Here is a 206577-nt window from a genome sequence, read left to right as displayed (position 1 = left end):
CCCATAGTCCCCGGGGAAAGGGCGACAAAGGAGACGCAGCCCCCTCCCTGGCCCTGGGGACTCACAAGGGCCAAGCATGCCCAGGGACACGCTCCCATGTCCCTGACCGCGAGGGCCTGCCTGGGCTCGCCGGCCTGAGTCTGCGGTCCTGGCCTGGGCCTGTCTCCAGCATCACCCTCCCTGGGTCCTCTCCTGGAGGGACAGGGTGTGAGGCCAGAGGGCCCCAGCCCGGAGTGTGCTCACCCAGCCAGGCGCCTTCCCTCCCGGGCCCAACGCAGGCCAGAGGAGGAAAAGGCCACCAGGGGGGGTCCCCCACGAGGGACCAGCCTACCGGAGTCCTAATGGGGAAACTGAGGCACGGGAAATGTGTGTTTGGGTGACGCACCTTTCAGTCCCCCCCCCCAGCTTTGTCTGCAGCCCACCTCTCCACCCAGCCCCCTCCCACACCCGGGGCACAAACGAGCACTGTCTCGCACAACCCCGCCCAGCCTCCACAGACCCCTTTCTCCCGAAGCCCCTTTCTTTCCCTTCTCTCCAGTCAGGCTCTAGGCCAACCTGGCATTCCCTGTGCTAACTTGCGGCTTTCACTTGCTAATTATTCCAAATATTTCGGGAGGGCGCACACACTGTTGGGCCAGGGGGTTGGGGCCTTCCTGAGCCCAGAAGCCAGCCCACCCCGGCCCCACGGCCCCACAGCAGGCTGAGGCGGCTGCCTCCACTGAGACTCCCTTCACCCCTCCCTCTCTCTCCCCACCACCCCCACCAGCCTTCCTAGCCACGGTCGGTCCCCAGTAGAGGGGAACAAGGGGGCCCCAGCCTTCTCATTGACCCCCAGGATCAGCCTCCAGTCCTGGCCAAAAGGGAGTACACTGGATTGACAGGTGGGGTCGGACCAAGGCATCAGCGATTTTAAGGGTCTCCAGATGTTTCCAATAGAGGGGCTGGGCCGCTGAGCTTCACAAACTCTCCCCCGGGGCAGCAGGCTGTGGGGAGAGCCCGATCCATTCCTGCTCTGGCCCTTGGCTGGGTGGGTTTTTAACCCTGTTCATCTACTTCCTATTTATATATAAATTCAATGCAATCCCAATCTAAATAGATTTCGTGCCATGTGCCAGTAAGTTGCAGACATGATGCCCTGTCAGCACTGAATACTTTAGCGTGTATTTCCTTAGAACAAGGACGCTCCCATGAAAGCCTAGCGCCGCGCCCACGGCCAGGAAACCAGCGCTCACGGGCGATCCCTCGAACCACAGACTCTATTCAGAGTTGCAGATTGCCCCCCTGCCAGGCTCACGTTGCCCTGCGTGGTTCTCTCTCTTTCGGGCTGTGTGGCTTGGCGCCCTTGACTCAAGCTCTCCCAGCAGGCTCCTTATCTCCTCTGATCCCCACCTTTGAGGTGAGAAGCCCCTGAACCCCTTCGTGCCCGACTGTGGGGACAGCGCCTTCCCGAAGCAGGGAGCCAGCGTTCGGTCTCCAGAGGCACCACCTTTCCCCCTGCCCTCCTTCCCCCATGGGTCCCCCAGCCAGGAATGTGATGGGGAGGGGGCAGGCAGGAGCTCAGACCTTGGGGGCCCTCCCGTCCCGGCTCCCGCACATCCTGTTCCACAGGACAGCCCCCACCCCCGCCCCCTCCAGTGACTCTCTAGTGTCTGGAAGGTCCCGGGGATTCCGGAGCACCTTGCAGTCCTGGAGCAAATGGGCCAGGCCCCCTGCAGAGCTGAGGGCAGGACTGTCTACGCCACCCCCATCCGCGCTCCGGGGACCCACACCTGCGGAAGGAAGACAGCCGGAGGGCTGGAAGGTAGGGAGGGGAGAGAGGGCTGGGGGAGAGGCGGTCATGAGTCAGGCGCACTTCCATCCCGGGCTGAGGCCCAAAGGTAAACAGGTGTATTTGGACTCCTGGCAGGGGGCAGTGGGCTGGCCCGCGGGGCAGGCCCGGGCCTGTCGGGGGCGGGGATGTGGCGGGGAGGCCTGCATTAACAATGGGGTGGCAGAGTGGCCCCAGGTCCTGCTGACACGGTCTTGTGTGATGAGGAGGAAAATACAGGTGACAAGGAAGGGGAGGACCCTGGGGAAGGGCCCGGGGCTGTGTGAGGCCACCCATGCTGGGGGTGCCCTGAACAGTGCGAGCCAGAGACATGCGAGGAGCCCCTGGGGGTGAGGGGGTCACCTTCCTCTGGAGGCGCACGTGTCTGTCCCCGTCTGTGGCTCCCAGGTGGGACAGGTCAGAGCCGCTCCGATGGGAGTGCTGGGGCCTGGACTTTCCCTGAGTGTCCAGAGCAGGCAGGGCCCAGCTGGAGGGCACTGTCCCCCAGAAGCCAACCAGCCTGAGTGGCAGGGCAGGGAGAGGAAGGTGCACAGTAACCGGGGGGAGTGACGGGGCCCAAGGTCTCACTGCTGCCCCCACCCCCAGCCCAGCCCCGTCACCCTAAGGCTGTTGTGAAGCCAGGGCAGCAGCTTGGGGCTGAGCCCCAGACCCTCTTTCCCTTCGAAGGAAGGAGGCGGAGCTCTGGGGAAAGTCAGAGCTCCAGGAAGTGGGGAGGGCAGGCAGTGTGCCTACCCACCCGCCCAGCCTCCCCCCCATAAGCTCCCCCAGGTATGGGGGGGGAGGGGCAGAGGGAGGGGAGCTCCCACCTACTGTTTGCGCAGGGAGCGGAGCTGAGGCCCAGAGGCTGCCCAGTCTCCTTTGCCCGCTCTGTCCGTGGGCCTATTCCCACCCCCAGTCCCCCTGCCCCCCTTCATGCCTCACTGGGGCACTAAGCCCCTCCTCACCCCACAAGGCATCCCTCGCCCCTCTAACTTGCTTACCGTGAACCGTGGCCCTGTGTTGGCAGGGCAGGCAAGCGGGGGGCGGAGTGGGACCCAGGCCCTGCCTCCGCTTCCAGCCTCAGAACCCACACGTCTGGACCCCTCTGGGCAGATAACCTGTCTTGCTCATTCCTACATTTGCAGGATCAAGGACAGTGCCCAACTTCTCAAGTACTGAGCGAATGTACTGGCAAGGCAGATGGATAAAAGGTAGAAAAACACGCCAGGAGCCTGGGCGAAAATATTCACTGCAGACAACGCACACCTAGGGGTTCTCCGGTGGCTGGGGGTGAAGAGGCTCCTGAGGCCCCCAGGGTACAGAGATAGCAGGGGGAGAGCCCTCAGGCCAGGGGGATCTTTGAGAAAAGCCCCATGCCGCCCTCTTCTGGACACAGGGAAGAGGCTCCTTTGTTGAGCCTGTGGGTAGGGGTGGGGTAGTAAAAGAGGGGGGCCCTGAAGGCCGGCTGAAGCGGAGTGGGGTGTGTGGCAGCTGTGAGCCAGGTGAGGGAGAGGGGACCCTGGTAGGAGGAAGGAGCAGGAGGCAGAAGGGGCCTTGGCTTCCTCCTTCTCTTCCGCTCAGCCCCTCCCCCCACCCCCCCCACCCCCCACCCCCCGGGGGGCCCAGGTCCCGGGAATGAGAATCACAGGAAGCCCAGAGACGGGGCTGGTGTGGACATCCTGGCATTCAGGGCTCCCCCACACCTGTTTTTACCCCATCTAAACCCGCGTGGCGGGCAAACGGGCCTCTTGCCTGATCGCGCCCCAGCTGCAAGGTCACCAGGACAGAGCAGTGCCCAGCTCAGCTGTCCCAGCTGTCCCGGTGCACCAGGACGGGGTCCTGGGGCCGCTGAGCCCGACACCGCTGGAGCCCAGGAGCCCCCAGAGCCTGGTGTTTGGTTAAAGATTAACCTTGGCCTGGCGGGAACTGCCTGGGCAGCTGGGCAGGGGCAGGCACTGTCCCACAAGGCCAGGCAAAGTCAGGACCACCAGTTCAAGGTCAGTTTTGGAGAGAAGGGGTGGGGTGTCGGGGGTGTGAGAGGGTGGACCTCACAGAGGGCCAGGACTCAACCCCCATCCACGTTCCCTGGGTCTCTCTAGGCTCCCTACTTCCCGCGTGGGTTTTGTTGAGAGCGAGGGACCTTGAGGGTCTCCCAGCCCAGGAAGGAATCCGAATCAACTAGGTCTGACCCCCTCCACACAGAAAGAAGTGGGTCATTAAGGGAGGTCAGTCCCCACCCCTCAAAGGCTCCTCAAAGACTCCGCCCCTCTGGCCCAGGGAGCTCTTGTCTGAAGGAAGAGTTCGGGAGAAAATCAGATGGGGGAGGAGAGGGAAGGGAGGGGGAAAATGTTCCATGTGGCACGGACATTGAGCGGGCTCAGGGCCCTCTTTTTGCAGAGGAGAAAACTGACTTCTGCGTTCTCATCCCTGACTCTGGAGTTGACTGGCCCTGTGACCTTGGGGGGCCAAGTGGGGGGAGGGGGGGTAGGGGGATGTTTAGAACCAGGCTGATACTGCAGGTGTCAGTGGCCATTGTGCCCCTTCCCCCGCGCTTCCTCCCCAACCTGATTGTCTCCCAAACTCTTTCTGACCCACTGATTTGGGGAGCAGGGTGGCCTTGTTGCCGTGACCTCTGATTTCACTCCGAGAGGCAGGCAGAGTCGTTTTCTCAGGACCCCAGTCATTTGGTTCAGGATGGGAATTTTATTCTCAGAGCTTTGCTCACAGGGTATGGTTCCTTTTCTGAGAGGGCGCTCCTGAAACCCTCCTTCCTTACCCAGAAGCCTCTCAAGCACCCCTCACCTGTGCCATGGGCATCTCAAAGTCTCCATACCCCCCGCCTGAGTCCCCACCTGGCTTCCTTCCTGCCACATTCCCCACTCTGGGAACGATGGCACCAAGCCCACCTCCCCTCTCACTGGAACTCCTGGTGTGGCCATTTCATTCCAGCATGTTCTCCAACTAATAGCCAGTGGATCTTTCTTTTTTTTTCTTTTTATATAAGTTTTAATTTTTTACCATAACGATACATGTGCTTCTATTAAAAAATCAGTTTTATACATTTTTTTAAAGATTTTATTTTTAAGTCATTTCCACACCCAACACAGAGCTTGAACTCACACCCCCAAGATCAAAAGCCACATGCTCTATGGACTGAGCCAGTCAGGCACCCCTTAAAAAAATCAGTGTTAAAAAGAGTTATTTACAGAGTGGGGCCGCTGGGTGGCTCAGTCGGTCGGGCATCTGACTTCGGCAGGTCGTGATCTCACAGCTCATGAGTTCAAGCCCTGCACTGGGCTCTGAGGTGACAGCGTGGAACCTGCTTGGGATTCTCTCTCTAACCCTCTCTCTGTCCCTCCCCGTTTGCACTCTGTCTCGCTCTCTCTCAAAAATAAACATTAAAAAATATTTTTAAAAAGAGAAGAGTTATAGAGCATGCAACTCCTGATCTCAGGGTCCTGAGTTCAAGCTTCACATTGGGCATGGAGCCAATACTTAAAAAAAAATTTTTTTTTAATTAAAAAAAAGATTTGGGGGGCACTTGGGTGGCCCAGTCGGTTAGTATCTAACTCTTGATTTCGACTCAGGTTAAGAACGCAGGGTTGTAGGATCAAGCCCCGTGTCAGGCTCTGCACTGAGTGTGGAGTCTGCTTAAGATTCTCTGTCTTGGGGTGCCTGGGTGGCTCAGCCGGTTAAGCGTCTGACATCAGCTCAGGTCATGATCTCACAGTTCATGAGTTCAAGCCCCACACGGGGCCGGAGCTGGTTTCAGATCTTCTGTCTCCCTCTCTCTCTGCCCCTCCCTACACTCTCTCTCTCTTTCTTTCTCTCTCTCACACACACACAAATACATTTAAAAAATAAAATAAGATAATTTTAAAAAAGGATTCTCTCTTTGTTAAAAAAAGATTTGGATATGTCAATTATATCACAATAAAATTGAAAAAAAAAAAACAACCGACTTATTATGTAAAAACAACAGGGGCTCCCGGGTGGCTCAGTCCGTGAAGCATCTGACTCTTGATCTCAGCTCAGGTCTTGATCTCAGGGTGGTGAGTTCAAGCCCCACGCAGGGCTCCGCACAGAGCATTGAAGCCTATAGACATACATACATACATACGTACAAAGAAATCTCCTGCCCTTCAAGCAAATCCCCAGAAGTAACCGTGACTGCTTTTAATCCTTCCAGTTGTTCAGAATACGCCTTGCCATCTTTCTAATTAATACTTCCAGCACTGGATTTTCAGCTTATCTAGACATTATGTACTGGCTTCTTATGTAGCTCATCTCCATTCGCCCACGTGGTCAGGTGTGGGGTTAAGCAGCCAGAGATCACGTGATGTTACGAGGTCTCTCACCCTGCTCCCTGCTGAGCCAAGAGTGTGCTCTAAGTCCTTTTCATGTAGGATGTAGGTGGTCCTAAGTGCCTCATTTCTCGTCAGTTACTTAGTTTTCTGTTCCCTTATGGCTAAATCTTCAACAAACGTCCCAGAAGGTCTTACAAATCCTTATCAATACTATTCTCTTCTCTGTTAACACCTTTTTAAAAATGGATTCATTTACTTTAAGTACACTCCACAGCCAGTGGGGGGGGGGGGGGGCTTGAACTCACGACCCTGAGATTAGGAGTCGGATGGCCAACCAAATGAGCCAGTCAAGTGCCCTTTTGTTCCATTTTTTAAAAAGATTTTATCTTTAAGTAATCTCCACACCCAACATGAGGCTCAAACTCACAACCCCAAGATCAAGAGTCACACACTCTTTCGACTGAGCCTCTTTCAACTGAGCCTGTCAGGCGCTCCTGTGAAGATTTTATTTATTTATTTATTTATTTATTTATTTATTTATTTATTTATTATTTAAATCTAAGTTAACATCTAGTGTAATAATGGTTCTGTGCATTCCTTTTTTAAATTTTTATACTTATTTATTTTACATTTTATTTATTTTTGATAGAAACAGAGCACAAGTGGGGGAGGGGCAGAGAGAGATGGAGACACAGAACCCGAAGCAGGCTCCAGGCTCCAAGTTGTCAGGACAGAGCCTGACGCAGGGCTCAAACTCACAAACTTCGAGATCATGACCTGAGCCAAAGTCGGATGCTTAACCAACTAAGCCACCCAGGTACCCCTAATTTTTATTTTTATTATTTTTTCTAATGTTTATTTATTTTTGAGGTGGGGGAGAGAGAGTGTGAGTGGGGGAAAGGCAGAGAGAGACGGGGACAGAGGATCCGAAGCAGGTTCTGTGCTGACAGCCAGGAGCCTGAGGCAGGGCTTGAACTCACAAACAATGATATCATGACCTGAACTGAAGTCAGATGCTTAACCAACTGACTGAGCCATCCAGGCACCTCCTGTGAATACCTTTTCAAATAATCTGTAAATACCCATGCTATAAAATTGTAGAAAGATACAAAAAGGAGCTTCAGTGACAAGTGAAAAGCAAATGTCCCTTCTGTCCTAACCCCAAGCCACCCAGCTCTCCTCTGAGGCAATCACAGTTACTAGTTTCTCCTGCAGACTTCCAGGCATATTTTACACCTATACAAGCATGTAAGTATCAATATGAAATTTTAGCTGCAACAGAGAATCTCAGTTTTACTTTTCTTTCTTTTTTGCAGGCATCCCTCCCAGACACCGTCTTCCCACTCAGCTGCAATCAAACTTATCGTATGGCTTCTCTTTGCTTCTCTCCTGTACTGGATTCCCTGTTTCTACTTCTACCCTTTGATTTATTTCCAGAAACTTCTGGAAAGGGTGCACAGGAGGTGCAAGATCTCAAAAAGAGATCTTGAATATGTATGCATATCTTTAGCCAATTCTCATATCTGATTGCCTGTTGGGCTGGGTATAAAATCGCTCTCAGAAACTTGAAGCCATGGTCATGGCTGTGGCTATGAAATCTGCTACCCCTTGAATCTTAAACCTTGGCATTTGATTTGTTTCTCTCTCTTAGAAAGTGCTTAGGGTCTGTGCTTTATACCTGGTGTGCTGAAAGTCCATGATGGTGGCCCTCATTGTGGGCCTTTTCTTCATTCACCTGCAATGCACCATTGAAGCCTTTTAATCTGCGACAATGTCTCAAAGTCTTTCTGTGATCATTTCTTTCCCTTTGATTTCTTTTTCTTTTTTAAGTTTTTATATATTTATTTTGAAAGAGAGAGAGTACAAGCAGGGGAGAGGCAGAGAGAAAGGGAGAGAGAGAGAATCCCAGGCAGGCTCCCCACTGACAGCATGAAGCCGGATGTGAGGCTTGAACTCATGAACCATGAGATCACCACCTGAGCGAAACCAAGAGTCGAACACTTGACTGAGCCACTCAGGTGCCCCGATTTCTTTTTCTGAGACAACTATTTTCAGACATTAAACATTAAATTGTACCGTCCTTTTTCTCTTACCTTCTATCGCTTTATCTTTTTGCCTCGTGCCCTTTTTTTAGTCAACCCTTACTGGCCCCTCCACTCCTCCCCTCCCAAACAATAATCACTAATTTTCATCCTTCCTTCTTTCGTTTCTTTTTCTTTCTTTCTTTCTTTCTCTCTCTCTTTCTTTTCTTTCTCTCTTTCTTTCTTTCTTTTCTTTCTCTCTTTCTTTCTCTCTTTCTTTCTCCTCCCTCCCTCCCTTCCTTCCTTCCTTCCATTTATTAAGTAGGCTTCACACCCAGTACAAAGCCCAATGCAGAGCTTGAACTCATGACCCTGAGATCAAGACCTGAGTTGAGATCAAGGGGCACCTGGGTGGCTCAGTCACTTAAGTGTCCAACTCTTGCTTTTAGCTCAGGTCATGATCTTATGGTTTGTGAGACTGAGCCCGATGTCGGGCTGACAGTGAGGAACCTGTTTGGGATTCTCTCTCTCTGTCCCTCCTCCACTCATGTAAGTGTGTACGTGCCCTCTCTCTCTGAAAATAAATAAGTAAACATTAAAAAAAAAAAAAAAAAGAAGAAGACCTGACCTGAGATCAAGAATAGGATGCTTAACCAACTGAGCCACCCAGGCGCCCAACCACTAATTTGATCTCTGTCACCTTAGGTAAGTTTTGCCTCTTCTAGAATTTCATATAAATGACCTCAAACAGTTTGTACTTTGTGTTTGGCTTCTTTGACTCAGCGTGTAATTTTTGAAATTTATATTGTTGCAGGCGTCAACAGTTTGTTCCTTTTTACAGGGGAGTAGTATTCCATTGGATGCCCCTAGCAGCTTTTTTTATCCAGTCTCCTCCTGATGACTGTCTGGGCTGTTTCCAGGGCTGGGCTATTGTGATTACAGCTGCTATGAACGTTCTTGGACAGGGCTTTTGTAGTATACATTTTTTTTTTTTTAATCTCCTTTATTTGGATAGGGCTCAGGAAGAAAGAGAAACATGCGGTCCACTTGTCATGCTCGACTGGTCTGTCCTGAGTTAATTCTTTTTTTTTTTTTTAAGAGAGAGAGAGAGAGAGCAAGCGGAGGATGGACAGAAGGAGAGAGAAGGAGAGGAACCCAAGCAGGTTCCATGCTCAGCCCAGAGCCTGACAGGGGGCTCGCTATCACGACGGTGAGATCATGGCCTGAGCCGAAATCAAGACTTGACGCTTAACTGCCTGAGCCACCGAGGCGCGCCTTAAGGGTAGTCCTGGGGATTCTGCAGGAATCAGAGAGGAAAGGAGTTACATGCAGAATGGGAGGAGGACAGAACCAGCCTGGCTTGCTCAGTACAGGGGAGGGTGAGCGGCCAGTGTTCTTCTGCTCTTCTCAGGAGCACTTCTGGCCATGTCACTTCTTGAGGACACTGCAGTGACTCCCCTCACCTGCAGGCCCTCTAAGTATGACCAAGATTGGCCCCTCCTCCCACTCATCTTCCCATCTGTCCCTCCTTCTGGGACCAGTCACACTGTTACTCACAGTCACTATCCCCACCCTACCTCCTACCCCCGCCCTGAATGAACCCCTTCCCTCTCTCCCCCTTCACCTGGGTAACTCCCTACATGACTTAGTTTCAGGCTCCCATGGTCTGAGTCCCCAACGGTGCCGCCCCCCGCCCCAGCTGGTAGAACAACTCCCTGGGAGAACTCACACCAATCCTTTCCGCACCTCTGCTTGAAAAGGCAGTTGGTTGCACATGTCAGGGTCCCCAGGCTGGTACCCAAACCAATGACAGCACCAGCACTGCCACATCCTTAAGGGAGGGGCGGCCGGAACAGCATCAGGACCGAGCGTCCCTGGAACTTACTGTGACTCCAGCTGGCCAGCGTTCTGGAGGCCACCCTTGACCTGGAGCCCTTTTAACTGGTGGGTCTAGAACTCTGTTTGGGGGATGGCCTCCAACACGATCCCTTTCTCTGCTTCACTTCTGCAGGTTGTCGCGTGACTCAAAGTCAGGACAAGTATCAGGGGATCTGTCCACTTCCTGCCTCATACTCCCACCTTTTCCCCGCTCTCAGCATAGACTGCCCACCTCGGTGCTCCTGGCTGCCGTCCGGAGTTCAGATTTGTTGGGGAAGGTCTTGGGCTGAAGGCTGGGGAAGGTGGCCCGCATCAGCTGGCTGGGCCTCTGGCAGACTCAAGGTTCTGAGTCTGGTCTGAGGGACCTGCAGGCCCCGACTCTTGGGCGAGTCTGGTCTGTTTGCCCTCTCTGTGGAGGCTGGGGGGCAGCTGGAATGGTCCTCAGTCATAGACGCACATACCTTTAGTCCCTGGGAGACCTTAGGAGCCTTCTAGTGCCACCTACAGGTAAGGAAACTGAGGCACAGAGAGAGGAGCAGTTCTGAGGATGTCTGCACAGCTAAGGCTGGCTTCTCTCTTGGGCTCTGTTAGCTAGGGGACATTTGCCACCTCTCCATTCGCGGCGGCGCTGGAGTGCCCCCTTTATTTCACCATGTTGACAGCATGTGTGCCACTCCTGCTGCAAGGGGCGGGGGGGAGGGGGGCTCCAGGGAGTGCAGGGGCAGTGCCCGGTTCTCCATGGCACCCGCAAGAGTCAGGAGTGGCACATGGCGTGTGCTCAGCAGAGTGTAGCGGCATGGATGGAGGGGGCGGACGGGCGGTGCCCCAGTTCTCCAATTCTGCCAGATCCAGCAGTCAGAGCGCTGAGCTGCGGAGACAGTGGGGAGCCAGGGGACAGACAGCTCGGGTCTGTCCTGCCTGCCCTCGGGAACCCCGGGCCTGGTCTCCCACCCTAGCCCCCCTCCTTGACCTTGTTAAAAAGCCCCCGCTGAGGACCGTGCTTGTGTGTGGTGTCTGGCAGGTAATGCGCACCGAGAAACACGTGCATCTGTCACTGGCTTCTGTCTGCTCATTCATTCATTCACGCATGCATTCATTCATTCATTCATTCAGTGGATCTCAGACAGGTGGGAAGACCCTTCCCTGGGTGTGAAGGACACGTACAAACAGAAGACCAAATGCTCAGAGCAAGTGGGTCCCAAGAGTGCACTGGGGACCCCCAAGGCAGGGTCACCTCATTCAATCCCCTGCCTCAAGGCAGCATAGGGTTAGGGAGGAAGACCTCCTGGTTTCCCGCCACAGAGGCAGGATCCATCAGTCAGCCCTCAGCCTCAGGGAAAGATCTGGCCCTTAGCCAGCTCCAGGCAGGCATCCTCTGGGTCCCCTGTGCCCTGGCTAACAGCTGTAGAGTCCCCTCTGTGTTCCGCCGCCCGAACCAGGCCACTTTCTCTCATTGCCTTCTCCCGCGTGCACTCTAGTTATCCCCCAGATGGGTCCGGTGGCCTGCTCCCTCGTGTCCCTGCCTCAGGCCACCCCGCAGAAGCTTCTCACCGAATCCAGTCCACCCTTAGCTGATTGATGGTCCCCAAGGCCACTCCCCGCCAAACTCAAACTCAACTGTCCTCTCTGGACACCCCTTCCCTACTTCCCAGCTTCTATAAGGCTAGTTAGACCCTCTTTCTGGGGTCCTTCTCAACTTCAAATTCCAGGCCATACACCTGTGCCTCCCAAGGCCTCCCTGATCTACCCAGGTGGCTGTGATGCTGCTTCCCCTGCCGGGACAGCCCAGGCCCAGAGCCCTTGGTCCTTCCTGTGGCCTGTTTCCCACAGGCTTGCCCTGTACCCTAAGTACCCATAGGCGTCCAAGAGGACTATCTTTTTATCTACAGATTTAGCCAGCAAGAGGGACTGGATGCACCCTGGGCAGGCTGTCCTTTCCGGTCTGCTGCCTCCGGTAGGTTCTCGGTCAGCGCCCTTGAGTTAACGCACAAATGATTGAAGCTGTCCTCCAACCGGAATGACCCACCCTGCCTGCAGGGAGGGCTCGGCTGGGGGCGCTTCCGGGGGCCCTCGCCCCAGACGGCAAGAGGCCGGGTCCCACCACTCGACTGGGGTCTCTGCTCCGCCCAGCTCGCGGGCGGGCGGCCGGGGAGGCGCCGGAAAGCGCTGAGTCACGTTCAGGGCACGTGGCCCCGGGGGAGCCCGGCCTTCCGGGCGCGTGGCTGCGGGAGCGCGCGGGCCGCCCGGGGATTGGGGCTGCGGGGGCGCGCCTGAGGGGGCGGGGGATCACGGGCGGTCGGGGAGGGGCCGCCCGGCGCCCCCGCCCAGAGCAGCCCCGCCACCGGCGTCCTCGGTTGCCAGGAGCCGCGGGACAGAAATGCGGCGGGTGCCGGTGGCTGACGTTACCGTGCCCGCTGGCCCCGACCCCGCTCCGCGGACCGGTCTGGGGGATAGGGGGTGGGGAGGCCCCGAACCCCTGCCCAGGCCGCCCCGTTTCTGCCCCTACCGCCCCCCCACCCGTGCCTTCCCGAGCCTTCCTCATTTGTTGGCGTTCTCCCGGTCTCCACGTTGCTGTCCTCAGTGGCCCTTCTCGCCGCCTCTTCTCCATTTCCACCCATCCACTTGCCCTTGGCCTCTCTCCTCCCTTTCTGTGCCTTCCCTGGACATTCTCGCAGGTTCCAGGCACCCCCCCCCTCCCCCCCCCCGGAGCCGCGGAGATGTCCATGGGTGTCGGGCGCCCCCTGGCGACCCCCTGCGCCCGGCCTCGGGGGTGGGAGGAGACCTGGCACTCGCCCCCCAGGTCCCCTCTCGGCGGGAGGCGGAGGTGCAACTCCTGGGTTGGCGGGGGTCGCGCGCCCCCCAGCGGCCCCCGCGCACAGGGTTCCGGAAAGCTGAAGGCGGCGTCCCCAGAAAGGGACCTTGAGACAGAAGATGCCCCAGGGAGAACAGGCTGGGGAAGGGGCAGGTGTTGCTACAAGCAGAGAGAGAGGGAAGGAATGCCTCTTGAATTTCCTCACGCGTTTCTCCGTAGAGCCTGCGCGGGGACGTGATGGGAAGTCTGGTCTGAAATGAAGCGGAGGGTAAAGGGGTGAGAGTTGTGCCAGGGGCAGGAATGGGGAATTGAATCAGGAGTAAAGGGATGCGGAGTGGCCCCCTGACCTTGGAGGCCCTGGAGCCATGAAGAATCATCTGGCCTTTAGGGACTGGCCTCCTCAGCTGGCTCCCTGCTAGGCCTTGACCCTGGGATCAGAAGCAAATCCCTGCCGGTCCTCTAAGCCGAGCTGACCCGGAGCTTGAGTTTGAAAAGCGAACAGGTGAATTTCCCTCAAGGGCTGGTCATCCACCAGATCCACACAGTGGAGAGCCTCTTGTCTGGTGGCCAGTGTCATGCCGGTGGCCAGGACTCTCCCGTGTCCGGGAGGCAAAAGTTCTCCAGGCCCGGGAACAGCACAGGGGCTGTGGCATGGGCGGCCGGCAGCAGAGTGATAGCCGGGTGCCTCTTTGACTCACTATCCCACTTTGGGACCTGAAAGGCTCCTGGCCAAGCTGACTTCCGGATCTCCCCAGTAACCCTGACTTATCACCTCCAGGTTCACTATCTTGCCGGGATGTGGGACTCCGCTCGTGGCCCCGGAGCCTCCGGCTAGTCCCAGGAAGGTCATTCACGTGTCTGTGTGTGAGCCAGCCCGCAAAATCTTGAGCGGAAAATGCAGCATCTGCTTTCCGGGTCTGGGTCTGTCACCTTCTAGAAGCTTGGTTTCCTCTTCTGCAGGGGCACTAATTACCACCCCTTCTCCCCCCCACAGTTTGTTGTGAGGACTCCAGGCGTAGCCATTACAAAGGCTCAGCATGGTGCTAGACACATGGTGGTCCTCTCATATCACAGGCCTCCTCCCTGGCCTGGAAATGTGGGAAATGTCACTCCCATGTCCCCTTAGCCAGCACCTGGTGGCTTCTGCTCTTTAAACAACCCGTCCAATGTTTGGCACTCACGGCCTGGTTGATTTCGTCTCCTTGATCTTCAAGAATGACCTCACCGGATGGCACCAGCCAGACTGTTCCGGGTGCTGGCAGCGATTCAGGACAGGTTTGGGGCAGACAGAAGGAGGTAGGGCGTTCTAAAGGTTCTGGATAAGCCAACAATTTGGAACTCAGAACGTATTCCTGCCCCCCCCCCCACCCCAGCTGTATGGAGATTTAGAACACATGTCTAAGCAGTGGTAGCTGTAGAAACCTATTTAATTCCTAATATGCTCCATTTATAGCCAGAAAGGCCAGCGAAGAGCCGGGTGGACACCGCCGAACGTTTCTTGAGCACCTGTTGTATGCCAGGCCCTTTATACATGCCGTGTCACTTAATTCGAGCAGCGTGTTATTCAGAGGGGACTTTAGCTGTAAGCAACACAGCTAGTGGCTGGCGGGGCCGGGAGCAGGCTAGGCCTGTCTGCCCCCAATGCAGGGCTCTCACTTCCCACTCTGCGGCATCGTAGGTCCGGCGGTGATGTCAACAGGAGTCAACCACCGCATGGAACATACTCCTTTGATGCGTCCAAAGCCAGACTCCCACCTTCTGCACGGACCTCTCCCAAGACCTGCTCTGGGTAAGGTGACAAGGGGGAGTGGGAAGGCAGTGTGGGTCCAGAAAAGGGCAGGAGGGGGTAGGGATTCGTCTCAGCCACGTCTCTGCCAGTGTTTCTGCTCCTCGTAGGTGGCTGTGATTCCCAGGGCACAGAGGTTCACTGTTGCCTCACCAGGCACACCTGACTCCCCCCCCCCCCCCGCCCCCGCCGACTCCACTCCCAGACACTCACCCACGAGCTTATCTCCCCACTTTGTTGCTCCCTCCATGCCCTGCTCCGCCCTTGTCCTCCTGGATTTAGCCATGGTCCACTTGTTTATTTGTTTAGCATAGATATGTCCCCGTGTCTGACCAAGGCTGGGTGCTGGGTCCATTAGAAGACCAGCCCAGGCCTTCCTGTCACATGCCTGACACCAGCCCCGGAGGGCGAGCTTCCCTCTGGCTTTTGTCACTCAACTGTGAGGACCAGTTGATTCTTTTTTTTTTTTTTTAATTTTTTTTTTCAACGTTTATTTTTATTTTTGGGACAGAGAGAGACAGAGCATGAACGGGGGAGGGCAGAGAGAGAGGGAGACACAGAATCAGAAACAGGCTCCAGCCTCTGAGCCATCAGCCCAGAGGCTGATGCGGGGCTCGAACTCACGGACCGCGAGATCATGACCTGAGCTGAAGTCAGACGCTTAACCGACTGCGCCACCCAGGCGCCCCAAGGACCAGTTGATTCTTGCCTGCCTTTGAGCTGCCCTCCACGGGACTCCCTGGGGCCTGGCCACTCCTCAGCCCTCGCTCTTGCCTGTGGGGCTCTTCCTGGTGGTGGGTCTCGCTCTCTGCCGGCCGCTTCCTTCGCGGGCTCCACCAGGAAGACTCTGGTCCAGCTTTCCAGACCCCCTTTCCAAGGTCACACTTTGCCTGCAGCCCTCAAGTGGGCATAGGTCCCCTTGTGACCTCCCAGCCTCTTTGAAGACCTCCATTCAACCAGTTTACTCAGGGGACATTCGGTGGGCAATTGTGAAAATGATTTTAAAGTTCATTTTAAAATAAATGAACTAAAAATAAAATGGAGACTACCTAGGAAGTTTTTCTGAGAAGACCAAAAAAGACCCAAAGGAAATATGAAACATTACATGTATTGAATGTATTGAACAATAGAGTTGTGTTGCTTTAAAAAAATTTTTTTTAATGTTTGTTTATTTTTGAGAGAGAGAGACAGGCTCAGAGTATGAGCAGGGGAGGAGCAGAGAGAGAGGGAGACACAGAATCGGAAGCAGGCTCCAGGCTCCAAGCTGTCAGCACAGAGCCTGCCTGACACAGGACTCGAACTCATGAACTGCGAGATCATGACCTGAGCTGAAGTCGGTGGATTAACTGACTGAGCCCTGGTTTTGTTTTATTTTTTTAAAATGCTTATTTATTTTTGAGGGGGGAGGGGCAGAGAGAAAGGGGGACAGAGGATCAGAAGTGGGATCCTCGCTCACAGCAGAAAGCCCAGTGTGGGGCTTGAAATCACAAACCGAACCTTGAGATCATGACCTGAGCTGAAGTCGGATGCTTAACCGACTGAGCCACCCAAGCGCCTTCATTCCTAGGTTTTTGATGAAAAATTTTTTATCACAAATGGATGTTAGATTTTGTCAAATGCTTTTTTTGTATCTTTTGATATGTTTAATATCATGAATTACTTCAATTGACTTTCAAATGTTGAACCAGCCTTTCATACCTGGAATAAATCCCACCTAGTCGTGGTGTTATAATTCTTTTTATACATTGTTGGATTTGATTTGCTAATATTTTGAGTATTGTTGCATCTGTGTTCATGAGAGATATTGTTCTGCAGGTTTTTTTTTTAATGTTTATTTATTTTTGAGAGAAAAATAGCAGGCAAGCGAGCAAGGGGCAGAGAGAGAGGGAGACAGTGTCCCAAGGCAGGCCCCGTGCTGTCAGCGTGGAGCCCCAAATGGGGCTCGAACCCACGAACCGCGAGATCATGACATTACCAAAATCAAGAGCTGGACACTTAACCAACTGAGCCGCCCAGATGCCCCTGCAATTTTTCTTTCTTGTAATGCCTTTAGCTGGTTTTAGTTTTAGGGTAATGCTGACCTCCCAGAATGGGTTTGGAAGTATTTCTTCTGCTTCCATTTTCTGAAAGAGAGTGTAGAGAATTGGTATCATTTCTTCCTTAAATCTTTGGTAGACTTCATCAGTGAACCCATCTGGCCTTGGTGCTTTCTGTTTTGGAAGTTTCTTAATTATTCATTAAGCATCTTTAACAGATATAGCCCTATTCAGATTATTTCTTTCTCTTTGCATCAGTTTTGGTAGACTGTGTCTTTCGGTAAATTGGTCTGTTTCCACTAAGTTAAATTTCAGAGCATAGAGTTTTCATCATATTCCTTATTATCCTCTTAATGTCCATGGGCTCAGTAATGATGACCCCTGTTTCATTTCTGATGTTAGTAATTTGTGTCCTCCCTTTTTTTTCCTTGATTAATCTGGGTAGAAGTTATCAATTTTATTGATTTTCTTTTGAAAGAACCAACTTTTGACTTCTGAAGTACAGAGTAGTTCAGCCATTTGGGATGGTAATTTGTACACATCTATACAGATTTTTAAAAGTATATGGTTTGGGGCTATTTTTGATCATTACTGAAAAAAGGAAAATTTGTTTTCTTAGAAGTGTTTTAATAGAAAAGTAATTTAAACTCATTGTGTTTCGAAACTAGAGAAACGGAATCACCCATCTACTCTGCTTACCATTTTAGTACTTTGTGTTTTCCTGAAGTCTTTCTTGCAGCTCATCAACCATATTTTCAATGTCTGTAAGGCCAGCCATGTATTTCCTGGCACACACAAGTTCAGTATCACTACAGGGCCAGGAAACATTGGTTTGGAGGAATTCTACACCTGGTTCCTCAGGGAGAGCACAAAGTCTGGAATTAGGAAGCTACCAAACTAAAGAACACACTGTTGGGGGAGAGAGGGCTCTTCCACCCTCCTTCCTTCTGGAAAGAGAGTCTCTGAGTGGACGGGGGCGGGGGGGGGGCTTGGCTGTGATTGCCCCCTTTGTGTTCCACACAAATTTCCGAATGAAAAGCAAGGCTTCTGAGTCTGTAACCAAACAAAACACCACTTGCTACTTTTGCCAAAGCAGCTCATGCCGACTATAGCTGGTGAATTACAGCTTTCACTGAATCACTGTTTGCTTGTCAACACACGCCTGACATCGGGCTGAGAATGATTTAAACTCGTCTTTCATTCTGGCTACTTTTACTAGATATGGTTGTCATAAACATAACCTCCTTTTTACAATGGATTTTCTCGAAAATCAGATTGGCGGTTTTGCATGGCAACAAACAACACTCCTGAGCCACCCAGCGGTGCAGAGGCAGGGAGCCGCCTCAGCTGCCCCCGCGCCCAGCCAGCTGTGTTGACTTAGTGCACCTGACCTCTCTCATCCGCAGAAGGGAGACAACAGCTGTGCCTGACTTGTAAGTTTATTGTGAGGATTAGATGAGATAAGGAGTCAGGATGGTATTTGTCACAGAGATGGGCAAACAGAGGGCTCTCAGTACAGGATAGCTGGCTACCAAAGTACACTTAGGGAGATTTGAGAAAATACAAAAAAGCATATACACCTGTAACTTATTTGCAAAAATGCAACGGTACTGTACAAAGTTCAAGGTATTTGTTCACAACCACAGGGATCTTAAGACTTACAGAGCATGAGGTTATCAATACTTTTCTGGAGCATCTCCTGTGGGCTAGGAACTGTTCAGAGAAGTAGGTGCTGAAGGAGCCCCTCTGGGCTGCTCCGCTGAGCTCAAAGCTTTTTCCACGGTAGCCCTCCTGGCCTTCATTCTGTACTGTGGCACCTCACTGTTTAAACTTTCCCCGTTACTTAGTTCTTAGGATCGCATGACGACTACCTCAGTGAAATCATCCCAGGTGCCCTTCCACAATGAATCTGTTTTCTTATCTGCCCCATCTGCAAGGGCGCTGTGCTTCATGGAGATTTCCTTCAATGCCACTTTTGTAAGTGTCCTCCTGCCCCAGTGGAAGTGCTGCCCAATCCCTCTCTGGGCTCTTGGTCCCATCTTGTCCTCCTCCCTCCTCTTTGATGTGGTGGGTCCTGGGGTGACCTTGGGGATGCTATGGCTTGGTATCCTGAAATATTCTCACCCACCAGCACATGCCTTGTTGTCTGTCCCCTTCCGCCTGGATGCTGAGTCCGTAGAGGAACGCAGGAAAACCACACAGCCATTTACCTCCCCAAGGATTAGGGGAGGGTGGGCAGGGAAGGGATGGAGGAAGGAGTGACATTAGGTTTTGCAGGAGCTGAGTCTTGTGAATACAGAACATCCAGCGCTCTGCAGGGACCTTGAACGCAGGGCCCCTGCAGCTGTGGTTAGTGGGAAGTTCTGGGCAGAGGAGTTAGGTTGTTTTGGAACTCTGGAGAAGGGGCCCTGCCAGCCTTCCAAGCCTTATCTCATTGCCCCAAAGCCTCTGTGAAAAATGCTCCCTGTGGGTCTGAATCCCTGCAGACAGGCGCCCATCTTTCTCTAACTGATAATAGTTAAGATGCTGGGCCTCAATCCCTCAGGCAGGTTTCGGATCTTTCAGCCTTCCCCCTTGTACCTTTTCCGGATCTAGGTAAGCTCCCAGCAGAAGACCCTTCTCTACCCGCAGCTTGGTTCCTCCCTAACCCCCTCCCCCCGCCCCCAACAAATAAAACCAGAGCTCTCTCCAAAACTGCTGCTGTAGGGTGCGGCTTGGACCGCAAGCTCCAAGCCCCCGGATGGATGCTCCGAGGACTCCGCCAGCCCCGGGAATTTGGCCGGTCCCACACAAGCCAGGATTATGGTTATGGCTGACACCCGGGTCATGAGCGATCACTCTGTCCCCAGCTCCCAGTCCGGGGCTTGCACACACGGCCCGCTCCATAAAGTTTTGCGTACTGTAGGAACGAAGGAAGAAGCCACTACGCAAGCCCCTAGTTCATTAAATGGCCACACATTCGGGGCCTACGGTGTGACACGCTTCGTGCTGCGGTCTGCGGGGAACGCGATATCGGTGCCTGGACACAAAATGCGATCTAGGGAAACAAATTTGTGGTCTTCCCCAGCGGCCTTTGTCCAAAGGGTCAGCATGCATACGAAGACGGCAAACGAGCTGTCACCGTCCTGCGGGCGCGCAATACAACGCCACTTGTGAACCTTTTCGGACAAGGCAGGCAACCCTCCTTGCCACACCCAAGATGGCCACCTGCACCCGCCCGTTACTTAGTTCCGCGCAAGCTCAGTTCCGACTGCCACTCCCAACATGGCACCACCAGCGCGCCCCGGGGAGGGACCAAAGGCGGAAGTGGGTGTGGCACAGACGGGAGCCGAGAAGGCTCGCAGAGGCCAGGCACAAGGGAGTGGGAGCTGCTGGGCCGAGGCGATGATCCCCCCGCAGGAGGCGTCCGCCCGGCGGCGGGAGATCGAGGACAAGCTGAAGCAGGTGAGGCTGGGGCTGGGAAGCAGGTGAGGGAAGGGGCCGAGATCCGGGTCAGAGCTTCTACTCAGGGAGGAGACAGGGCTAGGAGGGAGCACACCCTGCGAGGAGAAGGGGTTGGGGGCGAGGCCGTGAGGTGGGACGCGATGGTCTGCTTTAGCCTCCGGCTTCTTGAGATGTCCTCCCCCCGCTTCCCCCAGGAGGAAGAGACGCTGTCCTTCATCAGAGACAGCCTGGAGAAGAGCGACCAGCTCACCAAGAACATGGTGAGTAACCCCTCGGGTGGGAGAGCCAGACAGGTCTCCAGACCCTGGGGGAGAGCCCTTTTCCTGGCGGAAACGGTACAGAAGGCCAAGGGTTGGAGCCTGGGCGGTGATGGTGGTAATGTGAGGGTTTCTCTAGCAACAGTGTGGGTGTCTTATCTAGCTCTCTTCCCCTTTTCCGCCCCTTCACTGGGGATGCCGTAGCCCCTGCTGGTGCAGACTTTTCGGCTTTCTGTCCAAGCTCTCCATTCTTCCTTCCCCCCTTCCTTGGTCATTTAGCGAGACTGATTTACGTGGGCTAGGTAGTACTGGTCCTGTGTCATCCTCAATTCAAGTGATGATCAGAGGACCAGGTTAGCCTGAGATTCGGAGGCAGAGTAAACTCAGCCTTCACCTCAGAGGGCTTTAGGGGTAGATGGAGCTTTGAAATCAGACAGATCGTCTTATGTGTGTGTGGCTCCTGACAGGTAATTCTGACCTTTAGTTAACTCGTCTACTAAGAGATGATGCCAGCCTCCCAAAGTGGCTGTGAAGGTCATAGGAGCCAATGGGAATGCATCTCGCATAGTACCTGGTCTACAATAGGTGTTCAACAAATACGAGTTTCCTTCCTTATTTCTAGAAGAGACTGGGAAAGCTCAAATTGAGTAGATACAAACTTGGGTATGTGTTAAGTAACACAATCATAAAGTTCTAGTCCTTATTTAATGAGATTCGCCCTTAGAGAGAGAGGGTTTTGAAGGTACGAGCAATGCATTGGAGGCTACTCTGTATGAAACCACTTCCCGTTCGATCTAGGAAAGCTTCAGAGAGAAGGTGAAATTGAGATTTGGCTTCAGAGGGTGGAAGGGAAGCCATCCTGGGGTGATTACCTTAGAAGGAGTTCATTTGATGCTTGGCCTGCCCTCAAATCAAACTTCATCCAGTTTATCTGGACCGCCTCCTCTGTGCTCTGCACATGGGGGGTGCTGGGGGTACAGTGGTGAACAGGTACGCCCTCTCCCTTCCCTCATGGACTTTATTATCTAGAAAGCCAGAGAAAAGGCAGCAAATGCCAAAGACCCCGTGGGTGGGTAGAAGCAGTCCGGGGACAACCCTGAGTCCTGAGACTGGGCTGCCCTCCGCAGGTATCTATCCTGTCCTCCTTTGAGAGCCGCCTTATGAAGCTGGAGAATTCCATCATCCCTGTGCACAAGCAGACCGAGAACCTGCAGCGGCTGCAGGAGAATGTTGAGAAGACTCTATCCTGCCTGGACCATGTCATCAGCTACTACCATGTGGCCAGTGACACTGAGAAAATCATCAGGGAGGGGTGAGCTAGGGCCAGAGGGTCACATGGCTAACACCTCTTGGGCCAGTGACCCTAGGCTTTAGAAAGGAGGGCTTGAATATTTGAGCCTGGAATTCTCTGTGCTAATTCTCTTCTCTTCCAAATACCATTCACGTGGTCGTTCCTTTTCATCTTCCACTGCCCAAGCTAATGCACCTCTTCTCCTTCACAGCCCCACAGGCAGGCTGGAAGAGTATCTGGGGAGCATGGCCAAGATTCAGAAGGCGGTGGAATATTTCCAGGACAATAGCCCAGACAGCCCAGAGCTCAACAAAGTGGTGAGGGGCCCGCGGGCTGATGTGGGAGGTTTGGGGACACCAGCCCCTGTCCTGGTCTCACGAGGGACACTGGACCAGCTTAAAAGAGAACATATGGAAGAAAGAGTAGCGGGTAATACAATATGTATACTGTAGGCATTAAGATTTCTGCCTCAGGGGCGCCTGGGTGGCGCAGTCGGTTAAGCGTCCGACTTCAGCCAGGTCACGATCTCGCAGTCCGTGAGTTCGAGCCCCGCGTCGGGCTCTGGGCTGATGGCTCAGAGCCTGGAGCCTGTTTCCGATTCTGTGTCTCCCTCTCTCTCTGCCCCTCCCCCGTTCATGCTCTGTCTCTCTCTGTCCCAAAAATAAATAAAAGTTGAAAAAAAAAAAAAAATTAAAAAAAAAAAAAAAAGATTTCTGCCTCAGGAATTATAGATAACACATTTTTAGTACGTTTTTATAATTTGACTGAACTATAAATTACATATCAAATATAAATATGTTTTATTCTTATACTTATTTTTTTATTAGAGAGAGAGAGTGCGCAAACGCAAGTTGGGGAGAGGGGGAGAAGGAGAGGGGGAGAGACAATATTAAGCAGGCTCCTTGCTCAGCAAGGAGCCCAATGCAGGCCTCGATGCCACGACCTTGGGATCATGACCTGAGCCAAAATCAAGAGTCGGGGGTTCAACCAACGGAGCCACCCAGGCGCCCCATAAATTTAACATTTGATCTTTATACATGCATTTGTGTTTTTTCTGCTATGGCAAAAAAAAAAAAAAAACATAATATAAAATTTGCCTTTAAATTTTTTTTTAATGTTTCTTATTTTTGAGAGAGAGACAGAGCATGAGCAGGGGAAGGGCAGAGAGAGAGGGAGACACAGAATCCGAAGCAGGCTCCAGGCGCTGAGCTGTCAGTACAGAGCCCAGTGCAGGGCTCGAACCCACAAACCGCGAAATTATGACCTGAGCCAAAGTCGGATGCCCACCCGACTGAGCCACCCAGGTGCCCCTCCTCTCTCGTTTTTGAAACATCTTTATTGAGATACAGTTCACATACCATAACGTTTGCTCACTTAAAGTATGCAGTTCACTGGTTCTGGTATAATCACAGAGTTGCACGACGTCCCTGGGACCGATTTGAGAACACTTTGATCACCCGAACAGGAACCCCGAACCCACTGGCGGCCATGCCCCTCCACCCCTCTTCCCATTCACCCAGCTTCTGCGAGTCACTGGTCTGTGCTCTCTTTCTCCAGATTTGTCTCTTCCAGGCTTCTGATGTGCATAGGGTCGTATAATATGTGACCTTTTGTGTCTGCCTTTCACTTAGCATAATGTTTTCAAGGTTCATGCACATAGTGTTGCATGTCAGTGTTCAGTCCTGGGTCTGGCTGAATAATACCGAATTGTGTGGATGGCCCACATTCTTCTGGTTCTCCGTTCTCCACTTGATGGACTCTCCGTTTTTTGGCTACTATGAGTAGCATTGCTGTGAACCCTCATGTACACTCTTTGCGTGGACACATGTTTTCTCTTCTCTTGGATGTTCTGGGTATCTGTTCCTTATCAGATATATAATTTGCAGATGTTTTCTCTCATCCTGTGGGTTGTTTTTCCACTCTTTTTTTTTTTAATTTTTTTTAACATTTATTTATTTTTGAGACAGAGAGAGACAGACCATGAGCAGGGGAGGGTCAGAGAGAGAGGGAGACACAGAATCCGAAACAGGCTCCAGGCTCTGAGCTGTCAGCTCAGAGCCCGATGCGGGGCTCGAACTCACAGACCGCAAGATCGTGACCTGAGCCGAAGTCGGACGCCCAACTGACTGAGCCACCCAGGCACCCCTGTTTTTCCACTTTTTTGATGGTGTCCTTTGCAGCCCAGAAGTTTTTCGTTTGACATTGTTCAATTGATCTATTTTTTTCTTTTGCAAACCATTTTCTTCTTCTTCTTTTTTTTTCTTTTTAAATTTACTTATTCTGAGAGAACGCAAGCGGGGGAGGGCCAAAGAGAGAGGGAGGAGAGAGAGTCCCAAACAGGCTCTGCACTGACAGTGCGTAGCCCGATGCAGGGCTCGAACTCATGAACCCGTGAGATCATGACCTGAGCCGAAGTCGGACGCTTAACCGGCTGAGCCACCCAGGCGCCCCTGCAAACCATTTTCTGACAAGAGGACACATTAATGGCTCAGTGAGAAAACAGTCAGCCAATATTTGTGAAGCACCGGCATCTTATAAAACTTTGAGTTTCACCCGTGAAATTACACTTTGAGAGAACACGAGGCAAAGACATAAGCAAGGGGGGGCTTCATGGTCTTTCTTCTCGGGGTTAAGGGAAGTGAAGGCAGAGGAGGGGCCAGCTGAATGCCGAAGCCGCCTCAAACCCTCTCCCTTCCTTCCTTCCCTTGTCCCCCTAGAAACTGCTGTTTGAGCGGGGGAAGGAGTCTCTGGAGTCCGAGTTCCGCAGCCTGATGACCAGGCACAGTAAGGTTGTCTCCCCTGTGCTCATCCTGGATCTGATCAGCGGTGAGGACGAGCTGGAGGTCCAGGAGGAGGTGCCCCTGGAGCACCTGCCCGAGGGAGTGCTCCAGGATGTGATCCGCATCTCCCGCTGGCTGGTGGAATACGGCCGCAACCAAGGTGAGAGGGCCCCGGTGACAAGGCCAGACGGAGTGGGATTTTTTTTCCCCGTTTATTTCTTTAATCCATCTGGATTTTGTTTTTTTTAATAAAAAGGAGGTTAGTAGGAAATCACACATGAGCAATGATCTACAGTTTACGTGTCAAATTGTGAATGTAGCCAAATTCAGGCTTTTCTTTATATACCTTAATCTCCTATTTCTTTACTTTTTTGATTAGTTATGAAGATTCCGATGTTTATTTTTTTAAAGTTTACTTATTTATTCAAAGAGAGAGAGAGCGAGCAAGTGGTGTAGGGGCAGAGAGAGAGGGAGAGAATCCCAAGCAGGGTCTGCCCTGTCAGCGCACGGGACTTGAGCTCATGAACTGCGAGATCATGACCTGAGCCGAAACCAAGGGTCGGACACTCAACCGATTGCGCCACCCAGGCGCCCCGATGTTTATTTATTTTTGAGAGAGAGGGAGACAGGAGCTGAGGCAGGCTCTACCGCGCGGTCAGTGCAGGGCCCAGTGCGAGGCTCGAACCCGTGAACTGCAAGATCACGACCTGAGCCGAAGTCGGACGTTTAACTGATTAAGCCACCCAGGCGCCCCCCAGTCACAAAGACTTCAAGTAGTGCGGAAAGCCTTTGTCCTTTTTAACAGTTGCATATGTTCTGCGGTATGGTGGTAACATCGTTTCTTTAGCCGGTACTAGAATTTAAAAAAAAAAAAAAAAAAAAATCTTGAGTCAAGCAGAAATTTTAGAAAAGAAAAACTCCAACGAATATTCAATTTTAAGGTTTTTTAGCCCCCCCAAGCCCTCCTTCTATTTGTTAGCATATACACACACGCTGTCAGTGTGCATTACTGTTACCCTCTCCTTCCTTCACGGACTGCGTGGTGACAGGTCTCAGGGCTACAGGTGGTTACCTTGTGAACCCATCATGGCTCATAAGCTGCACTTTGGGGGGCCTCGGGGTCGGCGGGGCATTTTTAGGGGCTCTCCGGGGAGAAGAGGGAGGCCAGTGCATAGCCTCCAGACCCCTCAGCACCCTTCAGCCAGAGCCTCTGTGCTTTGGCCCACTTTTTACATCGGGGCTCCTCGTGACCCATTTGTTGGGGCCTGCTGAAATGTACCATGGCGTGTTTCCTTGCTCACTCGAGTTTTTGGATGTTCCCGTTTTCTGGTATTGATAAATAGTGCTGCAGTAAGCATACTTGTGTGGATTGCTTTTCTTTTTTTTTTTCTTTTTTTTTTTTAACATTTATTTATTTTTGAGACAGAGAGACAGAGCATGAACGGGGGAGGGGCAGAGAGAGAGGGAGACACAGAATCGGAAGCAGGCTCCAGGCTCTGAGCCGTCAGCACAGAGCCCGATGCGGGGCTCGAACTCACGGACCGCGAGATCGTGACCTGAGCCGAAGTCGGACGCTTAACCGACTGAGCCACCCAGGCGCCCCTGGATTGCTTTTCTCACGTAGGGAGTTGTTGGGCGTTTTCTCAAAAACGCAATTATTGGATAGAAGTGCCCAAACAGATCTGTAACCTTCTGCCATTGTGAGCTCCTCTCCAGGTCAGTGGGGCCAGTTGACAGTCCCACGACGGTCTTCATTAACTTCATTTATCTCATCTAGGGCTGTCACAGTCCTTTTTTTTTTTTTTTTTTTTTTTAATTTGCACCTCATTAACAGCTAAAGATAGAGCGTGTTTTTCGTTCACCAAGACATTCCGTTGTCTCTTTGCCTCCTGTCAATTGCTCACGTCCTTTGTCCCCTTACCAAGGTGAATCTGGATGTTAGTTTTCTATTTTTTATCTAAAAAAAAACGTAGCTTTGAAACGTAATCATCGGTTTTTCTGGGGGATATTTTCCTTTTCTAAAGACAGCCTGATGGGGTGCCTGGGTGGCTCAGTCGGCTCAGCGTCCGACTTCGGCTCAGGTCACGATCTCGCGGTTCGTGAGTTCGAGCCCCGCGTCGGGCTCTGGGCTGACGGCTCGGAGCCTGGAGCCCGCTTCGGATTCTGTGTCTCCCTCTCTCTCTGCCCCTCCCCCACTCGCGCTCTGTCTCTGTCTCCTTCAAAAATAAATAAACGTTAAAAAAAAAAAAATTAAAGACAGGCTGATTTGGGATCAGGCTATGTGGGTGGCTGGGAGCCACAGCAGGTGCTACAAACGGGTTAGCGGGCAGAAACAGTGAGCTCTGTTGCTGCCCTGCACGCTGCATGGAGTGGGGAGAGAGGGTCCCATGGCAGGGCAGAGGCAGGGACCTGCCACAGCGCTGTCGCCCCGTCTCTCCCCAGATTTCATGAATGTCTACTACCAGATTCGCTCCAGCCAGCTGGACCGCTCCCTCAAGGGCCTGAAGGAACACTTCCGGAAGAGCAGTTGTTCCTCCGGGGTGCCCTACTCCCCTGCTATCCCCAACAAGAGGAAAGACACGCCCACCAAGAAGCCCACCAAGAGGCCAGGTGAGCCCCTGCCCCAGCCAGAAGGCCGCGTGGGACCTGCCTTGCTTTCGGCCGCCCTGGAGTTAGCAGTGTTGGTCCTCCAGGGCCTGTCTTCACGGTGACCCCTGACCGTAGGTACCCAGGGCAGAGAGCAGGTGTCTACCCACCTAGCAAGCCCCGTCCACCGAGGCTCCGTGCTCCAGGTGAAACGTCCCCACGTGCCAGCCGCAGCTTGGCAAGCCTGGCTGTGTCAGGCTGCCGAGAGCTGCAGCCCTCGGCTGAAAGAGAGGCTAGGATGTCGCAGGGCGAGGGGCTGCCGTGACCGGCACCAGGGAGAGAAAGCTTGTGAAACCAGGGGCCTCTTCCACCTTAGCCCACACTGCCGAGCTGCGGCGGCAGGCACGTGCCCTGTGTGGCCTGGGGGACCTGGGGGACCCCCCCGTCTCGTGACAGCAGGCTGTGTGTAGGGCGTTCCTTCCCGACCTGCCCATGCCCCTCAGGGCCCAAGTGAGCAGAGGGCTGGGGAAGCTGGGCCTGGTGGCCCCGGCAGGAAATGCGCCGCCTTCTCCCCGCCAGGGTGACTGTCCCGGCGGTCACCTAGAAAACCGGCTCCAAACAGTGACTGTGCTAAGCCAGCCCGCTGGGCTGCAGCTGCCTGCACACATTCAATCTATCCCCGTGCCTTTGTGGGCACGAGGCTCTGAGGCTGCCTGCCTCGGCCAGTCTGTGCTCTCTTCCCCTGTCTCTTCTCTGACAGGCCCACGTCGGGGGGGCCCCGGGACCCGGTCTGCAGTGGCCCAAGAGTGCTGGCTGGCCATGCCGGGGCTCACAGTGGGCCTAATCTGTCCTTGGCTTATGGGCCCCAGAAGCAAACTCTGGCTGTGAGGATCCCTGCAGTTGCTGTGGGGTTTCCAGACTTGTCAGCCGCCAGTAGGTTAGGACCCATGTTGGAAACTAGGGAATCGGGCCTCTGGGACGTCAATTCCTGGCTCAGAGGAGAGGAGCAGGGAGGCCTCAGTTGGTCGGTAATTTAATACCAGCCTCAGCGTCTCTGTGGTAATTGGGTGCCTGATGGGTTTGGCGGCTGCCCGATCAGCGTCCCCCGTCCACACCCGTGGCAGCGTGCTATCTAGGCTCCTCGAGGCCTGTCTGCAAGCCCATCTGTTCCTGGTCTGTTGTGGGGCAGGAATCTGATTCGCTCATTAGCAGGACCGCTTGCCGAATGGGGAGAGCACAGGGAGACAGATGCTGAGCTGAGGCCCTGAACCTGGTCATTAGTAGCTAATTGTGATGTGGTACAAACAGAAAGAAATGAGCCACTCCAGACCTGGCTCCTTTTCCTCCAGCTTTTTTGGGGAGGGGGCTGCCAGGACCCAAGCCGCCTCACTCTGTTCAGAGACATGGGAGGGGGTGGGGGGACACAGGAGTCTCCAGGGAAGATGGACCAGAGTTAGCTACGAGGACCTCGTCCCCCCTCCCAGTGCATTTCATTATCGAGGGAGCTGTCCTCGTCCATTTTAAAAGCTATTTCATTTGCCCGCATTTTCTGCCCTGAGATGTCTCATTCCCGCAGAGGTGGCCGACCCTGGAGGCTGTAGGCACTGCAGTTTTGTTTTCGTTGTTGTTTTCACTTGTGATACTAACTGTTGTTTTTTCCCCCCATGCCAAGAGCACACACCCTTTCTACTGCCCTCCCTCTGGCTCTGTGCCATGGCTTCTGTTAACCGCCCCCCCCCCCCCAATCCTAGCTTCTGAGTTTTTTTCCCATTGCTTTGGGGGTTCAGGTGGCTTTGGTGCACGGGGCCAGGCTGCCTCAGGGTCTCCAAGCCTTGCGTCTTGGGCATTGCTGTCCCAGGAAGCTCAGTGCTGTCTCACCAACTCCCGGGTTCTGTTTTCTGTTGACCTCTGTTTAGCCACATCCCAACACTGAGCATGCCTGGGGCTGGGGACTCTGCCTGGGGTTTCAGGCCGGGCCTTGGGCCTGCTGGCCTCCAGGGGTCCCCAGGCTTTGCCAACCTGGCTGTGCCCTCTGGGTGTGAGAGCCTTGTCACCAAGTCCTCCGTCCTGAGCCCTGGTTTATTCTGACTTAAATGCCACTCAGTAGTATTTTTTATTTTTGGCTTCCCCTGATGGATCTTTGCCCATCTCCTCTCCTTCACCCGCTGCACTTTCTAAAAAGCACTCGATCCAGAACGATGAGGGTCAGTAGCAGAATCAGGAGCCCCGTGTGGAGAGCGACCCGTGTCTGTTCCTTCCTGCCCATCTGCAGCGTCTCCGGTGGTCCTGGGAAGGGGCCTGCTGGAGAGATGGCGTGTGGGCATGCTCACTGTCGGGGGGTCCGGGTGTGGGGCTCAGGGCGGGGGGCAGGTGGAGGGCCGCTGCTGTTTTCTCTCACTCATTTCCTAGGTCCTCTTATCTCCTCTCTGTGTGGCTCTGGTGACAGGGACGATCCGTAAGGCTCAGAACCTTCTGAAACAGTATTCCCAGCATGGTCTAGATGGGAAAAAGGGGGGCTCTAACCTCATTCCTCTGGAAGGTAATCACTCTGTGTTCCTCTCCTGTTCCCTCCTCCTCCACCATGTGTCCACTCTCGTGGCAGGGCAGAGCCTCCAAGCCCCCAGGAGGGCCGCGGGAGAGTCCTGGAGAGGGAAGCAGGGGGCGGGAACAGCAAGTCCCTGGCGCCACTCGTCCCAGCTGGCACAGGGGCAGCTTTCACGGCCTCGGCCTGGTCCTGTCTGGCTGCCGGCAGCTCTGCCCTCCCTGAGGCTTCCTACTCCCTCCCCTCCCTGTCTCTGTCCTTGTCTCCTATTTGAACTCAGAGCAAGTTCTTTGTCGTGGGCAGCCCTTTCACGCTCAGACCAGCAGTGGCAGGACCAAGCTGGCCTCGGCCTCCGGGCCACCCCCTCCTTCCCCAGCTTTAGAAAGTGGAGTGAGAGCCACAAGGGGGATGGGCAGCCTGTAGGTCATGTCCCTCCTTGTCTCCTGTCAGAGGAAGGACAGCCCTGCCCTGGTGGACCTGACCCTCCTTTGAAAGAATAACCCTGGGAAACAGAAGAAGGCTGTCCCATTCACACCGCAGTGACATTTCTCTAGCTGAGTCTCTCTCCCCGATAGGGTGAGGTCGATAAACCCCCTGGGGCCAAGCATCAGACCCTCTGCAGCTGTCAGAAGCTCTTCAGAGCTTGGTGGTCCCGTAGGCTTTCTCTGGCCTCAGGGCTTGGAGAAGCAGCTCTCAAGGACTGTCTGGGCCACTGCAAGTCAGGCTTGAAACGGCTGTTCCCAACGTGGTCCCAGGCAGAGGAGGGGCTCAGAGCCCACTCCGGCACCCCTTCCCCTGCACCCCATCTCACACCCCACCCGGGAGATGGAGGGCTTCTTCCCTGGCCCCGAGGGGCAGCCCACCCGGCCCCCGGATAAACGCTGCTCGCGTCTGTGCGGCCGACATCTCGCTAGGTCACGAGCATGATTTCCGAGTTAAGCACCTGTCGGAGGCCCTGAACGACAAGCACGGGCCGCTGGCTGGTGAGTACTGCAGCCCAGCCCGAGGGCAGCCGAGGAGGGCTCTGCTCTGAGGATGAGCCAGGCCTATCTGCCTCTCTGTCTCTCTCTCTCAAGTCTGTCTTTTGGGCACTAGGTCTCCTTGCCTCTCTCCAGATGGGAGTGCATGCCTGGCTCTCAGGGCCTGGGCCAAGGGGAGAAGCTGCTGCTACTTGGAAGGTGGCTCCCCGCAGGGCAGGGAGCCCTGACATCTGACTCCAACAACAGCTCCACAGCTCTGACTCGGAGCCCGTTCGTTTGCTGATAGGACCAGGTTGCCTGCAGGTGCCCCTGTCCCAGCCTCCAGTAGCGGGGCCGGGTCTCCTCCTGGGGCAGCTGACCGGCAGGGAGCCCTCCCTTTCTGGGACTCACATCACCTTTTCTCAGAGGTTGATCCCATGCCAGCTAGTCTCATAGCCCATGGCCCACCGCTGCCTGAGACATTCCAGAAGGTCTGGCTGGGCTGATAACTGCCTTCAGTGGCCCAGCATTTTCTCAGACGGGTGGGCACTGCTGCTCACCCACCCCATCCTCAGTCCTGGGGTCAGGTGTACCTTAGCCAGGAAGCTGATTTAGGGCTCTTGCCTCTGCATCCGTTTATCCGTCTCCCCACCACCTCGAGGACCTGATGCTCTGGGACATAAATACTGTCCGGCAGAGCTGAAAGTGAAGCCAGGACAAAGGCTGGATTCAGCCCTGTTTTTCCCCTTGAACCGGTCAGGCCTGCTAGAGCCCTCTCAGCTTTCTGCCAGAACGGTCTACCTCTTTCCCATGTGCTGCTGGCCTGGGCTACAGGCCAGGAGCTGGGGAGACCCATTCCCACACACCCCCCCCCCCCACGCCCTGCAGGGAGAATGGCTGCCTCCAGACCAGCCGCTCAGGGGCACTGCTGTCCCCCCAGGGAGAGACGACACGCTGGACGTGGAGACCGACGCCTACATTCACTGCGTCAGCGCCTTCGTCAAGCTGGCCCAGAGCGAGTACCAGCTGCTGATGGACATCATCCCCGAGCACCATCAGAAAAAGACCTTTGACTCCCTGATCCAGGTCCTGCCCCGCCCCACCCTGCTCCCGGGGCCTGACCAGATGCCCCAGCAAAAGCTGTCACTGCAGAAGCTTGAGTCTGGGCCAGATCTGTCGTCCTTAGCCTTCATCATAGCCACCACCGCGTCTGGGGCGCCTCCCCATTGCCGGCTGCCTCTGCGGGGCATGCCGTCTTCCCCCACCCCTCTCCGGGAGCCCTTACCACCCCGGGGAGCCAGCTCTCACCTCCCTGCGCCTCTGTGAGCTGTGCCCTCGCCCCACTCTCTCAGGATGCGCTGGATGGGCTGATGCTGGAAGGAGAGAACATCGTGTCTGCTGCCCGGAAAGCCATCATCCGACACGACTTCTCTGCCGTGCTCACCGTCTTCCCCATCCTGCGGCACCTCAAGCAGACCAAGCCAGAGTTTGACCAAGTGCTCCAGGTATGCGGGTAGGAAACCCCCTGGGGACATGGGGAGGAGGGATCCTGCCGCCTGGTGCAGTCTCCCGAGGGAGTCGCCTTCTCCGCCCTAACACCTCTGCTCGCAGGGTGAGTGGAAGCAGCTTCAGAGGGGCCCTGGGCACGTGGAGACACTCACGGGGTGACCGGACAAGAGGGGAGGCGCTGGGGTGAGGGGCAGGGAAACAGCTGGCAAGGAGCTGGGTTCCACTGCTCCGTGTTTGCGTCCTTAGGGAACGGCCGCCAGCACCAAGAATAAGCTGGCCGGCCTCATCACCTCCATGGAGACCGTCGGAGCCAAGGCACTGGAAGACTTTGCTGACAACATCAAGGTGCTGTCTGCTCTCCGCTGCTGCCACCGCTGCCCTAGGGGCTGTGGGCAGGACCACCAGGGGCCTGCTTCCTGTCAGCACCCACTGGCCTCCCTTTCTCTCCCAGGGGGCTCCTGAGCCCCCAAGGGGTGAAGCTCCTGCCCCACTTGTCTTGCTCGCCTTTGTGTCTGATGGGTGTCCTGACACCTGTCTGCCAGGAGGTGGCACCAAGAGCGGGCCGCCTGGGGCTTGGGGGCGGGGGGGGGGGGGGGGGTGGGAGGCGAGGCCTTGGGAGCAGGTTCTGGAAGTTGGGCTATTTTTTCCACAGAATGACCCGGACAAGGAATACAACATGCCCAAGGATGGCACCGTGCATGAGCTCACGAGCAACGTAGGTGCTGCCCCAGGTCGCCTGGAGAGGGAAGGGGGCCTAGGGTGGCCCAGAGCTGCATGCTGGTGGCAGGATGCATGGCAAAGTACTTGGCGTCTCCAGTAGACTAGTTCATTCAGGGCAGGAGGCTTGCGACCACCCTACTCCCTGGGCAGACCCCTGGCCCGGCATTTGCCCTGGAATGGTCCGAGGGGATGCGTTTGGGAGGTAATCTGACCTTTAGGTCCTGCCCTTGACCCTCTTTCTTCCCCAAACAGGCCATCCTCTTCCTACAGCAGCTCCTGGACTTCCAGGAGACGGCTGGTGCCATGCTGGCCTCCCAAGGTACTCGGTACCTCCCAGTGGGGCCCCCTACCCCATACCCCACTCCTCCCTCTGTCTGGAAACACAGGGGTTACCGGCCACCTCCGAAAGAGATTTCCTCCAGCCCTGTGGAGTGGGGTTTGACTGTGCCTTTCCTGTCCCAGCCTCCCCCCCTTCTTGCTCCTTCTGCCCTCCTGGCTCTGGAGAGTGGCACTCCCTGGGTCGGAGATGCCCTGCCTGGCTCGCCCCTCCTTCCGCATTTCTCCACCTGCTTTTGTGTTCGCCTGTCCTCCCAGTTAGTCCCACACAGCTGACCGTTCTGTGGGCTGGCGTCTCAGGGCCGGCCTGGTGTCTACCCGCTGATCACTGCCCTGGCACTGGAGCTGGGGAGGTTGGCATTTCTGAGCACCAAGAACCAACCCGATGTGTTGGGGCCCCCGGGCCCTCCCCCTCTGTCCGTTTTCGGGGCGAGGAGCCAGGAGCGGCCTCTGGCCTGCGGTTCTGCGTACCCCCACTTCGCTGCATGCTCCCTTGCCTTCAGGGGTCCAGTGTCTGTGTTCTGGCTGTCACAGGGAGGGGTCTGCTTGACTTGGGGACACGGTTTCTAACCTGTGTTTGCACTTTGCGTCTTTCTTCCTTCTTTGTCTCTCCCCCTCCCCCTCTGAGTGCACTGCCTTTCACTCCGTAGTTCTCGGGGACACATACAATATTCCTTTAGACCCCCGAGGTAAGCAGCACCATCCTGCCCCTGTGTAGCCCCATGGGGGACAGAGGCCCCTGGACAGACTCAGGACCTACTGGGGAGTGGGGGTCGGAGGGGACATGGGTGTCTTCGGGGCACTCCTAATGGTCTCAGCTCCCCACAGGGCCACTTTCTGTCCCTTAGCTTATTCAAGCGACACCCTGAGTGCCCCCTCCAGGCTAGTCCAGCACCTGTGCGCCCCCTCCCTCCCTGTCCACCCCCTCCCCGCTGGCCTTCTGCTTGTTCAGAGGGGCTGTGTAGAGGGGGTTGTGGGAAGTGGGGGAGAAGGGGCAGAGGCCGTGGGGAGCCCACAAATGGGATAGGTGGGCTTTGTAGACAGCACCCAGCACGTGTCGGGGCTGGGGGGGCACGGGGTGTCCCACTTCTGTCCTGCCAGCCTTCCTGCTGATCACAGTCCAGCTCGTTCACCATGCCACCCTGTCACCGCAGAGGGGCTGGCCCTGGGCTCCAGGAAGAGTCTGAGGGAGGGCTCCCTGCAGCAGGCGGGAGCCCAGCGGCTGCGCAGACACCCAGCTCTGCCCCGAGCGCCTCCACGCCCAGTCTACCCAAGGAAGGCTCAGGGCCCCTCCCAGGGTTTCCACAGTGGCTCCTGGGGCCGAGGGAAGGCCGGAGAGGGTCCTGGCTGCTGCCACCAGTGCAGTAACTGCCCTTCTCCTCTCCCAGAGACCAGTTCCTCAGCCACCAGCTACAGCTCTGAGTTCAGCAAGCGCCTGCTGAGCACGTATATCTGTGAGTGCGGTCTGGCCGGCCAGGAGCCCCCCGCCCCCATATCCGCCGCCTCTTCCTTCTTTCGTGCTCTCCTGCTACTGGCGGTCCACTCCTGGGCACCCTTGGCCTTTGGGATCGTAACCCAACCTCCGATTTAGGGGCAGAGGGGCCGGGCGGGCAGGGGGCCCCCGACGCTTGTGGAGTCTGGAGTTGGGAGGGACAAGGACGAGGGGTAGGAGCCGGTTCGTGGCCCAGGGGTTGGGTCGTTTTGGTCAGACTGCCATGGTGGATGTAGCCACGTCCTTCCCTGTGCAGGTAAAGTCCTGGGCAACCTGCAGTTGAACTTGCTGAGCAAGTCCAAGGTGTATGAGGACCCGGCTCTGAGTGCCATCTTCCTGCACAACAACTACAACTACATCCTCAAGGCCCTGGAGAAGTGAGTGGCGGCAGGTGCCGGTGTATATCTCTCCCCGGTCCCCTGCCCACCCTCGCGGGGCAGCCTGTGCCCTCTGCCTGGACAGGCGGGGAGGCAGGGCCTTGCCCCTTGTGGCCCCAGGACCTGGAGCGGTGTGAGACACGCCCCACCAGTGCTGCCGCGGAGGCCGGCCACCTTTGGGCCCTGAGAGCCGATCCCGTCCCCTCTGCTCTCTCCCTGCTCCTGCCCCAGATCCGAGCTGATCCAGCTGGTGGCCGTGACCCAGAAGACTGCCGAGCGCTCCTACCGGGAGCACATCGAGCAGCAGATCCAGACCTACCAGCGCAGGTGGGCCCCCCCCCCGCCCCACGCCCTCCCCTTACCCCCTCTTCCTATCCGAGCTTCAGGCAGAGTGGGGTCAGTCACGGGGACACGCTCCCCTGTGGACCCAGTCCCAGTCCGCCACTTGCTATTTAACCACGCTGGCAGGGTGGAGAGGGAAGCCGCCTCCCCTACCGCAGCCCTTGTCCTCAGGGCTGCTGTGGCCAACCTTCCCGGAGGGTGGGCTGCCAGGGCTGCAGGCTGAGAAGGATCGAAAGGGGATGTGAGGCCAGGCAAAGAGCGAGTTTGCGAGAGCTCTTGAACTGGCAGAGCCTTGCTCTGAGGCACCCCTTCTGCTCCTCCTCCCTGCTCCTCTTGGGTTTGCGGGTCTCCTTTTGCGTGTTTCTTTCCGTGAGTGGTCTCCCTCCTTCCTTTGTCCTCTGCTTCCTCCTTTCTTTCTCATCTGCTTCTCCACCCTTATGCTCCGTGAAATCGACGTGAGCGTAGCTGGTTGTATCTGTTCAACGTATTGAATTCCGTTTCTTGTTCTTAAAAGCAAGCAGCTTGAACGTTTTCTTTTTCCCAGGAAAAATCTCAGTTGTGTTCTGCTTAGTTGTGACCCCAATTGATTGCTGACCTCCCCCTCACTCAGTAGATCAAGAGATTTAGGGGCGCCTGGGTAGCGCAGTCGGTTAAGCGTCCGACTTCAGCCAGGTCACGATCTCGCGGTCCGTGAGTTCGAGCCCCGCGTCGGGCTCTGGGCTGATGGCTCAGAGCCTGGAGCCTGTTTCCGATTCTGTGTCTCCCTCTCTCTCTGCCCCTCCCCCGTTCATGCTCTGTCTCTCTCTGTCCCAAAAATAAATAAACGTTGAAAAAAAAAAAATTTTAAAAAGCAAAACAAACCAGGGGCGCCTGGGTGGCTCAATCAGTTAAGCATCCGACTTCGGCTCAGGTCATGATTTTACAGCTCGTGGGTTCAAGCCTTGCCTCGGACTCTGTGCTGACAGCTTACACTCTGTCTCTCTCTCAAATATGAATGAACATTAAACACACACACACACACACACACACACACCCCAAACCAGCCCCTGGGAAGCAGCAGCAGCCTGAAGCTGTCCCTTCTCTGCCTTCTGCTTCTCTCCCCTCCTGGCAGCTGGTTAAAGGTGACTGACTACATCGCTGAGAAGAATCTACCTGTATTCCAACCAGGAGTCAAGGTGGGTGGAAGGCCCGGGCTGGGAAGGGCTGTCCAGCAGATGTGATACTTGTTGTCACGTCTCTGGGTGAAAAATGGACAAGCATCCCGCCGGGACGAGCAAAGGGCAGCGGGAGAAAAGGCCAGGCTCAGGTGTCTGGGGAAGGAGCCAGTGGCAGGGCGGCTCTGCTCTAAGGGACGCTTTCTCTGCCCTCTCTCACCACCCCCAGCTGAGGGACAAGGAGCGGCAGATGATCAAGGAGCGGTTCAAGGTGAGCTGGGGTCCTCCCCCCTCCACTGCTTCCCGCTGCTGTGGCAGGGACACAGACCCAGAGTCTTTGTGTCTCGGTCGCTTCTATCTCCACCTTTTTGCTGGCCAGGGCTTCAACGATGGCCTTGAAGAATTGTGCAAAATCCAGAAGGCCTGGGCTATTCCTGACACGGAGCAGAGAGACAAGATTCGCCAAGCTCAGAAAAACATCGTCAGGGAGACCTATGGGGCCTTTCTGCACAGGTGAGCCCTCCGGTCCCCACCTTCCCAGCCCTACGCCCCTCGCTTCCCCTCGCTGGGTCTCTGCTCTCCTTCCAAAAAACCACGGAGGGGCTGGGGGGTGTGGGTGGCAGAGCCGGCGCCCTGGGCTTTGCTGGGGGGCAGACGGGGACGTCACTCAGGGGCGCCCTGTCAGGAGTGCCTTAGGTTGAGACCGACCTGGGGGGTTGCTAGCCTGCCTCCTGACCTCAGTGCCTGGTCAGGTATGGCAGCGTGCCCTTCACCAAGAACCCTGAGAAGTACATCAAGTACCGCGTGGAACAGGTGGGCGACATGATCGAGCGCCTCTTTGACACCTCTGCCTGAGCCTGCTACTGCTCCTGCCTGGCTCTGCCAGGTCAGCCATGTTATTGGACAGATAAACCAGTGTTAACTTGCCTCTGGGCCTGGTGAGTTTGACATCCTTGGGGGCCAGGGGCCTTTTTCCACCCCTTCCCCAGCCCGGCGCCCTGTCCCCGAGCCCTGGGGTCCTGGTTTGCATTTCTTCCTGGAGCCCCCTGGGGTTCCCTCACACCTTAGGTTTCGTGACCCTGAGCCTCCCTGGGCCACATGCTAGCTTCCAGACAGGAAAGGACAAGAAGAAAGACCAAGGCCTATAGCCACAGCTGCCTCATGTGTACGAGAGCAGGAGAGTGAATAGCCCACCTCTGGCCCAGTTCAGAGCTGGGGGTGGAGAAACGCCCCCTTGAGCCCAGAAATGTCGGTAGGGCCCAGTGAGGGGCAGGCCACAGCGCAGCCAGAGGGCGTGGCGAAAAAACCAGCAGGACCGACCCACTCGTGGATTCGGTGCAGAAAACGTATTCCCCCTCACCCACAGCCCGGAAGTCGGGGTGTTCTGCCTCCTAGGCATCCCCCAGGTGACTGGAGTGGGAGTGCCCTCTCTCCGTGGTCTCTAGGGTCCAGCACCCTGCAGAAGGAGTTCTGAGAAGCCTGGCTACCCTATGTGGCCTGACTCAGGCCCCTGTCTCCTGGTGCCCAGGGCCTCCTGGCCCAAGGCCCAACAGCAGTAGTCGCAGAAATGGGGGCCAGATGCCTGGTGCACAGTGGTGAGAAGTTCAGGAGCATGGTAGGGGTTGTGTGCAGGTGTCGGCCCCACCCGCACAGCGCAGGAATGAGTAGCCAGTTCAGGGAAGACAGATGCTTGAGGTGCACGTGCACACATCACTTGGGTGATGACGGGTTTATTTCACGCTCTGCTTTCACGGCTATCAGAAGGGAGAACTCAGGGTGGCCTGGGATCCTCCGGGCTTCGGAGAAGAGTCGACCTCCTCCTTTCTCCAGAGACGCTGTCATGGCCCTTCCCCTGGGTGCGCAGCCCCGGGCCCTGAGCTGTCACAGCCTGGGCTGCCCGCCATGGGGCACGGCCTTGCCGGGAGCTGGGTCAGACTTGCACGTCGCCCACATCCAGAGCCCGATGAAGAAAAACTGGCTGCACACTACACCCACCACATACACCAGGAAGAAGACGTGGTCGGCAGCCTCGGCCCGGCTCCTTCTCGACCCCTTCACTCTGGGGGCTCCTGGTGGGGGGAGATGCAGGAAAAGGCGGTGTTTTTCGGGGCTCGCCCAACATGCCGGCTCGGAGCAGAAGAGTGAACCCTGCGGGCCGTCCGCCTGTATCTGTGCCTTCCTTAGATTTACAGCTAATGAATATTGGGGTCTGGCCCATTCCAGGCCATCTTGAGCTGCAGAAACAGGCTCCTAGAGGCATAGGGCTATCTCCGGGAGTTTGAAGTCACCTGGGCCCTTACGGAAGCTAACCTGGCTCCCTGCTCCAGACCCGCGTCTTCCAAGGACGGACACGGTGGAGCCCAGGGACCGTGGAGCTAGCAGAGTAAATGCGCGGAGCCGCCAGCCTAGTGACCCCCGCCTCAGCCCTGGGTGTGGGGCCTCCCGGCCCTGCCCTGTCACACCCACTCCTACCCTTATTCCTCCCTCTACCCCGTTCCAGGAAGGGGCTCCTGCCCACCTTCAGGATTTGGCTCTGAGTCCCCGTGACCGTGCTGCTCCACTCTAGGGGTTGGGCTGGGGCCGCTCTTGGCCCTGAGGTCGCCCCGGGCCAGCAGCGCGGCCAGCAGCACGGTCTCCATGGTGCTGGCAAAGAGCAGCAGCAGCAGCACAGTGAAGTAGTAAACTGGGGGCAGGAGGGCGGGGTGGGCAGGTCAAGGCCAGGCCTGCACCTCTGCGCCCAGGAAGCTGAGCAGAGGCCCACCGCAGCCCAGGGCCGGGGGAGGGGCGCGGGACTTACTGAGCAGTGGGTTGCAGGAGGAGGAGCTGGGCAGGGCCTGCACCAGGGAGGAGTGGAAGACCAGGTAGCCCAGCAGCAGGGTCACCTTGTAGGCAATGCGCTCGGTGGCCTGGAGGGGCAGTAGCCCCCCGCACATGTCAGCCAACAGCAGGGCCTCCCCGGGTACCAGCAGAGCTATGATGGCCTTCAGCGCTGTGTTCTGCAGGCGCAGCTGGTAGGAAGGAAGTTGGGGCTTTGGGGGGGAGGAGGGGGTGTACAGGGGGGCTTGGGCACTTGCACGGTGACACCATGGCCTCCGACTGCACGCGTGACGCCCCCATCAGCCCTCTGTCAGCCGCGCCGCGACTCACCGTCACCTGGAAGCAGGGCACCAGCTGCTGGGGTGGGACTTGGGTTTTCAGATCCCGAACTACGTATTCCCTCTTGACGCTCACAATCTCGTTCACCGCGTGTGCCCGGAACTCCAGCTCCAGGGCTGGAAGGGGTGAGGGTGAGAGTGGCCAAGTAGGAAGGAGGTACCCCTGTCCCCGAATCTCTCTCGGGAGCAAAGGTGCAGGGACTAGCTGGAGTCGGGGGGGGGGGGGTGGTGAGGCAAGGGGTGGGGTTTCTGGGCCAAGCTGGATGTCACCCTTGGGTCCGTGGGATATTTTACTGGGTGACTACGCCTTCGGAATGCTTCCAGGAATAAGGCTGCAGCAACCTAGGTCTCTGGGCTCCATCAGAGTGGCCCGGACACTGCGGTTTGGCCCTGGCCGTTGAGGGCAGCTGCGCTGGGGTAGCTGAGGGGAGACTAAAGGGGGCTGCAGCCAGAGCAGGGGAGAGCTGGGAGGTGGGCTGCCGTTTGGGAGGTACAGGTGAGAAGCATGCTCTGTTCTAGGATCTCTTCAGCTCCCCTAGACTGGTGTGAGCACAGGCCGGCTGCCCCCCGTGTCTGTGTCGGGTGGATGTCGGCAGAAGGCCAGAGGCTCCCCCCTCCCCCCAGCTCCTGTCCCATCAGCACCAGTGTTTCCGAGAGCGTAGAAGCTGAGGTTGCAGTCGCTCTGGTCCCTGGGGAAGTGGAGGAGCTCAAAATCACAGTTGGTCTCGGTGGTGAGGGTCAAGTACAGGTCAACGTGGCCGTCGGGGTCCACTCGGGCCCTCGGGCTCTGACCCTGCCAGTCCACCCAGAGCCTGTTGGGCACGGGGAAGACACACAGCCAGAGGCTCAGCCCCTTCTCAGAAGGGGGACGTGGGGGAGACCCCAGCGTAGCCCAGCTGCCCTCTGCTGCCATCTGGGTTCCAGAAGGGTGAGGGGGACATGGGGCAGTGAGGTGCACCTGTGGCCCGGCAGAGCCACCAGGAGGGGGATAGTCCCTAAGGAGGGCTTCCTGGCACAAGAACTCCCACCTCACTTACGCCTCCTGGATGGTGAGTCCTGGAGTCCAGAGTGAGTCCCAGGGCAGTGTGACTGCACGCCGTGGGCGCACACTCGCATTCCAGGCCAGGCGAGTGTCCAGCCAGGACTGGGGACACAAAGAAGCCACTAAGGCTCCCGCTCCCATAGACACACAGGCCCCCGGGCAGTTTGATGAAGGCTGGTACTCCTGAGCTGGACGAAGAGACGGTCCTCCCATCCCACCTTCCCAGCCCCTGGGCGCTCACCAGCCGAAGCAGCAGCATGGAGGACAGTGTGTACCGCAGGATGTCCTGAGGAAGTGGCAGGGCAGTGTGTCACCTGGGGCTGGGTGCTATGGGACAAAAGAAGGCAAGAGACCCCACCCATCGCCCCACTGGGCACCCAGCACCTGCTCCCTCCGTGGCCTGAGGACACTTACCACGTTAAACACGTTGGACACAAACACCCGCACGTCCACGAGCAGGGGCGCGCTCCCATTGTTCGGAATCTGGATGGTTTCCTGAACCTCCTGGGGCCAGTTGAGGTCGAAGTAGGATGGCCAGGCTGAAGAACGGAGGTGGAGGTCATTTGGGTGGGTGCCCTGGGGTCGAAATCCCAAAGCTTAAACGACTTTGCTCTCTCCACCTACCAACTGCCGGTGTTCTAAAGTCCCGCCCCTGGACCGAGGGCCCGGCGGTGGCGCTGAGCCTGAGGAAGGCCACGTGGAGCAGGAGCTGCAGGGCCATCTTCAGTGGCTGCGTGGAAGGCTGGATGGAGCCACGGGATCTAAACTGCTGCCTCTATTTCAGTTGTTTTGCTGGGGGACTGGGCAGTCAGGCAGGCAGCTGCTCTGTGCAAGGGCTCTGGGGCCTTGGAGTCAGCACCCTCCCACCCCCAACCCGGGTTCCGCAAACACCTGAAGACAAAGCACAGGATCCAGCCCCACCCATCCTGCACCTGCCTCGGCTTCCCTGCCCCACTCCATTTCCATCACCTAGAATCAGCTGTCCCCTTCAGAGATAGCCAAGGGGAGTGGGTAAGCACAGATTCCCCCTCCCGCCTTCCCCCTTGACCTAGTCCTTCCAATCCGGGCAGACGCCACGGGTCTTCCCTGCCTTTTTGCAAGCGGGTGCCTGGCTGGTTAAGTATTCGAGCCTTTGCCAAAGTGCCCTGCAATTAACACCATGAGATACGTACATCCTTGGGAGTTTTCTTGCCTCTCCTCAAACACTGAACCGGTTCCGTGTAAAAAGCCTCGAAAGGCTCAAGAACTCCAAGAGAGGGGCAAACCCTGGGCAGGTAGAGGTTAGATCCCCAGCAAAGCCCTGTGGCATTCCATGCAATTCTCAGCCTGCCCCCAGCAGTGCCTTAGAACTGCTCCTGGGTACCCTAGAGCACGGCGGGTGAGGGGCGCCTTCCCTGGCCCAGAAGAAATACCTAGCTGCCGGAGACTTGACCCCAGACAGAACGAAACCCCAAGGCTGAAAGTAGGCACTGATCAGTCTGCGGACACTGGGAAGGAGCCCCAGAAGGCTGGGAGCAGGGAGGGACCTCCCCCGCCCCCGCCACACACACACACACACACACACACACACACACTTGCTGGCTTAGGAGCGTTACTAGGAACACACTGTCTGCACTCGCTCATCGACCAACTTATCTCGCCAGCTTAAACGCTCTGCCTGCCTTTGTCGCACGCATAGGTGGCTGCTGGTTGGTGGATCTATATATACTTGGCGCCTCAGGTTGGCCGTGTGCAGAGAGCCTTGGTCCTCCTGTGCTTCCCGGCTTCAGTTAGGGATTTCCATGCTGACTTTTAACTCGGCTGCCTCTGGTGCCTTTGCCACTCTCTTTCCCTGTGGTTCATTAAAGCACGTTGCACCCATCCATCCACAGCTCCCCTGTCAAGTCCCAGAGGCTTCCAACCCGGAGCCTCGTAACCATGAGATGTGTGGAGACACGGCGCAACACCGCATGTAAAAAGGCTTGCGTATTTTATTAACAGATTTAATTCCCTCCCCTAACCACCGCTCCCTCCCCCTCTCCCCCCGCCAACCTCTGACTCCAATCCTTTAACACCAAAGCATACTCAATAAGTGCCCTCAGGTCGCATTCACTGCCGGGATGCCGTTGGGGGCATTTTGGTCCCGCCAGGATGGCCCGGGTACCAGGTTCAAGGCCGGGGGACTGCTGAGAGGTGCCAGCACAGGGGCGGAGGGCCCGGCAGCCTCGCTCACGTGCGTCCCGTCGGTGGACTCACGCTCTAGGACGCTGCTGCGGTGGGTCCCCTGTGCGGCGATGCACACGCGGCCTGAGGCTCTACGTGGGGCACGGCGCAGCAGACCTGCGCAGATCTTGCGGAAGCCCTTGCGGAAGTGCTTGGAGACGAGCGCGTAGACGATGGGGTTGACACAGGAGTTGGCATAGGAGACCAGGTGCGAGAGGATGCGCAGCGCGTACGTGGCAGGTGTAAGCGGGAAGCGGCCGAACCACACGCAGAGGATGAGCGCGTGGTGAGGCATCCAACAGAGGCAGAAGAGCACAGCCACGATGATGATCATGCGCGTCACCTTGCGCTTGGCGCGCCGGGCGCTCGAACCGGCGGCCACCGGGTCGACCGTTCGCCACAGGTAGCGCAGGGTGCGCGCGTAGGTCAGGCCGAGCACCAGCACGGGAAGCAGGTAGCTGAAGACAAAGGTGCAGAGGTCCATGGCGCGGCGACGAGGCGCGCTCCACGCCGGGTGGCACACAGTCAGGTTGGCCAACCTCGACTGGCGGTAGTAACTCAGGTAGGGCCCGGAGAAGAGCAGCGACAGCCCCCAGATGAGCCCGATGGCAGCCAGCGCGTTGCGAGGCGTGCGCAGCTCTCGGGAGTGCAGCGGGTAGCGGATGGCCAGATACCTGTGCGTCAGGCCCGGAAGAGAGACGGGTGAACAGGTGAATTCGAGGGGGTGGGGGTGGGGGGGTGGGGAAGGGGGCAGGGTCAGACCTTTAAACCTTGACCTCACCTTCTCTCAAAGAAGGTCCCTAGCGCACGGTCGCACCGCACCGGCCAGAGCATCCCAGACACTCTCAGGTGCCTCGAGATGCAGGGCGGGACCGGCAGCAGGAAAGTGCGTGTAGGTCACTCATCTGGTCTTCCCGGGACTATAACCACCGTCAGAGTCCACCAGGGAGGGCACCCCAAGGTTTAACCGGCTTTGGGGTTCCGGGAGGCTGTCATTACCCAAGAGTGCCTGTGCCCAGAGAGGTAGGAGCGGACAGCCTGGAGGCACCGCGAGGTACCTGGAGGGAATTCCTTAGAGAAGCCGACGCTCTATGGGTCCCACCAGAGCTCTCAGAACCGGAACCGACACACTCCGCGCTCAGTGGAAGTGGGAGCTATATGGGGGAGGTGGCCTCACCTCCCTGCCTGTCCAGGGGAGGTCGGGAGGACGTGAGGGTAGAGGGACCTGGAGAAATCATGGAGTCAGACCCAGATTTCCTCCCCAGGAACCATCCAGGTGGCCAGTGGAGAGGAGGGAGACCCTCCAGCACCCTCTTCTCTCTGCCTTTGACCCTGGGCCTGGAGGGGTGTGTGTGTGTGTGGTGGGAGGGTGTCTAGGGACCCTCCGATGTGCCAGCTTCAACTTTGGCCTGGGCCCTTTAGAAGGACTCAAATTCCTCAGTCTGGACTAGAGTCAACTGCGCCCAGCAAACCGTGGATTCGAGGCTAGCGAGGTGGAGGTGCCTGAGTTTGACGCCAGGAAACAGACCATTGGTTCCACGCACACGATTACTGGATGGGCCACTCTGAACAAGTCACTTCTGAACTCGATCTCATCTGTAGATTGGGCATGGTAATCCTTCCCATCCCAACTTCACAGGGGCACTGAGCTCAAAAGAGACACGGGAAAACGCTCTGTGTCAGAAAACGCTGCGCTCTCAGGCGCCGGTGGCGCTGGAGAGCTGAGGTCTCCAGCGTGGAGCGGTGAGGACGCACCTAAGGGGACACCGCGGTCCCCCATTCTTATTCCCCCTTTTCCTTCTCCACGTCAGTTTGTCTTTCACTCTCTTCCGGTCCCTTTGCCTTCTTAGTGTCCTTGTCTACTCTCCATGTGTCCCTCCTAGAGTCCCGCTCCCTTCTGTGGCCCCCATCTGGGTGTCTGACCACCCCCCCCCGGGGGGGGGCCGCCAGGGCGCTCGCTCACCTGTCCAGGGAGACAGCGGCCAGCGTGAAGCTGCTGGCGTACATGGTGAGGAAGATGAGGAAATGCACGGCCTTGCAGAGCAGCGAGCCGAACACCCAGCCGTCCAGGGTGTAGATGGTGGCCTGGAAAGGCACGCAGCACACGATGAAGCACAGGTCGGCCACGCCCAGGTTGAGGATGAACAGGTTGGTGGTGCTGACCGCCTGGCCGCCGCGCAGCAGCACGGCCAGCACCAGCGCGTTGCCCACGGTGCCCACCAAGAAGATGAGCACGAACAACATGGGCACGATAACCGCCTCGGGCTGCCAGCTGTCCCTGCCATTCGCCTCACTGGCGTCCTCGGCCCGCGGGCCACCAGAGCCATTCATGGCGTCCCCGACCCCGAGGCTGCCAGGGCTCCTGCCGCCGTCTGAGTTCCGGCGAGCGCGCAGCTCCCGCGGCTCCAGCCGCTGCAGGCGAGTCGCCGGAGCTGCGGGCGGAGTGAGCCTCGCCTGGCTGGGGCGGGGAGGTGGGGGTGCGCTGGGGTCAGGGGGAGGAGCGAGCAGCCCGAGGGGTGGGTTGAGCCCCGCGCTGGGGGGGAAGGGCTCTCGGGTGGCCCACCCCGGGGACAGGGGCCGCTGGTGCCTGCTCTCCCGTCGGCGCGCTCCAGCACCCAGCCGGCCGGTGTCGCGCCGAGAGAGGAACTGACCTCCCGGCCGTGCGCGGGAGTGGTGGGGGGACCGGCCCCTGGGGCCTGCGGGCGCGCCGTGGGGCCGGGAGCGCGCGCCTGGGACCACGCATACCTCGCCCTGCAGTCTGGCCGGCGCTCCAGGCCTCCCGGGGCTGGCTGGGGGCGTCCCCGGGGGGCCCCTAAGGGGTGGGGAGGAGGTGACAAGAGGCGGAGGTGGGCGGAGGGGACTCGGCTTTCCCCATCCGGTTAGGGGGACGGCACTGCCGCCCCCCTTCTGTGTATCAGTTTCTGCCCTTGGCGCTGTGCCTCAGTTTCTTCAGCTGTAACATGGGATCATAGTCCCTTCCGGGAGGGCTCTGGTGAGCATGGGATGAGATGTGTGAACTGAAGCCCGTTCGTTGAATCTCAGTGAATCAAATTCCTGTCTCCTTGCCCCAGTCAGATATCCAAAAAGGGAAAACATGAAGGAAATACTAAACAGCAGAGTCCCATGCACCAGGAGCATTTTCCTACAAGGCCAGGAGGGTGTTTAGGTTGCAATAAAACTTAATATTTGTTTCTAATTTTGACACATTAGGCATCAAGCGCTGGTGATGTAGAATCATTACTGTTTCTACAGAATTACCCACCTCCCCTCTCCTGGTTCACTGGGTCTGAAATTCACCACCCTCTGCCACTGTCGCTTGGTTTCTGCTTCATCTTTCCCTGCCCTGTTCATGGGGTCCCAATCTGGAACATTCTTTTTCCTCTCCACTCCCCACCCCCCCTCCCCCCAGGATCTCAGCCCCCAAAGCCCTACTCCTACACTTTTGGGCAGGGAAACGTTATCCAGACCCTTGCCCTGCCTGCCTACTCATGGAATAGGAAGATACTAACAGTTCATGTTTATGAGATGCTTGCCATTCGGTTTTTCAGTATGAATTTTTTTTAAGTCTATTTATTTATTTTGAGAGAATGTGCGCCCACAGGTGCACACACCCTTGAGCCGGGGGTGGTCAGAGAGAGAGGGAGAGAAAGAGAATCCCAAGCAGGCTCTGCACTGTCAGCACAGAGCCTGATGCGGGGCTCGAACTCATGAATCATGATATCGTGACCTGAGCCAAAGTCAGATGCTTAACCAACTGAATCACCCAGGTGCCCCTTCAGTAACAGGTCATTTTTTCCTGCAGGAAAAGTAGATCAGGGTAAGGGAATTGGGAGTACCATAGTGGTAGAAGTGGTGCTCTTTGAAATAGGGGGGCCAGGCAGACCTCATTAGGAAGGTGACATTTAGACAAACACTTGAAGGAGGTGAGGGAGCTAGAGTAGCAGATATCTGGGGGAAGAGCATTCCAGAGGCAGCAGTCAGTGCAAAGGTCCCAAAGCAGGAGTGTGCCTGTATCCCTAAATAAGGAGGCTGCTATGGCTTGAGTTGATAAACGAGGAGATTGACAGGGGAGGAGGTGACAGGTAGGGCTTTTTTGGTTGCAAGGAACGTGCCTTCCAGTCTGAGCAGAACGAGGGGCCACTGCAGACTTCCGGCTAGCTAGAGGATTAATACCATCCGACTTACTTTTTAAAAAGATCTTTATTGAAATATAATCCTCATGTCATGCCATTTGCCCACTTAAAGTTTGCATTTGGTTTTTAATATATTCACAGTTTTGCAGCCATCACCACAATCAATTTTAGAACGTTCTCCAAAGAAATCCCTGCTCTTTAGCCATCAACCTCCAATCTCCACCCCCACCTCAGCCCTAGGCAGCCAGTTACAGATTTGTCTCTATAGATTTGCCTTTTCTGAACATTAATGTGTCTGTATATATATATATATATATATATATATATATATATATATATATACACACACACATACATACATATATATACATGTATATACATTATATATAGTTTTACTTTTATTTATTTATTTTTTATTTTTTTTATTAAAAAAATTTTTTTTAACGTTTATTTATTTTTGAGACAGAGAGAGAGCATGAACAGGGGAGGGTCAGAGAGAGGGAGACACAGAATCTGAAACAGGCTCCAGGTTCTGAGCTGTCAGCACAGAGTCCGACGTGGGGCTCGAACTCACGGACTGCGAGATCATGACCTGAGCTGAAGTCGGCCGCTTAACCGACTGAGCCACCCAGGCGCCCCATAGTTTTACTTTTAAATGTAACTTATTTTTATTTATTTTATTTTTTAAGGTTTATTTATTTGTTTAATCTCTAACCCTAACCCTAAATTTAATCTCTACATCCAATGTGGGGCTCAAACCCATGACCCCAAGATCAAGAATCACATGCTCTGCTGACTGAGCATGTCACAGTTTTGCAGCCATCACCACAATCAGTTTTAGAATGTTCTCCAAAGAAATTCCTGCTCCTTAGCCATCAACCTCCAATCTCCACTCCCACCTCAGCTGTAGGCAGCCAGTTACAACTCCTGACTAAGCCAGGCACCCCTGGACATTTCATATAAATGGAATCACACAGTATGTGGTCCTTTGTGTGACTTTATTCACTTAGCATAATAGTTTAAAGATGCATCTGCATTGTAGCATGTATCAGTGCTTCATTGCTTTTTTAGGGCCAAATAATATTCCATTGTATGGTCATATCAATTCTCTCTACCCATTCATTTGTTGATGGACATTTAGGAGACATATTTTTAAATTTTTTAAATTTTTTCATATTTTTTAAAGTTTATTTACTTATCTTGCGGGGGAGGGGCAGAGATGGAGAGAGAGAAAATCCCAAGCAGGCTCTGAGCTGCCAGCGTGGAGCCTGACTTGGGGCCTGATCCCACAAACCATGAGACCTCGAACTGAGCCAAAATCAAGCGTTGGACGCTTAACGTAGTGAGTCACCCAGGCACCCCAGGAGACTTTCTTAAAAGATTTTATTTCATTTTCTAGTATTCTCTACATCTAATGCGGGGTTTGTACCCACAACTTGATATCAAGAGTCACATGCTCCACTGACTGAGCCAGCCAGATGCCCTGAGACTTATTTTTTTTAAGATTTATTTTTAATTGTGGTAAAATGCACAAAACATACAATTTGCCTTCTTAGACACTTTAAAGTATACGATTCAGTAGTATTAAGTAAATTCACAAGCAAATTGTTGTGCAACCAATCTCCAGGACTTTTTAATCCTGCAGAATCAAACCTCTGTATCTATTAAACAATAATCCCCCATTTTTCCTTCCCCTCCCCCCCTCCCCTCCCCCAGCAACCACCAGTGTACTTTCTATGAATTTGACTACACTAAATACTCCATATAAGTGGAATCACATAATACTAGTTTTTTTTTTGACTGGCTTACTTAGCACAATTATTTTCAAGCTTCATCCATGTTGTAGCATGTGGCTTAATACTATTCCATTGTATGGGTGTACCATTTTTAGTTTATTCCTGAGGGCCACTGGGTTCCTTCTCCCTGTTGCGTTTTTGTGAATAATGCCGCTATGAACATGAATGTACAAATATCTCTTGGAGACCTTGCTTTTAATTCTTTTGAATATATACCCAGAAGTGGGGTTGCCAGATCATATGGTAATTCTTTAATGTTTCAAAAAACAGTCATACTGTTTTACAGCACTTTACGTTGGCACCAAAAGGGCACCAGGGTCCTGATTTCTCCATATCTTTGCTAATACATGTTATTTTCTGTTATTTGTTTTACAAAATAGTAACCATCCAAAATAAATAAATAAAAATAGTAATCATCCTAATGGGTGTGAGGTGATAGTTCATTGTGGCTTTGATTTGCATTTCCCTAATGATTAGTGACACTGAGTAGAGACTTACTTTAAATTGCTTCATTTTATCTTCATAAAAACCGTCCTAATTGGTTATCTCCATTTCACAGGGGAGGGAAAAGATTTAGAGGGAGACTAAGTTATTTGCCCAACATCTTCCGACCAGTAATGGGGGAGACAGGGTCTGAGACGTAGGACTCAGACCCCAAAGCCCACAGTGCCATACTGCAGAGCAAAGATTCAGTGTCCCTCGCCCCAACACTTCTTCCTCCTGAACTGCTTGAATTGCTCGCTCCAAAGACCAGAGACACAGGTCCCCTGCAGTCTAAGTTCCTACACCTGGTGGCCGCTTGATGACCCCCTGACCCCACCAGAGCCATGGCATTCTCAGGGTCGGCCCCAGAGGAAAGCTTAGAGGCGGTTCCCTCACAGGGAGAGTGCTTCATTCGGGTAGGATGGGAACCCCATCTCTCGAGTATCCAGGGAGGTAGACACCCCGAAATCCAGTCCTTAGCTAACCGCTCCCTCCCTCTGTGCTTGAGACGTGAGCCCGATGCCCCGTGCAGGGAGGCAGGAGCGGGGAGTTGGGGGCGGGGGTCCATCTCCCGATCCTCAGCCTTAGGTGGAGGAGGAGAGGATGATTGGCTCCGAAAAGATCTCAAAACCTCTAGTCTCCCCAGCCTCCCGGCAAGGACGAGCCCCAAACCCGCTCACCATCACGGCAGGCCGCCCCAACCCCAGCCGACGCGCAGGCGCACTCCAACAAGTGCGTCTCGCCTGCGGCCCGGGACGTCGGCGGCGGAGTCCGCCACTATCCCGTCAGGCCGTCTGGGCAGGCCTCGCTCTTTTCCTCCTCCGTCGTCCCGCCTCCTCTATCCCGTCTGGCTCTGCGGCGCAGGGGCAAGATGGCTGCTGAGAAACAGGTTCCCGGTGGCGGCAGCGGCGGCGGCGGTAGTGGTGGTAGCGGCGGTGGACGCGGTGCCGGAGGAGACGAAAATAAGGAAAACGAACGGCCTTCAGCCGGATCGAAGGCAAACAAAGAATTCGGGGATAGCCTGAGTTTGGAGAGTATCCTAGAGTAATCGGGCCTAACTCGCAATGACTACGTGTCGATATGCATGGCCGGGGGCGGGAGACGCGGCGGGTCCCGGCACGTCCCAGACAGGAGCGGCCGAGGGTTGCAGTTTCTCTCGCCGTTACTTTCTGGCGCTCAGAGTTCCAGGGTCTGTATTTCGATCGGTCTTTTCTCGCATCTCATTCGCCTTCCAGGCTGGGGAAACGTCCGGTTCTTTCTCGTGGCCCCAGGAGGTTGGGCAGATTTCTGCAGTGTCCCCCCTCAGTTGCCTGCTTGGAGGGCTGGTGACAGGGATGACACTCTGGCCACCCCAGTGAGCTCCTGTCTTGGCACCTTGAGTCACTGAACTGAGGAGGGAAAATTACAGCGTTGACATTTTTGGCTTAAAACTTCTGTCCCACAGTCGTGGGGACCCGTGCCCTGATTATGGAGGCAAAGATTGATTGCTCTGTGGAAAAACTTGTTGAATATAAACGTAGATTAACATCGCTTGTATAGCTTTCTTAATAGGCTTGTAGGCATTTTATCTGGTTGACAGTCGTTCAGTTGAGCTGGAGGAATCTGTATTTTCCATCAGAATATCACAATTGAGTGCCTGAGACACTAGTTTGTGGCTTTGTGTAATGAATAAGAAATGGAGAAAATGTAGGTGAGTTTCTGAAATAACACATTTAGCTTGACATCCTAATGAAGTTTTCAAGGGTTTGGGTTTTTACTTTTTGAACTGGTGTAGTTCCAAATGAATGTTAAAATACCTTGATTTTTTTTAAAGAGCCTTATGGCTTCTCCCTTTTTAGTTGTTGAGATAGTCTCAGTGGTCAGTATTTTAATGTATGTGTATAGAGAAGCACTGAGGACTAAAAGAATTGAAACTGTAGATAAAGGTCACTAGACTTGCTAAAGTTTGGTACATAATCTTAAAATATTTTAAGATTCTTAAAAAGGAAAACAAAAATAAAAAGAGTATGGTCAGGGCTTTTTTCTTTTAAAAGAAAAACTGATGACTTTATATAAGCTGTCGTCTGGGTTGGTTAGTATGTGCTAACCACGGGCTCGTGTAGCATTACAGCTGTTCAGGAAAGGTAGGTTTGGTAGATGTAGGAAGTTATGCAAATAGAGGAGTAGTACACGTCATTTATAACCTGAGTCTGCTTGAATGAGTAAAATACTGGGTCCAGGAGTAAATCAGTGGGAACCACTCCAGTTAAAATCAGCAGTTAGAATCCAGCAACTTTATTTAAGCTGTTGGGTTTCAGTGATCCTCAGTGGCCAATGATACTCTTCTTTTTTAGTTTGAAAGTTGGTAACAGTTCAGGCAGTTTTTTTTTTACATGCTTAGCCCTGTGCTATGACAAGATAGCTCTTGAAAATGATTATAAGAGGTTTCAGTAGCTAATGTACTAAGGATTTCAGAAATGTTTGATGGTTTGGTACAAGTATGAACTGACAGGACCTGGTTTTGATTTATTTGGATTCTTACTCTTGGAAGTTTTTCCTTAATCTTGGCTCTAGTTCTTCAGATTATCAAGGAATCCCAGCAGCAGCATGGTTTACGGCATGGAGATTTTCAGAGGTATAGGTAAATATCATGGGCAAGATGTATGGAAATTATTGTGGAATTTTCAGATTTGGTTTGCTTTTGTTAATATCCTACCTATTTTGTTGTATCAGAAAGTATCCTTAGAAAGTCTCACTTTGAACTTAGTATATTGAGTGCTCAGAATATACTTGTAAAATTCAAAATTTCATAATGAATAAAAGGAGCCAATCTTTTTATCCATTGCGCCTCACAATATTGTAGATGCATTGGAGGCTTCTGCTGAAAATGGCAAGCAGTTATGGTAATCATTTTTTTTTTTTAACTTAACCATGTTGGTAGAGTCTTGGTTAAATACAAAGCTTTTCAGTTTTTTAAACATTATATATGGAAATTTTCTTTCTTTTTTTTTTTTTAATGTTTATTTATTAAAAAAAATTTTTTTTTGACGTTTATTTATTTTTTGAGAGAGCATGAGCTGGGGAGGGGACAGAAGAGAGGGGGGAAGTCACAGATTCCGAAGCAGGCTCCAGGCTCCAAACTGTCAGCACAGAACCTGATGCGGGGCTTGAACCTATGAACCATGAGATCATGACCTGAGCCGAAGTTGGCCGCCTAACCAACTGAGCCACCCAGGTGCCCCTAATGTTTATTTATTTTTGAGAGATAGACCGAGCATGTGAGTGGGGGAAGGTCAGAGAGAAAGGGAGACACAATCTGAAACAGGCTCCAGGCTCTGAGCTGTCAGCACAGAGTCTGTTGCAGGGCTCAAACTCATAGAATGCAAGATCATGACCTGAGCCGAAGTTGGACGCTTAACCGACTGAGCCACTCAGGCGCCCCTACTTTTTCTTTTTAAGTTCTGTGCCCAGTATGGGGCTTGAACTCAAAATCCTGAGATAAGAGCCACATGCTCCACTGACTGAGTCAGCCAGGCACTCCTATATAAGGAGTATTCGGTGATGTCATTACAACTTACTGGTAAACTTTGTAACAGTCTTCAAGTTAGAAGACAAATTTAATATGACTCTTAAAAAAGTAGAATAGATGTCTAATGTACAGTACAGTTCAGAACTTTGGAAGCAGAAGTATCTAACTATTTTATATTATAGATATAGGCTTTGACTACCAGACTTTTAAAGTTACTGCTAAACAAAACACTCTGCAGATTCTAAGGAGTTGGCCATGCTGTAAAGGGTCAACAGCGCTGGGGCAGCTTGAGCAAGGTGGGGAGAGGTAGGAGATAAAGGGGGAGAACTAAGCAGGGCCAGAATGGGTAGGGTCCTGTAAGCCAGGGTAACTCGGTCAGGTGTTAATCTAGCTATGGTGGGAAGCCACGAAAAAGTTTTAAACTAGACTATTATGACTTGAGTTTTTGTTTTTATTTTATTTATTTTTTTTTTTCAACGTTTATTTATTTTTGGGACAGAGAGAGACAGAGCATGAATGGGGGAGGGGCAGAGAGAGAGGGAGACACAGAATCGGAAACAGGCTCCAGGCTCTGAGCCATCAGCCCAGAGCCCGACGCGGGGCTCGAACTCACGGACCGCGAGATCGTGACCTGGCTGAAGTCGGACGCTTAACCGACTGCGCCACCCAGGCGCCCCTTATTTTTGTTTTTTAATTACTAAGGAAATCAGTTATTATAGTGATCAGCGTTTTGCCCTTTTGTTTTCATCTGTTCCTTCCCCTTTTAAGAAAATATTTTATTGAAGGATTTTCAAATCATTTTATTGAAGTATAATTTATATACAGAAAAGTATACAGAAAGTGATGAGTTTTTCACAACCTGTAACCAGTACCCAGATTAAGACACAACATTAACAGCATCCCTAAAGTTCCCCTTTGCTCCTTCTAGTCACAAGCCATTCCTCCCCAAAGGTCACCACAATTGTGACTTTTGCCACCTTAGATTAGCTTTGAAATGTGTTTTCTGTGACACCAGTCCTACCGCTCTGCAGGTTTTAGTTAACTAAATGTTTATAAGATGAAGTGTGGTATCAGTGGTAACCATAAGTAGAACACCTCAAACTTCTGACTTGACTTTATTATAGAATTTGCTATTGAGTATCCTACCAGCTTGTCTGAATTACTTTTGTTTTTTTCTTTCAGGGGCTACTGTTCCCGTAGACAAAGACGCCTTCGGAAAACTCTCAACTTCAAGATGGGGAACAGACACAAATTCACAGGGAAAAAAGTAACTGAAGATCTTCTGACTGATAACAGGTATTGACTCCTCAGTGGTAGTTGTTAAATACTTCTGGCTAACACGTTTATTGAACAGTTATATGTTAGTGTGCCAAAACTCTTTAATTACCTGATGTGATTTATTTTAGCAGCTCTGTGGGGGTGCGCATTTTTACTTTTCTTGTGCCATAAAATGAGGATACTGAGGCTCAAAGAGGTTCAGTAACTTTCAAGAACTAGGGCGAAATGCTGAATGTTAAAGTCAGTGATTAGAATCTAAGTGGTTATTAGGTGGGGTTTCTAGAATGCAAATTTCAATGTGTACGGGCTAACTTAAACCAGTATATCTTAAAGTTGTGTGTGAGTTATTCCAGAAAAGTTTTATATTTGAGTGCTGAATGTAGCCATGCTTAATATTTGCTGAAGGATCAATCTGTCAAGCAGTATGTATTAGAGGTCTCTAGGCCAGTTTCTCAAATTTTAACCTGTGGGCCAAATAGATCCCTTTTGCCACCTGTTTTTACAAAGTTTGGTTGGAACACAGCCACACCGTTTATTCAGGTGTTGTTTACCGCTGCTTTTGTGCTACAGTAGCACAATAACAAAGTAGTTGTGACAGAGACCATATGGCCTACAAAACCTAAAATACTCACTATTGGGCCCTTTACAAAAAAATGTTTGTTGTGCCCTAGTCTAATATATGGCCAAGACAGAGTGAGGCACCATCTTAGATGTAGAAGAGTTGGGGAGGCATAGTTCTTGAACCTTGTTGCCTGTGATATCAGTCAGGTACAAAACAGAGCACTGCGAGATAGGGAAACTACCATATTGTGTGTCATTTACTCTTTTTTTTTTTTTTTCAACGTTTATTTTATTTTTGGGACAGAGAGAGACAGAGCATGAACGGGGGAGGGGCAGAGAGAGAGGGAGACACAGAATCGGAAACAGGCTCCAGGCTCTGAGCCATCAGCCCAGAGCCCGACGCGGGGCTCGAACTCTCGGACCGCGAGATCGTGACCTGGCTGAAGTCGGACGCTTAACCGACTGCGCCACCCAGGCGCCCCATAGTTGGGAGTTTTTGATGGAGAAGCCAGGAAGCATGCATGGAGGAGGCTGGACCTTGAGGGATTTGTGAGAGGAAAGAACATTGTGTGAGGGGAAATGGCAGGCCATGGTATCTGAATGCACTATAGGAATTATAATGCTCTGGACAGTTGAAAGGCTGGGAGCTTGGTGTATGGAGACACAGAAAACTAGAGCGTCGAGACCATGGTGAGATTCAGCAGGATGTATTGGTTAAATCCGTTGAGAACAAGTTAGGAAGGGTCTCTTATGATGGTGAGATTCTTTATTTTGAAGAGACAAGATTAAGCTGATGTTTAAGGATATTTAATCAAGGCAGTAGTTTAACAAAGATTCATCATCATCATAATAAATCAGCTAACTTGCCGAGTCCTTAGGAAGTGCCAGACTCTGGTTTAAATGTGTTACCTGTATTACTGCATGGGAGACGGAGGCACAGAAAGATTAGTACTTTGCTCAAAGTCACATAGCTAGTGGGGGTGGCACTGAGATGCCAACACCTACTCTAGAGCCTTTAAGTTTATTTATTTTGGGAGAGAGAGAGAGAGATGCGTGCACGTGCGTGTGCACGAGCTGGGGAGTGACAGAGAGAGGGGGAGAGAGAATCCCAAGCAGGCTCTGAGCTGTCAGTGCAGAGCCTGATGCGGGATTTGATCTCCTGTTTGGTAGGAGGTTAGAAAGTGGAGGCAGATCCTGGTCAGATACTGATTGAGTGCCATAGTTGATACCAGGAGAAGAGTAGTTCTGAGGAGGAAGGCCAGGGGGACGTGGAGAAAAGATGAGAGGCTGAAGATTGTGTCTTGAAGAGTATCTGAGTCTCACGCTCCTGGCCTTCATTCTTCAGTTTGCCTGTTCTCTCTCTGGTTTAGGTATTTGCTTCTGGTTCTGATGGACGCTGAGCGAGCCTGGAGCTATGCCATGCAGCTTAAACAGGAAGCCAATACTGAACCCCGAAAACGGTTCCATTTGCTCTCTCGCCTGCGCAAAGCCGTGAAGCACGCAGAGGAATTGGAACGCTTGTGTGAGAGCAATCGCGTGGATGCCAAGACCAAGTTAGAGGCTCAGGTTAGTGTCTTTACATCAGCCTTCTTCATTGTGGAGGTTAGAGACGTGACCTTATGGCTAAACAGAACAGCTTCCCGATGTTATAAATTGATAGGAGAGGCAAAAACATGGTCTTGCTTTTTTAAGGGGAAGTTGGCATCTCTTATTTTTGTTTTTGAACTCTTGGTTTTTAATAATTAGCTTTAACTTTTTTTAAAAAAAGCTCATATTTCTCTTGAAATGGATATGGAAAGCTGGAATCTTAGATCTGGGAAGTTCGCAAAATAAGAATCTTTTGAAATGAATTTTTAAAGAGTGATAGACACTGAACATTTACATTCAGCTTCTGGTACTGAAGGTCATAGCCTGGAAGCTGGTTGTTAAATGAAGGAAACAGATTTTCTTTATTTTGAAATTCTCTCCTGGGAAGTAAATGAATCATAATGAATTTTCTGTTTGTTACATCTTATTAAATAAGTTTTCTCTCTCTCTTTTTTTTAAATGTTTATTTGTTTATTTTGAGGGGGAGAGGAGAGACGGAGAGAGAGGGAGACAGAGAATCCCAACCAGGCTCTAGGCTGTCAGTGCAGAGCCCAGTGTGGGACTTGATCTCACGAACCGTGAGATCATGACCTCAGCTGGAATCAAGAGTCGGATGTTTGACTGAATCACGCAGGCACCCATAAGTTTCCTGTTTTAAAATTACCCCGAATATGTCTATATTCCTGATGTCAAAGCTGAAAGCAGATGGAGGAGGCTGAGCTGTGGCATCGACTCATGGGTGTTGAAGCCTTTCCCTTTTCCCATCCTCCCAGGCTTACACGGCTTACCTCTCAGGAATGCTGCGTTTTGAACATCAGGAATGGAAAGCTGCCATTGAGGCTTTTAACAAATGCAAGTAAGTCCTCCGGTCCAGAAGCCATGGCCAGTTTTGATTGTACATAGTCCCATTCAAGCAGCAGATAACTTAATGATTGTTTCTACGAAAGTACAGTTTCTTTGATTTTTATTTCTTTTGTTTTATTTATTTATTTAATTTTTTCCCTTCCCTTTAGAAACATTGATTATTCTCATTCATCTTTAGAATACGCCAGTTCTCATAGTTGGTAGAAGGACCTCAAGGTGCCGTGTTTTGTTTTCAGCCACTGTTCCTTTTTATTTTCTTAAATAAGGCTGCTGTGAAACCAGATGTTTCTTTCCTCGCAGAACTATCTATGAGAAGCTAGCCAGTGCTTTCACAGAAGAGCAGGCCGTGCTGTACAACCAACGTGTGGAGGAGATCTCGCCTAACATCCGCTACTGTGCATATAATATTGGTGAGCAAGGGCTGAGCTGTCTTGACGGGTGGGTTGTTGGTGGTTCATCCGGGAGAGCCTAGAGGATTTACTGAACTTCCGTTCTTCCCTTGTCCTTGCGTCCATCTGTGGCATGGGTTTTGGCTAATGAGAAAAGTAGAGCTGTTGAAATCAGCTCGGCTTAGAATTGCAGAAGGCAATTCCTGTGCTTTGTTTCCACCCTGCCAACGTGTGTGCTCCTCCAGAGCTTTGTCAAAGGACTTGGGATTCATTGAAATGTGCTCACGCAATGGGAAGACCATGGAGTGGAATCTAGTGGTTCTCAAGAGAAGAGACCCTTCAGGATTTTCGACTCAACACCTCTCTCTCTTTTCAGGGGACCAGTCAGCTATCAATGAACTCATGCAGATGAGATTGAGGTCTGGGGGCACTGAGGGTCTCCTGGCTGAAAAATTGGAGGTAATCTGGCCCGTACATTTTTGTGAAGCCTTTGGTTTGAGAAAGTCCAGAAGAAAGAAATAAGCTATACTCTTATCATCTAGTGTAATTGCTATTAATATATGTAGATTTGTGTTTGTGTATTTAAAAATATATATATATATATTTAACATTTTATGTTTATTTTAGAGAGAGAGAGAGAGGGAGGCAGTGACAGTGTGAGCGGGGGAGGGGCAGAGAGAGAGGGAGAGAATCTGAAGCAGGCTCCAGGCTCTGAGCTCAGCACAGAGCCCGATGTGGGGCTTAAACCTGTGAACCGTGAGATCATGACCTGAACTGAAGTTGGATGCTTAAGAATATATATGTTTTTAAGTTTATTTGTTTTATTTTGAGAAAGAGACCATGGATGTGGGGGGAGGAGCAGAGAAAGAAGAGAGAATGCAGCGTGGAGCCTGATGTGGGGCTTGAACCCACGAAACTAAGATCATGACCTGAGCTGAAACCAAGAGTCGCATGCTTAAGCCACCTAGGCGCCCCTATTTTATTTTATTTTATTTTATTTTATTTTATTTATTTAAAAAAAAAATTTTTTTTTTTCAACTTTTATTTATTTTTTTGGGACAGAGAGAGACAGAGCATGAACGGGGGGAGGGGCAGAGAGAGAGGGAGACACAGAATCAGAAACAGGCTCCAGGCTCTGAGCCATTAGCCCAGAGCCTGACGCGGGGCTCGAACTCACGGACCGCAAGATCGTGACCTGGCTGAAGTCGGACGCTTAACCGACTGCGCCACCCAGGCGCCCCTATTTTATTTTATTTATTTTTAAACATTTATTTTAGAGAGAGAGTGCGAGTGGAGAAGGGGCAAAGAGAGAGGGAAACAGAGGATCTGAAACAGGCTCCGCACTGACAGCAGAGAGCCATATGTGAGGCTCAAACTCATGAAATACGAGATTGTGATCTGAGCCGAAGTCAGACACTTAACCAACTGAGCCACCCAGGCGACCCTCTTTTTTTTAGATAGAGTGGGGGAGGGGGGGAGGGGGGACAGAGGGAGAGAGAGAATCCTAAACGGGCTCCATGCTTAGCTCAGAGCCCAATGTCGGGCTCTATCCCGTGATCCTGAGATCATGACCTGAGCCGAAATCAAAAGTTGGATGCTTAGCCAACTGAGCCATCCAGGCTCCCCCACCCCCCACCACTGCTGTGTATTTTTAACAAAAATTTTTTCGTTGAATATTTAAAAGTGTTCAGTTTTTTTTTATCTCATATTTATTTTCTAAGCAAGTAACGTAGGCGAATAGAAAAGTAGGAAATACCAAAGATGGGGGAAGACTAAAAATCACATGGTAAAATCAGAGGTAATCACTACAAATAACGTGAAGAGTTTGTTTTTTTTTTTTTTTTTTTTTTTTTTTTTAGCGTTTATTTATTTTTGAGACAGAGAGAGACACAGCATGAACGGGGGAGGGGCAGAGAGAGAGGGAGACACAGAATCAGAAACAGGCTCCAGGCTCTGAGCCATCAGCCCAGAGCCCGACGCGGGGCTCGAACCCACGGACCGTGAGATCGTGACCTGAGCTGAAGTCGGACGCTTAACCAACTGCGCCACCCAGGCGCCCCAAGAGTTTTATATACATAGGAAAAACAGGCACATATATATTTTTTTAATTTATTTCTTTTTTACGCTTATTTATTTTTTGAGACAGAGAGAGACAGAGCATAAACGGGGGAGGGTCACAGAGAGGGAGACACAGAATCTGAAACAGGCTCCAGGCTCCGAGCTGTCAGCACAGAGCCCGACGCGGGGCTCAAACTCACGGACCGCAAGATCATGACCTGAGCTGAAGTCGGCCATCCAACCGACTGAGCCACCCAGGCGCCCCAGGCACATATTTTTTAAATGGGATCTCAGTATAGTGTTTAGTAACATGCTTTTTATTTATTTATTTTTTAACGTTTATTTATTTTTGAGACAGAGACAGAGCATGAACAGGGGAGGGGCAGAGAGAGATGGAGACACAATCTGAAATAGGCTCCAGGCTCTGAGCTGTCAGCACAGAGCCTGACGTGGGGCTCGAACTCACGGATCATGAGATCATGACCTGAGCCGAAGTCGGACACTCAACCGACTGAGCCACCCAGGCGCCCCAGTAACATGCTTTTTAAATAAAATGTCTCAAGCATTTTTTCCCCACTTTAGTAAACATCTTTGTTTTGACACATTTTTAGTAAATAAAAGTGTCATCTTTTGAAAACCACGTGGTGCTGTGCTCCATTGTGAAGTCTGCTTCACTGAGCACTTATTTCCTTAGGATACATTCCTAAAAACGGAATTGAATACAAGTTTTTGATTCATTTTGACAAATATCTTTAAGTTTCTACTAATTTACATTTTTGCTTGCAGTATATATGGATATGCTTTTCTCCTTACACCCTTAGTATCACTGTTTTTATTTTTTAAGTTTTTAAAGTTTTTTTATTATGATTTTTTTAAGTAGGCTCCATACCCAACATGGGGCTTCAACTCAAAACCCTGAGGTCGAAAGTTGCAGACTCTACCAAATGAGCCAGCCAGGCGCCCCAGTATTGCTCTTTTTAACCTTCTGTTCTGTTCTGTTCTGTTTTTTTTTTTTTTTTCACACGTTTATTTATTATTGAGAGACAGAGACACAGAGTGTGAGCAGGGAGGGGTAGAGACAGGGGGAGACATAGAATCCGAAGTAGGCTCCAGGCTCTGAGCTGTCAGCACAGAGCCCGACACGGGGCTTGAACTCACAAACCGTGACATCATGACCTGAGCCGAAGTCGGTCGCCTAACCAACTGAGCCCCTCAGGCGCCCCTTCAGTTATGTTCTTTTAATGTTTGAGTTTCTGTAAGCTAAGATAGATGATAACCAAGGAGGAATTATTTAAGTACAATTTATATTCTGCTTTAGAAAGTGAACAGTGTTGATTATAGAAACAGACAGCTAGTAGTTTCTACTTACTTTAACCATCACCAGTTAAAACTGTAATTTTTTAAAACTACTTTCCAGGCGTTGATCACTCAGACTCGAGCCAAACAGGCAGCCACCATGAGTGAAGTGGAGTGGAGAGGGAGGACGGTTCCGGTGAAGATCGACAAAGTGAGGATCTTTTTATTGGGACTGGCTGATAACGAAGCAGCCATTGCTCAGGTGAGGAGGAAGTGCCTGTTCTCTCTTCTGTATGTGTCTGAGGTTGCCCTTGTGTGCTTAAGGTGTAGTGGTTGGTTTTGTTTTGTTTTGTTTTAAATTTGTTTATTTATTTTGAGAGAGACAGAGCGTGAGCAGGGGAGGGGCAGAGTGCGAGGGAGAATCCCAGGCAGGCTCTGTGCTGTCAGCACAGAGCCCAACAAGGAGCTCCAACTCATGAAACCGTGAGATCATGACCTGAGCTGAAATCAAGAGTCGGATACAGTCTACTTAGCCACCCAGACGCCCCCAGGTGTAGTGTTTTCTTGGTGTTCATTTCTCACAAAACAAAAAATTCGCCTTGATGCTATTTGGGATTTGGTCACCAAATTTTTGTAAAGGCTGGGCTTGGAGAAGAGTTCTTAGGTAGAGAGGGCACAGAAATTGGCAGTAGCTGCTATCGACGTGGAAATGGGAGCAGTAAGAGGCTGGCTTAATGCAAGGAGTCCTGTCCAGCCCAGTAGGTGGTGCAGCAGCTTAGCCGTTGTGACCTCTTGTCCTAGCCTTCTGTCCCTAAAGGGGCCACCTCTTGTTCCTGAGCCTTTTCAGGAGCACCTAGCTAAGCCAGAATATCTTGTTGTACATGTGGCGTTTACGTAATGTTCATGTAAAGCGGTATACTTGATGTGCTTACTGACATGATTGTCACCTGTTTATGGGTGTGAACAACCAAATAAGTTCCAAAAGATGAGAGATCCTGGCGATCTGGGTTTTTACAAAGTAGACAGTTACGAGGAAGGCCCTTTTTGGAGCTCTTCCTCTGTGTGAGGTGAAGAACATTTAAAAAAAAAAAAAAACAGGCTGCTGAATGTGTCTCCAGCCTCCCCAGGAACAGGGGCGTTTCCTGCCACGTGGCAGAAAACTGTTGCACCCTGAATGATTCGTACGTAGGAGTGCTTTGCTCATTGTGCTCGTGAGTTGTTTTAAGCATCCAGACTTTTAGGTGACTTGTTCCAAAACAGCTACTTTGGGCTGGGGGCAGCCTTCAACAGTGGAAGAATTTCTTTGTGTCTCTATGTCGTATATTGCCCGTCTTGTTTCCCTTCCATTTGCTGGAAGAGCAGGAGACTAAAACGATAGCAGTAAGTTGATTTGTTTTTTTTAAAAGATCGAGAAATTTTTTTGGAGAGCATTTCATCGGCACTGCTGTGTGGTAGTATCTCTTCTGGACTAGGATTCTGGTAGCAATCCTGTAGATTATGTAGTTGGGTTCATTCTTTTGTTTCAAGGCGGTATGTGCCGGAAGAGGTGAGCTGCGTCATTGGTAATGGGGCGGGGGTTCAGGCTGCAGTCTGGGTGGGGAGTGGCCCAGGAGCGAGTTAAGTGGGGGGCTCCTTGGGAATAGGGCCACAGACGTATATTAGGCAAATGAGAAGAAAAGCTAACATTTGTTAATTTAAAAAAGTTATTTAGTTTAATGTTTAGAAAAGAGAAATGTTTTTTTTAGAGATCAACCTTTAGTCCCACTTCCCATATACCTTCATTGATGTTGCATTATATTGATAAAAAGGACAATGTACTTCCTTTTAGTCTTTTTTACATTTATAAAAGATGTCAAGTATTATTTTTACTTGTTGAAATCATACTGAGATCCAGTTTTATATCCTGTTTTTCTTAGCGTGTTGTAAGGATTTTCCATGGTCTTACACATCAGTCCACAACATGTAAAAATACACAGTGGTCACCTGGACAGACACACCACAGAGATGACCAAAGGAGGGGAACGGTCCTCCTTAATGTCCCAGATACACTGTCTAAAGCTTTCGTGTTTTTACCTTTTTAAGTCTATGGAGTGGGTAATACTCTCATTTTACAGATGGGAAAACAGTGCTTGCCTTTAAAACCATGCCATTTTTTCTCTCCCTCTCTCTCCCTCTCTGCCCCTCCTCTGTTCTCTTGGTCTCTCAAAATAAACAAACTTAAAAAAAAATTTTTTTTTAAAGGTGGGGGGTACCTGGGTGGCTCAGTAGGTTAAACATCTGACTCTTGGTTTCAGCTCAGTCATGATCTCAGAGTTTGTGAGTTCAAGTCCCATGTTGGGCTCCATGCTGACAGCATGGATCCTGCCTGGGATTCTCTCTCTCCTTCTCTCTCTGCCCTTCCTCTGCTGTCTGTGTCTCTCAAAATAATAAACTTAAAAAAGAAAATAAAAAATCTTGCCCTTTTGCCTCCAAAGCTCATGTTCCTTGAACTTTCCTGTGTACCAGGAAGGCTAGTAGCAGGATCATTTAACTTGGCTTTGGTGAACAGCTAATGTAATCTTACTTAATGCAGTATACAAGCAGAGTCCTGGTTCCCTGGGAAAGACTGAATGAGCAGAACCTTCACTGAAACAAATAGTCCTTGGGGTGCTTGGGTGGCTCAGTCGTTTAAACATCTGACTCTTGATCTTAGCTCAGTTCTTGATCTCAGGGTCACAAGTTCAAACCCCACGTTGGACTCCATGCTGGATATGGAGACTACTTAAAAAAGAAAAAGAGAGGGAGAGCGGGAGAAAAAAAAAGAAAAAGTCCTTGGCAGGGGAATCGTCTCCAGTTCAGTAGTTAGTGGGAGAAGGAATAGTGGTGTTTTATCTGAATTTATCTTTTCTCCTGCTTTGTACACATAATTAGAAAATAAAAATTCATCTGGGGGAAGATCTTTTTGCCTTATTTGTGAAATTAACTTGAATTAAATTAGATGAAGTGGGGCGCCTGGGTGGCGCAGTCGGTTAAGCGTCCGACTTCAGCCAGGTCACGATCTCGCGGTCCGTGAGTTCGAGCCCCGCGTCGGGCTCTGGGCTGATGGCTCAGAGCCTGGAGCCTGTTTCCGATTCTGTGTCTCCCTCTGTCTCTGCCCCTCCCCCGTTCATGCTCTGTCTCTCTCTGTCCCAAAAATAAATAAATGTTGAAAAAAAAAAGTTAAAAAAAAAAAATTAGATGAAGTAAAAGCATTTTATGACTGCATGTGAAGCCATTGCTTTTGAAATTGAAGATCATTTCAGTCATGTGATGACTAGTTGAGCTTTGAGTATGTGTTTAAAAGGACCACTCTTAAACTCAGGTGTTAGTATACGTGAAGGGTGGACTTCTGGATCTTTAGATCGTAGCTGCTCCTTTTTTTTTTTTAAGTTTATTTATTTATTTTGAGAGTGAGTGAGTAAGCAGGGTCGGGGCAGAGAGAGAGGAAGACAGAGAATCCCAAGCAGGCTCGGCGCTGACCATGTGGAGCCAGACATAGGGCTTGAACTCAGGAACTGTGAGATCATGACCTGAGCTGAAATCAAGACTCGGATGGTTAACCACTCAGGTGCCCAGTAGCCACTCCTTTTAAAGCAGTTCAAGATTGGCCAAAAGTTTGATAGTATTGACAAGAAAATAACAACGTTATTCCAGCCTCGAATAGGTTAAAAAAAAGATACAGGTGATCTTGAACTGTATAGGTTTGACCAGGCAGGTCCAGCTATATGTGGATTTAAAAAAAAAAAATTTTTTTTTAACGTTTATTTATTATTGAGAGAGAGCGTGAGCAGGGGAGGGGCAGAGAGAGGGAGACACAGAATCTGAAGTAGGCTCCAGGCTGAGCTGTCAGCACAGAGCCTGACACGGGGCTCGAGCTCACAAACCGCAAGATCATGACCTGAGCCGAAGTTGGACGCCCAACTGACTGAGCCACTCAGGCGCCCCAATGTGGATTTTTTTTTTTTATAAATCTAATGCTTTGAACATATTTTCTGTACGAATTTCTTAATGTTTTCTCTCCCCTGACTTATTTTATTATAAGAATATAGGATGTAACAGAGACTGTACTATGTAGAATGCGGTATATACCAGAGGGGAGGTGGTGGGGGGTGGGATGGGTGAAAAGGAGGACAGGGATCAACGAGTACACTTACCTGGGCGCCTGGCTGACTCAGGCAGAGGAGCCAGTGACTCTTGACCTCAGGGTTGTGAGTTCACGTGCCATGTTGGGTGTAGAGATTAAGTAAATAAATATTAAAAAGTACGCTTACCATGATGAAAAAAATAATACAGTGATTAAAAAACAAAACAAAACATACTCAAGGCCCCACCCCTCAGAGATTTTGATTTAGTGAGTCTGAGTTGGGGCCCAAGAATTTGTTTTTCTAATAAGCTCCCAAGTGGTGCTAATTCTGCTGGTCCAGGGACCATGCTTTCAATAGCTCTACAAATTATAATTGTTTGTTAGATATTTGTGAAAAGACAAAGGAAAATTAAAAGGCTTTGTTTTGGCAAGCACAAAGGGGGAAAATGTAGTATTAATACATCTGACACAGAAAATAGGTGTTCATAGACTGATTATGTTATTGGTGAGGCTCCTATCAACAGGAGACTCTTAGTAGTTAGGTTTTTGTGTAGTCAGAAGTTCTACTGGGATTTTTGACTTCATGGGCCTGCGCCCTTGACTGACACATTGTTCAAGGGTCAGCTGTATTCAGAGTCCGTCATCTCAGTACATCTGCTAGTCCTGTGTTCTCACCTCATTGCCAGTGTTTGCGTTTGTGTAGTTAAGTGTATTCTACTTAATATCCGTTTTAATATACACAGATAATGGCAAGTGCGCTTTTTAAAATGCTGTTTAATCAAAGCACATCTACTGGGCATTCGCATTCTGTACAGTTTTTAAGCACTGTAAACGATGGTGCAGTGGAAACTAGATGGACTTTTCTGTATTTTGGATTACTGTTGTAGGATAAATTGTGTAAAGTGAAAAATACCATGTAGACTTAAAAATAGGTATGTTTGATCTATTTTTTTGATTGAATAAAGTTATCTAAGTTAAGAATTCTCAATCTTGGGGCATCTGGGTGGCAACTTTGCCTCAGGTCATGATCTCGCAGTTCCTGAGTTTGAGCCCTGCATCGAACTCACTCTGTGCTGATGGCTCAGAGCCTGGAGCCTGCTTCAGGTTCTGTGTCTCCCTCTCTCTCTTCCCCTCCCCCACTTGCACTCTGTCTGTCTCTCTCTCAAAAATAAATAAACATTAAAAAATTTTTTTAAAACAACAACAAAGAATTGCGGCACCTGGGTGGCTCAGTCGGTTAAGCATCTGTCTTTGGCTCAGGTCATATTTCACAGTTCGTGAATTCGAGCCCTGCATCGGGCCCTCTGCTGTCAGCGCAGAGCCTGCTTTGGATCCTCTGTCCCCTTGTATCTCTCCCCATCCCCTGTTCTCTCTCTTAAAAAATAAATAAACATTAAAAAACAGCAAAGAATTTTCAATCTTGATGTACTGGAGGTGATGTTTGTTTTAAAATTCTGTTATTAAGTGCGTGCCCAAAAAAGTGAAGTGGAAGGATAGCAAAAGGTCAGTGTATTTGATAGTTTGGGTTTTTTCTTCATAAGCTATGTTTTGTTAACTGGTATTTGAAGTCCTTAAGAAGAAGACCATCCTTGGGGCACCTGGGTGGCGCAGTCGGTTAAGCGTCCGACTTCAGCCAGGTCACGATCTCGCGGTCTGTGAGTTCGAGCCCCGCGTCAAGCTCTGGGCCGATGGCTCAGAGCCTGGAGCCTGTTTCCGATTCTGTGTTTCCCTCTCTCTCTGCCCCTCCCCCGTTCATGCTCTGTCTCTCTCTCTGTCCCGAAAATAAATAAACGTTGAAAAAAAAAAAAAAAAAAAAAGAAGAAGACCATCCTTCAGTAAGTAGCTCTTTGCGATAATATAAAGGCTCAATAGTGAAGGTGGTGCATTGTTGTGTTTTATCATTTTCTAAAGATCTCCAGCGTTCATTTATCCATTATCCTTTGTGTCTTACTTTACATTGCTGAAGTTACTCAATTTATTTATGTATTTATTTGTTTGTTTATTTATTTTTAAACGTTTATTTTTGAGAGCGAGAACAGGCAAGGGGCAGAGAGAGATGGAGACAGAGGATCTGAAGCAGCCTCTGTGCTGACAACAGACAGCCCTATGTGAGGCTCAAACCCACAAACCACGAGATCATGACATGAGCCAAAGTCGGACGCTTAACTGACTGAGCCACCCGGGTGCCCCTAAAGTTACTCAGTTTAAGAACATGCAGGTGCTTCTTAACACAAGGGAAAGAGCCCTTCCCACTGGACACGTTTTATGCAGTTCCACAGAGAGCTGGTCTAGGATTTTATTTTGAGAGTAAGTCAGGATAAGTAGCCAAGGTTTCTTGCCCCAGCTCCTGCAAGCTTTCACTGCTAAATGTAGCTGCACCTCAGTCAGGTTGGGTCATTAGAAAACCTAACATAAGGCTTGACCCACTGCCAGTGAAAATTGTAATGTGCAGGTACGCCAGGAAGATCGTATGGGTTTTTAACTGCTATTCCATGGAATATGGTGGAGTGTTGGAGGGTGTAAGAAATCAAAGGGAGAGAAGGAGCCATATGAGGATGTTTTTTTTTAAACATCAAAAAAAAAAACAAAACAACAAAAAAAAAAACACCAAAATTTCAATTTGGGAGAGTAAAGGCTGAAGATAAGATTGTTAAGATAGTAGGGGTTGTGGGAGGGGGCATGGGCTAAATGGGTAAGGGGCATTAAGGAATCTACTCCTGAAATCATTGCTTCACTATATACTAACTAATTTGGATGTAAATTTTAAAAAATAAAAAATAGAGTTAAATTATCATTAAAAAAAAGTTAATGGGTAAACTGTACAAAAAAAGAATGTTAAGATAGTGAATTTCATTGGTTAATTTTCAGTGTTAAACCAATCTTGTATATCTGAGGTAACCCCACTTGGCTGTGATACATTACTGTACTTTTTACATACTGCTGGATTTCAGTTGGTAGTATTTAAGAATTTTGCATCTATTTTAATGAGGAATAGTGGCTTATAATGTCTTTTTTCAGAATTTGGTATCAGGGTTACACACAACTTCATAAAACAAGTTTGGAGATTTTCCTTCCTTGTTTCTGAAAGAGTTTATGTAATATCAGTATTTTCCTTTCTCAAATACTTGTAATATCAGTATTTTCCTTTCTCAAATACTTGTTATAATTCACTAGTGAAAATATTGGGCCTGGAGTTTTCTTCGTAGGAAGTTTTTGTTTTTTGTTTTCTTTTTTGGGATGGGATGTAATTGACATAAAACATATACTTTCAGGTGTACAACATAATGAGTTGATACTTGTGGGAAGGTTTTTAAAATTTGTTTTTGCTTGTTTAAAAAAATTTTTTTTTCTGTAATTTGTTTTTTTGTAACATACATCCAAGTTAGCACATGGTGCAACAATGATTTCAGGGATAAATTCCTTAATGCCCCATTTAGCCCATCGTCCCCCTACAACCCCTCCAGCAACCCTCTGTTTGTTCTCTATGTTTAAGAGTCTCTTATGTTTTGCCCCCCTCCCTGTTTTTTGTTTTTTTTTTTTTTATTTTTTTTTTTCAACGTTTATTTTTGGGACAGAGAGAGACAGAGCATGAACGGGGGAGGGGCAGAGAGAGAGGGAGACACAGAATCGGAAACAGGCTCCAGGCTCTGAGCCATCAGCCCAGAGCCCGACACGGGGCTCGAACTCACAGACTGCGAGATCGTGACCTGGCTGAAGTCGGACGCTTAACCGACTGCGCCACCCAGGCGCCCCTCCTCCCTGTTTTTATATTATTTTGTTTCCCTTCCCTTATGTTCATCTGTTTTGTATCTTAAAGTCCTCATATGGGTGAAGTCGTATGTTTGTCTTTCTCTAATTTCGCTTAGCATAATATCCTCTAGTTTCATCCACGTAGTTGCAAATGGCAAGATTTCATTCTTTTTGTTTGCCAAGTAATATTCCATTGTGTGTGTGTCTGTGTCTGTGTACACACCACGTCTTTTTTTTTTTTTTTTTTTTTAATGTTTGTTTATTTTTGAGAGAGACAGAGACAGAATGCGAGTGGGTTGGGGCAGAGAGAGAGGGAGGTACAGAATCTGAAGCAGGCTCCAGGCTCTGAGCTGTTAGCCCAGAGCCCGACGCGGGGCTCGAACTGACGAGCTGTGAGATCATGACCTGAGCCGAAGTCGGACACTCAACCGACTGAGCCACCCAGGCGCCCCGACACCATATCTTCTTTATCCATTCATCCATCGATGGACATTTGGGCTCTTTCCATACTTTGGCTATTGTTGATAGTGCTGCTATAAACACTGGGGTGCGTGTGTCCCTTCAAAACAGCATACCTGTATTCTTTGGATAGATACCCAGTAGTGCAGTTGCTGGGTCGTAAGGTAGTTCTATTTTTAGTTTTTTGAGGAACCCTCCATTTCAGAATGGCCGCACCAGCTTGCATTCCCACCAGCAGTACAAGAAATCCTCTTTCTCCGCATCCTCTGTTGTTGGCCTGAGTTGTTGATATTAGCCATTCTGACAGGTGAGGTGGTATCTCATTGTGGTTTTGATTTGCGTTTCCTGGATGATGAGTGATGTTGAGCATTTTTTCATGTATTGGTTGGCCATATAGATGTCTTCTTTGGAGAAGTGTCTATTTATGTCTTCTTCCCATTTCTTCACTGGATTATTTGGTTTTTGGGTGTTGAGTTTGATAAGTTCTTTATAAATCTTAAAATACTAACTCTTTATCTGATAGGTCGTTTGCAAATGTCTTCTCCCATTCTGTCAGTTGCCTTTTAGTTTTGCTGATTGTTTCCTTCGCTCTGCAGAAGCTTTTTATTTTGATGAGGTCCCAGTAGTTCATTTTTGCTTTGGTTTCCCTGGCCTCCAGAGACATATTGAATAAGAAGTTGCTGTGGCTGAGGTCAAAGAGGCTTTTGCCTGCTTTCTCCTCTAGGATTTTGATGATTTTCTGTCTTAACGTTTAGGTCTTTCATCCACTTTGAGTTTATTTTTGTGTATTGTGTAAGAAAGTGGTCCAGGTTCATTTTTCTGCATGTTGTTGTTCAGTTTTCCCAGCACCACTTGCTGAAGAGACTGTCTTTATTCCATTGGATATTCTTTCCTGCTTTGTCAAAGATCAGTTGGCCATACGTTTGTGAGTCCATTTCTGGGTTCTCTATATTGTTCCATTGATCTGAGTGTTTTTGTGCCATAAAAATAATTTTTTTTAGTGTTTGTTTTTGAGAGAAAGAGCACAAGCAGGGGAGGGGCAGAGAGAGAGAGAGGGAGACACAGAATCCAAAGCAGGCTCCAGGCTGTCACCACAGAGCCGGATACGGGGCTCGAATTCACAAACCATGAGATCATGACCTGAGCCGAAGTCAGACACTTAACCAACTGAGCTACCCAGGCACCCCGTTTTTGCTTGTTTTAAACAAATACAATTCTTTTTTTTTTTTTTTTAATGTTAATTTATTTCTGAGGTAGAGACAGAGCATGAGTGGGAGAGGGGCAGAGAAGAGAGGGAGACCCAGAATCTGAAGCAGGCTCCAGGGTCTGAGCTGTCAGCACAGAGCCCGACGCGGGGCTCAAACTCACGACCCGTGAGATCATGACCTGAGCCAAAGTCGGTCACTCAACCGACTGAGCCACCCAGGCGCCCCAACAAATATAATTCTTTTATTAGATAAAGCACTCAGATTTTGTTTCATCTTGTGTCCTTTGGATGAATCTTATTTTTAAAAAGGATATATTAATTTCATGTACGGTGTTGAATTTATTGACATTAAGTTTATAATATTCCCTTATCATTTTAGTGTTTGTAGGATGTGTAGTGTTTGTTAGCCCCTGTCAAGTGCCTAGTTGATGTTCTGATTGCAGTGAATACAGCGATCTCTGGGTATTAAGGACCTTACAGTAGTGCATTAGGGTCACTTCTGAATGTCAGAGATCTTCAAATAATGTGGTAGATGTAAAAGATCTTGATCGAACAAAAGTGTGTCAATCCCAGAGAATCCTGGTAAGGTTTTAACATTAGAAACAGTTCAGTGCCTAATGTATGTCACACATAGACCAAATCTAGCGGGTAAATAAAATAATTCAAGTACAGTATGAAATAAAGTTTAGTTAAATCCTTAGATGTCAGGTCGTGCACTGTAGCTGATTACATGGCTATTGAATTGAATCACACATGGGTTATTAACTATGGAAAATACCCTTTGGCCATTTGAGGTTGATCCCAAGAAGAACCACTTCCCCCTTTGTGCCCCTGCCAGATTATTTGGCTGGATATCACACAGGCCCTGTCCGCCTTGCCCATTCTCATTATGTGGAGCTGTTCTTTGCCCTGGGAACCAAGAGCTGTGCCTTGGAGATGCGGACTCCTGGTTTCAGTGCTTCAGTGCTTCTTTTCTTTTGTTTTTTCCCTTGAAGATTTTAAGTAATCTCCACACCCATCGTGGGGCTTGAACCCACAACCCTGAGATCAAGAGTTGTGTGCTCCACCCACTGAGCTGGCCAGGCACGTCTTGAGCATTTCTTAACTAGTACTGCTGTTGCCCCTCTCTAGGAACTGGAATGCAAGAATTGGGTAGGCCCAGTGATGTTTGCTTGTAGAGCTTTTATGCCATTTAAATATTAGAACAGCGGTTTACTGAAAAGCCTGAAAGGAAGAAATAATTCAGGGAGATAGAGTGTTAGACCAAAAAGACTAGAGCAGAGAATAAATCCACTGCCAAAATCCAGTTGCAACATTCTTGGTCTCCTGAGCCAGACTTTACGTCTTCGTGTGCTAAATAATTGTCTTACTTTATAATTTGTTTCTGTTTTGTTTTGTTAATACTTAATCATACCTGAATTGTCACTGGCGGTTGCATTGTGAAAATGTTGTCAGGCAGCTCTTTTGGGGAGGATGGCAGGTTTGATGAGTCTTATCCTCGGGTCATGGTTAATATTTTAAAGTATGAGTGGAAGGGAGACCATTTGTCCCCTTCTCTTTTTTTTTTTTTTTTTTTTTTAAATCTGTCCCTTAAGGGAGATTTGTGTTCTCCTCCTTTAGCAGATTTCCATGTGTTGTTTCCTGGCCCCTAGTGGCCTGGGGAAGGCTTGGTCCCATCCCCTTGGTTCTCCTGCAGGTGCAGTGCAGAATGTGGTCAGACTCGTCTTGTCAGTCTCTTAGTCACACCGCCACCTTCCAGCAGTCTTTGTAGACCAGTGAAAACAGTCTGGAAGCCCTTTTGAATAGCAGGGGGTCTGGTCTCTACCCCAGGATACACAGCAGCTGCTTTTCCTCTGCACGTGTACATGGCCCTGAGACATGTCTTGAGGCTGTCGAAAAGCACATCCTGGGGTGTCCCAAGTTCTATAAAAACTGATTAGAATTTTTTTAGTTTATTAGGTCCGAGTAACACATTACTTCTGGGCTTAAGGTTTCTCTGTCTCATAGGCACACCTGGAAAAGGTGCAGGCCTACACAGATTCTTAGGCAGGGAGGTTGCCACTTGAGTACAGGAGCACGTTCTTGTTGGTTCCATGGCAGACGTGAGGGGATCCTCACCCTGAGGAATCCTGCCTCTCCACGGAGGGTGGATCTTGTCCCATTGTCTTTTCAGGGCTGTTAGCCTCCCAGATAGGCTTATAAATGCGGGTGAAAGTAGCAAAGTACGTTTCAGCCTTTCTGTTTGGAGACCTCTTGCCCAGTCCCGGGCGAACCCTGAGAAGCTCTGCTGCAGAGATTAGCGATCTCTGAGTCACTGTGCTGTGTGACCGCGGGCCCTCCCTTGCCGTGGGCTTTTTCCTGCAATGTGGTTTAAGGCTTCTGTAAAACTCCTGCTGGAACGGAGGCTTTCGTGGGAGCAGTGGGAAAGTTTGCTTGTGTTCAGCACCTTGGTGCCGAGGTGTCCTTACTCAGAGGGAACGGGGTGACCCACGGCAGTAAAGAGGCCGAGCATTTTGCATCGTTTTAGTTACTTGTGCCACGCTCTCTCTACAGGAAGGCAGACCGCTCCTAGGTAGCTGGCGAAACAAGGCTTGCTCTTCTCTTAACTTCATATACCTTTTGCCCGAAAAGGCGAAACCCTCCCCCGACACGGTGCTGGACGCACAGGCTCACCCTGCCTGCTAACAGTGTGGCTGGGGGTTCGTGCATGGTCGTGGTCGGTGGCAAGTGTGTCTACAGGACTTACTCCGGTTGTTAACTGTTATGTGGCCGCCCCAGCCCACAGGGTTCACACTTCAAAACCTTTGGCCAGCAGGTTTGATTCAGTTATTGCAGAGGATCTTGCTAACTTGAGGTGCTGCTTAAGAGTGTTTTATTGGGGCGCCTGGGTGGCTCAGTCGGTTAAGTGTCCGACTTCGGCTCAGGTCACGATCTCACAGTTTGCGGTTCAAGCCCCGCGTCGGGCTCTGTGCTGACAGTTCAGAGCCTGGAGCCTACTTTGGATTCTGTGTGTGTCTCTCTCTCAAAAATAAAGATGAAAACAAATAATAAATAAAAACTTAAAAATAAATAAATAATCTCTACACCCAACATGGGGCTCGAACTCACAGCCCCGAGATTGAGAGTTATGTGCTCTACTGACTGAGCCAGCCAGGTGCCCCCTCACAGAATGTGCCCTTGATTCTTTCCTAAGTTAGTGATCAACAGGAAAGTCAATATAAGTAGAAAAGTATGTTTGATTTATATTGGGTAATTCATAAGGACGTTTTTTGTTGTTTTTTTTTTTTTTTTTCCCACGGGAAACCAGGAAAAACATAAGAGTTCTCAAGAGAAGAAAAGGTTTTTCTATAAGCCCCTTCCAGCCTCTTCAAGGAGTGGGTAGTACTGGGTTTTTTCTTTTGGGCTTAAAGGTCAGTTGAATGTCAAGAGATTAGATTGGATGTATCTGTGGAAAGTCAAATATAATAATGGAGTGTTGATGTTTTAAAGTCACAGTGGGTCTGCCTGTAACACCAGTCCATCTCCTTTCTGCCTGTCATCCATTCCTACCTGCTCAATCAGATTCTTTACAATGGTAATGTGGTTTGGCAGGTACTCAGTTCATGAATCACTTTTCCCTTATCCCTGCTGGCTGGCAGAGGGGTAACCACACCCTTGAACTGGTACAGAGACTGTCGTGGAGTGCTTGTCAGCCTCAGCATAGCCACAGGGAATATCAGGGTGCAAGATTTCTGTGGTGAAGGGAGCTTCGTATGATACTCAAGAGAAATATATTTTTAATTGGGTATTGGTTGGCACTGTTACTCACTTGCTTGGACCTAATAGAAATCCAGAATCAGCGAGTCTTGGGGTTACATTTGTAAGGGCAATTCTGCTGGCGCACAGTAGAGTTTCAGACCATTTGTCCTGGCGTGCTGTGTTTCAGTGTGGGGTGTGCTGTGCTTCAAGGATGTCAGACGCAGGTCCTGAGCAGAGGTAGGAGTGTGGGAAGAAAGTGGTAGAAAGTTTTGTGATAGGAAAAAATTTAAAGCATCTATCGTTTGACAGTTTCAGATCAGTTATGCAGATTCTTTCTCAGTATGTTCGCGTTATGTTTATATGTGAATATATATAAAATTCCATTTCCATACGAATAATGAGAAAGACTGTAAGAAAAATCTTATATGGTGGAGAAGAGTGACAATTGAAATGGTCTGTGATTTAGGGTGTTTCGGATGTGTGTGTTCAATGTGTAATGGGAATCAAGGCACTGTTATGCCCTCCTCCCATTAGAGTACTGTGGCTTACTCAGAAGAAAATCTTTTACTTCATTCCGTCTTCGTGTAGGCTGAAAGCGAAGAAACCAAGGAGCGTCTGTTTGAATCCATGCTCAGTGAGTGTCGGGACGCTATCCAGGCCGTTCGAGAAGAGCTCAAGCCAGATCAGGTAGGACTCTCATCTGGGCCCCAGGCTCTTGCTCGGGGCTGAGGTCCTTCTCAGTCTGTGTGTCTCATTCTCAGTGTGGGAGTGGGGCAGGGGGTCCAGTGGTCTGAGTGCAGGGACTCTTAGCCATGGTATTTTTAGCTGTGGTGGTCTGCTGACAAACAGATGCCTGTGAACTCCCATCAGGTTGAGAGATTTTTCTCTCCATCCTCTTCCTCTTAATGGGTTCATATTAAGCCTTTGGTCTCAAGTTCATAGCTCCAGGTAATTAATTCTCCAGTGCTCCCTTTTTTAATATCACTGTGATTCTTTCGGGCATCTGGGCTGAAAACCTTGGAACCATTTTTATCTCTTCATATCACCAGCAACCCTGCTAACTCTCTTTGTGACTTCTGTCTCCACTTGTCCACCCCCCCACCCCCACCCCGACCCCGTTTCTGATTAGCCTTACGTCTTAGACTGCCACAGAGGTCTGACTGTTCTTTACCATCTTGGTCTGGGTTCAGTTCTCCAAGGTCTTTCCTGCTGGTAGCAAAAAGTGGGATCTTTCTTGATCCCATGTCACTGTCTCACTGAAAAACCCAATGATACTCCCAGTTCTAGAGCAGTGGTCTCCAAACTTTTGTACTAGTGCACCCAGTAAGTAAAATTGAGCATGTACCTCTGATAGGCTTATTTGTAAATATATAATTTATTATTTAATAGGAATGAGGTAAACATAAGTAGAAGTTCTCATTTTCTTCTTATACCACATTCGTTGGGTTGTGTGCACCCTGCTTGAGAGCTCACTGGTCTAGCAAGTGCAGTTCCAACTCCGTGAGCTGGATTCTGGGCCTTTCCATTTCCAGATTGTACTTTGCTGCTCCCCTCTGGGTCCTGTGCCTCAAGCTGCTGTATTCACCATCTTGTTAGTAGGCCTTTCCCGCCTCCGTGCATTCCTACCCTTTTCTCCTTTCCCTGCTCACACCTGGCTTGTCCCTCCTCTTCCTCTTCACCTGTCCAAACCCCGCCCTGGTGTTCAGTGTCCGGCTCAGAGCTCACCATTTCTGGGAAGCCTGCCTGCACCGTCCTGGCCCATAAAGGTCTCCCCGTGTTCTAAACATCTAGCACTTGTGGCTGTAATTTTTGTTTGGTACTTTGCCAAGAATTACCTTTTAACATCTTATGTATTGTTTTATATTTACTTTGTTAAATACGTTTTTTCAAGATTATAAGCATATTAAAAGCAAGTTTATATTTTAGCGTCTGCCGTGGTGCTTTGAGTAAAAAACATTAATAAATATCTGTTAGGCTGTGGACCTGTTTCCTTTATCATTAAGCCACCTTTGTATTTTATACTTCTCTTCATCCACTTAATAGGTATATACAGAGCCCCGCCCTCCATCATTCACCTTGAACCCACAGCAGTTGCAGGGACCCCTCACAGCGTGTGGTGAATATGGTGATACCAAGGTGTCTTAGTTTCCTGTGGCTGCTGTAACATTACCACAAGCTTAGTGGTTTTGAAAAACACACATCTAATTCTCTCCCACCTTCAGATGGCCTTTAGTGTAAGACTGGTTCGTAGGCTGCATCCCTTTGGAAGTTCTAGGGGAGGAATCCATTCTCAGCATTCCAGAGAAGGCGTTTTTCAACTTCTAGAGACCACCTACATTTCTTGCATTGTGGCCCCTTCCTCCATGCTCAAAGCCAGCAGCTTGGCCCCTTCACTCCTCTCTGACCTCTGCTTCAGTCCCAATACCTTGTCTCTGTCACCGGCCCTCCTGGCTCCCTCTTAGAAGGAGCCTGTAATTACACTGGGCCCACCTGGATAATCCAGGCTGATTAAGACATCCTTAACTTCTTCACATCTCTTACCATGTGAGGTAACACCTTCACAAGTCCTGGGGTTAGGATGTTCACGTCTGTAGGAGCCATTGTTCAGCCAACCACGAAAGGCTGAGCTGATAGCCCAGAGTTTGGATCTCAGAACGCGCATCCGAGGTGCAGACCCTAAAATGGAGCCATGGGCTGTGGACTGTCTGTTGTTCATGCTTTGGGTCTGGACACTGGGAGCGGTGGACAGGAAGCCTGACTGGCCATAACTCTGAATTCTTTTACTTAAGTCCAGTTTTCAGGTGCTGGTGACAACCGAGTGGCCCTGCTGTTCTAGAATATGCCCAGGAGATCTTTGATATTTAAAGATCCCTAATTTACTAGAGCTTGTGCCTGTGCTCCACGGCACTTTGGGGACCACACCATGGAATGAGGGGCCAGAGCCAAGGACAGGGTCGGCTGTTTTACCTTTACCTTTATTGCTTTCCGCAGAAACAGAGAGATTACACCCTTGAGGGGGAGTCGGGGAAGGTATCTAATCTTCAGTACCTGCACAGGTAAGGGCTGTCATTTTTTTACTTTTTCACAATGTAGTAAAATATATCATTGGAATGAAAGAGTATATGTAACATTTATGTGTATTTTACTATTATATAGTAAATAACACTAACAAACGTATGCACGTTTTATCATAAGAGTATATATACCGGACGCCTGGGTGGTTCAGTTGATTAAGTGTCCAACCCTTGATCTCAGCTCAGGTCTTGATCTCAGGATTGTGAGTTCAAGCCTCGCATTGGGCTCTGCGCTGAGTGTGAAGCCTACTTAGGAAAAAAAGAAAAAGGAAAAGAGTATATATACTGCATTTGTATGTTATTCTGTGACCCGTATAATTTTAAGTGTCGTATGTTAAGAACGAGAATACACTGGGGCGCCTGGGTGGCGCAGTCGGTTAAGCGTCCGACTTCAGCCAGGTCACGATCTCGTGGTCCGTGAGTTCGAGCCCCGCGTCAGGCTCTGGGCTGATGGCTCAGAGCCTGGAGCCTGTTTCCGATTCTGTGTCTCCCTCTCTCTCTGCCCCTCCCCCATTCATGCTGTGTCTCTCTCTGTCCCAAAAATAAAAAAAAAAAAGAACGAGAATACAGCTAGTAACTCCAAAGCTCCCTGTGGCCCCAGCCTGGTTATTCCTCCCTCTCTTCTACAGGTAACCACTCTCCTCCTCGTGCCAGACTCCTAAAGTTACTCTCCGTGTTCTGAATGTTTTCCATCATCCCTTTTACATTTAAGTTCAATTTCAACTTAAGTTGAATTCTATATTGAGTTTATTTTGAGTGCAGCATAAGGATCTGCTTCACCTTTTTTCCGTTAGGATGATAGATTGTTCCATTACAATTAATTGACTATGCCATCCTTCCCCCACTAACCTACAGTGCCAGCTCGGTCAGGCATGCATCCCGTTTTCTCCTCACGTGCTCTTTTTTGGACCCTCTTCTGCTCTGCTGATTTATTTTCTGTACTCACACCAGTACTATGATTTCCTGTGACTTTGTAGTAAGCCTTGGTGTCTGGTGGAGCAGGTCCCCCGCCGGGTTTTTCCTCAGACGTAGCTGGACTCTTTCTGTCCCTTTGCTCTTTCATAATACGTTTTTAAATCACTTTGTCGGGTTAACTTTTTTTTAAGGTATGGCTCATTTTCTTTCACAGAAGAAGTATGGAAGGAAGAGTGACCTTTTTGGAACTTCATGGGGAGAAGTGAAGTGACCTGGGAACACTGCGCTTCTCAGATTCTCTACCCCATGTGACCTTGAAATCTTAATTACTTAGTTGTTGCTCGTAACTTTTTTAGTGAACTTGGCTCTATTTTCAGCCATTCCCCTAACCCCTCCCTTTTTTTTTTTTTTTGAAAACAAAACTGTGCAAACACCCTCTGTCTACATTAGAGAATTCAATATTACGTGAATGTCAAATTGAGTGCCAGATGACTCGGAGGGGTATCGAACAAGAACGTCTCTTTGATGTCCTGTATCGCAGCAGTTCTGTGAGAAAGCCAAGGCCCAGGAGGTTAGGGAGCGTGTTTGTAGTTAACAGCCACAGAGAGTCAGGAGTCAGGAGTTGATCCAACTTCCTATCCTTGAAAAGACCCTGAGCTTCAACAGGACTCAGAAAACCTTCCAATTGTGATGCCTCCGTGCCTTTGAATCCATTCTCCCACTTGCACATCTAGCTGGTACCATGACCGTGGATGGGGTGCCTGTGTGACTAAGTCAGTTAAGTGTCCAGCTTCGGCTCAGGTCATGATCTTGCGGATCGTGGGTTTGAGCCCATGTCAGGCTCTGTGCTCACAGTTCAAAACCTGGAGCCTGCTTCAGATTCTGTCTGTCTGTCTGTCTCTCTCTCTCTCTCTCTCTCTCTCTCTCTCTCTCTCTCTCTCTCTGCCCTTCCCCACTCGCACTCTGTCTCTCTCTCTCAAAAATAAACAAACATTTAAAAAAAAAATTTTTTTTTTTTTAACTAGCTGGTACCAGGACTCTGGATTTAAATTAGCCAGCTTTGGGGTAAATTGACAGCAGGAATCAATTAGCTGTTGTATTTTCATAAAACTTTGTAAAGATGTATCTAAATTCCTTTACCACTCTCAATAATACTTTGTTTTGAGAATCTCATTTTTCTGAAAAGCTTTAGGAAAATCCATCTCATGATCTTTCCCATTTCTCAGAAGCAGCCACTTGTCCTTTTTTTTTTTTTTTTAATTTACATCCAAGTTAGTTAGCATATAGTGCAACAGTGATTCCGGGAATGAATTCCTTAATGCCCCATTTAGCCCATCCCCCCTCCCACAACCCCTCCAGCAGCCCTGTTCTCTATATTTAAGAGTCTTTTATGTTTTGCCCCCCTCCTTGTTTTTATATTATTTTTGCTTCCCTTCCCTTATGTTCATCTGTTTTGTATCTTAAAGTCCTCATATGAGTGAAGTCGTATGATATTTCTCTTTTTCCAATTTCATTTAACATAATACCCTCAAGTTCCATCCACGTAGTTCCAAATGGCAAGATTTCATTCTTTTTGATTGCCGAGTAATACTCCATTGTGCATGTATGCCCTGTCTTCTTTATCCGGTCATCCATCGTTGGACATTTGAGCTCTTTCCATACTTTGGCTATTGTCAGTAGCACTGCTAGAAACATTGGGGTGCATGTGCCCTTTCGAAACATCATCACACCTGTATCCCGTGGATAAATACATAGTACAGCAATTGCTGGGTCATGGGGTAGTTCTATTTTTAATTTTTTGGAGAACCTTCATTTTGTTTTCCAGAGTGGCTGCCCCAGTTTGCATTCCCGCCAGTAGTGCAAGAGAGATCCTCCTTCTTCACATCCTCGCCAACATCTGTTGTTGCCTGAGTTGTTAATGCTAGCCATTCTGACAGGTGTGAGTGAGGTGGTATCCATTGTGGGTTTTTTTTTTGTTTTTGTTTTTGTTTTAATTTTTTTTTTTTTTCAACGTTTTTTTATTTTTGGGACAGAGAGAGACAGAGCATGAACGGGGGAGGGGCAGAGAGAGAGGGAGACACAGAATCGGAAACAGGCTCCAGGCTCTGAGCCATCAGCCCAGAGCCCGACGCGGGGCTCGAACTCACGGACCGCGAGATCGTGACCTGGCTGAAGTCGGACGCTTAACCGACTGCGCCACCCAGGCGCCCCTTTTTTGTTTTTTTTTTTTAACGTTTATTTATTTTTGAGACAGAGACAGAGCATGAATGGGGGAGGGTCAGAGAGAGAGGGAGACACAGAATCCGAAACAGGGTCCAGGCTCTGAGCAGTCAGCACAGAGCCCAATGTGGGGCTCAAACTCATGGACCGCGAGATCATGACCTGAGCTGGAGTCGGACGCTTAACCGACTGAGCCACCCAGGCGCCCTTCCATTGTGGTTTTGATTTGTATTTCCCAGATGATGTGTGATGTGGAGCATTTTTTCATGTGTCGGCCATCTGGATGTCTTCTTTGGAGAAGTGTCTATTCATGTCTTTTGCCCATTTCTTCACTGGATTATTTGGTTTTTGGGTGTTAAGTTTGATAAGTTTTTTATAGATCTCGGATACTAACCCTTTATCTGATATGTCGTTTGCAGATATCTTCTCCCATTCCTCTGCTTGCCTTTTAGTTTTGCTGATTGTTTCCTTCGCTGTGCAGAAGCTTTTTATTTTGATGGAGAACTCAGTAGTTCATTTTTGCTTTTGTTTCCCTTGCCTCTGGAGCATGTTGAGTAAGAAGTTGCTGCCGCTGAGGTCAAAGAGGCTTTTGCCTGCTTTCTCCTCTAGGATTTTGATGGCTTCCTGTCTTGGTTTAGGTCTTTTATCCATTTTGAATTTATTTTTGTGTGTGGTGTAAGAAAGTGGTCCAGGTTCATTCTTCTGCATGTCGCTGTCCAGTTTTCCCAGCACCATTTGCTGAAGAGACTGTCTTTATTCCATTGGATATTCTTTCCTGCTTTTTCATAGATTTCTTGGCCATATGTTTGCAGGTCCGTTTCTGAGTTTTCTGTTCTGTTCCATTGTTCTGAGTGTCTGTTTTTGTGCCAGTACCATACTGTCTTGATTACCGCTTTGTAATATGTCTTAAAGTCCAAGATTGTGATGCCTCCAGCTTTGGTTTTCTTTTTCAAGATTGCTTTGGCTGTTCAGGGTCTTTTTTGGTTCCATTAGAATTTTAGGATTGATTGTTCTAGCTCTGTGAAGAATGCTCGTGTTGTTTTGATAGGGATTGTCCCTTATCATTCTTTAAACAAAGTCTCTTGGTATTTACCTCTGCGTCTCTAAATGACATGAGTGTGTTGGATTTAGGTATTTCCTACCCCTTCCCACGATGGCCCGCGCTCTTCCTTTGGTCCCTCCCAGCTGGCTTCCTTACAAGCTTCCTCATTTCTCATACCATTTTAATTTCTAAGAGCTTATGTGTATTGTTTGAATATTGATTTTTTTAAATAGTGTCTCTTTCTCTTTTTTTAATGTTTATTTATTTATTTATTTAGAGAGAGAGAGTACGAGTGGGAGAGGGGCAGAGAGAGAGAGAATCCCAAGCAGCCTCTGTGCTGTCAGCACAGAGCCCAATGGGGGCTTGATCCCACAAACCATGAGATCATGACCTGAGCCGAAATCAAGTTGGATGCTTAACCAACTGAGCCACCCAGGTGTCCCATAAGCTTAGTGTCTCTTTCTAAGCTTATGACCAGAAAGTTTTCCCTCCCTCTTCTTCCTGCCAAGTCTGATTCTTCCAAGTTGCTGTTTGTCCCCCTTGGTTTTGGCCTCTTCTGCCTTATTAGATGTTTTCTTTATGTGGTGTTCGACATCTGTTAAAAAATGTACCTTGTCTGGTGGGAACTCCACTTGTGGGTGGGGCTCATCAGCTTGGGCTTCGCTACAGACGTTCTGGTTCTGCCTTTTCATCCGGGACCCTGACTCCAAAATCTCGGAGGGTGTTTTCTTGGGTGGGTCAGATCCCCAGAATGTACCAGCAGCTCTTATCCTACAAGCCGAGTAGGGGAAGGCTAGGGGGCAGCACCTAGGACTTGACAGTCTCGTAATCCCCAGCGTTCTTTGTGGAATCCTGACCTCAGCTATGCCTGTGTGCCTGTCCCCAGGCTGTGTCCTCTCCCAGGGATGCCTCCAGTCTTCTGCCAGAGTAAGACAGAGATCTAGAGGCCCAAATACTTTCCCCCTCTAAATACATTTTAAACAGTCTTCGATTGTTACCACATTTATATCCCCAAGTATTAAAAGAGATTTTCCAGGCGGTCCAGTTACAATAAGCAGGCATAGTCTCCGGTGTGTACGTGTGTTCAGTACACATAACCATCCAGAGAAGTTGTCCCTTAGTATTTTCTGAGAAGAGAAGGTCATCGGATGAGTAGGAGCAGCTGTCGTACAAGCTCAGTGTCCTCGTAGTGTGGGCCAGCACGTCATTAATCCTTGCTCCGGGGACGAGCTTGCCGTCCATGGATCATCTCAAGGACTAACAGTGACTCCTGAAGTTAGTAGCTTTGTGGCTCTTTAAGAAAGAAACAGGGGATATAATTCAAGCTAAAATCAGATTTCATCGTAAGGTCTCATACTGGCTCGCCGCAGATTTGCCACTGAACAGCAGCCAGAATCGTGGGCCCCTTGAGCTTGAGGCCCAGGCCAAATGGCCCTACTGTGTGACACGCCCTCGCCCCACGCCCTTCCCCTAGGTCAGTCCCAACTTGTGGTCCAGTGCTCTTCTCAGAACGCCAGCTTCTCTGAGCATAACCTGAGCTGACGTGTGGTACATTCCAGCTACCTGACTTACATCAAGCTGTCAACGGCCATCAAGCGGAACGAGAACATGGCTAAAGGTCTTCAGAAGGCACTGCTGCAGCAGCAGCCGGAAGACGACAGCAAGCGCTCCCCGCGGCCCCAGGATCTGATCCGCCTCTATGACATCATCCTGCAGGTGACCCACGAGCACTAGGGAAGCCAGGGCCCGTCCTTTGCATGTTGGACACAGAACGACTCGGCTTTGCACAGTGAAGGGGGTGTGACAGGCAGCAGCTGTTAGTGTCTCGGGAAAAAGGGTCTCGTTCTACCAGCTCAGCAGTCTGGGCCTCGACAGGCCATGTGCTGATGTGTGGAGGCCAGTGACCTCTTAGGTGTTATCTGTGCGAGATCCTCCCCCACAGGCCGTGGGACCCCCTGAGGCCACGCCGGCTTAGCCCCCTGGGAGTTGGCCGGTGAGTAAGATCAAGAGACACGTGCACACAAACCAGGCCTCTGTGGGAGATGCCAAACGGAGAGCTGCTCTGAAATGAAGGAGGCAAGAGACCTCCTCTAGCTGACTTGGTCCGGGAGGGGAGATGTGAGCAGGGGCGTAAAGGACAAGCGGGCTTTCAGTAGCAGAGAGGGGGCGGCGGTGACACCAGGCGTGGCTGCTGCCAAGCTTCCCTTCGCAGACCTTCCCGTCATTCCTGGCCCGGGCTCTCCTTGCCCACGTGTGTTTTTTACAGGGTTTCCTGTCAAAAACCCAGTCAGAGGCCTGCTCTTCATGAGTTCTCTTGTTGCCTCTCTTGTACAGAATCTGGTGGAATTGCTCCAGCTTCCTGGCTTAGAGGAGGACAGAGCCTTCCAGAAGGAGATAGGCCTGAGGACGCTGGTGTTCAAGGCTTACAGGTAAGGTCCCATGAGGTGGATGGGGCTCCCCTGTGCCACGTGCTGTTTCTGGAAGCCTTGGGAGCGTGGACCAGACTCGAGAAGATTGGGTTGTTGGCTGTATGCCTACCTGGCCCGCGGTCAGAACAGTTAGCCCAGCGTGCTCAGGGGACGTCTTTGCTGAAGGTGCTGGCTGGGAGTTTCCAGTGTACCTTGTTTGCTCTTTGGATGGGGTGAGGGGGATGGGGGAGCCCCTGCTAAAGGTCTTCTCCCTCCTCTCCCCTCCTTCCTCCCAGTGGAAAAGGGACAGATGTAGGAAGGGTTTAGTTAACAGAACCAGAGCAGAACCTGAATTGGATTGGGAGAAAGCTAAAGCCTCTGTTTTGTTTTGTTTTGTTTTTTAAGTGAATCGTGTTATTTATAACTTGGAGGTGGGCAGTGTGGAGCAAGATGGGCATGGACAGGATGGCAGAATAGCGTCGGTTGTGAAATTGTGCCCCGCCTTCTGGCTCTCATGCCCTAGCGCTAACTCTCTAGCGTGCCTCATCGTCGCACTTGTCACCCCTCCTCCTGGTCCACGTGGACCCTTCTGTTAGGGACCAGCAGCCCCAGGCCCTGTTGACCCCAGTGGAGTAGTTTCCATTCGGAAAAGGATTCTCGGGTTTGGTTTTTGAAAAAAATGAGCAGGGATGAACGAGTTGGCCCGGACGTGTGCATGGTGGGTGGATTTCATATTTGAGCCAGGCAGCGTTCCTCCTTCGTGCCTGTCCCCGCTTCTGCCACATGCCTTTGGGAGCGGCAGAGTCAGACAGTAGATGAAAGACAGTGGGTCTTTCACAGAGTAGGACCTGCACTGTCACCGGCGGTGGCAGGGAAGAGTCTAGGTTAGCCCGGCAAGCCCGGGTGGAGGATGTCAGGGTCACTATGCAGTGATGAGGAGTCGGGATCTTGTGTGCAGTGACCCTGAGGTTAAGAAACCTGTTTGCAGGGGTGCCTGGGTGGCTTAGTCGGTTACGCAACCGACTTCAGTTCAAGTCATGATCTCAAGGTTTGTGAGTCGAGCCCCACGTCGGGCTCTGTGCTCACAGCTCGGAGCCTGGAGCTGCTTCAGATTCTGTGTCTCCCTCTCTCTCTGTTTCTCCCCCACTCGTTCTCTCTCTCTCTCTCTCTCTCTCTCTCTCTCTGTCTCTCTCTCTCTGTCTCAAAAATAAATAAAGATTTAAAAAATTTAAAAAACAAACCTGTTTCCAAATGTAAAACTTAGCCTTAACTTGAAGGAAAGCCTTCATCTCAGGTAACTGTTGCTCTAGAATACTCTGGCTCTTTCCCGTTCCCCTCAGGTGTTTTTTCATCGCTCAGTCCTATGTGTTGGTGAAGAAGTGGAGCGAAGCCCTTGTCCTGTATGACAGAGTCCTGAAATATGCAAGTGAAGTAAATTCTGACGCCGGAGCCTTCAAGAACAGCCTAAAGGTGAGTCGTTGGTCCTTGTTTCCGGGCCCAGAGAAGTTGTGCTGTGAGGCTCCGTGGGGGCCGAGGCCCCTCCTCGGGTTGGTCCTGCCTGGTCCGCCGTGGGACGTAGTGTGCCCCCGAGGGCCCGGGAGCCGCAGGCTGTAACTCCTGGCAGCGTTCCAGGCCTCACGTGGACTCACGTGCTAACAAGGAATGCCATTCCCTGGTTCAAATAAAGCTGAAGTACACTTCTCAGACTCAGCTACGTGTTACAGTCACCTGGGAAGATTATTAAAAGGTGGCTGAGTCCCACCCCAAGAGATGCTGGTTCTAATCAGTGTGGTGTTTAGGGTGGGCACCGGGATTTTTTAAAGCCCCTCGGTGATCGTGATACACAGCCAAGTTGAGAACCACCGACGAAACCTTTCCACACACAGTGTGCCTGTGCCAGCAGCAGCATTTGGGAACTTACTAGAAATGCAGACTCTCAGGCCCCACTCCAAGCCTGCTTGGTTTAAATCTGCATTTTAGCGAGTCCCCCAGGCAATCTGGGTGTACCTCCTCGAAGCTGGCCTGCCTGTGGAAAGTACCTGGTGGTTTGGTTCGTATTACTGCTTGTTGAATGACAGCTAGCTTCTTAAGCTGTGGACTGCTGGGATGAAGTGGAGATCACAGCATTGGCCGGGCCAAGGAATCCAGGCACATTTTACTGGTGGAGCCTACTTGGAAAGGCAAGCCGGGACTACCCATGGCGGGACCCACTGCTCCCCAAGCACCCGCCCCTTCCCTCAGAACAGTGCTGGGTTCCAGGGTAACGTGCACACCTGGCTTCTGCCTTCAGAGAGCTTGTGGTTTTGTCGCAGTCACAGGCTGGCGAGCAGGAAGGAGCAGGTCCTCCGGTGAAGGTGGAGAGAGAGGAAGGAGTGGGGGGGGTGGGGGAGGGGCGCGTGTGACCAGCACGGTGGCAGTGTAACCATGGGATGTCCTTGGGATGTGGAAGCAGACTCTGTGGACAGTTATCCCAGGAGGAAGAGGCATTTACAAATGCCCGTCTGACCGAAGTCTGGGAATGGAGGCGGGAGGATTCAGATCATTCCGAATTTTGCCGGGCGTGAGACTGCAGCCTGCTCTGTGGCCCCCCTATGCTTCAGTCTCCTCCTCCGTAAAGGGGAGTGCAGGTTATGTCAGGATTATTGCAAAGATGGAATTAGCAGTTATGTGAACTGCTCAGCACAGCCTGGCCCATCGTGCATTTAGCGTCTGATCTGCTTATTTATTGTTATTATCACAACTCTCTCCGGGCAATGTTACTTAAGCCACGGCATAGCGTTTCCTGTTTGAAACAAGCTAGTTTTTGTTTCGTTTTTTAAGTGGGGCTTGAACTCATGACCCTGAGACTGAGTTGCTCGTTCCACAGACTGAGCCAGCCATGCACCCCAAGCTAGTGTTTTGTTTTCTAATAGGGCAAACCATTTATAAAGTCTCAAGCCTACGAAAATACCAGTGGGATCACTTAGCGCAGTCAGGTTAGTTTGGTGCCCGTCTCTGAGCTGGCCCTGGCTCGTGAGAACCTGTTTTGTGATTCGTTAACAGGACCTGCCTGACGTTCAAGAGCTCATCACACAAGTGAGGTCAGAGAAGTGTTCTCTGCAGGCGGCAGCGATCCTGGGTGAGCCACTTGCCTGTGCTTTGCTGACTGTGTTCCCGAATTTCCTTCGCTGCCATCCCTCCTCTCTGCCACCCCGTACACTACTGTTTTGGTTAATCTGTAAGATTTTTCTTTTTCTCTGCTGTTACATCTGCCACATGAAGGCATCAAACTGTGTAGAAGAATTTAGAGAAACTGTTAGGCCGTCTCTTCTCCCTAGTAATTTTCGTACGGCCGTGGGAGCTCCACCGGGCTGACGTTACTTCTGGGTTTATCATGTGCTTGTCTGCAGTGCTTAGCAGAGTTTGGCCCAGGAAGGAGAGGGCTAACTTCCCCACATGTTGGCTCTTGGGATTTAGAACCCATACGTGTGACAGGTGTCATTTGTGACTGTGGTGTGTTAAGTGTCTCTTCTTACGGAGTCCCTATGCAACTTTCAGATGCAAGTGACTCCCACCAAACGGAGACTGCCTCCCAAGTAAAGGATAACAAGGTACGTCTGGGGCTTTTGAGGAATGAAGAGTAGGATTCATAACTCACTAGGAATGTGTGCTCGGTCACAGAGCAGAGGACCCTTAACTTCTAAGTAAACACCAAACTTGTCTCCCTTCTTTTACTCAGAGACCTCAGAGCTGCTTGGGTAAGGTTAGCGCCAGCTAGGTGGGCCCAGATAAGGAGCGTGTGGTGTGGTGTAGGAACGTGTACTGTGCAGAGCAGCTCCACTGGCTGGGAGCTCTGCCTGGGACGTCCGGTAGGCCTGTGCCCCGGTCCTGGCCCACCCCTCGCTCACCCTCGGTAGGCTTCAGTGACTCTCCGCTATGAAATGGGAACATGATGGCACCCTCATAGGAGATTTGTGGGGATCAAGTGAGGGAGCCCCTGTAGGCTCTGAACTGGATGCTCAGCACGTAGTGAATGACGCTCCCCTGGTGGCCTGTGGTTAACGCCTGGGTTCCTCCCTCTGATTTGCCTTCCAGCCTCTGGTCGAACGGTTTGAGACTTTCTGCTTGGACCCTTCCCTTGTGACCAAGCAAGCCAACCTCGTGCACTTCCCGCCAGGATTCCAACCCATCCCTTGCAAGCCTTTGTTCTTTGACCTGGCCCTCAACCATGTGGCTTTCCCACCCCTCGAGGACAAGTTGGAGCAGAAGACCAAGAGTGGCCTCACTGGATACATCAAGGGCATCTTTGGATTCAGGAGCTAACTAGGCTCTTCTTGGGGGCAGGGGGAGAATCTCACTCTTCATCTGTATTGTGAGAAAACCCCAGCGAGTTCCATGATATTAAATCCAGGTCTGCATCGGCCCAGGGCCGGAGTGTAACATCCTCAGCGCTGCGTCCCTATGTCTCATGTGTTTGTGCACTTACATTCTTAACCGGTGTGCTAGAAGGGGACCCTGCTGTCTTCCGGTGGACGTGTGCGGGATCCCTGTGTCCGCACCTCCTGGAGGAAGGGCCGTTGCCATCTGGCCACGTGTCAGCCGCGTTCGGGTGGGTCCACGCCAGGCATGGATGGGAGCTCGGAACTTTCTGTCATGTTTCTTCAGTACCATGGATTTGAAATGGACTCCTCCTCGCTGTGAGCATCCAGAGTCCGTGAGGGGTCTGTGACCAGGAAACACTGGCAGCGTCACCCCAAAATTACGGTCAGCCTTATTCCCTGTCACCTCCTAGTGGAAGTTAAGTTTCAGAACAAGCAAAGAGCTCTATTTTTAGAAGAAATGTGTTACACTCAGAAATGATGAAAACAAATCTTATATTAAAAGGCAAAGATGCTGGAGACTGTGCCCATTTTTTACGTGTCCTCACCCATCCCGTCCTGTCAAGTGTACCCCGACTTGTGGCAACTCGGCCATGTCCGAGGCCAGATAGGGCAGTGTTCGAGAAGGTGCCCCCCATCAAGATTTTTAGATGCCATAAATGATATTTGAATCAATTTCCATGCTGCTTAAACTTTTTCCCTTAGTGACCCTTTTATGTTTCTTTCGTAGCATCAATAGCAGAAGTCCCAAAAGCAGTGTAAGAAAGCTAGGAATAAAAATGATTTAGACATGAGCTGTAACTGAAACCACTGAATCCCTTTTGGGGACGCACACTCACCCCTTAGGAAAGCAGAGCCACTGCGGGCAGTGTCGGCTTCCCTGCGGCACAGACCTGGAGCCTGCTAGGGCGGCTTGAAGGGAAGGTTGGGCAGTTAATGAAGGCCTGAGACTGTTCTTTCAAGATGGAACCCACGGTGCCTTGTGTTTTCCCGGGGAAGCTGCAGAGGGTGGGTATTGCCAGAAGTGAGGAGACTGGGAGACACATCAGCCGCCTGTGTTAGAGTTGAATGTTGTGTAGGACCCCAGGTGCTCAGATTGTGAGCTCTCCTCCCCTCAGGATCTGCTCTGGGTCAGAGAGCCTTAGGAGGCGGATTTTGTTTCTAAATGGAAAGTTTTCCCATCTGTGCCACGCAGTCGAGGGGTGTCCTCCCCCCCTCTGACGATACGGCGCGGATGACCTGAGCCTGACGTCTTGGGTTTTGGTCCCAGAGGCTTGGAGCAGAGTCTCTAATGGTCTGAGGGAGCCCTGGGGGCCTTTATCCTTTTCCTCACCCTCTTCTCCCTCTTCTTGGCTCCCCGGCTTAGCAGCACCAGGCTGTGGTCTAGGTTCTGTACTCCCCTCACCACATTCTCTGCTGACCCTCCAGCCACAGCTGGGCCGGGCACCCACCTGCAGGCAGCCCTCCAGCCTGCATCTCCTGCCCCCATCTGGGAAGGTGTCCCTTTGCATTGCAGATGGCCCTTCCTGCCCCTCCCACTCTCTTTAGAGTGCTGGCGTCAGTAGGGGATCAGAGTCTGGAGTCAGTCATTCTGATTGACCTTTTCTAAGCTTTTCCTTTCTTGTGGCGACACCAGAAATTCCCTTCGTCCCAGTGTCCCTGGCAGCTGCTCTGTAGTGGTGGCTGTGGTCGGCCGGTGAGGCCGTAACAAGATATGTTTAGTATTAAGAGCACATGTTTACACAAGAAGACAGACCTGGCAGGGCCGAGGTCTCCGGTTAGTTTGTACATCCCTTCACACAGGATCCCTTGACATTAAACAGCCTGTCGCGGGAGACAGAGGGCCAAAAGCAGGACCCCATTCTGTCCTCGGGCCAGGAAGCAGCTCTCCCTTCTTCATGGGAATGGGTTCAGACTTGAGCCCTGGGCTGCTCCTTGGGCCGGCGCAACTTGCTGGGTAGAGTCACAGAATGAAACGCCAGCGGCCACTCAGTCCTTCCTGCACAGGTAATGAGAGATGCAGTGAGGTCTCGGGGTATAAGGTTTGGGTGCGGGCACCCGCTTTGCTTCCTGTGCTCGTTCCTGCAGTTGTGGCTCCCTTCCCTCCACCCAGATGAGCTACGCTTGGTCAGCAGGTTTGGACCCTGCCAGAACTTCAGTCTCCCAAGTTGCAGAGAGTAGGGGAAGCTTAATTTGGTCTCTGCACTGTAATTTTTTTTTTAATGTTTATTTTTTGAGAGAGAGAGACAGTGCAAGTCGGGGGGGGGGGGGCGGGCAGAGAGAGAGGGAGACAACAGAATCCAAAGCAGCTCCAGGCTCTGAGCTGTCAGCACAGAGCCCGACACGGGGCTGGAACTCGAACCTTGAGCTGAAGTCAGACGCTTAACCGACCGAGCCGCCCAGGGCGCCCATGGTCTCTGCACTTTTAGAACATGCCCTACAGCTGCTGTGCTCATGGTTTCTATTTGCTTGTCTGTTGAGTGGTGGCGGTCTTGATTTGCAGAAGCGGTAGTAGTGAAAAGCTAACTTCAGTTCCCAGGGGATAATGCTGAACATCAGATTCAAAGACATAATTTGACCAAGTTTGTTGCCCGTGAATCTGTTGGTCCTGTTTGGAAAAAAGGAGCGTTGAGACACCTGGGGTCAGACAAGCCCTGCCTTACCAGTTTCCTACGTTTTTTCCTCCTTTCTTGTGATTGTTCTGGGGTACTGGGCCTCTCTGGTTTTACATTAAGCTGAGAATTCTTGGATTCCCCATTGGAAATGAAACACTGCCAGGCTGGGTCCCATCTCCTGGTGGCATCCTGAGCCTTTGACCATGGCCCTGAGGTGACAGCCTGTGGCGGCAGTGCACCCCTCCCCCCACGGTGGCCTCACCCCCTCTAGGAGAGGACGATGGACTCGGGGGACTTCCCGGGAGGGGCTGTGCTCCGCCTGGCCACTGTGATGCTGTGATGCCGATTTGGCTCATCTGGCATCATTCGTACCAAAAGCTAGGTGATGGCAGAATTCTAAACAGCACATGGCCATCCACAGCCTTCACAAGCTTGGAACCTTCAGAGGCCTAGGAAAATGTCCAAAGATAGGAAAAACATGTGTTGGTTTTAGTTTTATTTTTAAGACACCTGTTGCTACAGAAGAGACGGAAACCAGGTTTAGCTGTAAAGTTTATCGATGTTCCAAAGCCGAGAGATAAATTGGAAGCTGCCTGCATCCTGACAGCCCCAGCTGGAAGAATCTAGCCCGTGGGTCTACCAGGTGTTAGGGAGCCCGCACGGGGCACGGGCAGGACGGGCCCGGCGGCAAGCACCACCCAGCACGGTGAGCGCTCTGCAATGTTAGTGGTGTTACCAGTTGGTAGGAGTTCGAGGAAATAGGATGTCGGATGATGAATACCGACGGAATGTTCCCGAGAACCTTTTGTCTGACCTTTTCGATTTCGAACTGTTAAGGGACTGATCTCAGGATCTAAGGTTTGATTTTTAGTTTTGCTTTAAGGCGGGACTGTGACAGCCTCCACGGCCCTATCAGAGCCCGTCCGTCCGTCTGGCGAGCTGCTCTGGGCAGGTGCCAGGACCTGCAGAAAACCCCAAGCAGGCGGGGCTCCGCTTTCCTCCCGGCCGCACCCTCTGCGTTGTGTTGGAGGGGGAGCCCGGCTTCTGTGGTCCCCTTTCTTTCCACCTCCATTAACTGTCACTGTGTGTCCTCATGCTCAGTCTGTGGTTGAAGGACTCCTCACACGTGGAAAAGAGCCACATCCCTTCTATTAGGCTGAACTTCTCCCAGGGATCTTCTGGCAGGAGGCAGACAGGTAACCGGTCCCCGAAAGCTGGTAGCTCGCTCTGGCTCGTGTGTGGAGTGGAGAGGGTGTGGAGGTCCTCACCTGTAAAAGAGGGGCGTCTGTCTCTAACGGAGAAGGACAGCAGGCACAGGGCTTAGTACCCAACAGCCACTTGACAAAGAGGAATTTCCTTCCCTTCGCTCCTCTGTGGACGCAGCTGGCATTAGAACACGTGCTTCTCCCTCCAGTGCTGCCTGTAGCCCGTTGGCACCTGCGCCCCTTCGGGGCTCTGACCTGGGGCCCGGCGGGAGGAGCTCCTGCCCAGCTAGGACCCGTTCATAGAAGTCTCTTCTCACTGTAGCCCAACAGCGAGCGGCTCTCTGCTGGGACAATGTGAACCCTGGGTCCAGGAAGCGGGGCTGCCGTGCAGGGAGTTGGCTGGGGTGGGCTTCCCTCAGCGCACCCCACAGCCTTTCTCTGCCGCCCTCCCTCCAGAGCCGGGCCCTGCTGGGTCTAAACAGTGTCACCAGGACAACCAGCCGAGTCCACAGAGCTGCCTGTCCTGTGTGCTTCCAATTTCCTGGCAGGGAAGACTAATTAGGAAGGGCTGCTCCTCAGCTGTGAAGACTGTTGCTAGCTCTTTCGGTTTTGTTCTGTAAACCTTGTCCTTCCTCAGGCCAGTGCCCGGGGCTCCGTGCAGGTTCGCCGCCTCCACCAGACCTGAACTTCACAGGTGGGCCGCAGGTCTTCAAGGTGGCAGCCTGGAGCCCTTGGGCACCCTGAGAGACCTGGAGGCCCAGCAGTTCCTGGGTGACAGTGGGCAGCTGCAGACTTCTGGAACTTTCTGGAACATAGGGGTTGCTTGTGCAATAGCAGGCTTCACTGCGGCCCAGGGGCGGGGCCGTCCCAGCACTGGTCCAGCACCTGGACTGGGCCGGCCTCTGTGGCCCAAGGCTAGGGAAGGGAAGTCACTCCTAGAGGGGAACAGACACCAGAAGGCCGCCTTGACCTTGTCCTCTCAGGCCAACTTGGGACTTGAGGACTCCTGAGGTCACCCTGTATTCTCTGTCTCGCCATCCACTATGGGGGGCCCTAATCTCGTGATAGGTGGGGTTCGTTTGTTGGTTGGTTTGAATTGCTAGACTCTTCCTGTAAAAGGCCCAAAAGGAAGAGCTCCTTTTCCTTCTGTTCTGCTCTTAGGCAGCCATGGTCACCTTCTGCTTGTCTCCAGGCTGACCTCCAGGCTTGTTGGGTTCCGGGGCCCACAGCTCTGCCTCCCCTGGCGTCTGCAGGCAGAGGGAGGCTAGCCCTCACCTCTCCAGGCCCAGCTGGTGGAGGCACCTTCGCTCCTCAGCGGGCCAAGGAAGCGTGAGGCGGGAGAGCTTATCAGTCAGCTCGGCTCCACGGGCCTGGTGGCAGAGCTTCTGTTCAAACAGGGCAATTTGCAGAGATGCAAGTCTGGCCTGATCGAGGGCCACACGGGAGCTTGGCAGGTGATGGCTCCCAGGGCAAAGTCGGCAATTGCCACCATCTGCTTCAGCGGGCAGAAGAATGCCCCTCTCTGCAGGAGCCCAGGGAGTGGGGGGGGGGGGGGGGGGAGGCGGCGCATAAGCCCTGGCACGTGGTCCCAGCTGCCACCCTGTTGCCCAGCTGCGTGCGTGCATGGCGGCCTTGGAACTGGGACCTGGGCGGCTTTCAGTTCTGATCAGCCCTGCTCTGGGCTCCGGCCCCACGAGCTGCGAGTGGCCCACGTCACTCGGCCTGCGTGCTCCAGGCTGGGGGATGCAAGCAGCTACCGCTTGAAGTCGTAGCTGGCACAGTGCTGGGGGGAGACCTTGGACTAGTCCACCTCAGCTGCTCACGCCACAGAGGAGGACGCAAGCTCCAGGCGAGGGGAGGCCCTGGGGGCAGGACAAGGAGCCAGGTGGAGCTCGGCCTGCCTGCTTCAGAAGGAGATGTGGCAGGGGCGAGGCCTGGGAAGCCTGAAAGTTGGGACACCCTGTCCAGCTTCCAGGTCAGAGCTGTTTGCTAGAATTGTACAGTTGGCCCCTGAAAAAGATGGGTGTGTACTGTGCAGGCCAACTTATTTGGGGCTTTTTTTTTTTTTATAATAAATGCAGTCCAGGGGCGCCTGGGTGGCTCAGTCGGTTGAGCCTCCGACTTCAGCTCAGGTCACGATCTCACGGTCCGTGAGTTCGAGCCCCGCATCGGGCTCTGGGCTGATGGCTCAGAGCCTGGAGCCTGCTTCCGATTCTGTGTCTCCCTCTCTCTCTGCCCCTCCCCCATTCATGCTCTGTCTCTCTCTGTCTCAAAAATAAATAAACGTTAAAACAAATTTTTTTTTTTTTTTTTTTAATTTTTTTTTTTTCAACGTTTATTTATTTTTGGGACAGAGAGAGACAGAGCATGAACGGGGGAGGGGCAGAGAAAGAGGGAGACACAGAATCGGAAACAGGCTCCAGGCTCTGAGCCATCAGCCCAGAGCCCGACGCGGGGCTCGAACTCACGGACCGCGAGATCGTGACCTGGCTGAAGTCGGACGCTTAACCGACTGCGCCACCCAGGCGCCCCGAAACAAATTTTTTTTAAAAGAAAATAAATGCAGTTCAGTACTATAAACAGATTTTCTCTTCCTAAAGACTTTCTTAATATTTCTTCTCCAGCTTTCTTCATTGTGAGACTATATAATACACATCACATATAAAATCTGGGCTAATCGACCATTTGTTACCAGTAAGACTTCCAGTCAACAGTAGGTTGTTAGTAGTTAAGTTTGGGGGGGGGTCAAAAGTCATGCAGAGATTTTCAACTTAACAGGGGGCTGGCACCCTGCACCCCCCACATTGTTCAAGGGTCAACTTACTGTGAGCCACAAATGCAAGCCACATCTGTAATTTTAAGTTTTCTGGAAACACACATTAAAAGTGAAGTGAAAAGCAACCCATAAAACTATTTTTTAAAATGCATTTCATTTAACACAGTGTATCCAAAATATTTTGACTTTAATCAATATAAAAAAAATGAGATATTTTACATCTTTTCATACTGAGTCTTTGAAATCAAGTGGCTGCCGTGTGGGACGGTACAGGTCTCCATGGAGGCTCTGTCCCATCCCGGCCTTCTCAGTGACACTTGGCTTGCTCACATATTTAAAGCCCTACATCTTTTCTTTCTTTGTCCCTTCCCTTTCTCCTGTGCTTTTAGTCTTGGGGGTCAGGATCACTGCCATCTGACTAGGAACATCTCCGAGATCAGGCTGTTCCTGCCTGCGTGTCAGCCCCTGTCTGGGGAGCTGGGTGCTGATTTGACTCGGCATTAGACAGTCACGCCAGGAATTCACCTCTTGGTTTTCTTGCAGTGAATCAGTTAGCCTTAATCGCTGGGGCGTGTGCAGGCCTCCTGTGGCGCTCGTTTATTTCCAGGAGAGCTTCTGCAGACAGGAGACAAAGCTCAAATGTTCCAAATCTCCACCTCCTGCCTTCTCCAGCCGGGGTCTGCTTCCCTCTCCCCTGTCCACGGTTAAGGGGCCCTCCCCTGGCCCCAGCTGTTCCCAGGGCTGGAGTCTAGACCTCTTTTCTCCCTGCCCCCTCCCTCCATTGACCACCACCTCCCAGGAAGAGACTTGGAGCTCTCGGGAAGGCAGCCTTCCTGTCTCGGCTCTCCCAGGGGCTGCCGCCACTTGTCCAATCTCGAAGATAAGGAAGTGAGCTCTCTGGTTGGATATGCCAAGTTGGCATTCAGGGCTGGCTGCTGGACCTTGCAGTCATTTAAACAATGGCCCTTTTCTGAGAACGGTTGATTGCTAGTTGTGGTTAGAAGAAAATTGTCACCCTGCAATAACAGGGAGGGAGGGCTGGGGCGGCAGGGGCCGTGTGCCCTCTGGGCCTGGCCTTCCATCCTTGGCTCCCACTCACCATCACGTTCAACTGGGAACAGGACTTTGGAGACCACTCTGCTCCCCTAATGCTACTTGCTCTGTCAAGGCTCCTTGGTGCCCTCCCCACCCCTGCTGCCCCCCTCAGCCCCTGCCCCTCCAGGATGGGTGACTGCTGTGTCCCCTCTCCAGGACCAAGTTCAGTGGCTTGTCCATGAGATGCTGCCCAAAGGGACTCAAACCTTTTCTGTCCTCCCGGCGCACACGGCCGGTCTCAGCTCTGTCCCTGCCATCTCCAGTCGGAGGGATCCTTCTTTCTTCTCTGGGTGTTTTCTGCTCTCAGCTGGGCCTGCCGGGAGGTCCCAGGCCTCCAAACCCAGCACGACTGCCTCCCTCCCTTTTGCTACTGCCCCAGCCCTTCCTCCACCGAAACTGTAATGGTTCCAGGGAGTGGCTCTAGAGCCGCGGAAGGGTTCTTCTCGGCGGGCCAGTGAAACGAGTGGCTGGCAATAGAGGGGGCACCGTGGGAGAAGGCAGCCACCGAGATGGCCTCCCTGGCACTCAGTGTGAGGAAGAGGCCACGAAACTGGTACGGCTGTCCGCCACTCCACCTGTCTTGAGAAAAAGCCACCAGGGACCACTTCTGGGGGACCAGGTGAGGAAAGGTAGTCAGGAAAACCCAGGTCTAGTAGCTTCCTAAGGGGCTCAGCCGGACCCTAGGCTCAACAGCACCTGAAGGCTAATGCTGGGGGTTCTTGGGGGAGGGGCGCCCCAGCCCCTCTGGAGCTGGTCTCGGACTCTTTGGAGGATCCCAGCGATGTTATGTCCCTACTGCATCTGGCCCCAGGGCCACGGACAGACAGGATGACACTGAGCCAGCCAGGAAGACCGGGCAGCGGGACTGTGGGGTGTCCTCTGGGGAGCCAACTGGGTGGTGCCCGCTTTTAAAAATGTACCTTGCGCCAGTTGTCTGGGGTGAATGCCCCCTGGCTGCCGCATCATGGTGGTGGAGAGCACAGAGCAGAGGCCCGCCGCCCCCGGCCGGTGGGGTAAGAGCTGTGGCGGTGGGGTAAGAGCTGTGGGTGGGGGCGTGCCCGGTAGCCCGATAGCCAGGTGCCCTGTATTGCCTGGAGGTGTTTATCAACCCCCAGCCCGAGCTGCGAGGCCGGGCCCCTGTCTTTGAGCATGCGCGAGCCTCTGTCTGTCCGCAACCCTGTCCCTCCTGGGCCCGGCTATTTCCCCGCCTGCCTGGATGCGATCTCGGCCGCTTCCCTCTGGGCGTGTGGGTGTAACAAGTCCAAACCTTCTCTGGAAGTCAGGCAGGCTCGGGCGCCCCGCCCTCTGGGCTGTGCCTCTTCCTCCCAAACTGGTTGTGCAGGAGCAGCTGAGTGTGGGCAGTGTGGGTGCATGCGTGGCAGCCCCGGCCGGCGCCCGCTCGCCGCCTCACCTGCGGGGAGGGGCCTCCCAGAAACTGCCTTCTCGGTGCCTGGCCACCCCACCTCGCCAGAGCCCAGCTGAGCAGCCAGCGAGGACACACGCCCGCTGCCTGCCGCCCGCCTGCACCGGCCGAGCCCAGCCTGAGCGGCACCTGCCTTTACAACCATGTTCAAGGGTCTGAACAAAGGCTCCCAGGGAAAGGGGTCCCCTAAGGGCTCCCCGGCCAAGGGCTCTCCCAAGGGCTCCCCTAGCAAGCACAGCCGGTAAGTGGGGCCCGGGGCAGCGGGCTGGAGCCGGGTGGTGCCCGGCCCAGGTGCTCCCATTTCCACCTGCAAATGGCAGCCCGCCCGGAGCTCAGGACCAGCCCAGTGCTGGCATTTAGTGTCCCGAGGCCAAAGGGCCCCGGGGGTGGACTCTCTCCCTTGCCCAGACAGCTCCAGTCCTAGCAGGAGGCCAGGGACGGCCTGGGGCTCCCACATTCTCCAAGGGGCCTGAGGGCCACGGCTGGGGTGCTCTGCAGGAGACACGATGGATGAGAAGGGCCCCCGGGGGTGCTGGGAGACGGGAGTGCCTGGCTCCCTGTCCGTGGCTCTGCCCTCACGGCTCTGCTTGGGCTGGGCTGACCCTTGGAACCTGGGTACAGGGTGGGCAGAGGGACGGAGGCGGAGAAGGGAGGCTGGGTGCCTGGCGCAGGGAGGCGGGGCTGTTTTGCTGCTGGGTCCAAGCTGTAGCTTTCCTCTCCAGGCTCTCACCTGGGGCCTTGAGTTTTGTTACAGTGTTGAGGTGTGAGGAGAGGGTGCCGCAGGGAAAGGGGAGGGCCAGAAGGCCCGGGACATCCTCAGAGCCTCCCTCTGCTGCCCCAGCTCCCTGCCCGGCCCGGCCTGCCTCTCGACAGCCCCGTGGTCCCCAGACAGACTTGGCTGCTCCCTTCTCGTTCTTCCCTCTCACTGGCCGTCAGCCCCCTCTGCAGGGTGGAGGTGGCAGATGGGAGCGGAGATGAAAGGCTCATTACCCTGATAGGGATCAGGGTGATGACACTGAGGCTGGGCTTCTGGGCAGACAGGAAAGACGGCAGTTAGGACTCTCACTGCAGTGACCTGTCCTTTGGGGCTCCTGGGCCCTGCCCAGGGTGGAGTGTGCTCCTCCCGATGGGAGCAGCCCTCCCAGGAGGCCAGGCCTGAAGACAGGTGACCCGGGGCTCAGGCAGGACCCACAGCCCCCTGTCCCCAGCCAGGCTCCCGGGCAGCGCTTTCCTAGCCTGGGGCAGCTGGCGGCTCTGTCTACACAGCTCAGTTGGCTCTGGCTGCAGTCGCCCCACACAGGGCTCATTGTTCCCCTCATGTGCAGTCTATTCCTTTGACACGTTTATTGAGCACCTACTGTGTGCCAGGACTGGTCTAGGCACTGAGGATGCCACCTTACACAGAACCAATAGGTCCTTAACTTTGTGGTGCCTATATTCTAGTGGAATAAGACCTAGCTGGATGCCGACTACACAGGCTGAGCACTGGCTGCTTCAGATGGATTCATCCTCCTAACACAGAAACGCTGTGATGTAGATAGTATTGAAGCCCCACTTTACAAACGAGGCACTTCGGGCACAGAGAGTTTAAGCAACTTGCCCAAAGCCACACAGCAGTATAGCTCTGGAAAGTGATCATACCCAGGCTGTTTGGTCCACAGTTCTTTCATTTTTTAAAAATGTTTGTTTGTTTTGAGAGAGAGCACTCGTGAGCAGGGGAGAGGCAGAGAGAGAGAATCCCAAGCAGGCTCTTTGAGATCAGTGCAGAGCCCAACTCGGGGCTCATTCTCAGGAACTGAACCGTGAGATCATGACCTGAGCCAAAATCAAGACTTGGATGCTAGGGGTGCCTGGGTGGCCCAGTCGGTTAAGCGTCCGACTTTGGCTCGGGTCATGATCTCACGGTTCGTGGGTTCGAGCCCCGCATCGGGCTCTGTGCTGACAGCTCGGAGCCTGGAGCCTGCTCTGGATTCTGTGTCTCCCTCTTTCTCTGCCCCTACCCCACTCACTCTCTCTCTCCCAAAAATAAACATTAACGTTTTTTTTTTTGAAAGAGTTGGATGCTTAGCCAAATGAGCCACCCAGCTGCCCCTGCCCAGAGTTCTTTCTGGCACCATCCCTCTGTTGGGGCAGCCAGGGGTGGGGGTTCATCCTTTGATCCCTAATTCAAGGCCCAGCTCCCTGAAGCCTTCCCCTTCCCCAGGGCCGTGACCTCACAGGGTGCTGTGCTTATGAGGCTTGGACGACTCTACCTTTTACTAGGTTTGCTTGACCCTCTAGGCTGCAGAGCGTGAGCTCAGGCACACAGCAAGTGCCCCGTGCAAAGGACTCTGGGGAGCCAGATCAGGCTTATACTCTGCTCCTTGCTGTGAGACCTAGAGCAAGTCAGGTCCTAATCTAGGCTTAAATCCCCTTAACCTGGGGATGTTGAAGTGTCCGCACAATCTCTATGCCTCCCCCTGCCCCAGTGCTGTGTGGCTCCTCCAGATGGTTATTAGCCTGGGCATAGGCAAAGCCCAGGGTGTGAGGGGGAGACAGGGCTGGGGTGGGAGGAGGTTGGGGTGGGGGACATGCCGCCGCTCCCCTACCCCCAGCCAGCTCACTGCCCCTCCCAAAGCCCAGCCATGTTGTCTCGGGCCTTAGCGGCTGAGGCATGATTCACTCCCATGTGAGAGGCAGGGAGCTGGGTGGGGTTAGGAACTCACTGCCAGGACGGTGATGTTGGCCTGCTCCCTTGTGCCAGACACACTGGAGACCCCCATTCTCTGAACCCTCATGTGGGGGCAGTGCTCTCCGACCTTCAGGACTGGGAATCTCCCAGAACCTCCTGCAGAGAGAAACCAGAGACCCCACATCTTGGAAGCTGCCCTTCTGGGCAGGGAGCCTGGCTGCAGAGAAGAACAGGGCCGAGGGACACAGGGGACCCCACACAGGTGGACCCCATGCAGGTGGCTCTTTTCCAACCAGGCTGCTCTCTGTCCCCACCCCCACCCCAGGGCTGCCACCCAGGAGCTGGCCCTGCTCATCTCCCGCATGCAGGCCAATGCCGACCAGGTGGAGAGGGACATCCTGGAGACCCAGAAGAAACTGCAGCAGGTAAGGCCGCAGGGGTGAGGGCGCAAGGGAGGCTCCCTGGAGCATCTGGAGTGCAGGCAGTGAAGGTGGGACAGACCACCCTTGGCCTTCTCTGGTCGTTCCCCAAACACAGTGGGAGAGAGGGCTCCGCTCTGCTTCTCTGTTGGACTTCCAACTTGGGAGGGTCAAAGGGGCTCCCCCAAGTCTGTGCACCTGCCCCACAGATGCCCTGGGCCTGGCCCTCCGCTGGTGTGGGCACTGAGGTCGGCAGATGGGAAGGCGAGAATGGGGCTCGGGGCAGGGGTGATGATGGGCAGCGAGGATGTGGTCCCATGCCCGCAGGACCGAGTGCACGGCGAGCAGGACCAGGCCCTGAAGCACCGGCAGGAGGTGGGCCGCAGCCTGAAGGAGGCCGAGGTGCTGCTGAAGGACCTCTTCCTGGACGTGGACAAGGCCCGGCGGCTCAAGCACCCGCAGGCCGAGGAGATCGAGAAGGAGTGAGTGGGGTGGCAGCCGGGGCCGGGGCTGGAGAACGGAAGCGTCGGGGCTCCAGGGGAGCCCCGGGCCCAGCCCTGACCTGCCGGCCCCCCTCCTTCGTAGCATCAAGCAGCTGCACGAGCGGGTGACCCAGGCGTGTGCCGAGTACCGCGCCCTGTACGAGAAGATGGTGCTGCCCCCCGCCGTGGGGCCCAGAGTCGACTGGGCACGGGTGCTGGAGCAGAAACAGGTCAGGGTCATCCCCAAAGTCGGAGACACCTCAGGGAGCTCAAAATCACAGCTGACCCAACCGGAAATCACAGAGCTCTGTGTCATGGGCGGGGGGGGGGGGGGGGGGGGGGGGGGGGCCTGCTGAGTGCTTGCACCTGGGAGGGTCTGGGAAGGGAGAGCTCGCAGGGGACCGTGCGCAGCCAGGGAAGGCTTCCTGCAGGAAGGGGTGTGTGAAGAGGTGGGAGGGTTCAGTTAGGTTGGGGTGAAATGGTGAGAGGACATTCCAGAAAGAAGAAAGGGAGGCTCCAGCCTGGGGTGGGGTGGGAAGCGGGGTTTTCTGGGGAGGCAGGCAGAGCCAGGTCATGGGCGTGTCACCCTGAGCATTGGGTGGGGAACCGTGCCTTGATATCACAACAGAACAGTGCCTGATGACAATGAAGGGACAGTGGGGAGGGCACGGGTGTCGCAGGTGTCGGAGGGTCCCAGAGCCTAGCGACAGGTGTGTAGGCGGGAGGTACCGAGGCCAGGGCAGGTAAGGAGGCAGGGAGGGGCAGGAAGACATTTTAGCGGCCGAGCTCTGCATTCTGGGGACCAGTAGGCATCGGCGACTGCAGTCGTGATGACGCTCAGCCAGGGCCACCAGAGGGCAGCATGTCCCCCGGGGTGAGCTGCCTGCCGTTCACCTGGGCTGCTCTGCGGGCCTGTCCACCCTCTGCCCAAACGACCGACTCCGCTCCTCCGCACGGGGACGAGGGGAGGGCGTGGGAGGGCTGGCGCCCTGCGGCTGAGCTGAACCCCCAGCTCCTTCTGCAGAAGCAGGTGCGCGAGGGCCGGTACGGGCCCGGCATGGCCCAGCTGGAAGAGCAGATTGCCGAGCACAACATCCTGCAGAAGGAGATCGAGGCCTACGGGCAGCAGCTGCGGAACCTCATCGGGCAGGTGGGGGATGTACATCCCTGCCTGACCCCACCCCTCCCCTCCCCTCCCCTCCCCTCCCCTTTCTCCCATCGGAGCCTAAGTGGCCTGGCGGGCCCTCTGGGGCAAGGGATGGAGGTGGGGGGCCCAGTGGGCCCAGAACAAGGGGTACAATCTCCCCTCCATGCCGCCTCCTGCTGAGCCTGCTCTGTCTCCCCCCTTGGTGAAGCAGGACGCAGCTACCATCCGGAGCCAATACCGGGACCTCCTGGTGAGCGGAAGGGCTGGGTGGACAGGGAGAGGGCTGGGCCTGGCCCCCTGCACCCTTCCCGGGGCCAGCGTTTCCAGGCACAGCCTGACGGCGCCCCTTGCTACCCCCCTTCCCCCGCCACGTCCCGCGGAGCACAGAAGGCGGCCTCGTGGCGCGGGCAGAGCCTGGGCAGCCTGTACACGCACCTGCAGGGCTGCACGCGCCAGCTGAACGCCCTGGCCCAGCAGCAGCAGGGCATCCTGCAGCAGGACTGGAGCGACCTCATGGCGGACCCCGAGGGCGTGCGGCGGGAGTACGAGGTCGGCGGCCGAGTGGGGGGCTGGGGGAGGGGGGCACGCGGACATCCCGTCCCGTCCTCCCCCGTCACTGATGCTCCGGACTCTTCCCCCAGCACTTCAAGCAGCACGAGCTGCTGAGCCAGGAGCAGAGCGTGAACCAGCTAGAGGACGACGGGGAGCGCATGGTGGAACTGGGGCACCCGGCTGTGGGGCCCATCCAGGTGCGAGGGACAGAGGCTGCCGTGGTCTCAGGGCCGCCCGCTCCCTCAATCCGGGGGCTCCCCAGGGAGGCTGGGGAGAGGGAGACACGGCCCAGGGTGGGGCCGGCCGAGCGGGCAGTGGATGGGGGCACAGGGCGGGGCGGGCGTGGTCCGAGGGCTGGGTGTTGCTGTCCCCAGACCCACCAGGAGGCCCTGAAGACGGCGTGGCAGAACTTTCTGAACCTGTGCATCTGCCAGGAGAGCCAGCTGCAGCATGTGGAGACGTATCGCCAGGTGAGCCGGTGCGCGGGGCTGGGTGGGGGCCCGAGGAGACAGGGGCGGGTGGCCACCGGGGCCCTGGGCGCAGAGGTGCCTGGAGAACACCACAGGACACGCTCACACGGAGGGAGCCAAGGCACCTCATAAAAACGGCAGAGCCGTGTCATCGTGACTGGGTCCCAGAGGGAAAACGAGGTCACGCAAACATTCACAACAGGGCGAGGTGGCTCCTGGGGGCCGGGGGGTGGGGAAGGGGTTGGTTCTCAAAGGCAAACTAAATAAATTAGTTAAAATCTTACTCTTCTGCATAAATCACAAGTGATGTTTCATATACTTTGAGAGGGACATAAGCCAAAGGGGTTTTCCTTCCTTTTTAAAAATGTTTTCCTACATGACTGCCATACCATTATCACACGGACAAGAATTCCACAACATCACCCAACTGCAGGATGTTTCTTTTTTTTTTTTTTTTTTTTTTTAAGTTTACTTATTTTGAGAGAGAGAGCAAGCATGCATGAGTGGGAGGGGGCAGAGAGAGAGAGAGAGAGAAAGAGAGAATCCCAAGCAGGCTCCGCGATGTGAGTACAGAGCCCGAAGCGGGGCTCGATCCCACGAACCGTGAGATCATGACCGGAGCCGAAGTCAAGAGTTGGATGCTTAATCGACAGAGGCACCCAGGTGCCCCCAGGTGCCCCCGGGAGTTTCTTCGTAAAGCACACTCCTGGCTTCCACTTGGGGGCCCCCACCCCAGGTTCCAGCCAGGACGACAGCAGGTACTGGAGTAAGCAGGAGAGCCCCACTCCATCTGGCCAGGGTGCTTCCTAACCCTGAAACAAGCCCAGTGAGCCAGAAACGCCCATTTGCAGAACACTCCGGTTAAAAAAAGCCGCACGGCTTGGGTAGAAAGGCCGACGGTGCAGGGGCCAGTGCAGGGTTGGTGGGCAGAGCTCTCCCGCTGACTACCCACGACCTCAGTTCCAGGAAGAGGCCGACTCCGTCAGCCAAACCCTGGCAAAGCTGAACTCCAGCCTGGACACCCAGTACAGCCCTGCCCCTGGGGGGCCCCCTGGCGCCCCCACAGAGCTGCTACAACAGCTGGAGGTGAGCGAGCCCCACCAGACCACCTGCACCCCGCTCCAGGGGATGGGGCTGGCCCTTGCGTCTAGGTCTCACCCCTTCTCCGGGGACTTATTCCCATCCTGAGCCCACCCTGGGTGGGGAGGAGAAGGGGGTCTGCTCTAGTAGGAAGGGGCTGTTCTGTTACCAGCAAGCCCTTTCCACCCCTGGGCCTCAGTTTCCTCACCTGCAATGCGACAGAGACCGCCTGGGAGAGATCTGTGCGCCGCCCCCCCCCCCCCCGCCCACCCCAGCCCCTACTCTAGAGGCCTGGGTGATGCTGAGCAGCCCCCCACCCCGCCCCACCCCACCCCACCCCAACCAGCAGACCCCAGGATCCTGGGCCCCTTGGAGGGCCTTCTTTTACTTTCCTGACTTAGAGACCCTGTCTTCACAAAGGCCCCTTGGCTCTCATGGTGGGGGTGGGCAGTACGGGGCAGGCCTCAAGTGCAGCCTGGGACCCCACAGGCAGAGAAGAAGCAGCTGGCTGTCGCTGAGAAGACCGTTGGGGACCTGCAGCGGCGGAGCCATCAGGTGGCCCCTCTGCAGCAGCGCAGGAACCCCCCCCAGCAGCCTCTGCCCGTGGACAGCATCTGCGACTGGGACTCAGAAGAAGTACAGGCTCTGCCCGCCCAGCCGCAGCCCTGCCTCCTCCAGTCCCACCATTGCCTCCGCTCCCACCCATCCCCACCCATCCCCACCCATCCCCACCCTGCCTCAGCCCTCTGTCCTCCAAGCCCTGCTCTGCCTCTGGCCTGTCCCTGCCCCTACCCCAGCTCGTGTACCCAGCCCCGACTCCATCTTGGCCTCAGTTCCCCCTGCCCCTGAGCCAACACGAGCCCCACCTGCCCTGTCCCCCAGGTGCAGCTGCTGCGGGGTGAGCGGTACGTGTTGATGGACAACACCGACCAGCACACCTGGGTCGTGCAAGGCCCGGGTGGGGAGACCAAACGTGCCCCAGCCGCCTGCTTCTGCATCCCGGCTCCGGACCCTGAAGCCGTGGCCAGGGCCTCCAAGTGGGTCCGCCTGGGGATACTCGGGGGCAGGAGGCAGGCTGTGGGCCCAGACCAGGTCCTGTGGTGTTTGCCCTTCACCTGGAGCAGTGACTCCTGGGGCGGAGTTGGGGGGGGGGGTGCGTTCAGAGAGAGAGGAGAGACGTCCCTCTCTGATCTCCGCCTTGTTCTAGGCTGGCCTCGGAGCTGCAGGCCCTGAAGCAGAAATTGGCCACAGTCCAGAGCCACCTGACGGCCAGCACTACACAGCCCTTACAGACTGGCCAGCAGGGTACTGAGGGCTGGCCAGAGACTTGGGGATTGTTGGGAGAGAAGGAGTAGACTCCTACTTTGGTCGCTGTCGGGGGGGTTGTGATGGGAAGGGGGGGACCCTGGATTACGGAGTTCTGCTGGGGGGTTCCATCTCTTGGGTTGGCAAGCCCCGAGGGAGCATGATCCTTCCCCCAGTTAGGCCCTACCCACCTGCCTCCCTCCCTTCCCCACACAGGATGCTATGGGGGCACCAGGGAAGAGCTCCTCAGGCAGATGGGCAGAGGGCAGGTAGGCCCTGGACCCTTACAGGAACTCTATGCCCCCAGCTCCCGCTGGCTCAGCCCCAGAAGACCCACAGGCCCAGAAGCTCCTGACACAGATGACCCGACTGGATGGAGACCTAGGGCAAATAGAGAGGCAGGTGCTGGCCTGGGCCCGGGCCCCACTGAGCCGCACGGAACCACTGGAGGACCTGGAGGGCCGCATCCAAAGCCACAAGGTGGGTGGATGAGCGAGGACAACAGGGATAAGAACAACCCCTCCCCTGGGGGCTCACGAACTAAAGGTGAGGCGAGTGTGCGCGCAGCCGCAGGGACCCAAGGCAGAGGCAGGGAGCGGACAGTCCAGGGTTCAAGACAAGCTGACTCCCACTGTGGCTCCTCCGCTGACCAGCTTTGTGATCTTGGCAAATCACTTAACCTCTCTGGGCTCTGATTTCCTCGCCACTGAAAACAGACACAGCGATACCCACGGATCTGGTTGTCCCAGGGATGACGTCAGGCCCAAGGAAGGTTCTAGAAGGGCAGGGCCCAGGGTAAAGGCCCTGGACCCTGCACCTGGGAGGTGTTCCAGCAAGGGTCCCAAGAGCAGCAAGGAAGCCTGGGTTTCCTCCTGGAGGCAGGTGGGGGAGCCTCCCCAGGAGAGGTTGCAGTATGTAAACTCCATCACAAAAGGACAGTCCTCTGAGCGCTAACAGTGAAAGCAGCCCCTCCCCACGGGGCAGGGAGGAAGGGGGTGGCGGTTTGAGTTATGTCCTTGCCGACCAGTTTCTGTTCAATACAGTGCTGGGGTTTGGTTTCTAAATTTTTGAATCTCGTTGGCCCATGTCCCCATGCAAACAGCTGGTCTCCACTCCACCTTGTACCGGAGGTGTGAGATGCTCAGAGGGCCGGTGGGGACAGGAGGGCTCCAGGGCTGGGACAGGATGCGCAGGAGGTGTTGAAGACTGGGTCTTGACTCTGAGGGGACGTCATGGGGGGATGGCGGAGCGGGCAGGGGGCAGAATGCAGCCTCACCACAGATCCCCCCCGCCGCCTGAGGCTCTGGGGCTGACAGGGGGCTGGGCCTTTTCACCTGAGTCACCAGTTATGACCGCATGGGGACATGGCAGCCCCCAACTGGGTCCTTAAGTCCTGAAGCCACCACGTCTCCCACGTTAGGGGTGCTGGGGGCCCTAGGAAGCGCACTTAGGCCTGAAGGTAGACAGTGAGTGGCTGAGGAGGAACAGAATAACCCATGTGGACAGAGCTAGGGCTTTGCCGCCTGACCTGGGCGACCGGGCAGGGAACCGTTTTGTGAATGGCGCAGTGACACCCACAGGGTCGTGCTGCCTCCTCCCATCAGTCTTTCTGCAGATGAAGACACTGAGGCTCAGGGAGGTTGACAGGCCCAAGGTCATCCACAGGGGGATTCTGGGGGCCAGGACTGATCCCTGATCTCTGGCCTCAGCCCAGGCTCATACCCACCATGCTCTGAGGCCTTGTGGGCAGGGTTGGGTGGGCCCTTCTGGAAGGAGACCTCTGACCCTGTCCCGCCCCGCCCCAGGGCACAGCCCAGCGGCTGCAGAGCCTGGGAGCAGAGAAGGAGGCAGCCCAGCAGGAGTGTGAAGCATTTCTGTCTGGCCAGCCCGTGGGCCCCGTGGCCCTGCACCTGCCTGTGGTCCTCAACAGCGTCAAGAACAAGTACAGTGATGTTCAGGTTCTCTGCAACCTCTACGGGGAGAAGTGAGTGCCCCGGGGACTGGGAAGGGGGACCGCTGGGTGGTGCCATTGGGGTGCGTGTGGCCCTGGGAGCTCCTGACACGGGGCCCCCTTGACACAGAGCCAGAGCTGCCCTGGGTCTGGAGCGGCAGATCCAGGACACGGAGAGGGTCATCCGAGACTTGGAATCTTCTGTGGCACAGGAGGCCCCTCTCCCTGCCAGCCCAGGCGCGCTGCAGGAGAGGGTCAGCGAGCTGCAGGTGAGGGGCCGGGTGGCCTTGCCGAGCATTTGCAGGCGGTGGGGGGGTGGGCGTGGTGACTCATGGAGCCACGAGGGTGCATGGCGCCATGTCCCCTCCTCCCCAGCGCCTGCGGAGGGAGCTGCTGGAACAGCAGGCCTGCGTGCTGGGGCTGCACCGCGAGCTGAAGGCCACCGAGCATGCGTGCAGCACCCTGCAGAACAGCTTCCGCGAATTCTGCCAAGATCTGCCTCACCAGCAGCGCCAGGCGAGGGCCCTCACTGACCGCTACCATGCTGTGGGGGACCAGCTGGACCTGCGGTGAGTGGCTGGGCTGTTAGGGCTCGAGGCACCTCCCCCCCCCCCCCCCCCCCCGCCTCCAGTGCACCGCAGTGGCTGCTGCCACCGAGCTGTGTAACCTTGGACTGGTGACTTCACCTCTTGAGGCTGGGTTTCCTCAACTCTAAAACGGGATAATAACCAGCTTTGTGCAGTGGCAGTATCGTAGCCAATGAGGTTTATCCGAGGCGCGATTATTGCTAATTAAAATGGGACAATAACAGCACCCGTCTCCCAGGGCGAGCCCGCCTACCTCCCTGGCAGAGACCGTCTGGGCCTTCCCTGAATGCCCAGCTCCAGCATAGGCCCAGAATAGGGCCTTCTGACCTGTCCCAGGGAGAAAGGCACCCACCAGTCTCCTCTGTGCACCCCTCACCTGTCCCCAGAGGGTAGCTGTCACCTCTGCTCTGGGTCTCCTCCTCCTCCTGCAGGGAGAAGATGTTGCAGGACGCCAGCCTCACCTACCAGCAGTTCAAGAACTGCAGGGACAACCTGAGCTTCTGGCTGGAGCACCTGCCCCACAACCAGGTGCGGCCCAGCGATGGGCCCAGCCAGGTGGCCTACAAGCTGCAGGCGCAGAAGGTGAGGAGCTGGGACCGCAGGCCACCTCCAGCCTCTCTGGGGGCCCTCCCCACAGGGAGAGCCGCCCGTGTGCATGTGGCCCCCTAGTGGCCAGCATTCTAAGAGACCTCAGAGCTCAGGCCCCTGCTGGGGTCACCCCCACCCTAAACACTCGCTCCGCCTGGCCCACAGAAACGGCAAGCCCAGCGCCATCTGGTATGAGGTGGGCAGCGAGCTTTACGCTCCTGGGGGTTCCAGCTCGTCCCTCATCCTCTTCCTCCTACTTGCCAGTCCCCTGCTACGCACTGGCAATGAACCAGAGGCGACGGGCACAGCCAGCCTGGTGGGGGAGGCCAGTGCCTTTGCAGACCACCTTGCTGGCGAGTGCTCTGGTGGAGAGCCAGAGCCCCGTGGGAGCCCCTGGCAGGACACAGGGGGGTCAGGGCAAGTGGTCTGGAAGACAAGGGCCTGGGGCTGCAGGAGGAATGACAGTGTCTAGGGAGAAAGCAAAGGGGTATAAGGTCAGGCAGGTGGCTTGGGACAGAGATTCTTAGACCTGGCTGGAGATTAGAATCACCCAGGGGGCTTTAAAACATCCCTGTCCCAGAACCCCACTCCAGACTGATTAAATTGGAATCGCTGGGACCAGAACATTGGTACTTTTTTTTTTTTGTTTTGTTTTAAGTTTATTTATTTATTCTGAGGGAGAGAGAGAGCCTGCGCGTGTGTGCATGGAAGTAAGAACAGAGAGAGTGAATCTCAAGGAGACAGCACGTGAGCCAGACTCGGGGCTCGATCTCACGAACCGTGAGATCATGCATGACCTGAGCCGACATCAAGAGTCAGACAATTAACTGGCCGAGCCACCCGGGTGACCCACATCAGCACTTTTTAAAAAGTTCCCCAAGTGAAGAAAAGGGGCAGCCAAGGTTAGGAACGATTCAGATGGAGCAGTGGTCCTCAGGTCGCTGGACCTGGAGCACCAGCATCATGGAGACAGTTAGGCGTGCAAATTCTCAGGCCCCAACCCAGCTCTGCTCAGTCATGACCTCTGGAGGGGGGCCTTCAATCTCTGTTTCAACAAGCTCTAGGTGGGTCACAGGGTGAAGGCCCCTGGGCTAGAACGTGACTCTGAGGGGCACTGGGCAGAAGGAAGGGATTCTCCCAAAAAGAGGAAGGAAGAATTCCCGGAAAGGGCAGTTTCCCAGGTGAACTCCTGCCTCTGCGGCCCCTGGAGCGTGCTGGCTGCCTGAGGCCCCCAGAGGAGGGCCTGGCTGAATGGTGTTTGCCGACCCCCCTCGACTCCCGCTTTCTCCCTGGCAGAGGCTACAGCAGGAGATCCAGGGCCGAGAGCAGGACAGGGCCATGGCGTCCCGCCTCTCCCAGGACCTGCAGGCAGCCCTCCAGGTAAGCACTTCACTTATCTCCCCTCCCTCTGCCAGTCCTCTGCTCTCCCATCCCCTGTCTCCCCCACTGACCAGCGGCCTATTGTCCTTCCCTCCCTGTTCAGGACTACGCGTTGCAGGCAGATACCTACCGCTGCTCCCTGGAGACCACTCAGGCAGGGTCAGCCCCCAAGAGACCCCGAGTAGCTCCCCTGCAGGAGAGCATCCAGGCCCAGGTGCGATGGGACCCGGCGAGGCTCACTGTCCCTCGACGCCAGCCCTGCCAGCTCTACAGCTGAAGCTGACCCTGTCCTCCCTCTCCCTCCCTGCTCCCCGTCTCTAGGAGAAGAACTTGACAAAGGCCTACACGGAGGTGGCAGCTGCATGCCAGCAGCAGCTGAACCAGCTGGAGTTTGCCAGAAGGATGCTCGAGAAGGTACGGGGACAGCGCCCACTCCGTCCCTGTGCGAGGCAGCCTGGGCTGGTCACGGACACGGCAGGCTCGGCGGTCTGAGGGGTACAGCTCTCTACCTTCCCGGCTTCTCTCCCCAGCGGCTCTTCCAGGCTGGTAAACGTCTCAGAGTCAGGCCCTGGAGATGTCATTCAGTGCAGTCACAGCTTAGAGCCACTGGGCAGTCCGCCAGTGGGGACAGGAGAAAATCCCCACGAAGTCTTTAGCTCAGGACCAGCCGCAAGGGGCAAGAGGCCACCTAAGTCTCCATCCCTGGGAGACAGAAGCCTTCCATGGCTCTTGGTGTCTGGCTGAGGAACTTGCCATCTTTCTCCTACACCAACACTCCCAGAGGAGCGTGGGCCCATACCCGGGAGCCTGGCTGGAAGGGGAGGGGCAGAGGTTTGGAAAGGAGACCCTGTCCTGTTTGCACATTCTGGTGCAAATTCCTCCCGAACACTGCCTTGCATCGTGGGGCTGAGGGGTCCTCTCAAAATCCTGCATCCAACGTCTGCGACTCCTGCTCCCGGAACCTACCAGAAGCCTCAGGAAGCAGGGAGGGGTCTCTGATCTCAGGGTGCAGTGGGGGTGATAGAAATGGGGCTCATCCCTCCCCCCCCCCCGCCCCAGCCCACCTCCCCTCCAGGACTCTTTCCCTCCTCCTCTCCCTCTGCAGAAGGAGCTCAGTGAGGACATCCAGGTGACCCATGATGCACGGCAGGGGTCTGAGGGCCCAGCCCGAGCAGGGAAGGATTCCGAGGCCCTGAAGTCCCAGCTGGAGGAGGAGAGGAAGCGGGTAGCTCAGGTGCAGCACGAGCTGGAGGAACAGAGGAACCGGCTGCTGCAGCTGAGGACCCAGCGGCCCTCGGAGAGGCTGGAAGAGAAGGAAGTGGTGGAGTTCTACCGGGACCCCCAGCTGGAGAGCGACCTGTCCAGGGTGAAGTCCCAGGTGGACGATGAGGGCAAGAAGCGGGCCAGCCTGCAGGCGGACCTGGAGGCAGTGGCCCAGCAGGTGGTCCAGCTGGAGAGCCAGAGGAGGGCCATGCAGCCCCACCTGCTGACCAAGGAGGTCACCCAGATCGAGAGGGACCCTGACCTGGACGGCCAGGCGGCCCAGCTCGGCCGCGAGATCCAGCACCTGCGGGGACAGAACGCCACTGTCTCGGTCCGGCTGGAGGAGCTCAAGAAGGAGCTGCTGGCCCTGGAGAAGAAGGAGCCGAACGTGAAGGAGAAGGTTGTGGTGAAAGAGGTGGTCAAGGTGGAGAAGGACCTGGAGATGCTCAAGGCGGCCCAGGCCCTGAGGCTGCAGCTGGAAGAGGACACCGTGCGGAGGAAGGGCGCCGAGGAGGCCGTGGCCAAGCTGCGGGCTCGGCTCGGAGAGCTGGAGCGGGCCATCGGCGCCGTGGAGCCCAAGGTGATCGTGAAGGAGGTGAAGAAGGTGGAGCGGGACCCGGGCCTTCTCGAAGAGGCGGCGAGGCTGAGGAGCCTCCTCGAGGAGACCCGGAGCGAGAACGCGACCCTGGCGCGGGAGCTGGAGGAGCTGCGGGGAAGGCACGGCGCGGCGGAGAAGCAGAGGCCCAAAGTGGAGCTCCAGGAGCGCGTCCACGAGACCTTCCAGGTGGCTCCGGAGACGCAGCAGGAGATGGCGAGGCTCAGGGCCCAGCTGCAGGAGACCGCTGGCAAGAGGAGCCGCGCGGAGCAGGAGGTGGCGGCGCTGCTGCCCGACCTGGCGGCCCTGCGCGCCCAGAAGCCGGCGGTGGAGTACAAGGAGGTGACGCAGGAGGTGGTGAAACACGAGAGGAGCCCCGAGGTGCTGCGGGAAATCGACCACCTGAAGGCGCAGCTCAACGAGCTGGTCAACGGCGGCGGGCGGGCCCAGGAGCAGCTCATCCGCCTGCGGGGGGAGCGCGACGAGTGGAAGCGGGAGCGCTCCAAGGTGGAGACCAAGACGGTGAACAAGGAGGTGGTGCGCCACGAGAAGGACCCCGTCCTGGAGAAGGAGGCCGCGCGGCTGCGCCAGGAGGTGCGAGAAGCCGCGCAGAAGAGGCGGGCGGCCGAGGATGCGGTCTCCGAGCTGCAGAGTAAGTACCTGCTGCTGGAGAGGAGGCGGCCCGAGGAGAAGGTGGTGGTGCAGGAGGTGGTGGTCACCCGGAAGGACCCGAAGCTCCGCGAGGACCACGGCCGGCTGAGCCGGAGCCTGGACGAGGAGGCGGGCCGGCGGCGGCAGCTGGAGCGGGAAGTCCAGCAGCTGCAGGCTGGCGTGCAGGAGAAGGAGGGCCTGCTCGGCTTCCAGGAGGACCGGGGCAAGAAGCTGGCCGCGGAGAGGGAGCTGCGGCGGCTGAGCCTGAAGATCCGGGAGCTCGAGGAGCGGCCTCCTGTGCCGCAAGAGAAGATCATCATGGAGGAGGTGGTCAAGCTGGAGAAGGACCCGGACCTGGAGAAGTCCACGGAAGCCCTGCGGCAGGACCTGGACCAGGAGAAAGCCCGGGTGACGGGGCTGCATCGGGAGTGCAAGAACCTGAGGGTCCAGATCGACGTCCTCCAGACAACCAAAGCGCAAGAGAAGACCATCTACAAGGAGGTAATCCGGGTGGAGAAGGACCGGGTGCTGGAGGGTGAGCGGTCCCGGGCGTGGGAGGCGCTCAACAGGGAGCGTGCGGCCCGGCAGAGCCGGGAGGAGGAGGCGCGGCACCTGCGGGAGCGCATCGACAAGGCCGAGGCGCTGAGGAAGACGCGGGCCCGGGAGGAGGCCGAGCTGCAGAAGGGCCGGGACCAGGCGGCCCAGGAGCGAAGGCAGCTGCAGCAGGAGCTGCGGGAGCTGGAGAAGCAGAAGCAGCAGACGGTGCTGCATCTGCAGGAGGAGGCGCAGCTGCTCAGCCGGAGGACGGAGAGCGAGCGGCAGAAGGCCGCCCAGCGGGGCCAGGAGCTCTCGCAGCTCGAGGCGGCCATCCTCCGCGAGAAGGACCAGATCCACGAGAAGGAGAGGACCCTCCGGGACCTCCACGCCAAGGTGAGCAGGGAGGAGCTCAACCAGGAGACCCAGACGCGAGAGACCAACCTTTCCACCAAGATCTCCATCTTGGAACCGGAGACGGGGAAGGACATGTCCCCATACGAGGCCTACAAGAAGGGCATCATCGATCGAGGCCAGTACCTTCAGCTACAGGAGCTCGAGTGTGACTGGGAGGAGGTCACCACCTCGGGCCCCTGTGGGGAGGAGTCCGTGCTCCTGGACCGCAAGAGCGGGAAGCAGTACTCCATCGAGGCCGCCCTGCGCTGTCGGCGCATCTCCAAGGAAGAGTACCATCTCTACAGGGACGGCCGCCTCCCCATCTCCGAGTTCGCTCTGCTCGTGGCGGGGGAGACCAAGCCCTGTTCCTCACTCTCCATCGGCTCCATCATCTCCAAGTCCCCCCTGGCCTCCCCAGCGCCCCAGGGCACCGGTTTCTTCTCCCCCAGCCTCTCTCTCGGACTCGGCGATGACAGCTTCCCCATCGCCGGCATCTACGACACAACCACAGACAACAAATGCACCATCAAGACGGCAGTGGCCAAGAACATGCTGGACCCCATCACCGGGCAGAAGCTGCTGGAGGCCCAGGCGGCCACGGGGGGCATCATAGACCTCCTCAGCCGGGAGCGCTACTCCGTGCACAAGGCGATGGAGAGGGGGCTGATCGAGAACACCTCCACGCAGAGGCTGCTCAACGCCCAGAAGGCCTTCACGGGCATCGAGGATCCCGTCACCAAGAAGAGGCTGTCGGTGGGCGAGGCCGTCCAGAAGGGCTGGATGCCCCGGGAGAGCGTGCTCCCACACCTGCAGGTGCAGCACCTGACTGGGGGGCTCATCGACCCCAAGAGGACCGGCCGCATCCCGGTCCCGCAGGCGGTGCTCTCTGGAATGATCAGCGAGGAGCTGGCCCAGCTTCTGCAGGATGAGTCCGGCTATGAGAAGGATTTGACAGACCCCCTCTCCAAGGAGCGGATGAGCTATAAGGAGGCCATGGGGCGCTGCCGGAGAGACCCCCTGAGCGGCCTGCTGCTGCTCCCAGCTGCCCTGGAGGGGTACCGCTGCTACCGTGCCGCCTCCCCCTCGGTACTGCGCTCCCTGCCCCTGCGCTGAGGGGGCCAGGCGGTCCGGGGAGCGGGTGTGAGGGGGAGGGTGGGACACGTGCACTCCTCGCCCCGGGGAACAGCCTCATCCAAGCGGGTGGGTCCTTCCTCTGATACCTGTGCTATTACTCGGAAGTTTGCGGTGTGGGACCCCTCCCCCAACTTTGGCTGCTCAGCCCATCCCCAGACCCAGCCATCGGCACATCTGTCTCTCCTCCCTCCTCCCTGCCCCAGTGCTTCCAATAAATGAGTTCTACCCGCGTCTAGTTCACATTTGGGAATGCAGGATGGATTTGTGTGAGCCATAAGCACAAGGGAGAGTTGCCGGGGTCCTTCCCAGGTGGGAAGCAGACCCATCCACCCAGCCTGGCCAAGGGAATGGATGCTTCCAAGGGCTTTGGCTCCCTTGACTCTGGGAGGGGTGCACCGGCAGGCCCCGGAGAGACCCTGAGCAGCCCCTCCCGTCCCCACTGCCTCTGCTCCGGGACTTTGACTTCTGGCCAGGAACAGTCTCCAGCCTTCTGTCAACCTCCCCCTTGTCAGCAAGTCCTTGGTACGCGCCCTTCCCCCCCGCCCCCAAGAAAAACACTGGAAAACTCAGGAAATATAGCACTTTTATTTACCGTTCTTAAAGCCAGAGGCAAACAACATAAGCATATCCTAAGTATAAGACAGGTACTTAGAACAGCCACACACATCCCAGACGTTCCCTGGGATCAGGAAAATGTCCTCTCTCTTCCCGTTAAACTGGGACTCTTAACTGGTATGCAACTCTTCCCCCAAACATTTTAAAGCCAAAACGACCGGCAGGGGGCAGCCCTTCCCTTGGGGGGGGTGGGGGGGGGGGCTTGTCTGGCTCTGCCTCGCCGCCACACGGGGGCAGGCTTCCTCCTCATCTCAGCAGCTGTTCTTGTGGCAGGGGGCCCAACCTCTAACATACCCCCTGCGCACAGAGCTCCGGTGCCCCCCCGTCTTGAACCGATACTGTCAAACCCAACAAACAACACTGGAACTTGTTAACCTGCGGGCAGGACTAACCCAAACTCCGCTCTCTGGCAGCCGATGCCAAATTCCTCAGAACTTTGCTCTCTCCCAGATAGGTCCTCTTTCTTGGGACATGGGTGGGGAGGCAGCTGGGGCAGCAGCGGAGAGAGGCTCCGAGGCGGAGGACCTCACACCCTCTCAGCGGCAGAAACGCTCCACCACATACTGCGGGGGGGCCGGGGAGGTCTCGGCGGACAAGAAGTAGGGATGTGCGAGGGCGGCCTTGGCGGAGATCCGCTGGCTGGGGTCGTACTGCAGGAGTTGCTGTGGAGGAAGGAGGAGAAAAGAGATTGAGCCCTGGGCTGGGCCGGGCCCCTGAGAGGAGTTACCCTCGGGCCCTGGGGGGCGGGCCCCAAACCCAGGAGCAGCTGCCTTCAAGCCAGACCCGCAGGCAACTACCCTCTCCCAGCTCGCAAGCCAGCTCTGGAGAACTGGATGCTCTTGGAATCTGGGGACAAAGAATGAGTTCCGGTCCGGCCCTGGGAAACCTTCCCCGCCTCCTGCGGACGAGAGGCTGAGACCATCTGTCTTCTCCCTGCCTGAGGTTCCCAGGCCTCAGCCCGTGTCTGGTTGAGACAGACTTCTATGTACGGAGAAGGCGAGGGCCCAAGCTGTCCAGGGCGCATGCTTGAGGGCGGGGCAGGAAGTAGGAGTCCCTGAGCCCGGCTAGGCTGCGGACAGACCCCTTGCCTAGGAGTAATCCAGATGGAGTGCTAAGCGACCTGGCTGGAGGTCTATGCCGTCCTGCTGGCACTGGGTTGGCAGACAGACCTACGCAGGCCTCTGGAAAGATGAAAATACGGCCCTGCCTTCCTCTGGCCCAACAACCAGATTAAAGAGACAAACGTGGCCCCAAATCTTTGTGGGCCAGAAGAGGTGGTTCTGCCTGGGGCCTCCCGAGCAGCCTGGCCTGGGCCCAGCCCAGTGGTCAAGATGGTACAACAGGACAGGTGAGTGAAGGCTGTGTGGCAGGGGCCCAGACGGCAGGGAACAGCCTGGTGCAGAGAGTAACCACCATGGCAGGAGGCGTGCTGCCTGCCCGGGAGCGCTTACAGAGAAAGGGCAGGTATCACAACATAAAAACAAAGCTAACTAACTAACTAGAAGATCGGAGTTTTAAAAGGAAACACAAACACTCGACTCCTCAGGGGAGGGGGTCGCCAGATTGAACAATCAGTACGTGCAGGGTGTGGGACAATCAGGGGTCAGAAAAGAGACTCAGAAGGAGGTGAGGTGACACAAGGGGCTGGCTGACAAAGAGGACACTTGTGGTGGGAGCAGCAGCCTTTCTGGCCCTCCCCTGCCCCCAACCTGTACCTACCATGAGCAGGTCCTTGCCCTCTGGTTCCAGGCCGGGCACAATCTCCTCCAACCCCTTCCTGGTCCACTTGGGGAAACTGCCCTTATAGTCGGGCAGCTGGGTGACTCCTGGCCACATGGCTTCACTGGGCGTCCCCAGGGTCCGAAAGATCCGAAAGAGCTGGTCAATCTCAGAGTCACCAGGAAACAGGGCTCTACGGGTCACCTGCAATGAGGGAGATGGGGTGTGGGGTCCACTCCCTTGTCATACAGAATCCAACACCAGATAAGATATCCTTCCCGGGGCTGTGCTGAGAATCCCGACCTTTTCTGGAATGAGCTCCGCTTCCTTAGTCCCGCAACCAGTCCCAAACACGCCTTAATCCACCTCTAATGGGTGCATCAGAGTCACACTGTCCCCCTCCTCCCCCAGCAGGACCCTGCCTGTAGCGCCCCCTGTGGCCATGTCTGTCCCTCTTTTTTTTAATTTTTTTTTTCAACGTTTATTTATTTTTGCAACAGAGAGAGACAGAGCATGAACGGGGGAGGGGCAGAGAGAGAGGGAGACACAGAATCGGAAACAGGCTCCAGGCTCTGAGCCATCAGCCCAGAGCCCGACGCGGGGCTTGAACTCACGGACCGCGAGGTCGTGACCTGGCTGAAGTCGGACGCTCAACCGACTGCGCCACCCAGGCGCCCCTGTCCCTCTTTACCATCTCGGCAAAGATGCAGCCAATGCTCCAGACATCCACAGCCGTGGAATAGAACTTGCTGCCCAAGAGGATCTCAGGGGCGCGATACCAAAGTGTCACCACCTGTGGGAGCAAGAAAACAGCATCATGCAGGGTGGCTGAGTGTTCAGGTGACATCCCTTCAGCCGTCCTCTCCCCCGGGGCCTGCGGAACCTCGTGGGTGTAGGTGCGTAGGGGCACCCCGAAGGCTCGAGCCAGTCCGAAGTCAGCCAGCTTGATGGCACCCAACTCATTGATGAGCAGATTCTGGGGCTTCAGGTCTCGGTGGATGACCCGATGAGAGTGGCAGAAACTCACCCCCTGCAGCAGCTGGAAGAGGTAGCTCTGCAACAGGGAGCAAGGAAGGGGCCGGATGAGCGGAAGCGGGGCTGGCGGAGGGGGGCGTTCGCTGGCCTTCCCCGGCCTTCCCCGTCCTTCCCTCGCTACCTTGACCAAGTGCAGGGGGAGCTCGGAGGCCGGCGTGGAGTCCATGTACTTCTTTAGGTCCTGGCTGAGGAACTCAAACACCAGGTAAAGCTTCTTCTCGCTGTGCACCACATCCAGCAGCCTGGCCGGGGTCCACCAGTCACAACACGGCTCCCGGCTGGACGGAGACGGGCCCAGCCTCCCCGCCTCCTTCCCCACCTCACCTGACGATGTTGGGGTGCTTCAGTTCTTTGAGCAGGGAGATCTCCCTGATGGCAGTGCTTGGGACTCCCTCAGTTTCCCTACGGGAAAGGAGGGTACGGCAGTGGAGGCCGGGAGCCAAGAAGGGTGCTTCTGCCCCGGGGGGGGGGGGAGTCACCTGTGTGTTCCGTATTCCAGAAGGATGGCCCGGCCCCCAGCGACGGGGCGCTGCGGTCCTCACGAGGCACACACTAGCACCACCAGGGGCCCCGGGGAAAGCGTGGAGGGAACGAGGAGGGCTGCACCTCTGCGCCCCCCCCCCCGCTGTAACTGGGCACACTCAGAAGTGCACCCTGAGGTGTGGGACGGATGGGGGTCACCCCTGGGGCTGATGTGTCCCGGGGCCCTCCGGGCACTCACAAATCCAGCCTGATCTTCTTGAGGGCCACGAGCTGCCCCGTCTCCTTGTTCTTGGCCTTATACACCACCCCATAGGTGCCCTCTCCGATCTTCTCTACCTTCTGGAACACATCCATAGCCGCAGAGCTGCCCAGGAAACAGAGGGCGCCTGGGGCATTCACTGGCACACCCAGCGCCCCCGCTGCCCCTCCAGCCCCCCCGGAACACCTAGGCCAGCCCCTGCCTGGGCCCAGGTCCGCCTCTGCCCCACTCAGCCCCAGAGAACACATCCCCAGCGCAGGCCTCCCCCAGCCCAGGCAGGAAGGTGCCCAGCTACGGAGCGCAGGAGGGCCCAAACTTCTCAGCGGAGCTCCCGCCTCTGCTCTGTCAGCCCCAGGTTCTGGGGGCGAAGGCTACCCAGAAGGGTGGCCTGAGGGGCCGGGGTAGAGGTCAGGGCAGCTAACGGCAGAGGTCAGGGGTCCGGAAGGGTTTCTGAAGCCACAGTCGTGCTCTAGGCCGCAAGGCCAGGGTGAGGGGCTGGGCCTCAACTGTCTGGGGACGCTCAGCCTCCTGTGAGTGCAGAACCTCGGTGGGGACAGCCCCCATGCATCCTGGGACCCCCACCCGAGCCCTGGGGACCCCCAGCACCACCCCCCTGGTAACCGCAGCCCAGAATTCACCAGAAACCCTGTGCTCCTGGAGCTTCACTGCTAACAGGCTGCCGGCTCCCCGGCTCCCCCTCCTGGTCCCCGCCGGCGCTGCACCACGTGCACACAACACAAGGTCTCCCCCCACTGGGGTTTTTATTCATGAGGACTTTCCAGAACCCTCCATATTCCCACTCGAGGCTCAGGCCCCAGCACCCCACAGTGCAGCCTCCCACAGGGTGTCTGGAACAATCCAAATTAGCAACCCCACCCCACCCCCACCCCCACCCCTTCTCTCCAGCTCCAGACAAAGGCTGTCACTCCTGGGGAAGGTCCTGCGTCTTCCCTGCAGTGGCTCTGGCATCTCCAGGGGGCTTGACTTCAGGGAAAGTTTGGGAGGGACAGCTGTCAGGCACTGTCGCTTGCTGCTGGCTGCTGTCCCTCTCCTGCTGGTACCTCCTCTGCTCCCGGACGGCTTGTTCTAACAAGGGCAGATTCATTCCTTCCACACAAGTCAGCACCCGGGCCTTCACCACGGAGCCTCCGTCTGAAAGACACAAGCACAAGGCACTGGCAGTGGCTGACACATGGGTCACCTTACGGATGCATGCCAGCTGTTTCCCCTGGCCTTGCTCTCAGGACTGAATTTTAACAGGATGAGTTGGAGGGATGGCGCGTGGAGTCCCCGTAATTTTCCTTCTAGGGCTTCAGAACTGTGGCCCTGCCACACCACAATTGGCACATGTCTGGAACCGAGGGGATAGCCTGAAAATCCCACTCCTGCATGGCAGAAGGGCCAGATCGAGGTACCCTCTACTTCCCTCCTTTGTTGTCTTTTTTTTTTTTTTTTTTTTTAAGTAGGCTCCACTTGTCGCCTTCTTAGTGCAGTGGGCAGCGGGTCAGTCTCATAAAGTAGGCTCCACACCCCGCGTGGAGCCCAACGTGGGGCTCGAACTCAGGACCCTGAGATCAAGCGCTGAGCTGAGATCAAGATTCAGATGCTTCACCGACTAAGCCACCCAGGTGCCCCTCCTTTGTCGTCTTAATTCCTGCCACCTGCTCTGTAGGTCCCAAGTGCCTGGGGTTGAAGAGGGTCTCAATCACCATCCTCCTAGTCTAGACCGCTTTCTTTCTTTTTTTTTTTTTCTTTTACTTTCTTTCTTTTTTTTTTTTTTTTTTTTTTTTTAAGTAGGCTCTACTCTCAATATGGGGCTTGAACTCACAACTCCGAGATCAAGAATTGCGCACTCTACTGACTGAGCCAGCCAGGTACCCCTAGACGATTTAAAAAAAAATTTTTTTTTTTAATGTTTATTTTTGAGGCAGAGAGAGAGAGAGACAGTGCTAGCAGGGGAGGAGCAGAGAGAGAGGGAGACACAGAATCTGAAACAAGCTCCAGGCTCTGAGCTGTCAGCACAGAGTCCGACACAGGGCTCGAACCCACGAACCGTGAGATCGTGACCTGAGCCAAAGTGGGATGCTTAACTGGCTGAGCCACCCAGGCGCCCCCTAGACCACTTTCTTGATTTAACATAGCCTGGGGGCACAATTCAGAATGTTGGACTGTCTAGATTCCAGCCTTCAGCACCGGCAGATAAACTTGTTCGGAACAGGAGGCTGCCTGTGTGTCCTCAGCTTCCACTGGTCCCAGTGCTGGGCTGCAGACAGGGCACAGCCTGGAGAGCAGTGGCCGTGTGGCACCGTCTGGATCTCTCCATCGCTGTAGATGGTTGATTCTCATCACTTGGGCCACTTCAGGAATAGCTGGGTGATGGATACTGATGAATCAAACAGGATACCTGGCAAACGTCACTTGGCACCGAAAGGCTAGACCTTTTCTTGTGACACGTGTAGCCCCACACAGGTGTCACAGAGCAGCTGCCCATGTTCAGGGTGACACGGGACAAGCAAGAACAAAATCACAGCTCTCGTTTGCAATTAAAACCACCTGTACGAAGATTTCATTAGTTAATTGACTTGATTTCGCAGGACTTTCCTTGCATGATGCCTATCAGCCCTTCCCTCCCGCCAGCCTGGGGAAACACTCCCTTCTCTATTTACATTGAGGAACACGTTTCTCCCTGTGAATGAAAAATGTTATTAAACATGGAGGTGACCTTTAGAAAGACGGTTACCACAAGGGACAAACTGGGTCAGTCTATCAGTCCATCGGTGTCAGTCCGTCTGCAGAAGGTCTCTATAACTGGGATTGAAAGCATTTGACGAAATGCTGTAGGGAGGGGAGAACGGCGTTTATACACAAGACGGCCAAGGAGAGAGTCATTTAGGGGAAGTTCTTGGAAGTTTAACGAACCCAGAGCAACAGAGCCTGGATGAAGACAACGCTGGAATGCAGTGGGTAGAGGCGTGGGTAGGAGAGAAGGAAGGGGTGATATGAAGAACAGACCTTCTTTCTTTTAAGTGTATTTATTTGGGGAGAGAGAGAGAGAGCGTGAGCCTGAGCAGGGGAGGGGCAGAGAGAGAATTCCAAGCAGGCTCTGCGCTCTGTGGGGCTTGAACCCGTGCACCATGAGATCATGACCTGAGCTGAAATCAAGAGTCGGGTGCTTAACTGACGGAGCCACCCAGGCGCCCCCAAAACAGACCTGCTTTTAGGAAGTTTGCCCAGAGAAGGAGGGCCACAGCAAGGTAGGGACACGGAAGAGGACACTATTATTAAAAAAATTTTTTTAATTTTACGTTTATTTCGTTTTGATAGAGACAGAGCACAAGTGGGGGAGGGGCAGAGAGAGAAGGAGACACAGAACCGGAAGCAGGCTCCAGGCGCCGAGCTGTCAGCACAGAGCCCGACGCGGGGCTCGAACCTACAAACCGCTAGATCACGACCTGAGCCAAAGTCACGCTTAACCGACTGAGCCACCCAGGCGCCCCAGGACGCTATTATTTTAATATACAAGAAGCTTGAGGGATTTATGTGTTGAGAAGGAAGAAGCAGTGGGAACAGGTTAAGGACTCAGTTGGGAGAGCAAAGTCCCCACGGAAGGGCAGGCAGTGCGTCACAGCACAGGGGCTGAGCCGCACGGAGGTCGGACCCTTCTCTCTCCCAGACGAGACGCAAGGAGCGTCTGGTGGGTGTGGACGCAGGTCATTTAAGATTTCACCCGGGACACAGGAGGCAAGGTCATCTGCCGAAAGCATGGAGGTGATGAAGCAGATGTGTGACAGGTGAGTGGCTGAAAAGATGTGGTGGACCACGGGAGGGTGGGTTGACTGGGACACGCAGAAGGCCCGGTGCGGCAGGACACCTTGAAACCATCATGCTGGGAATCCACAGAGCATGTGAACCTTCTCCATCAACAGGTGGGACCCGAGAGGGCGAAGGTTGGGGGTTGATCGGGCCACTGTGATGGAAGCGAGGGCGTGAAAGTTCTGCCAGCAAAGGGGCTGCCCTCAGAGTGAGGTGGGGCTACAGGAGGGGAAAGTGAAGGGCAGAGAAGGTGGGAGAAAAAGGAAGGAGTGTCTCAGGTCCACAGGTCCTGCGGGGCGCTGCAGAAGAGAGAGCAGCAGACAGGTAGGTACGAGGTCGCAAGGTCGCAGTTTCAGGTGGCAGAGATTCGGCCTTGGGACGCAGAGGTGGGGCAAGAGGCGCCTGTAGGCAGAACCGGTTGGCCGCAGAGAAGGATAAGGATTCACAACGGCAGACCTGAGGAGCCAGCTGGCTGCTGGCACCTCTCCGGGTCTGGTGGCGGCAGTGACCTGGGAAGCTGACCAGGTGCCACTTGGGGACAGGAGGGGAGCTGTTGTCCTGGGGAAGAGCCAGGTTTCAGGCAAGTCCCATCGAAGGTGAGAGCATAAAAAGGAGTCTTTCAGGGAGGAGGGAAGGTTCTAGAGAACACGACAGGAAGGCTTGTAAGGGAACAACAGTCAGCTGGAAGAAAACCAGGCAGGTGGGGTTTATGGGATTTATGGTGAGGGCCCTAGGGCAGCCCTCTCGCTGTAGGCAAGGTCACCTGCAGCCTAGGAAGTCTAGGGACTCTGGAGCAGCACTGGGGGAAAGCCTACATCCCCAAACCTCAATCCCTGGGCAGGAAGTCCTTGAGCCCTTAGATGGTGCCCAAAGAATGTGTCACAGCCAGCAGGTTTCTGACATAGCTTCACCTTTTTGTTCTTCTTGGCTAGCTGTGTGCACAAATTTCAGAAAGTGACCTTAAGTGGCCTCTTTTCTGTCATCAGAACTGCTAAGCTTGCCACAGGGCATTGTCTTGTGTCTAGATGACCTTTGTGCCCCAAAGGACTTGGAATCTGGCTGGGACAGGACATACGGAGGAGGTCTGAAAGCAGCCACACAGGAGCATCTTGGTCTATATGGATCAGCGGCCACCTCCACGTTCAGCCCACACTCTGCCCCAAGCCCCCCATCGTTGTCTTTCCTCCCGTGTCAGTTGCCAATGATGAGCATGTGTTATTCAGAAATTAGAAATTTGGGGGAAACTTAAAAAAAAATTTTTTTTTAGTGTTTATTAATTTTTGAGAGAGACCGAGTGTGAGTGGGGGAGGGGCAGAGAGAGAGGGAGACACAGAATCCGAAGCAGGTTCCAGGCTCTGAGCCACCAGCACAGAGCCCGACGTGGGGCTCGAACTCACGAACCATGAGATCATGACCTGAGCCGAAGTTGGGACGTTTAACCGACTGAGCCACCCGGGGGGGGGGCCTCTGAAACATTTTTTTAAGAAAGAAAAAAATAGACTGTGATGAAAGTAAGGAGAAGCAGTAACGTAGCCAGAGCCTAGGGAGACTGCTGCTTGATCTGAGGCTTGATTATTCAGGTTCAGTTTTGGGGAGCGGGGACGCAAAGACACTTGAGAGTGGTGCTGTCTGTGCTTTCAAAGTGAGTCACGGCGCAGGTGCAACACTGATCGATCCACTTCCGCGGTGTCTGGCTTATCGGGCGGGTGTGGGTGCTGCTGGCTGACTCCGGCTTTGCAATGTTCCAGTCATACTTTCATGGAACGATGGGAGCAGCCAGTGATAAGATCAATCTTGGCCTAGATTCATTATTTCATCAGGGCTTTCAAAGAGGTGCCTCTCGAAGTTTCTTGCATTTATTGACTGTGATTCCTATCTAAAGAACCTTTGCTTCTCTTCGACCCTGTGCTGTCCCTGAACTACCCTCAGGAAAAGGCAGGACGGAGAAGGTTTAACGCAACCAGGAGGAAGCAATTGGCCAATTCCAGACCCGAGTTCTCTAATAAATGGCATTTAAAAAAAGATGGGGCACCTAGGTGGCTCAGTCAGTTGAGCGTCCGACTTCGGCTCAGGTCATGAGCCACGAGGCAGTTCATGAGTTCGAGCCCTGTGTCGGGCTCTGTGCTGACAGCTCAGAGCCTGGAGCCTGCTTCGGATTCTGTGTCTCCCTCTCTCACTACCCCTCTCCCACTCTCTCTCTCTCTTTCAAAAATAAAAAAATAAAGAAAGAAAGAAAAAAAAAGAAACCAGAAATATTACAAGAGACTTGGGGTATGTAACCCAAGTCTTTATGCCATATATAGACTTGGGATCTTGATCTGAACTAACCAATTTTTTAAAAAGCCATGGAGAGGCACCTGGGTGGCTTAGTCGGTTAAAGCATCTGACTTTGGCTCAGATCAAGATGTCATGGTTCATGAGTTCAAGCCACGCACGGGGCTCTTCACTCTCGGTGGGGAGCTGGCTTCATATCCTCCGTCTCTGTCTGTCTCTGTCTCTGCCTCTCTCTCTCAAAAAAAAAAAAAAAAAAAAAAAAAAGCCATGGCGAGGAGGAGAGTAAACATGGACAAATGTATTCTATTATATCAAGAACAGTTAATTTGTTTGAGTATGACTGTGGTAATGTTAGAGACCTGCGAGGTGTTTCTGGGTAAACAAAATGATATCAGATTTGCTCTAAAAGACCTCAATAAAACAAATAAATAAATGCAGGCAGTGGAGACTCAGGAACCGTAGACTATGGATCCCGGCTGAGTCTGGGTGATGGGTACAGACAGGGAGGTCCATTCTACCATTCCACTCACGCACATTTGATTTGAAAATATTAGATTCGGGGCGCCTGGGTGGCGCAGTCGGTTAAGCGTCCGACTTCAGCCAGGTCACGATCTCGCGGTCCGTGAGTTCGAGCCCCGCGTCAGGCTCTGGGCTGATGGCTCAGAGCCTGGAGCCTGTTTCCGATTCTGTGTCTCCCTCTCTCTCTGCCCCTCCCCCGTTCATGCTCTGTCTCTCTCTGTCCCAAAAATAAATAAACATTGAAAAAAAAAAAAAAGAAAATATTAGATTAAAAAAATTACATGGGTTGAACTTACACAAGTTTTTTTCCATTTTTCTTCCCACAAGTAATTCTGAACATCCACGCCAGGTCCTGCTCTCATCCTGGCCTGCCGTCCTAAGTTTCAACCCCTCTCTGTATTGGCAAGCAGGCCTTAGCACCCCAGACTCTGTGCAGTGGGCTCCCGAGAGCTCCCAGGATTCACTGCAGGGCTGGGGGTACAGGAGAAAGCCTCAGGTGACCTGGGGCTGCAGTCAAAGTAGAAATCATTTGTGCAAAAGCCCGTTGTACCCATTCGCAGCCCCCTCCTGATGCCTCTCTCAAATCAACAGGAGGGCAGGAACTCTGTGAGCTCAAAGGCTTGAGCCTGAATAGAGATTAACTATTATGAAATCAAAGATAATTAAACATGAACATTAACATTTCTTCTAATACATTTCATCCAGGGTGAAAAACCACCCTGACTTTTAGAAAGGACATTAGTGATGTAAAGCAAGAAACGTGTGTGTTTGTATCCTCTGATACAGCAACTCTATGTTCAGGAAACTAGCCTGAGGCAATAATCAGAAAGTGGACAGAGATTAGTGCCGAAGGGTATTAACTGTGGCATTTTTAATATATCTCAATGTAGACAATTTTTTTTTTTTTTCAACGTTTATTTATTTTTGGGACAGAGAGAGACAGAGCATGAACGGGGGAGGGGCAGAGAGAGAGGGAGACACAGAATCGGAAACAGGCTCCAGGCTCTGAGCCATCAGCCCAGAGCCCGACGCGGGGCTCGAACTCACGGACCGCGAGATCGTGACCTGGCTGAAGTCGGACGCTTAACCGACTGCGCCACCCAGGCCCGACAATTTTTTTTTTTTAACATTTTTACCCTCTGGCTATAAAAGCATACATTTTCGGGGCACCTGGGTGGCTCAGTCAGTTAAGTGTCTGACTCTTTTATTTAAAAAATTTTTTGAAATGTTTATTTTTGAGGGAGAGAGACACAGTGTGAGTGGGTTAGGGGCAGAGAGAGGGACACGACATCTGAAGCAGGCTCCAGGCTCTGAACTATCAGCACAGAGCCCGATGGCGGGGGGGGCTCGAGCTCATGAACAGTGAGGTCATGACCTGAGCTAAAGTTGGATGCTTAACCAACTAAGCCACCCAGGTGCCCCCGACTCTTGATTTCAGCTCAGGTCAGGATCTCGAAGTTCGCGGGTTTGAGCCCTGCATCAGGCTCTGTGCTGACATCGCAGAGCCTGCTTGGGATTCTCTCTCTTTCTCTGCCTTTCTCATGCTCTCTCTCTCTCATGCTCATGCTCTCTCTCTCTCAAAATAATCAATTAAAAACATTTTTAAGGAAAGATTTAAAAAAAGCAATATGTTTTCACTGTAAAATGCTAATAAAAATACAAAGAATCCCACAATCCCACCACCAGAAATAACTTCTATTAACATTTCGGTGAATAATCTTTCATATACAGAGATGTATGCAAAAAACATGTATATTAGGGGTGCCTGGCTGGCTTAGTTGGGATAGTAGGTGACTCTTGATCTCAGGGTTGTAAGTTTGAGCCTCACATTGGATATAGAGATTACTTAAAAATAAAATCTTAAAAAATGTGATCTTACAATACATACTGTTTTGTAAACTCCTTTTTCTTTTTTTTCTTTTTTTTTATTTAAAAATTTTTTTAATGTTTATTTAGTTTTGAGACAGAGAGAGACAGAGCATGACTGGGGGGGGTCAGAGAGGGAGACACAGAATCAGAAGCAGGCTCCAGGCTCTGAGCTGTCAGCACAGAGCCCAACACAGGACTTGAACTCACGGACCATGAGATCATGACCTGAGCCGAAGTCGGACACTCAGCCAACCGAGTCACCCAGGCGCCCCTGTAAACTGTTTTTTGTTAGTAAGATATTATGAACATATCTTCTTTTTTTTTTTTTTAATTTTTTTAACGTTTATTTATTTTTGAGACAGAGAGAGACAGAGCATGAATGGGGGACGGTCAGAGAGAGAGGGAGACACAGAATCCGAAACAGGCTCCAGGCTCTGAGCTGTCAGCACAGAGCCCGACGCGGGTCTCGAACTCACGGACCGCAAGATCATGACCTGAGCCGAAGTCGGACGCTTAACCGACTGAGCCACCCAGGTGCTCCTATGAACATATCTTCATGTCAACTGATAAAAGATTTACAACACCATTAAAAAAAAAATTTTTTTTAATGTTTATTCATTTTTGAGAGATAGAGACAGAGCATGAGTAGGGGAGGGGCAGAGAGAGGGAGACTCGGAATCTGAAGCAGGCTCCAGGCTCTGAGCTGTCAGCACAGAACCTAATGTGGGGCTCGAACTCACAAACTGTGAGATCATGATCTGAGCTGAGGTCAGACGCTTAACCGACTGAGCCACCCAGGTGCCCCTACAACACCATTTTTAATGGCTGCATAACATCCCAGTGACTGAATATACTATAATTTCTTTAACCAGTCAACGTACAGTATTTTTGTAAGAGCAAAAAATGGAAACAATATACACGTGCAGTGGTCGTGTGCATCAAGGTACATATAAAATATTATATGGCTATAAAACACTATGTCTACACAAACTTTTAAAACCTGGGGAAATGTTTACAATGTACGTGAAGCCAAAATAACCAGATACCACATTACATAGTATGATATCAGCTGTGTAAAGGAAGATGACACGGGAATGGCCAGAGAGCGAAGCAAAGAATTCATTCAAGTACCTAGGTTTTAAAGAACAACCTTCGGCACGCCTGAGTGGCTCTGTCGGTTGAGCGTCCAACTTCAGCTCAGGTCATGACCTCGCGGTCTGTGAGTCTGAGCCCCACATCAGAGCCCGCTTCGGATGCTCTGTCCCCCTCTCTCTGCCCCTCCCCTGCTCTTGTGCACACACACGCACACTCTCTTGTGCTCTCTCTCCCTTTCAAAAATAAACATTAAAAAAAAAAAAAAAAAAAAAAAGAGCAACCTTCGACACTTGATGCCTGGGAGAGATTCTCCCAGGTTGCTGATACTCCTTCCCTTCTATTTCTCTCACCCTGACTTCTTGGCCTGTTATTCTAGCCCCATCCTCTCTGAGCCTTGGTTTTCTCACCTATGAAACGGCAACAGTTAAGACTCAGTTGAAGACCGGTGGGCAGATTCACAAGGATTTAAGCAAACTATCTAGTACCAGGCTTAGCACATGGTAAGCCTTCAGAAATTAATGGGTTCTCTCCTCTCTCACTTCCGGAGAGCAGGTCCACTGAGCTGGATCACATCCGTTTCCCACGAGTCCTTGAACTTGTGGGCTGGTTTAGAAGGAAAGTTAACCCCAGTGAGGGACTCTTGTTGGGTCAGAAGCCAGGCCCCATCCTGACTGAAGACTGTCCCACTCGGGACCCACAGTGAAAAGAGTGTGTGAGGCCACGACTCACCCTGGTGCTCGAGCTCCCCAAGGACAAGATACATGGAGTCCACTTGAGCTTGGAACGGCTCCACCAGCTTGGTACACACCAGGATCTGGTGCTCGTCAGATCCATGCTGAGCCCTCAGGGTGACTCGGGACTGAGTCATGTCATAGAGGCACAACCTGCAGGTCAGGAAAAGCGTGATCATTTGTATCCACACACAGAACAAACACTAAAAGCTCAAGAGGTTCCGGGAGCCCCATAAATCCAGGGGACTCTGGTCAGAGATATAAAAATGGCAGCAACAAGTCAGAAAATTGTTTTCAGTCTACATTGTTAAGATATAAATTCTATGCATTAAAAGGCATTTGTTTAAAGAGTGTTGACAAAAGTATACACTTATATAACCACCACCCCAATTAAGATTCGCCACATTTCAGGGTGCTTTGGCACATTTCTATCACCCCCAAAAGTTCCCTTGTGCCACTCTGAAATCAATCTCCCCATCTCCCATCCCAGGCAACCCACTGATCTGCTTTTGGTCTCTACAGATGAATTTTTCTACTCAAGCGCCTCATATAAATAGAATCAGAACAATATGTATTCTTTTGTGTCTAGCTTCTTTCGGTCAGCATAATGGTTTTGAGATTCATTTATGCTGTTGGGTAAATCAGTGGTTTATTCCTTTTATTGCTCAGTAGGACACCATTGAAATTATTAAAAATAATTTGTTTGGGGTGCCTGGGTGGATCAGTCAATTGAGCGTCGAACTCTTGATTTCAGCTCAGGTCATGATGCCTGGGTCATGGGATATAAAGTGTGGAGCCTGCTTAAGATTCTCTCTCTCTCTCTCTCTCTCTCTCTGCCCTTCTCCCACTTGCACGCATATGCGTTCTCTCTCCCCCTCTCTTAAAAAGAATAAAAGTGTAGGGGCACCTGGGTGGCTCAGTTGGTTAAGTGTCTGACTTCGGCTCAGGTCATGATCTGGCAAGCCTCATGGGTTCAAGCCCCGCATTGGGCTCTGTGCTGACAGCTCAGAGCCTGGATCCTGCTTCGGATTCTGTGTCTCCCTCTCTCTCTGCCCCTCCCCTACTCGTGCTCTGTGTCTCTCTCTCAAAAATAAATAATCATAAAAAAAAAAAAAGAAACTGCCAAATTGTTTTTCAAAATGGTTGTGCCATTTTGCACCCCACCCATAACATCTGAGGATTCTAGTCACTCCGAATCCTGGCCAGTACTTGGTATGGTCAGTCTTTTTAATTTTAGCCATTCTACTGGGCATGAAAATACTATATCATTGTGGTTTTAATTTGCATCTCCCTGGTGACTAATGATGTTGAGCATCTTTTCATGTGCTTATTGTCCATTTGAGTGTATATACATATATATTTTTTAATCGTCATATGCAAAATTGTTCACTCATTTGTAGGCCTGCTAATTGTTATGTATATCTGCTTTTAGGAAGTGCTTCTTCAAGCCTTCTGCCCTCCTCTGTTTGGATACTCTATAACATATGGTCTTCCCCTCCAGTTTTACTTAGGTATAACTGACATACAATAAACAATACATATTTAAGGGACAAAATTTGACATTTGACATCGTACACACTTGAGAATGAAGACAGGGAACATATCATTTTCATCACCCTGAAAAGTTCTCTCTTGCCTTTTGGTAATCCTCCTACATGCCACACCCAGGGAACTCCTGCAGGCAACCGGTCTCCTTTTTTCCATTACAGATTACTGTGCATTTTCTAGACTTTTATATAAAAGGAGTCATACAACATGTAACTTTGAGGGGGGGCGTGGTTTCCTTACTTCAGCATATTTATTTTGAGATTCATCCGTATCAGTGCATGTTACAATAGTTCACTCCATTTTACTTCTGAGTAGTATTCCATTGTGTGGATACACCACAATTTATTTATTCACTCAAATGGACATCCGGATGCTTCTAGTTTCTGGCTATTACAAAGAAAGCTGCTATAAACTGTGCACAAGGGGCGTGTGGGTGGCTCAGTAGGTTAAGCGTCTGACTTCGGTTCAGGTCACGATCTCGTGGTGAGTTCGAGCCCCACGTCGGGCTCTGTGCTGACAGCTCGGAGCCTGGAGCCTGCTTGAGATTCTGTGTCTCCCTCTCTCTCTGCCCCTCCCCTGCTCGTGCTCTGTCTCTCTGTCTCTCTCAAAAATGAATAAAACATTTTAAAAAATTAAAATATTGTGCACAAATCTTGGTGCAGACATGTTTTCATTTAGCTGGATCATGATAGATATATGTTCATATACACACACACACATATATGTATATTTTAATTTAAGTAATCTCTTATACCCAATGTGGGGCTTGAACTCATAACCCTGAGATCATAAGAGTTTCATGCTCTATGGACTCAGCCAGTCAGGCACTGCATGAGATACATGTTTACCTTTTAAATCTTTTTTCTTTCTTTCTCTTTCTTTCTTTTATTTTAAAGACAGAGAAAGAGAGAGAGAGAGAGAGAGAGACAATCTCAAGCAGGCCTCACACTCAGTGCGGAGCCCTAAGCAGGGCTCGATCCCATGACCCTGGGATCATGACCTGAGCTGAAATCAAAGAGTCAGACGCTCAGCCAACTGAGCCACTTAGGAGCCCCTGTGTAGCTTTTAAAGAAACTGCCAAACTGTTTTCCAAAACAGTTGTACCATTTTACATTCCTACCAGGAGTGTGTACAGGAGTTCCAGCATTTGGTTTTGTTAGTCTTTTTTAAAATTTTTTAATAGTTTATTTATTTTTGAGAGAGCGCGAGAGAGCAGGGGAGGGGCAGAGAGAAGCCGGGGGGAGAGAGGGAATCCCAAGCAGGCTCCACACTGTTGTCGAACAGCCCAATGTGGGTCTTGAACTCATGAACCATGAGATCGTGACCTGAGCCGAAATCAAGGGTTGGACCCTTAACCAACTGAGTCACCCAGGCACCCCCATGTTATTAGTCTTTTTAAATTTAGCCACTCTAGTGAGTGTATAGGAGCATCTCATTGGCTTTTTCTTAAATATATTTTTAAGTTTATTCACTTGTTTTGTGTGTGTGAGAGAGAGAGAGAGAGAGAGAGAGAGAGAGAGAGAGAGAATGCCAAGCAGGCTCCACACTGTTGGTGTCAAGCCCAATGCAGGGCTCAAACTCATGAGCCTTGAGATTATGACCTGACCTGAAATCAAGAGTCAGATACTTGGGGCACCTAGATGGCTCAGTCAGTTAAGTGTCCAACTCTTGATTTCAGCTCAGGCTGTGATCTCATGGTCTGCGAGTTTAAGCCCTGCATCAGGCTCTGCACTGACAGTGTGGGGCCTTCCCGGGATTCTCTCTCTCCCTCTCTCTGCCCCTCCCCTGCTTGCTCTCTCTCTCAAAATAAGTAGGAGGAAAGAAAGAAAAGAAAAGAAAAGAAAAGACATCCCTTTAAAAATAAAGTCAGATGCTTAACTGATTGAGCCACCCAGGCGCCCTTCATCGTGGGTTTTAATTTGCATTTCCCTAATGACTAATGATGCTATACACATGTTGTGCGAACACACACCCATTCTCACATTCATGTACGTACATACACATGAAAACATGTCAAGTAATCACCAAAAGGTTAGCAGTGGCTGTCCAGACAGTAAGTGGCATTACATGTGTTTTTGCTTGCTTTCTTTATACTTTTAGGGATTGTCTACATTTTGTACAATGAAAATATGCTAGTTTTTTAGCATTTAGGGGTGCCTGGGTGGCTCAGTCGGTTGAGTGTCCGACTTCGGCTCAGGTCATGATCTCACGGCTCGGGGGTTCAAGCCCTGCATCGGGCTCTGTGCTGACAGCTCAGAGCCTGGAGCCTGCTTCGGATTCTGTCTCCCTTTCTCTCTGCCCCTTTCCTGCTTGCTCTCTATCTCTCCCTCTCTCAAAATAAATAAACAAACATTAAAAAATTAAAAAAAAAATAACAAGAGGCGCCTGGTTGGCTCAGTCAGGGAAGCATACAACTCTTGATGTTGAAGTCGTGAGTCAAATAAAACTTCTAAAAACATCAAAAAAATTACTAGACAAAATTATAATAAAACTATTTTAATTAGTTTTTTTCTGTCGGGGGTGAGGGTGACAAATTGAAACATTCCCCCGACTATGTGAAAAAACCATTCTGACCTTCCGAATGTTCTCAGTGTGCCCCCGTCGGGAACTTGGCCAGCACTGACTTCCCAGGGGAAGTAATAGATCCCAGGTTTGGGCAGCATCTCAAAGAGCAGAGGTGGATTTTTGAAGATTCCTGACAAACCAAGCAGAACACAAGACTGAGATTAGCAGGTTCCTGAGACCAGCCACACAGGAAAGGCTAGTTCCAGTGGGTAGCAGTTTAATAAAAAACAAAATATTTCGGGGTGCCTGGGTGGCTCAGTCGGTTGAGTTTCTGACTTCAGCTCAGGTCATGATTACACAGTTCGTGGGTATGAGCCCCACCTTGGGCTCTGCTACACCTCGGAGCCTGGAGCCTGCCTCAGATTCGGTGCCTCCCTCTGTCTCTGCCCCTCCCTCCCCCACACTCTGTCTCTGTCTCTGTGTCTCTCTGTCTCTCTCTCTCAAAAATAAATAAGAACACTTTAGGGCTCCTGGGTGTCTCAGTCAGTTAAGCGTCTGACTTCGGCTCAGGTCATGATCTCGTGGTCTGTGAGTTGGAGTCCCACGTCAGGCTCTGTGCTGACAGCTCGGAGCCTGGAGATTGCTTCAGATTCTGTGTCTCTCTCTCTCTCTCTCTCTCTGCTCCTCCCCTACTCCCACTCTGTCTCTCTCTCAAAAATAAACATTAAAAAAATTTTTTTTTAATCAATAAACACATTTAAAAAAAATTAACACTTAAAAAAGTGAAAAATCAGATTTTTGATAGGTTATGCATTCACCAATTTTAAAAAACAAAACAACATAAAACACGATCTACGTGGAAAAGTGTTGTCCCACCCAAATCCCTATGCAACCCACTCCCTCCCCGATCCCCTGAAGAGGGGTCTGTGAAAGGGCAGAGGGTGACACACGATCTCTGTGGTGACTACTGAACCCTGCCATTGTAGTATGGCAATCACAACAATACATAGAGAAATGAGCATGGCTTGTTCCTTAAACTTTATTTACAAAAACATGCCGTGAGCTGGATCTGGCCTGGGCTGACGTTTGCCAACCCTGGCCCTTAAATAAAACCAGTTTTACTCATTTCTTATGCACCCTTCCAGTGTTGCATTATGCAAATAAAAGTAAATATAAGTAGATATTTATTTCCCCCCTACAGTATACATGCTGTCCCATATCTTGATTTTTTTTCACCTGATATATTTTGACATTCTTTCCTAGGTGTACATAAAGGGAGTCTTCACTTTTTAAAAATCACCTGTTTATTTTTGAACAGTTTTAGATTTATATTTTTAAAAAAAGGGGGGGGCGCCTGGTGGCTCAGTCGGCTTAGTGTCCGACTTCGGCTCAGGTCATGATCTCATGGTTCATGGGTTCGAGCCCCACGTCCGGCTCTGTGCTGACAGCTCAGCGTCTGGAGCCTGCTTCGGATTCTGTGTCTCCCTCTCTCTGCCCCTTCCCCAGCTCACACTCTGTCTCTGTCTCTGTCTCTCTCAAAAATAAATAAACATTAAAAAAAAATTTATAAAAAAAAAAAACCTGTAGGGGCACCTGGGTGGCTCAGTTGGGTAAGCGTCCAACTCTTGTTATCAGCTCACTTCTGGATCTCAGGGTCTCGAGTTCGAGCTCCACGTTGGGCTCAGTGCTGGGAGTGGAGCCTACTGAAAGAAAAAAAAAAAAAAACAGCAACCCTGTAAAGATAGTACATCATACCCAGTTTTCCCTCTAATTAACATCTTACATTAGTACGACACATTTGCCACTATTAATGAACCTATATCAATATGTTATTAACAACTCAACAACATACTATGTTTGGATTTCCTTAGTTTTTTCCCTAATGTCCCTTTTCTGTTCCACAGTCCCTTCCGGAATGCCGCATTACATTCAGTTGTTATGTCTCTTTAGACTCTTCTAGGCTGTGATAATTTCTCAGACTCTCCTTGCCTTTTGACCTTGAGAATTTTGAGGTATGTATTTTGTACTATGATCTTCCGTTTCGGTTTTGTCTAATGTCTTTCTCATGGTTACGCTAGGGTTACGAGTTTTTGTTAGTAATTTTAAAAAGAGAAAGAGAAGGGGCACCGGGGTGGCTCAGTCGGTTAAGCGTCCGACTTCGGCTCAGGTCATGATCTCACGGTTCATGAGTTTGAGCCCTGCATGGGGGGCTCTGTGCTGACAGCTCAGAGCCTGGAGCCTGCTTGGGATTCTGTGTCTCCCTTTCTCTCTGCCCCTCCCCCACACATGTTCTGCCTCTGTCACTCAAAAATAAATAAAAACATAAAAAAAAAAATTTAAAAAGAGAAAGAAAAGACCAGTTATATAAGTGATGTAATAATGATACTATGGACATTCAGCAGGCTTCTTAGGATGACACATTATATGCGTTTGCATGGCAAGATCTCCAAGATCTATCATTAGGAAAAAAAAGTAAGGAGCAGGCGTTTACATCTAGTATGTACATTTGCATATGTGAGAGCAAAAGAACACTCCAGAGTTCAATGACACGAGGACCATGAGGATTAATGACAAAGGAATCCTGAAGGTGACAGCTTCAACTATTTGACAGGATGCGCCAATGGACATATAAACAAAGAAATTTGTAATTATATCATCCCCAGTAAGATTCTTGGAAAAACCAGAGGACACAGCTTTAGTGCAGAAGTTTTGTTACCTAGCAACTTGCACAATTGGTTTCAGGACCTCTAACGTGGGGTTCATCAGGAGTGTTGTGGGTCAATGTTCTAGGGTCATTTCAAGATAGCGTGTACAACAGCGGCACAGGGGCAAGTGGCCAAGGCCCCATCCTATTTTGCCCTAAGTGCCGATGTTCTAATCACTGTGACCAGGGAGCAGAGCCGTTCCTGTCCCCAGAAATGAGAGAGCCCCCTAATCATCTCTGGCATGAGAGAGAAGCAAAAAAACAAACCAAAAAAAAAAAAAAAAAAAAAACCCACAAGTCAGCCGTAAGGGGAAAATGTTGTGGTTTCTGTTTTGGAATAAGGGGGACAATTCTGTCCAATCTAGCAAAAAGGCGAAAACTTAGAATCGTTGGTAAAAAGTAACTTTTCTGCTCTCAGACACCACATATACTATACGCTGTAAGTAACCACATCACTAAATTTATTATTATTTTTTGAATTATCATACAGTGGAATTGACTCTGGGGAGGGGGCATGCGCTTTTGTAAATTTTAACCTCACTGATTTTTTTTTTCCAACAAAAGTTGCTATGTGTTTATTAAGACATGTCTGTTAATTTACAAAGCACAGCGGGCTCACCAAATCATTATCTATGTATCATCAGACATTCAAGAGTGTTTCTGAGTAGGTATGTCAGGACTGGCTTTTCTTGTGGCTCAGCAGGATTTCAAATAACGTCTTTAGAAGTCTGAGTACTGGTATAACCTGTACTTGGGAGCCTTCCCTTTTCATTGCCCAAGGCAAAATACCCACTTCTGGGAGAAAAATCCACGGTATGAACAAGAGAAATCTTCTTTTTTAAAAAACAACTGGGAAATTAGAAAATACCATACGGGAAGGATGGGAAGGATAGTGACCCAGTGTGACTGCTTCTTCCTCTTTTTTCTGAAGCAATTGCTAAGATTTCTGCAGTAGGACTGAAGGACAGAGAAGTAACACCCAAAACCAAGATCATTACAGCTTTTATCAGCTTTGGGTTTCCTTCTAGGGGATAAGAATCTTGATCGTATATGTTTACTACTCCACAATTGGAAGAGATCCTCAGTTTATTATAAAAAGATATGGGGCGCCTGGGTGGCGCAGTCGGTTAAGCGTCCGACTTTAGCCAGGTCACGATCTCGCGGTCCGTGAGTTCGAGCCCCGCGTCAGGCTCTGGGCTGATGGCTCAGAGCCTGGAGCCTGTTTCCGATTCTGTGTCTCCCTCTCTCTCTGCCCCTCCCCCGTTCATGCTCTGTCTCTCTCTGTCCCCCAAAAAATAAATAAACGTTGATAAAAAGATAAGAGTCAGGAACAGCCAGATGGAAGAGACGTGTGGAGCAAGGTATGTGGGAAGGGGCGTGGTGCTCCCATGTTGTCTCAGAGCACCACACTGTCCCCCACCTGGGCTTGATCACCAACCCTGACTCATAAATGTTTGTAAAGTTACAATTCTTTGTTAGCTTATATTGCACAACGAACCTTCAACTTTAAAGTTCAAATTGCATCAGGTTGTTTGAACTTTGGCCTCAGAAGATTCTATCACATGGGGATTGCTACAAATTTTAAATGTAAGTTCAAGTGTCTTTAAAAGTTTTGCAATCACCAGAGTAAAAATGTATCCAGAGAAGAATCATCAATGAATGTTACATGTACTGGGTAAGAGTCCGATGAGGAACCACAGAGCCCATGAGGAACCACAGAGCCCGTGGTGCCCAAACTCATCAACCACGAGATCATGACCTGAGTTGAAGTCAGATGCTTAACTGACTGAACCACCCAGGTGCCCCTACTGTAGATAGTTTTTTAAGAAACATTTGAATTGATTGCAATGATGACAAGAAATATGTGCTAATATTTCCAAGTGTGATAATGATATTAGGATCATGTTAAAAATAGTTTAAAGATACATCCTAAAAGTATTTATAGGTGATAGGATATTGGATTTACTTAAAATTAATGTGGTAGGGAAGTGGATGGAATTATAGTGGAAAATTATTGGACCTGGGGGAAAAGTATATGGGGTTTGTTGTATTATTCCTTCTACCTTTGTACGTTTGAACATTTCCACAACAAAATGTTTAAAAATGTAAATCAGATCACATAACCCCAATGAAAATCTAAAAGCTTCCTATTATAAACTCCTTTTAAAATTGAAGATCTTGGGGCATCTAGGTGGCTAAGAGTCAGTTGTCGACTCTTGATTTTGGCTGTCATGACCCCAGGATCGTGGGATCGAGTCTTTCACCAGGATCCTTGCTGAGCAGTGAGCCTGCTTAAGATTCTCAATCTCTGTCTCTCTCTCTCTCTCTCTCTCTCTCTCTCTCTCTCTCTCTCCCCCGCTGCCCTTCGCCCCCACTCCCACTGTCTCCAAAAAATCAATAAAGTAAAAAATTGAAAGTCTTTTTGTTGGCCCACAATGCCACATGGTGTTGGCACCTGGCCTACCTTTCTGCCCTTGTTTACCACCACATCTCCTCTAGCTCGCCCTCAGGACCTGCACACTTGCTTTTCCTCAGACTTGAGCAGTCTTCCCCAGACCTTCACGTAACTGGTTTCCTTTCCTTACTTTGGCCCCACCTCATCCTCCTCTTCCTCGGCGAGGACTTCCCTGTCGACCCTCTCCAAATTCTCATTCTCCACCACCCCCAGTCACTCTATCCCCTTAGCTTCACTTATTTTCTTTCATTCCAGTTTACTGAATAATACAATTTCTTTTTTAATTTTTTTTTTCAACGTTTATTTATTTTTGGGACAGAGAGAGACAGAGCATGAACGGGGGAGGGGCAGAGAGAGAGGGAGACACAGAATCGGAAACAGGCTCCAGGCTCTGAGCCATCAGCCCAGAGCCCGACGCGGGGCTCGAACTCACGGACGGCGAGATCGTGACCTGGCTGAAGTCGGACGCTCAACCGACTGCGCCACCCAGGCGCCCCTGAATAATACAATTTCAAACAGTGGGATTTGTTTACTTGTTTAATGCCTCTGTCTCCCACTAGATTACCAGTTCCGGGAGGACAGGGTTTCCTCTATTCCTCAGAGTCTCTCCTGTGCCTAACACAGCATCTGGTACAGTATCAAACATTTACTGAACAGGTGAATGTATTCATGAAGAAAAGACCATCTACCTCCACACTCAGCCTGGACACAGAGAACCCAAACCACATCTTACTGCCTACATTAACGGGACTTTGTGGTCCTACGCTTCCGTTAGCATTTTTTTTCCCCTTTAAATACTTTTCCTGAATGTCCAGCCTATGCAAATGGTTTGACAATCAATAGCCAGTTTGCCCGCTGAGATGATCTGAATTCTCTTGCCTTGACGTTTCCACCATTTTTCTACTGTCGTGCATCAGCTCTTACCCAACCCTGAAGTGAACGACATGCCTTAAACCAAACTTCCAACTCACCATAAATTCTGGCCTTACCTTCTCCTGAGGCCCTGCCAAAGCTCTGCCAAGTAGTGCTCTCCCTTACCTGAGTAAGCCATCACCTCACTTTTGTCTTATATTGTTACCTTGGTGGTATTTGGAAAGCCAGCTTCTGACAAGAGGAGTCAAATCCAAACACAGTAGCCAAACTAAATAATAGTTTAATGTCTGGGGGCATTAAAAACGTAGCAACAGTGGCTAGTCCTGGTATATGGGGAACTGAGACAAAAGGAAAGATCAGTAATAACTATCCTGCCTTTATCAATCTTGATTAGCGCTCCCTTAAATTGTGTCCCAAGGGGATCCTTCACTTACCTTAACCTATTCCCAGGATTACTACTAAAAACTGATGTAATAAGTAACACAGAACGGAGTGCATAGTTTTAAAACCCAATGGATGAGTAGGTTGCTTCAAGTTACAAGGGTAAATTAGGGAGAGATAAAGAAGGGGATGGTGTACCATGCTCGATCCTCATTTATCATGGTATGAAGTCAAACGGTAACTAGAAGAAATCAGGAACTAGCATGTAAGTATTTTGTTTAGCAATTTTTTAGTAATCAGAATTAAAAACACAATTGGTTGAAGGGGGCTGCCTCTGAGGATGGGGAGCTTTCTCATTACAAATTCTCGGATACTAGGTACCCTAAACGTGGGCAACTGTTACTTTGATGACGACAATGATAACTGGGAAAACAAAAAAGTCCGGATACCAAGACCTCTAAACTGCCAGCTCGGTCACAATCTGGTCCACACCCACCCCACAGACAGGGAGCAGCGCCGGCAATCCCATACTCAGCTCCCCGAAGCTTCAGGCAGCAAGGATGCCATTATCTTAACACAAGATAACTGGAGTCTCTTCCCAGGGCAACTTTTGTTCTAGTCCCTTTTTCTTCCTCCAACCTGGAAGGGCTCGGGGAAATCCTACGACAACCCACCCCAACAACGTCCCACGGCCGACAGACTCAACCCCGCCCAGAACCTTGGGTCCACCTTCTCACCTCATTTCCGGGGAGGCCTTTGCACGCGGACCCGGAAGCGGAGGGACCGGCAACTGCTAAGGCGCAGGCGCACTCCTCCTCAGTCGCGTCGTCCCGCCCCTTCCCAACCCCGTCGCCAACCTGTCCGCGCGTCGCAGCGGCCCTGGGTTCCCTCTTTTCGCCCCGCGCGGTCACGTGACGAGGGAGGGGCGGGTTAGCGGGAGCTCCGCGCTTCTTCCTCCAGGGCAATTTCTGGCTCGTCTTCCGGGGTCCCCTTCCCTGGGGGCCGCCCTAGGACTTCCCTAGACGAGAGCGGGGGGCTCGTCCGCCCCCCTGCCGGCCACGGTCACGGCGTCCACGCCGGCGCCGCCTCCGCCTGGGCCTCAGTCGGCGGAGCGCAGACGGGCGGGTGGAAAGGAAAAGGGGCGGGCCGGGGCGGGCCGAGGCGAGCGGGGGCGGGGTCTCGCGCCGTCCTGGGGCGGCTTTTAGGGCCGGGCCCGCGCTGGACGTGGACACCCGTCGTCGCTGTCGCCGCCGCCACCTTGGCTTCTGCTGCCACCGCCGCTGCCGGTCGCCACCATGAACCAGGATCTTCGCAGGGAGCGGGAAGCCGCCACCTTCAACCCGGAGCTGCTCACGCACGTCTTGGACGGCAGCCCCGAGAACACCCGGCGCCGCCGAGAGATCGGTGAGGGCGGCAGACGAGGCCTCCCTCCTTGTCCGAGCGCGGCTCGAGATTCCCTCGATGAGGAGTCGTGGGGGGGCGCTGTGGAGAGTAGGCCGCAGCGCCTGAGCCGCGCGGGGCTCAGCTGTAGGGGAGCCGGGACCCCCACTCCCTGGGGCCCCCCGGGGGCTGAGTGACGGATGTCGTCCATCCCGAGAGGGGACCTGTGCCCGCACCCTGAAAGCTGCTGGGATTCAAGGTGTCACGGAGCCCTGAATTTCTGTCTTCCTCTTGATGCCCTTTAACTCCCTTGCAGAGAACCTGATTCTGAATGACCCAGACTTCCAGCATGAGGACTTGAATTTCCTCAGTCGCAGCCAGCGTTACGAGGTGGCTGTTAAGAAGAGCGCCAGCATGGTGAAGAAGATGAGGGAGTTTGGCATCGCAGATCCGGAAGAAATCGTGTGGTTTAAAAAGTAGGTATGCCTTCCCATAGATGAAGTGCCCAAGCCCAAACTTCACATTTAAACCCGCAGCCTGTGGCTTCCTTTTCCATCGGACTTGGTGTTTGAAGACTCAAATTGCATATTTTCACTCCACTTTAAAGTTATGTGTGTGAAAAACAGTGTCTGCTTTTGTACTGGAAGCCCTTTAAAAGGATGACATTTGTAGAAGGCGGATAATGAATGGAGATGCTGCAGGGTTTTGGGGTTTTTTTCCCCTTCTTAAGAATCAGTACCCATTTGTTTGGTTCAGACATCTCAACTTGGAGGGATTTGAGTTGCTTGCAAAATGACTTTGCTCTTTGTAAGAAGGAGGCTTGTTAAATTTAGAGGCAGGATTTGGAATGATTAAAAAAAAATTTTTTTTATGGTTATTTATTTTTGAGAGAGAGAGAGAGCAAGCAGGGAGGGGCAGGGAGAGAGGGAGGCACAGAGTCAGAAGCAGGTTCCGGACTCTGAGCTGTCAGCACACAGCCGGACAAAAGGGCTCCAACCCACGAACCTCGAGATCATGACCTGAGCAGAAGTCAGACAGCTGAGCCACCCAGGCGCCCCCACCCTGGGACAAATTTTAGTTGCAAGACCAAACAGTATCTTGGAGCAATAGCAGATTGTCTTTCCATATGAGAGTGTAGATCTTGAGTTTAAAATAATGGAAAATGTGGGTTGGATGAAGATTTCAGAATTGAATATAAAGCATTCTAAGAACCCAGCATTCTTGAATCTGGTTGCAGGGTGATTTAAATGGCTCTTGGGCATAGGAGACCTCAAAACGCCTTGGTCCTTATGCTGAAAAGAGTATGTACTTTTTCCAGACCATCTGTTTTTTGTTGTGTTTTGTTTTTTAATTAGAAACAAGCACTTTTTTTTTTTTTTTTGCCTTTATCTAAATAAACACTATAATTACATGACCTTAGCACAAGGTCCTTTCTTTGGCTGGTAGCCTCTCTTATGCTTCTTGTTTATTCCTGGGCACTTCGTTTTTTAGGTTTCCACATTTTAGAAGGATTCCAGTATTTTCTATCAGTAAAGATTAAGTGACGGGAATGGTGTATATTCAAGAGCTAAGAAGAATAGAACATGTTACAAGTTCTGCGTTTATGTAGTAATATAAATGCTCCCTTATTCTACTGCCTCTAATATGTTCGGTGTCTAATTATTTTCAGTCTGACCTGGTTATTATTGTGGAGGATGGAATCATTTACTCTGGCCCTTAGGACTGCCTGAGAACTCCTTGCCATTTTAGTCATAAAGTTAGGATTTGTTTATTTTTGGTAGTCCAAATCAGAGTACTTACTCTCTTCCAAATGTTCTTTTTTCACTTTTGAAGTTTGTAACTCATCATGGCTGTGGGAGTATTGAGGTTGAGTAACTCCTAGGTGGTTATGTGTCTGAATTACCTGAATTGGGTTTTATGTAAAATTTAAGAATTTAGTAAGATTTTATTCTTTTTTGAAACAACCCAAAAGAAGAGGTTTGTTTCATTTTGCTTTTAAATGGTTGATGCTATGTGTTTCAGAGTTGGTTAGGAGATTTCATAATCAGTGGTGTAACCAGAGTGGAGTGAAGTCACAATGAAGTAGAACAAATTCCTTTATGTGGGTTAAAGAGCAGAGGACACAAGCCAGTTTCGTCTATTGTTTTTCGTGATATAGACCTTGCTGTTTAGGGAATGTAGAGTACAAAATTTAACACACCTTTTGATATCCTTCCAGTGGTTCTAGGATAGGACAGGGAGATCAACTTCTGCGAGAAAAGGGGATTGAAAATTAGTTTTGGCAGTTACTGAATGCCATTGAGTTTCAACCTGCCATCCATTGTAACTAACACGCATGTTTCACGTAGCGCTAAGAAGAAAGAAATGCAGCCAGTTAACTATGACATCCTGTTAGTTGTGAGATACACCTGACTTATTACATGCTAGAACTGATGAAGTACAGTAATATTTCTCTTTCTGGAGATTTTGAGCATTTACTGGTTTCTTTACAATTATTTCTCCTATCTCAAAATAAAATTCACATATGGGAATATTTTAAAGTTGATGGAATATTAGTAAAATACTGAGATTTCTCAACCCGAGCAATAAAAGAAATGTGCTCTCCAGTCTTCGGGGTAAAAACCTTGCTGTTTGGAGAATGTAAAAGTTGTTTTCCTAACCTACTCTCCTGTAATTTTGTCTATTAACTGTCCTGTTTACTATGAAAACTAAAATGGTCTTAAGAATGTTTAAAATTCTGATGAAGATCAGCCGTGGTATCTGTTACTCTCTTTAGGTTTTACAGCTGATTCCTTGAAAGGCATTTTCAGGAGGAATTAAACAATTGAAAAACAAGCACTGGGATTTTGTTCACGAGTTGGTTTTCGAGTATCTTCGAAAGAATCTCACTATGTTTATTAACATAAACATTGGGCAGTGTGTTTTGTGTCATGTATTTTTCTCTCTGAGTTTCCCAGAATTATATATTGTGTCAGTATCGTCATTTTATAAACCCACAGCTCCTCACTTCCCTCCAGGGAGTAGGAGTGTCTTATCTTGCCACCATTTTCAGCACCTAAATTACTGCTTCTATTTCTCAGAAACTCTCCTAAGTCTGTTTCCTCTTTTAGGAAAATATGATTGTTAAGGAATGCGGTGGTGCTCTTACCTTTGAGAGAACAATTTCTACATTTATCCACCTCCTCAGGCTTTTGACCCTCACTTCGGTGAGGCGGGGTGTTGCTTCTCTCCAGTCCAGCAGCAGGAAACTCCTGTTAATCCAAGTTACTGGGAAGCTAACTCGATTCACTTCTTCTATTCATACCCCTCCTTTTTCCTCTTGTTCTCCACTTAGTTTAAATTGACATTTGACACTGGTGTAAAAAGTCTAGAATCTCTGGGTTAAAAGGGCATTGTTGATGTTTCTCGGATCCAGGCCCTCCTTGGATGTTTCAGCTTGTCCACAGCACCCTTAAAGGTGATCTTCCAACCTAAAGGCGGTGGGGTTGGGATTCAATCCCCAAAAGTGAACTGACAGCCTTCTCCCTCTTTCTTTTAATTCATGCTGTCCTCATTGGACAGACCAAGATAAACCGGTGACACTGCTTCCTATTCATTCCTTGCAGAGTTGTGAAAAGCAGTTAGGTGACACTTGTTTTGTCCTTTAACATAGATAGATAGATAGATAGATAGGTAGGTAGATAGATAGGTAGGTAGGTAGGTAGAGTAAAATAGACCCCGGTAAAATCTTTAATGGCATAACCAAGCTGACTGGCATATGTAAATTGTATTTTGACTATTGCACAGTTTGTTTTATTATTTGTTTTATTTGAGAGAGCGTGCAGGTGCACAAGCAGGGGAGGGACAGAGAGGGAGAGAGGATCTCAAGCAGGCATCATCGGGGAGCCAACGAGGGCCTCAATCTCATGACTGTGAGATCGTGACCTGAGCCGAAATCAAGAGTCAGATCCCCAACCGACTAAGCCACTCGGGTGCACCCACAGATTCTGTTTTATGAGAAAATAGTTGAAGACTGAATTTTAGTATGATTGGAATTCCCTTAATCTGGAGTGGTTATCAAAGATCATCAGCAGTAAACGTTTAACATTCTCACGTTACCTACTTACCCATCTGTAAACTCAGAAGACTTTTAGAGATCTGTGGTTTGGCCCTGGGGTATAGTATATATTTACTATCCTAGATGTTTGCTTTATTTATCTAGGGAAAGATTAAACTATTTAGTTGCTTTTGTTAACAGTCCTACAAATAAATGTCCTATGGGGTTCCTTCTGATTTTCAGAACAAGTAAAATCTGAAAATAAACACACACTCCAAAGAATCCAACCAATCAAACCAACAAATGACACCAACAAAACAAAACAAAAAAACACCGGGGTTTCTAAGCTATAAAACACGGGTAGAATTTGCTTCCTGGATGAAGTGTAGAATTCAAGAGGATTTCTGGCCCTGAAATGACTTGAGGGGGAGGCAGTAGATACCACTGGATTCGGCCTTTTTGCTGGGGAAATGGTAAACTTCTGATTTAATTTCTTGAGAGAAGGCTTCAAATTGTCCTAACCTCAGTCCCTGAGGGCCATGGCTGTCTGACAAGAATGGGTGGCAGAATGCAGTTTCTAGAGTAAGGCTGAGATCCCTTTTCTTTTCTCTCCTGTAGAATACATTTGGTCAATTTTGTGGAACCTGTGAGCCTCAATTTCTCCATGTTTATTCCCACCTTGCTGAATCAGGGCACCACTGCTCAGCAAGAGAAATGGCTGCTCTCCTGCAAACGATTGGAGATAATTGGCACCTACGCCCAGACGGAAATGGGCCACGGTTAGTCCACATTTGAGGGTCCGTGGGTAACCCACCTCAGGACTTAAATTGACAGATGACCCCTGGTGTTCGTCTTTTCCTGCTGCTGCCCTTTTGGGATTTGGTCTTTCAGATGTCAAACCTGAAATAAAATCCAGCTTCTTGTTTTCTCATAGGTCATTTCCCCATAAACGTGCCCAGGACTCTCAGCCTCCACTGTTCCTTCTGAAAGCCTTTTTACCCCTGCTTCACGTGTACCCCATTTTAATGACTGTTGAGCAGTTTGGAAAGATAGGATTGAAACATGGCAAAATTGTGTTGGTGTCTATTATACAGATGACTTTGTTGGAAATTCTTGTGAGTGTTAATGGCTCAGCAACATCTGGAAGTTGCCTCTCTGCTTTAATGAAGCTGAAGATGCTGATTTTCTGGGCGGGGCAGAGGGTTGGAGCATTTAAGTGTCTTAATCTTTCTTCCATTGCCTGCTAGCTGGGCTGTAAGGCAGTTTGGGGAAAGGTTCAGGATTCTCTGCATTTGACTACAGTAGTCTTTCTTTCTTTCTTTTCTTTTTTTTTTTAATGTTTATTTACTTTTGAGAGAGACAGAATGCAAGCAGGGGAGGGTCAGAGAGAGAGGGAGACTCAGAATCCAAGGCAGGCTCCAGGCTCCGAGCTGTCAGCACAGAGCCGGATGTGGGGCTCGAACTCACGAACCGTGAGATCGTGACCTGAGCCGAAGTCTGACGCTCAACCGAATGAGCCACCCAGGCACCCCGACTACAGTAGTCTTTTTATTATATCTTTTCCTTTTACGTGTTTTTGGACTTTGTATTGTCAGTCATTGGTTAAATTGTTCATAAATGCCCTACTTTCAAAAAAGTTTTGTGCTTGGTCTCAAGGTGAAAGAGGTTTGTTTTCATAGACAAGGCCATTGGCAGGTTTGGGGGTTTTGAATTTGAGCTGCCCAGTCTCATTCCTTAATTACCATAATGCTTCCATTATGTAAATAAGGAAAAGAGGAAGGGACGGAGATACCCTGAAAACTTCATTTTTGTGTTTGATTTGGTGCTTTTTGATTTGTGAAATGGCTTAAGATGTTCTTTATCATGATTCCCGTGAGAGCTGCAGGTTCTGTCCTGATGACACCCAGGACTTGAGCTCCGGGGATGGCCAACACTAAAGCAACCTGCCTAAGGGCAGGAATATAACACTCTTACAGTCATCCTGGTGGGGGGAGGTGGTGGAGAGAGAGGGAGAGTTTTGTAATCTTGAAATAGTTTTGTGGTACAGAGCCCTTTTTTGTTTTGTTTTTGTATGCATCATTGTGGAATTTGACTTACAGTGGTGCTATTTATAGGAGGCATAAAGATGTAAATTATTCTGAGGCTAAATGGGCCTGATATGTATATTGGTCTAACCTTTCTGCCTCTGTAAACTACATTGTAAATGTATACTTGCCCTAAATTTTGAAAGAGGAAGAAACGGGAACTTGAAGTTTACCGGCTTGAGGAGCCCAGAAATCGGACTGAGATCCTATGTTGTTCTGGGTGAGTTTGCATTTGTCAGTTTTCTTTCCTTTGATGCCTTTATTTTTCGGATATTTTCTTGTATTTGAACCAGCTTTGTCTTAATCTCTGTATTTTAGAGAACAGGGTTGTGAGATTGGGTCTTGCTGCTTGCTGGAATCTTGTTCATTCATATTGGTGTTTGTCGTGCTGTGTCTGCTACTGTCCTTTTCCGGGAGCACCAGGCTGTCAGTTCATTTGCGTCCGGTGACTGGGTAAGAATAAGAAGTCCTTCAACATCAAAGAGACTGGAAATAGAGCAAATTGTGCAGAGGGAGGAAATCCTGAGCCTCTGGAACGTTGGTTGGTTAACGACAATTGTCTAAAGTATTGTCACAGAGTTGGCGGTCACGTTGAGTTTGGGATTCTTTCAGCTCTAGGTGGCTGCGGAGAAGTGAGGAGATGGTGTTGCTCAGGCTCATCCCAGGATCCTCAAGAATCTTAAAATTCAGTCCCTTGCACGAAGTCTCGATCACCTGTTTTCTGTCTTCTCTCCTCTAAACACTCACCTGTCTGTGTAGGTGCCCAAAACCGGACGCACATTTGGTCTCTGGGTCTGTACCCTTAAGCAAAGGCAGAGGTGTGGGCTGAGGGGCGCACCCTCTCCGTGGGGTTCTGGTGTTGAAGGGACCGTCTGTGGAACGTGGTCCAGTGATAATCATCCTGGCCATACATTTCTCCGGGTCACAAAGCAGGTGGTATGTTTGGTCTTGACAGATGCTTGTTCATTTCAAGTTGTGGCCACTTTACAGCAATTCTTGCTTTGTGTTCTGTTGTTGTTATTCAGGAAAATAGAGCTTATATAATACATAGTTACCATCCTGGAATATTGATGGGCTATATCTGCACCTTCCCATCTCTAATACTCAAATATGAACTAAAGCACCTTTCTTCCTTTGAAACTTGAGAAATAGATCGTCTCAACTTGATTGTGTAAGCCACTGGTTTTTCTCCACTTGTATTTTCACTGCTCTGTCTCCTGTTCTCTTTCTTCTGAGTCTCTTCCCTGTTGAACTTCTCGTGAGACACGCTCCCGCGGTTTTTGGGCTGTTCTAATTCCCCGCTATTGTTTTTGATAACGATATAAACTTCTTTATTAAAAACTGTGTCCTTTGGAGTTATGCCTTCAGAATATCTTTCTCAGATGTGAATTACTGTATTGAAAGGAACATTGTATAGCCTCCATTTCATAGTTTAACACAGAACCTTTTTATAGTGTATTTAGGGACTTGCTAGCATACTGTGTCTCCATACACCCCCCCGTCAGTCAGCGTGGTTACTTTAAATGCTTTTGCTACTTTCATATCTAAGAGTTGAAGTTTTAATTTTCCAGTGCCAGTGAGCCTGGATGTTATTACATGTTTTGGCTTACTGTATACATTTCCTATGTATGAAGTGCATTTTTCTCTGAGTATTGATTCAGTAGAATCTGTGTGTTGATCTTACATGGTTATATAGTATCCTTCCAGTGTTTTTTTTCTATTGCCGTCTGTTTTGTTAAACGTTTTGGCTTTCTGTATTTAATGCATCCTTCTCTGAGTGGGTATAAAATTTTTTCCTCATAGCTTGGATAATTATTCTCTATTTTCTAACAGTTTTTTTGTTTGTTTGTTTGTTTGATTGATGCTTAATGCTTTGACTTGTATATGGTATAGAGTGATGAATGAATCCCATACTAATTTTATGTTTTATTAACTAGTGGTTTTTTTTCCCATTGTTAATTCTTTCCGGTTCTTCTTAGAGTTTTATGAGTTTCTGTTTATTTCTGGAACCTTAAAATATATTACATTGATTTGTCCATTTTTCTCATAAATGTCATACACTGGTTCATTATTGCTTTGTAAGATATTTAAAAATCTAGTAAGATAAGCCTGCTATTGTTACATTTTAAGACCTACATATTTGGTGTTATTATATACTGCTGGGAGAATTATGATCTTAATTTGTCAAAATCTAAATTATATTCTACAGGAATTTCAAATCTGTGTTACGTTAAATCCTTATATTTCCTTGGGAAGTATTATCTTTATTATAATAAAGGACTGACATCTTGACCAGGATTTAGCAATTTCTTTTCTGTTATTTATCTTTTATCCATCCCATTAGTGCTGATATTTTTTTCTTTTTTTTTTTTTTTAATTTTTTTTTTCTTTTAATGTTTATTTTTGAGACAGAGAGAGACAAAGCACGAACAGGGGAGGGTCAGAGAGAGGGAGACACAGAATCTGAAACAGGCTCCAGGCTCTGAGCTGTCAGCACAGAGCCCGATGCGGGGCTCGAACTCACGGACAGCGAGATCATGACCTGAGCCGAAGTTAGCCGCTTAACCGACTGAGCCACCCAGGCGCCCCTGATATTTTTTTCTTAATTAAATCTTTAATATCCTGAGCTAAGTTACTTAAACATTTTTAAACATTTGTTGCTTTTATAAATTGTTTTTCTCTTTCCTGATATATCTCCTTTAATGGTCCTAATGGATAATAATGCAGTCGGGTTTTTTTCTTATAGCCTACAGCTTTTCTAAGTTCACTTATTATTGATGGTATTTTATTGTTGATTACCTGGCATTATAATCATGCTGTCCATGGAGATGCTATTTTGAGTTCTTTCTTTCTTATATATTATCAGTCTAATAATTTGTCCTCAGCATTGGCTACCAGCCTTTCCAGCCCAGTATCATGTAGCAGATACTGGGCAGGCCTTTTGGTGTTAATGGTTTTTTTTCTGTTTTTTGTTTTTTGTTTTTTTTTTAAGTTTATTTATTTTTGAGAGAGACCGAGACAGAATGCGAGTGGGTTAGGGGCAGAGAGAGAGGGAGACACAGAATTCAAAGCAGGCTCCAGGCTCCAAGCTGTCAGCACAGAGCCTGATGCGGAGCTCGAACCCACAAGCTGTGAGATCATGACCTGAGCCGAAGTCGGACGCTCAACCGACTGAGCCACCCAGGCGCCCCAGGTGTTAATGGTTTTAAAAGAATTGACTGCACTGCTTCACCATAGCAAAATGTTCGTCCTTTGTAATTTCAAAATAAATTATTTAAAAATAATACATAATCTTTATCATGCATAACCAGCTTTATGCAACAAATACTTGATTTAAGTAAAAATAAATAAATAAAAACAAAAACTATCCAGTCACTGTCTCCTTGCAACGTGTCTAAATTTCATCCACTTGTAAATAGTCCTTATCTTAGTCACAAGAGACATTTTTCTCCTAAAAACATTCTTTGGTCTCAAAACGGTTTCTTTTTCTTTTTTTTTTTTTTTTTTTTTTAATGTTTATTTATTTTGGAGAGACAGAGAGTGAGAGAGGGAGGGGCAGAGAGGGGGCCACCGAATCTGAAGTAGGCTCCAGGCTCTGAGCTGTCAGCACAGAGCCCTGTGCGAGGCCTGAGCTCAGGAGCTGTGAGATCATGACCTGAGGCTTAACCCACTGAGCCACCCAGGTGCCCCTCAAAACGGTTTCTGATTACAATAGATTACCCCTGCCCTACTAAGTGTATTTTTGTAACCTTGGTATTTGTTGCTCCATTATACGGCACCCTGATGCAGACCCCTCCCAGGAGTCTGATGGGTGCTTCAGAGTGGCCCTGCCTTTACCAGCAGTTGCCCTGGGTGCTAGTAATGCATAGTAGTCTTTCAGCCCTAAAAGTGGCTGGTCCCAAGCCTCAGTTTTCAGCCCTGGTTCAAAGAGTTTTCTTCTGTTGCGTCCTAGGTGTACATTTATTTTTCTTCCTAGGTACCATCCTTTTCGAAACTGGAGACAGTGGCATTCCTGTTTGTGAGTGAAAGCACTCTCTCTCATCACATGAATGTGTTTATCTGAGGATTTCCACTATTTTTAACTTTTTATTTTAAAATGATGATAAATTCGTAGGAAGTTGCAGAAATAGCAGAGAGAGATCCCATGGACCTTTCACCCATTTTCCACCAGTGCTGACATCTTACGGGATTTCCATTTGCTGCTTCCTAGGATGGCTGCTCTGATCTGGGCAAGGTTTTCTGGTGTCCTCATCATTGTGCTCAGTCCTCATTGCACTTGGATAAGAACTGCCCCAATCAGAAGATGTGATTAGGTGGTGGGATTCTTGTCCTCACTCTGCCATTATCTTCTTGATCTGAAGGCACTTGACTCACCTCAGTCTAATTTCTTTGTAAAATGAGCACATCGGTTGCACGTTCTTTGATTTTTATGTGATCGGATAGCTGAAAGCCCAGCCACCCGATTGGAAGACAGTTGATCGGCTCTTGCCTGGGCAGTGTGCCCCGGTTATTTCCCTCCTTACTTTCGGAACAAACTGAGAAATTTTAAGACTGAAATGTTGTGTCAGTTCATTTCTAATAGAATAATAAGAGCAGTATATAGTTGATGAACTTAGAGCTGGAAGTTAAATAGAATGCCAGCAACGTGGAAAAAGAACAAAGGCATATCAATCTACTTCCTATTGGAAATAAATTCACACAAGTCTAAGGCACCTGCAGATTTTAAATGGAAAAGAATGACTTTAGAAAGTGGATTCCGGGGGCACTTGGCTGGCTGAGTTGGTAGAGCATGTGACTCTTGATCTCAGTGCCATGAGTTCAAGCCTCATGCTGGGTGTGGAGCCTACTTAAAAAAAACCAATAAATGAAATAGATTTTTTTTAAGTGGATTCAAAATTACTAAACCTAAGATGTTTATTATCATTAGTGATAATTCACGTTTAACCGCCCTGTAATGCATGAATCTGTTATTTGTAATTATTATTATTATGGTCTTTCCTAGAAATTGCATGTCTTTTTTTATTTCTGCACTTAATTACCAGATGCAGAGCACTGCCCATTTTTGTATTAAATTATTTCAGTAGGGCCTGGCTGGATATTTGTGATGAATCTGAATGAAATTACCAGATTCATGTGAGGGGTGTGGATCTGTGCTGGATGTTTTACGGGCCAGCACAAAGCACTCCAGCCTGGAAGCATTCTGGAAAATGCATCTAGGAGAAACTTCATCTGGGGGAGCATATTGTCGGCCTGAGAGACCGAAGTTCTCCGGTCTCACCTTCTCATCAGGGTAAATCATTGTACAACTTGAATTCTCCATTCCATACAACCTCTTCACATTGTTTATTTCCTTTGATTTAATTGCAAGGCTGGAATCCTCTGCCCGACTCGCATATTTCTGCGCTGCACAGGCTTTGGAATCGGAAGCCAGTCCTCCACCCAGATTAACTATCCAAGCGTTGAGTAGCTTAAGAAAAAAACTTCTCGCCAAATTAAGGAAGACGGAATTTGCCAAGAGTTTATGAAAGTAATACAAAAAGGGGCAGTGCTCCTACCCATGATAAAGTCCACCCAGCTAACCCATACTTAAAAGAATTTTTTTTTCTCCTTCCCTTTACTCTGTTCACATTGCTGATTCTCTCACACCTGATGACTCTTCTCTCAAATGCCCATCCTTGGTATTTCTTCGAAGTTTTGTGCACCGAGGGCGGCCTGAGCCTCTGGATCTTCACTTGGGCATGTTCTTGCCTACTTTACTTCACCAGGCAACCGCGGAACAACAGGAGCGCTTCTTCATGCCCGCCTGGAACTTGGAGATCATTGGCACTTACGCCCAGACAGAGATGGGCCATGGTATGGTGCATTCAGTCTACCTTCTGGGTTGGGTGGGACTCTGCAAGCTTAGCAAACAGGGAGAGCCCACCACAGGTTAGCAATGGCATCGCCACCTACCGTGATCTTTCTGCGGAGTCCAGGCTTTTCGCGTATACAAGTCTTGGCGTAGACGTTGCCTTGGTCAGTGGAAATTAAAGGTTATGTCAGCACAGAGATAGGCTGATTATTCTTTTTCATGGTTCCCCTTCAGTAGGTCAAGGATTTGTTTCCTGAGTGGGTTTTCAAGTTCACTGGAGTTACGTAGGATTTGTGTGCATGTGGAATCGGAACCCATCTTTTTTTCTTTATTACTCTCATTACCTTTGCTACTGATAGCTTAATGAACTTGCACAAATTCCAGAAGAAACACAGCTTAATAGTACATGTGCTCTTTGACTTGCTTCCGGGAAATGAGTGGCTTTATATAACCATAATGTGAGCATTTTATACTTTGACTTTTTTTGTGCCTTGATTCAGTAAAGTTCTGAAGTTGGCTTGGCCAAAGGTTATTTCAAAAATAAGATAAGCCGCACTTCTAGGCCATTGGTCTGGGAGATGGTGGCTGTCCCTGTTATCTGGTCTGAATTGGTATCTGTGTTTGCTATTCATTTCCTTCTGTCTTCTCTTCTCCTACTTAGAGGTTTCAGAACAACTGGTCTGATGTATGTTTGCCACACTTGCTCCTTCTGTGTGTACAACTTCATCTTGATTTTACAGCCAATTTGGCTCTTGGTGCCAAGACTGAAAGTGGAGTACTGTTTGGTTCGGCTGTGCATTTGCAAACAATTTGTCACTATCTGTTCTGTTACTGTATTACTTCTTTTTCTATAAAAACTTCTTTGGCTAAAAAAAAACCAAAAACCTTCTGTGGTGAAATGAGTCTTAGTATCTGGTTCCTGGATTCACACTTCGGAAGGTTGTGGATCACTCATCAAGTGGCCGTTTCTGTAACTCCACTTGGAAGTTTCTAAATGTTTCAAAGTGTAAGTGTTTAATGAGGTCTGTCATTATCAAACCAGTCTGGTAAAAAGGTCCTCAGCATTTGCTTCAGGGTAGTGTTATTAGAGGGAGTGTCACTTAGAACATTTTTCCATAACTGTTTTCAAAGAATTTTGGCACATTTATATTAGGATCTAACGCACGAACCCTTGTCCATCTCCAATAAACGTCTGAAACCGGGAACTCTTCCTTGTCACGCTAATGAACCAGCCAGATGGAAGTTAAAGGCCTGGTATTGGAAAACTCACACCTTATTCTTTGATCTTTAGAAATCCAAAAGTCACAGCTCTGGCTCTTTTTCCCCATAGTGATTATAGTTTTTTTTTAAGTCTCATTTTCTATTCTAGCCATCCCTCTGAAATAAGTCCTTAATTTACAAGAACTTTGGCTGGAGTCTCTTTCTGTCACCTGTTATCTTAGTCTTCGTAAATAGAGAAGTCCAGAATGTTGAACTGGTGTGGTAAACACAAAACGTGAGTTGACGTTGGCATACTAAAGCTTAGAGGTGTTAAAGAGACGTTTAGCTTCCCTGTTATGTTCATATCCTGTGATCTTCTGAAAATATGATTCTAAAATGCCTTTACATTTTCTTCTGGTTGATTTAAATCATGTTACAAATCCACTGTCATAGAGGTGAATCAATTCAAGTGTAGAAACAGAACATGCTTGACATATTTTCAACCTAATAGGAGTTGTCTGGTTTAAGTATAGGAAATGATGGGGATGCCTGGCTGGCTCCGTCAGTGGAGCACGTGACTCTTGATCACGGGGTTATGAATTCAAGCCCCATGTTGAGATGTAGAGTTTGTTTGTTTGTTTGTTTGTTTTAATTTTTATGTTAAGTACGCTCCACACCCAGTGTGGGGCTTGAACTCATGACCCTGAGATCAGGAGTCACAGGCTTCACCAGCTGAGCCAGCCAGGCACCCCCGTAGAGTTTTCTGTAAAAAAAAAAAAAAAAAAAAAAAAAAAAGGAAATTAACGTATCTTGGTTATCAGCTATTTGTAGCTCATATACAAATGTTTTGTTGCCTTTAGATTTTGTTGTTCTCTGAGCTGTTTCTAGAGCTGAAAGGAGGAGGCAGGAGATTTAACCCTGTGTTGTTGGTTTTTTTTTTTTTTTTTTTTTTTTGCCCATATTTTACCCGAAGTGAATGTAACTTATTTCCTTAGGAACTCATCTCCGAGGGTTGGAAACCACAGCCACTTACGACCCTGAAACTCAGGAGTTCATTCTCAACAGCCCTACCGTGACCTCCATCAAGTGGTGGCCGGGTGGACGTATGTGACGTTTTTAGCGTTTCTTGGATGTTTCAAAGAGTCATTACAAGATTGTGTGTAGAATGTAGAGCTTGTCCAAGAATATCATTTTGAAGTCTGGAGAGAACTCTTCAGCCTTAAGCTCTTCTGAGCTGTTTCACAGTCTCTTACAGTGCATGTTCTAGATATGTCTATATTTACAACATAGAGAGTTCAGCCTCTTACTCTCTTTTCTTAATTTTTCTTCCCAACATTCCTTTTTTTTTTTTTTTAATTTTTTTTTTTTAACGTTTATTTATTATCAAGAGACAGAGGGACAGAGCATGAGCAGGGAAGGGGGAGAGAGAGGGAGACACGGAATCCAAAGCAGGCTCCAGGCTCTGAGCTGTCAGCACAGAGCCCAACGTGGGGCTTGAACTCACAGACAGTGAGATCATGACCTGAGCCAAAGTCAGTTGCCCAACCAACTGAGCCGCCCAGGCGCCCCTCTTCCCAACATTCCTATCGTTAGCTCAGTTTCCTTGGTCATCATTTAAAGTAACTTAGTATTCCCTGGTTGGTTATAATTAATTTAAATGTAAAGAGCCCCATGTGGCTAGTGGCCACTGTTCTGGAAAGCAGTTCCGTAAGAGAGAAAAAGGAAATGAATAGTGGTCTTATGGTTATCTTAAAAAAAAATTTTTTTTATGTAAACAAATGAGAAAAAAGTAGAAAAGAAAGCAGTCTTTTTAAAACGGAGGATTACTATCAAACCAAGAGGCTGTACACCTTAAACTTATAAATATGATAGGTTAATAATATCTCAATAAAACTTGTATAAAAGCTTTTACATATATGTAAAACAAAGGATTGCTTTACCAAAATTCAATACATCTTCATAACTATCCGCTTAAGTGGATTTCTTTCTGAAAACTGGGTATGGTGCCGTCATAAGACGCCCAGAGAGTTCCCGGCTTATGGTGTTTAACATATGGCTTTTCCGCCTCATTTCTATCCTTTGAAAGTGTAAGAATGCTTGCACTCACTTCTCTGTCTCATTCTCTTTGATGTTACAGTTGGAAAGACCTCAAATCATGCGATAGTTCTTGCCCAGCTCATCACAAAGGGCAAGTGCTATGGATTACATGCCTTCATCGTACCGATTCGTGAAATTGGGACCCATAAGCCTTTGCCAGGTTAGAACTGTTCATCTGATGTTGAGGTAAAGAGCTAAACCGATCACTTTCTTCTGCAGAAAGTAGAACACACAGCTGAAGAGGCCAGTGCCAGCCAGGAATCGCAGAGCGTAAACATCTGGTGACTTTCCTTTCTTCTGTGGTAGGTATTACTGTTGGCGATATCGGCCCCAAATTTGGCTATGATGAGATGGATAATGGCTACCTGAAGATGGACAATTATCGTATTCCCAGAGAAAACATGCTGATGAAGTATGCCCAGGTATATTTAGAGGAGCAGAGGTGTCAAACATTGGGGTTTCAGCAGCTGTTGATAACCACGGGGTTAGAAGGGTCTGTTCTTTTAGAAGGTAATAATAGAGTTTTATTCCCAGTGCTTCTTTTATTAATGACCATGAAATCAAAAGCAGTTGGTGGGTATGAAGAGCATATTCTAGTTTGCTAAACCAGCAGGTCTCAGACTTCAGCGTGTGTCGGAATCACCTGGAGGGCTGTTTAAAGTAGATCAGGATGGGGACTGAGATTTTGTATTTCAAGCAAGTTCCCAGGAGATGCTGCCAGTCTGGGGACCAAACTTGGAGAATCACAAGCCCCACCTGCCAGTTGGGTTTAACAGAAGGAAGCATCAGTCCCGTGTTCTTTGTCCAGGTGAAGCCTGATGGCACGTACGTGAAGCCCGTGAGTAACAAGCTGACCTACGGGACCATGGTGTTTGTCAGGTCCTTCCTCGTAGGAGAAGCTGCTCGGTCTCTATCCAAGGCTTGCACCATTGCCATCAGATACAGCGCTGTGAGGCACCAGTCTGAACTCCAGCCAGGGTAAGGGTGGCATCAGTGCCGAAGACCTACCTTTGACCCCATTCACATACCAAAATTTTCAAATGCGATATAGAGAATACTCACTGGCTACGCAAAATTAGCTAAGATGGCAGCGTGCCGGATCTTAAGTGGAAAGATGAGAGTGGTCACGTTATTTTTAGCCTTCTAAGAAAAACAGTAATATTACCTGAGCTCTACAATTGAAATGTTCAGAACACTAAAGGCAATTTGAAAATCCTTAATTGCTACTAACAACTATGAATTGGGTTTGGTGAAAGTGGCGTGAAACTTGATTCCCTCTTGTGTTCCCGGCCATAGTTCTTACTGCTGCCTTTCACTTGAACGTGACTCCCCGATAACCTTTTTTTTTTTTAATTAAAAAAAAATTTTTTTTAACATTTATTCATGTTTGAGAGACAGAGAGACAGAGTGCGAGCAGGGGAGGGCAGAGAGAGAGGGAGACACAGAATCCGAAGCAGCCTCCAGGCTCTGAGCCATCAGCACAGAGCCCGACACAGGGCTCGAAGTCACAAACCGTGAGATCATGACCTGAGCTGAAGTTGGACGTCCACTCGACCGACTGAGCCACCCAGGCACCGCCCCCCCACCCCCACCCCCGATAACCTTTTTTATTTAACTCTTACAGAAGGAATAAAGAAATCAGTAAGAGCTGACCTGCTTAGACACCAGATACTTAATTCTGTTCATTGAGACTTCTCCAGAATTGTGGTTAAAATAGTTTATTCAGCTACCTAAGTGTTAGATGTTTTTATCATTGCCTTCCTTCTGCGAAGTTGATTCTGATTTTGTATGTTGCTGTGAGATACAGTTTCCTTAGTCATACTGCAAAGACTTAGATATGAACTTCACAGCTAGAAAATTCTGTGACCTAGGCAGTTCAACAAGGCGGTTGAGAACATGGTCTTCTGTAGCCAAACAGCTAGACTTAAATTGAGGATCTGCCACGTATTAGCTGTGTGACCTCAGGCAGGTTTTTCACCTCTTGTTTTCTCCTCTGTATAATGGAGAAAATAACAGCCACTGCAATATATCAAAGTGTTTAGACTAGAATCTGGCACCTGTTAAGTTCCATGTGAGTGTTTACTTCTTTTTCTTCTGTATCCTTTAGTGAACCAGAACCACAGATTTTGGATTTTCAGACCCAGCAGTATAAACTCTTCCCACTCCTGGCTACTGCCTATGCCTTCCAGTTTGTCGGCGCGTACATGAAGGAGACCTACCATCGGATTAATGAGGACATTGGCCAAGGGGACCTGAGTGAACTGCCCGAGGTATGTGTTTACTCATTCGCTTGTGGGCACCCTCCCGTTTGAGATTTGCCTGTTGGATAATGTCCAGAGAGAACTAATTGTTGGGATTTCTGGTAGTAAAGAATCCATATATTCTCAAAAGAATTTTTTTTTTTTAATTGAAAGTGGATCACGTATGGAGATACGTGGGCTTTGTTTTTAAGTTTCAGAAGTACTGTACTATGTCGGTCATTGGTTGATCAAAGGAACGTAATTGGTGACTTTTTGCCAAGCGGAACAGTTTGGCAGTGGGAACTGGGAGTGTGGGAACACTAATTCAGGCCACTGATAATGATCGTGCTTCTGTTCGCACGCATGCCGTGTGATGTTGCAAGTGACTGGCACCTAGGTGAGGAAGAGTGCTCCTCGCTGCATCCCGGACCAGACTGCTGGCGTCACCCACGTTCTGACGGCCTGTGCTTTCCCCCTCCAGCTTCATGCCCTCACCGCCGGGTTGAAGGCTTTCACCTCCTGGACAACTAATGCTGCCATCGAAGCTTGTCGGATGGCTTGTGGCGGGCATGGCTATTCTCACTGCAGCGGCCTTCCAAACATTTATGTCAATTTTACCCCCACCTGCACCTTTGAGGGAGAGAACACTGTCATGATGCTGCAGACGGCTAGGTGAGAACCTGATTTGCGATTTCGCCGTTGTCGAGAATGTTTGCGTCGTCTTCATCAGTTCCTGTTCCCGTGTTTGCTCTTCACGTTCTATTTGTTCCTGTAGTCTGTGGTTTTGCCTTCCATCCTGACCCACTGTTTTTATCTCATGGTCAGACGAGTGAGTAGGAAACACCTGTCATCCAGCTTAGAGTCATTGCAAGAATTCGCCTCTGTGTCATGAGAGTGTAGGTACTGAAGGCATGTGTACCGGTGATTTGTAGGTTCCTGATGAAAAGTTATGACCAGGTGCACTCAGGAAAGTTGATGTGTGGTATGGTGTCCTACTTGAATGACCTGCCCAGTCAGCGCATCCAGCCACAGCAGGTCGCGGTCTGGCCGACTGTGGTGGACATCGACAGCCCCGACAGCCTAACGGAAGCCTATAAACTCCGCGCAGCCAGGTGAGCCCACCCTTACGAGCTGGGATTGGCAGCTGGTGGGGGGAGCTCTGGGGGCTGGGGCCCGATGGAAGAGCAGGAAGCCTGAGTTCTGCTCATCATTTCCTGCAAGCTCCAGTTTTCTTTCATTTCTTAACAGATTAGTAGAAATTGCTGCAAAAAACCTTCAAAATGAAGTGATTCACAGAGAAAGCAAGGAGGTAGCATGGAATCTAACTTCCATTGACCTTGTTCGAGCAAGCGAGGTCGGTGGTCATGCTCCCTTCCCCCCTCCCTCCCTCCCTCTCTCCTTCCTGTCTCCCTCTCCATTCTTCACCCCACCCAATGCCACCCCGTTTTCTTAGTGCAGAAACCCTCATTGCTGTGCATTGAATCTTTTCCAAAGGTTCTCTCCTTCTGGTGTGTTTTTATCTAGGCACATTGCCACTATGTGGTAGTTAAGCTCTTTTCAGAAAAACTCCTCAAAATCCAAGATAAGTCCATCCACACTGTCTTGAAGAATTTATGTCTCTTGTACTGCCTGTATGGAGTCAGTCAAAAGGCAGGGGACTTTCTGCAGGTCAGTGTTTGCTGAATTTAAGTCCTTTTCTTTGCTAGAAAAATAGTCGTGGTCTACTTTACAGTTGCGTATGTGCACGTATATGTGAATATCTGTCGGCATACGTGAATGTATGTCTAAACGTTTGCCTGTTCCGTTCCTCTTAGGGAGGCATCATGACGGAGTCTCAAATTACCCAAGTAAATCAGCGCATTAAGGAGCTGCTGACTGTGATTCGCCCAGATGCTGTTGCTTTGGTTGATGCGTTTGACTTTCAGGATGTGACACTCGGCTCTGTGCTCGGCCGTTATGATGGGAACGTGTATGAAAACTTATTTGAGTGGGCCAAGAAGTCCCCACTGAACAAAGCAGAGGTACCAAAAACAATGTTTTATCACCTTTTGAAACTCCTTATTTAAATATTAAGGCAGGAGAGGCGCCTGGGTGGCTCAGTCCGTTAAGCTTACGGCTCTTGATTTCAGCTCAGGTCATGAGTTTGAGCCCCACATCGGGCTCTCTGCTGTCAGAATGGAGCCTGCCTGGGATTCTTTCCCTCTCTCTCTGCCCCTCCCCAGCTCACGCACTCTCTCTTTCTCAAAATAAATAAGCATTAAAAATAAATGAAAAAAATATATATTAAGGCAGGAAAGACCTCAGAGTGACTCACCTGTGCGAAAGCTTTGGAAGCTCCTGTGGCCACTTAGTCACTTTGTTTGAGTAACAGATCCAGAAAGGAACTGGGTCGTTCCCACAGTATGCAGGTTTTTCATTTCCGTGACTTTTTAATAACTAACTGAAAATTTTCAACCATATGCAAAAAAACAGAATACATGTACACCCCTGTGGACCCTTGGTCACACTTCAGTGACACACTCACGGCCAATGTGTTTCACCTGAACCCCCCCGCCCCCCACCCTCTCCCCTTGGGATTATTTTGAAACAAATCCAAGATACCAGATAACTGTATCCATAGATATTTCAGTAGGTATCTCTAAAAGATACGTTTTTTGAAAACGTAACCACAGAACCATTCTCCCACCTAAACAAATTAAGAATAATTTCATGAACTACCCAATCGATGTCCAAATCCCCTAATTGACTCCGTTTTTTCTTCCCCTTTAGTTTTTCAAATCAGGGTCCAAATAAGGTCCAGATAATTTCTCAGTTAAAAGTATGCTGTTTTACATCACCAGCTGCTTGTCAGTGATTTTTTTCTCTCTTCCTTCCCTGCAGGTCCATGAATCTTACCACAAGTATTTGAAGCCCCTGCAGTCCAAGCTCTGAAGGGTCATGATGAGAAGTTTCATTTGCTCCAGAAAGCAGCTGTACTCCGCTCCCCTTATACTCATCACACAAATCTGCTTGGAATCTCTATCAAATTCAGAGAGCTATAGAGCAAATGATAAATTGAGCCCTTTCCTCTTTTTATAAATGAAGAAAAAAAATGAACAAATTTCAGAGATTAAATGAAAAAAACAGATGTGTTTTAAGTGCAATTAACACTGCAAGAGACGTATCGAGCATCAGAAGAAGCTTTAAGAAATGCAGCATGCCTTCCATTTGTAGTGCTGCTGGTTCCAGTAGGCCATGACTTTTGATAACTAGTAGAATTTAACTACTGAGTAGTTAATTATTTTCACCTCTTAATTGCTAATCACTGGATATATAAGTGTTTTTAAGCAAAAGGTATTTTTTAAGCGGGGTAGATAGAACCCTTCCCAGCTTTTCTGTTAAATGTTCCTGTCATGGGCCCTGGCTAAGAAGCAGGACTGAAGAAAAGGGATTCGGGGAAAGAAACTAATCAAGACATTTAGTGTGAGTGAGTTTGTGCCCGACACATTGACGCGACGTGCCCATTTGCCCCGCTTTGCCGACCTGGTATTTCCACCTAACTATTCACAGTAGCACCTTTCCAGCATGAGGACTTCTTTGACTTCAGCACAGGCCTAGAATAGGATCACTGTCCCGCATAATTAGGAGTTAATCTTCCTTCCATTCGAGGGATCCCTAAATCGTCTGTGCAGTAGCATTGCAATTCACTTTGTCCCAAACTTCTTAGGAAAGGGCAAGAAGCAAAATCATCTCTGCATCTGACTTCTAGCAACTGATGGCACCTCTGGCCGTGTGGTGTTTCCTCTCCCACCCCTCTCTCTGTCCCGAAAGAGATGCTAAGAAAGGAAAAGAAGGGGTCACAGTTCCTTCATAGTAGAATGAGTATGGGGAGAGCTCTGTCAGTTATGGTCACTCTGACTGTAGTGTCCATACTAACTGGATATTCTGGAACAATCTAGATTTTTCAATAGTCTATTACAGTGCTTGGAGGTTACAGTGTTTGGCATTATAAAATAGAAGCATCACTCAGGCCACCTCTTCCACCCAGGGCGAGCACAGAAAACCCCTTTGACAAACCATGGCTTCTGATTTTGGATGTAAATCGTCGAATCAAAATAATCATCGAAACTATGGCTAATGGATAAATGCCAGTTTCACAGAATCTCTCTCTGACTGTACATTGGCTTTATTTTCAGTCTGTTCCTAGGAGATTGATCTGAATTGCAACATTGTCCTTTGAGCCAAAATCTAATTTACACAATCACTCTGCATTTAAAAGTTAAACATGGACCTCCTAATGAAGTTTTTTCTTAAAATCAATGTAAAGCAACACATTAGTTGATTTTTTGTTGTGTTTTGTTTTGTTGTGTTTGTTTTTTCTTTTACCTGTTAACTGTATCTGTAACTTCTGCCTCATGAATCCAGTTGTTCTGTAATCAGTCTTGAGAATGTAGGATAATTCAGGGAAATGTCTCCCTACCTTGGGACCCAACATAAAAACTATCCCAGTGGAACCAGTTATATGAGATTTTCAGGTCCCACAGAAACGCTGTTGACACAAGCCTTAATCCTTCCATCAGGAAAGCTGCTTGGGAATTGTAAGACTGAAGTAAGCAGTCTATTAATTTCATTGGAATAGATCTTGACAGTAGTTCAGATTCTGGGAAATAAAATAGATTTAAATTGCTTAATATCAGCCTGTTACGTGTAAAATTGCCTCAGTCTTAGTGGTTAATTGAAATACCTTGTTCACAGATGGTCATCTGTAGTTGGGACCTGATCCAGCTGCATTGATCTGGGATCTACCTTAGCAGGTCTGAGCAAGCTGTAGGCACAACAGCCGACTTCAGTCCTGCACGTTGAGTTCACTTAAACGCGAAATCTGATATTTGATACTGTTTTTACTAACGCTGGGATTTTTGTCTTGAACTTTATTCACTGTAATCTAAATATAGTAAAACCTCTCTAATTTGTACTGTCATGAGGGAAAGAGAATGCCACGTAATTAAACATACGCTGAAATTAGGAAATTTTAAGGTCCGGTTTTCTGAGGTTATTAGTTAGGTTCAGTAGCAGAACAAAACGGGAAGGAGTGAGGTCTGCCTGGGCAGATCGCTCTAAGTCCTGTCACTGGTGTGGCTCTGCAGCTGCTGTGCAGGGTCCCACTGGTGCACGAGTTCGTGCTTACGGGCCGCTCTCAAAGCAGCATATCCAGTTGCTCTCCCTAAGAAGCCAGGCTTTGCTACAGATAGGTTTCATTCTGTTTGGTTCTTCGGGGAGCCGTTTTCACAAAAAGTACAGATACATCCTCTTCTCCAAACTGATGGATAAATGCTGAGAGGCTGGAAGATTTTTCTGTTAGATACTGATAGAAGCCTTTTTGAAAAAGTACTATGAACAGAACTCAAAATTGGAGAATTGAGGTTTAATAGGATTTTGCGATTTGTAACGGATGAAGGTTGATTCTTCCTGAAGTGTTTGGAGCTCTACTAGATACGTATATACCAAGGAGTATTTCAGCCTTTGGACATTAGTGATCTCAGAGCACAGTTGGTTCCAAAGCCTTCAGGGCCTTTCATGTTCTGGTCTTCAGAACAAAGCAGTGCTAAGTATCAGCTTTTCTTCAGAACATTGGCTTAATTGCAACATTAGCTATGTTCACATGCTCTCGGGGAACTCCCTGCCTGTAATTTCAGATCGCATATACCTGGAGGCATTTTATAGTTCCTAAAGTTAACATGCTAAATCTTGTTTTTTGGATTTTCTTCAGTGCGGGGCTTTGGCTGGAGAAATAGAACTGCTCAAATTCATCGGGAACGGAAATTCTTTAGATGACTGCAGCTCACAGTCCCCGTGAGCTGGAAAGAAGAGATTAGATGCAGTCTGCACACATGCTAATCTTTATAAATGTGGTAGGTGTGCCCGGGTCCCTGGTTGCCTCCAAGCAGTGCCAGGAAATAGGTTCTTCTACGTGAGACCAACAAAAAGTCTTTTGTTGATTCTTACCCAGGATAAAGGTTTTGATCATTTTCATGAAATAATACAGAGGTCACTTCAACTAACTATTACTCCATTCTTGGAGGATTTGACCAAGTCACACTGTACATTGCTAAAATGACTTAATATTTTAAAATACCACTGGACTTTTGCTTTTAGCTGTACACTAAAATTTTCACTACCTGTTCCTGTGCTCCGTGATTGTAAACATAGAAACATGAGGAACCTTTAGAGTAATCAGGTGTTAGCTGTTGCAAACCTTCAAATTCCTGGATCTCCAGGGGTTTTTGTTTCATTCTTAACTTTGCTTTACAATTAATTGGGCCATTGATTATCTTAGGAAGATCATGAAAAACCGGGGAGTGATTTGAAGAATTCTGAACCAAAATAAGCTGTTGTGCCACAATACTGTCAACTGTTTCATAGACTAGGTAGCAAATACATGACTTTCCACATAATGTTCAGACTATTTGTTTGTAAACAATTTAATTTCCAATCGCTGTGGATTCAAGGAAATTACTTGTGTTCTTCAGAGTGTATAATTACCTGCTACCTATTTCCCTTTTACTGTTAGGGTTTGCGTTTGGTTCCTACCTGACAAGATGCAGTTAGTTAGCATGTATTGTTACCCATCCCTGGCGGAGCCAGTCAGTAGAGGTGGTAGCACCAAGGAGGTGCACGGCTCAAGAACTTGGGAACCACGATCAGACAACCGTGCCCTGCCAGCCCTGTTTGGCTTGGGCTGCGGGTAAGCCAAACCATAAACCGCTTTTTCCTTTGTAAAGTTTGACAAGACCCTTAATAAAACCTGTAATTAACACAAAATGCGTTACGTGCCCTTTTTGGGTGGCCGTGTTTGGGTTCTATTCTGGCTCCGCACCCTTGATTTTCACAACTGAACCGGGAGGTCATAGACACTTCCCTAAGTTTCCGGGTGTGGGATCCGTAGATAATTGTTCATGGTTTCACACGTCAATTTTCCAGTCTTAGCACATTTCTCACGCCCTTCACCCGGTCACGAGTCAGCCTTCGGATGAGTGCTGAAGGATAAGTGTTCGGTCTTGGAACCCAGGTCCCGGCAGTCCTGGAAGGAGGACCAGAGGAAGAATCCGACCGGCCTTGGAGCGGGCGCCCTCCATTCTACTAACAGGACCACAAGTGGCGTGGAGGCAGCTCCTAGCAACGCGCAGGGCCGCAAACAGGCCTGGCCTCGACTAACGGCCGCGACGGGCACTCTGGGAAATGTAGTTTATCTTGGCGTTCCCTGCTCCTCTGGCTCCGGACCGAGGACTACAACTCCCAGGATGCCTCGAGGCTCACTTTTCTTCCGAGGACCGCGCAACTGAGAGATTGGCGTTCGCGGGGCTCCCGACGAGAGACCAGGGCGAGCTGGGCTCGAGTGGGGTCCTGACCAGCGGCTATGGCTGGGACAGGCCCCAGCGGCTGCGCCTCTGCGGGGAACGGCGCGTAACCCGGGGGATTTCAGGGGCTGGGAGGAGAGTAGGTGGCGCTCGGGTTGAGCTGGGGTGGGCGCGTGGAGGGAGTGAAGCAGGGAGGGGCGCGCAGTCTCCCGACCGTGGAGCGACTCCCGGCGGGCCCTTGCTAAGGGGCGGGCTCGGGATTTTAAAATGCCAGACACGGACGGAGTTGGCTGAGCGGAGCCGATGACGCGATGGTACTCTGTGGCCCTTTGGCCTTTGCAAACTTCTCAGAGATTCCCGCGGTCTGGGAGGCTGGGACAGGATCCCTAGGAGATGGAAGAAACTCCTGGATGTGATCTATGAGACAAAACGTGCTTGGACTTGTAGGTCGTGAAAACTGCCATCACAAAGAAAGAGCAACACAAACATTCAGAGTGGCCCCTGTACCTAATCCTAGATGAACTTTGCATTCTATTAACAGGACCGGCAACACCAGAGATGATCCCCTCCGACTCCTTTCTTCCAAGGCATGGGAAGGTCTGTCTTGGTAATTAATGGTCAGGATGGGGAAGGAGAGAGTGACAGTCTGAGGAAAACACTTCTCTATTAATGGGCTAAGTCGGATTTACAGTTAGCCTGAAGGGGAAAATTTCTGCCATTGGTGAAAATAGTGTTAAGGAGTAAGCAGCCTCACATCCACTCTTTGTGCTGAATGCTGCCGAGAAAGTAGTCATGGGTGTTGGCGGGGAATGCCTGTTGGCCACAGTGAGTGGCACCCACCTTCCTCCTGAGATGGGTACCTACCATCTCCTGCATCCTCCTTCAGGGTGAGACATGAGGACCACCCCACTTTATGTGAGTAATCTCAGCTCATTAAGTCATCCAGAGCACTTTGCTTCTCATCTAAGTTGCTGTCCCGGTAAAGAATTTTTAATTTATCGAGCTAGGTTTTGACCTCTCAAATGAGTAGAGAGACAGAAGCCTTGATGATGGGCCTTGGGCCCAAGCGCTGTTAAAACTACATTGTTTTTAAGCAACCACTTGAATTTTCTTCATTAGGGAGGATGAGCCTGATGTGGGCAGAATTCAAATGAGCTGGACAGCACTGTGAACAAGCTACAAGCACCTCCCAGAGTCTTGAGATGGTAGGCAGAATGCAGACACAATCCTACTTTCACCCCCAAGGTCTTGACTGCATGGAGGGCTTTCGGGGCTGGCTGACAAGGACCAGGATATGGTCCCAAGAGAAGAATGATGGGAAGTAGGATTGATATCTGATTTACACAATGAGCAAGACTTCTGAGCCTCTGCATGGTCAGCTGGAAGCATTTTTAAGTGTCTCTTGCTGGTGTTGAGAAGTCAGGGACACAGAATAAGGGAAACCCTTCCCAGTTATGTTACGTCCTGCCCGGGAGGGTTTGCACGTGGCATCTGGAAATCAGGGAAAAGGGAGACTTCTGCCCACCAGATGGCACCCACAGTGGCATCCGTTGCTGGTTAATGGGGGCTGTTTCCATGCTCCGAATGAGTCTATTGTCTGAAACTCTAGGAAAGTATAAAGAGCTTCTGTCTCTAAATGCGATTGGTGCTCCTTTTCCTCTGGTGACTTGGCAAAAGCAATTTATTCTGTATTCTCAGTTTCAGCCATGTTCACTGTTTGATTTAGGGTTTTTTTTTTCCCCCCATTTTAGGCACCAAAAACCAAAAAGGGATTGAAAGGTGAGTCGAGGGGTGCCTGGGTGGCTCAGTCAGTTAAGCGTCCGACTCTTGATTTCAGCTCAGGTCATGATCCCACAGTTCTGAGTTCGAGCCCCATTTTGGGCTCTGTGCTGACACTGTGGAAGCTGCTTGGGATTCTCTCTCTCTCTCTCTCTCTCTCTCTCTCTCTCTCTCCCCCTCTCTCCCCCTCTCTCCCTCTCCCTCTCTCTCCCTCTCCCTCTCCCTCTTCTCCCTCTCCCTCTCCTTGTCTCTCTGCCTCTCTCCTGCATGTGCTCTCTCTCTCAAAATAAATAAACTTAAAAAAGAAGAAGAAAAAGAGAAGAAAATCCTTGTTATAAAAAAAAAAAGAAAGGAAGGTGAGTGGAGAAATGGAACATCAGCCTTAAGCCAAAAATAATTCCCCAACCTTTCATCCACAAACAACTTAGACGTGCCTGTAACTTGCTGATTTTGCCATAATTACACAGGTGGCTCTGGTCTGCCTAGGGAACTCCCTGTGCTGCCTGTCGGCCCTCAGAGTAATCCAGAAATAAACAAGGGATGGGGCTTGGGAAAAACTTCTTGTTGGGCTCTGTATCCAGAAGTATACAGCTGGGATTAAGGGTGGTAAAGACATGTAAGCTGGATTCGAGAACTAATTCCGTGTTTGTACTTTGGGTTTCCCCCATGTGCCCCCTTTGGAAAGTGGCCGAGGAGGTGTGCCTCCAGACCAGTTCTGGGGGGAGGAGGAGGTCTCAGGTGGAAGGATACAAGGAGGCTGTTGGTGTGAAAGAAGCTTGTGTGTGCCTAGAAATCTCGGACACCTTTTCCAAGGAAGCTCGCCGGGCTTTATTCAGGGTCTGGAAGACTGGCTCGTTGGCCAGTGTGTCCCCTAGGATGTCGGTTCTCCTGAAAATCTTCAGCATCGTCCTTTGAGAAAGTGATTTTTGATTTCTACCCTGGGGTCTTTCAAGAAGGCCTTGTGGTCTGTTGCCAGAGAATCAGGAAACATCTCGTGGCCACCGAAGGGAGAGCTGGGCCCAGGCCCCAGCATCTGAGCACTCTGGTGTTGAGGAGTCTGGAACTGGGATGAGGTCTCAAGATGTGAAACTTGTGAGGACATTCTTGTTTCCTCCTGAAGTCTTGCTGCCTCCTTTTCTGTTCTAGGCTCCATTGATGATGTCCTCGGTGACCTCTTGGGGGATGAGAGTAAGTGCCCCTTTCCCAGAATCCCCTGCTTTAGGCTTATCCTTTTTTTTTTTTAATTGAAATCTAATTCACATAAAATTCACTCCCTTTAAGTACACATTTCACTGGCTTTTAGTGTGTTCACAAAGTTATACAAACATCACCACAGTCTAATTGCAGAACATTTTCATCACCCCGTAAAGAAACCCCATGCCCATTAGCAGTCACTCCTTACTCTCCCTTCCCTCAACCCCACTTACTCACTTTCCTTCCCTACGGGCTCGCCTGTTGGAGACATGTGGTATAAAATGGAATCACATCGCCCATGGCTTTTGCGTGTGGCTTCGTTCACCCACCGTGGTGTTCACGAGGTTCGCCTGCACCGTTCCTGTCTCCATTCCTTCCTATGGCTGGACGGTATTTCGGTGTGTGGACGGACCGTGTTTTGCTGATCCGCTCCTGAGGTGCTGGACATTCGGATGGTTTCCACGTTTCGGCGTGGCTCTGATGAATAACGCTCTTAGGGACATTCATGTACACGTTTTTGAGTGGCCATATGTTTTCAGTTCTTTCGGGTGTCTACTGAGGAATGGAATCACTTGCATGGTAACTCGATGTTTAACTTTTGAGGAGCCACCAAAGCATTTTCCGTCTTACGTTCCCGCCAGCAGGATATGAAGGTTCCAGTTTCTCCATATCTTCACACAAGACTTGTTATTTTGTCTCTTTGGTTATCCCCATCCTAGTGCATGTGCAGTGGTGTCTCACTGTGGGTTTGATGTCCATTTCCCTGATGACTGATGATCCCGAATCTGTTTTTTATGAGTTGATTGGCCATTTGCATTTCTTTGGAGAAAGGTCTAATCAGCTCCTTTTTGAAATTGGGTTGTCTGTTGACTGTTGAGTTGTAGGAGTTTCTTATATATTCTGGATACGAGGTCCTTATCCTGTGTGTCCACATCTGCCCTGAGGAGCAGGGCTGCAGGGTCCTGGAATGCTCACCGGGGACAGCCAGGCTGAGGCTCCCCGCACCCAGCCCAGAAGAACCCATGGATCCCAAGCCCTATGTTCGGCCAAGAGCTTTGGGTGGCGGAGTGCATCGCTCTTTCTGCCTTTCCCTGCAGTGTGGTGGGGTTGGGCTCTTCATCTGGCACCAGTTGGCTTTCAGGGTTGACCTTCCTGCAAGAAGGTTTTTCTGGGGAGCTTGGTGGGGAACTCTCAGTCCTTTTCATCTGGACCCCAGTTCCCTAGCCAAATGGCACCTCTTCTGGTGTGTGTGTGTGTGTGTGTGTGTGTGTTTCCAGTGATACTACCCGAGGAGCCTGTGAAACTAGCTTCCCGAGCCCGAGATGCCATGGCCGTAACCCAGGCGCTCCCTTCTTCAAGGGCTAGAACAAAGTAAGTGCAGGACTGGCTTGGGTGGCTGTGGCCCCTTCGGTCCAAATGCTCTTGCCTCCTCACCCCACTTTCCACTCCCTCTCTGCCCTACTTCTGCTGTCACTGATTTCTTCCCTTCTCCCTGTTCCTGGTCCGTGAACGAGCCTGAAGGGTAGAAAGAGAACTGACCAGGGGTCAGAAGTCCTGGCTACTAGTCCTGCATATACGACTTACTGTGTGGTCTTGGGTGATTGCTGACCCTCTCTGAGCCTCAATTTTCTTTTCCCCAGAATAAAAGAATTGGCTTTCAGATTGCTTATTCTTCTAAAGTGCTCCTGACCATTGAGCAATGGGAGGGAGTTTTAGGAGTTCTCCACCCTCCACCTTCATCTTGGCCAAACAATTCTGTTTTCTCTCTTATCTGTTGCTTTGAACAGTTTGGTTATTTTTTTTTTTTTTCAATCTTGTGGCTGTTTTTTTTTTTAAGTACAGCTGACACACAGTGTTAAAATACTTTCGAATGTACCACATAGCGGTCGGACAAGTCTGTAGTTATCCTGTGCTCACCACGAGTGTTTACTGGATTGTCTTTAAAGGGGCTCTCCTGCTTTAGAAAAAGTGAAAATCTCTGCCTTAGGCGGCCTGTGAAATTCCTTTGAGCAGCTCTGTCCTGTTCTCCTGGAGAAGTCTTATGGGTTCACCGGTTACTCTCTAAGCTACCTTCCTTTCTTGGAATCAGTTAGTGCCCTGGGGTTGCAGGTGGGTCCCAATTCTGCATCTTTGCAGGTTCCTCCTGGAAGACTGTGCCTTCAACACCACAGCAGGCCTGACAGGACCTGATGCTGAGGTGAGCCTGGCCCACCCTACCCCCACCCTCTCTGCTTATCCCTAAAAGCAGCGAAATGGGTGGTGGCTGGAAGGTTTCTCACAGAAGGGTTTAGTAGTTTCTGCAAAGCCGGTGTGGTTTTTAAATTTTTTTTTTTCAACGTTTTTATTTATTTTTGGGACAGAGAGAGACAGAGCATGAACGGGGGAGGGTCAGAGAGAGGGAGACACAGAATCGGAAACAGGCTCCAGGCTCTGAGCCATCAGCCCAGAGCCCAACGCGGGGCTCGAACTCACGGACCGCGAGATCGTGACCTGGCTGAAGTCGGACGCTTAACCGACTGCGCCACCCAGGCGCCCCGCCGGTGTGGTTTTTAAAGTGATACCCAGAGGCCGCCAAGTGGACCCCATTGTGGACCCAACATGCTCTTCCTTCCTACCAGTGAGATGCACTGGAGAGCAGAGCTTGTGTTGCCCTTTGTAACTGGGCCTCCTGTCACAATAAGTTTATTTATTTTGAGAGAGATTGAGAGAGAGTGTGTGAGCAGGCCAGGGGCAGAGAGAGAAGGAAAGGGAGAGAATCCCAAGCTGTCTCCACGTTCATCACGGAGCCAGACATGGGGCTCAATCCCACAAACCACGAGATCGTGACCTGAGCCGAAATCAAGAGTTGAACGCTTAACCTACTGAGCCAACCAGGTGCCCCTGGGAAGTAGCATAATTTGAGCCCATTAATGAAAGGGTTCTTTCCAGTTGGGAGGGACAGAAAGCGGCAGCACTTTCTGGGTCTCCACACCTGGGGAGGTTTGGCTTCCGACTACACTTAAGTCCCAGGTGAAGGCAGGACCTCCTATCTGTGCCGCACTGGCCGAGCTCTGCCCTCATAGAAGCAAGGCAACAAGGAGCTAGACCCCTGAGCTTTGGTGGTCCTCGACTAACACGCATCCTTACTGTCCTGCGCACTTAGATTTCAGACATCTCAGACGCAGACCCACAGGCTCTCCTCCAGACCATGAAGGTAAGGCACCCGCTTGCACAGCTCTGGGACCCGGGGCAGGACCCAGGTGTTCCATGCCAAGCCTTCCTTCTCCCTCTCGGTTCTCCCTCTGCAATTCGTGTTTCTGAGCCCTTTCTAGTCAGGAGTGGAGCTCATCTATGAGCTGCTGCCCTTCCTGTCCCTCTGGATAGAAGTCTGTTTTCCTGGTTTATAGAGATTCGCTACCCAGAGACACCGTCATGCGATAGGCCCCTAGTGCAGTGGGGCTGGCTTCCTCCCAGAGACTCCGGGCTGCGTCCCTGTACCAACACCACCATTGAGGGGAGAGGAGGAGAGACTCCTCTAGTGCTGCTTCTTAACTGTTGTCTGTATTTCTTTCCACATCCCCTGCCAAATCCCCTTCAGTCTGGCTGTGCTCTCGTTGGATCAAGCCCCAAGCTAAGCTTGGCAATGGACTTTTAAGACATAAATTCTGTACGGTTTATAAGATAATTTTCCAAGGTGCAGGTGGCCTGGCTGGGGTCTGAAACCTTAGGTCACCTCTGCTCCCCCCTGCCCTTCCATCGAGCAGCAGTCTCTTGCCCCTCTGGTTAACCCACGTCCCCGGCTGAGCGCTTGCTTTCAGCCTTGGGGGGGCGGGAGGGGCCGAAGAATCAGAATCTGCTCCCTTCTTGACTCCATAGTGAGCCTCTTTAACCTCATCTTGAAATCTCTCTTCCCCGAGGCCAGCTGGCTGGCACCCTTGGCGGCCACCCCCAAGTCCTCTGCCTCTGCTGCCAGCGGTGACTCTTTGAGTCTCATGCCAGAACCACAAGCTGGGCCCCTGTCCCCCAGCTTGCTCTGCTTACCTTTGGTTCAGTTTTCTCTCCCAGCTCACTTCGTTCCTGCGTAGTTTTCTTGTTCCCCTTTGTCCCTCACGCTTCTGCCCCTGGGCTGCCAAGCATCCTCCCAGATCGAAGTCCTCGTCCCCTTAAGAGGATCAGCATTTGGCGAGTCTGTACCAGGGACCGTGGTGGCCAGGAGACGCTTGGCTGGGTGCCTAGTGGCTTGTGTCATCTCCAGAGAACCTTCACTGACCCGGAACAGCATCTTCATCACGCTCTGCCTCTTCTGACCCAGGCGGGCTAAGGACTCCTTGACTGTTGCCCCGGGGCCCCTTTTCACAGCCCAGGACAGTCCCTTTGGGTCCTCAACCCCAGGATCATGCAGTTTTGTTCCCACCGTAAATAGAGCTTCACCGCTTACTGAGCCTGTGGGAGAAGCACCAGCAAACAGGTTTTAGTGCCCCTGGCCGAAATGGTGGTAGGGGTACCATCCGAGACCAGGGGGCTTATCAGAGACCGAGCCAGTGGAGACTTTGTGCTTCGGCCTGGCCTCTGGCCTTGTTCTCTACCCCTGTTGGGGTCAGTTCCCCAAACCAAGTCCCCGTGTGTCCCCCGTGCAATATGGAGGCAGTGTCACCACCAGGCTATGCAGAGCACGGGACGTTTAGCGGCCACTAGCCAAGCACCCGTGGGGATTCCTCCCTCCCTCCCACTTTTCCAGGATCTGGACGACATGGATGCCGATCTCTTGGGTCTGAAGAAGTCCGATCCGGCCTCCAGCAAAAGAGCTGCAAAGGGCTCTGGGAAAGAAGAGTTGCCTAGTCATCCTAAATCTGCCAGCCTATTAACAGCCAGTGAGAAAGGCGAGTGGGAGAGAGCGCCTGGTGTCTGGACATTCTGGGGTCTCGGCAGATACTCGGAAGGGAGCTGTCACTGCTGTGGGTTTTCTCTGCGGGGGGTGGAGAGGCCATTTGAGTGTTTGTGGTGGGGGAGGGGACGGCTTCCTCCTGCCTCCTGTGGTTCCAGTGCCTCTAAGCGCAACATGGCAACTCCTGGAAAAACCACCTGAGTTCATTTGGGGAATTTGGTGGTAGCCCGTGTACCTCCCAAGTCTGTGACTCTGTTTGGAGTGATGACATGTGACGGAGGGGCGGGAGGTGGCCTCGGACCACGTTTCCCTGGCAGAAGCCTGTGGGAGAACAGTCTCCACGGCCATGAGCCCTCAGCACGCCCAGAGAGAAGTGCATACCACCCCAGGGTCCCTGTCATGGTGTGGCAGGACCTTGGCTGGGAGAAGCCCAGGCCCGTGACCTTGCCTTCTGTTTGCTTCTTGCAGGGGACACCATTCCTGCCAAGAAGTCCCCTCCCTCTCCCAGCAACTCTGGGCATCAGTACAGGAAGTTTTCCTTCGAAGGTACCACAGGCCCCATGGTCACGCTTCTGGGTCACTTTGGTTTTAAGAGTGGAGGAACCTGGGTAATGCCTACTTACTTGCCCAAGGTCAGGTTGCCACACATGTCAGAGGAGGAGCAGACAGCCGGTGCCACTGGTTCAACTCAGGAATTCGGGGAGGGACCGATTGTGTTGTAGTGGCTGGGAGATTGGAGTAACTTATTTGCAAGGACTTTGAAGCCAGACATCAAACTGAAGGTTTTATAAAGTATAAGAATTCCCTTTCCTTTTCCAGACGCACAAACATTGTATTTACTTCACTTCTGATGCTTGGGGGACATTTCCAGAAGGCTGTACAGACAGCAGAGTTGGGGGGGCGCACGGGCAGGCCGGGGCCCGCCATGCTGGACTGCAGGCCGAGCCCACTCTCCAGCTCCCTGTCTCCTTGCTGAGCCCGGTCTGTGTCCTCTGGGGTGCTGAGCGGCCTGTTCATGTGTGGGAATAGCTAGAAATCTAGCAGGGCTTGTTCTCTGAACGAAGCGTGCACTCTGACTTGTGCTTGCCCTTCTGGCCGTGAGACTTGGAAGACCCATTGGCGGGACTTCTCTCCGATGACGAGGAAGGAACCACCAAGAAGCCACCCAGGACAGAGAGTAAACTGGCTTCCGAAAAGGGCACAGCCCCAGTCAGAGATCAAGGTAGGGAGGGTGGGCTTGTGACACGTCCTGGGGCAGATGCAGTGGGCAGCAGGCTGGCTGGAGTCTGCAGTGCAAGCCGGAACTCTGCCAGGCCGGGACCATAGGCCTCAGATGCTGGACCAAGGGATTATCGGTCTCTCCGAACAGGGAGGTGGGATGCGTGACGCTGGGCAGGGGGGGGGGGCGGGGGCAGTCAGGTCCTATGGGCAGACCGGACATGTGCAACGCCTGCTGTCACACCCAGAGGTCCGGGTTACAGAGAAACACCCCCCTCGACCCATTCAGACAGCACGGTTGAGGGCATGGTGGGCCGTGGGCCTTGCGCCCCGTGTTCTGTGTTCTAGGTCCTTCTATTCCTCTAACTCCTGGGGACACCCCGGTCCGAAAGAAAGAAGAAGTGCTATTTGATGAGGAGGATGACATCATGGCCACGCTGGGCTTCGCGGACAGCCCCACAGCAGAAAGGAGGCAGATGGGAGACCAGTAAGGGTCCTTATAAGTAGAGAAACGCTGGCCACACTTCAGGTCCTGGGAAAAGCTAGAGAGTGGGTCCAGTGACGCCCCCCACCCCCAGGAGCCCCTCGTGTTCACGTGCTCCTGCGTGTGTCCCGTCCTGCAGGGAGGGGCCCCGTCCTGCTCGCTCCAGACTGGATGAGCTGCTGGGTCGGGGGACTGCCACCAAACTCCTGGCTCGCCCGGGCACTGGGGAACACAGGGAGTTCAAGCTGGACAAGAAGTTCCAGAGGCCACAGGGTGAGGAGGCTCGTGGGGCAGGGGAGGCGAGGTGGGGGACCCCTAGACCACATTTCTACCACAGCCCGTAATAACAAATAAGCTTTACAGGGCGCCTGGGTGGCTCAGTCGGTTAAGCGACCGACTTCGGCTCAAGTCATGATCTCACAGTTTGTAAGTTCAAGCCCCGCATCCAGCTCTGTGCTGTCAGTGTGGAGCCTGCTTCAAATCCTCTGTCCCCCTCTCTGTGTCCCTTCCCTGCTTGTGCACATGCACTTTTCTTTGTTTCTCTCAAAAATGAATAAACATTAAAAAAAAAAGGTTTTTTTTAGAAGCTTTACATCACACACACGTTATTATGACTAAGACAAAAGTGTCACGAAATAACAACTACCGTGTTCGGCATTCTGTTATTTTTTATCTGGGCACTACTTGATCTATAAACACATTGGTTGTGACTCATTAAATCGGCTCTGGCTGATGGATAGCAGCTCACAGTTTGAAAATCATCATCCAGACCACGGTTTCTCAAAGCGTTGGCCCATGGGCCGTGTGTTGAGAGTCATTCTCATAACACACGTGGCTCACCGGGCCTCATCCAAAGGCTGTCTGGGGCAGGACCCCGCCAGTGCCTCCGTCACCACTCCCAGATGATGCCCTGTGTGCCAGACCCTGAGACGCTGGGCTCACGCCCAGCGCTGCACCCCTGCTTTTCCCCAGAGCGGCCTCCTCTTTACTCACTTGCCTGACACGTCAAGCTGCCGGTTCAGTTTTCTTTTGTTTTTTTTGTTTAACATTTATTTAATTTTGAAACAGAGCATGAGCAGGAGAGGGGCAGAGGGAGAGGGAGACACAGAACTTGAAGCAGGCTCCAGGCTCTGAGCTGACAGCGTGGAGCCCAACGCAGGACTCGAACTCACAGACCGTGAGATATCATGACCTGAGCCCAAGTGGGACGCTCAACCAACTGAGCCACCCACGCGCCCCTGCCAGTTCAGTTTTTGTTGTTTTTTTCTTAAACAGTGTTCTGCAGCCACAAAAGAATCTGACTCCCTTGCTCTAGATCACAAGCCTCTTCATTTTCAGACAAAGAAGATCCCTGGGGTGATGAGGACTTCACCTTTGGGGCCTATCAGCCCACTGTGGGCTCCTGCGAGGGCCGGCAGTCCCACCGGCAGTCGGTCAGGTAAGCAGGGCCTGCTGGGAGCTTGGTTTTGGGGGCAGGTGCCCACTGGGAAGGAGGAAGTGCCCCAGTTTGGGAACCACGGCATACAAGACAGAGGGGTGGCACCCTGTGGCTGCAGAAGGAGAAGAGGGGGTTGCCCCGTCCCACCCACACAGGCCCATTTCCTTCCAGCCTCCTTGGAAGGAAAAGCAAGAGGGGACCCCAACTCCGCCTGGAGCCCTTAAAGCCACAAACAGCTAATGTCAGCAGATCTCCCCGAGGAATGTCCAATCCCTGGGGTAGCGAGACCGAGAACCTTCGGTGGCTTCTCACGCCCTGCTCCCCAGGAACTGCTCTGGGGCCTGCTGCGATGCCTGGCAGCAGGCTCGTCCCAGTGTGCCATAAAACATTAAGTTAGTGGATAGAATTTTCTGAATTTGGAGTTTTCCTCCCCATATAGATGTTAAACTTTATGCTTTGAAATGATTTCAAACTGACGGAAAAGTTGTAAGACCGGTACAAAGCACTGCCTCCGATCCCTCGCCCAGACTCAGCAGATGTTGGCGTTATGCCATGTTGGCCTTTTCAGCCTCTTTGTATCTAAACAACCCGCCACACACACTGACATTCTTCTCAGTCCCCGGGTGTTCTTAGACCTTGCAACCCGCTGCCACTGGCCAGTGACACTTCCAGGCAGTGGCCAAATAAATGAACAGGTAATAAAATGTTAATGGAAAACCTGAAACCACTTGACCCGACTGCATTTTCTCTGGACGAGTGTGCCCACGGCTGTGATTTGGTCCTGTTTGCTGTAAATGAAACTGTCCCCCGTTCACGTGGTGGAATTGAGGACGTGTGTTTGATGGTGTTCTAGTAATGGCACTCAGCTGGCCGCTGCCCTGCCACCCAAGCTGGCGTGGGCACTGTGCTCACGGGGTGTCGGGCTGGCTGCACAGAGCCCCGGGGAACCTCTCACTCACAGTCACCCCCAAGCAGTGGAGGGAAAGGCTGGTCAGGGGGCTCTCAGGATGGACGCCTTGCCCTGCCTTAGACCTCCTCCTCTCTGTCTTGAAGTAGGTTCTCAGCAGAAGGTGGCGCAGACCCCAAGGGAGAACCAGCCTCCAAAAGGAGCACCCCAGTGGCCGCCAGCCCCACCCACCCCAAGAAGGGAGGAGCTGACTGGCTGGGCCTGAAGGACGAGGACCTGTTCCCTCCCTCCCCCACCAGAGAGGCTCAGAGGGGAGGGGAGGCGCTCTCCACCTCTTCCGCGCCCCCTCCCAGGAGCCAGCACTCTGCCCCAGCTGGACTGCCCACCTCCTCTCCGGGGGCCAAGCCAGCTCCAGAGGGTGCGGGTTTCCCTGCCAAAGCCGGCCAGCCTTCACAGCTGGGAGCATCTAAGGAGAAAGAGGAAGAGGACTGGCTGAGCTATGCCTTGTGTCGGAAGAAGTCCCGAGGTCTGGCCCGAGAGGAGCACACCGAGGCCTCCAGAGGCCAGAACTTGGTGGGGACAGCGGGCAGTCCCCCTTCCAGCAGGTACAGGCTTGGGCTGCTGCCTAGCGGAGGGAGGGCCGGGCGGGGCGGGGGGGGGGTCCAACCTTGCCCATGTCAGCGCCTCGGTCACGAGTGCCAGCCCACATCGCCTCTTAGCTGTGCCTCTCTACTTATCTGGGTGAGGCAGAGAGAGCGTCCAGCTCCCCGCTCTTGCCCAGGTGCAGACATGAGGGGACCAGGAGGTCGTTGACACACCCTGACTGCCGTGTGGACAAGGGCTGACTTGATCAGGCAGGGAAAGAGGGTGCCCTGATGTGACGAAAGCATAGCCATCCTGGTGCCTCTGATTAAGGGCCCTGCTCCCAAAAAAACCCAGTGTCTAAATTTATTGGTGCCTCTGCTGCCCTGAGCTAAAATACGTGACGTGTGTTGGTGCTTTTGGGGAGTGTGAGAGAAGACAGTGGCTAAGGGGCAACTCCTGAGGAAACCCACTGAGTGGAGGTCTGTGGGGGCAGGATAGCAACCGACCTCCGAGGGCAGGAGGGTAAAAGGGACCAGCAAGACCAGGATCATGCAGAGGAAATGGCAAGATGCTGTGTGGCCAGAGCAAGGAAGAGGCGAAGTGGGCAGTTGTGTGACAGGCCAGGAGCATAACCCAACCCTGGGGTTGGTGTGAACGAGGAGGGTGGCTTTGACCTCCATCTGAAACCAAGAGGAAAGCTTTCCCCTGACCCTGAGAGCCAAAGTGGAGGGGAACCATGGACAAGAGAAGAGAGGAGCCCAAAGGGAGCTGAACCTGGCAGGAGAGTGAGCAGAGCCCCAGTCTAACTCAGCAGACCTACATGGGCCAGAAAAAGGTCTTGAACTTGAACTCGAACTTAACTCTGGTGTCTGTAACACCTCGGTTGTCACTACTTGCACTGTCAACACATGGTCAGTGCCATTCACTGTGCCCTAGCAGGCACTGGGGCCAAGAAGGGGTACTGGAGGGGCGGGGCGCCTGGGTGGCTCAGTCGGTTAAGCGTCCAACTTCAGCTCAGGTCATGATCTCATGGTTTGTGGGTTCGAGCCCCTTATCGGGGTCCATGCTGACAGCTCGGAGCCTGCTTCAGATTCTGTGTCTCCCTCTCTGTCTGCTCCTCCCCCTCTCATGCTTTGTCTCTCAAAAAATAAGTAAACATAACAAAAACAAATTGAAGAAAGAAAAAAGGGTTACTAGAAGGCCAGGGGCTCAGACTGGGGCTCAGGGAATGGCTAACCGCTTCATGCTCAGGCCGTGTCCCCGCCCGGCCACGTCCAGTCTAACCTGAACCTTCTGCCACCTTTGCTTTGACATTTGCTTCCTCAGCCAGCCTGTTGCCAGCACTCAAGGGGTCAAGCAAGCGACTGCTGGAGGGTCCTCAGGAACAGCGGCACACAAGCCACCGGCAGGACCCACCACCTCAGGGTGTGTCTGCAGGGGGTTGAGGGTGGGGGAGAGGCTGGGTCGGGCCTGCACGGGCCCCTTTCTTCAGAGATGATGGGCAGCCGTGCTGGGCTGTTGGTCAGCTTGGCATGTGGCATTTAATACCTTATATCAGGCCCGCTGACTAAGGGGACTCAGAGCCAGGTCCCCATCTCCTCTGCCCAACCAAGACTGACTCTTAGTAAACTGCCAGCCACCAGGCCTTTCCAGTCAACTGCCTGCACCTGATGTTCTCCTTTACTGCCCACGCCAACCCTCCTCGGACCTCTCTGCGTCCTACACAGCAGGCTGTTCCTCTTGCCACCACTGACCCCCCCCCCAAATCTCTTGTGTCCTCAGGTCCCCCGTGACTTGGAACCAGGCTGCCTTGGCCCTCCGTGTCGGTGACCCCCAGAGGGGAACAGCCCGTGGAGACCTCTCCAGTGCCGGTTTGTTTTCTCCTCCGTGTGGCGCTTTGCCTCCGGAAGCGGAAGAGGCACTTGGCGCTTCTTTCGGGGCCCGGGAGACGACTCCCAAATGCACACACAAGACCTCCGGTCTCTCCGGGCCTCCTGCTCATTTCTCCGCTGTTGATTTTCAGAGCCTGCAGCCTGCTTCCCCAGCTCCCAGGAGACCACAGGGCCTTCTGTGCCTGTCCAGGTAGGGAGGGCGGACAAACAGGAATAGGCCTCAGGCCCACGGGGCAGGAGCCACAGCAGCCTGTCAGGAGTCATGTGTCAGGACATTGGATGGCTCACCAGCACCCCCCTCCCCCCCCCCCCCACCTCCAGCACTTTCCTCAGCTTCTAGCCTTGCCGCTCTCAGGCAGAGTTGGGCACTCATTTTCCAGCTCAGGGAGGGAATTAGAGATGGCACCCAGGCAGGGGCAGCTGGGAATACTCCGGTCAGAAAGCAGGGCGGCAGGCATCCTGTCGTTCCGTCTCGAAAGCCGCCTCCATACCTGCCATCGTCCCGCTGCCGCGCCACCTGTTTCCCAGCCACCTCTGAGCCCAGCTGTGAGGAGGCCACAGAGACATTTCCCCCAGTAACCCAGAAGCACCTTTGGAGATGGTGGGTAGTGGGCCACCCGCAGGAAGCAGGGTAGCAGGCAACATTTGGACTTCGGGCCCACGGAAGGTGCCAGGGCCTGGAGCTTTTGTCACAGCTGAGATGCTGCCGGGGCTCTCCCGGCTGTCTAGGGATCTGGAACATCTGCTGGGAGGATGTTGTTCGGAGGGAGGGAGGAGACCCGTTCTAACCAGACCCAGTGGGGAGGTGCAGTGACTGCATGACTCCAAGGCCTCGCCCTTGGCCTTTTGGTGCCATGTCTTCGTTCCCGTCTGCAGCCACAGATCAGGCACAGGGGCCAGGAGGCCTAGCAAGCTGAGAGCCAGAGGTAGCTGGGCTCACCTGAGTCCCTGTCCCCTGCCTAACCCCAGAAACATCTCCCACCCTCTCCTACAGTCCCTGTTGCCAGAGTCCCTGGCACGGAGCCTGGTACCGGGCACAGAATACCGGAGGCAGCTCCTGGCCGCACAGGTGCAGCTGCAGAGTGGCACTGCCGAGCTCCAGGCTGACCTTCTGCAGAGTCAGGCCCGGCTGGCAGAGCTGGAGGCCCAGGTGAAGGGCAGAGGGGCCACGGGCTGGGGGGCGAAGCTGGGGCGGAAGGGTGTCCCTCTGAGGCCTGGAAGGCTCCCCCCGGTGTCCCAGAGAGCCCACCGCCCTCCCTCCCGCCATCTCCAGGTGCGGAAGCTGGAGCTGGAGCGGACCCAGCACCAGCTGCTGTTGGAGAGCTTGCAGCAGCGACACCAGGCAGACCTGGAGCTCCTCGAGAGTGCTCACAGGTACCCGTGCTCCTCCCACCTGGGCGTCCCGAGGCTCGAGGCCTGCCTGAGCTGATGTACTCAGAGAGGTCTTTGGGCATCTGCCCTCTAAGCCCACAGCTGCATGCTTTGTTGGCAGAAGCCATGTAAAGATGCTAGAAACATCGTACCAGCAACGGGAAGAGCGGCTGCGGAGGGAGCACGAGGAGCTGTCGGCCCGGTATCTGTCGCAGTGCCAGGAAGCCGAGCAGGCCCGTGCCGAGCTCACGGCCCAGCACCAGCGGCGTTTGGCGGCCGCCGCACAAGAGAAGGACCAGGAGATGGAGCGGCTCCGGGAGCTGCAGCGGTGAGGGACAGCGATGAGGGACAGCGATGAGGGGCAGCGGTGAAGAAGAGACCTGGGGCAGGCAGGCAGGCAGGCGGGGAGAGAGCTGGCTTCCAGGACGGCCGGAGGAAGTGGAGACCCCTGGCAGAGGCATAGCAGCTCAGGCTTGACCCTTTCTTTTCCATGTGAGAACCAAGGCCACGCACAGTGAGCCATCGCCCCTTCTCAGGGGAGGGCCCACCACCCCTACAGCAATGGGGCAGGTGCCCCTGCAGGCCTGAGGGGTCCCTGACTGTTTAAGTAAGTCCTGGCAGCAGCAAGAACCTGAGGCCCTAACTCAGCACAGGTCAAGCCCCTCACCTGCCAGAGCTCTCGAGTCTAGAAGGGGTTTGCAGCGTTGTGCCTGCCGTGTCCATCCCGCTGATGAGATGTCCGATCTCGATGAGAGCAAACTAAGAAGGGGTCCATTAGGGGAGCCAGTCAATGCAGGCAGAGCAGGCCTTCTAACACATCTCAGATTGGCCAGACAAGAAGAGGCTGTGCACACACCTGTCTTTTTTTCTGTGGAAAGTGTCCTTTGCTGAATAACAGAAGGAATCTCCCCGTTAGAGTGGATGTGGCATTGAGGTCCCAGGACAGATAAGGATGAGGAGCCAGGGAAGCAGAGGCAGCGCCTGGAGGAGCGGAGGAGGAGGAGAGCCCAGGAGCACTGATGGCCGAGCCCCCTCACCCGCAGAGCTGCCCCGTGCTCACTGCGCCGCCCCCCACGGTCCCCTCAGGGCCTCCATCCTGGAGATGCGCAAGGACCACGAGGAGCAGCTGCAGCGGCTGAAGCTGCTGAAGGACCGGGAGATTGACGCCGTCACCAGCGCCACCTCCCACACGCGGTACGAGCGCCGTCCGGCCCGGCCCAGCCGAGGGGCAGTGCTGGGGCTCCACGCCCGGCTGACCCGGTGCTCCCCCAGGTCCCTGAATGGCGTCATCGAGCAGATGGAGAAGTTCTCCAGCAGCCTGCACGAGCTGTCCTCCCGCGTGGAGGCCTCGCACCTCAGCACGGCCCAGGAGCGGGAGCTGGGGCTCCGGCAGCGTGACGAGCAGCTCCGAGGTACCGGCTGGGCCGCGGGGCCCCCCTCCCGCCCCCCCCCCCCCCCATCTTGCCGGGCTGGCGGGCAGGCGCTGAGCTCCCTGCGGCCCCCAGCGCTGCAGGAGAGACTGGGCCGGCAGCAGCGGGACATGGAGGAAGAGCGGAGCCGGCTCCAGGAGGTCATGGGGAAGACGGAGGCGCGCCTGACGGAGCAGAGCCGGCTGCTGGAGCAGGTGGGCCGCCCTCCCGCCGGCAGGGCCTGCGTCCCCAGCTGACCCCAGGGTGTCAGCAGCGCCTCCCTGCCTGCCCACCTCGCCTGGGTCTGTCATGGTTGTCTGGCCACTGAAGCCTGTGCCTCCTGAGCCGTAACAGATGCGTTTTCGAACTCCTGCATATCTCGTACCAGCTTATAACATGAGAACGTCACACCGAAAAATTAAAGTCCAGTTAGCAGGGGCACCTGGGTGGCAGTCGGTTGAGCATCCGATTTCGGTTCAGGTCATGATCCCACGTTGGGAGTTGGTGAGTTCGAGCCCCACGTGGGCTCACTCCTGTCAGCCTGTCAGCACAGAGCCCGCTTCACATCCTCTGTCCCTCTCTCTCTGCCCCTCCCCCACTTGTGCCCTCCCAAAAAATAAATATTAAAAAAAAAAAAAAAAGTCCAGTTAGCAGTAAAGGAGAAAATGTAAATTCCCCACTAGTCAGAGATGGCCCCCGAGGATGTCCTGGGCATCCTGTAGACTCATCAACATGTAGACATAGGTGCCCTTGTAGCGTGAACCATATGTATCCAGTTCTCCGTTTGGTGACTTGATTAAGCCCCTGCCTCGGGCCAGGCACAGTCAAGCTTCTGAGCTCGTGCTTGTGTGGCCCCCGGTGCCCCGGCGAATGCCGTGTCACACCCGCCCTGGCACACTCGCCTGCACGGTGGACGGGAGACGGGCAGGCAGCACGAGTAGCTGGCATTTCAGGGAGCAGGGATGTGGCTGTTCTCGGGCCCTGTAGAGCGGCCTGGTGCTTCTCAGTGGCAGTTCCTGAGCCACCAGGCCTTGGTACAGTTCATCCGAGCGGCTGGGCCCTGGGAGCCCCGCTCAGCCCCCCCTCCTTCTGTACCTCTCCAGAAACGAGGTGTTTGTGGCATAGTGTGGGAGGGGCAGGTGCGTTTGCACTGCTGCCGGGGGCGCAGTCGGGCCAGACGTGGGGACAGGTGGAGGGTCAAGGGGGCATGTGTCCTCAGACCTCACCCACCCCCAGGAGCGATGGCGGGTGAATGCCGAGCAGTGCAAAGCTGAGTCCACACAGCGCGCTCTAGAGGAGCAGAGGAAGGTCATGGCCCAGCAGATCGCCATGGAGCGGGAGGAGCTGGAGAAGGCCAAGGTGAGTGTAGCCACGCCACGCTCCGCTGTGATCCCTGCCATAAGCCCACGGACCCTCACCCCGTGCCCTTGCCCCCTCCTCCCAGAGCGCCTTGCTGGAGGAGCAGAAGTCCGTCATGCACAGGTGTGGGGAGGAACGGAGGCGCCTAGCGGCCGAGTGGGCCGACTTCTTCGCGCAGCAGAAGCTGAGTAAGGAGCGGGCCGAGCGTGAGGCAGAGAGGGCGCTGCAGGTGGACACCCAGCGGGAGGGCGCCCTCATCAGCCTGGCCAAGGTAGGGCCCAGGGCCTCTGGGACAGCGGGGAGCTCGGCAGCCCTGCCCTTTCCTTCCCCCGGCCTCCCTGCTCCCCCGTCAGGATGTATTCACTAAGCAAAGAGCCTAGAGTGTCGGGATTAAAACAATGATCATATGATAAAAACTGCCTTTGACGGTCCTAGGTGCTTTATACACATATCCTTACTCAATCCTCATTGTGTTCCCAAGAGTTAGATACTCTAAATTTTTTTTTTTAAGGTTATTTTTGAGAGAGAGAATGTGAACAGGGAAGGGGCAGAAAGAGAGAGGGACACATAGAATCCGAAGCAGGCCCCAAGCGATCTGCATGGAGCCTGACGCGGGGCTCAAACTCACGAACTGTGAGATCGTGACCTGAGCCAAAGTCGGACACTTGACCGACTAAGCCAGCCAGGCACCCCATGACTTAAATATTCTAGAAATGAGGAAGCTGGGGTTCAGAGAAATTGGACCCCCGGTGAGGAGCGGCCCCGAGGCTTGACCCCAAGCCTCTCGGACCCCTTGCCCCACCACCTCCTCCAGAATCGGGGTGGATCAGAGCCGAGGAAACAATGCAGGGTGGGCTAGGGCGGTTGGTTCTGGAGAGGAGAAGGCAGCAAAGGCTTTGCTGTCTCCAGGAGCAAGCCGAGCTGAAGATCAGAGCCAGTGAGCTCCGAGCCAAGGAGGAGCAGCTGGCGGCTGAGAGGGAGGCCCTGGAGCGGGAGCGGCAGGAGCTGCGGCTGGAGAAGGAGAGGGTCAGCGCCGCTGCCCTGCGCACCAGGCTCCGTGCCGAGGAGGTGGAGAGAATGAGCCAGGTGCTGAGCTGCTCAGCTCTGGGGGCACAGCCGGGACACCCCCCCCCCGCCGCCCCCATCCCCGCCCGGCACGGCTGACCCTGCCTGTCTCCCCGCAGGTGGCCTCGGAGAAGTTTGAGGAGGGGCAGCGGGCGCTGCGTGAGGCCCGGCAGGTGCAGCAGGAGCAGCAGACACGGCTGCAGCTGGTGCAGCGGCAGCAGGAGCGGCTGCGGCAGCAGGAGCGGCACGTGCACGAGGCAAGGCTCCTCCCCGCTCCGGCGGCCCCCACGACCCCCTCTGGTCACCCACCCTCACAGCCACATCCTTCTCTCTGGGGTCGGGGACAGGAGCACCTGAGTCTAGCCCAGCAGAGGCTGCGGCTGGACCGCATCCGCCAGGACCTGCCCTCCGGCCCCGCGGCGCTGTTCCCTGGGACCCAGTGCCCGGCAGCGTCCTGCCTGAGCGGTGAGTAGCTCCCAGAGGGCGAGGACGGAAGTGGGCTGGGCTGGGCTGGGTTGGGCTGCCGGGGGTCGGGCCCGGCTGCCAGGATCAGCCTCCCTCCGCTGGGGTTAGGGGGCCCGTGGGAGTCCGATCACTAGTCCCTTGTTACACAAGTAACGCACGTCCGTTAGAGAAAACAAAGTAAGACATGAGAGAGAGGAACGCTGTTTTATAAAACATCCCTCTCTAGAGAAAACCACTTGTAACACGTGGGGTGTAGTGTTCTACACTGTGCATGTTTTTAAAAAATTTGACATCGTATGTTTTGTGCCTTGAGTTTTTTCATTCAGAAATATACATACAGAACGTGTTTTCCTATCAGTAATTAAACATTTAACCATAATTCCTCTTTTTAATATTTATGTATTTATTACGAAAGAGAGAGAAGCAGAGAGGGAGATGGAGAGAATCCCAAGCCAGCTCCGCACTGTCAGCGTAGAGCCCAACTCAGGACTCGATTCCACGAACCGTGAGATCATGACCTGAGTCGAAATCAAGAGTCGGATGCATAACCGACTGAGCCACCCAGGCGCCCCCGATCATAATTCTTCCTCAGCAGAATTGTCCATTATGCTCCATGTTTTTTAGTGAGCTGTTTTTTGTCACTAAGATAAACACTCAGCGGAGATGTTTGTACATACATCTCTGCACCTCTGCCTTATTTCCCTCGAGTAAATTCCTAGAATTGGACTTGCCAGGTAAGATCCCATGAGCATTCTCAAAGGCTCTGGAGAGTTGGTGGAAGTGCCCAGAAGGTTGTCCGGGTTGCAGCCTCCCACGGTGGTGAGAAGGCCCCCAGGAAACCAGCCGCGGCTGTTCTGTTCTCCCACCTGTGCTGCACCCCTGACTTCTTCCTTCACCTTTCCAGCCACTGTGGCTCCTGCCCCCACCCCCCTCGGGTGCAGCCGGCCACCCGCCGGCCTGGGCCCCTCGCACCTCCACGCCAGGCTCATGCTGCTGAAACACACAGCTGAGCAGGTGAGTCTCCTGAGCCGCCCACCGGCTCTGGGCCCAGGGCTCCTGGTGGGAGGCAGGAAGGAGCACGCCCTGGCCCCCGGGGGGTGCGGAGCCCCCACTCCACCCCAGAATAATAGTGCAGATTGCCTAGTGAGCATCTCTGAGACCCGTACTCCAGGCCCGGTTCTGTGGGACGTAACTGGCATCCATCATCTCTGTTGAACCTCACAGTAACCTTGCGACCGTAAAGATCGCAGCTATCACTTACGGAGCACTTCCTGCAAGCCAGGCTCCGTGGGAAAGCTGTATGTGCAGTTTGAGCCTCTGCCCTCCCCCAGCCCCACGGGCAGGTAATGTTATTATCTCCGGTCTATAAACAGGCTTAGAGAGGTGAAGCCATGTGCTAACGAGGGGCCTCGCCAGACTAAGACCTGGTCTGTCTCACTCACGTCCATGTCCCTGCATCCCCGAACCAGGGAGTGCGTGGGGAGAGGGCCCCTGAGTGAGGGCTGGCTCCACCTTGCTCTCGGTCCTGCAAGCCAGTGTCCCTGTTCTCAGAAGTGGGTACAGGAGGGAGCCAGAGGGGGACCGCTCAGCCAGCTCTGCCTTTCAGGACCGTGACTTCTTGGAGAATGAACAGTTCTTCCTGGAGACCCTGAAGAAAGCCTCCTACAATATGACATCCCATTCAGCCTGAAGGCTCCGCTGTCTCCTCAGCAAGGCCTCCAACCCCGGAAGTCTCTCCCACCGCCCCACCGGCTGCCAGCTCTGAGGAGTGGGTGCCCGGGGCCTGATTACAGCTCTTCCCGGGAACAGGGTGCAAGTGCATTCTCGCTGAGCCCTCCAGCCAATGCCTGGAGCCTCTAGGGCTTGAGGGGCAACGGCCTCTGGGAGGTGTGGGGCTGACAGCAGCCCTACGACACCACACCGCCAGCCACTGGTTCTCCACCCCCGACCTGCAGCTTGGATCCGAGGCTCTGACTGGGCCTTGTGGACCTCTCCCTTCCTCAGCAGGCAGGATACTTTCACCTGGGCGTCTTCTTGAATGACTCCATGAGCAGCCTCCTGCCCCCCCTGAGAGGTCAGCAGAGCCTGCAGGGGCTCTCCTCCCAAACTGGGACACGGGGTCAGAGCGCACGTTCTGAAGGGCCTTCTACCCTCCTGGCAAGGAGGCGGGCGGTATTGTGAGGACAGGGAGGGTGTCACCCACCCAGGTCTTGCCTCTCAGTATGACAGGCTCTCAGCCTCAGCCTCATTCCCAGCTGCCTGGGGAGCTGACCAGCCTTGCGCAGACACTGGCCTGTCGGCTTCTTCTGATAGGGCTTCCCAGAGGCAGGACCCAGGTGACGGTGGGGTGGGGTGGGGTGTGGGGAGGGAACAGTAGAGAGGCTTCTCTGTCCTGTTCACCTGCTATGAAGTCACAGCAGATGGGAAAGAAGAAAGGGAGCGAGGGTCCCTGCCCTGGGAGGGTAGAGCGCACTGGGGAGCTGTGCAGGCCCGGACCGGACCCAAGCTGCCCCCCGGGGAGGGCGCCTTGGCACATTTCCCTGCAGGGGCCTCAGGAGAGGGGCGGAGGCTTGGTAGTTGTCCCAGCAAACCTGAGGATGGAGGGACTCCACTGACCCGACCACAGTTATCCTGAAGTGGCTTCCATCGGCCAGTGACTGGTTACCTTCCATTAGAGGACAAAGGGCAGAGGAGGACGAGGCGGAGCGGGTAGGAGCAGGCGCGTACGAGCTTTCAGAAGGATCTTCTTCGTGTACCAACAATTTACAGCCTTCATCTTGGACCCATTAAATTACTATATTCTTAATGACAGCATTGTTACGATGTGCCGTGACTCCTGAGTCGGTGATTTAGAGGTGTTGGCTCTGTAGCACTGTTACTTGCTGGCTGGCACTGGGACCTTCTGGCCTGGGTTCACACATCAGACGGCTGTGTCGTGACCAGAAGGGGATGAGGACCAGCCCTACCTCACACATGAAGGCACAGAGGCTCAAGGAGATTTAATAGTCTGCCCCAGCTGACAGAAAATAGCACCTTTTGCTTGGGCACATTCCAAAGCCCCAGGCTGTCAACCACCTCACTCTGCTGCCTCCTTCTAGGAGAGCGCCCTACACACAGTGCTATTGTGAGGTGTGGGGATCTCCAGGCTGCTTCTGCCCCAAGGAGGTCCCGTTTGAAACCTCAGTGAAGCTTGGAATTGGGTCTTCCTCTCAACAGCTGAATACGTTGCCACCCGTGTGAACACCTGAGAGTTGTAAGCACTGGCTTGGCCTGGGGGCAGCTGGCATTTCCTCAGTCCCCTGACAGACAGGATCACGCAGCAGGGAGACCCACAGGGACGAGCTTGGCCTTTCAAGACCAAGAGAAATGAGTTTAGAATTAGGAAACAGGTCTGTATGGCCTTGTTTATCTTCAGGGCAGTGGGTATGCACTCAACTGTTGTAAACAGGGTGGGACTATATTTGCATTTAAAAAATGCATTGTGGCTGTGGGGTGAACTCACTGGAAGGGGCCGGTCAAAACCGCTGGCAGTGGTGCCGGGGAGACTGAGGATGATGGCACTACCAGGCATGACAGTGAGGGGTTGTAAAAAAGTGACCCCACGGGACCTGATGCCAGACATGGAGGGTCTTCACGTGTCAAGGAGGACCCCCAGGTTTCTGGCCTGGGCAAGTGGGTGGTGTCGTTCAGATGACACCAGTGTCCATGAAACAGCCAAGTAGAGATGTTCCACAGACGTTGGGTTATAATGATACGTTACTCGGTCCCTGTACATGCTCTGTATCACTGTCTCTGGCATTAAGGTGTGACAGGTAGCTCACTTATCCCCTAACGGCAACGCTGCCCCCTCCCCGCCACCCCGCAGGTCACAGCAGAGGGCTACACAGCTGTGTATCTGCTGGCCTTTTTCCCTTCAAAATTATAAACAACCTCTCAAGATCATAACCCAGTTGCTTAATTCCGTTCCCTGTAGAGAGAGAAATGCTGGTGGAAAGTGACAATGAGAGAAGATACTATCTGCTTGCGGTCGATACATGTGGGAATCCGTGCTAGGCCTTTCAAACAGTTAATTTACAAGCGACCCCATTCTTAGTGGGTTCTAGGGCACCCACATGCATGTTTCTCAAAAGTAAGAACGAATGGAGAAATCCCAGCCGCCTGATCAACGACCAGCAAGCCGCAAACCTCAGGGCCTGGAGACCCTGGGTGTCCGCATTCGCAGAGGGGCAAGCTGTGGGTCTGCCGCCCCCTGGTGGCCGGCCGCGGGCAGGGGCCCGGACCGCGCGCAGCTCCGCCCCGCCGGCCACCCGGCACTTCCGGAGTCAGGGCGCAGGGCGCCCGCCGCCACCTCCGCACCGGAGGAGGGAGCTCTTGCCTCCGGGAAGGAGGAGTCTGGGGCCCGGGTGGGGGCGTGGCTTCCAGGACGCGAGCCCAGGGGCGGGGCCTCCGCTGTGCACTCAGGCACTGCTCGGGCCACCTCTGCCGGGTCCCAGGGAAGATGGCGGCGCCCTGGTGGCGAGCCGTGCTGTATGGAAGCCGGAGGTGGCGGAGCTTCAGCACTTCGGGTGAGGGGTCTGAGGTGGGGGGCTCCTGGAGGTCCCCGTAAAGACCAAACCGCGGAGCTCGAGCCAGCGTCCGCCCCTGGCCTCACGTCCCGCACTCTGCCCGCAGCCGCCCTGAGTCGCCGGACCGCCCCTCTGGGGCCGATGCCCAACGAGGACATCGATGTGAGCAACCTGGAGCGGCTGGAGAAGTACCGAAGCTTCGACCGTTACCGGCGCCGGGCGGAGCAGGAGGCGCGGAACCCGCACTGGTGGCGGACGTACCGGGAGTACTTCTGCGAGGAGTCAGGTGCGCGGCGGCCGGAACCAAGATGAGGACGCAAGTGCTACTCCTTGGAGCCAGGGGAGCTTGGCTTCAAGATGTCTAGCGCTGATGGTCTGGAATACACATATATGATGGCTTTATCTTGTCATTCTCACCTGGTCCTTCTTTAGATGTTATTATCATCTAAAGAAATGTCTCTTAAAGGATATTAAGAGGCATCTGTAAAGTGGAGATGCAGGTCGTAGCAAAAATAGAGGCAGGAAGGGGCGCCTGGCTGGCTCAGTTGGTAGAGCATGCCATTCTTGATCTCAGGGTCTAGAGTTCAAGCCTCACGTTGGCCGTAGAGTTTCCATTAAAAAGTGGGGAGGTGGAGGCAGGGACGTCTTGGTTCGGTTGGTTAAGCGTCCCAACTCTTGATTTCGGCTCAGGTGATCTCATGGTTCATGGGTTCGACCCCCAGGTCGGACTCTCCTCTGGCAGCTTGGAACCTGCTTGGGATCCTCTCTTCCCCTCTCTCTGCCCCTCCCCTGCTCACACGCTCTGTCTCTATCTCAAAATAGATAAATAAACTTAAAAAAGGCAGGAAAAGGAGCAAAAAGCAGATTTTTATGGAGCCCTTCATTTTCCCCATCTCAGAGTGGCTTGCCTGAGCTTCACTTTCCTCAGTGTAAAATAAAAGTTGTGTCTGTGTCACAAAATTGCTGTATTAAGGGATGCAGTCCATTGGAATTTTTTAGAGAAATGCCATCTCTGACGAGTGCATCTTACTTATTGTTACCGTCTAACGTAAATGGAAAAAGGTATTGGATTGAAAGTCATTTGGGCCGGTGTTTTTCAAAGCGTGTTCTGAGACCAGCAGCATAGGCACTACCTAGGCGCTTGTTAGGAAAGGAGAAATCTCCGGCCTCACATTGACCTGCTGATTCAGAATCTGAATTTTAACAAAACTTCCCAGGTGACTTGGATGGTGTGTCCATTAAAGTGTGAGAAGTGTGCTTCTTTAAGGCTTTATCTAGCTTCAGCTCATTATCCTACCAGGAACTCAGATTCATGTCTGTGTCCAGGTGCGAACAGGCTTGAAGGTCATCCCAGCCATAATTGGGATGATCATCCACCTGCATTTCCCATGACCCAGGCAGGGTGACCTGGTTTAGGGATCAGAAAATGCAGTCTCGGGGCGCCTGGGTGGCGCAGTCGGTTAAGCGTCCGACTTCAGCCAGGTCACGATCTCGCGGTCCGTGAGTTCGAGCCCCGCGTCAGGCTCTGGGCTGATGGCTCAGAGCCTGGAGCCTGTTTCCGATTCTGTGTCTCCCTCTCTCTCTGCCCCTCCCCCGTTCATGCTTTGTCTCTCTCTGTCCCAAAAATAAATAAACGTTGAAAAAAAAAAAAAAAAGAAAACGCAGTCTCAAGTTGAACCCACTTTGCTTAGCACCTGGACCCTGTTCGGGCCTGTGAAGCAGATTGCACAGTATTGATTGAGTTTCGTGAATTAAAGGGTAAAGCTTGGGCGAGTTGGAAGACTAGGCAGGGATAGGCAGCTTCACTGAGACTTGCTCCCACTTTCTCCAGTATATATACCTTCCCTCCCCAGATCCCAAAGACAAGATTGACATCGGGCTCCCTCCACCCAAGGTCAGCCGGACCCAACAGCTGCTGGAGCGGAAACGGGTCCTCCGGGAGCTGCGGGCCAACCCAGAGGAGGAGCGAGCCGCCCGCCTCCGCACAGGTGAGCTCCCCCCATGAGGGTAGGGGGGCCCCCCGAGTGCCCTCCCCCCGCCCTGCATCCTAAGCAGCATCATTCCTTACCAGCTCGCATCCCACTGGAGGCGGTGCGGGCCGAGTGGGAGAGGACCTGTGGCCCCTATCACAAGCAGCGTCTGGCTGAGTACTACGGCCTCTATCGAGACCTGTTCCATGGTGCCACCTTCGTACCCCGCGTCCCCCTGCACGTGGCCTATGCCGTGGGGGAGGACGACTTGATGCCTGTATACCACGGCAACGAGATTACTCCAACAGAGGTACTGCTTACTTGTGCCCCTCCCCGCACCGTGTGGACAGACAGCCCACCGCAGGACCACAGACAGCTCCTTGCTGAAAGCACTTGCAGAGGCAGTTTTTATGGTGGTAAAGGGCACAAGCATGCCATCTATGTAGGCTGATTTGGAGCTTTGTTCTTTTCCCCCTTTTGATCCCCTGGTAAACACCACAATAATCACCAGAGAAGGAATATAAAATGAAAGAAAAAGAAGCCCTGTCTGGGCAGACTCCTGGCCCCCTGTTTTCCGAGTGCCCTCCTAGCCTCTGTCTGTTGATGTGAGGGCCGTCTTGTGGTTTGGATAGAGAGCCGGATAGGCAACTCTGCAGGGTTCCTTCTACAAGCTTCTCTGCTGACATGCCTCTCAAGGGACTGTCAAGGGTGTTTGAATCAGAGCGGGCTCTCCCTTCCCCCAAGCTCCCTCAGACTCCTGTCCTCTGTTTACCGCAGCTGGTCTGTCCCTGATGGGGGTGACACCTTCCCTGTTGTCTCCCCGCCAGGCTGCCCAGGCCCCAGAGGTGACCTATGAGGCAGACAAGGGTTCCATATGGACACTGCTGCTCACCAATTTGGGTAGGTGTCTGGGGCTCACCAGGCCTCCTGCCTCCCTCGCCTCCCATGGGCCAGGGCTCGGGGAGGGGGGCGGGTAGTAGGGGCGGGGCCGGGTGCTCGTGGGGCCCCTCAGTCAGTGGGCTCTGTTTGTGTACAGATGGACACCTGCTGGAGCCGGATGCTGAATACATCCACTGGCTGGTGTAAGTACCTGGGGGGGGGGGGTGGGGGGGGGGGGGAATGGGTCAGAGGCATGTGAGGGAGCCCCGGATCCTGGAAAGAGCTGCCCCTGAATTTTTGTCTTGGCTCCACCGAGGATTAACTGTGGACCTTTGGATTAACCTCCCACCGCAGGTGGCAGCCCCTCCCCTCTGCTCTCTGATGCCACCAAGAGCCCTGTGATCCACTCACTGGCTGAAGACAGGTCCAGAAGAAAAAGCAGGCATTAGGCCTTAGCTGTTGCCCACAGGCCTCTTGGTCTCCCTGAACTCATTTCCTCCTGTGTAAAACCAGGGTGATGCCACCCCATGCTTTAGCCGCCCTGAGGGGTTCTATGACAATCAGATGCGAAAAGGACAGTGAGAGACCCCTGGCAGCTGGGGCTGCCCGAGCTGGGCTGCCTTTTGTTTTCTCCGTGGCCTTTGGCTCTGGAGCCAGGGGGGCAGAGGTCAGGCAGTTGACCCCAGCTTTGGGACTGATGGGTAATTGGGACCAGTACCCGGGAGGCTGGTTTCTACCATTTTTAGTTAACTGCAGTTACCAACGTGTACAGCAGGACCCTCCAGGGAGTTATATCTAGGGGAGGTATAGTAGCCATTGTGGTGCCAGAGTGGGCTCACGCTGCCTGACAAACCCCAGAGCCTTCGGGAAACACAGGGGCAGCCCAAAGATAGTGTGGCTGTCCAGCCCAAAAGGCCGTGGTGGCCCCCCCCCCCCGGCTCCCCACGGCCTATAAACAGGGCTCTAGACCTCATCCTCTTGTTGACCATCTCTAGGACTCTTGTCCTCAGCCTCTGAACCTCTACTGTTTCCAAGTGAGTGGTCCATCTGAGGGTTCACAGAACTATGCCTCCTGCTTCACTGTTCGATGAAGGTCATGTTAGGGGGTGTCCTCCCAGGGAGTGATAGCACCTCTAGGGAGCACTCCAGCTGCCGCCTTCCTTGAGTGTCAGTTAATGGATCCTTTTCCTCCCACCAGAACCAACATCCCAGGCAACAGGGTGGCTGAAGGACAGGAGACGTGTCCCTACCTGCCCCCCTTCCCTGCCCGAGGCTCCGGCTTCCACCGTTTTGCTTTCCTGCTCTTCAAGCAGGACAAGCTAATTGACTTCTCTGGGGACACCCGGCCCTCACCCTGGTAATCTACACGTCCAGCCCCTCTCCCGGCCCCATTCCCTCTCACCACCCAGGCCTCAGGCCACCTTCCCAGGAATGGTCTGCCCTGCTCAGTTCTCCTGTCTCTTACACTTGAGACGGGCAGAAGGGTAGTTGTGCAGACCATAAGGGGCTTCTCAGGATTGCCTGTGGGGCTGGAGGTGGGGTGTGGGGCTCTGATGCCTCATTCCCTGCTCTTAAATGCTCCCCATCTTCTTATAGCTATCAGCTTGCCCAAAGGACCTTCCACACTTTTGATTTCTACAAGAAACACCAGGAAGCCATGACACCAGCTGGCCTGGCCTTTTTCCAGTGCCGCTGGGATGATTCCGTCACCCACATCTTCCACCGGCTTCTGGGTAAGGCCAGAGTAGGGTAGGGGTGAGGGCTGGGGCGGGGTGGGGGGGGGGGGCGGTGGCCTGAGCTCACAGACCTCTCCTGACCTGCCAGGGAGAAATGCCTGTCAGGAGGGCCACCTTGGGTGGGCTGGCTGGGCAGTCCCGGGTTAGCAGACAAGGGGAAGGGGCTCAGGCTTGCCTCAGTCCACACCCACACTCCCTCTTCCCGCAGACATGCGGGAGCCTGTGTTTGAGTTTGTGCGGCCACCCCCTTACCACCCCAAGCAGAAGCGCTTCCCCCACCGGCAGCCCCTGCGCTACCTGGACCGGTACAGGGACAGTCACGAACCTACCTACGGTATCTACTAAGTGACCAGAGTGCCACCCACCCCAGAAAGTGGACTAAGCCTCTCAGGCTCCACCAGCAGGAACAATAAAGACACAGCTCCACAGGGCCAGCTTCTGGGTCCTGCTTGAGGCAGCTCCTCTGTGGCCCTGCCAGCAGGCCCAGGGTTTGGGAGTGAAGAGAGCTCTCCAAAGATGGTAGCAGGGGTGGGACATGTGAATAAAGATGATTTTTTTTTTAAGTTTGTTTATTTATTTTGAGGGGGGAGGGGCACAGAGCCCAACACTGGCGTCGAACTCGAACTGTAAGATCATGACCTAAGCTGAAATCAAGAGTCAGACTGTTAACCAGCTGAGCCCCCCAGGTGCCCCAAAGATGATTTTTGCCATAGCTCGTCTGAATCTGTGTTCGGGAGCAGCCAGCACTCCCTCCTCCAACCCCACGATGGATTTGTCATGCTTCACGAATGGAAAGAGAACCGCCTCCCACCTCAGGAGGTGGCCCCTCACCTCTACCTCCCGAGGGTGTCGGGCCCTGAGATCCAGTGGCCAGAGACAGGTACAGAAGGAAGGCAGTGGGGCTTGGTTGCTCCCACAGGCCTCTTGAAAGAGCTTTGCCAGCCCCAAGCATTGTCCCCTTGTCGTTGAATTCACAGTACAGGGGCAGACCCTGGCATCGGCTACTCTGGCACACCCCTGCTTGGGGCCCAGAAAGCCCCTGCAGCCTCACTGGCTGGTTACAGTATTATTTCTCCTGAGTAGCCAGTCAGGAGGACACCAGTGCACCTTTTCCGGGAAGAGGAGCTTCACGTATTACAGACCTAATGCTTGCTGCATTGCCGTGAGCGGGCATCCTGCCTCAAAACTAAGCCAGGTTGGTTAGAGAAACCAGAAGTAATCCTCCTCCAGCTCACGCTGGGCCAGCACACTGCCCCAGGGCAGGCGGGTTAGAGCCAGGACCCCTCTCCTGTGCTCAGCTGCAGGGAGACCTCTATAAAAAGGGAGCTCTTCTTCCAGAAGAGCTTGCATCTGCAAACAAGGAACTCCCCAGCAGGGGACCCACACGGAGAGAGGATTCCAAGGCCAGCTGAAGGTTGCTTTGGGTTTCCACTAAAAGGGGGTATGAAAAAAACACTGTGGATTGGTCTGTGTTGGTGACCAGAAATTTCCACCTCGCTGTTTACTTTAAAAGAACCAAAATTTGGCGTGGCCTAGAGAAAGGAGATACCCCAATCTGGCAAATGCCTGAAACTCCGCCCAAGGAAAAGGGCAGCAGAGCACCTCCCATCAGGAGAGAGCCTGTGTGCCCAGTGGTCTTACTGCCAGGCACAACCCCGCGCAGCCTCATTTAATCGCCAAAGCTGCTGGGAAGTAGCTGCTGTTCAGGTTTTCAGATGGGCCCGTAAGGGGTTCCGTGGTGACCCTCAGGCAGGAGGAGCGTCCGAGGCCCAACGGGGTTCCCAAAAGTTCTTGTCTCTGTAGGTGGGGGCGGCTCCCCCAACCCGGCCCCCCCCCCCCAGAAGCTGCTTAACGAGGGTTTGGAGCAACGGGATGGAGTTCCCAGGGTGGAACCACCGGGAGCCGGAGTCCAACTCCCACCCGGGGTGACTCGGAGCCTCGACAAAAGGGAGGAGGCCGGTGCGGCGACGGCCGAGGCGCGGCTGGTGCGGGAGGCGACGGTCGCGGCGCGTCCCGGCTCCTCCCCTCCGCACCCACGCCCTGCGCTGCCCGCCCCCTCGCCGAGGCCCCGCCCCTCGCCGAGGCCCCACCCCTGCCGGCTCTACGAGGCGCCGCCACCGCCATGGACGCCCAGAAGCTGGAAGACAAGCTGACCTGCGCCATCTGCTTGGAGCTCTACCTCGAGCCGGTGACGCTGCCCTGCGGCCACAACTTCTGCGGGGACTGCATCCGGGACTGGTGGGGCTGCCGCGACAAGGCGTGCCCCGAGTGCCGGGAGCACTTCCCCGACGGCGCCGAGCTGCGTCGCAATGTGGCCCTCACCGGCGTGCTCGAGTTGATGCGCGCCGGGCCTGCCCCGGCTCCCGATCCCGACCCCGCTCCGGCTCTCGGCCCCGACCCCGCCCCGGCCCCCGGCTCCGGGCCGGGCGCGCGCTGTCTCCGGCACGGGCAGCCCCTCGAGCTCTTCTGTCGCACGGAGGGTCGCTGCGTGTGCAGCGCATGCACCGTGAACGAGTGTCGCCTCCACGAGCGGGCGCTGCTGGACACTGAGCGTCGGGAACGCGAGGTGACACCGGAGTGCCCTGCCCTGTCTTTAGGCGCCTAGGCTGGGGCAGGCAGCTTAAGCAGGAGGCGGCTTTGGGATGTTTGTGGTCCCGGATAGAAGGAGAAAACAGGTGCTTGAAATAGAGATTTCGGAGCTGGTGACAGGCCCAGGGTGAGGCCCCAGGACTGAGTGGCTGAAACGGAGTGAAGAAAGTGGTGAGGACGCCAAGGGTCCAAGCGCTGGAGTGTTGGAGGATAAACCCTGTGGCTGCTGAAGTCACAGAGAATAGAATGCTCCTGCTGAGGCTCTGAGCTCGGAAGTTTGCAGTGAAGGCCAGCAGATGACAACAAGGAGGGAGTGGCAGGTGGTACCACCAGGTGGCACACACATGCCTAAGGGGCCGTGTTTTGCTAGAGGGAAGTGATGCGGGGTGTGAGAAGGACAGATGCCCGTCCCTGGGGGAGACTCAGGTGGAACCATGAGAGGTCCCCCTCCCTTTCTGCATGCAGCATATGATGGAACGCTGGAGGCCAAGGGGCCTGGACAAAGACACAGGCATCGGGCTTAGGAAGATCTGATGGCTTTGGCCAAATTATCAATTTCTCTGTCCCATTTCCTCATCTTTGAAGTGGGGATCATGATGGTTCCTGCCTCATAAAATGTGGCCAACAGAAGGAGAAGCAAGACAGGCTCTTGAGCAAGGGCAGGGAATGGTGCTTTGTCCCGTTTCCATGAAAGCACGATGTTCTACCCTCAAGGGTACCAGAGGAGTTGCAAATAGGGGTGCCCTCTTCCCCTCATGCCCAGAGCCGGTGCTGAGGACTGGCCAGTATTTGGAGGAACCTGCCTCGTGCATGCACTACACCACCCACTTCCCAATTAGCTTTGGTGCTTTGAGCCAAAGCCAGAAGTACGGCTCCCACCATTTATTGCCTGGGGGTAGTGCGGGGTGGGTTTATAGCCCAGAGACAGTGGGTGCTCTGCCCCAGGTTGCTCAGCTTGCAAGAGGGACTGGAGGTCAGGTGTAAAGCCAAAGGCCTCTGCTGTGCCTGTGTACCTCCCTGTTCCAGGTTGGGAACGGGCTTTGTCCAGATCTCCCTGGGACACTAACCCAGTTCACCCGGGGTGCTGAGACCGAGGCTGGTGCTCTGTGTGCTGGCCCACTGGTCTGCCTTGCTGGGGGTGGCACTGGGAGGGGACGCCCCGCATCTACAGATGTTTGTTGACTAACTGGCTTCTTCTTGTCACTTGTTCCCACTGTGGGCACCACAGGCCCAGCTGAGAGCCATGCTGGAGGTCACCGAGCAGCAGGCCACCGAGGCTGAGAGCCAGCTAAAGGAATTGCAAGAGCAAAGCAGCCAGATCCAGGTACGAGGCCTGTCTGTTCTACCTCACTACCTCCTCATGCCGTCCCCTTCAGGCAGCCACCAATGGATCCCTGGGACACTGGGTAGCAGGTGCGAGCTACCTTGGAAATGCCTCCTGGCAGCAGGGAGGGAGGGGCTGAGCGGGGGTTGGGGGGGAGAACGGTTCCAGGGGCCCTGGCTCCCCACACCACCCCGCAGTCCAGGGGGCAGCCTTGGCCCCAGCCACCCTAGGCGACTCCTTTGCCCACTCAGAGCTCGGCCTGCACCCTGGCCTCCGTGGTCTCCAGCAAATTCAGCTGCCTGCTGCAGGCCCTGGAGATGCGGCGGACCTTGGCACTGACGGACATCGAGGTGGCCAAGACACAGGCACTAACACAGGCCCAGGATGAAGAACGGCGACTGCGGGGCCACCTGGAAGCCCTGGCTCACTACGACCGCAGGGTCCGGGACCTCCTGGAGCAGTTGGATGACCAGACCTTCCTCCAGGTACCGGGTCTCGGGGCGACAGGTGCACCTTGTGCACAGGTCGCTGGCTGACCCTGCACAGGTCGACCAGCGACCCTGCACCTCGTGCACAGGCTTACTGCAACTGTCCCCGGGGCTCAGGAATCACAGCTCCTGGCACCCCCAGGCCCTCTTGGGCCCCTGGCTCCTCTGCAGTGGGACGAAGAGCAGCAGCTGGCTGGCGTGGAGTCACTGAGCCGGCTGTATGGTCTCCTCCTGGATGAGGGGAGCCACCCCAGGGCACCGGCTGAGGCTGCTGATTTGGGCCCCGTGGGTAAGGCTGACCCCAGACCTCTCTCTACCCTTCCAGGCCCAGCTGGCCCTCCCACAGCCGGTGGGAGTGGGGTCAGGACCCTGCCCCCCATGAGCTCTCTCCCCATCACTGCCCTAACACTTCTTTGCCTCCTAGAGGCCCCAGGTCCCCTGGCACCAGTCCCAAGCCCGGTTTGCCCACTGAGGAGGAAACTCTGGCAGAGTAAGGAGACCGGCACGGGTGTGTGTGCATAGGCGTGTGTGCGTTGTGCGACCGTGTGTACACCACGTGAGTACACGTGAGCATGTGTGCACGTCTGTGTGAGTACGTGGAGGGGGCACGTGCTGTGACTGCCCTGTCCAGGGTGTCTGTTCCCTGCCCTTCCTTGGGTCTGTGGCCACCACACACACGTGTCGTAGGATGTAAACTTCTTACATGTGGAGCCAATACAGGGATACGGAGATTTCTGGGCGTGCAAACCTGGGATCAGTTAGGATTCTTCCACTTGTTACCAAGTTAGGTTACTTCCGGGAGCCTCGGTTTCCTCATCTTTGAAATGAGGTGGATAGAAGTTTCCACCCAGGGCTGTGGCGAGGACGGACTTCCGCGCTGGTGCCCAGTGCCTGCTCCGCTGGCTCTGTGCCTGGCAGACGCTTGGTGTGCATTGGGGAAGCTTCAGTTGCCATTTCTCCCTCCGGGGACAGAATGGCAGACAGACCCCTACCCGCTCACCTCCCATCCATCTGTCCCTGACAGATTATCGCAATCTGACCTTCGACCCAGACAGCGCCAATTGCCACCTCTACCTGTCTCAGCAGGGCCAGCAGGTAAAGCACCGTCACAAGCCCCGGGACCTGGCCGGGCCACGCAGCTTCCAGCTCTGGCAGGTGCAATGTGCCCAGAGCTTCCGGAACGGTCGACACTACTGGGAGGTGCGCACGTCTAATCACTCAGTGACGCTGGGCGTCGCCTATCCAGAACTTTCACGGCACAAGCACGGGCCCCACACAGACAACATTGGGCGTGGGCCTAGCTCCTGGGGGCTCTGTGTTCAGGAGGACAGGGCCCAGGCCTGGCACAACGGGGAGGCCCGGCGCCTCCCAGGGGTGTCCGGGCGGCTCCTGGGCATGGATTTGGACCTGGCTTCTGGCCGCCTCACCTTCTACAGTCTGGAGCCCAAGGCCCAGCCCCTACATACCTTCCACGCCATTTTCACCCAGCCCCTCTACCCCGTCTTCTGGCTCCTGGAGGGTAGGACTTTGACCCTGTGCCATCGGCCTGAGGCCAAGCTCCCTCCGGGACTCCAGGAAGAGGCCGCGGGGCCCAGCTGAGGTGCTGCCTGGGCCTCAGAGGCTAGTGTGGCGCCCATGGGCCCCTGTTCCTGCTGGAGAGTGTGTGCGGTCCGGACCTCGCCGCACAGGAGGCACAACAACACACTTCGCTGCAGCTCACCTCCCTTGAATGTGATGTAGACCAAAGGGACAGGGCCTGGGGTGGGGGGCAAAGCACAACCAATTCCTGGAGAAAACCTAGAGAAAAGCGATTTTTACCTCCTTCTCTCTCTTCTCGTAACATTTTGGCATATCTTAGTCTCTTTTGTATATCCTTGTGATTACATTTTGTAAACAATTGGGGTGGGTGTTTTTTTTGCCTTTTTTACTCAGCACAAGCATTTTTCACGGTATTAAAATTTTTCCCTGAATGATTACCATATAAACAGTCTTTGTAATTTTTCTATTTTATTTTATTTTTTAATGTTTATTTATTTCTTTATTAGCGTTTATTTATTTTTGAGACAGAGAGAGACAGAGCATGAACGGGGGAGGGTCAGAGAGAGAGAGACACAGAATCTGAAACAGGCTCCAGGCTCTGAGGTGTCAGCACAGAGCCTGACGTGGGGCTTGAACTCACGGACCTCGAGATCATGACCTGAGCCGTAGTCGGACGCTTAACTGCCTGAGCCACCCAGGCACCCCTAATGTTTATTTATTTTTGAGACAGACAGAGCATGAATGGGGGAGGGTCAGAGAGAGAGGGAGACACAGAATCCGAAGCAGCCTCCAGTCTCCGAGCTGTCAGCACAGAGCCCGACGCGGGGCTCGAGCCTGTGATCTGCAAGATCACGACCTGAGCCGAAGTCGGACGCTCAACCGACGGAGCCACCCAGGTGCCCCTCCACTTCTTTTATTAAAGACCTATGTTAGCATGGTTTCGGCTTTCTTCAGTTACCTGAAAACAGGTACTAAGGTAGGTTTTTCATACAGCAAAGTGGCAGAACCTCAAATTTGCGAAAGCCGGGGGTAGTCTGCCGCATGCCGTTTCGGCTCGTGAACGATTTCGTGAGAATGCTCTGCTTTTGAGTAGCCCTGGGGAACCTGTATGGGACATTCATGTTGTTTTATTTGGGGCTGTAAAAATTTGGCCACGGTGAATATTTTTGAGCAGGAAGCTTTGGCCATATCCATGGCTACGAATGTAGGCTAAATTCTCAGTGGAGTTCCTCAATGGAAAAATAACTAGCACTGGAAGATTTTCTTTTTATACAGAAGGCCAAAATGTATCAACCTGGAGTCAGGCCGACTATTCCCTCCTCGCCCCCGCCATCTGGGCGCAGCCTCAGCCCCCGTCATCCCAACACAGGGTGTGGGGATTAAGCGCACTGATACGTATAGGCAACAGAACAGTGCTGGCTTCCTTTGCTTTTGTTTTTCCTACTCAGAAGATGCTTCCCTGAAGGATCCCTGGACATTTATTTGTTTGTGTTTCTGGAAGTAGGGTTGCTGGGACCTAAGGCAACTGTCATTTTATTACTTAAAACATTCTGCTTCTTGATCTGGGTGGTGGTTACAAGGATGTTTGCTTTATCACTTCTTATGCTGTGCATATATGTTTCATATGCTCGTGTGTAAATATTTCACAATAAAAATTTTTTTCTTTTTTAATTTTTTTTTTTCAACGTTTATTTATTTTTGGGACAGAGAGAGACAGAGCATGAACGGGGGAGGGGCAGAGAGAGAGGGAGACACAGAATCGGAAACAGGCTCCAGGCTCTGAGCCATCAGCCCAGAGCCCGACGCGGGGCTCGAACTCACGGACCGCGAGATCGTGACCTGGCTGAAGTCGGACGCTTAACCGACTGCGCCACCCAGGCGCCCCACAATAAAAATTTTTTAAGGATAACACATGCCAAAACACATACTCCAAAAAAATACAAAATATTTCTGTATTTGTAAAAATTAGATCTCCCTCCTACATTGTAACCTGACGCCAGCTGCCGCGAGGGTCGCACACTGCATCCTGCAGCTGCTTCCCCAGCCTGTGGCTCTCTGTTCAAGGGCAGGGCCAGGCTTCTGATTGGTACAACCTGGGCAAGGGGCTTCTAGTAAGACTCCTAAGTTGGGGACTTGCCAAACATGAGGGGGGCGCTTTCGCACTGGGCAGCCTGATAGGAATGACACCAGGCGGTCACCTTGCTGTACAGCGGGGTTGACAGATGCTAAGAGACCCAGCAGAAGAGGAAGCAGGATTGGGCTGGCCAAGTGGCTGGCATCACCGGCTGCCACCCCCCCCATCCCCCTATCTTGTACAGATTGTAACCATCCTCCCCCCACCCCCACCCCCACAACCAAAAGCCCCAGCACGTGTGTCCGATGGGCTGTGTCCACACTCTGAGAAGGTGAGAGAAAGGAAGAACGGCCTCCTTCCGTTTCTGTGGGGGAAGTGTTTGGGGTCTTTATTCTATGATACTACTTTTTATCAGGTTGTTAGTTCTTTCCATGTTGTTCCTTGGGAGTGTTCTTTATTGTGACTTAACCTTTATTTACATACAATGAGATGCCGCTGCCATTTTTGAAGACGGTGCTTCCCTAGGAGGTGTGGGGCAAGCATTTACGAATCTGTTGGAAAGCTGCTTCCAATGGAGTTCCCTTGGTCCATGTGATTCTGGCGGAAGTCTGTCTCCTCTCCAGGAAAAATGCATTGGGAGAGAGGGAAAAGAGCACGGACTTTGGGGTGTAACGTTTGTAAAGGGGACATGTTTGATTAGCCTGTGGGTTTTTCCAGCATATGTGCCCCACGCCTCCAGTTTCTGGGCTTCTGTGAGGCAGAATCAGGAGGATGGGCACATAAGCAGAAAGGGGCAGGGCAGGGGGACAGGAGAGATTTTTAAAAGACCAGGGCCTTCAGTGCCAGGAGAGTTGAGGGAGTCAGATTGGAGGCTGCTCATCCCCAGGCAGGAAGGGATGGGAGGGAGCAGCATGGTAACATGGGATTGGCAGCTAGAAGACAATGGAGCCAGGCTTTCTGAGGGCAAAGGATTTCCCATTCTAGAATTCCATACCCAGCCAAACTGTCTGTCAGTGTCAAGGCTTGAGCAAAGACCTTAGCAGGCACTTTCGCATCTATTCTCAGGAAGCCCCCAGGACGTGTACTTTCCAAAAATAAAGAGGTAAATCAATGAAGGGGATAGAAGACCTGGGACCCAAGCAACAAGGAATTCAACACAAAAGAGAAGTGATAAAGAATTTAAGTCTCCAGAAACTGGAGAACAAACATGCACGCAGATGTTCAAGGCCTGTGAGCATGTGCTTTAGGGATGAGGAGGCAAATGCTAAAAGTAACAGGTAAAAGTTGACACAGGTGGCCTATGGGAGCAAGAATCTGCAGCAGGTGGGACACAGAAGTCCCAGCTTTTGTTATAAGCCTCATTAAATTGCTTGTCAAATTTTCTGTATTTTGAAATAAATACAAATTAAACATTTTCAAGTACATCAGAACCATTAAGTGCAACCGTGGGACATGGCGTGGATCCCGTTTCAATTTCATAGATGCAAAGCCAGGCTAGGAATGACTAGCTAATTACTCCCATTTGTAATGACTGCTTTTGCTCATTTGTTTTTGTTTCTGTTTGACCTTTTTTTTTTTTCCTTCCAAGCAATACTGCAGCCTGACAAACGGTTTCATATACGAGGTTTAGGATTATTTTCGGGTTGCACTTTCTGGGTTTCAATCCTGCCTGCTCCACGGGACTGGCTATATGACCTCTGGCAAGATGTGTAACCTGTCGGAATTCCATTTCCCCTTCTTCGTGACAGAGTTCTTGCAAAGGCAGAGTGAGATGCAGGTGTGAACATGCTCCTGCAGACCTCAAAAGTGCCAGTTACCTTTTCCCCTTAAGAGCCAATTCATTTCAAAAAGAATGAATACGTGGGGCAAACTTAAAGCTTCTATAATGGAAATGAAATATTCAAACACCACCATCTTGACAAATCACATCTCTACGCCTTCCTAGGGAAGCAGATCTTCCTGAACAAGCTCAGGGGTGGGAAGCAGAACGTTAGCTGGGACTTGTCCATAAACACTCACAGCAGCACCCCTCACTCCTCCAGAACCAGGCGGGTCTGTGGACTCGGCAAGCCCGGGCAGCCCGGCTGCCAAGCCCTGGAGCAGGGTGGCGCGGATGCCTGAGCCTCCAAACTGTTCCTGGGTCTTGGCAAACAAGCGGCAGTCATGATCAAGTAGTGATCCGTGTGGAAACCAACGTATGGAACTCATTACCCGCCTTCCTGCCAAACTGGGCACGCCCAGGCCGGTTCCCTCTGCTACTCCTCTTCTGGAAGATCTCTTCCCACCCTAGCTGTTGCACGGCCGAGTCCTAGCCACCCATGAAAGCCCAGCTCAGATGCCACTTCCTCCACATGGGCCTCCGTGAGCTCCGCCTTCCTGTGAGTCCCCCAGGATTGCACCCCTCATTTAACATTTCATAGATCTTCGTTTTCTTCTCTCCTTCCAGGAAAGATGTAAGGAGGCTCTGCATAGCATCTTTCTAAACTAGACATTCATAAACTGGGGGTCTTGGTGAGAAAATTCTCCATATTTTCACCATTCTCTAAACTGAAATTTAGCATTTCTTTCTATTACAAATGGAGAGAACAGACCATAGTGGAATCAACAGTATCTGTGACTTGCCACCAATAGAAACAGCAGATATTTTCGTAGCACATTATGTGGTGGCAGAGAACCTGAAATATCACTTCTGTTCATCACTATTTGAAATATATATATTAATTGTTAGGCCTCCATCGGATGTTGTCATTTATTGTGTTAAACACATATACAACTTTAACACAAATTTGGGGTTTGGGGGTTTTTTTTTAGTTTATTTTTTTATTTTGAGAGAGAGACAGCATGAGCAGGGGTGGGGCAGAGAGAGAGAGAGAGAGAGAGAGAGAGAGAGAATCCCAAGCAGGCTCCACACTGTCAGCAATGAGTTCAACGCGGGGCTCAAACTCACAGAACTCTGAGATCATGACTTGAGCCAAAATCAAGAGTCGTTCGCTTAGCCAACTGAGCCACCCAGGCGCCCCACAAATTAACTTTCTTATTGTACATATACTTCAGTGTAATTGATTTCCATGAACTCCTATGCATTTTTAAAAGCATTACTTTGGAGGGGCGCCTGGGTGGTTCAGTCAGTTAAGCGTCTGACACCTGCTCAGGTCATGATCTCACAGTTCGTGGGTTCGAGCCCCGCATCGGGCTCTGTGCTAAGAGCTCAGAGCCTGGAGCCTGCTTCAGATCCTGTGTCTTCCTCTCTCTCTGCTCCTCCCCCACTCACGCTGTGTCTCTCTCTCACAAAAATGAATAAACATTTAAAAAAAAAATTTTTAAGCATTAGTTTGGAAAGGGCTGCACCAGGCTTCGAGAGGGGCCCTGGCATGATGAGAAAGGTTAAGCCCCACTTCTGAATGGAATGCCCCTCACCCCTTTATTTCTTCCACTTTGGACTCTTGCCAACAGGGAGCCTGGTGGGGGAGTAGGAAGAATTGTCTCAATTATTATATATGTATATATATATATATATATTTTTTTTTTTTTTTTTTTTTTTTTTTTTTGAGAGAGAGAGAGAGAGGGCACAAGTCGAGGGAGAGAGGCAGAGGGAGAGAGAGAATCCCAAGCAGGCACCATACTGTCAGCACAGAGCCTGGCCCAGGGCTCGATCCCACAACTGTGAGATGATGACCTGAGCCGAAATCAAGAGTCAGATGTTTAACCAACTGAGCCACAGGCACCCCTCAATTATTTTTTTTTTAAATTTTTTTTCAACGTTTTTTATTTATTTTTGGGACAGAGAGAGACAGAGCATGAACGGGGGAGGGGCAGAGAGAGAGGGAGACACAGAATCGGAAACAGGCTCCAGGCTCTGAGCCATCAGCCCAGAGCCTGACGCGGGGCTCGAACTCACGG

The 206577-nt window shown here is 51.9% G+C and overlaps 11 protein-coding genes, 1 long non-coding RNA gene and 1 other non-coding gene across 45 annotated transcripts; 8 read left to right on the top strand and 5 right to left on the bottom strand.

Annotated features, from left to right (window-relative positions):
* The first annotated feature begins 19937 nt into the window (after window positions 1–19937).
* Window positions 19938–37363, top strand: EXOC7 (exocyst complex component 7). 9 transcript variants are annotated; one of them, XM_045489678.1, is made up of 21 exons: window positions 19956–20091; window positions 20286–20351; window positions 21476–21660; window positions 21851–21956; window positions 24357–24579; window positions 26862–27029; window positions 29452–29544; window positions 30462–30530; window positions 31447–31592; window positions 31859–32011; window positions 32262–32360; window positions 32668–32730; window positions 32988–33054; window positions 33722–33760; window positions 34460–34525; window positions 34820–34940; window positions 35172–35267; window positions 36394–36457; window positions 36666–36707; window positions 36816–36949; window positions 37189–37363. In XM_045489678.1, the coding sequence occupies exons 1-21, from the start codon at window positions 20032–20034 to the stop codon at window positions 37289–37291; spliced, it is 2163 nt and encodes a 720-aa protein (XP_045345634.1). In that variant the 5' UTR covers window positions 19956–20031; the 3' UTR covers window positions 37292–37363. The 9 variants fall into 9 exon arrangements, with proteins under 9 accessions (XP_045345638.1, XP_045345634.1, XP_045345637.1 ...); XM_045489681.1 differs by lacking the exon at window positions 29452–29544; XM_045489680.1 differs by lacking the exon at window positions 30462–30530.
* Window positions 37364–38317: 954 nt separating this feature from the next.
* ZACN (zinc activated ion channel) lies at window positions 38318–41939 on the bottom strand. Its single transcript, XM_045489687.1, has 9 exons — window positions 41258–41939; window positions 41048–41172; window positions 40875–40919; window positions 40629–40735; window positions 40234–40403; window positions 39584–39708; window positions 39234–39444; window positions 38955–39119; window positions 38318–38505 (listed from the first exon to the last, which is right to left on the bottom strand). The coding sequence occupies exons 1-9, from the start codon at window positions 41352–41354 to the stop codon at window positions 38318–38320; spliced, it is 1233 nt and encodes a 410-aa protein (XP_045345643.1). The 5' UTR covers window positions 41355–41939.
* Window positions 41940–42670: 731 nt separating this feature from the next.
* Window positions 42671–46056, bottom strand: GALR2 (galanin receptor 2). The gene is made up of 2 exons (XM_045489677.1): window positions 44799–46056; window positions 42671–43509 (listed from the first exon to the last, which is right to left on the bottom strand). The coding sequence occupies exons 1-2, from the start codon at window positions 45164–45166 to the stop codon at window positions 42711–42713; spliced, it is 1167 nt and encodes a 388-aa protein (XP_045345633.1). The 5' UTR covers window positions 45167–46056; the 3' UTR covers window positions 42671–42710.
* Window positions 46057–50089: 4033 nt separating this feature from the next.
* On the top strand, window positions 50090–88580 carry SRP68 (signal recognition particle 68). The gene is made up of 16 exons (XM_045489662.1): window positions 50090–50281; window positions 51801–51867; window positions 53938–54051; window positions 55965–56160; window positions 56955–57037; window positions 57346–57455; window positions 57811–57893; window positions 60910–61050; window positions 74633–74731; window positions 77036–77100; window positions 82855–83011; window positions 83630–83724; window positions 85044–85173; window positions 86746–86821; window positions 87241–87293; window positions 87778–88580. The coding sequence occupies exons 1-16, from the start codon at window positions 50119–50121 to the stop codon at window positions 88003–88005; spliced, it is 1860 nt and encodes a 619-aa protein (XP_045345618.1). The 5' UTR covers window positions 50090–50118; the 3' UTR covers window positions 88006–88580.
* A 114-nt stretch (window positions 88581–88694) lies between these two features.
* Window positions 88695–114620, top strand: EVPL (envoplakin). Of its 2 annotated transcripts, none has more exons than XM_045489645.1 (22): window positions 88695–90068; window positions 100172–100271; window positions 100593–100747; window positions 100851–100977; window positions 101772–101897; window positions 102106–102144; window positions 102282–102443; window positions 102536–102643; window positions 102821–102916; window positions 103877–104002; window positions 104486–104632; window positions 104879–105033; window positions 105204–105301; window positions 105609–105781; window positions 107107–107285; window positions 107383–107521; window positions 107628–107821; window positions 108271–108421; window positions 109724–109807; window positions 109911–110021; window positions 110129–110221; window positions 110913–114620. In XM_045489645.1, exons 2-22 carry the CDS (start codon window positions 100209–100211, stop codon window positions 114357–114359), a joined length of 5973 nt encoding a protein of 1990 aa, XP_045345601.1. In that variant the 5' UTR covers window positions 88695–90068; window positions 100172–100208; the 3' UTR covers window positions 114360–114620. The 2 variants fall into 2 exon arrangements, with proteins under 2 accessions (XP_045345601.1, XP_045345600.1); XM_045489644.1 differs by lacking the exon at window positions 88695–90068 and adding an exon at window positions 97087–97416.
* LOC123604789 lies at window positions 107983–108127 on the top strand. The gene has a single exon (XR_006715509.1). It is a non-coding gene; the product is annotated as a U4 spliceosomal RNA (small nuclear RNA).
* Window positions 114621–114946: 326 nt separating the features above from the next.
* Window positions 114947–119260, bottom strand: CDK3 (cyclin dependent kinase 3). Of its 2 annotated transcripts, XM_045489671.1 has the most exons (8): window positions 119130–119260; window positions 118471–118596; window positions 118074–118151; window positions 117871–117991; window positions 117598–117768; window positions 117406–117507; window positions 116715–116918; window positions 114947–115657 (listed from the first exon to the last, which is right to left on the bottom strand). In XM_045489671.1, exons 1-8 carry the CDS (start codon window positions 119258–119260, stop codon window positions 115532–115534), a joined length of 1059 nt encoding a protein of 352 aa, XP_045345627.1. In that variant the 3' UTR covers window positions 114947–115531. The 2 variants fall into 2 exon arrangements, with proteins under 2 accessions (XP_045345627.1, XP_045345628.1); XM_045489672.1 differs by having other exon boundaries at window positions 118471–119158.
* On the bottom strand, window positions 119229–140128 carry TEN1 (TEN1 subunit of CST complex). Of its 3 annotated transcripts, none has more exons than XM_045489673.1 (5): window positions 139996–140128; window positions 134439–134548; window positions 132915–133035; window positions 128791–128945; window positions 119229–119643 (listed from the first exon to the last, which is right to left on the bottom strand). In XM_045489673.1, the coding sequence occupies exons 3-5, from the start codon at window positions 133001–133003 to the stop codon at window positions 119414–119416; spliced, it is 474 nt and encodes a 157-aa protein (XP_045345629.1). In that variant the 5' UTR covers window positions 133004–133035; window positions 134439–134548; window positions 139996–140128; the 3' UTR covers window positions 119229–119413. The 3 variants fall into 3 exon arrangements, with proteins under 3 accessions (XP_045345629.1, XP_045345631.1, XP_045345632.1); XM_045489675.1 differs by having other exon boundaries at window positions 134439–134545; window positions 139996–140108; XM_045489676.1 differs by lacking the exons at window positions 132915–133035; window positions 134439–134548 and having other exon boundaries at window positions 119380–119643; window positions 139996–140105.
* Window positions 140129–140393: 265 nt separating this feature from the next.
* Window positions 140394–164947, top strand: ACOX1 (acyl-CoA oxidase 1). 3 transcript variants are annotated; one of them, XM_045489658.1, is made up of 14 exons: window positions 140394–140662; window positions 140955–141114; window positions 152451–152611; window positions 154805–154912; window positions 155947–156066; window positions 156213–156328; window positions 156715–156884; window positions 158014–158176; window positions 158628–158818; window positions 159079–159258; window positions 159395–159500; window positions 159671–159814; window positions 159961–160167; window positions 161027–164947. In XM_045489658.1, the coding sequence occupies exons 1-14, from the start codon at window positions 140554–140556 to the stop codon at window positions 161075–161077; spliced, it is 1986 nt and encodes a 661-aa protein (XP_045345614.1). In that variant the 5' UTR covers window positions 140394–140553; the 3' UTR covers window positions 161078–164947. The 3 variants fall into 3 exon arrangements, with proteins under 3 accessions (XP_045345614.1, XP_045345615.1, XP_045345617.1); XM_045489659.1 differs by lacking the exon at window positions 152451–152611 and adding an exon at window positions 145293–145453; XM_045489661.1 differs by lacking the exon at window positions 140394–140662 and adding an exon at window positions 145293–145453 and having other exon boundaries at window positions 141001–141114.
* Window positions 164948–165334: 387 nt separating this feature from the next.
* Window positions 165335–188324, top strand: FBF1 (Fas binding factor 1). Of its 13 annotated transcripts, none has more exons than XM_045489656.1 (31): window positions 165337–165585; window positions 166025–166080; window positions 166603–166688; window positions 167235–167262; window positions 168409–168450; window positions 169734–169827; window positions 170593–170653; window positions 171599–171649; window positions 173174–173315; window positions 173789–173866; window positions 174423–174542; window positions 174887–175025; window positions 175162–175295; window positions 176361–176460; window positions 177517–177972; window positions 179279–179377; window positions 179735–179823; window positions 179976–180034; window positions 180839–180994; window positions 181118–181218; window positions 181337–181543; window positions 182302–182409; window positions 182488–182627; window positions 182721–182839; window positions 183861–183983; window positions 184069–184254; window positions 184893–185069; window positions 185168–185305; window positions 185396–185513; window positions 186418–186527; window positions 187120–188324. In XM_045489656.1, exons 3-31 carry the CDS (start codon window positions 166686–166688, stop codon window positions 187201–187203), a joined length of 3462 nt encoding a protein of 1153 aa, XP_045345612.1. In that variant the 5' UTR covers window positions 165337–165585; window positions 166025–166080; window positions 166603–166685; the 3' UTR covers window positions 187204–188324. The 13 variants fall into 13 exon arrangements, 11 of the variants coding, with proteins under 11 accessions (XP_045345602.1, XP_045345603.1, XP_045345605.1 ...); XM_045489655.1 differs by having other exon boundaries at window positions 177514–177972; XM_045489657.1 differs by having other exon boundaries at window positions 165337–165622.
* Window positions 188325–189842: 1518 nt separating this feature from the next.
* On the top strand, window positions 189843–195223 carry MRPL38 (mitochondrial ribosomal protein L38). Of its 2 annotated transcripts, none has more exons than XM_045489669.1 (9): window positions 189843–190078; window positions 190185–190364; window positions 191932–192066; window positions 192150–192358; window positions 192876–192948; window positions 193085–193130; window positions 194126–194284; window positions 194524–194660; window positions 194872–195223. In XM_045489669.1, exons 1-9 carry the CDS (start codon window positions 190012–190014, stop codon window positions 195006–195008), a joined length of 1143 nt encoding a protein of 380 aa, XP_045345625.1. In that variant the 5' UTR covers window positions 189843–190011; the 3' UTR covers window positions 195009–195223. The 2 variants fall into 2 exon arrangements, with proteins under 2 accessions (XP_045345625.1, XP_045345626.1); XM_045489670.1 differs by having other exon boundaries at window positions 189943–190078; window positions 194924–195223.
* Window positions 190185–196987, bottom strand: LOC123604034. Its single transcript, XR_006715187.1, has 2 exons — window positions 196818–196987; window positions 190185–190453 (listed from the first exon to the last, which is right to left on the bottom strand). It is a non-coding gene; the product is annotated as an uncharacterized LOC123604034 (long non-coding RNA).
* On the top strand, window positions 196736–201045 carry TRIM65 (tripartite motif containing 65). Of its 6 annotated transcripts, none has more exons than XM_045489666.1 (6): window positions 196736–197229; window positions 198481–198576; window positions 198885–199061; window positions 199182–199353; window positions 199489–199554; window positions 200089–201045. In XM_045489666.1, exons 1-6 carry the CDS (start codon window positions 196786–196788, stop codon window positions 200661–200663), a joined length of 1530 nt encoding a protein of 509 aa, XP_045345622.1. In that variant the 5' UTR covers window positions 196736–196785; the 3' UTR covers window positions 200664–201045. The 6 variants fall into 6 exon arrangements, with proteins under 6 accessions (XP_045345622.1, XP_045345620.1, XP_045345623.1 ...); XM_045489665.1 differs by having other exon boundaries at window positions 196738–197229; window positions 198828–199061; XM_045489664.1 differs by having other exon boundaries at window positions 199182–199554.
* The last annotated feature ends 5532 nt before the right edge of the window (window positions 201046–206577 follow it).

This window comes from Leopardus geoffroyi, chromosome E1 (assembly GCF_018350155.1).
Source record: "Leopardus geoffroyi isolate Oge1 chromosome E1, O.geoffroyi_Oge1_pat1.0, whole genome shotgun sequence".
Classification (NCBI taxonomy): Eukaryota; Metazoa; Chordata; class Mammalia; order Carnivora; family Felidae; genus Leopardus; species Leopardus geoffroyi.
Note: the sequence above shows the minus strand (reverse complement) of the source record. Positions and strands in the feature narration are given on the sequence as shown.

Excerpts from the sequence above, each read along its gene's own strand:
- TEN1 (XM_045489673.1), bottom strand. The coding sequence starts at position 133,003 with ATGCTGCCCAAACCTGGGATCTATTACTTCCCCTGGGAAGTCAGTGCT. Across the intron at positions 128,946-132,914 it reads ACACTGAGAACATTCGGAAG|GTTGTGCCTCTATGACATGA; the intron begins GTCAGAATGGTT and ends CCTGACCTGCAG. Across the intron at positions 119,644-128,790 it reads TGGGGAGCTCGAGCACCAGG|ACGGAGGCTCCGTGGTGAAG; the intron begins GTGAGTCGTGGC and ends TGTGTCTTTCAG.
- EXOC7 (XM_045489678.1), top strand. The coding sequence starts at position 20,032 with ATGATCCCCCCGCAGGAGGCGTCCGCCCGGCGGCGGGAGATCGAGGAC. Across the intron at positions 21,661-21,850 it reads GAGAAAATCATCAGGGAGGG|CCCCACAGGCAGGCTGGAAG; the intron begins GTGAGCTAGGGC and ends TCTCCTTCACAG. Across the intron at positions 29,545-30,461 it reads TAACCTCATTCCTCTGGAAG|GTCACGAGCATGATTTCCGA; the intron begins GTAATCACTCTG and ends ACATCTCGCTAG.
- MRPL38 (XM_045489669.1), top strand. The coding sequence starts at position 190,012 with ATGGCGGCGCCCTGGTGGCGAGCCGTGCTGTATGGAAGCCGGAGGTGG. Across the intron at positions 190,365-191,931 it reads GTACTTCTGCGAGGAGTCAG|ATCCCAAAGACAAGATTGAC; the intron begins GTGCGCGGCGGC and ends TTCCCTCCCCAG. Across the intron at positions 194,285-194,523 it reads GACACCCGGCCCTCACCCTG|CTATCAGCTTGCCCAAAGGA; the intron begins GTAATCTACACG and ends ATCTTCTTATAG.
- GALR2 (XM_045489677.1), bottom strand. The coding sequence starts at position 45,166 with ATGAATGGCTCTGGTGGCCCGCGGGCCGAGGACGCCAGTGAGGCGAAT. Across the intron at positions 43,510-44,798 it reads GCCGCTGTCTCCCTGGACAG|GTATCTGGCCATCCGCTACC; the intron begins GTGAGCGAGCGC and ends CCTGACGCACAG.
- CDK3 (XM_045489672.1), bottom strand. The coding sequence starts at position 118,739 with ATGTGTTCTCTGGGGCTGAGTGGGGCAGAGGCGGACCTGGGCCCAGGC. Across the intron at positions 116,919-117,405 it reads GCTGCATCTTTGCCGAGATG|GTGACCCGTAGAGCCCTGTT; the intron begins GTAAAGAGGGAC and ends CCCTCATTGCAG. Across the intron at positions 115,658-116,714 it reads AGGGCAAGGACCTGCTCATG|CAACTCCTGCAGTACGACCC; the intron begins GTAGGTACAGGT and ends CTTCCTCCACAG.
- ACOX1 (XM_045489658.1), top strand. The coding sequence starts at position 140,554 with ATGAACCAGGATCTTCGCAGGGAGCGGGAAGCCGCCACCTTCAACCCG. Across the intron at positions 152,612-154,804 it reads CCAGACAGAGATGGGCCATG|GAACTCATCTCCGAGGGTTG; the intron begins GTATGGTGCATT and ends TTATTTCCTTAG. Across the intron at positions 159,501-159,670 it reads ACCTTGTTCGAGCAAGCGAG|GCACATTGCCACTATGTGGT; the intron begins GTCGGTGGTCAT and ends GTTTTTATCTAG.
- TRIM65 (XM_045489663.1), top strand. The coding sequence starts at position 196,786 with ATGGACGCCCAGAAGCTGGAAGACAAGCTGACCTGCGCCATCTGCTTG. Across the intron at positions 199,062-199,181 it reads ATGACCAGACCTTCCTCCAG|GAATCACAGCTCCTGGCACC; the intron begins GTACCGGGTCTC and ends CCCGGGGCTCAG. Across the intron at positions 199,555-200,088 it reads GAGGAGGAAACTCTGGCAGA|ATTATCGCAATCTGACCTTC; the intron begins GTAAGGAGACCG and ends TGTCCCTGACAG.
- ZACN (XM_045489687.1), bottom strand. The coding sequence starts at position 41,354 with ATGGCCCTGCAGCTCCTGCTCCACGTGGCCTTCCTCAGGCTCAGCGCC. Across the intron at positions 41,173-41,257 it reads CTTTAGAACACCGGCAGTTG|CCTGGCCATCCTACTTCGAC; the intron begins GTAGGTGGAGAG and ends TCCGTTCTTCAG. Across the intron at positions 39,709-40,233 it reads CTACGCTCTCGGAAACACTG|CCCTGGAGCTGGAGTTCCGG; the intron begins GTGCTGATGGGA and ends CACCCCTTCCAG.
- SRP68 (XM_045489662.1), top strand. The coding sequence starts at position 50,119 with ATGGCTGCTGAGAAACAGGTTCCCGGTGGCGGCAGCGGCGGCGGCGGT. Across the intron at positions 83,012-83,629 it reads TCTATGACATCATCCTGCAG|AATCTGGTGGAATTGCTCCA; the intron begins GTGACCCACGAG and ends TCTCTTGTACAG. Across the intron at positions 86,822-87,240 it reads GCAGGCGGCAGCGATCCTGG|ATGCAAGTGACTCCCACCAA; the intron begins GTGAGCCACTTG and ends TGCAACTTTCAG.
- EVPL (XM_045489644.1), top strand. The coding sequence starts at position 97,319 with ATGTTCAAGGGTCTGAACAAAGGCTCCCAGGGAAAGGGGTCCCCTAAG. Across the intron at positions 107,522-107,627 it reads AGAGGGTCAGCGAGCTGCAG|CGCCTGCGGAGGGAGCTGCT; the intron begins GTGAGGGGCCGG and ends CCTCCTCCCCAG. Across the intron at positions 107,822-108,270 it reads GGGGACCAGCTGGACCTGCG|GGAGAAGATGTTGCAGGACG; the intron begins GTGAGTGGCTGG and ends CTCCTCCTGCAG.
- FBF1 (XM_045489646.1), top strand. Across the intron at positions 179,824-179,975 it reads TGGAGACCTCTCCAGTGCCG|AGCCTGCAGCCTGCTTCCCC; the intron begins GTTTGTTTTCTC and ends GTTGATTTTCAG. Across the intron at positions 181,544-182,301 it reads CGGCTCCGGGAGCTGCAGCG|GGCCTCCATCCTGGAGATGC; the intron begins GTGAGGGACAGC and ends CGGTCCCCTCAG.